At 46.4% G+C, this 254,063-nt stretch overlaps 10 protein-coding genes across 17 annotated transcripts in view; 5 read left to right on the top strand and 5 right to left on the bottom strand.

The window, feature by feature from the left end:
- MAD1L1 (mitotic arrest deficient 1 like 1) overlaps nucleotides 1-42,911 on the bottom strand; it is a 428,393-nt gene extending 385,482 nt beyond the window's left edge. The window contains exons 1-9 of the mRNA XM_075284203.1: nucleotides 42,879-42,911; nucleotides 40,016-40,200; nucleotides 38,508-38,648; nucleotides 37,650-37,829; nucleotides 36,204-36,328; nucleotides 35,186-35,267; nucleotides 34,425-34,555; nucleotides 33,412-33,526; nucleotides 32,856-32,917 (exon numbers count right to left, since the gene is read on the bottom strand). Of these exons, the coding sequence (XP_075140304.1) occupies nucleotides 32,856-32,917; nucleotides 33,412-33,526; nucleotides 34,425-34,555; nucleotides 35,186-35,267; nucleotides 36,204-36,328; nucleotides 37,650-37,829; nucleotides 38,508-38,648; nucleotides 40,016-40,168 (989 nt within the window). The 5' untranslated portion in view covers nucleotides 40,169-40,200; nucleotides 42,879-42,911. The remainder of the gene's footprint in view (nucleotides 1-32,855; nucleotides 32,918-33,411; nucleotides 33,527-34,424; nucleotides 34,556-35,185; nucleotides 35,268-36,203; nucleotides 36,329-37,649; nucleotides 37,830-38,507; nucleotides 38,649-40,015; nucleotides 40,201-42,878) is intronic.
- A 4,892-nt stretch (nucleotides 42,912-47,803) lies between these two features.
- On the bottom strand, nucleotides 47,804-60,030 carry MRM2 (mitochondrial rRNA methyltransferase 2). Its single transcript, XM_075286047.1, has 3 exons — nucleotides 59,998-60,030; nucleotides 48,680-48,969; nucleotides 47,804-48,315 (listed from the first exon to the last, which is right to left on the bottom strand). Exons 1-3 carry the CDS (start codon nucleotides 60,015-60,017, stop codon nucleotides 47,879-47,881), a joined length of 747 nt encoding a protein of 248 aa, XP_075142148.1. The 5' UTR covers nucleotides 60,018-60,030; the 3' UTR covers nucleotides 47,804-47,878.
- Nucleotides 60,031-60,434: 404 nt separating this feature from the next.
- Nucleotides 60,435-62,471, top strand: NUDT1 (nudix hydrolase 1). Its single transcript, XM_075283963.1, has 4 exons — nucleotides 60,435-60,488; nucleotides 60,802-60,956; nucleotides 61,829-61,974; nucleotides 62,279-62,471. The coding sequence occupies exons 1-4, from the start codon at nucleotides 60,462-60,464 to the stop codon at nucleotides 62,449-62,451; spliced, it is 501 nt and encodes a 166-aa protein (XP_075140064.1). The 5' UTR covers nucleotides 60,435-60,461; the 3' UTR covers nucleotides 62,452-62,471.
- A 1,788-nt stretch (nucleotides 62,472-64,259) lies between these two features.
- SNX8 (sorting nexin 8) lies at nucleotides 64,260-82,844 on the bottom strand. The gene is made up of 11 exons (XM_075283768.1): nucleotides 82,733-82,844; nucleotides 79,295-79,464; nucleotides 78,136-78,253; nucleotides 73,775-73,896; nucleotides 73,256-73,336; nucleotides 72,326-72,486; nucleotides 70,196-70,322; nucleotides 69,606-69,674; nucleotides 69,363-69,512; nucleotides 68,912-69,061; nucleotides 64,260-68,280 (listed from the first exon to the last, which is right to left on the bottom strand). Exons 2-11 carry the CDS (start codon nucleotides 79,436-79,438, stop codon nucleotides 68,167-68,169), a joined length of 1,236 nt encoding a protein of 411 aa, XP_075139869.1. The 5' UTR covers nucleotides 79,439-79,464; nucleotides 82,733-82,844; the 3' UTR covers nucleotides 64,260-68,166.
- Nucleotides 82,845-95,440: 12,596 nt separating this feature from the next.
- On the top strand, nucleotides 95,441-117,339 carry EIF3B (eukaryotic translation initiation factor 3 subunit B). Its single transcript, XM_075284898.1, has 19 exons — nucleotides 95,441-95,740; nucleotides 100,035-100,227; nucleotides 101,624-101,743; nucleotides 101,828-101,885; nucleotides 102,026-102,154; nucleotides 102,329-102,486; nucleotides 102,901-103,032; nucleotides 103,118-103,184; nucleotides 104,215-104,261; nucleotides 104,344-104,554; nucleotides 104,640-104,712; nucleotides 105,941-106,063; nucleotides 106,153-106,231; nucleotides 106,755-106,893; nucleotides 107,605-107,730; nucleotides 107,817-107,894; nucleotides 108,296-108,404; nucleotides 116,536-116,648; nucleotides 116,848-117,339. The coding sequence occupies exons 1-18, from the start codon at nucleotides 95,620-95,622 to the stop codon at nucleotides 116,631-116,633; spliced, it is 2,061 nt and encodes a 686-aa protein (XP_075140999.1). The 5' UTR covers nucleotides 95,441-95,619; the 3' UTR covers nucleotides 116,634-116,648; nucleotides 116,848-117,339.
- Nucleotides 117,340-128,775: 11,436 nt separating this feature from the next.
- Nucleotides 128,776-157,209, top strand: CRAMP1 (cramped chromatin regulator 1). 2 transcript variants are annotated; one of them, XM_075285531.1, is made up of 21 exons: nucleotides 128,776-128,999; nucleotides 131,810-132,120; nucleotides 137,243-137,433; nucleotides 137,957-138,110; nucleotides 138,738-138,821; nucleotides 139,568-139,616; nucleotides 140,663-140,757; nucleotides 141,394-141,517; nucleotides 142,106-142,187; nucleotides 142,319-143,305; nucleotides 146,795-146,972; nucleotides 147,708-147,889; nucleotides 148,639-148,707; nucleotides 148,982-149,063; nucleotides 149,696-149,797; nucleotides 150,338-150,519; nucleotides 150,614-150,670; nucleotides 150,751-150,982; nucleotides 151,136-151,294; nucleotides 152,499-152,644; nucleotides 153,908-157,209. In XM_075285531.1, the coding sequence occupies exons 2-21, from the start codon at nucleotides 131,811-131,813 to the stop codon at nucleotides 154,073-154,075; spliced, it is 3,633 nt and encodes a 1,210-aa protein (XP_075141632.1). In that variant the 5' UTR covers nucleotides 128,776-128,999; nucleotide 131,810; the 3' UTR covers nucleotides 154,076-157,209. The 2 variants fall into 2 exon arrangements, with proteins under 2 accessions (XP_075141632.1, XP_075141631.1); XM_075285530.1 differs by lacking the exon at nucleotides 128,776-128,999 and adding an exon at nucleotides 130,723-130,785.
- Nucleotides 157,210-159,493: 2,284 nt separating this feature from the next.
- Nucleotides 159,494-177,732, top strand: JPT2 (Jupiter microtubule associated homolog 2). Of its 3 annotated transcripts, none has more exons than XM_075286052.1 (5): nucleotides 159,494-159,620; nucleotides 170,191-170,339; nucleotides 173,630-173,772; nucleotides 173,899-173,944; nucleotides 175,275-177,732. In XM_075286052.1, exons 1-5 carry the CDS (start codon nucleotides 159,565-159,567, stop codon nucleotides 175,451-175,453), a joined length of 573 nt encoding a protein of 190 aa, XP_075142153.1. In that variant the 5' UTR covers nucleotides 159,494-159,564; the 3' UTR covers nucleotides 175,454-177,732. The 3 variants fall into 3 exon arrangements, with proteins under 3 accessions (XP_075142153.1, XP_075142152.1, XP_075142154.1); XM_075286051.1 differs by lacking the exon at nucleotides 159,494-159,620 and adding an exon at nucleotides 169,752-169,937; XM_075286053.1 differs by lacking the exon at nucleotides 159,494-159,620 and adding an exon at nucleotides 169,916-169,941.
- Nucleotides 177,733-177,838: 106 nt separating this feature from the next.
- Nucleotides 177,839-189,207, bottom strand: LOC142216396 (lysosomal dipeptide transporter MFSD1-like). Its single transcript, XM_075284194.1, has 14 exons — nucleotides 189,164-189,207; nucleotides 188,987-189,016; nucleotides 186,847-186,947; nucleotides 186,439-186,563; nucleotides 185,193-185,248; nucleotides 184,636-184,779; nucleotides 184,297-184,455; nucleotides 183,894-184,009; nucleotides 183,682-183,782; nucleotides 181,348-181,459; nucleotides 181,133-181,270; nucleotides 180,807-180,946; nucleotides 180,088-180,199; nucleotides 177,839-178,742 (listed from the first exon to the last, which is right to left on the bottom strand). The coding sequence occupies exons 2-14, from the start codon at nucleotides 189,006-189,008 to the stop codon at nucleotides 178,626-178,628; spliced, it is 1,443 nt and encodes a 480-aa protein (XP_075140295.1). The 5' UTR covers nucleotides 189,009-189,016; nucleotides 189,164-189,207; the 3' UTR covers nucleotides 177,839-178,625.
- Nucleotides 189,208-192,938: 3,731 nt separating this feature from the next.
- Nucleotides 192,939-243,538, top strand: MAPK8IP3 (mitogen-activated protein kinase 8 interacting protein 3). Of its 5 annotated transcripts, none has more exons than XM_075284883.1 (33): nucleotides 192,939-193,102; nucleotides 193,554-194,261; nucleotides 209,327-209,447; nucleotides 210,121-210,191; nucleotides 210,617-210,708; nucleotides 211,822-211,845; nucleotides 212,983-213,127; nucleotides 214,530-214,764; nucleotides 215,036-215,138; nucleotides 215,218-215,336; nucleotides 223,308-223,325; nucleotides 225,335-225,392; nucleotides 228,128-228,280; nucleotides 228,662-228,716; nucleotides 228,863-229,011; nucleotides 229,155-229,211; nucleotides 230,093-230,263; nucleotides 232,514-232,673; nucleotides 233,655-233,750; nucleotides 233,830-233,988; nucleotides 234,222-234,387; nucleotides 234,465-234,650; nucleotides 234,832-235,015; nucleotides 235,527-235,646; nucleotides 235,735-235,815; nucleotides 235,931-235,998; nucleotides 236,107-236,255; nucleotides 237,200-237,371; nucleotides 237,618-237,731; nucleotides 238,684-238,722; nucleotides 240,167-240,352; nucleotides 240,966-241,109; nucleotides 241,396-243,538. In XM_075284883.1, the coding sequence occupies exons 2-33, from the start codon at nucleotides 193,953-193,955 to the stop codon at nucleotides 241,518-241,520; spliced, it is 4,029 nt and encodes a 1,342-aa protein (XP_075140984.1). In that variant the 5' UTR covers nucleotides 192,939-193,102; nucleotides 193,554-193,952; the 3' UTR covers nucleotides 241,521-243,538. The 5 variants fall into 5 exon arrangements, with proteins under 5 accessions (XP_075140984.1, XP_075140985.1, XP_075140986.1 ...); XM_075284884.1 differs by having other exon boundaries at nucleotides 232,547-232,673; XM_075284885.1 differs by lacking the exon at nucleotides 238,684-238,722.
- Nucleotides 243,539-248,350: 4,812 nt separating this feature from the next.
- NME3 (NME/NM23 nucleoside diphosphate kinase 3) lies at nucleotides 248,351-253,699 on the bottom strand. The gene is made up of 5 exons (XM_075285287.1): nucleotides 253,637-253,699; nucleotides 251,957-252,087; nucleotides 251,636-251,737; nucleotides 251,422-251,534; nucleotides 248,351-249,413 (listed from the first exon to the last, which is right to left on the bottom strand). Exons 1-5 carry the CDS (start codon nucleotides 253,680-253,682, stop codon nucleotides 249,296-249,298), a joined length of 510 nt encoding a protein of 169 aa, XP_075141388.1. The 5' UTR covers nucleotides 253,683-253,699; the 3' UTR covers nucleotides 248,351-249,295.
- Between the last annotated feature and the right edge of the window lie 364 nt (nucleotides 253,700-254,063).

Raw genomic sequence — 254,063 nt, forward strand, 5'->3', positions numbered from 1 at the left:
GAGCCCGGCAGCCAGCACACCAAATAATCTGAAAGACTTTTCGAGCTACTAAATCTTTGCAGACCACAATATTTTACAAAATTTACAAAATTGAATGCTACATGACAAAGTGGACTTGTATTCCATGCACAATACTGGTCTCTTCTGATAGAAGGGTCAAACATTAGGGGCAGGGAAGGAGCAGACCCCATAGCTAAACCCTTGCAATTCATCGAATTGCTAGTTCCTTGAAGATCAGTCTTGAAGTGTCTAATGTCAACCACGCATATGGACAGAACTCATCCACAACCATTCAATGGCTAGTCAGCTTTTTGTGACCGAAGGAGAAAAAAAAAAAAAAAGTTTCCCAAGGATGGCGCCCACTATTTCTAAAGACAGTACGGTGACCTACATGTACAGACACGTTTCACAGACCCAAACTTTAACTTCACAAAATAAAGTGGTAAGAACAGAAAGAAGAGCGGCAATTCTGAGTCACTCTACTCCGATACAGAAAAGACGACGGTAATGAGAACCACTTCTGAGGGACTTGTGTGAAGGCATAAAATAAAGATAAAGCTCCATCTGTGAGCAACAACAAACACAAGAAGCTGGAACTTTCTCTATGAAATTGTCATAATCTGGAAAGAATACAAAGTTTTGCTCCCGTCTGTTGACTTCTCTACGATAATGAGATCTCAGATGGTCAAAACAACATTGTACTGAGACTTGGGCGCAGAGGAAGAAGGTAAAAAGTTAGAGTGACCAGGTCGCCTAAACTTATCTCCAATATTGGTCAGAAATCCACTTTAGACCATGGTCTACTAACAATATTTTGTCCCCCAAAATCTACATTCACGCAGGGTTCAGCCGAGATCACAAGTCTCTAATAGACACCTTCGGTGGGGAGTTTTCTCTTAAGAATAAAATGATCCGGTGTTGGAATCCAACTTGCCCGGCCATTCTTCCCACCAAACAATGGCCATCAGGGGAACGTTGTGACACCACCATATAGATTAGACAAAATTTCAGCTACAGCTACATTGAGAGCCGGGCTACATTTATTATTTCTTTATTGGAGCAAAAACCAGAGGAATTTATGAAGACTGACGATTCTTATAACAGTTTTGTGCGCCAAAGTGAAGATACGCCTAATTTATTAATTTGTTCTGCCATTTTATGCCGGCTTCAGGAGTAAATAATGATAAATCTGTCATGCTAAGCACCGCCGAAACACGTCCAGTATTTGGGAAAGTGGAATACGGGACTCAAAGGGGTTGTCTAGTATATACAGATTTGTCCAAGGATGCCGGAGAAGCTGTACCCCATACATACTCGCCTGTCCTGGAGCTCCAGTGCTGCAATCCAGTTCTGGTCTCTCCAGGGTCGTCTATTGGCAGAAGATTCATCTCATGTGACTGCTGAGACCAATGAGCGGCCTAAGGAAAGGGACCTGTGACGTTGCGTGCCCTTCCTTTTTTGACAACTATTTCTGGGTAACAGCTTTAATAATTTCTTCCAATGTCCACCATTCCGTTTTCAAGTCAAAAAATTCTGAATGTACACAGTCCAGTCATATTCATGTAACCACCGTCTACTTCTGACGTCAACATTAAATAACCAATCGCAGAAGGCGCGTGTCATCAGCCATCTGGGTGCACTCATCATTGTGGAAGGCACGATAGATCCATACAAGTATGCCTCTATCCTTGCGGACCATGTTCACCCCTACATGCGAATTGTTTCTCCTCAGGATGATGGCATCTACCAGCAGGACAATGCGACATGTCATAAAGCTCGCAGTGTATGTGCGTGGTTTGAGGAGCACCAGAATGAGTTTACCGTACTCCCTTGGCCAGCAAATTCCCCGGACTTGAACCCAATCGAGAATCTTTGGGACCACCTCGATCAGGTTGTTCGCACCATGGAGGCTCAACCACGTAACCTAGCGCAGCTGGCCACGGCACTGGAGTCGGCATGGCTCAACATCCCAGTGCACATCATAACATCCCCTCTCTTCCTTCCTTCCAATTCTGAATGAATGAACGAACGAGAGAGAGAGAGAGAAGACCTTATGTATACAACTGGATTTTCTGCAACCAGCCCATCACTCTTAAAATGCCACAGCCTTGACAAATATTACCTGCAATATGGTGCAACGCCATACTGTGATACTTACGTTACGCAACAAAATTTACAGTGTAGCCTTCGCCTTAATTCAATAGATTTTTCTATGGCAATTTGATGATCCAGAATATTTGATAATCCAACACCATTAAGCTCCATTAATGCCAGATGAAAGTGATTTTACTGTACATACATAGATGCAGAGTAATATACATGTGCACTCTCTCACTGCCTTGAAACATCATAAATTAAAAGTGACATCAAAGAAATCACATCTCCAATTAGAAAAATGTGACAACCCAAGGGAACCCACGTTTGCCGTCTTTGAAATCTTCCACTTCATAAATTTGGAGGAGAGACATGAAACCTTGCTTCCTACAGTCGCTCTCATTTGCTTTTTTTTCCCTGTTTTTGCTTGTTTTTATTATTTTAATCATCACCTTCTCTTGAAGTTTCGTCCAATGCCGACGTAAGATCACAAGAGGTGGCTTTCATATTCCTCGGCCCAAACATAATCCAGTGCAAATAGTAGCAGAGAACTCGACCGGCACATCGCTTACTGTAGGCGCCTCCTGGAGGATTATGGGAATTATGGGCGTAAATGGTCAGTCCTGGAAATTTATCCCATTACAATTCCTACTATTGTGCTTGCTAAGGTTGAGCCGATCTTGAGATTTCAGGATCGATTTTAAAATCCGATTATTTTCCAGCCGATCCCGATCGTGAAATTTGCTCGATCGCCGATCAGGATCCGATCTTTCCTGATCCCGATTTGCTCAACCCTAGCGCTTACATGTCTACAAGTTATTTTCCAGGGAATAAAGGTAAGTTTTCACAAAGTGGAATTTCGTGCAGAAATTGAGACAGATTGCAAATCAAAATCAGCTCCAAATTCAGGCTCTATTGATTCCAATGTTACTCAGGCGCTGAATTTGTTCTCCTAGCAGAAAATACAAGGGTCATACTCGATCCTCAGGTGGATTATCCAGTTTTATCTGTTTAATGAGCTTTTGCAGTTACTGCGCTGAATTCAGGGCACTTTTTTTTGCTTGTAGCTTTCACCATGGCGCAGAGATCGGTGCTTTTCCGCAACATGCACCTAAACCTTAGGCCTGGTTCACATCTGCGTTAGAGGAGTTCACTTGGGAACCCCAAGAACGGAAACCTATATGCATTAAAAAGCAGTTACCTAAGGAAACCTGCGGACCCCAGAGATTATATTGGGGTCCATGTGGTTTCTGCACGAAACAGGCAGAGAGAAAAGCCCTACAAGGAGGACTTTGTAGAAACCACATGGACCCCATTACAGTGTCTGGGGTTCGCGGGTTTCCTTAGGTAATCGCTTTTTAATGCGCATAGGTTTCAATTCGTGGGGTCCCCAAACAAAAGCCCAAAGGCAGATGTGACCCAGGCCTTAATTGGGTTTTATCCGGAAGTCAAATCTACGCTATACACAGGACCCCTACATTTGCTGGAGTGAGCGACGTCCAGCACATTCATCACGTGGCCAGTTTGCAGCTCAGACCTATTCAAGTGAATGGGTCCGAGCTGCAATACCAAGCACAGACACTACACAATGTACAGTGGTGTACCTGGTATTCCGTAAGCAGCCTGTAGGGTTCTGATGATAGCAGTCGCAGGTGTCCGATCCCACCCATGTGATATTTGATGGCCCAACCTAAGGATAGGGCATCAATATAATAATTCCAGAAATTCTCATTATAGTTTCTGTCTAGATTCTGAATTGGAATCAAAACCCGAAGGCCCTCTGCTCCATGAGCCCCCATAACAGGAAGGGACTATACAACAGATACCCTACAAACACGACGTCAGGTAAGCGGGGCTACCTACCAGATGTCCTATAATTCACTGAATACTTGTACTATGCAGACAGCCTAATCCATTAGAAACCTGTCCTCCTAAACACAAGATCTGAACTTATTTATACCGACTCTTAACGTACGCTTTGTAGAAACAAAAAAAAAGGAGCAAAAACAAAAAGCAGAAAATAATCTGTACTTGGAGCTGTAGTCTACAAAACGTCTCGTAGACTGACAAATGTCTCCCGCCTGGAACAGGACAATCATTTCAGTAGCTTCACTTTCTGAAATTCTACCAAACAGACCAGATGGTTTCGTGAGAACGTCCCCGGAGTGCGTTTCCGCGCAGTACTTTTGGATACGGAGTGCTTTTACCTCGATAGTTCCAATACCCAGCGTAGTCATTTATTAAATGGTACATATTATGCCTTAAAAAAAATTGGACCCCGATCCCTCATCAGAAGATGTCCAAGCTACAGCGTGCCAACCATTATTAGGCCACCAGGAACTTTTAGCAAGATTAAAAGCAGAGTTTCGTTCTGATAAGTTGGCACTTGGTCAGTGCTGAACTTCCAGCGTGTCCATAAGTAAAACAAGGACAGGTGAGCGCGACCGTCCACGTCTATGTGATGGATTAAAGAGGTCGTGGACGTTTAGAAAAGCGGTGCTACTTTCTACCGGAAACATGGACACTTGTCCATAGATCATGTGTGATATAGCGGGTCTGCCGCCATGAAACAAATGGATCTGAGCAGCAACAATAGACACAGAGTGGCGCCATGCTGGAAGATATCCACTATGTCTACCTAATCTCATCCAACCCCTATAGAAGTGCTAGACTGAGTCTACAAGATCTTATCAAGATGTTTTACAGGGTCATTTATAGGGTCGGCAGCTTTAGGAATGTCTTGAGAAATTTTGTGGAAATTTTATTTCAACAAAATTTATCAATATGAAGTTATATTTGGTTCCCGTTCCTGGCTAAAATCATCCAACTGCATGCCAACCCAGTCCATCATATGGCCACAGACGGAGGAGCGGGTTACCATTGTCTGCCTCTGTCACTATAACACATTGTTACAAGGTACCGCGTGTTACAACGATGAATAAAGAGTGACGATGACGATCACAACCAATCATCTGCAACAACACGCTCATTATATGACATGCCTGAACAATCACAGGCACAGCGCGAGGAACCAGTTCAGCGTCAGGCCAGCTTGACAGCTGCCGAAACGACGGAGCAGGCGGATCATCAACGCCAACAACACGCTCATTATATGTCCCAGCGAGCTGCTGAGATGCTGGAACAATCACAGGCACGGTGTGAGGAACAATTTCAGCGGCAGGCCAGCTTGAGAACCACCAAAACACCGGAGCATATGGATCATCGGCGCCAAGAACACACTCATTATATGGCATCCCAGCAAGCTGGTGAGATAGCGGAACAATTACAGGCACAGCATGAGGAACAAGTTCAGTGGCAGCTGTCGAAACGCCGGAGCAGGCGGATCATCAACACGCTCATTATATGGCGTCCCAGCGAGCTGCTGAGATGCCGGAACAATCACAGGCACGGCATAAGGAACAAGTTCAGCTGCAGGATAACTTGAGAGCTGCCGAAATGCCGGAGCAGGCAAACCATCCACGGCAGCACTTTGCTGAATATAGGCGGATCATTGACGCCAACAACCCGCAGATGAAGGGGAGAGGAGCAGAGGCTAGTAAAATAATATTTTTTTTATTTTTTTATTATTTTTTTTTTAGTGCTGTGTCCAAGAAAGCAGGCTTAAAAAACATCCTATAACAACCAAGGCATTTCATTCAAACCCTTTACATCTTCATTACCCAACAGCACAATATTCACAGTGACAGATGGATTTACCGGAGAGGAAAAAAAAAAAAATCCAATAAAGATGTTTTTACATTTCCAAAACTTAGAATGTAATTTTCAGAGAATTTAGTAAACTTGCAGTTACGGGCAATAAAAACTGAGCTGCGAGATGAGAGGAAGAAGAATATAAAACCGGCATTGCACATTAGATTTTAAGCATATCCGCCTGAAAATTTACAATTTTTCGACAACATGCTGTTTAAAGACGCGTCTGGATGCTGAAGCGGTTCATTCAGCTGTGAAGGAAGGATGTTTTTCCTTGAGATGGCACATTTGATCAGGGAAGATGCATTGTCTGGATGGCTTGATAAATTCACATCGGAGGAGGAGAGCCTGAGGAATGGCGTTGGATGTAATCTCCGGAGTTCGGACAATTTTGCTGCTCAATAACGTGTACGCCCAGAAGGCAGCACTGACAGCGCTTGTCCGACTATCAGGATACAAAGTGAAGTATCTCGGGGTTCTGCTATACGTTATAGTATCTGAGGCACAAGATAACACACTTTTATACTTATTAGATCACAAAGTGTTGACATTCAATTTGCTTCAGACACAGAAATACTGCAGCGGGCAACACCAATCTCCATAGCATATCCTAGGAAGAGGAGAAGGCTCATTACTCAACGGAACATGATATCGAAAAGTGAATGATGCTAGAAAACAGAGATACACTCGCCCCCGCCGCTTGTCATTCTGCAGGATTCTCAGCATACAGTCTTGTAAAACTCCTGCAGGGTTCATTACCGGCTATACGGCTCCATTGTCAGATGGGAAGCACCTCAGGGGCGGGGCATAACCACTTCATCCTCCTAAAGACAAAGAAGGGGAGGCTCCTGCTGCAACCAGAGTGTGATTCAGAGCACCAGAGGTAGCCAATGGTAGAGCTCAGAATCACACCCTTTGTCTGCTCCAGCCTGACACCGCCCTCCTGGCAGTACAGAGCCTAAACAGCATATCAGGTACCAAAACAGCACTGATTGCTCAGGAATGGTGGGGGCTAGAGAAAACATTCCAATTGTGCCAGAATCAGTGGAACAAGGCTATTAAAGGATGTGGAGAGCTGGAATAGTTAGAGATGGTGGCACGTTCTTATTAAAACCTGCAGTCAATTTAAGATAAATGGGGCATGTGTGGGAAGAGATTGTGCAGGAGAGTCTGAGAACGTCAGTATTGGTTTTGCCCACTGGCCACTTGTAGCCTCATTTCTCTATGAGGTAGGACTTTGCTTACTCTAAAATGAGCCCTGATCCACTTTAATAGGGGGCATGTATACACAGTGCAACCCACATGCATGAAAGCAAGGAATAACTGCTGCACAATTTTAGAGAACAGCAAGTGCAGGCGCAGCGTACAGAGTACAGACGCAGCGTGCACAGTACAGACGCAGCGTACAGGCGCAACGTGCAGCGTACAGGCGCAACGTATATAGTACAGGCGAGACGTACAGAGTACAGGCGCAACGTACAGGCACAACGTGCAGCGTACAGGCGAGACATACAGAGTACAGGCGCAGCGTACAGGCGAGACGTACAGAGTACAGGCGCAACGTACAGGCGCAACGTACAGTGTACAGGTGTGGTCTAGCAATTTGCAAATTACCAAGCTGCAAGTAGAGATAAAGCCCAGCACTAAGCACATGCCACCTGCAGCGGGCTTGCACCATGTAAGGGTTCACTAAAAGTTGGTTTGCCACTGTGTTTCACACCCCTTACCCAGCAACGTGATCGTTTTCATGGTTTAGGACTCTCACCAGACTCTCTTTAACCTTGGAAATGTTCTCTCAATAGTCTTCCCCAAACCTTTCTTGCACCACCAACCTCCTTGTTAGACTTCCCTCTACTTTCAATAGAACTTAGCAGAAAACATAAGAGTTAATCGCAGAAGGTTTCGCTGGGTCTTGGGAAAAAGAGAAGACAAAGAGCTGCAATCTGAGCAATCGTAAACTTTTTTTTTTCTTTTTCCTCTGGTTCCAATCGGCAAAATAGCCATTAATTCCCACAACCTCCTGGAGGAATACAGATATATACGTGTGAAAACTCTGAATATCTGAGGAAGCGTTCTGCTGTATACCACGCGCATATGAAAAGACATCAATTATCCAAATTGATTCAGCGGTGGAGTAAAGCGGGGGAGGGGAGATGTAGAGATAATTTAGGGCTTAATTCTTGAATGAATAAAATGAATAAGAAGGATTGAAGAACGTGGGGGAGGGTAAAGGTGTGTGATCGACGGAGACGTGTGAAATACATGGCATTATGGGGTCTCATTTGTCACCGGCGAAGGCTGGGTAAGAAGATTTCATTAATAAAAATTTATTTCAACTTTCTTTTCAATGGTGGAAGAATAAAAAAATAAAAAATATAAAAATTATGCAAATCTGCTCCTAATTAGGTTTAAAAATTCCATTTCATGGGATAATCAGACTTCAAAAAACTCAATTTTACTTCTAATCAGATTTTAACAAGGATATTAAGTCCACTTCATACAGAAGGGGGAAACGGCAAAACGAACACACAATGTATTCCAGCTTAGCCCTGGGAGATAATTAAATAAAATTAATTTGGCAAAGGGTAGCCTGGAAATGGAGGCGCTCCAGTCGGAGCATCGCCGAGGCAGAAGGAGACAAAAGTGTGTTCATTATTTCGTAAACAGATACAAGGCTTATTGTTTGGAGGGCAGGGAAATAAAAGTATTCAGCGCCAGCCAGGACCCAGGCGGCAGCCATAAAGGAGAAGGCAGAGATGTGTGCAGAGACGGCCCAGGCGGCCATAAAGGAGAAGGCAGAGGATGTGTGCAGAGACGGCCCAGGCGGCAGCCATAAAGGAGAAGGCAGAGATGTGTACAGAGACGGCCCAGGCAGCAGCCATAAAGGAGAAGGCAGAGATGTGTGCAGAGACGGCCCAGGCGGCCATAAAGGAGAAGGCAGAGGATGTGTGCAGAGACGGCCCAGGCGGCAGCCATAAAGGAGAAGGCAGAGGATGTGTGCAGAGACGGCCCAGGCGGCAGCCATAAAGGAGAAGGCAGAGATGTGTGCAGAGACGGCCCAGGCGGCAGCCATAAAGGAGAAGGCAGAGATGTGTGCAGAGACGGCCCAGGCGGCCATAAAGGAGAAGGCAGAGGATGTGTGCAAAGATGGCCCAGGCGGACATAAAGGAGAAGGCAGGGGATGTGTGCAGAGACGACCCAAGCAGCGGCCATAAAGGAGAAAGCAGAGGATGTGTGCAGAGACGGCCCAGGCGGCCATAAAGGAGAAGGCAGAGATGTGTGCAGAGACGGCCCAGGCGGCCATAAAGGAGAAGGCAGAGGATGTGTGCAGAGACGGCCCAGGCGGCAGCCATAAAGGAGAAGGCAGAGATGTGTGCAGAGACGGCCCAGGTGGCAGCCATAAAGGAGAAGGCAGAGATGTGTGCAGAGACGGCCCAGGCGGCCATAAAGGAGAAGGCAGAGGATGTGTGCAAAGATGGCCCAGGCGGCCATAAAGGAGAAGGCAGGGGATGTGTGCAGAGACAGCCCAGGCGGCAGCCATAAAGGAGAAGGCACAGGATGTATGCAGAGACAACCCAGGTGGCGGCCATAAAGGAGAAGGCAGAGGATGTGTACAGAGACAGCCCAGGCGGCAGCCATAAAGGAGAAGGCACAGGATGTATGCAGAGACGACCCAGGTGGCGGCCATAAAGGAGAAGGAAGAGATGTGTGCAGAGACGGCCCAGGCGGCCATAAAGGAGAAGGCAGAGGATGTGTGCAGAGACGACCCAAGCAGCGGCCATAAAGGAGAAAGCAGAGGATGTGTGCAGAGACGGACCAGGCGGCCATAAAGGAGAAGGCAGAGGATGTGTGCAGAGACGACCCAGGCGGCCATAAAGGAGGAGGCAGAGGATGTATGCAGAGACGGCCCAGGCGGACATAAAGGAGGAGGCAGAGGATGTGTGCAGAGACGGCCCAGGCGGACATAAAGGAGGAGGCAGAGGATGTGTGCAGAGACGGCCCAGGCAGCCATAAAGGAGAAGGCAGAGGATGTGTGCAGAGTGCAAGGATGGAGGTCAAAAGGTAAACCAGAAGCGCCCAAACATCCAAGGAGAATACCTCTAATCACATGGTTGCAAGAGACACAAGATGGGAGCCAATGTTGGGAGTGACTTAAGAATTTTAGTTTTAAAGAAAATTTTATATTAAGACTGAGGCCCCACTTGCGGAAAGGCAGCTTTTTTTGTTGAAGATTTTGCTGCGGTTTTTTGAACCAAAGTCATCGGTGGATTGAGCAGCAGGGTCAAGTTTAAGAATTTCCTAGATATTTCCCAGTCTTTTGGTAGCTAGTCTTGGCATAAAGGGGAACTCCCATGAACATGACTATATGTAAAATATGATCAAAAATAACCTCCCCCAAGAGGAAGAAAATAGTAATGGAACAATGCAGAGGTCCAAAAACACATAATGCAGCAGCAGAGCTTTGAAAAGTAATACTAAAACACAAAGACATATCCATCAATTTTGCCTGCTGGTACTACTCATACTCGAACAGGGCTGAGCTGTAATACCCGACACGTCACCCCTCACCACCCATTACCTCTTATCACACCATTATCGTGTCATGAAACTTTAAATAAGACGTTGCCCACAGAGGGTTAAAGCCCAATAAAATGAACAAATAAAATCAGTCGCTTGCTCACCACTAAACCCAATCTAAAAGGACCTGGCCCATAACTACCCTGCAAAATCAATGCTAAGAGATAGTTGTGTAATTAGAAAGTGGAACCTTCAGGATGGGTGACATTGGCTATAACCTTGTTGCTATCTACCTCTCAGCAAGCTATTTGAAGTTGTAAATGGCTCCCTGCTGTGCCCCTCTGCGGAGTCATGCGTCTGACTGAACATCTTACATTTACAGAAGGGTTAGTGGACATATTTTTGCATGTAATTATCCTGTTTATTTTCATATAAACACACAGGTTATTAACTTCAATGAGCCTGGAAGAGCCAAGTGTGGAGAGGAAACCAGTCATCTGACCCGAGGAGATCTGGAAAACTTACTGCATAAAGAAATAAAGTGACAGGATAGATAGATAGATAGATAGATAGATAGATAGATAGATAGATAGATAGATAGATAGATAGATAGGAGATAGATAGATAGATAGATAGATAGGAGATAGATAGATAGATAGATAGATAGATAGATAGATAGATAGATAGGAGATAGATAGATAGATAGATAGATAGATAGATAGATAGATAGATAGATAGATAGGAGATAGATAGATAGATGATAGATAGATAGATGATAGATAGATAGATAGATAGATAGATAGATAGATAGATAGATAGATAGATAGGAGATAGATAGATAGATAGATAGGAGATAGATAGATAGATAGATAGATAGATAGATAGATGGATAGGAGATAGATAGATAGATAGATAGATAGATGGATAGGAGATAGATAGATAGATAGATAGATAGATAGATAGATAGATAGGAGATAGATAGATAGATAGATAGATAGATAGATATGATATAGATTGATAGATAAATAAATAGTCAAAAAAGGAAGGAAGGAAGGAAGGAAGGAAGGAAGGAAGGAAGGGAGGTGTTAACACATACTCAATTGCTCAAATACTACTTAAGTAAATAAAACAATCTTCTTTAGGCGGGGGACACAGATGGCATAAATTCTGCAGAAAAAACTCCGGATGGAAAAAAAAAATAAAAAAATAAAAAAAAAACATTAAAAAAAACATGACTTGCAAGAAATCGTGTGCAGCGGACACGCTGTAATTTCCAAAACAGTTGTGGTTTTGGAAATTGCAGCATGTCAATTATACCTACGGAGACACCACCAAGTCTTTGCATCTGTCAACAGTGTGGGATAGTAGGGTTATAGGTTGGACTTGATGGACTGATGTCTTCATCCAACCTCATCTACTATGTAACTATGTAACAGGTGGCGCTCCATTGATTCCAGCACAGTTGGAATTTTCTCGGCAGTCCACACCACTCCTGAGCAATCGGTGCTGTTAGTTTCATTACCCAGTATGATAAGCTCACTATTGTCAGGTGGGCGGTCCCAGGTTCTGCTCCAGTCTAGCTCCTCCCCCACTAGGCATAGCCGTCTATTTCCAGAGGAGAAAATTTTGCATTTTATAAAAACCCATAACCTAACAAAGCTATAATATGGAAGACGACATTATCTGTAAGTAAAAATACATCTGTAATTACAATAAAAATGAAAACCGTAGTATTGTGGGGGGTTTTTCTCCTCCCCCCGGTGGAAATAAAATTTCTGCACAGCCCCAAAATTAAAAACACTAAAGGGAATAAACCGAATCCCAAACATGTAGTGAATCCGAGGACAACATTCAGCTTCCGAAGCACAATATATAGATTTTAGAAATCCCGCGAGGGGCGCAGACAAATGTTGATTTACGCGGCTCAAAAATACCTAGACCGAACCTTGCATATTTCTCGCTAATGAAGGCAAGAAATAAGACGGCACAAATTAGAACGGAAGAAAAAAAAATGTGCGCGATCAATCAACAGGTCTGTACACGCTCCGCTGCACTGGATTTTCACAATTTGTTTTCAATACATAATTGTCAAAAAAAAAAAAAAAAATCAAATAAATTACAGCGAAGGAAAAAGAAAAAATGCAATAAAAACCGTAGAACCCTCCGCTCAGCGCGCCGGCACTTGTGGGATTTATTAAGAGTCCGGAAAGAATGTTCATTAAAATGTCCTTGAAACTTTTGAAAAGCCAAATTGAGGAATTTAGATGAGCGTTTTCATAACCGGGTTTTTTTTTTTTTTTTTTCATTAATTCCTCTTTTTATTGATGTTTGGCAACTTTAACGAAGGCAAAAAATTTTTCTTTTTCTTTTTCAAAATCCCCTGCTTAGTCTGCTGTGAAGATGGGCCGGTCACCTACTTAAAGGTTTCAATAAAGTAACAAGAATGAATGTAGACATCCGCGCCGACTGTCAGCGACGTAATTATCATATATATAGCATCGGCTAATCAGAGATGGATGGCGCTCGCGCTTACCGAAAAGTTTGACACGGGAAAAAAAAAAAGCTAAGCGTATCATCTGGGTGCAATAATTTGGAGTGTAAGATAGACGTGATAGGATATAAACCCAATGCCTGGTGGGGACGACTTTTTTCGGTACGATGGAGAATCTTGTGTCACACGGGATTTATTTTACATAGCGTTAAAGTGAACCCGTCAGGTGATGAGATAAGAGAGCAGGGTGTGAGGAGGGAGAGGTGATCGGTTTATGTTGGTTTATGCGATTTGAAGCAGAGTTTTTCAGAAAAAAAAAAAACATGCAGGACTCCTAGGAGAGAGAGTGAGAGTCCAGCTAACTCCGCCCCTGCACAATGATTGACAAAATGCTTTGCACAAAAAAATTGATACAAAATTGATACAATCAATGTGTGGGCGGAGTAATCAGGACTCTTACCGTCACCCCTAGGAGTCCTGGCTTTTCAGCAATTCCTTATAAACCTACATATCGAAGAGTTCAGTGTTCAGATTTGGCGGCAGCAATCACCTGATAGCCTTGAAGTGAACGTACGGCCCTACGTTGTGGAAAGGCTACTTTTTCTGATGCAGATTTTGCTCTTTTTTTTTTTTCTTTTTTTTTTTTTTTTTTGAGCCAATGTCTGGAGTGAATTTAGCAGCAGGGATAAGTATAGGAACTTCCTAAGGGCTAGTTCACACGGAGTTTTTTTGCAGGTGGATTTTGACACGGAATCCGCCTGCAAAAAAACAAGGTCCCATTCATTTATATGGGAGCCACTTGCTTTTTTTTTCCCGCTAACAATTTTTTTCAGCTAGCGGGAAAAAGCAGCGACATGCACTTCCTTCCCATGGATACCGTGGCAGAGACAGCCACGGCGTGAGACTCACTCCCGATTAGGCCCGAATGAATGGGCCTAATCAGGAGCAGTGCATGGGCATCCCGTCGCGGCTAGCCACAAGCAGAGTTCGCACGGCGGAATTTGGTTTCCGCCATGTGAACATACCCTAAATCAGGGGTGCTCACACTTTTTGAGCATGTGAGCTACTTTAGAAACTGACCAAGGGATAAGATCTACTACCCACTTCTTGTGGGCGGGGCCAGGCCAGAGGCGGGGCCTGTGGACGGGGCGGAGTGTGAGAGCAGGAGACAGCTCTCCGGTGTCTGCTTGTTCACAAAGCAGGCTGAGAATCATCTCCGGACACTGGCCCCGCCCCTGCCAGTGTCCGGAGATGATTCTCAGCCTGTGCTGTCAACAAGCAGACACCGATCCCGCGATCGACCCATACGTCCTTCGCGATCGACCGGTAGATCGCGATTGATGTATTGGGCACCCCTGGCCTAAAAGTTTTCCAATTTAAGCCATTCTTGGCATTGGACCAAAAACAAAAACGCAGCAAACGCTGCAACAGAAAAGGTAGAGTTCCCCCACTGTTGGGCCTCAGCCTAAAGGGGGATGTCGTAAAGTTAACCCCTTTAGAAAATAAAGCCAAAGTGGGTCCATCTTCCATCATCATCAGGATATCACTAGAGGAAGTCTAAACTAGGCATACACTATATGACGGACAGGACGATCCCGCTAGTTGGGGAAGAACAAGTTTTAGTTCAGTCTTGGTTAGCCACAAGGGTCTGCCAAGAGGACAGTTTCCCATTAAATCGATGGCAGGCTGGACAAATCCACAGGACTGCCTTGGCTTAAGAAGTTTGCAGTTGCATTGGTCAGGCCTATTTTCATATTCAAGGCTTGTAACACATAATAGAAAATAACGCTGACTACCACCCATATGTTTTGGGAAAAGTAAAAGGAGTATATTCATCAAAGTGTAGACCATGGTCTCCTACAGAAGTATATGGAGAGAAATTAGAAGTGGTCTTCCATCTCATACCTACTCCAAAAAAGCAACCCATGGAGGAAAACTGAAGCCAAGCCAGAGCATTCCACCATAGGGTTGTAAGCATCTTAAAGGGATTCTACCACTAAAACACTTTTTTTTCTAGTTACCACGTCGGAATAGCCTTTAAAAAGGCTATTCATCTCTTACCTGTGGAAGTGCTCTCCGCCGCACCGTTCGTTCAAAATACCGGTTTGTACCGGTATGCTAATGAGTTCTCTCGCAGCGATGGGGGCGTCCCCATCGCAGGAGCAGCGATGGGGGCGTCCCCATTGCAGCTCGAAAACTCACCGCAGCGCCGCCTCTCTGGTCTTCGGTGTCCTCCCCTTGCTTCTTCAGCGTACTGTCGGACGCCTGCGCAGTACGCTCTGTTCGACGAAGATTGCCGAACGTACTGCGCAGGCGCGAAATTGCGATCCCAGCCATAGTTTGGGCACCGAACTTTCGCGCATGCGCAGTATGTTCGGCAATCTTCGCCGAACAGAGAGCATACTGCGCAGGCGTCCGACAGACGCTGAAGAGGCAAGGGGAGGACACCGAAGACCGGAGAGGCGGCGCTGCGGTGAGTTTTCGAGCTGCAATGGGGACGCCCCCATCGCTGCTCCTGCGATGGGGACGCCCCCATCGCTGCGAGAGAACTCATTAGCATACCGGTACAAACCGGTATTTTGAACGAACGGCGCGGCGGAGAGCACTTCCACAGGTAAGAGACGAATAGCCTTTTTAAAGGCTATTCCGACGTGGTAACTAGAAAAAAAAGTGTTTTAGTGGTAGAATCCCTTTAAACAATGGGGCTATTAAGTGAGAGGTTTGTTGCGAATTCTACAACTTGACTGTCGAAATCATGGCGAGATCGATCAAGACGCTTCTTTCCAACACGCAGTTACTGCCTCACATCAAAAAATAGCAATAGTCAGATTTCCGGCTCCAAATTCCTCCACGTCAACATACCCCAAGGGTAAACATCATGTGCGTTCCTTATCGTTATTCCCCTAACGTCTCAAGATTTTGTTCACTCCTGGCCTAAAAATTTTTATACAGAGAAGATTTTACAAATGGATTTACCAATGAGTGGAGGAAGTTATTCATATAATGAGTAATACAATGACAAAATGGAAAACACAGCACTAGGCCTTAAATCACAAAATCACTGCGCCTCGGAGAAAGAAGCGCAGCCGTGATACTTCATAATGAAAAGATTAGTGAACAGACATTAATGAGCGCAATTAGGTTTACGTTACCCAGATGCGGCCATGATTTAAGAACCACGTATCCAATATTTATGAGCGCTAAACTCTGAATTGTCCCACTGCGTGCTGGAATAAATAATGCTTTAAGATCAAGACCGGCAACTACAATCTCAGGGTATAGAACAGAACACCAGTACAAGGTTGTATCTAAACTGCTTACAAGCTGAAACAAATTTGGGAAGTCAGATAAACCCAAAAGAAAACATCAAACGCGATCTCATGGAGTCTGTGGGTTACACGCGTTCTCGTCTTCCTGCATGCACCGTGACGGTATGGTTTCTACATAGCAAGAACTCATAGATGTAACAACCAGCTCACAGGCGACAGGGCAAAATCTATATGGTCCCATGCACACCAGGCAATGCGGACCAGAAAATACAGTATGTGTATTTTCCACTCCGAACCTAGACAGGACTCCTTGCCTAGTGACATATAATACAAGACATCTCAGCCTCCTTGTAGCGCTAAGGTCTTTGCTATACACAGTAAGGGACAGTGACGTTGCAGCCAGGGATTTCCAACATCATAAACCACTAGTAAAGGATTCCCACCTCCTAACTATAAAATCCAGCCAATGTACAGAGCGAATTTTCCCATCTGAAAAAAGGGTCTATGGTTTCCTTCGATCACCAGGGACCAGATGTGACCGGCAGTCCCGGTAAGAACTAGTGAATGTTCTCAACATGATGCTTTTACCACCAGGCTCCAGTAATATAACCGCCATCACCGTTCTAGCCAATGAATCAAATTAAAAGGCTTGTCGGCTACCCAAAAGAATCCAACACCTGGTGTTAGGAGTATTTAGGTTCTTTACTTTCTATTTTTCTTACCTGGGGAGTTTTTGGCTGCGCAGTGTCTGGGGTGGCATCCTGGCGCTGCGGGGTTGTCCTGTTGTGAGTATTGGTGCACACCTTCTGACTTGCACGTGCGCACTGATGGTAGGCAGCTTTATCTCCTGGTTGATTAGTCTGTCCTCCCATTTGCACCTGGGAGGAGTGGTCTCTACTCTGTATTTAAACCCATGCCTCCCATGGTTCTGTGCTGAGTGTCGCTTTTACAGAGCTAGGCCTTAGCAGGAGGAGTAGGTGGTGTTCTGGGATAGAGGAAGTTCCGTGGTTGATTTTTGGGAGGTTTGGGTGAACGAGTTGGTTTGTGTGTTTTCCCTTCTGTGTTCACCAATCCTCCCTCTGTGTAAAATTGACTGTGTGAGTGAATTGCCTTATCCTTTGATTTCTACTCAGTTTCCCTGTGTTTGTTTCCTAGTGTAAGGTTCCTTCCCATATTGGTTTGGGGGAATCCTTTCCCACATTTTTCCTGTGTGCTGCTTGTGTTGTTAGTCAGCGCACACCCTTGTCAGTCCCTGTCAGTAGCAGCTTCACTTGTTCGTTAGGGGTGACCCCCTTTAGTCTCCAGTCCCTAGAGGTCTTATAGGGCATTCCTTCTCCCACTTCCCTCTAGGCCTACGGAATCAGTGAGAGAGGAGCTGTCGGGGTCAGGCTTAGCCTGAGTACAGCCGACCCACACCCGTGAGGCAGGGACCGGGATAGCTAGTGGGAGTAGTGCAGGGCGAGATTCCCTACTGCTATCCCTTAGCCCCGTTGCAGCTACCTGGACTGACATAACACCTGGACCCTGCACAGACCAGCTAGAAGTATATAAGTAAGCGGCCATTTTCTTGTGGTCGCAGGCATGTGCAGTCGGCTCTGCCTGAGGTCTAGAAGTTTGACCGCCAGAACCAGAAGAAGCCGTTCCTGAAGAAGATGGAGGTGGCGCTGGAAAGTTCTCCTGTAGCCTTGGGAACGCCCCCAGTGCTGTTTGAGTGCTAGGGACCGCCCCTAGTGCTGCGAGAGAACTCATTTGCATACCGATAAACAACAGGATATCTACCAAACGGCAGCGCGGAGAAGAAAAAATTTGATTTTAACGGTAGAACCCCTTTAACATGAGGACACGGTTTTTTTGGAACACTGTCCTGGTCCATCAGGGGACCCGAACACAAGATCGCCGAACTGCTAAAACAGCAAACGCACTATAATGGGGGTCCTTTGGGTGGGCGTTATTTTTGAACTACAAATGGCAGAGGGGAGAAAAAAAATCCATCATTCAGTACTTTTTCCTCTACAAATTTTCGGTGGAGACCCCGGCGCACAGGTGAACATAACCTTAGTGTCAAATAGCAATGTCCGCCGCGTTGGCCATAACAGCGGCTCCTTTTCATTATCCTTCAGGACTTCTCTCTGAAAGTCACCAGAACTTTTCACATTTCTTCTAAAGAACAATCCTAGAATTTCGTGTAGACTTTGTTCCGAGCATGACTTGAAAGAATATTAAAAAACGGGGGGGAAACCTCATCGCAGGAACTTGTCTTAGTTGATTAGCTGTCTAGAAATCCCATGTTCTGAAAAAGACGGTCGGACCGGCGTGCCTTACCTTCTCCTAGGATTATTTAAAAGAGCAGCAGATGAAGGCGAAGGAAACGTTGCCTGGGGTAACCAGCTCAAATTAACGTAGACAGAATTGGGCCATTCGGGGGAATTGAGCCTTAGATATTGAGCTACGAGTTTCTTCTCGGAAAGAAAGGACGGTAACGGATGAGGCTCTGGTGACTCTTAACTCATGTAAAGGCAAACGCCCGATGACAATTAGTCCCAGCGAAGAAAGTGCTGACCGGGTCTTCTGGAAACGCGTCCTAGTGATGTCTGAAGACGATGCTACTGCTCCGAGGATTTCACCGCATTACACCTGTCATAGTCAGAATTGTTTGTTTTTCCCCAAATAGAAGGTGGATAGATGGAAATTCCAAAACTAAGATACAGAGGCCCTTTCATTTAAGGTTTTTGGTTTTTTCAAAAAGTTTTAAAGAAGTTTTCTCACGACTAAGAGTAAGGCCGGCTTCGGTCTGTGAGATACGAACTAGATGTCTGTTTTATTTCTCGAACTGAACCCTGGGCTGGGATTCGGACTCCGGCATTGCAAGGATCTATAATGTTAGGAGTCCCGGCTCTCAGCACGGTAATCATGTCTGTAGTACAAAACAATACAGTGCGGGGAAGCAGGGACCCCTGGCATCATGATAGTGGGAGTCTGGGGCCTATACGGGTGAAATGTGAACGACATCAGAGTCATATCACAGACAGAACCAGACCTAATCCACAGGAGAGAGTGGACACAACTGACCCCAGTGAATAAAAGTGGTCCTTGAGTAGCAGAGGTGCACTCACTTCTGAGGGAATGATGGAGACTGAGTGAACGACTCGAGTAAGGTTCATGCATCACCAAAATATTTTCTATATCAATTTCTTGAAGGGGTTGTCTGGGATAAAACCGTAATTAACGACTAAACTACACCTCCTCCCTTCTAATTTACTTCTATTAAAAAAAAATAAATAAATAAAAAAAAATCTATAATTACCCCTATCCCTGTGACCACCCCAGGGACACTTTCTGATAATCCGATGATGTTTCATTTCACCACTACTGAAATGGAACATCACCAGTACTCTCCCCACCCCCATCAATATTTACGTGCCTTCCTGTCCGGGAATGGTTCCTCCCCTCTTCCTCTCCACAAACACAGCGTTGCAGTCTGCCCGCGACACATGTGCAGTTATAGATGGCTCTCCATCTCTACTGGGTAGGGGTCACAGGGACTGCCGGTCTGCGCACAGGCTAGGAGAGAGGAAGAGAAGAGTCTCCAACACAGTGAAATAGAAAGGAGGAGCCAAATAGAAAGATAGGCAAGTATGATGCGAAGGGGGGGCGGGGTGGACTGAATTAATAATTAATAGTGGGCGGGATAGCTTAGCTAGGGAGACGGGGAGGGGGGAAGTAACAGAGTGAGAGAGGAGGGGGGGGGATTGAGAGGGAGGAATTGTAGCAGGTACACAGGAAGTTACACCATGTAAACAAATGCAGAGGATGCCAGGAGCTCCCACGGACACCCAGAAGTCAATCAAAACACTCCTAAAGATCTATAGATGTACTCTTAACCATTTAATAGCACTAAAAAAAACCACAAAATCAAAATCTAGATCACTGTGTCCGTCACAAGACCAAGGCCCAATTTTCATCCACTGGAAGTAAGCAGAGTGAATGACAGCAAGCAGAGATCTAGAAAGCTGTAAGGAATTGATACCGAAAGTAGAAAGATTGTACAATTTTTGCAATATACAAGCAAAAATATTTATTTGTGGAACCTGGACAACCCTTACCCATTAGTGACCGATGAATCGATTGCAAGGTCAGTTGCGGTGAAACCATGCTGGGTGTTTAACCCTTTAGAGGTGGTCAGTAGCGACCCCAGAATATGGAGTTTTTTGGCGGCAGGGGCTTCCCCCTCCTGTAGGCATTAGTATTTTAAAAAAATTAAAGACAAAAATAAAAAAAAATAATCCCACATTCCAAAATGTTTAATAAATATTTTTTAAAAAATTAAAACATAACACATCTACATCCACAAATACCCAAGTAATTGTTACTGTATGGTTATTTTACCCGCATGGTCAACAACAACAAAAAAAAACTCTTAGTCTGACAACTACTGAAAAAAAAATGGTATAAGCCACAAGTGTTACATTCCCCAAAATAGTATCGATAAAAACCTTTAGGTCTTTCTTCAAAAAAAAAAAAATTAATTTGGGATGGTCACCGATACCTAAATGAAACTCTACCAGAACACTGGAGAAAATGATTCATCCTTGGTGCATTCATACCGGAAAATGGTGCACTGGCTTTCACAATCGCCAGACCTCACACCCTGCAACTATTATTATGCGGCATCACATCGGCCTCTCCAATCACAGGATCTCAATGACCGTAGACAACACATTACTGAAACAGCGGAGTCCATTTCCGAGGAAGTGCTGGCACACGCCGGGACACAACTGGACGATGGCCTAGAAATCGTCCGTTTCACCAATGCAAATCCCATCAGACATCTGTAGTGTATAGAGAACACTTGGATAGACAGTAGTGTCTTCTCCTGTTAATAAATTAGTTCTATATTGTTATATTGCTGAATACTGAGGATATACTGTATATACTCGAGTATAAGCCGACCCGAATATAAGCCGAGGCTCCTAACTAAATTAATAACCCCAAATGCCTGACATTACTAGGAATAGTAACCCCAGCAGGTACCTGTGTGTTTTACTTTCACTTTACTGTAGCTTCCTCTCCTCGATACGACAGACATCTTCTATAAGACACAATGAATCCTGGCCACTGACTTATCTGCAGATGTGACATTCTAGTGGCTACAGGACCTTTGATGACATCAAAGTCACATGACCTACATGAGAAGCCAATCACAGAGCAGTAGCACTAAAGGACCTCCCCCTTCGTTTACTTTTCCATTTTTCTGTTTCTTGGACCCTGACTCGAGTATAAGCCGAGGGGGGCTTTTTCAGCATAAAAACTGTGCTGAAAAAGTTGGCTTATACTCGAGTATATATACGGCGATTTTGCACCATTCTTTTTTGCATTCCCCTTTTTGCTCCTAACCCTTTTGGTGACTGCAAAAAAGTTTATACTTCACCGGCTTCTGCATTCTCTATACCTGCACAGCCGTACACTTGGGCTTCAGTGCGCATGCGCCAAACCTCAGATGCATGTGCAGTGAAACTGGGGCATCCTTCCTGGACAATAGACACCAGGAGCCTCAGTCTCATCTCCAAGTTATTTTTGTTTTTCACAGCGGCCACAAGTCACGTTAGGACAGGACTATTTGAGACACTAAAACCCTAGTCCATAAGGACCATGCGGGTGATTTAGTGTCCCAAGTAGACCTTGCAGATCCCCTTTAAACTATGTTTTGGACATAAGAGGTTAAACGTCTTAATAAGAAAAAACTAACTTCTCATTAATAAAGCCCCCGTTACGCTGTGTAATTATTTTCGTTGCGATTGTTTCTGCTGAGGGAGCGAGAGGCCGACTCTTTGAAGTGCAGAGAGAAAATATTAATAGGGTTATTTTTTTATATTACCAGCATATATCTTCCTTATCTCCCGGCACCGCTGACCTTAAATAACTTCTTATCCGGCTACTGTCTATAGTGAAAATAATCCCCCCCCATCCTCCTCCTGCGCATTCTTTGTAGGTTCTCCTCTCCTTTATGTATTAAACTCTCTTTTGTTAACAGAGCAATCACGGCCAGACAGAGCCGGCAAATTGCCGCGATACCATCTATTGATAAAATGTTAGGCGAGCACAATGCTGAAGGCGTCAGCGCCGGCAATACCTGCCTACCCCGGCAAATTCCAGGTGCCGCTCCGCATACTTACCGCCTTTGATGGCGCTTTTTTCCCCTCATTCTTTAAGCCTCTAAAAATTCTAGCGTCGCCCTGACAATCCCACAATATGACCCAGCCAATAGCACCAGGGCAAGTCTAGGTTAGCAAGTAGGATCAGAGACTAGTATTTCTTCTAGCGGAGACTACAAGAGGGTGAAGAGAGTCTTATACACCAGGCAATGCACCCTGGAAAGCAAATGCAGAAAAAGTCTTCTCCTGGAGGAACAAAGCTCTGTCTGTAGTGATGTGTACTGGAGTCAGCTATCCTATAGGTCAACACCCAACCCTTTAACAAGTCTTGCAATAAGACAGGATATTAGTGAAACCAGAGACTACTCCATATGAAAAAGACGGATCTATCGACAGATCTTTTGGGGTGCTTTCCCCTCAGTAGTCAGAACAGAGCAGGGTACTGGTTACCCAATAGATGACATTAGAGAGGCAGTCTTCTCCCTACTAAAGAAAAGATCATACAGGCAGGGAAAGGAATCAAGAACAGTAGGACGGAAGATACAATCCTCAAAAACTAGGAGGTCTCTGCTATAAGGCTAGATCCGTAGTAGCTTCAAGACCTTTCACCACCACCACCAACTCCAGTTCTTCAGGTCTATGAATAGGTTCTGCTCCACCGATTCTGGAACAGTTGGATTTTTTTTCTCTAGCCCCCACCATTCCAGAGCAGTCAATGCTGCCAGTTTTGTTGCCCGATATTCCATTTAGACTCTGTATATGCAGGTGGGCGGGGTCAGGCAAGAGCAGACAAGGGGGTGTGATTGGGAGCTCCAATCAGAGGCAGCCAGTGTCAGGGCTCAGAATCACCGCCCACCTGACAGTACAGAGACTAAATAGCACTTCAGGCTCCAAACCTAACAGCACTGATAGCTCAGGAACGTTGGGGGCTAGAGAAAAAATTCCAAGTGCAATGAAATCAATGGAGCTGCGCTTAAAGGATACAAATCTTATGGCTTATATCGTAAGACAGGTCTTCTATGTAGTTCTATCTACTTCTGGCTGCTTGTGCAATTACAAATTGGATATTATTCACAGACAGGATGCAGATTTCCTAACCATGGTCACAGAATTCATTTTTTAGCTGCTTGCCTGAATGTGTTTGCAATGAAGTGTTATGGTCTCTTGCATTCTTCTCAGCCATTTGTCGGATGTTGTACGATAACCCCTGGCAAAATGACATGTAAACAGACTAATAGTAGTCATAATGGATAGGGAAGGGTGCAGACTGCTCCTTACTGTACATGCCCACAGTGTCAGGGACAAATGGAAAAAGTGCTGCAGCCATAATATGATTATACGCAGCACAAACACTGACAGGACGTCATATAGTCATAGAACAGACTGAACAGCAAGACCCGGCACAGATTACGACTTCTTAAGAAAATTCAGGTGCCCTTTAAGGACAGAACAAATTTTATAAGGAAAGAACATTCTTCATAATACGAGGTTATGCTTGGCTTTATGCAAAACTGGAGACGCTGACGTGATGCTGCCATAAAATGACAAGGCTGCAGACAGTTATTTATAGAGGGTCTCTGTCACTAAAAGCATGACAAGGTCTTATGTATTTTGAGGTTTCTTCAGGACAGATCACAAAACCCTGGCGCCTACTCTGCTAATAACATCAGCTCCGGATATGGCATCAAACAACTGCAAAGGCAAAAGGTCCGAATAGGTCACGTTACGTCTAATACTCACATTGCTGTCAACAGTCATGTCCTGGCCTCAATGCAAAACCTCTCATGACAGGGGATTGACGAAAAAAACATCAGAAACCGAGACATATCAGGGTGGCATCTTCTTCATCTTTAAATAGAGCGACTACCACCACCAAAGCCCCTTCTAAGCCCCCTATATGTCGTGGCAGGCTCAGAGAACACACTTTTTTGGAAAAGTGCAAATTTACTGCTAAGATTATGTTGTTAGTGGTCTTCCATACCGGGCCCGCACTACAGGGCGCAGCTTCACCTCCACTGTGTCCGTGAGACTGCAGACAATGAAAGGAAGAGGAGCAGAAGATAGTGTAGTGGTTCAGACTGTTGGACATGGCACCATGGGTTATAGGAGAGCAAAAAGAAAACACCGCCAAATGAAGGAAAACATCACCAGAGGAGGTTTAAAACTGGTTTTCCATTCTTTTTGGGGGATGGGGAAGGAGGGATTGATAATGATGACCTATCCTAGGAAGTCTCTGTACACTGTGTAATGGCTGCGCTCAAATATTGCAGCTCTGCAACCAATAACCAGATATTGATGATCGATCCCAAGCGAGGAAAACCCCCTTTAAAACAAAATAAATAAAAAAATAAAAATATATAAAAATAAAATATACCGTATATCTAAAAAAAAATATAAAAACATATATATAAAGCTATTTTTTATTATTTTTTTTTTTAGATATACGGTATATTTTATTTTTATATATATTATATATATATATTATATATTTTATTTTTATATATTTTTATTTTTATTTTTTTTTTATATATTTGGGATGGCAGTTTGCTTAATAATGAGGGATATGTGTAATTATTTATTTTTTGCCAACCTAGTTCCCCATCTGCATGCAAAATATATATTTTTAAAGGGAAAACCTAGTTCTAAGTAACAGAGCCTCCACAAAAAAGGAGCCTTTAAAGTAAACCCTGTCCTGTAATCTTCAGGTCACGTAGGTCATCTGTCATCAAAAGGAATATTAAAAAAAAAAGAGAAAGGATTCTAATAATAGACCGGTCTTGTCCCCATTTCTCCTTCTCTATGCCGAGCAAAATCAGCAGGCTCCAGCTTGATCTGTGTAGCCGCAGGCAGTAGGGCAGTCACAGAGTGTCATCTGGCTGCAGCAAGCAAGGATCAGAGATGCGGGAACAGAATCCATCCTTCAGAGAGGCGTCTGAATGCAATGCACTTGTTACTTCAATAGCAAAAACGGAGCACCCTGGGAGGCGAAGCAACAGGAGAGAAGCGGCAAGAAGAATGATCCTATAGGAAATGTGCACCGCCACGTAATACAATGGAAACATGCACACCCTGCCGAGACAGTACACACAAGATATCAACTCAATATATACGCACACACCCTATATACAATGCACACTCATATATACAGGGCTCTAAGGCCTCGGACGCATCACACTCTGAGATGTCCACCTACAGTGCATTGATGAGTTGGCTTCTAGAGGAATGCCATTGCAGTGTGCAGCCTGAAGATGATAAACAGGACAGGGCAAAACTTCTTTAAGATTAGAAACTTAAGATATCAATCTTATTGTGTTCATTTACCAGGTTCTTTAGCAGATCACTGGAACAGATTTTTAAGAGGTTTGCTTGTAAGTCATCTGGGCTATGAGGTGACCGCGCTGGCTCCATCACTTTTTTCTGTGTCTGGGTAAGAAGTGGGGTCTTCCTGGGTCTCCTACCATACAGTCCCTTCTCATTCAGACGCTGACTGATAGTACGGGGTGACACTGTAGTACCCTCGGACTGCAGGGCAGCTTGAACTTGTTTGGACACAGGACAGAGGTGGAGTCAACTTTAATCCATTTCAACTGGCTGCAAGTGTGATTTAGTTATTGCCAGCACCTGTTAGGTGCCTCAGGTAAGTAACAGGTGCTGTTAATTGCACAAATTAGAGAAGCATCACATGATTTTTCAAACAGTGCCAATACTTTTGTCCACCCCATTTTTATGTTTGCTGTGGAATTAGATCCAATTTGGCATTTTGACAATTCTTTTTGTGGTTTTCCATTGAAGACAAATTAAATGAAGATAATAATACCAAAGAATTTGTGATTGCAATCATTTTCTGGAAGAAAACGAGTATTATCTGACAGAATTGCAGGGGTGCCAATACTTTTTGCCAACACTGTATCACTGTTCTTGACTTGACGCCCCCTCTCTGGGTCGGTGCTGGTTTTTACTTCCCGATCCATCTTCGCAAACAGGAAATGACGATTCAGCCCAACACCAGGCAAGTCACTGATTGGCTGAGCAGTCATTTTCTGTGCAAAAACCAGAAAGTAGGGACCAGTTGGGGACCCTAAATGCACTGACATGTGATCGGTATTGAGGGTTTGGATTTTTGTAGGGGTGGGGGGGGGGAGAAATTAAGCAGTTTTAAAGGTTTTGGAAAAATAATTTTTGCTTGCTGTACATCCCTTTAAATTATATCTCACATACTATTTATTTGGTATATAAGCAATCTATGGGACTTGTTAATGTTATTTAGGGGTCGATGCTCTTTCAGTAAGTGAGCGGCTCCTCTCTTCACGTTCGGTAATACAGAGCTTCCTCCAGGATACTGTCATTTCGGTATAACCCCAGCATTGGCTGGTTCCACCTAATCCTGGACAATGCTCCCTTAAGCTGGAGCTGCAATCTGTTTAATGCAGTGCTTTAGAATTGGCTCAGCCCTGGGCCCGGGCACTTATTAACAGCGCCCCAGCATTATGTGTTAGCCATTAAGACCGGAAGGGAAAAAAAGACAGTCACAATAATGGAAAAAAAAAAAAAAAAAAAACCTTCTTTTGAGGAGAACAATTTAATGCAGCTAAGGCTTGTAATGAGCTGCATTGCAATTATTAGTGAAAGCCCCATCACTGGAAAGTTGGCAGGAAACAAGTGCTAGTCCGTGTAAGACATTTGGATTTAATCCACAAATCTCTTCTAAGTATCCAGATGCCGCTATGAATGGCAGCGGTCCATGGAGGCGGCGGTGGGAGCCATTACTGAGGTGTACCCAGAGCCGGGCGACACAAAGATTAAGAGCCCTGTAATCCGTCACTGCCCGCAAGACGCAAGATGATCAATGGAAGAATCAAATCCGTCTCATCTCATTTATAGAGGCGAAGAGTCAAGTGGACGGGAAGGTTAATCATAGGGAGGTCTGACTGTCACAACTAAATCAATGGATACAAGAAGTTCTGAAACTTTCTTACATGTAGAGGTTTCCATTCCTGAACACTTAAGATTTAGGCTTGCTGTCAGTGAATGAAAATGATCCCATACCTAGAGACGGAAAAATGTCTTTGTATAAGGCCTTTACCTTCTTACAAGTCGTGCAACAAGACTGACTCCATTCACTGACAGAAAGCAAATATCTAAGAGAGAAATAAGCTGGAATTCCTTCTATTATTCATGATTATTTGCGGAAGCGACGGCGCGAGACTCGCACTGAGTAACCCCAATGTTTGGGAGGATAATCTGAACGCAAACCCAGGTCTGAAAGCTGAACCGCTCGTTCACGGGGACAACATTTGGATAGAAATCAGTTGCTGTCTGTGTGTAGCAGAGCCATGAATACCAAGGCAGATTCTGATGGACCCCGTTGACTGTAACAGGAAAATATTAAAATCCAAAAAATTTTAATGACAACATTGCCACCATAGGCCAGGACTGCGGAGGTGGAAGGCCAAACGGTTTTGCCACACACCGCCTCCTGCTTAACTTCGTTTGGACTCAAATCAAAATGAGTCCTGACTGCACAAAACTGCACAATACAGGTGTGACCTGAGCCCTATTCTTTGAGCACCTTGTTTGACCACAGTAGTGCAATGCAGATGACCAATGTGGTACTCGCCCCTACACAAATACCCATTTTCACCAATGTAGTACTTTGCATCAATGTAAAAGGGGGACAACGACGACACCTAAGGGAGATAACAGAAAATAATATCTACGCGGGGCTGTGAGGTGTAAAACAAAATACAGTCCAATATTAAGATTATGACTAGAGATGAGCGAGTAGGTATTCAAAAGAATATTACGGTATTTGAAATACTCGTACTCGATCGAATACTACTCCTATTTGCAGTAAAGATTTGATTCAGAACCAGCATTGGACATTCTGGTCTGATCTTAGACTCCGCCTCCTCACAGACGAGCCTCCGGCAGAACCAGCGTCGATTGGCCGAATGCTATACAGTGTACAACATTCGGCCAATCAATGCTGGTTCTGCCGGAAGCTTGTCTGTGGCTAGGCGGAGTCTAACACCGGTCCACAGCAGTCTCCATTGTGGTCCGATTTTAGACTCCGCCTCGTCACAGATGAGCCTCTGGCAGAACCAGCATTGATTGGCCGAATGCTGTACACTGTATAGCATTCGGTCAATCAACGCTGGTCAATGCACAGACCTGTTATAGTCTATGGGGTCCGTGCGCTTTAACTGCACTTCGCTCCTCCTAAACACTCTCCTCCTGCTACTCGTGGACTCGGTGACTCTCCTTTAGTCTTATAGTGGTTTCCCCTGAAACAAGCATTTTTTCCCATAGCCTATAATGGGATTCGATATTCAATCGAGTAGTCGGATATTGAGGCTCTACTCAAAACGAATATTGAATCTGGAATAGTTCACTACTCGCTCATCTCTAATTATGACCGCTCGCTGTTCTGTATTACAGTCCTAGGATGTGAAGACTTCAGATACATTGTCACAGTCAGATACCTAAACCTTATTCTAAATACCGCAACCAAAATACAAATGGGATGGAAAATCATTAGTCAGCAGAGGTGGCGCCATCTAGTGGAAAATTTAAGAAATACATTTGGTTTTAACAAATTCCTTCACACTGCTACGATATAGTCACCGTCTAACACAGGCCAAAGAATCTCTTATGGTGGCTGCAATAAAACACTTCTATCAGAATTCATGTCATAAAGAGGGATTGATCTCTGCGAAGTTTAGGATATCGGCTCGATTGATCGATTTATGCAAAGTTATTTGAGAAGTTGTCCTGTCAACCAAAAATCTAGGGGAATTCTTGCCCTAACCTTTTAGTTGACCGAACAACCCTTTTGGGGAATGAAAAGAGGATCTGTCTCAAGTCCTGATGAACATCCAATCCTGGACCATCTTCTCTTAGGACTTTGGGACGTGCTGTTCCTCTGTTATCCCTCCTGGAAGATTATTGATTACATTTAATCAATTCAGAAAAATTTTTCTTTGCATAAGGGGTGTGTACTTAAAATATAACCCATACACAGAAATATGGTGCAAAAGTTTTAGGCAGGTGAGGAGAAAATACTGCACAGTGAGAACGCTTTCAGAAATAGAAGGGTTAATAGTTTGTGTGTGTCGATTAAAGAGGACCTTTTACTGATTTGGACACAGGCAGTTCTATATACTGCTGGAAAGCTGACAGTGCGCTGTATTCAGCGCACTGTCGGCTTTCCCAATCTGTGCCCCAGGTAAAGCGCTATCGGTGCCGGTACTGTAGCTCTTTACAGTCAGAAGGGCATTCCTGACAGTCAGACAGGTACGTCCTTCTCCACAGCAGCGCCTATGGCACTGTACAGTGTGAGCGGGGAGGAACGCCCCCTCCCTCTCCTGATAATACTGGTCTATGGACGAGCAATGAGAGCAGAGGGAGGGAGCGTTCCTCCCCACTCACACTGTACAGCGCGATAGGCGCTGCTGTGGAGAAGGACGTACCTCACTGACTGTCAGGAACGCCCTTCTGACTGTAAAGAGCTTCGGTACCGGCACCAACAGCTCTTTACCCGGGGCAGCTTTCCAGCAGTATACAGAACTGCCTGTGCCCAAATTGGTGAAAGTTCACCTTTAACAAAATCAAGTGAATGAAGAAAAGAGAACTGTAAATCCCATCACTATTCAGTGTGACCTTTACCCTTTCTTGGCACTTGCAGACAGTTTTTGGCAGATGTGGGCAGGGAGGTTGTTCCCGCCGCCATCTTGAAGAACTAAGCCCAGATCTTCTTGCTCCAATCCGTCTGTCTCTCCATGTCATTCCAGACAGACTGGAGGATGATGAGATCAGGGCTATATCTGTGGGGAGCTGGATCATCACACCAGGACTCCTCCTCCAAAGAGCAAAGGTCACACCGAATATCGATGAAAAAAAAAAACCTATTAGCAATTCTATGTTGGAAATTGTTCTTGCTTTGCAGCATTTTTCCACTCCTGCCTAACTCTTTTGCACAATCCTGTAACTATAACACGTCGGGTCCCGCTTCTTTCCTCCATTGACAGCACGCACATGTATTAGGACACTACATGAATCCCGGCACCCGCCGCTCTCCTGTGCCCCGGACGCCCCCAGTTCCTAGTTTTCCACCAGCATTTAGCAGGGTATTTTTAATTGGAAACAGCGTGATATCTGCCCAAGGCAAATTATTAGTGCGCAACAATAAATTATTTCCTTGGGTGCCAATAACGTATTTATTTTCTTGCCCCTTTCCCACCGTTCTTTAATAAATACATAATCTCTCCCAGAAAGCTTCCACCATGTTACGTGGCTTAATCACAATCTCGCCGCCGCTTCCAAATGAAGATGTTATTAGACTGGAGCAAAAAACGAAAAAAAAAAAAAAAAAACGTAAAAAAAAAAAACCTTGTCACTCATTTTCATTTGTCTCCTGCTGCTAAATGACTTCATTAAACATGAACAGCTTGAGGTAAGTAAAAGTGATTTTTTTTCCCCCCCAGAAAGTCACTTAAGGTGGAATACCAAGGGAAGGACGGCGGCGTAACAGTGCCAGCAACCGAAGAAACGCTACGAGAATCGGTGCCTCGCATTACGCAAGAAGGGAGGGAGGTGGAGGAGTGACAGATGCCGGCGATTACGAGAGAGATCGTAAACACATATGGATCCATTATAATTGGATTTCATTAGGAGCAGAAAACAGACAAAAGTCATTTACTGGTAAATCAGCGGCTCCTCATATTCCCATTTAGGAATAAATAAGCATTCGAGGAAATAAGACGTTCGCTGTCTTTGTTATTCCTTTCAAATAAAAAGCTTCCCACTCTCGTCATAGACAGGGCAGTAAAATCGCTGTGAGTCGGCAGCGGGCAGGTGTTCGCTCTTATCTTCTCTCTTTATTATTACGGTTGCCTTTATAAAATCGATATTTTCCCATAAATGTAGCAGTGAAATCATTGAGAAGCGGCAGTGATCATTATTTATGGACTTCACAAGACCCCTGATAACACCCCTTCCCCCACACAATCACTTTTGCACTAGAAGCCTCACCCATTCATTTCGATGGGTCCGTACACACGATCTTGATTTACACGGACACGTGTGTGGGCTGATAGACCAGGCCGTAAATGGAGCGTCCCCCATCAATTTAAATGGGGGGGGATTCAATTCCATTCTGATGTCAAGGAGCAGAATGGGACCCGCTCTATAGTGTCCAAGAAGGAGCATCAGAACCCACCTTGGAAGAGCCTTGGCCTGCACAGAAGGTCGTGTGGATAAGGCCTAACCATTATTTCGCACATCCTACACTGGGGTCCGGTACACGGCCTGGTGTATACAGGACAGTCTCTAGAATGCAAATTCACCAAGTTCTCCATAAACGCTGAAGAAGCAGGAGGTCGCGGAAGTTTTCTTTTCGGAAGAAGTTGCACTTACAAGGAAGTCTACCATCACAAAAATTACCTTATAAACCTAATAAGCTGTTGTACACAAGGTTATTGGCATAGAGAACACAAGTGTAACCTAAGGATTTACTTTTTTATGTAAAACTAGCCTCTGCCCGCAACTTCGTCTGTGTGATATTGGCGTTGATGATCTGCGTATATTCAGCAAATGGCTGCCGTCAATGGTTTTATGCCTATATGGCCATTTGTGATGCGAGGAAATTTTGGTGTGTGTTGTGCCATTGATGGTTTTCCTGCTCCGGGCGTTTCGGCAGCTCTTAAGCTGTCCTGCTGCTGAACTTGTTCCTCGCACCGTGCCTGTGATTGTTCCGGCATCTCAGCAGCTCGCTTGGACGCCATATAATGAGCATGTTGTTGGCAACGATGATACGCCTGCTCCGGCGTTTTGGCACCTGGCGTGCCACTGAACTCATTCTTCGCACTGTGCCTGTGATTGTTCCGGAATCTCAGCAGCTTGCTGGGACACCATATAATAAGCGTGTTGTTGGCACCCTATGATCCCCCTCAGCTCCACTTGAGGAGAACTCTGTGACTTCTGGTTCCTTCATAGCTCTCGTTGTTTTAAAATTTTGCGACAAATTAGATTTTCTTTTTCCCGTCATGTTTAAAAGTAGTAAACTGCCAATTTGGATTAAAGGTGTTTTTCCATCCAGTGTGTCAGCACTGCCTGGAGTAGATCAGATAATATGCAAATGCATGTACATAATGGACTGAGGGTTAGCTGAGTGTTTACACAGAGAGACAACAGACCTGGTGTTATTAGAAGCTGAGATAAGAGCAGTGTAATATAGTATATGAATATAAATTCATAACAGTTGTAAAGCCATGTAGCCAATGTTTTAATCACATTAGTAGGATAGAGCTGTTCTGTACATATGGAGCAAGGTTTGTTTTTGCTTGTTTTTGCCTGTGGTTATCACTCACCCTAACAAAAAACTGACAGTGACTGATGTGCACAAATACAAGTGAAAACAGTTGGAAGACTGGAATCCCTTTATGATCAGAGCGGGTCTCTCCAATAAGAAGACCGAAACCCATATACAACACTGATATTAAAAGGAGCGCCATCTACAGTTCCATCCCAGTGTTTATTGTACAAGTTCTTCTTGTACAGACACCTAATTGTTTGCAAATAACAAGAGGAATCACTTCGCAGAATCACATATTAGGCACTTACTTGATGCTGAGGCCCGTCCTCTGCTCCGTGTTTTCCCAGTTCTTCAATTTCTTTTGTATTTTCTATAATATAAAATATTACATTACATTCAGAATCAGATTCTCTGCAGGAGATTTCATTGTGCTATTGTTTCATTTGCAAAAGATGCAACAAGGCAAAAACCCATTTATCAGCCTATAATATAGACAACCTCCAGCAGAAATATAACTTACACCCCCCCCCTGCACTGTCATCAAGCAGTTCTAGCAGACAACCTTTCAGCTCTGCTTCTAATGTAAGGGTCAGCAACCTTCGGCTCTCCAGCTGCTCTAAAACTACAACTCCCAACATGCTTCATTCACTTCCATGGGAGTTCCAAGAACAGCAAAGTAAGTATGCATGCTGGGAGTTGTAGTTTATCAGCTGTTGGGAGTGCTGGGAATTGTCTACTCCTGCTGTAAAGGGATACCATAAACCCTGTTTATCAGTATCTAACTCCTAAATGTATGACCCTGCCTTACAGATAACATGGAGAGGAGTTGTCGAGATTACTTTCTGCAAGCCATGTGTCACCCACCTCATTGTCCAGCTCTAGAGCTACCAGCTGTTCCTTCATCCGCTCGTGGCGTTCAGCCGCTCTGCGCAGCGATTCCACCTCTTCTTTCAGCAGCGCATTATTTTCTCTCATTTCCCTGAATAGAGCGAAATAAAATTAGGCGCATAATGAAATCGACTTAAACAAGAAAAATCGGCAGCGGTTCAATCTAGTAAAGCACCAGCAAATATTTATTTAAAAGCCGCTCCATAGTGGGGGAAAGGCTATAATGTTATCAAAACTAGTAAGAAGAGGGAATAGCTGAGAGGTAAGGAGAGGGGGGCGGGTTATTAGGGGTAAATCTCCTGTTGGTCTAGTTTTCTTTAGTCTGCATTGCATCTTAAGTTTTTACATTTTAGATTAAAAGGCCTAAAATGGACTAGAAAACTGGAAAACTCCTGAAGATATTGGGACTGACATGACTGTGTAGGCCAGGATGATGCTAACATGTGTAAACCCCATTTTGTGCACTTTGGAGTTTCTCTAAAAAAAAAATAAAAAAAAAAAAAAAAGCTTGCAGTTATTTAAAAACAACCCTGATCATATTCCCTATTAGGGTACTGGATATCCTAAAGGTTACCCCTACTCCAGTCCCTCTCTCTAAGCCAGAACAGAGGTGATCTGTAATACTGGTTGCCAGTCTGATAAATCTAAGTGGCTTTGCAATACAACATGTCCCCTGGAGTAGTGGACCAAGGCCCTTCATTTCTGTTCTTTTGTAGCCTGAAGATGTTCTATGAATTCATACACAGCACAGTAGACACTCCAGGCAGAACCAAGCACAAAGGAATGGGCACAGAATTCCACTTGGCAACTTCTGCCCCTTATCGATAAGTGGGGGGGGGGGGGGTCTCACGATTAAAACTTTTGATTCATTTTGGACATGTCAAAAAATTATATCAACCCTTTAAATGGGGCAGAACATTTTCATGAAAGGTCCTCTTGATACTATTACCCCAAAGGGACCAGTTCCAATGACAACCCCAAAGATTTACCTGTAGTAAGAATTCTCCTCCCTCAGCTGCTGTAGTTCCCTCTCAACCTTTGGTAGTTTTTCCAGATCAGACTTCATGCACTTGACAATGACAGCGTCCTGCTCCTGAGAGGACAGCTTCTGTTCTAAGGTCTGTATGAGACAAAAGAACAAAGTTAAAGGCAACTGCGTGTAACCTAAGAATTGTGCTTATACTGAGCATATGGACCAGACAAGGACATCTAAGGTAAACTCACTGGAATATCAGTCATTTCTACAGACTCGTCAGCGGGTTACACTATGTCGGAAACCATATTTGTTTCCTAAAAAGTGTCACAGTGCCAACAAACCTGGCCTTTATTTTTGCATATGCCTATATCTTACATGCTTTTAGACAACATGTGGGTCGGCTTCAGGTCCCTTGCACACAACTGAGTGCGCTTCCAATGTAAGGCAGTGAGAGACACCCAGGTGCACTCACCTCTATAGGGGAGGATTATAGAGAAGGTCCTAACCTGCTCAGTGTCATCGCAACAGATTGGACCGGAAGCAACCATAGACGCGAAAGCCTCCTAGAATGCCCTCGGATATCTATACAAGTGTCATCTGATTGCATTCTACTGAAAACTCTGCTCCATATTGGAAGCACACTAGGTCGTGTGCATGGGGCCTTGCTTTGCAAGGACAGATCACTGAATGACAGCTGCCCAGTCAAGCATTCTATACATTCTGTGGTTAGCAAAGATGGCAACTTCCAGCCACAAACATCTGTAATTTACCAACCTTTATTTTCAATTCATACTCAGAATTTAAGGCCTGAAGTTCTTGCATCACTTTTGCATTCTCACCGCTATCCTGCAGCTTTCTGAAAAAAAAAAAAAACACAAAATGTTATACAGTACAAGTATACAGCTAAGGCATGGTTGGAATCACATTTTGCTTAATGTTTAGTGTGTACGTCCACAAAGATACCAATGTACATGTCTGCAAGCTTTACACACAGAAGCCGAGAGAGTAAGTTACGTCATGGATGCAAATAGAGGCTGTAACCGCCTACAGGTGTGACTATACGGGATCCATAACCAGACTCCATTAAATGGATACCTAGGACACGTCGCAATGGAGCCTGCCTGTGATAGACCAGTCTTCTATAAAATGGCCGCTGCCAGAGTGACACTCCAGCTCCATACTCTCACAAGCCAACTGTCACTTCACCTGCAGTCAGAATTGAGGGTGAGGTTTTTACACCCCCAGTACCACCCGCACCTATTGTAGTAGGAGGCAGCTGTATAGTTATGTCAATATCTGTGGGATAACGTATAGATATAGAGGGGAACACTTTATGATTTGGAGGGGGCCAAAGTGGTCGGACCCCCACCTTCCGAAGACCGGCCTCCGATTCTCTCGTCCTGATGGAGTGGCAAGCTGAGCAAATGCCCTGCCGGTCCATTCATTCTCTATGGAAGTACCAGAGATAGCTGAATGCAAAGCTTGACTATGACTGGCATTCCTATAGAGAATGAATGGAGTGACAAGGTGCATGCTTGGCTTACACTCCATGAAGATAGGACAAGCAGAGAAGAATTCTCCAGATGCCAATAGTCAGACTCCAACAATTATAAGTTATCCCAATCCTTTTGATAGTAGATAACTTTATAAGTTGGTACAACAGCTGGAATCGGCATAAAGTCTGATCCTGCCCTCTAGACTGGCTCAGCGCTCACATTTTCTAGGTGATTGAGATGGGATCTTATTTACACAAATAAACGTCATTCATAGAGATTGCAGATAGAAGACGTACTTGCGATGAAACTCCAATAGTTTGTCCAGTTCCTGCTTCTCCAGCTCCTGAGTTTTTAGCTGCATCTCTAGGTTCATCACCTTTAACTGCTGTTCAGAAACTTTCCCCTTTAACACCATGATCGCCTAATAGTCATTAAAAAAACAGATTAGAGTAAATATGATTCGCTAGTAAATAGCTGCTTTTACACCTATAGCAGTGTCCACAGGTAACACTTGCGGTCTGCCATAAATTGCTGAGCTGCCACTGGCTATAACTTGGCACAACGGCGGGTCCTGGTGTAGACCGGCAATTATTGGTAGACAATGCCGACTGAGCATGCCCACGGCCACAAGAAAATGGTCGCTTACTCAGTAAGCTGCTGTAAGCGGCCATTTTCTTGAGGCCGCTTACACAGTATGCTGGTGTAAGCGGCCATTTTCTTGTGGCCCAGGCATGCACAGTCAGCTCTGCCCGAAGCCTAGAAGATTGAAACCCAGGACAGAAGACAACACAGGGAGAGGGTGTTCCAGAAGATGATGAAGGCGTCGCTGAAGAGTTCTCTTGCAGCATTGGACCCGCCCTCCAGTGCTGCGAGAGAATTCATTTGCATACTGAAGAAAACCCGGATTTCTACCGAACGGAGGTGCGGAGAAGACGTCTAAAGGTAGGAGAAGAATAGACTTACTTAAGGTCTATTCCAACGTGTTAGTCAGAAAAAATGGCTATCCAATGATAGGATCCCTTTAATACTGACCTAGTGTGACTAGCTAACACCACTATACCGTAACTGATCAACAACATCATACTGTAGCTAAATACACTGCTTACAGCGACTGGCTAAAACCACCATGCATTGGCTGAATAATACCGCCATAATGTATACTGTAACTCAATATTACCATTACCTAGTGGCAAATATGGACCTGTATGTGATGACACAACATCCTGGTGCAACACAAAACGTCAGTGGAGCGCTACCGGATAAAACGTGTGACATCTGCATGTGACGGTTCTCATAATCCATGTTAGCTTTAATGCCTTCTCATTAGAATATTAAGATACAGTATAGGACAAGTTCTCCGACACCATTTTCTCAAGAAATTAAAAGGAATTGGGGCAACACGGTGGCTCAGTGGTTAGCACTGCAGTCTTGCAGCCTTGGAGTTCTGGGTTCAAATCCCGCCATCTGCAAGGAGTTTGTATGTTCTCCCCGTGTTTGTGAGGATTTCCTCCCATTCTACAAAGACATACTGATAGGAAAAAAAATGTACATTATGATCCCTATATCATCTATCCCTATAGGGGCCTCACAATCTACATAAATTAAAAAAAAATTAAAAGGAATCCGTCAGATGGAAGCGACATCCCAAACCAGCAGCAGTATCTGGAGAGGGATAAATGAACTCAGTGGTGTGTATATCGCCTTATGCGGCACGTCATAGATGTGTCACTATGTCCTTGTACCTCATTAGCCTCAGAGAGCTTGTCCTCTTTCTCCACCAGTTTCTTGCTCTGCGATTCAATTGTCTTCCTATAGGACTTGTTCATTTCAGACTGTTCCTGCAGTTTACTTTGAAAGTCCATTTCCTTCTCCTCCAGAGCTTTGATGCGTGTCATAAGCTCGTGGTTTTTGTCTGCTTCTCGCTGGAAATAAAATTGTAACTTTGTATTATGTTAATTCATTTCTCATCTGTAATTATAGTATTATTATTCTGCAATTCAGCCAGAACGAGGACTGGAGTTACTGCATAATGATAGAGAGGTGTCAGAAATAAAAAGTGCATCAGACGCTTGTTATGTATAGACTGCAATGAGGCAAAGGAGTCTCAGAAGTCAGACCCGCACCGCTCATAAAGTGACAGTATATCCTCGTGATACCAACAGTTTATGAACCAGGAATAATCCTTTTAATACCAAAACCACTCCTGTTCTGGAAGATGTTCAACCTAATGCGTAATAAATATATATTACTGCACAGCAGAACCAGACTCATCCCCATAAGAGAGGAACCAGAAGTCGTAACAGCTGGTCTTACACCGCCATAACGTGAGGGTTTTCAATTGCGGACACATTATATTCAGTGCGGCCTCCTATACTACCAGATATTTCATCCATGGTGTGCCGGGCCTCCGCACTGAATACAGCAGGTCTGTAAAGGCCGTGAATTCACGGCAATGCGCAGACTTGCCCATAGAACTCTATGGGCGACTGCGGCGGGACACGGGCTGTGTCTGCGGTGTCTATGTTGCTGATCAGCAACTTGTGGACCGTAAAATCAATACGGTTGTGTTAGACCGGCCCAAGTCATTTCTCAGCACAAACCTCATAGTTCCTGGCGCTTTCACTGGCCTCCTTCTCCAGCTCTATACGAGCCCTCTTGTAGCTCAGCTCCATCTGATTCTTTTCTCGCTCCACCTGAATAAGGCGAGTCTTCGAGAAGATCTGTTCGGCTCGGTCCTCATTCTGCAAGAAAGGAAGCAAAAGATGCAACAGTCAACTATTATATACTGAAGTCTATGTACAAGAAATACAGAGTGTGTATATACATAGACAACCCCTTGCCATATACCCTAGTGGGACCCATCTCCATTAGTCAAATTGAAAGGCCCCAAAATAAGAGCAGCCAACACTGTGGTGGGCCCGGCTCATGTATTACTCTGGTCACTACAGTGAATGGCAGGCAAGTAGTAGTACATAAGGCTCCGTTCACATTGTCATCCGTAGTCTATACCAGATATACCGTCAACATTGATGGTAAGAAAAGTGCAGCATGTGCAATGTAAGGAATTCACAATGTGACTGAACATTTTATGTAGGTAATAAGATTATGTTCAAGGATCACATTTGCTTGGTTGGTGACCATCACAGCATTAACTACTTCAGTACCGGGCCATTTTGTGGTCCAGGACCAGGCACATTTTAGGTTTATTTTGTATGTGCGGTTTAGAGGGCTGTAACATTTATCTCATTCAACTAATTTTTGCGTCTTTTTTCAGGGACGCATACGGCTTTATTTTTATGTTGTTTTTATTTTCGAAGGTGTTTTAATTTTTTTTTTTTTTTTTTTTTTATATCCGGGAAAATATAAACATAATAGGAGGGAAATTGTGTTTGGTTTTCACTTATAAAGTGTCACTGAAAAACTTTATAAAATAGTTTTTCCTCTCCATTACGGTAATTTTATTTTATATGGTGTCGTCGGGGGTGCAGCTATAACCTTTAATAACGTAATTTTATTGGCGTATTATTTAACTTTTTTTTTTTTTTTTTTTTATTTTAATTTTTTTTTAACTTCTTAATTAATTTTTAAATATTTTTTTTTCAGATTGTGTCCCCATAAGGTGATAAGAGACCTTTGGGGACATCTGATCACTTTTGTTTTTTGTACTGGAGGCTGATTTCTCCTAGAACTGAGGCTGGTACATTTAGCCCCAGTTGCAGGAGGAATACTGCCTCCTGCACACTGTATACACAGTATACAGAGCTGATCTGGGTCCTGTAGGACCCAGCAGCTCTTGCAAAATGCTGCTCCCGGCGGATCACGTGACCGCCGGGTCAGAGAGCGGCCGCATCATGGCGGCGCCCATAGCCGTGTATACAGCACTCATTGAGAAGGCAGGGAAGGGAATAAACCTTCTCTGTCTTCTCTCTGGGAGCTCCAGCTGACGTTACAGCCGGCTCCCAGCTTCAGTAGTTGCACGATCTCCGTGCAGCTGCTGTGTTCTGACTGGATGTACCGATACGTCCTGTCAGAACTAGGCAACCACTTCCCGAACGTTTATACTCTATGGGCGGTCCGGAAGTGGTTAAATAAGGTACAAAATATTCACCTGGAATTTTTGTTGAAACTGCATTTGTAAGGAAGCCCCGGTGGTGTTGGAGGTGCTGGCACCGGGTGGAGAACCTTCAAACGGCTGGGAGAGGAATTTATTAAAAGACCGGAGAGTAGACAGAACCGTCGTGTTGTCTTCCATTTCATCCATCTTGGCTGTCGGTTTTAGAAAAGGCCTGTGATCTAAGAAAACAAAAAGAAACCTTAATAATTTAATACAACGACTAACATTTACCAACACTGGCTAATAGCGAGACATTGTACCCCGGAGCCCGGAGTCAGAAGACATCTCAGAGCAGTCAAAGACTTTTGGTTTGTAGTGAAGACACTTTTCTGCCATCAGGGCTGTGGACCAACTCCAACCAAAATTAGCACCGACGCCACCGCCCCATTGTCACGCCAACTCACGGCTGAGCTATTGTAGGCCATTATTATGCACCAAAAAAAAAAATGGTGCATGCCAGTAATGACCGGTGATATTCACTGTATGCAAATGAGTCTCCAGATAGCACTGGGGGCGTCGCCTATGCTGCCTGCACTCTCCAGTGAACGGAAAATCACATAGGAGGCCACAGGAAAATGGCCGCCGCACATGTGCAGCCGGCGCTTTTGGTTGAAGACGCCAAGAAGAAGAGGTCGAGAAAAAAAAGATGGAGGGCGTCGCTGGAGAAGGCAGCACAGGGGACACCCCCAGTGCTGTCTGAGCGTAGGGGAAACGTTCCAGTGCTGTCTGGAGACTCATTTGCATATGGTGAAAACCGTGAATATCACCAGCATGCCGACACTGAGAAGACATCTAAAGGTATGGGGAGAATAGCCTTTCTTAAAGGGATCCTATCATTCAGACGACATTTTTTCTAAGTACCACGTCGGACTAGCCTTAAGAAAGGCAATTCGTCTCCTACTTTTCGTCGTCTTCTCTGCGCCGCCATTCGCCTACAATCCCGGTTTCTCTCAGTATGCAAATTATCTCTCTCGCAGCACTTGGTCGGGCCCCAGCGCTCAAACAGCACTGGGGGCGGCCCCAATGCTGCGAGAGAACTCTCGCCAGCGCCGCCTCCATCTTCGTCAGGAACGGCCTCTTCATTCTCTTCTTCCGGCGGCGTCTTCTTACTTCTAGGCCTCGGGCAGAGCAGACTGCACATGCCCACAGGCCCCGAGAAAATGGCCGCTTACAATACTATGCAAGCGGCCATTTTCTCGTGGCCTATGAGCATGTGCAGTCTGCTCTGCCCAAGGCCTTAGAGGTTACAAGCCATCGCCGGAAGAAGAGGCTGAAGAGGACGCTGCTGAAGAAGAGGAGGCGGTGTTGGAGAGAGTTCTCTCGCAGCATTGGGGCCGCCCCCAGTGCTGCGAGAGAGCTAATTTATATACTGACAAGAACCGGGATTGTAGGTGAATGGCGGCGCGGAAACGACAACGAAAGGTAAGAGAAGAATAGGCTTTTTTAAGGCTATTCCCACGTGGTACTTAGAAAAAACGTCGTCTGAATGATAGGATCCCTTTAAGTCTATTCCGACATGGTAGGCCTGAAAGAAAGAATTCTAATGACAGAATCCCTTTAATTGACATGCTGCCATTTCTAAAAGCGCAACGGACTGCAGGTACTGTAAAACGCCACTTTTCTGCCGCAGCATTGACGCCATGTGGGGCTTCAGCCTCAAACAGATCTGAGAATGGAACAAACATCGATTGTTTTTGGTGGAGGAATACATTTCCCAAAACTAATGGGCTAGTAAATGGGGGCAAAAATATACTGACACACTCCCTAACTTATTAACCCATAAATGTCTGCACAGGGCGACCACAACAAGCTAGTCACGACAGGTAGGGGGAATAAAACTTAGAATTCATAAAAATGTTTGGAATCTCTGTTGTCTGTGACTGGAAACTCATCGGCCTTCAGAGAACAGAACAGATATTTGTCTATTCCTCCCGATCACCTCCATGTACACGCACACTTGGTACAACTATGTGTCTTCAGTAAGGAGAGAGGATTCAGGGCTCGGGGAGACACTCCTGTCCGTATACAGAGATACAGGGCTCATGGAAGTCGGAATAAATTTCGGGTGAATGAACCCCTAAATCAGAAAGCTGCTGAATTTCGCATTACAATGTGAACAAACTTTATTAACCCAAAACAAAAGCAGAGGATATTGGTCGTCCATGTAAACATGATCCACGACTAAGGGGGCGCTCACACTACGGTTACCATAGGGTCTGTTGGATGAAAGAGAAAACGGACGCTTATCATATCGAACGCTGAGGAGAAGAAGAAAAACGGAAGGTAAGAACGGACGACCGCCACAAGTCTTATTTTCAATGCACGCAAGTCCTGCGCGCCGCGTTACTTTGACCGCCAAGATAACGGATTTGGTAAAAACGGACGCCAGATCGAAGCCCGCAGAAATCAATGGGATTTTTGACCGATCCATTAGCGCCTTTGTTCGCATTTTCTGATTCGGTTAACGGTAGTGTGAACGCCTCCTAATGGGCGGCCATGACACCCAGACCGCAGCGGTCGCCGATTTCCACATCGCTAGAATTGGCCAGACTGCAGACCTGGCCCCAAGAGCTTACAGTCTAGAGCAAGGGCAGCTGTGACACTACAACACCCAGCCGGGACATGGAGCAGGTGCTGAGGCGAAGTATAGACAGTGTAGAGGTAGTAATGTCAGCCTGCACACGTGACCAAGCCGGGGAACTACAAGTCCCATCATCCCCTGTCTCCTCAGAGCCGCTGGGACTTGTAGCTCCTCACCTGGGCACTGCACTGTAGGTAACTGTATACAGTATAATCATGGCTCTGAGGTACTACAACTCCCATCGTGCCCGGCAGCAGACACGACACAGCCACTCACCGCCGCGTCCTCCTCACACACTGCCGGCCGAGGAACTGAAGATCCCGCTCAGAGCGGCCACAGCAAGTCTCGCGAGAGCAGCCCCTGCCGTAATCCTCGCTGCCGGGAGCACTACCGTACTGACTGGACTAGCAGGGCTCTGCAATGGTTTTACTTGTTTTTGATGCAGTTTTTCATGTTCTTCAGTGTTTTATTTAGCCTTACAACCTGTGTATACTGTGTATATATTGTGTTAGGGTATATTCACTTATACGCTGAAAAAATCTGCATCAGTGTTTTTCTTTTGAAAGTCTGCAGAATTCCTCTGTGCACGTTCTGCCTCTATTAAGGAGCCTTCACACGGAGTAAACATACAGATATTTTTGCAAAATACACGTGTAAAAATAAGACTCCCATTGACTTCAATGTCATTTTGCAGGTGTATTTTTACAGGCGTAAAAAATATCATTGAAGTCAACGGTCAATATTTTTTACACGTGTATTTTTACACGTGTATTTTGCAAAAATACATGTGTGTTTACTCCGTGTGAAGGCTCTCTTATACGACCATGTGCAAGCTGCCAGCTGTGATTACATAGCTAGGACGGCACATGTATGTCGCGCCGTGCACCGGCTGTGCCTCTGCGGGCCCATTCATTGCCCTGTCCTGAGGTTTACGACATGGACTGTCACACAGATCCATGTGTACAGGCCTAGAGAAATGAATGGGTCAGGGTGTTATCTGGGAAAAACCTGAATAGCAGGCCCTGGCCCTGGACCCTGCGGGGGCCCCAAAGGTCCCTCTGCCACATAAACTATCCCCCTATTCTAACTACCACGAGGGCCCCGTTTGCACTGGGGCCCAGGAGATTCAAAGTACGCCTCTGTTCACACGTGCACATTTCACTTACATATTCAATCATTTCAAGGTGTTCATTCAGAAAATGGAAGCGGGATCTATTGTCTCTCTGGAGCAGATTCCTCAGTCCATGAGTCCGGACAGTCGGCATCCGGGTGTCATTCAGTTGTCGCAGACCTAAGAGCATAAGAGGAATATAGGAAATATTTTAAAAAATAGGTCGATCTGTTTGTCACATATTTGAAAAATGGATTGACAAGATAAAGCAGCGTCATGTGCGCTCCGCAATTATCACAGACAGCAAAATGCAGACGTGTGAACAAGGCCTTACTCACACCTCTCCCTTCTCCTGCCGTCCCAGCAGCAGGGTCTTAGTCATCATGTAACCAACTACCAGACATGACTGCTGCGGTCAGGGAGTGTCGGAGCGATGGAAGGCGCCACTGACACCGGCCTGCCCCAATGGGTTGTATAGTGCATGGTGGAGCAGAACGGGGGGATTTTGGACCCCTGTCTAAATGAAGCTCCATTCATTTCACTTCAGGTATCTTCATGATGAAATGTTTGCAAAATATTTGGAAAAACAAAACAAAAGAAACTTCCTTTGCATAAAGTTGTGCTAAATACATAGTAATAAATAATAGTAAGAAATAATAATAATAATAATAATAATAATAATAAATAGTGCACTTAGTATCTGTATATTCCCAGGTCCCGGCTGGTGACGGCTCAGACAGCTTCAGTTATATAACCATTTCTGTTACTAGATGGATGGACCAATGTAGCAAACTAGCCCTCTGACCTCTTGTATCCCCCTACCTCCTCATAGATTGTAAGCTCTTGTGCCTGGGCTCTCTATCTTCTTCTGTCCTCTCTACCTCCTCATAGATTGTAAGCTCTGGTGTCTGGGCTCACTCCTCTTGCATCCTCTCTACCTGTTCATAGATTGTAAGCTCGTGTCCTCCTCTTTATCCCCTCATAGATTGTAAGCTCTTGTATCCTCTCTATCTCCTCATAGATTGTAAGCTCTTGTGCCCAGGCTCTCACTCCTCTTGTATCCTCTCTATCGCCTCATAGATTGTAAGCTCTTGTGCCTGGGCTCTGACTCCTCTTCTGTCCTCTCTATCTCCTCATAGATTGTAAGCTCTTGAGCCCAGTCTCTCACTCCTCTTGTATCCTCTCTATCTCCTCATAGATTGTAAGCTCTTGTGCCTGGGCTCTCACTCCTCTTGTGTCCTCCTTTCTATCCCCTCATAGATTGTAAGATCTTGTGCCTGGGCTCTGACTCCTCTTCTGTCCTCTCTATCTCCTCATAGATTGTAAGCTCTTGAGCCCAGTCTCTCACTCCTCTTGTATCCTCTCTATCTCCTCATAGATTGTAAGCTCTTGTGCCTGGGCTCTCACTCCTCTTGTGTCCTCCTTTCTATCCCCTCATAGATTGTAAGCTCTTGTGCCCGGGCTTTCACTCCTCTTGTATCTTCTCTATCTCCTCATAGATTGTAAGCTCTTGTGCCTGGGCTCTCACTCCTCTTGTATCCTCTTTATCCCCTCATAGATTGTAAGCTCTTGTGCCCGGGCTCTCACTCCTCTTCTGTCCTCTCTATCCCCTCATAGATTGTAAGCTCTTGTGCCCAGAATCTCACTCCTAGTGTTAATTTCTTTGCCACATTGTAACGTTTCATATTGTGTATCAGATTTGTAAAGTGCTATGGAATATGTTGGCGCTATAGAACGTTATTATAATGGATCTCTAGAGGTGATGTGTTACAGATACTTCATACCTTTCTAATATTCATAATGGATGATTTTAACCAAAGCCATTGCCCAATATGAAATTTTACCAAAATAATCATTATCGGCACCTGAAGACAGAACTCCACAGTATAAAATTTCATCCAATAGTCCACGAATGATCTTGTCTTTAAAAAAAGACACTTGGCTATCTCTGTCAATCCCATAGAGAAGGGGCCGCACATATTTGGCCAATCGTCCCATTCCTTTGAGGGTACAAGAACATCCCATTCTCCTGATCCCCCATGGATCAGCAAGTAACTTGTTCCCAAAGCTTCTCTTCTCGCTGTTTACTTCATATAAGCAGATTTACGTAAGAATGCAATGTGCGAAAAGACAACCCAAATGTTCTGCACAGAAATCTCAATTAATTCCATTGTCCACAGAGATAAGGAGAACCCTCAACATCTATAATACTGCCGCTGCAATGCTATTTAGAAAGATAAAACCGCAATAACACGAGGTCAGTGTTCCCAATCGCGAAAATGCCAGAAAAACAGGACAAGAAAACAAACAGATTAGGTCTAATATTTCTTCCCTCACCTTTCCTCATATCTAGATGTTCTATCAGTGGACAATGCCAAGAGAGCGAATATTTCACTGCGAGGGGTTATTATAGTGTAAGCGACTTCTTAGGATTTACTTATTAATGTGGATTTATAGTTATCTATGGAAAATGTCCTGCAGAGATGAGATTTAGAGGTGATTATTAAAGGGGTTTGTGGGTAATAGATATGGATGACCTGGGCTTAGGAAAGCTCATCAATATCAGACTGGTGGGGTCCGGCCAGCACCGCACCTCCCATGAGACGACTGCTTCAGGCGGCGCTATGCCAGGGCCACGGGGAGGGCGGCATTTTTGCTGACCTAAGCCAGTCCAGGACAAGCTGTCCGGGACTGGCTTAGCACCGAGCGGTGGATTGAGGAGGCCGCTGGAGCAGCGCTGCTCCAGCGGCCGCCCCTCACGCTCAGGCAGAGAGCAGGTCCTCTCCCTGCCTGCTCTCTGCCTGCTAAAGACGATCGCTCCGCTCGGCCCACCCCCTCCGCTCAGCTTTCTGACGTCCACTTCAGGCGGCACAAAGCCATGGTTCACCCCTGGGCTCGGCACTCAGTATCCTCATAAACCCACTGTTACCAGCATTTCTGGAAACACCGTGTTAAAGCGCGGCGTGAACGCATCACGGTTCTTCCCGCAGCGCTTTGAACAGAAAGTTCATGGAGTTTTCCTCCGCAAACTTTCTGTTACAATTACATCTAAGGGGAAGCCGCCGCCGTTTCCATAGATATAGTTGACATGCTATGGAAACGGTTTTGGAAATTGCAATGCGTCTGTGCTGTGATTTTTTATGATAGGATTCGCATGAATCCCATCCACTTTGCAAGTACTGTAAAATGCCGCACTTTTTCCTGCAGCGTTTCCAGATTGTGGGGCCCCAGCCTAAACCAGTAAATGGGTTAAAAAGAGGGCTCTCTTCAGCCATCACCTCTTCCTTCCTCCTGTGTGTGCCCTCATAGATGCACCTGATGTAGGGTCTCTGCCCAATCTTTTTAAGGCTAAGGGGGCAGAGTATTTTGGCACGGATTCTGACGCGGAATCCGCGCAGAAAAAAAAATCCTCCCATTGACTTCAATGAGTTCCTTTTTCTGCGCAAATTCCACATCAGAATCAGCGCATGGGCTCTGTGTAAATGCCTCCTGAAGCCCCACAACAAAAAAAGCGCTGCGGGAAAGACCACAGTGGCAATGCATTGAGGTTTTTCTCGCACCTCACCCTCTATGTCAATGTGGAGAAAACTAATAAACTTACCGTGTAATCAAATGGCATAGAAAGGTCTGTGGTCCGTGTGGTAATTCACTACTAAGCTTATACACAGCCCCGTCTTTTTGTACGCCCCATAGTGCGCTCATTTACTACACAGGAGATACCTCGGGATGTGCTCACGACCTCCGCCTGGGTTTGTGATGTTGCAGCATTTCCATTCTGTGACGTGCGGATGGGATCAGCCAGAATCTCCTACACTTTGCTGGTGCTGTAAAACTACACTTTTCTCTGCAGCGTTTCCGCAATATGGGGCCATAGAATGAACCTTGTGCAGCTCAGCCCCACTCAAATGCCAATTCAAGTGAATGGGGCTGAATGCAGCCATGGACAAAGATGGTGATGTTTCTAGGACAAAGCAGCCATGTCTATTCATCTCCTACAATCCCGCGTTGTGCACATTTCTGATACACAATTTTACACATTACGTAATATTAAATTTTAATAATTTTTTATAAAAATATTCTGCATTGCACCTAGAATACTCCGCCATATAATACAAGTCATCAGACCTGCGATAAATAGCATTAGTCAGATATAGAACAAGCAGCATCAATTTGAAGATTTCTTATTTTTGTGCGATTTTGCCAGCAAGTAGATCTCGGCGGACTCGGTCCTGCTGGCTTTAGGCTTCACGGTCTTCACGTGCTGAAATCTCTGCCGCAGCTTGTCTCTTATTAGATTGCTTTCTCCTCCATCCCAGATCTTACACAAGAAGCTTCCCCCGGGTCTCAGGACGACGTCCGATAAGTCCAGGAGAGACAGACACATGTTGACAAGTCTCTGGTGATCCAGTTCTCTTATCCCGCTAGCGTTGGGAGCCATGTCACTCAGGATGACATCTGCCTCTCCGCAAGGGAGGAGGGCGATAATTTTCCTATGGGTGGCGGGGTCTGTAAGGTCACATTTAGAGAGGAAAATCGCTCCTTCCAGCGGACTTATGTGAAGAAGATCAACTCCCAGGACAAATCCGACACTCACTGCAGGGTCTAGAGATAAAACATAATGAAGTGAATGGAAGTAGGACAGCGGGTGTGACCGAGCCCCATGCATAAGACATCCTTATATAAAACATACAGTGGGTATCAATGGGGGAAGTTATTAAACCGACGGGTCAATTCCAAAAATGAAAACATATTGAGGAATTATGACATATATATAGTTCAGTTTATTAATGCACATCTATTTCCATTATCAAAAGAGACATAAGGGTTTGTCTGGCCCCTTTCTTAAGGATCGGTCATCAGTATGTGATCTGTCGGGCTCCGCCACCCAGACCCCACACAGATCAGACGTTTGGGTGCCAGAAGCTGCTGACTGTATACAAGGGACACTTGGGAGGTATCTCCTTACCTTGTCCCAACGAATTGACTTTATCAACCAGCACTTGACTCCAGGCCCCGGGTGCTGCACCACAGTCTACAACACGGTTCCCCGGCTGCAGGATTTTCTGTTCCTTGTCGATCTCCAGCAGCTTGAAGGCGCTGCGGCAGCGGTAATTTTGAGCATGCGCTGCTTTTACGTAGGGATCTCTCTGCTGCCTGGTAAGCCAGATCTGCTCTGTCCCCGTCTTGGCCTTCTGTGCACCAAGAGTAACGTGCAGGCTCCGGCAGTGTAATAGGGAAGGTGGTGTCCGCCAAAGGCTGCAAATACATTACATTCTCCATTATCACCAAGTCATACCTATTCCACAATGCTCCAAAGATTTTAATTTTTTTTTGTGGGAAAAATCCCCAGTGCAGTCTGTTGCAGAAACATATATATCTGCAGATCCATGTGACATTGATTCACTTACTGATGGAGAATACGCAGTGAAATCCACATATACTGCAGAGAAATCCAGGGAGCTCCCATAATATAGACCGTCAACGTGCTCCATAACAGCAGCAACCATTGTGCCCCCATAACAGTGACATAGTGTGCCCTGACACAATAAGCCTACATTCATATGACCATACTGATTCTCAATTTGCCCATTTTTTGCAATGATATTTTTTCATGGCTCATGGACACCCCATGGCTGTAAAGCTTGGTTATCTGAATGGAGTCTAATGCGGTGTTCACATTTGTGCCTGTTCGTCCCTTGTTCTGGTCCATTGAAAGACCAGAACAATGGCCACACAGACCCCCTAAAACAGACGCCAAAGGTGTCACCAAAGGGGATTTGTCCATGATGTTTAAACTGAAACCATCTGATGAAAAAGTAGAACTTGCAGGACAATCACTGGTCATATATCATATCAGTGGTCATATATGTTGCAGGACTTCTGGTGGTGAAGACACATTGCTTACCTGAACAGACAGCAGCGGTGGGCTCCAGGGACAGGTATGATTTTTTTTTTTTAAGTTTCACCTTCCCCGTCTCCTCTGTGGGTTGTCCAATTCGTTAAAGGGGTTGTCAAGTTAACTTTTATTGATGACAAGATAGGTCATCAATACCAGAGCAGTGGGGGTCTGACACCTGGGACCCTCATTGATCGGCTATTTGAAGGAGCTTCAGCAAGCGACTGAGCGCCGAGACCCCTTCTCTGCTTGCATTGCACACCATATACTTCACAGCGACTGTGCAATGTGGTTACAGTCCATAGAAGTGAATAGGACGAGGCTGTAGTCACACCAAATGGCCACTGGGAAACAAATGCTGAGAAATGTAAATAGTAAAGGGGTCACAGCACTCGCGTGCTGATCAGCATAGGTCCCCTCTGATATTTAACTAATGATCTATCCAGAAGATGGGTCAACAATAAAAAAAAAAAAAAAAAAACAACTGGACAACCCCAAACAAAATACCCCCACATATATGTGTATATATATATATATATATATATATATATATATATATATATATATATATTTACTGTATCAATGCAATGACATCAGTGACAAGTGTGTATTGTAACCTCACTGATCAACTCTCCACCTACGGTATCCCAAAACAGAACACAGCCTGTAAGTGTTGTCATGGGGACACAAGGATAGAAGTGCTGCAAAATCTAAAGTCTGCAGATTCTACTACTGATACAGAACAATATCATTATTATTACAACTTTCCCATTTTTTTAACATCAGCGGTTTTCTATATAACATGTTTGGTTGTTCTCCTTTAAGACGCCATCTGGATCCTGGCCATAGTCCTGGTGACCGGGGTTGGGATCTCCAAGGCTCCGTATTGTGGCTGCATTGCAGAACACCACTTTAATGATAAGACAAGGACTTTTAGAGGCAGAATACACAGAATTATTCTTCTCCCCATTGGGACAGATTCTCGTAAAAACATTATTGCACATTTATAGCGGCTTTAAATCGCAGGTAATATGGGCGCAAGCAGTCCTTTATATGATAATGAACGGCCTCGGAGGCCCCATTCTTCCATTATGGATGTCAGAACCTTCTATATGCTCATAAATGTTTCATCTTATGCAATGAATATTCTCCAATATTTGCAGGAGATTTACAAATACAATTATAGAAGGTGGATTTTTTTTACTTGTACTTCGAGGAAAAAATGGTGTCGGTAGCGGCTGGCTCTATAACGGCGGCAGATGTGGCGGTTCTCGGCTACGCTGGTTGCAGGATGTGCAGCTTTACACTGGTCTCCTAAAGGTTATTTCATGCAAAAGTGGCCACGTGCAGGGGTAAGTCCCAGTTAAAGGGGTCCTCCAGGAAATACGGTTTTCCACAAGGAGGCCGAGGAAGCTGAAAAAAAACAAAATACATTCACCTATTCCTGGTGCTCTGATGTTCCCCACTGCGGTCTGGTCCAGCTGCTCATGAGAAAATGTTCCAGCTGAAGACATCGCCACACATGACCACAGAGACCTCAGGAAAGGAGATGGGATGTCACAGGTGATGTATGTTATGTCTTGGTTCCTTTCCTTGGCCTCAGTGATCTCGTGCAGCGAAGACTTTCACCAGAACAAATCCCGGGGAAACTGCCAGATCGGACAGCAGCGGGGGACACCGGAGCACCTTGGGACAAATCCCAGGGAACCGCCAGATCGGACAGCAGCGGGGGACACCGGAGCACCTTGGGACAAATCCCAGGGAACCGCCAGATCGGACAGCAGCGGGGGACACCGGAGCACCTTGGAACAAATCCCAGGGAACTGCCAGATCGGACAGCAGTGGGGAACACCGGAGCACCTTGGAACAAATCCCGGGGAACCGCCAGATCGGACAGCAGCGGGGGACACCGGAGCACCTTGGAACAGATCCCGGGGAACCGCCAGATCGGACTGCAGTGGGGGATACCGGAGCACCTTGGGACAAATCCCAGGGAACCGCCAGATCGGACAGCAGGGGGGGACACCGGAGCACCTTGGAACAAATCCCGGGGAACCGCCAGATCGGACTGCAGGGGGGGACACCGGACCACCTTGGGACAAATCCCGGGGAACCGCCAGATCGGACAGCAGCAGGGGACACCGGAGCACCTTGGAACAAATCCCGGGGAACCACCAGATCGGACTGCAGGGGGGGACACTGGGGCACCTTGGGACAAATCCCGGGGAACCGCCACATCGGACAGCAGTGGGGAACACTGGAGCACCTTGGGACAAATCCTGGGGAACCGCCAGATCAGACAGCAGCGGGGGACAATGGAGCACCTTGGGATAGGTCAGTATGTTTTGTTTTGTTTTTTTCATTCCTCATCTTCCTGTCCTCTTTGAGTATTTTGCAGACAACCCCTTTAACTTTGTGATAGGGGGAATTTATTAAGACTTGCATTTCTTACACCAGTGATAAGGAATTCCTAGACAGGTGCAAGGAGGAGGCTTTGGTCTCGTAATAATTCTTGTACATGCAGGTGCGTCTGAACTGAAATCTAGATTTGTGGTATAAGGGTCCATTCACACTGTGCTTTTTGGCGAGGATTTTGGTACTGAATCCGTTTCAGAATCCATGTGGAAAAAACGCCTCCCCATAGATTTCTATGGGTTCCACTAGTGGGGAAAAAAAAAAGCTTCTTTCAGGCAGATTCCGCCTGCAAAAACCAACGCAGTCAATGGGAGGCGGAAAATCCACGTGGAATTGGCAGAAAACGCGTGGGAAAACCGCTAGCGATTTTACAAGACCCATACACTGTGCTGGAGGAAAAAAACATTTCCTAATTCCTGAAGCGGATTTTTTTCCTTGCCAAAAACCTCTGTGTCAATGGACTCAAACTCAACAGTTTTCTGACATGAGCTTTAGTAAATCTGCTGGATTGTGACACCTTCAACCCTCTTCGGCCACTGCCTAAGTGGCATCCAGGGGGCAGGACCTGAGATTTGCTATTTTTGGCCACTTTCTAGGGCCTGACAATAACTCCAGGCTACTGTGTCGAAGACTGTTACAGAATACATATGGGTTTGTAGGTACAATGCTGGCCCCGTGGGCACTTTCTATTTGGGCAACTGGGGGCAACTAGAGGGGGACATTAAACCTCTAGCTACTCCCATGGTTTAATGTGCTCCTCCGGTGACCCCCAATGTTTAAATTCCCCCTCCAGTTTAATTGCCCCCCTTCATCTGCCCCCAGTTTAATATTCCCACTCCAGGGGTATGGGTAGCTATCCATATTTGATAAATGATGTTATTTACAAAGTAGGACGGTGCTCAGACTTGTGTAGGGATTTCTAGTTATCATGAACAGCCCCTGTAATGGTGATAGGTTCAACCCTCGGCTCTGGTGACATCACATTCCGCAGTGACATCAGAGACCTACGGGCCTAGCCGCCATTCTAACCCCCTGATGACACCTTCATGCCTGTGATATCACATTCTAACCCCCTTATGACACGCAATGGTTCTTGACATGACGGCCTATAATTGTGGGTGCCCAGGCCCAGGGTCTCTGTCTTGTGTGACTCCAAACTAGCGCGCGCACGACTCGTGTATTTGCAAGTTTGGTATATTTCTCTTAATTTTCTTTGTGTTCAAAATGGCCATCACCACCTACATCTTGGCGGTAGCTTTCACATTATGGATTGCCACAACCTCTGACCAGCAGGAGTGGATTGTGGACACAGCCGGTCAACTCACCTGGGTCACCGTGATAAACAACATCCTCGCCTGGCTACCGGCACCAAAGCTCCTCCTGGCCTTTACCACCTGGATTGGTGACGCAGCAGAGTGGATATCTGCAGTTATGGACCTAATGGACTGGCTAATGGTCAGCTCCCAACATCTGCTGGACCTTATGTCCTCCACCGACTGCTCATTTATATTCACCACTGACTGGACAGTCACATTGCTCCTAAGCAGCTACTTCCTAAGACTCCTCAACACCGAGACATTTGTCATCTGCTGGGTCACCCAAAAATCTTTCTGGACTGCAGACTTCAGTTACATTGACATTATGCCGGAGATCAGTAGCGAATGGAGCAACATGACATATACCATCACCAGCCCGGACCTGATCAGCTGGGGCAGCAACATCGTCACCGTCATCAAATGGAGCCTGATCTGCTGCAGCCTTCTCCTCTGGACAGCCACCACCTTCACCAACGTCACCGGGATAGTGAGCGGTGGTCTACTCACCTGGATCATGGACCACAGCGATCCATTGGCCTGGCTGACAACCACCATCGAGGTCCTAATAGCAGTCGCCACCTTTACTGACCCACTGGACCTGCTCTGCACCATACTGTGCAGTTTATTTGGTTAAATCGCAGCAGCAGCAGCAGCCTCCACACCACCAGTGATCTCCTAACCTGGATCTCCACCTCCAGTGATCTCCTAACCTGGATCTCCACCTCCAGTGATCTCCTAACCTGGATGTTCCACAACTTCATCCTCTGCATCTTCTATGCGTCCAGGTACGTGATCCGACCTCCTCCCCACCCCCACCTGTACCTCTCCATCTTGAGTTTTCGTTGTACTAATTTGTTTTTCTCTATATTTCAGCTTGGACTCAATACAAGGAGGCGACGAAGCCAAAATCTTCCTGACCAGATCTGATCAGATGCCCCAGACCTCAAGGATCCAAGATCTTCACATCCCTTCATCTCTGAGGGCATCAAAACCCGAAAATTAGTAATATAATACAAATGTGTCTCATTTAAAATAAAAATCAGTCTCATTTTTAAGACGTGTTTCCACCCCGTGATTTTCTGTATATAGGGTTCTGGCCTGAGGGGGGCGCTGTACAGCCCGAGCTTTAGGATCCAATGTCATTAAAAACAGTGTGTGGGGGGAGGGGGAATGGGGGGCCGAAAGTTATTGGTCTCCAGCCTGCCACTAACTCACATAGTATAACACCCCTATGTGCCTCCTGCACAATGTAATACCCCCCTTACTGCCCCCAAACAGTATAACTGGTGCAGTGGCCGCTATCTTACTACTCAGAGGGTCACTGGTGCAGAAAGCTGGGTAACAACACTGAGATGGCCCACTTACTTGATAAGAAATCCTTCAGTTGTATTGAGCCTTATAACTATATAGGTTTGCCGTTCAGGACTCTGGGAAAGCTGGATGACAATTCCTATGACAACCATAACATTACTTACAGGGTCACCACTGAGCTGTGTCCAGACCTCTGCCTAGCTGTACAGGTATATATCCCATACTAACTGTATACATAGTAGTTGGCTTCTCGTTCAGGAGTCTGGGAAAGCTGGGTTCCAATTCCCATGACAGGGTTGTCCAGCTTTCTTTGCTCTTATATTGCTGCAAAACCAAGTGTGCTGTTTAGTGGATGCAGAGATCTGTATGACAACATGTATTGTATTGAATTTGTCAGCCAGCTTTCCTAGGCTTCTGAACGGCAGGTGTGCTTCATTAGGTATTGACTTGTGCCGGCTTCTTTATACATTGGTTTTCAGATTTATTGCACAGACATATGACAGGGAAAGCTGGATGGCCGTGTCCGCAGCCTCCACGACAGGGGTGCTCACACTTTTTCAGCATGCGAGCTACTTATAAAATGACCAAGTCAAAATGATCTGCTAGCCACTGGCGAGCGGACATGACAGGTCCTAGCCGCTCTGCTGCCTGAGGACTGACCCGGGGCACAGATTGTGAAAGCGGTATATAAAACTGCCTGTGCCAAACCCATGAAAGGTCCTCTTTACTGCTAGCAGGCTTCGGGCCTATATGGTAATTCTCAGACATCACGTGGTCTAGGACATTACCATATAGGCCCGAAGCCTGCTAGGATTAACATCGGATCCCGCAGATGTAAGTAACAGTGATTATTATGTTCCCTCACCTCCCCTGGGGCTCCGATTATTTTAATCGGGGTCTGAAAAGACCCCCGAATATAATAATGGCGGTAGTGGGATTGCGGCCTGGGCCAGGTCTATTCACTGCCGGCCTCTGCGGCCTATAGCACAAAGGGAAGCGGGGGCAGCAGTGAGCAGGTCCGGGGAGGTTAGTAAATATTATAAAATTCTAAAACAAAAAAAAGTTATTATACTTACCGATCTTGCTGCTGCCCCCGCGGTCCTCTTCTCTCAGCAGTCAGACATCTATGTATCAGCGTAAGCGGTGTAATGACGCCACCTACGCCGATATGTAGACGTCTGAACCAGCGCAAGGAAAGCAGCAACTCCCCTACGCTGGTTCAAAATAAAATAAAAAAGTAAAAAAAAATAAAAATCACCCGGGCTACCGCCCCCCTCCCGTGCACCGCCCGAGGCGGGCGCCTCACCTCGCCTCATTAGAGGTGCGGCGCTGCCTGGCGGACACGGAGAGTGGGGAGCAGTCTAATACTGAGGATGTCTGAGATCGACTCATACTTCCTTTGCAATCGACGTATTGGGCACTCCTGCTCCACGAGGTGCGCCACCCAGCTTTCCTAGACCTCCTGAATGTCAGATCATCCTTGTTATGCACTGATGCTATATTTCTGCCTAGCTAAGCAAATTAGCAGAAAACCAAAGGATGAGCCTAGGCCCGGGTGTAACCATGTACTCATGTCTCCCCACCCTGTACCTTCCCACACTCTCCTAAGCCACAAGCCCCGCCTTCTCCCAGCATCAGTAACACTAGCCTAGGGAGGCGGGGGCGCTCTGCAGGCATGTGAATGAGAAAGGAGAGGACGGAGAACAACGGTGAGCGGCAGCGGTTCTGTGCAGGTAACCGGACAGCAGGGTGGGGACTAAGTAGCGGGCGGATTTTTTTAATCACTACACAGCGTGGAGTCTAAAAATTGAAGCCTTCAATTTTTGGACTCCACGCTGTGTGGTGAATAGGATCGTTTTTAAAATCCGATGTCCGATCATTAAAAAATCCCATTGACTTGCATTAGGATCGGATGGAAAATAATCGGAAATCGGTTTTAAAAACGATACTGAAATCTGAAGATCGGCTCAACCCTAGAGCATACCTCCTGCTGACCGGGACTGCGGGACAAGACACCAAATTCGGGAATGTCCCGCAGAATCCGTGACGGTTGGGCGGTGTATACAGTACTATTCAGTATATTGTGCAGCGGATTGTGCACCTTTAGGACGTGTATACAGCACTATATATATATTAGAGCCTTTCTGGCCATCTTTAGTTCGGATTCAGGTAACAGAACATTTCTCAGGTCTAGATTTCCTAATATGTAACGCTGGGCTCACACTTGCGCCGGAGTCCGTTTTCAGCTTTCCGTCTTCTGCATGCAGAAGACGGAAAGCTGTCAGACCGAGTCCGGTTGTGAGCGGTGGTGAGTGTTTTATGCTCTCTGCCGCAAAACCGTTTTTCCTATTACACACCTCAGCTGCTGCAGAACCTCATAATACAGCTCAGCTGCTGTAGAACATCCTCGTACACACCTCAGCTGCTGAAGAACCTCATAATACAGCTCAGCTGCTGCAGAACATCATAATACACACCTCAGCTGCTGAAGAACCTCATAATACAGCTCAGCTGCTGCAGATCATAATACACACCTCAGCTGCTGAAGAACCTCATAATACACATCTCAGCTGCTGTAGAACCTCATAATACACACCTCAGCTGCTGCAGAACCTCATAATACAGCTCAGCTGCTGCAGATCATAATACACACCTCAGCTGCTGCAGAACCTCATAATACACATCTCAGCTGCTACAGAACCTCATAATACACATCTCAGCTGCTGCAGAACCTCATAATACACCTCAGCTGCTGCAGAACATCATAATACAAACCTCAGCTGCTGTAGCACCTCATAATACACACCTCAGCTGCTGCAGGACATCATAATACAAACCTCAGCTGCTGTAGCACCTCATAATACACACCTCAGCTGCTGAAGAACCTCATAATACACACCTCAGCTGCTGCAGAACCTCATAATACACACCTCAGCTGCTGCAGAACCTCATAATACACACCTCAGCTGCTGCAGAACCTCATAATACAGCTCAGCTGCTGTAGCACCTCATAATACACACCTCAGCTGCTGAAGAACCTTATAATACACACCTCAGCTGCTGAAGAACCTCATAATACACACCTCAGCTGCTGCAGAACATAATACACACCTCAGCTGCTGCAGAACCTCATAATACACACCTCAGCTGCTGCAGAACCTCATAATACACACCTCAGCTGCTGTAGCACCTCATAATACACACCTCAGCTGCTGAAGAACCTCATAATACACACCTCAGCTGCTGAAGAACCTCATAATACACATCTCAGCTGCTGCAGAACCTCATAATACACACCTCAGCTGCTGCAGAACCTCATAATACACACCTCAGCTGCTGCAGAACCTCATAATACACACCTCAGCTGCTGCAGAACATCATAATACAAACCTCAGCTGCTGTAGCACCTCATAATACACATCTCAGCTGCTGCAGAACCTCATAATACACACCTCAGCTGCTGCAGAACATCATAATACAAACCTCAGCTGCTGTAGCACCTCATAATACACATCTCAGCTGCTGCAGAACCTCATAATACACACCTCAGCTGCTGCAGAACATCATAATACAAACCTCAGCTGCTGTAGCACCTCATAATACACATCTCAGCTGCTGCAGAACCTCATAATACACACCTCAGCTGCTGCAGAACATCATAATACAAACCTCAGCTGCTGCAGAACCTCATAATACACACCTCATCTGCTGCAGAACCTCATAATACACCTCAGCTGCTGCAGAACCTCATAATACACATCTCAGCTTCTGCAGAACCTCATAATACACACCTCAGCTGCTGCAGAACCTCATAATACACACCTCAGCTGCTGCAGAACCTCATAATACACACCTCATCTGCTGCAGAACCTCATAATACACCTCAGCTGCTGCAGAACCTCATAATACACATCTCAGCTTCTGCAGAACCTCATAATACACACCTCAGCTGCTGCAGAACCTCATAATACACACCTCAGCTGCTGCAGAACATCATAATACAAACCTCAGCTGCTGCAGAACCTCATAATACACACCTCAGCTGCTGCAGAACCTCATAATACACACCTCAGCTGCTGCAGAACATCATAATACAAACCTCAGCTGCTGTAGCACCTCATAATACACATCTCAGCTGCTGCAGAACCTCATAATACACACCTCAGCTGCTGCAGAACATCATAATACAAACCTCAGCTGCTGCAGAACCTCATAATACACACCTCATCTGCTGCAGAACCTCATAATACACCTCAGCTGCTGCAGAACCTCATAATACACATCTCAGCTTCTGCAGAACCTCATAATACACACCTCAGCTGCTGCAGAACCTCATAATACACACCTCAGCTGCTGCAGAACATCATAATACAAACCTCAGCTGCTGTAGCACCTCATAATACACACCTCAGCTGCTGAAGAACCTCATAATACACACCTCATCTGCTGCAGAACCTCATAATTCACCTCAGCTGCTGCAGAACCTCATAATACACACCTCAGCTGCTGCAGAACCTCATAATACACACCTCAGCTGCTGCAGAACATCATAATACACATCTCAGCTTCTGCAGAACCTCATAATACACACCTCAGCTGCTGCAGAACCTCATAATACACACCTCAGCTGCTGCAGAACATCATAATACACACCTCAGCTGCTGCAGAACATCATAATACACACTTCAGCTGCTGCAGAACCTCATAATACACCTCAGCTGCTGCAGAACCTCATAATACACATCTCAGCTTCTGCAGAACCTCATAATACACACCTCAGCTGCTGCAGAACCTCATAATACACACCTCAGCTGCTGCAGAACATCATAATACAAACCTCAGCTGCTGTAGCACCTCATAATACACACCTCAGCTGCTGCAGAACCTCATAATACACACCTCATCTGCTGCAGAACCTCATAATACACCTCAGCTGCTGCAGAACCTCATAATACACACCTCAGCTGCTGCAGAACCTCATAATACACATCTCAGCTTCTGCAGAACCTCATAATACACACCTCAGCTGCTGCAGAACCTCATAATACACACCTCAGCTGCTGCAGAACATCATAATACACACCTCAGCTGCTGCAGAACATAATACACACCTCAGCTGCTGCAAAACCTCATAATACACACCTCAGCTGCTGCAGAACCTCATAATACACCTGAGCTGCTGCAGAACAATGGCTCTGTGTCTGTATACAGTACTTGGACATTGCTGCCACCATACTGGCCTCACTAGATCAGCGTCTTTATAGGGATTGCTAGAAAATCTGCCATAGTCTGAACACATCCCACAGAGGGCAAATGAAGCATTTCAGTCGTTCACATCACACTCACCGGGTCACAGCAGCCGCCATATTTGTTTCTCCATAGTGACGACGGCAAGGAGTCAGGCACAGAGTCCGCCATCTTTGTTAAGGTAAAAGCCACATCTGAGAAAGATTGAAAATCTGATGTAAAAAGTACCAGAAAGCCTCTTAACCCCAGACAATAGTATATCTCCCTGTGTAATGTACATACAGAATCACTTCAGTACAGTCAGGCCAGCTGAGGCGGCGTCCGCCATATTTGTAAAGGGAAACGGCAAAAGGAAATCGGTGAAAATGGCACAAAATAATATTTCAGTCCTAGATGATAACAGGGTCATGACGTATTAACATATTATATACAGTATACGTATAATGACTCTGACTAGGAGAGTGGCTGCCCATACTTAATATGGCGGCCGGGGGCGGCATGTCAGGTCATGTGATCGTCAATCTGAGTTCCCGCGGGTGAGTCGCACGTGTGAGTGGCCGGGAATGAATCCCATAGAGAATCCTGCACAGGTAAAGTGTCTGTACTAGGAGTATACAGTATATACCAGCTGTCACATATAGCTGTATACAGCAGTCACGTGACTGGCCCTGACCATTAGAGTGAGCAGGTCTGTGACAGTTATAATAAGATGTAATCTATGGGGGAACCCTACAGGAAAGGATTAGCCCCCTGCAGCGCCCCCACAGGAGAGATGAAGCATTGCCCTACTTCCCTAATGTCTTCTGGAAAGGTGCAAGTAGAAATATTCCTCATCTAATCTAGGAGAGTATCAGAGACAGACAGAGCTGCAGTGTTCTCTTCATTTTATATAATTTTTTTTAGGCCATGTTCACATCAAAGCTGCTGACCCTCGTCATGGTTGTCCAACCACAGAGAATTCTGCTGGGCATGAAGAAACGCGGCTTCGGTGCCGGGCGCTGGAATGGCTTTGGCGGTAAAGTGCACCAAGGAGAAACCATCGAGGACGCTGCAAAAAGGTGAATAAAGATTAATGCAAGGAGATGGATGGGCAGCCATGTGATACATGGGGGGAGGGGGCAATCCTGAGGGTGGGGGCAGCAGCTGAGTCTACAAGAGGGGCGTCTCAGCCCGCATCTCTGACATCCATGAGGCCCCGAAGTCTGATGCTTAGATCACATCTGCACCGTCTTTCCAGAAATCCGGGGCACGAAAATGGTGGATACAAACGGAGCCAAAGGGGACCCCATTAATGCTAATGGAGTCCGTGTTTATAAACCGAAAAGTCGAGCTTGGAGCATTTTTTTTCATTTGGAAAGAATTAGAGGGATTATGTCAAATGGACGCAGCAATATCAGCCAGAGCAAAGCGGAGCTTGTAGGTGTTCATTGCACAGATGGCGACTCAATTCAGTGGGCCCGGGAAATACCACAGATGAGGCACACAGGGACCCTGGATATTAAAGGGGTCTTTCCTGGACTTATATACTGATATCCTATGTGTAGAATAGGTCATCAATCTCAAAACAGTGGGGGTCCAACATCCAACACCCCAACCAATTAGAGTAGAAGGGGAAGCAGCACTGGCCTTGTCGCCCCCATTCATTGGCGTGTTTACTGCTGAGTTCCATTCAAGTAAATGGGGCTGATCTGCAATACCAAACGCAGCCACTGTACAATGTATGGCGCTGTTCATGGTAGACAGTTTGGAGGCTCACACATTCAGGACAAACAGCTGTTTATGGGGTGTCCGGTATCTCGTGTTATCCCATAACAAACCGAGACTCCTGACAACTCCTGTAGTAGTCCACTGTAAACTGGAGAGGATACGATAACAACAATGGGAGATGTTACGATGGTAATCGCTTCTTTCATTCTGTTTCCCTGTACAGAGAACTTTGGGAAGAGAGTGGTCTGACTACCGACACCCTCCAGAAAATCGGAAACATCAAGTTTGAGTTTGTCGGTAGCACCGAGTTGTTGGACGTCCATATCTTCCGAACAGATGAGTTTAAAGGGGAACCAACTGAAAGTGAAGGTAAGTGACACTCTATGGGATCTGCACATAATACTATCACTTCTTGCCTTAAAGGGAATGTGTTGTCAAAAGATGACTTATTATTTTTGTCATGTTTTTAAAATTTTCTATTAAAAAAATTCCCCAAATCCTGCAGTTCTAACTTTGTCCACTAGGCGATAAAACATGCTGAGACTTGCTGTAGACTGCTGTGGATTTTAATCAGGTTGAGCTGCAATACCAGACACGGTCTCTGACCAAGAGTGGCGCCGTTTCTGAAACGAGCAGCCATGTTTGTCTCATTTTACACCACTTTCATTTTCAGAGATGCGTCCTCAGTGGTTTCCACTAGACGAGATCCCCTACGCCGGCATGTGGCCAGATGACGACATATGGTTGCCCCTGTTGTTGCAGAAGAAGAAATTCCAGGCCTACTTCAAGTTCGAGGGACACGATACCATTCTGGACTATAACCTGGAGGAAGTAGAAGACATCTGAGAAGGAATGTGCACATAGAATTTAATGGGGGGGGGGGGTTGTTGACGGTTCCTATTGGTCTATTAGGCCATAACATGGGCCTGACCGCAGATTTAGTGACCCAGATTAATAGGGTAGGGGTCTAGGATGATGGTTAAAATCATATGATTGCCACTTAATAAGGTATTCCCATAGTTAAGTCATTCTCTATACATAGAATAGCAGATAACTTTAGGGTACAACTTTTTGGGACCCTCCCAACTATGTCCTATATGAATGGATGGACAGGTCGCACATGCTCTCTTACACTCTTTTCGATAGGACTGCTGAAGCGAAGCAAAAGCCCCCATTCAGCAGTCCCATAGAGTGGAATCAAGCATGTCCGACCTGTCCTTTCACTCATACAGGCCCTTGGAAGACTCAGAAATCAGAACCCCATCTCTCTTGAATCCTATGGGAATATCCCTTTAAGGCCCATCTCTGGGACCAGCTCCAAAACACCCTGTATTGGGTCAGCATTGCAAAAACCTTGCCGTACGGATGGATTACTGATCATGGGACTTGTCCAGGAAAACAGGACCATCGCCACGTACGATACAGGCACTAAAGCGCGACTCTGATCTTAGTCTGGTGCGCTCGTCGGGACCTAAAAGCTCTAATATGACGGCTTTTTGGGTTGTAGATTTTTAATATGACGCCTTATCTGGTAGTCGTAGATTCTGCACTTTACTAGGGAAGCCTAGATTAGAAGGTATGGAAAATGGCTGATGGCCCTTCCCCCATTTTCGATGAGGGCTGGGGATCTCGTGGGTTGCATTTTACCTTTGCACCCGTCCTGATCCCCTGGTGTTCGGGCACAGGCTCACCGTTCACGTTATTGTTTCTGCTATTTTATGATTGACTACAATAAACGGATAACACCATATTGTGCAAAAGTTTTAGGCCGCTGCGTGGAAACTGTTTTCAGAAATAGAAGGGTTAATTGTTTATTTTTGTCAATTACTTACGTGAAGGGAAGGAAGAGAACTGTAAATCAGCAATATTTGGCATGACTTTTGCATTGACCTTTGCAGTAAATCCGACCCATCTTCCTATAAAAGACTGAAACAATCCACGACGCGCAGAATTTTCATATTTTATTAAATATCCTTTATATAGGCATTTCTTACAAATATTTTATATACAGAAATATTCCATTAGCTTATATAAGCCCGGCACATTTATAGATTTCCCTCTTTGGAATGTAACAAGCAAATGCAAGAAAAATCTTGCGGATCCTGCGCCGCGTCTGAAGTGAACGTGCCGGGCTGCGAGAAGTCTCCTTCATAATAAGGCACGTCTATCTGCTCTATAAATACTGTAGAATCCAGAATATAAATCATGATATAGATCTGCTACTTTATATAGATCGTCCCTGACAATAGATATAGACAAATATCCAGTATAGGGTTTGTCCAGGATTAGGCACAAGGGTCTGTACGAGCTCCCAAACAATGGCGCCACTCTTGCCTATGGACTAGGTCTGGTGTTGAATGAGCTGCAATACCAGAACTGGCCTATAGGCGAGAGTGGCGCTGTTTCTAATCCCAGACTATTTATTTTACTTTCCTATAACAAATATTTCGGTTTAAGGCACATATAGCGATTTTCTCCAGATAACTATAAGGGTGCATGCACACTGAGTAACGCCGGGCGTGTATGAGAGCCGTACATGCCGGCATTACAGCAGACTGCCGAACACTTCCCATTCACTTCAATGGGAGCGCTCGTAACAGCGGCGTTTACGAGCGCTCCCATTGAAGTGAATGGGAAGTGTTCGGCAGCCCTGCTGTAACGCCGGCGTGTACGGCTCTCATACACGCCCGGCGTTACGTAATGTGCATGCACCCTAAGGGTATATAATAAATACGGACCTATGAGGCCTATATACGGAGGCACTTACAAGTTTGGCTCGATCGTTCCCCTTTCCATTACATAAATGTGTCCTGGATTCCTCCTGGTCGTGAGGATGATACTAATCCCAGGGTCATCTTCTCGCCCCATGATGGGAGTAGATCCGGACCCCGAACCGCTATACGATGCCACTGTATACATCTATATAGGGTTCAGCCACAAAGACCATTTAGAAATGAAATACTGCCGAGGGTGAATTGTGGGAGAACCCCAATGTTACCTACGGAGTGAATTGTGGGATACCCCAATGTTACCTACGGGGTGAATTGTGGGAGAACCACCAATGTTACCCATGGGGTGAGTTGTGGGAGAACCACCAATGTTACCCATGGGGTGAGTTGTGGGAGAACCACCAATGTTACCCATGGAGTGAATTGTGGGATACCCCAATGTTACCTACGGGGTGAATTGTGGGAGAACCCCAATGTTACCTACGGAGTGAATTGTGGGATACCCCAATGCTACCTACGGGGTGAATTGTGAGAGAACCCCAATGTTACCTACGGGGTGAGTTGTGGGAGAACCACCAATGTTACCCATGGAGTGAATTGTGGGATACCCCAATGTTACCTACGGAGTGAATTGTGGGATACCCCAATGTTACCTACGGGGTGAATTGTGGGAGAACCCCAATGTTACCTACGGGGTGAATTGTGGGAGAACCCCAGTGTTACCTATGGAGTGAATTGTGGGAGAACCCCAGTGTTACCTATGGGGTGAGTTGTGGGAGAACCCCAGTGTTACCTATGAAGTGAATTGTGGGAGAACCACCAATGTTACCCATGGGGTGAATTGTGGGAGAACCCCAATGTTACCCATGGGGTGAGTTGTGGGAGAACCACCAATGTTACCCATGGGGTGAATTGTGGGATACCCCAATGTTACCTATGGAGTGAATTGTGGGAGAACCCCAATGTTACCTATGGAGTGAATTGTGGGAAGATCCCAATGTTACCTATGGGGTGAATTGTGGGAGAACCCCAATGTTACCTATGGAGTGAATTGTGGGAGAACCCCAATGTTACCTATGGGGGTAATAAGCTATTTTGAGCCATAGGAAGGTGACAATATGATTGAGCCAATGTAAAGCAATGAGCTGGGGAAGGAACGGCCATTACAATATAATACTAGACCTGCTGCTGTCTCTTATAGAGAACCTAACACTGAATTATTTAACCCCTCGCGTCACTTTCTTTTCCCCTCTCGTTAGTTTTATATAAGGCACAATTACGTTTTTGGTAACTTAGATATATTGTTATAGCTGCCGCTAAAATCCTCAGGTTCAAGTCAATCGCTTATAAAGGCCAATACCTATAAATAGGACTAGTGGTGTGTATACTTTTGCAATCTTTCATGTGCACGTCTCCAATGATTCCGTTTCGTGTATACCACTCTTATACAGAACTATAGGTCTCCATTGTTACAGACTACATGCAGACCCTTGGGCAAGAGGCAGCGTCGATGCAGAAGAGACTGCAGGGCCTGACTACACAGTGTATATGCAGTGTAACCAAGGACACACTGTATACAGTGACTATAGTACAGAGGCTCCATTATAGAGACATTTTAGCAAAAACTTGGTTGCAAAAGTATAAACACCTGTTCAATTGTGCAAGGGTTCCAGACATAGACCGGAAATACAAGGACACATCGAGGTAATACTGAAGCTGTAACAGAACACAAAATGCAGAATTTTAGGGTTTTCCAGCCCCATATTGAGTTTTCCCACAGGATAGGTCATTAGTGTATGATCTGTCGCGGTCCGACACCCAGACCCTGCAAATATCAGCGGTTGTAGCAGCCCCAGTTGTCAGAAACTGCTCCTATTCGGATAATGGGAGTGGTGCAGCCTCCCCGTCCACTGCAAAGCAATACCTCCAGGGAACTGCACGCCTCTCCTATTGCAATACCTCCAAGTAACTGCAGCGCCTCTCCTATTACTTGAATTCGAGAAGTGCTGCAGGCGCTGCCATCTAACATCTTTTGGCACCCAGAGGATACTGCAACAGCTGATCTGTAGGGTCCTATGGGCAGATCATCGGTATAAAAACTCAATTTGGGGCTGGTAACCCTCTTTAGGATATACAAGATTAGTCAAACAGCTCTTCTGAATGGAGTTGTGCAATACCGCACACAACCTCAGGATACAGGTGGCGCTGTATTTGGGACAAGTCATGTTTTTCTAATCCTGTACACCACTAATTTAATTGCACATTGCATATAACGCTCTGGGGATAGGATGAACAGCGTTTCTGCTGGCGGCTGGTAATATTGCAAGTTATATACTGTATTAAATCCCTGACCCCTGGAAAGTTGCAGCAGACTTGCAAAATTCTAAGGTGCTACATATATATCCCTATCTGCTCATCATCCACATGACTACAACTAGTCACATGATGGAATAGAAGCGGCATAGCTCATGCTGATTGGTTCACTCATCATCGATATCTCGTCCCAAGAGAAGCATCATGTATATGGCAGGTTAGGGCCCGGATATATAGAAGACAAGTGGCAACTGCTGCAAATAACACATTGATCGCCGCCTTATACATGGGCCAATACAAACAACATGGGGGGGTGATGACGACTGCTCTGGTCATTCCTCCCCCATATGACTATAGAATAGAACAGGCGGAGGATATATTGTGATCAACTAACACTGGAATAGATTCCATACAGTGAGATTTAACCCTTATTAGTGCACACACAACGCTGTTATGATAAGAGCCTAATACTAAGTGCAATGTAAAGCCATCACATCGCGTTTCCAGCATAAGGATTTCCATATAGGTTATAAGCATTTGCAATAAATCATATTATATCTCTTCTTATAGATTGCATTATAGTAACACTTCTGCAACTAATCTACATATAGAGCTCAAATATAAAAAGGCAGTGGATTCTTCCTGTAGGTCTTGCCTTCCAAGGTTTATAAATCACACACGTATACGTATATCAGGGTGTTATACATGGAGTTGGATGATACCGTACTGAACTATCCCGCTCGCATGGCTACTATAACAGGAATCATTATTTCCTGCTTGCTATGGTAGCAGAAATGGAATCTGCAAGAAAAGAAAAAAAATTTACTTTGGTCATGTGACTCAAAAGTGTCAGTCACATGACGGGAAGGCCATGTACAGCAGAACTAGTCTGCCGCTAGCATGGCAACCCAAGAGCAAGCGCAAATGTAGATTACGGCTGAGGATTCAATACACTTCATTCCCCACAACATGACAAAATGGCAGCTGACGTCGATAAAGTCGATTTTTCTCTTTGATTGTTTCAGTATAAAAATGGCAAAAACCCGGCAGACCCCATTATAGTCCATGGCGTCCGCAGGTAAGGATTTTCCATCGCTTGGGTCGCCATGTGGACCCGAACAATGGAGAGACCAATGCAAGTGTGAACCTGTGCACAATGAAATAGAAGTTCCATAAGACTCACCAAGTCAACCTCTCGCTGGGGTCATCATACTACAGGTAATAGGGCCGCGGGGTCCAAACTCAATGTTTGGTTCCAAAAACTTGGTCCAAACATCAAACCTGCTGCATTTTTTAGAAAGACGCATTAACCCATTAACGTTTCATGTGTTTTACGACACTGGAGATCCCCTTTAAGCGCGACATCGCATGTGTGAGTTGGAATTACTTAAGTGCGTCTCGCATTTAACCGTCGATATCCTGCGCTAGTGTTTACTATAGATATGTGCATGGTATTGCCTTAAGACAAACGTATCGTGGTCCCAAAGTCCAGTTTATAGAAATCACACAGGTACTTATACTAGCGAGAAAAGAAGTGTCTCTCCTCTGGGGACAGCGGTGGGGTGGTCAGGCTGGAGGACCCGACAAACAGACAATTCAGCTTTGGCTTCAGTTCATTCCAGACTTGGTTCATCTGCAAAGAAACAAAGCAGGTATAGCCATGAGGGGTAATCTAGGTTCTATAGGGTTAGAAAACATGGCTGCAGCCTTTAAAGGGGTATTCTGGCTGTTCTGTCCTTTGGATAGGTCATCAATTGAAGATCAGTGGGGTAAACCACCCGGGAATCCTGCAGATCAGATGTTAAAAGCAGCAGCAGCGGTGGTTCATCAGATTTACAGGCCATGTGATGTCATGTTCATCTGTCAAACAGCCTGTTCGCAGCTCAGTCCCATTCAAGTGAATGTCCTGATCTGCAATACCAAGTGCAACTGCTATATCAATGTACTGCACTGTACTTGGTTTTCTGGGAAGAGTCTGCAATTGTACAGTTGCTTCAAACAGATGATCGTCTAGTGTCCCAGATATCAGACCAGGGATTGATCTGCAGTTGATAACCTATCTTTGGGATAGATCATCAGACAATAAACCTAGAAAAAAAAACAGTGCCACCCACTGGAAGTGCAGTTATTGCAGTATTGCGTATGGTTATTGCAGTCAAGTCCCATTCACTTTAATGGGGCTGAGCTGCAATACCAGACATGACCTATGGACAGAAGTGGCACCTTTTGAAGACAAGAGAAAATGATATCAGGACACGGCTTACCTCCTTGTGTCCCTGGATCTGAGAATTCACAAATGCCCCCAGGATGTGGGAGGTGAGGGGCAGATAGATGTGGATAAGCTGGGTTTCTTGGTGCAAACAAAACAAGGAAAAGTAATTCCTTAACTCCATGACCATGATGGCATTCTCTTGCTGTAAAAGAAAAAAAATAGGAGTGAACAGAAGGTTAAGAAAATTGTAAAAGGCTGCCTGAAATAATGAAAAGATCAGTATGCTCCTGGTCACACAGAACACACAACCACTCCCTGTTCCTATCACTAGGGGGCAGTATTAAAATAACCATTTTGTTGCACTGATCCGGCGAGCAAGAACCGCACCTCATAACGTGCATTACTCACCGGGCGCGCCAATGAGCAGTGATCCTGGTGCAACAGTCTAATGTCACAAATACAATGTTGCATGTTTTAGGAGGGACCCCGTTATATAAGCGTACCTCGACAATGCGAGACTCCAGCTGCTCCACAGACTCCGCCTCCTTATTCTGCACGGTGGCGCTCATCATCTGCCTCTTCATAAGGCTGTACTTGTGTAAGGCCTTCTGGTGCTTGTGTAACACTCCCCTCTCGTGCCGTTCGCACAGATCCTGCACAAACCAAGCAGCTCATGTCTTATACTGTACATAAGATCCAGTGTCGGCTGAGGACATGTAGTGCACTGGCAGGCTGGCGTCACTAACCTTGTAGGACTGAAGAAGATCCAGGAAGAGATTCAACTTTTCGACAACATCGATTTCTTCTTGTTTACCCTAAAAATGAAAAAAAAACAAAAAAACATAAGTTTAAGGGGCCTACCCAATTTATCAAGTGGTGTATTTTGCCAGGATATGCCATCACTTTATAACCAATGGGAGTCTGACCTATGAGGCCCCCACGGATCCCAAGAATTAAATGGTTGCAGCACTGATACAGATTTGCATCTCTTATTCTCAGGATCAGCAGGGGGGCCCCGGCAGCTCATGCAGTTCCCGGCCCTTGACGGTCAAGTGAAGGTGGGGCCAAAAATGGGGATGCATCATGGCATCTCCCATAGCAGTGTGAACAGTGATCGCAAAGGCGGGTCTGTAAGTAGTTTACTAGGAATTAGTATAGTATATAGGCCAGTAAACTTCAGAACAACCTCTAGGATACTATATTCAGTTCCATCAGCAAAGCAGCTATGCATGCTGGGAGATGTAGTTTCACAACAGCTGGAATGCTGAACGTTGCTGACTGCTGGTAAAGTATGTAAAATACCTAAAATAATAGCTAAAAAACAAGTTCCATGTACCTGCTGTGCCGCCTTGTCAGCGAGTATGGTGAACTCCACAGAGAGCCCTTTAAGGGCCTGCTTTAATGCACTCCAAGAGCTGTGGGCGGCCCAGGGTGGCAGAGGAGTCGTGTCAGAGCCCAGGGCACTACAGAGGAAGAGAAGCTTGGGAGAGTTATTATTACAGATACATCGGCCATTACAATTTAGCCGATATAATGTACAGATGAACAATTTCAGCAAATCAATGTCATGATAAAATGCAAAACTGTGACAAGTGAGAGAAAGGTGACAGTGACCAGGACATGGAGAGCCGACATGGTGATTGCCTGACCACAGGACGGCCTAGGAAGCTTCCCTTATCTGAAGCAGCGAGAAATGTGAGATTATTATAGTAGAAGCTGAGCTGTGTGATATATAGGGGTATAGGATAGAGGAGAGAAGCTGAGCTGTGTGATATATAGGAGTATAGGATAGAGGAGAAAAGCTGAGCTGTGTGATATATAGGAGTATAGGATAGAGGAGAAAAGCTGAGCTGTGTGATATATAGGGGTATAGGATAGAGGAGAGAAGCTGAGCTGTGTGATATATAGGAGTATAGGATAGAGGAGAAAAGCTGAGCTGTGTGATATATAGGGGTATAGGATAGAGGAGAGAAGCTGAGCTGTGTGATATATAGGAGTATAGGATAGAGGAGAGAAGCTGAGCTGTGTGATATATAGGGGTATAGGATAGAGGAGAGAAGCTGAGCTCTGTGATATATAGGGGTATATGATAGAGGAGAGAAGCTGAGCTGTGTGATATATAGGGGTATAGGATAGAGGAGAGAAGCTGAGCTGTGTGATATATAGGAGTATAGGATAGAGGAGAGAAGCTGAGCTTTGTGATATATAGGAGTATAGGATAGAGGAGAAAAGCTGAGCTGTGTGATATATAGGAGTATAGGATAGAGGAGAAAAGCTGAGCTGTGTGATATATAGGTGATAGGAAAGAGGAGAGAAGCTGAGCTGTGTGATATATAGGGGTATAGGATAGAGGAGAGAAGCTGAGCTGTGTGATATATAGGGGTATAGGATAGAGGAGAGAAGCTGAGCTGTGTGATATATAGGGGTATAGGATAGAGGAGAGAAGCTGAGCTGTGTGATATATAGGGGTATAGGATAGAGGAGAGGAGCTGAGCTGTGTGATATATAGGGTTATATGATAGAGGAGAGAAGCTGAGCTGTGTGATATATAGGGGTATATGATAGAGGAGAGAAGCTGAGCTCTGTGATATATAGGGTTATATGATAGAGGAGAGAAGCTGAGCTGTGTGATATATAGGGGTATAGGATAGAGGAGAGAAGCTGAGCTGTGTGATATATAGGGGTATAGGATAGGAGAGAAGCTGAGCTGTGTGATATATAGGGTTATATGATAGAGGGGAGAAGCTGAGCTGTGTGATATATAGGGGTATAGGATAGAGGAGAGAAGCTGAGCTGTGTGATATATAGGGGTATAGGATAGGAGAGAAGCTGAGCTGTGTGATATATAGGGTTATATGATAGAGGAGAGAAGCTGAGCTCTGTGATATATAGGGGTATATGATAGAGGAGAGAAGCTGAGCTGTGTGATATATAGGGGTATATGATAGAGGAGAGAAGCTGAGCTGTGTGATATATAGGGTTATATGATAGAGGGGAGAAGCTGAGCTGTGTGATATATAGGGGTATAGGATAGAGGAGAGAAGCTGAGCTGTGTGATATATAGGGGTATAGGATAGAGGAGAGAAGCTGAGCTGTGTGATATATAGGGGTATATGATAGAGGAGAGAAGCTGAGCTGTGTGATATATAGGGGTATATGATAGAGGAGAGAAGCTGAGCTGTGTGATATATAGGGAATTATTTTGCTATATATTTCTATAGGGGACATAGAACTGTCTAATATATGGTAATTCTAGCAGCCACCAGCAGGAGGCGCTAACTACAGATTGATCCTAGTAGCACTGAATTCTAGAGACACCCCCTAGTGGCAGCTGCAGGTACCAGCGATGACTTCTGAGCAGTGAGACCAGTTCATTATCGGCCTCACCAATGACGTGCACCAGAGCTGGCCGTGTCCTCGCCCCTACACTAGATTGAATGATATCTCTTACGTTGGTCTGCTGTACCTTAGTTCTTTTCCAAAGCTCAGTAAGTCCGTGGCATTATCAATGGCCCGCGTCGCCATCCTCTCTGCGCGATCCCGCAGCTTGTAGAAACTGTTGAAGATATTCCTGATCAGCTCTCTGCTGGCAGCAAACTGAACCTGGATATCAGCGGGGAGGAAATCCTGAGCCAAGCAGAAACACAGGAAAGAAGGAGATGTAGAAAACATGATGATATGCGAGTCAGAAAAATACTTTCACTGCATCCGTGGCCTCTGCTCAGTCCCATCTATACAGCTCGTGTGCAGAGGCCGCTAACAAATGCTACTTGTCTTAGGGTTGGTCTCTCTAATGTGTATGTTAGCCATAGTAAGGTGTTATAGGGTCCTACACTGCAGGTTCCTGTCACAGAGGTGTGCTGTGCACCTCGGTATATGGCATAGGTATGTGTGAGCGAATCTAACAGGAATCTAATATCTCCAAAGCCTGCAAAGAACAGGGCGCACCAAGATGATCCATGGATATATATATGGCCATGGGTTGTACAAACTATATTACCCCATCAAGGGATTCTTCAGTACTATGGGGTGTCTGGTGTCAGATCCCACTCATTGGATATTGGTGACCTATCTTTAAGATACAACATCAATATTTTTACCCCTTCTAAACGTAAACCTTCTTCAGACCGTTGCTGGACATACCTCTTAGGGCTTAATCCTGCCACTTTTTTTTTTATTTTTTCCCTATCAGTATGTCTTTGGAGTGTGGAAGGAAACCCACGCAAACACGGGGAGAACATACAAACTCCTTGCAGATGTTGTCCTTGGCAGGATTCGAACCCAGGACTCCAGCGCTGCAGTGCTAACCACTGAGCCACCGTGCTGCCCTAATCCTGCCCCTTCTGAAGTGAAGACCTGGAGATGAACGTGCTACTATGAGCCTAAGATGACATACCTTGGCCTGTGCAGCAAATGTAGTTGTCATATATTCATCTCCCACCCCACGGATGGATTCCCGCAATTTATTTTGCACATCCTGAAATAAAGAGAGAGAAACACGACATAATGCAACCCCAAAAAAACCCACACCTCAGTCAGAGGGTACATTTGGAGCCCTCCTTGAAAATTGCGATCGCTGCTGCGGCTCCTGACACACGACTTAAGATTGCTTCGTCCCCTGCAACTCCTTCACGCATGTTATTGAATGGAGTCGCACTGTGAGCCTGAGGATGCCGCAGCCACAACTTCTAGTACCAAAAGCAGGGAATATTGCTTCAGTCACGGCACAGTTAGATCACCATGTAACTGCACAATAACATAAGTGAAGGAGTCACAGCCAAAGCCGCCATGTAAATAAATGTGACTGAGCTGCAGTACCATGCACGGCCACTATACAAAGTATGGCGCTGTGCTTGGTAAGCAGTGAAGAGGCTGCAGCCCCAGCTAAAGATTACTTGTATACACACACACTCACCTGGCCATTATAGGACAGGAATATATTCACCAGGACATCATCCCAGAATGAGGGGTGCCTCGCGACTAAATTGACGAACCTCTTTAACGCCCTTCTCCGAGATTCTATAAACTCACGGTCAGCTGAGAAAAGAAAAAAGAAGACTCCTATGAACCATATGTATAACACTTAAAGGGGTCATCCGGTTTCGCTGATTGATGGCTTATCAGGCCATCAATATTAGATGTGCGGGGGTCCGACACCCGGGATCCCCAGTACCCAGGCCCACGATACTCACTCGCCGTACAAACTGTCTCATTGTCTATGGGGCAACGCTGCAGTACCTGCACTCACCACTAGAGTGTGTACAGCGAACGAGTAACGCGCTTTTCTGCTGGGGTCTCGGGTGTCAGACCCCTACAGATTTAATGTTGATGGCCTATCCTAGCCTATCAATCTTAGAAAGCGGATAAACCACCCACCACCCCCCCCCAACCTCTGGATATTACATGAATGGGGACCAGAGACTCCTCCAGTGAGATATACGAAGGGTCCCCATTTATTACAAGTTATGACGCTCCATTTCTGATGAATATTTAGCAGTGTAGACTGCGAGATACGGAAATCTTGAAGCATCACATGACTGCGTTTGTGTGAATGTCTTATCTACACATGAGATATGTCAGTATGTCTATTATTGGCCATATGGGGTGACTGATCCTCTATCATAGCAGATGGTAATGCATTAAGTTTGTGTAAAGGGTTAACACAATTTTGGTCACATGACTTGGCAACGCGCCTTGATCCACCATTACATGCATGTGTATTTGCTGGAAAGCTCCTGATCATATCCTTAGTGGCGCCACCACACGTTCCTCTCATTTAGGACTGTGCATGGTATTGCAGATCAGCTCGATATTGCACAAGACACAAAAAAAAAAAACCTGAACGCTTTCTTCCCAAAACAGCGCCACACCCTGTCGCAGGCAGAGTCTGGTATTACAGTGCAGTCACATTCACTTCAATAGAGTTGCGCTGCAATACCATAAACAACCACTGGCCAGATGTGGCGCTGTCTCTGGAATAAAGCAGCCATGTCACTTTCTAATGTTAGACTTCCAAAAAACTAGAAATTTTAGTTTTAACTCATAAAAGGTTAAGTTCCTGAAAATCCCCCCGGCTCTAAGTTCCCCTTTTATGCATTTTTTTCTTTTTCTGTGCAAAAATCCCCCTATAATTACTTGCGGTTTTAGAAATGTGAAGAATCGGGCAAGTTATGCAATTATGCAGTTCTGACTCTGACCACCAAGCCAAATAATAGGCTGAGACTTTCTGTCTTCTATAGGAGATTTCTTTGCAGAAGTTACCTCACTCTCAGCACACGGATGATCACAGCAATCATGTATGACTAGACCATTGTGTCTATGGTTGACTCTAGAATGAAGCGGTTTAAATCAGGTGTTCGGACGGTCCAGTAGGAGGCGCTTTGTTGGCTCTGAGTGTGTTAGCCATGAGGGGCTGGCAGGCGAATCCTCCAAATGTTTAGGCTTTCGATTGTTGAAGTAGAGGCTGACTATGCCCCCCACTACATGCACCCCTAACCCTGCTGGTTTATGTGGAAACAGTAAGCGGTGCCTCATCCTAACAGTCACATACTAGACGGCCCCTGATTTTACCGGCTCCATTCCAGCATCAGCCTTGTGTCTATGGCCCATCTTCAGGAAACAGGAAATAAATTATTTTAGGCTTAGTGGTAAGAGTGGAAATTGCAGGATTTTTTTTTAAATACAGATCATATTAAAAATACCATAAAATCATAAAATATGTGTAATATAAAAATATGATTTAAACAATAAATCGTTTCCTTTCCCGACAAGCGGCCGCCCTTTCCTTCACGATACAAGACCAAAGGGTTAAATCCCATTTCCGCTAATGAAGTGGCTGTGATCCTCCGAACAGGAATCATCTAAGAATTTGGCTTTCTCCCTTGAAGTGCTAGAAAGTAAACGGTTATCTCTTATGAGGCGGCGATAATTTAGCACTTTACAAGTATCTGCCTTGGCATCAGCCCTGATCAAAGGACGAGACGCAGCGACTGTGACGGTCCCATCACCGCCCGTCTCATAATACACTTCATATCCCGCCTAACAAATCCAAAAGAACTTCTACTCTTCTCAAAGGGCTTCATGTCATGGAAAGGAGCGCAGATATGACACCGTGTCACTCCGGGCGCTGCTTTGAAAAAATAAGTGGAGGCTGCGCTTGACAAGTTTCTACTATTATGAGGAGTGTAATACATGACAAGCCTGCTCTTATATGGAGGTCTGCACCAGGCTGGAGGAAAACGCGTTGTGAACTTTCATTCTTGTATACAGTATCAGGATTGGGCACGGTTACTTACAGACCCTGTAGACCGGGGGTAGGGAACGTACGGCTCTCCAACTGTTGCAAAACTACAACTCCCAGCATGCATACTGTCTCTGCTGTTCTTGGAACTCTCATGGTAGTGAATGGAGCATGCTGGGAGTTGTAGTTTCACAGCAGCTGGAGAGCCAAAGGTTCCTTAGCATGGCTGCAGACTATGGACTCTGTCAAGGACTTTTCTGTATCCTATGTAGATGTGCACCTAACCTTAAAGGGGTTGTTTTATCGCATACAACCCATAATAGGAGTGCTGCACATGCCCCAATACCTCCAGCACCTGCGCAGTAAAGCAGTCACGTACACTGAAGAGCTGTGCCGGGTGCACCAGGGAGGAGTCCGCTAAGACAAGCAATAGGCAAGTATATAGGTTGATTTTTTTTTTTTCCTTAAAAGCATCCTATCATTAAAATACAATTTTTTGTGCGTATCACGTAGGAATAGCCTTAAGAAAGCCTATTCTTCTCCTCCCTTTAGATGTCTTCTCCGTGCCACCATTCGGTAGAATTCCCGGTTTTCGTCTGTATGCAAATGAGTTCGCTCGCAGCACTGGGGGCGAGACCCAGCGATCAAACAGCACTGAGGGCGTCCCCAATGGGGCGAGAGAACTCTCCAGCACGGCCTCCATCTTCTTCTGGAATGGCCTCTCCTTGTGTCTTCTTCCGTCCTGGTTCTCAATCTTATAGGCCTCGGGCAGAGCCGACTGCGCATGCCCAGGCCACAAGAAAATGGCTGCTTATACAGCTTACTGAGTAAGCGGCCATTTTTCTGGCGCAGTCGGCTCTGCCCGAGGCCTAGAAGATTGAAACCCAGGATGGAAGAAGAAGCAGGGAGAGGCCGTTCCAGAAGAAGATGGAGGCGGCGCTGGAGAGTTCTCTCGCAGCATTGGGAACTCCCCCAGTGCTGTTTCAGCGTTGCAGCCTGCCCCCAGTGCTACAGGAGAATTCATTTGCATATTGACAAATACCGGGATTTCTACCAAACAGCGGCGCAGAGAAGACGTCTAAAAGTAGAAGAAGAATAGACTTTCTTAAAGCTATTTCTGTGTTAGGGAAAAAAAAAAAAGGAATCCAATGATAGGATCCCTTTAACTGCAGCCACAGTTGAGCTGCGATATCAGTGCACAATAGTGGCAAGAATTTTTCAATAAAATGCAGCCCATGTTTTCCACTTGTCTCACCCACTTATACATTCCTACAACAACAAGAGAGTTAAACAATTACAAGAGAGCAGTAATGGCTGACCATTCAGTCAATGTACTTTGTAGTCTCACAGTTCAGAGCTATTCCCCCGCTCACCTATCACTACAACGGTTATACTATCTAAGGGCATGTTCACACAATGTAGTTAGGAGCCAATATAAAGGTGGATTCCGCTTCAAAATCAGCGCCAAATCCCATCCTGAATTTGCCTGCTATAGAATATGAGGCAAAGACTGTAAGGGAAGGCAAAGAAAATAAGCGCCCTGACCAATCTTACTGCAGATTCCTTGGCCGATTCTGTGAAAGAATACAAAAACAAAAAAAACAAATTTTTTGGTCCATTTTTCCATTCTTCTGATCCTCCGATGGACCACAAGAACAGACGCCCAATACAGATGTCAACCTAGCCTAACCCCAAGTCCGGGAAAGCCGCGACTCCTGTATATAGTTATATACAACGTCCTAGCTACGAGCCGATAAAACAGCTTTGTGTTTGTAACATGTTCTATTGTACAACGGCCTCTAAAATTTTTGGAATCCCCTATTAAAAAACCCCCAAGGAGTAAGGGGGAGATTCAAGAAACTAAACCCAGCCTATCTGCACTTCAGTCAAGCACAGTAAGATTTGCATAGGCTGCTTTTTTGGAACCCGGCCTGACTATACAGGATACTGGTGCCCCCTGGGAGTGGTACAGGAACGTTAGCGAGCCCTACATGTAACAAGAACACACACCCAGGAAATAGAACAAATAGCGATACCTCCCAGCATTCTTTTAGGTGGCAGCGCCGGCACCATCCGGTACGGGTACTTCTGTAACAGCGTCTCCTGGAACGTGACAAAGTCGTTGTATCTTCTGTACACGGAAGACTTAAAGAACTGCAAAGAGACCAAAAAAAGGTTAAGGTTGAAAGAAGCTGCTGTAGTGACCATCACAATCTGTAAACATGCTGGATCAACAGCGCCACCCTCACTCATGGGCTAGTATGGTATTGCAGCAGATCTCCATTTAAAGGAGTCCTATCATGGGATACCCTTTTTTCCTGACTAACACGTAGGAATAGTCTTAAGAAAGTCTATTCTTCTCCTACCTTTAGATGTCTTCTCCGCGTCACCGTTCGGTAGAAATGTGACTGCGTATGCCCGTGGACACAAGAAAATGGCCGCTTACACAGCTTACTCAGTAAGCGGCCATTTTTTTGTGGCCTGGGCATGCACAGTCGGCTCTGCCCGAGAGCTAGAAGATTGAAACCCAGGACGGAAGAAGATGGAGGCGTCGCTGGAGAGGTCTCTCGCAGCATTGGGAACCGCCCCCAGTGCTGCGAGAGAACTCATTTGCATACTTAAGAAAACCCAGATTTCTACCGAACGGCGGCGCGGAGAAGACATCTAAAGGTAGGAGAAGAATAGACTTTCTTAAGGCTATTCTATGTGTTAGACATAAAAAAAAGGTTATCCAATGATAGGATCCCTTTAAGAACATGGAACCAGCTACAGATCCCTACACAGTCAGGGCACCCCAGTGCAGGGAAAGCAATGAAGAGGACATAGCACTAAACAGACACTACACTCACCTCATGTTTAGGATTTGGGGGGTTCCCAGAACGTAAGGGAACATGATAGTAATAGGTCATCACTGTAATGGGGGTGTCCAAGACCCAGTCATAATGGATACCGATATCGAGTTGCAGTACTTCATCACTATCTGTTATGCCGGGGTCTTGGACATTACCTAGTAATGGTGAGAGTAACCCTTTATACTACAATAAGGTTTAAAAGAACCAGATGTATAAGAAACGCTGAAATGTATCTCCTGGTGGGACTCCAGCCATAATAGGATTGACAAGCTAATATATCATGTTTGGCAAAGCCGTACGCGAGCGCTTACCATGACCATGAAAGAAACAAGCGTCCTCTCACCTGGCTTGACACCTCATACTCCACGTGCTTAAGAAACAAGCCTTTCTTCTCAGGAATGAGCTCCACCTGCACGGTATCGTGACCCAAGAGCTCCTGTAAGGTGTGGGGCAGCATCAGAGGACTTCCCTGGGTCACCTCCATCATGGAGCATTCAGGAGGACTCTTCACCCCTGCAAGGACACCAGGACACTGCAATGTAAGAAAACTCTGCAAACAGCAGGCATCAGGTCATTGCCAAGCATGTAATACAAGAGTCTGATAATGGTAATGGTGAAAGTGAAAGATGGTTAACCCTTTGTAGGCTGCAAATAAACATCAGAAGCAAGATAGTAAAGTCACAAGAGCAAGGTGCATTACTTTATATAGACGATATAGGAAGGGGTGACAAAAACAAAAAAAAAAATCCCTGGGTCCATCCCTTTTTAATGAAAATGATGGGGGGGGGGGGGGTACTATCCCACCCGTGCGGCAGATCTTTGTGCACATCCATTTTTGCATCATTTTGTTGGTTCTGCAACCATGAAGGGGAACAGGGCGCTTTTGGTTTAGTCATTGTTGGGGGTCTCAGCTTCCCGACCCCACCTATGAAATCTTCTGACACGTCTAAGATAGAACAGGCACCCTTCAAAATGATTTGGCACTTCTGGTTGTGTCAACAGCTAGAAACTTCCCAATAACTCAGCCATGACAGGCTCGAGCTGCTGAGGTCGGCACATTCACAGGACGACTTCCCATGAACCAGGAGCTAAAATTCATTGGTATGGAAAGGAGGGGGTTGTACTAACCACAGCGGGCGAGTTCTAACTTTCATCCTCGGCCACTTCCCTGTTTTCCAGCCCAGGGTTCTCGTTTTAACCCTTGATACATTTTTATTTCCAGTTTCTCCCACAAACAGCACTGGGGAAAAAATATTGGTAGCCAGCGCTGCACTGTAGTGGGTAGAAGGGAGCCGAAATAGTCCAGACTTGCTGATATTTCAGATAGAGTACATACAATCTCTCCTATACACATGTATGCTTGGTTTAGCCAAGTGTGCACGTGTCCTCAATAAAGAGGGGGATGTAAGTTACTGCTGGATGCCTGGTTGGGGTACCAAGGAGCAGGAATGTTGGACCACTGGAGGAGACTTGGGGGATCCTCACATACAAGCCAAACCTGCCACATTCATGTACATAGAGAGGACAGGTCAGGCCGGTGATGTGACCAATAACGGAGCACTGATCCAGAAGTGGAGGTGCAGGAAACTGAGGGTTATTTTGTAAAGGGGCGAGGTCCAAGATCTGGAAAACACCTAATCCTAAAATCGAGCATTTACTCCAGTTACTCAGTCATGCTCATCCTACGATTCCTCCCTTGTGACTAGGAAGAAATTGTAGCAATGACATGACAGAGTCCAATGATGGGGAGACAGATGAGTAAACCGCATAGAGCGGAAGGTAATTATTGACCACAGATCCGGACGCACAACCTGCTCTGCGGCTCCTCTGTAGGTTGTGTCATGACTTTGGGTGTAAGGGATGATTAATAACGGGATTACCCCACACGCACCATAACACAGCACTACCCACCCACTCATATCCTGCGGGGTCATGGCTTTGACTGTAGGATCCTCCAAAGATCAGCACAAGAGGGTCGGCTGATGGAGGAGACCTTGCCCGGGACTGGCCAATAGCACCAGGGAAAGCAAATCACTGCAGGGTGTCCTGAGAAATCCATTATTGTCCACTGACACCTATGGATAGATATTGTAGGTCCTGCACGGCTCTCCAGCTGGTGCAAAACTACAACTCCCAGCATGCATACTGTCTCTGCTGTTCTTGGAACTCCCATGGAAGTGAATGGAGCATGCTGGGAGTTGTAGTTTCACAGCAGCTGGAGAGACCAAGGTTCCCTACCCCTGACCTAGGCAGATTTAAAGGGGTTATGCCACCATTGACACTTATCCCCTAGGGCTACACCTTAGACTTAAATTGCTCATTATTATACAAACTAATAATAATAATAATGATCATAAGCAATATCAGAGAAGATTTTTCATTTTTACGTCCCTCCTTCTCCCCGGTCACAGTCAGTTCCACCTGTCCTAACCCTCTGTGGGCGGAGGACCCCGAGAAGACGGCTCCATATTTATACAGCCTTTGCACATTAACAAGGCTTCATTCATATAGGCAGGAAATGAGGAGACCGAGAGACATCCAAAAACATAGCAGAGGCGAGAGGTGCGATTGTTACACACATGTACAGTATACAGACGGTGTGGGTATATTAAAGGGGAACTCCCTACAATTTATATTAAAGTCTTGTCTTCCCGGGATTGTAATATTTAAGGACATGTGATGGACAAACATGACATCACCGGCTTGTGATACAGATCGCCCACTGCTGGGCTGTGGGGGCACCAATAGTGGACCCCCAACATCTTCATAACCCATCCAGTATTTAAAGGGGTTGTCCAGTTCCGGGCATGTATTCCTTATACACAGGACAGGGAATAAGTGTCTGATTGTCGGGTTAACTAGTGATCAGGAAGTCGGGGTCCCCCTAATGGTCTTTCATGGGGAACCCCAATAGCAGGGCGGATTCGCATATCATAGGAATGGTTCATTAGAATCATATGGCCAGTTTGTTCTTTGTTGGGGTAGGTTAATACAAATTGGGGTGTTTAATCCTGGAATACCCCTGTAAAAAGAGTAAGGGGTGCATGAGTAAGGCTGGGCTCACATCGGCACCCATCAATGGGGTCTGTCGGGCACCGTTGGCCTCCAATAAAGCAGAACAGACGACACAGAGGTGCAGATGTGAACATCGCAAAGAATGTCATCATCACAGTAGTAGTTACCCCCCACCCCCAAAAGGGCAATGGGTTTTAACTTGCAGCTCTCCAGCTGTTGCAAAACTACAACTCCCAGCATGCCCTGACAACCACTCATCCAAGCCGCAGCAGGGTCACAGCAACTTTTCGGAAAGCACCAGTGAAGGATTTACACCAATAAGTCACCGAATCTAGTCCACAGACCTGATAAGCGGTGCAATACTTTCTGTAATCAGCGGCACCAGCCTTAAAGGGCAACACACGACAATCTACAGTACAGTGCCAATCAATGCCAGATACAGTGCCACAATCTACTTTCTTCCAGAAACAGCGCCACTCCTGTCTGCAGACTGTATCTGGTATTGCAATACAAAATACAGACCATAGAGGGCATAGCTCAATACTAGATGCCACTGCACATCTCATCCTCCGCCATTGCTGCGAATGGCTCAGTGAATAACAAGGCTCAAGAGCTACGACCACGAGCGAGCAGAGCCCATAGACACAGCGATTCTATCACAACCAGATCGTCGCATCTCAGTGCACCGCAGCCTTCTTCTGGCCATGTCAACTTTGCAGCGTCCTAAACCCCTTCTCTCGCCCCCCTCCCTCTTTAGCATACTCACACACAGTCACGAAGAGGTTAATCCAGACGGTGACGTCACGGCGGGCTCTTCTACCTCACGGCTCACCTGCACTCTCTCCCCGCCGCTCGCTCTCTCTCTCTCTCAGCATTGCGCTCCGGGCCCCGTCATGTGATTCCCTCCCTCCCGCCTCCTCTGTACCACGTGACTTCCTTCCCTTAGTAACGGCCCAAACAGGAGCGTAGAAAAAAAGGCGGAAGAGGCTTCATGCCAGAAGTGTGCGTCAATTACGTCATTACGCAGGTTTACGTAGGAAAAATTCTTTACACATGCGCAGTTGTAACTTCACTGTAGTACACAAAACATTCCCTAACATGTCTGTCATACAGTGTATGTGGGTGATTGATATTAGGATACCATGTGTCTTCTAGAAACAGCGCCACTCCTGTCTGCAGACTGTATCTGGTATTGCAGGACGGTGTTGCAATACACTATACAGCCCATAGAGGGCGTAGCTCAATACTTTGAAAAATGGACCATTGCTGTAGTAGAAGCAGCACCATGACAAATGTGCGTGTCCTCAGTGATGTCTCCAACCATATCCCTATGTGCCCCCACACACTAGAGCGGCGTCCTCCTTGTGGTGTCCGGCAGTATAAGAGTCATCGTCTAGGTGCCCCTAAAGTATAATGTGTCCCCCCACTGCATGAGTGTCCTCTCAGTGTGGCCCCCCACAGGATAATGGCCCCCAAAGTATAATGGCCCTCTCTTTGTGTCCCCCAACTGCACAATTGTCCTATCAATGTGGGCCCCATCAGGATAATGGCCCCCAAAGTATAATGGCCCTTCCTTGTGTCCCCCAACTGCACGAGTGTCCTCTCAATGTGGCCCCCCACAGGATAATGGCCCACTACTTGTGGCCCCCAAAGTATAATGGCCCTCTCTTTGTGACCCGCTTACAGTATAATGGTCCTAATAGTATAATGGACCCCAAAATATATTGGTCCCCCTTATGACCCCCACAGTATAAAGGTCCCCTTCTTGTGGCTCCAAGTGTACAATGACCCTCTCCTTGAGACCCTTCAATAATATAATGGCCCCCTCCTTGTAGCCTGCAGAGTATAATGGTCGTCTTCTTGAGGCCCGCTCCTTGTGATTTCTACAGTTTAATGGCCCCCTCCTTGTGACTCCCAACACAAAAATGCACAAAAAATAATATTGACTCTCCCCGCACCCTGTACCGTTGCTGCCCTCACTCTGCCGCTGGAGGGCTTGGGAGCAGTCGCTATGACATAGCGGAGACAGGGGCTGACACTCGGGTGCTGCTTTAATCACAGGGCAAACGATGCAGTTACACCAGGCCCCCATAAACCGCATCATGAGACATCACTAAGTTTGTTCTCTGTTCGACCAGAAGGTCCCCCCAAAAAACAGTTATAGGGGTCACATCAGTCACAATTGTGACCAGGCCCCTTAGCTTAGGGGGCCTCGCATTCCTCCTCTCCACACTTGCTGCCTCCTGCTGTAGTGACCTGCCTACTTACCTCTCCTTCCTGCAAAGCACTGATGTTGCGCCCGTTGTTGCACTTCTTCTGTGGTCCTCCCAGTTGTCCTCTGCTGCTCTGTGGTATTGCTTGCAGTACCATAGTGTCAGTGACAGGGTAACCAGGAGGACACTAGAAGAGGTGCACTAATAGGCGCAGCATCAGAGCTTTGCAGGAAGAGGTAAGTAGGCAGTAGGTCACTAGAGAAGTTGTGTGGCCTGGACTGTAAGTGTTGCAGGGTAGGGTGGGGAGAACTATTACTTGTTACTATTACCGCTACTGTCTATGCAGGGGGTACTATTCCCTGGGGAAGGGGGGTAACTAGGACACTATTACCTATGGGGGAATATTTACACATGGGGGAGATAATTAACATACTACTACCTATGTAGGGGGGCAATTACCTGTGTGGGGGGATGGCAGACTAATAAATTGTGGGTGGGTGGGCAGTATTAGGAACTACTACCAATGTAGGGCAGGTCTATTACCTGTAGATGAGCAGGCACTATTAGGGACTGTTACCTGTAAGGGGGCACAATTAGAGCACTGTTACCTATGTGGGGGGATAAGAGAGACACTATAGCTAGGACTGAAGCCAGGAAATATCTGCCACAAGCTGTGACGGCTTGGTAGCTCCCAATAGCTGCGATAGTTGGGGGTAGAGATGGGTGAACCTCACAAGATTATTTTGACTAGTTTTAATGAGGGTCAATCCTCCTATTTGTAACTGGAAATACTATTAATATACTTTGGCGTCTTCTCAGAGTATGATAAGTGGAGGTCGGGGGGTGAGTAAAAATAACACACGGTCATACTCACCTTGCCTTCCCTCTCTTGGGCATCGTCTCTGGCATCCTCTTCATGCCTTTTCCAACCTCTGGTTGACATCTTGCACCCTGGGGTCACCTCTGATGTCTGTGTTTGGGCTTCTGGGGTCACATGGGAAGCACAGACATCACAACGCTGGGTCCAAGCATCATGACGTTGGCGCTCTCAATCACAGTCCTCAGGGGTGACCCCAGGTGCCATAACGTTAGACAGTAACCGGAGGAGAACCCTGAAACTTTTGTAAAATTTGGATCAAATCTGTTTCAATGCGACTTAGTTTGCTCATTCCTAGTTGGAAGTCTCTTAATTCCTGTGGGACTCTTGATAACATTTTAGTTCTAAAAAGGGCAGAATTTAATCTGAATTTCTCATCCTGGATCTCATTACAGTGCTGAAAAAAAATAATTTGGTAGACAAATGTGTTCCACCGAAAGAGAGTGAGTGTGTGAGTGTGAGTCATTGTTGCTCCACATACTGGTAATCATGATAAGCAACAAGACTTAGTTTAGCAGTCACAAGGTGTGTTGTACTGACATCCAGTGGTCAGGAAGGAAAAAACAATATTTCATAAATGACTTGATCGTATTTATTTAGGCTAAGTTCATACTTGCACTTGGTATCCGTCCACTGCCAACCCATATACCGGGGAAATATGGAAAGAAGTAGCGGGGCTGGATCATCCGCCAAGTCGATTTCTGTTACTCGTGCAATAACCTGTCTGACTCCAGTCCAGAAGGGGCGCAGAAGAGGGCAACCCCACCAGATGTGGGCCATCGTACTGCGGTCCGAGAGGCATCTCCAACATCTATCTGAGACCGAGGGGTAGATACTATGAAGCAGTGCGGGGACCCTATACCATCTAGAGAGAATCTTGTAATTGGTCTCCTGCGCCTTACATGAAATATAAAAGTTATGACATGCGCTGAAGGCCAATGACCAAACCTCAGGGGGGAAGGAAATTCCCAATTCCCTAGCCCAACTACCAGCGAAAGAGGGTGGCGAATCCCCCACCCCATCCAACAAAAGACCATAGAGTAGAGAAATGGTGTTAGAGGGGGGTCAGGAGTAAGTACAAAGGCGCTCGAAAGGCCGCAGGGGTCTATGGAGGTCCCGCGCAGATCTCAGGGAGAGGTACAAGTGAGATAGTTGGAGGTACTGCCAATGGAAGGCAACAGTATCGGGGCAGGACGCTTGTTTTTGAGGATTTTTAGACAATTACAAACACTGATGTGAACCCGCCCTTACTTGTACAGCCCCAACATATTTTTCAGTGCTACACAAATATTATCAGCACTGTCTCATAATCTAAATATTAGTTTGTTTTTGGAGAGTGGGAAGAAACCCACACAAACACAAACTCCTTACAAGCGTCGTCCTCGGCTAGATTCAAACCAAGCCCTCCAGCACTACCAGCCCACAGTTCTAACCACTGATCCATAGCAGCTTAATGATAAGTTTGTCAATCTTGTAACAACCTGTTTAGGCTGCAAAGATTTTCTTATAACTCAGCAAGTAACTCAGTAAAGTAGAGCTAAGGGGCTAGGGCTCAGAATTGCAGAAGCGCACCCTTTTTGGTTGCAGATTTTGCTGCGGTGTTTTGTGCCAAAGCCAGGAGTCAGTGCCCTGCGCTCAATGTATTGAGAATTCACATATGTATCTGATATTATGGAACAGATAGTTATTGAGGAATGGGGATAAAAGATTATCTATATCACAATATCCTGCCTATCCTGGTGAGACACCCGCATTGAGGTGAAGGTGGTGGATATAGACATACAATATTGAGCTATTTGGGGTCCTCAAATCTTTTATTTTTGGAGACTGATTTTAAATACTTACCAATAAAAATTACATTTTAGTTAGATCTCTAAATGTTAGTTCGATGTAATAAGCAGGTAGCAAAAAAGTACAGAGAAATCTATTGTGTAACAATAGGGGAAATGATGAATAGATGCTGGGCACAGAATAGAAGGTCTCCTGTAATACGGAATATGGACAGGAGGGCAGACACTGGTATAGAAAAGTGGACAAAATAATAGAAATGATACAAATGATGCAGAATTCATACACGTAGCGTCAAATGCATCGAATAGTGTGCAAGCAATTAGTCCTATGGAGTCCTATGGATTGCGCTTCTTTGGTTCATGTTGGCTCCGCTAAGCCAGCAATCAGCTGATATCACAGTGGTTGGAGCGCCACCAACTGGACACTGATGGCATAGTCAAGCAATATCTGTTAATCATGTCTCTTGGTGTCAGTGCCACATCTAGGCGAGCAGCTTCTTCCTCTGCCACTTCGATGCCCGTCTTCTGCTGTGATGTTCCTGCTCTGGCTACACATTGGCACTGAGTTACTAAGATGATGTCAGTTTATAGGGAATCGTCCTGCCATGTCATGCCTGGTGATTGAGGTCCGTACCCTGTTCTTGCTCTAATTTCTTGTCCCATTGCATACCTCCCAACCTTCAGAAAATCAAAAGGAGGACAAATTTATGTATCATAAGCCATGCCCCTCACTCCGTCCATGGCCCCGGGTTGCTCGGTTCAATCAATAATGGTTCTGAGACATTATAATGTGCTTTTAATGGTCCAAGCATGATATAATGCCCCCTTGTGCCCCCGCACTGTATAACATCCTTCCAGTAGCCTCCACACAATACAATCCCCCTCCCCTTATCAGCGTACAGTATAATGTCCCCCTTGTGGCTTCTACAATGTAATGGCCCTTCTTTGTGACCCCACACAGTATAATGCACCCTTATTATGGCCTCTATTCAGTATAATGCACCCTCATTGATCCCCAAAGGATGACCTCCATCGTAGCAGCCTCTACAACTATATCAGTGCTTATAACTTTCTCCAATGCCCAAAAATAAGATACAAGTATGTACCACAATAGTAAATTGTGAGGCAAGGGTTGAGGAACCTTATTCTGTAGGTAGCTGCATATCCTAAAGGTAAAACCTGCATCTACTGGACATTTATGGCAGATCCTATATATATACAAGGTGTCCCAAAAAAATGTATACACATTTTAACAGCTGATAACTCAATTATTTATTCTTTCTTTACAGACTGAACCCATTACACCGAGTGACGGCATACTGTACAGACTTGACTTTGAAGAAAGGAAATTTATTCTAAAATGCTACTGGAACTCTGAAAACGCAGTAGAAGTGCAAAGACAATTTAGGAGGGAGTTTAACAAAGAACCACCTACACGAGTTACCATCACTCGAATTAGAGATAAGTTTGAAGCTGATGGAAATGTTCAGGACGTCCATAAGAAGTGTTCCGGAAGACCACGCACCTCGACAAGCCCCATAAAAGAAGAAAGCTGGGGCACCTCCACACTACCATGTGTTATTCTCAGGTCCCCAGTAGGTGCAATTGTGTCTGTTAATCGAACCATTTAATTTGAATGTGGCCTCATCACTCCACACAATCTTTGTGGGAAAGTGTGCATCTTCGTTACATCGTTCCAAGTACCACTCGCAATACCGTACTCTTCGGTCTGGATCATCGTCATTAAGAGCATGGACTAATCTTGGAATGTAACTTCTCCACTGACAACGTTTCATGATGCGATGGACTTATGATTTTGAAATCCCTACCTCACGACTAGCTTGCCGCAAAGACTTTCTTGGACTTCGTTGAAATGTTTCCAGTAATCTTTCTTCTTTTATGGGGCTTGTCGAGGTGCGTGGTCTTCCGGAACGCTTCTTATGGACGTCCTGAACATTTCCATCAGCTTCAAACTCATCTCTAATTCCAGTGATGGTAACTCGTGTAGGTGGTTCTTTTTCTAAGAGGAAGATGAGACTCTACGGACTGTTATATCCCAAACCACCTGCAATGCCAAATATCGATTCGGACGTGCCAATAAAGCCGATTTGATTTGATTTGAACAGAGTCCAAGACTGGAATCTGCCTTGATGCAGCAGGAAATCCACTTCGATAGTGAACGCGTCTGACTGTGGAAAGTCCAGGGAAATCAAATCCGATGGCGAGAACAGAGCCTGGAATCTGATCCTGACATGGTGTGTACCATGTATTTGGCTTGTGGTAAAGTAGTGACAACCAGCTGTATGCCATATTTATTGTAGGGGCACAGCGATACCCCCGCTCTAGAATAGTGATCTGCCCATTATATTCCTCTTACCTGCATTATACTGTGGCCATGGTCATGGGATCCAACACTGTATCCAAATAAACAGAAAATACCAGAAGATTCTGATCTAATGAATCTCATCATACAATATAAAAAATAGTGAAAGGGTCCGAAGGCTTTCCAAATGCACTGTACAATGGGGGTTAGGCGTATGCTGCAGACTCAGTACAATGGGGGTGAGGCGTATGCTGCAGACTCAGTACAATGTGGGTGAGGCGTATGCTGCAGACTCAGTACAATGGGGGTGAGGCGTATGCTGCAGACTCAGTACAATGGGGGTGAGGCGTATGCTGCAGACTCAGTACAATGGGGGTGAGGCGTATGCTGCAGACTCAGTACAATGGGGGTGAGGCGTATGCTGCAGACTCAGTACAATGGGGGTGAGGCGTATGCTGCAGACTCAGTACAATGGGGGTGAGGCGTATGCTGCAGACTCAGTACAATGGGGGTGAGGCGTATGCTGCAGACTCAGTACAATGGGGGTGAGGCGTATGCTGCAGACTCAGTACAATGGGGGTGAGGAGTATGCTGCAGACTCAGTACAATGGGGGTGAGGCGTATGCTGCAGACTCAGTACAATGGGGGTGAGGAGTATGCTGCAGACTCAGTACAATGGGGGTGAGGCGTATGCTGCAGACTCAGTACAATGGGGGTGAGGCGTATGCTGCAGACTCAGTACAATGGGGGTGAGGCGTATGCTGCAGACTCAGTACAATGGGGGTGAGGCGTATGCTGCAGACTCAGTACAATGGGGGTGAGGCGTATGCTGCAGACTCAGTACAATGGGGGTGAGGAGTATGCTGCAGACTCAGTACAATGGGGGTGAGGCGTATGCTGCAGACTCAGTACAATGGGGGTGAGGAGTATGCTGCAGACTCAGTACAATGGGGGTGAGGCGTATGCTGCAGACTCAGTACAATGGGGGTGAGGCGTATGCTGCAGACTCAGTACAATGGGGGTGAGGCGTATGCTGCAGACTCAGTACAATGGGGGTGAGGCGTATGCTGCAGACTCAGTACAATGGGGGTGAGGCGTATGCTGCAGACTCAGTACAATGGGGGTGAGGCGTATGCTGCAGACTCAGTACAATGGGGGTGAGGAGTATGCTGCAGATTCAGTACAATGGGGGTGAGGCGTATGCTGCAGACTCAGTACAATGGGGGTGAGGCGTATGCTGCAGACTCAGTACAATGGGGGTGAGGCGTATGCTGCAGACTCAGTACAATGGGGGTGAGGCGTATGCTGCAGACTCAGTACAATGGGGGTGAGGCGTATGCTGCAGACTCAGTACAATGGGGGTGAGGCGTATGCTGCAGACTCAGTACAATGGGGGTGAGGCGTATGCTGCAGACTCAGTACAATGGGGGTGAGGCGTATGCTGCAGACTCAGTACAATGGGGGTGAGGCGTATGCTGCAGACTCAGTACAATGGGGGTGAGGAGTATGCTGCAGACTCAGTACAATGGGGGTGAGGCGTATGCTGCAGACTCAGTACAATGGGGGTGAGGCGTATGCTGCAGACTCAGTGGAACTTTAGCTGGAAAAACTGTGCCACTTATGCCATGACTAAGAGGTCTCTACCTCGAAACGCATTGGCGTTTTTTATTGCCATGGGCATTTAATATTTTTTCAGTCCTTGTCTGTTTGTGGAGTATGTCCTTTTTTTTTTTTGTCTGCTGATACATGTAATTTTTAAAAACGAACCATTAAAAGCTAAATTTTATTGAAAAAACGAGCCGTGGGAATTGCGGATCAACTTTATTATATCATCCAACTTGGAAATTCAACCCCTCAGGACTCGGGGATTATGTGATCGTGCATACCTTGGGACTCGTACATATTGGTGAGTCTACAGCTTTATTTTCCTTTGTCTATAGCTGGAAAAACTGTGGCTATGCTCCTAATAACACCAGAGGTAACACCAATTATTAGGGACATCTCATGAGCTTTGAGGTTGCTGTGACTGTCACTTTGCATCACAAGAAGATAATCAGTCCTCGACACTTGCTCTATTTTTCTCTTTAGTGGATATTTATTAAATTAGTGCGGCTTCTAGATAAATATTGTAAAAGACAGAAAAACACCGAGCACGCTTTATAGTGTAGATAGTCTATTCACCTTTTTAGATAATTGTAATGAATGTATCAGACCTGGTGGCCTCTCACCTGGTTTGGTTGTGACAGCGTTCACAACTCCGTACTAAGGTGTATATGATACCAGGTATGGGGAGCAGCACGTCTCAAAGGCACCAGTTGTGTCAACCGGGGAAACAGCAGAGGAATAAGGCAGGACGGCGCTCACAGGTCCAATAGATTTTATTAATAAGAAGAATTGCACTTGGTGCAATTCTTCTTATTAATAAAATCTATTGGACCTGTGAGCGCCGTCCTGCCTTATTCCTCTAGATAAATATTGAGCATGTTAGTTATTTGCCATGTTTTTGCCATATGCAGTTGCCTAATATTTTTTGCAATCAGAAAAAACATCCACATCAGGAAATTCATATGAAATGTAAATATTTTATTGACATATTAAAAGACATACAAATACATACAAAAAATGACAGGGAAACAAGGATATAATATCCATAAAACACCAAATCACAACTCTTCAACATCTAGCCGCAATTTACATACTAAAGGTAGGTGTGGAATAGACTTTCTAAAGCCTATGCAAGGATGTGCTTAGCTAAAAATGACTTTTCTCAATGATAGAGCCCCTTTAACATGGTTGCTATTCTCTTAATTATATTCTATTATTGTTTACCCTTTGCACTGTAACTTTGTATTAAAGGGGCTCTCAGCAAAATTTAGCTGTATGAGCCCCACATATGCGTGAATAGCCTAAAAGGCCCTTCAAGCACCGCTAATCTAATTTTAAACCCCGCTCCCGTTTTCAAATAAAGCTATAAAAACATATATGTAAATGATACCTGAACGTGCCCGATCCAACGTCATCTTCGGTCCCTCCTTCCTCTTCTTTTTCTTCTTTCAGCGACGTCCTCCTGTCCTGGCTCTTCTCCGCCTTCATCTTCTTTTCTTCCGGATATGAAGACATTCGCGAGCGTACTGCGGATGCTCGCGTAGTTCTAAGGGATACTTAGAACTACAACAAAAATGGCGGTGGTGAATTTCCTGATGTGGATGTTTTTTCTGATTGATACTATTCTCCATATCTATGCAGCCTCTTTTTGTATGACTAATATTTTTTGCGCAAAATGTATCACATGTGATTCCAACACTGTGCGCATTTGTTGTGTTTTGTGTTTTGTTTTGGGTTTTTTTTTATGTATCAATACAGTGAGGAAAGAAACACCACTTTGGCAAAATTCTATAAAAAGTAAAAGTGGTGAAGAAAATAAAACATCTAGGAACGGAAGTGCGAATGCGTCATAAATAATGAACCGGTCAGAAAAGGGCTCACAAAAGGTGCACGGAGCTTACTAAATGAGAACAAAAATATCAGGGCACAAGAGCACAACACGATTGCGTTGCTCCAGGTGTAGAAGGATTGCACCAAAATCTGGTGGCATGAGAGGTCACTGTTTACCCCCAAACAGCAGCAGACGTGTTCTCTGTGCACCAGCTAATAATCTGTAATGCACCATTTATAAAGTTCTTGCAAAGCAAATTTTCACACTTTTGCTCAGGACAATGGAAAAGCTGGGTTACAGCCTATGAATGAGCTATACAGCTAGCGCTACGTGGCATCTTTGGCTGAGATTCCTGCTGCATGACCTGGGATCTTCAAATATGCCTGCAACTTTTTCACAAATGCAAGTTAAAGGGGTCCTTTAGGCTGAAGCCCCACGTTGCGGAAACAGCTTTTTCTTGTTGCAGATTTTGTTGAGGTTTTTTGAGCCAAAGTCAGTAGTGGTTACAAAAGTAATGGGAGATATACAGGGAGTTCGTATACTTCTCCCTTCCGCTCAATCCACTCCTGGCTTTGGCTTAAAAAAAAAGGCAACAAAATCTGCAACAAAAAAAGCTGTGTTTGCAAAATGTGGGGCTTCAGCCTTAGAAAGACTTTAGGTTGAAGCCCCCACATTATGAAAATGCAGCGTCTGTTTTACAGTGTTTGCAAAGTGGATTCTGGTTAATTCCACCCACACATTGCAGATAAAGAAAAAATCTGGAGCAGAAAAGTGGGGGCAAGTTTGAAAATTGCAGCATGTTAATATCTGTGGAACCGCTGGTATTTTCTATATAGGTGTCATAGGGGCAGAAAGTCTACAGAAGAAAACTTGGTGAAATCGCAAGGAAGCACCGCAGAAAAAACGCTAATGTGTTTCCGACATGATTTTCTGTGTTTTTTGTTGTATGGTTTTTTTTGGCTTCCCTACGTGCGGCATTACATGACCGAGTCCAGTCCATGGAAAATGGTCTGTAGGACCCTGGCTGAACTAGGCCATGTGCATATCATAGCGTGACTCCTAGGCACAGAATCGAAGTTCATTCTGGGTCGTAGGCCGGGGCCCCTGGGGCCGGAAACGCTGCAGGAAAAATTGTGGCGTTTTACAGCATCTGCAAAGTGGATAGGATTCATGCGAAACCCATGCCCACTTTGCGTTTCCAACCGCAGCACAGACACGCTGTGATTTCCAAAACCGGAAATCACAACATGTCAAAGATATCTACGGAAACGACGGCGGCTCCCCCGTAGTTATAATGGTAACAGAAAGTCCATGGAGGAAAACTCTGTGAACTCTCTGTTCCCGCCACGGTTTTTCCCACAGCACTATAGCGCTGCGTATTGTCCCATGGAGCCTTAGCCTTATGCCCGGTTCATATTAGCGTTCGTCCTCCGTCCGCAAGGAGTCCACCTGAAGACCGCCCCAAACGGAATACCAACGCTAATGCAAGTGCTGTGCAGTTAAGCACACAGAGTCCATAGACTATAACGGGCTCTGTGTGCTTGCCGCGCACTGCCCACACAATTCATTCGTGCGCGGCAAGCACACGGAGCCCATTATAGTCTATGGGCTCCATGTGCTTTGCAAGCACATTGCTTGCAATTGCGATTGCATTCCGTCCGGGGGTCTCCATGCAGACGAAATACAAGTGCTAGTGTGAACCAACCCTTAAGGACGTTTTCCATGGACTAGACCGGCTCATGTGAATGAGCAACGCTGCGGGAAAAATTGTGGCGTTTTACAGCATCTGCAAAGTGGATAGGATTGCGATTGCCTTCCGTCTGGGGGGAGCTCCATGCGGACTCCTTGCGGACGGAATACAAGCGCTAGTGTGAACCAACCCTTAAGGACGTTTTCCATGGACTAGACCAGCTCATCTGAATGCGGGCTACTCTGGGGCTTTCAGGCAATGAACCCAGGGATTTGGGCTGGTCATGTGATCGGAACCAGCACCTGAGTCGCTCCACCTCAGAGCCGGCCCCCATTGCCCTGCTAATTAGGAGTGAACATGGGAGAGGCGTCGGACCAGGCGCTGGTTCTGATCAGGGGCCTCTTTGGATTTTTGCCTAAAAACCCCAAAGTAAGTATCAGAAGCTCCTGGAGACCCCCCCCCCCCCCCCCCCCCCATGGGGTCACATTGTGTCCTCAAGGGCGTTGCGGCTGCAACTTATAGTCACAAAATGTTTGAGCACTTTGGGGTGTTTTTTTGCAATTAGGGCTCCGGATAGGGGTGCAGGATTGGGCAGAGCGGCTGTACCCTCCTAATCCCACCAATATTACTGCATTCACTTATATTGGAGGAGTTACAGCCGAGGCCTGACAGCAGCCATATGCACAGCACCCAACTTTCTCCGCACCAGCACTCCTCCTCGTCTCTGACCATGACAATCCTCTTTATTACTAGAGTATATGGGTCTGTCACTGTATATTTATTAATATGGTGATTATAATAACAGTTTATTGCTTTCTCTAGAGACACTTCGCTCCTGTCCCTCAGTCAGCGCCGCGTCCCCTCAGACATTACATCGCCTCCCGCTCACGCAACACAGGGGCGTCAGCAATATTACAACGCAGCTGAACGGCCGCCATCTTTGACCAGTCCACTTTCCTCCTCGCAGGGGGACGCACGGTGACTATAACCACAATTCTTTGTCGCATTCCCTTCTTTCACCCATTCTAGCACAAGTCAGGCGTTTAGAAAGAAACCTATCTACAGCCTACTGGTTACCCATTAGAATACCAGCACATTGGATGCCAGTATCTTCACTTCCGGACGTCTCCTCCCCCCAGGCCAGCGTTGGTTCGCTCCTTTTCCGCCCGGCGCCGGTTCCAGTGCACATGGCCTGTGAGAGCCGCGAAGCCTAGAGCTTCTTTTCGTGACGACCCCAGAGCAGGAAGGGGAGCCGGATCACATCGACCGACACCACGGCCAAACACGGAGACTACGAGGAGAAGCGACACGCAGAGAGTAGGGAATGCACCGGGCGGATAACGCGCTAGACGGGCCTGAGCTGGACATGGAGGAAGAGGAGGCCACCGAGGAGGAGATCTCGTTCAGTGACTCGGAGGACCATGAGGAAGACATCACGGATGAGGGTGAGGATTGGGGGGGTCACTAGGCCTCCAGATGTTGTGGTACTACAAGTCCCAGCATGCACGTCCCGCCGCCGGGACCCCTTGTGGCCACATCCGACCCTGATGTCTGAGACCGTCTCATTGCAGTGTGCGGGCTCTGCTGTGTGTGGCGGGGTCACTAGGCCTCCAGATGTTGTGGTACTACAAGTCCCAGCATGCCTAGACCCTTGTGGCCACATCTAATCCTCATATCTGGCCCATTGCAATGTATTATTGGCTTTGCAGTGTGTGGTGTGAGCCTCTAGGCCTCATTACATAGCAGCCCCCTGCTGTTGTGGGACTACAAGGCCCAGCATGCACACACCTCCTAGGCCCTAATCCTTGTCCTACGTCACCATTACCTTCATTTATTTTATCATTTTTATTTGACCGTCCACATTGGCCCTGGATACCTAAATCCAATAGGAAAATGGGCTTAGTCCCTTTAAAGGGGCCGTCCTGTACCCAGTGCCTACAGCGGGGGAGGGGGGCATGAAGCCCCTAGTGATGAAGGGAGCCAACGTTCCATGAGTTCCGCAGAACTCATGAAAATGTCCGATCTTTGGAGAGATTGTGCACTTGGGCTGATCTGTGGGGTCCCCAGAAATCGGAGGTGGGGGAAGTCTTGGTTGGGATTTTGACTCTCTGCAGAAATCTGTTGTCGTTACTGTTATTTATTTATTTTTTATTTTACTTTATTTATGGCAAATTTTCGGTACCCTCCCCCTTTAATGGGTGCCCAAACTTCGTGTGATGACATCATTTGCTTCTTGCAGACTTTGTGATGTCATGTCCTGCAGTACATTTTGTTTACATGGCGACTTTGGCCGTGTTGCCCACCAACTCTTGCACTACGGATTTGCATGGTGACCCTGAGGGTGCAGTGACTATGACATGCAAAAGTCTAGCAGGGTATGATTTTCTTTTTTGCACCCAGAATTTACAGTCATAGTTCCCTCAGGGTCACCCTGTGACCCCAAAAACTGTAGTTGCAGGGCGGCACCGCAATTTTTGGAGCCACGGTTGTTGTGTATCCCAAGCCTTATCCTTATTGGATCGTGTGGTCACATGTCATAGTGGACTCTTGTAGGTGTAGATTTCGGCTGGGCACCCTGCAGAGGTGTTGTCCATGGGAGGAGGGTAGTTGCAGTTGCTGGACCGCTCTAGTGTTGGCTTATCTCCCTTGAGAGCAAAAGTATCGGGTGTGTTAAAATAACTGCTTTTTTGCATTGGCCATGAGGGATGAACACTAGAGCGCCCTCATATACAGGTGATAGGTACTGCCATCTGAGCTCTCAAAAATCAGGGGAGTATTATGGATCGAGGAACATCTACATGGTCTGCTCTTTATGGGGTGTCAGACGTGTCGCTCTCCTTGTAGTTTTTCCCCTCTGCAGCTCTTTTTTTTGCCTGAAAATAAAATCTCAATTCTTTCAATCTTAGGGCCATGTTAAAGGGATTCTACTATTAAGATTTTTTTTTTTTTTTTGTGGCTAAGACATGGGAATAGTCTTTAGAAAGTCTATTTGTCTCTTACCTTTAGACGTGGTCTCCGCCGCTCTGTTCCTCAGAAATACCGATTTCTACCGGTATGCAAATGAGTTCTCTCGCAACGATGAGGGCGTCCCCACCGCTGCCAGAGAAGTGTCTCCAAGCGCCGCCTCCTTCTGGCCCAGGTTCGTAACTTCTAGCAGAGCAGACTGTGCAGGCGCACAGGTCACAGGAAAATGGCAGCTTGCACGGTATTGTTAGTGGCCATTTTCCCGTGGCCTGTGCGCCTGCGCAGTCTGCTCTGCTAGGTTATGAGCCTGCGCCTGAAGAAGACATTGAAGATGACGCGGCAGATGAAGAAGGAGGCGGCGCTGGAGACGCTTCTCTGGCAGTGGTGGGGATGCCCTCATTGCTGTTTGAGCGCTGTGGCCCGCCCTCATCGCTGCCAGAGAACTCATTTGCATACTGGTAAACACTGGTATTTCTAAGGAACGGCGCAGCGGAGACCACGTCTAAATGTAAGAGACAAATAGACTTTCTAAAGGTTATTCCGACGTCTTATCCACACAAAAAAAAAGGTTTTAATGGTCGAATCCCTTTAAGGGGTCTTCCAGCAGTCAGATGGTTGTAAACCTCATCCCATTACCTTAGAGGGCTTCCTACAGACCCAGTATTACATTCCTATGTGAATCACAGGTTTATTCATGTGTTAATGAGGGAAGATGATTTTCCTGAGAATGTAGAGGGGAGACCAGAGCGGAGACGGACTGAAGCTCACCGGCGCCACTTGTGTAGGAATAAACTGCGATTTATAACGGGGTATACTTCGAAAGTGAATGACCCTACAAGATACTGTGCTTAGGTTTATAACCCAGTCACTGCTTACAGGCTCCTCATATGGATTTTGTTTTTGATTCAAAGCAAAACAGGATTCTGTTTCTTTAAGATGGCAAATTAAAGGGGTGTTCTTGGATTGAGTAACTTACTATCTTTAGGATTGGTAAACAATTAAAGATCTCCCGGGGGCGTAACTTAGGCAACCCCCACACACATACGCACCAGCTGTTTGCATGAGCGCTGCAGCTGTACGTTTATACAGCGTCTGTGCTTGGTATCGCAGCCTAGGCCTCGTTCACATCTGTGTTGGTATTTTGTCTGAGGACCTCTATAGTCTATGGGGTCCGTGTGCTGTCACTGCACAGCGCTTGTAGTTGCGTTCAGTATTCCGTTGGGGGGGGGGGGGCGCGGACTCCCCGAATAGAATACCAAATGCAGATTTGAACGAAGGGTGAGCCCATGCAGTTGAATGGGACTGAGCTGCTATCAGGCCATGTGACCAGTGAATGTGACATCACCTGACCTTGTATAACTGAAGCTGTTGCTTCAAGCAGCTGATCTTGGAGGTCTGACCTTAACTAGAAAAAAAATCCAACCTTTATATACCAAAAGTAAGAAGAAATCATATATATATATATATATATATATATATATATATATATATGAGCTCATATAGAACACGCCGTTTGAGATTAACCCCATTGGTGGCAGTAACCACATGGCTGCAGGAAGTGTATGGAGCGGGAGCCTAATCTATACATGGCAGATGCCGCTTGTCTCTACACCCACCTGCCATGTCTACACTTGGAGATAACTCTGATCCTTGTTGTTTAACCCCTCAGATGTCTTTAGTAGTGACCACAATAGCTGAGGGTTTAGACGCAGGCAGGGTGCCATAGCGTGATGCCGCAGGCACTGGAGTATTGCAGAGCCTTGTACAAGGGATCACATGTTCATGTCTCCTAGGGGGATGAAAATTAAAAAGTTTATAGATCTCCTGTATCTATCAAGAATATGCAGAATTGCAGAATATGACAACCCAAAGCAAAGGATAAAAATTGACCAAAATTACAGTTTATAGTGTTTTGTTTTTTAAATTTGACAATACATTATGAATACTATAAAAAAAAAATGACACTTGCAAGGCTGGGATGGGAAAAACTTAAAACTGATGGCTTTAAATCTCGTGCCCTTGTATTATATTTAGCCCTGGCTGTATCCGAGTTCTGCAACTCCTTGACTTGGCTGACAAGACTGCTTTGTGTGCCTCTCTCCTAAATCCTTGTCCTGGACCTGCTGCTTGAAGACAAATGCTGGCACTTATAGCAAACCAGGTGTATGCAGCGCCTGCTCTGTACACACCCTGAAGGACAATAATGATCCTCTATAAACCTCTCCTTGTACTTACAGACGTCTAGTCACTACTACATTGCTGATCCTCCGCCAGGACTACCACATGGCTCTCCGTGGGCTTTGTAGTGCAGTTACAATGGCCGCCGGTGACACATAGGAGGGTGCTGGCTATTGGAGATAATCTTGTCTTGCTAGCACAGCACATATGCGCCTGTTCCCAGCGGGTGCAGGAGATTACAGCACAGAGGCTCTGGCGGTATAACCTGCCCATACAGCACATTTATTATAGAGGGCGGATGAATGTCCACGTGGTGAAAATCATCACATATGTTTGATTGATAGAAGGCGGTTCTGCAAAAAAAAACAAAAAAAACCTTTTCCGCATCCCATCACTTCCATGTATAGGTGATCAGTATAAGTATGGCTGTTGGGGTCAGCAAACCCCTAAAAAGAAGACAGGTCACTATAAGGACCTGCCTTGTACCTACCTGTTATAGAGGCCGCGTTTAGTTCACACCTTTGCTCCTTTGACATGTAGTAACTCTGGTTGATGCCATTAACTAACATCTTATTCCTTGGGATTTTATTACTGTAGAATTACTTGGCGATATCCTGAAGGATCGTCCTCAAGAAGCAGACGGGATCGATTCTGTCATCGTCGTCGATAACGTTCCCCAGGTCGGACCTGACCGTTTGGAGAAGCTGAAAAATGTCATTAATAAGATTTTCTCGAAGTTTGGAAAAATCACGAACGAGTATTATCCAGATACCGATGGGACAACTAAAGGGTGGGTATACCGCATCCATGTGTACCAGGGGGGCACACAACCAAAATGTCACCAGTGGGAACTGATCAATCCCAAATAATTCTGTATAGAAGGAATGGGACGGCGCTCCGTGTAGTTACCGTATCCAGTTTGGTTTTATTCCAGAAAGTCCCATCACAAGAGACACTGTAAACTGTGATATGTCCAATAGTGCGTCGTTTCAGGAAGAGACCCTTCAATGGGCTTGTGGTATGAAGGAGCCCACTTTGGGGAACCAGGGGTGATGCTGAGCTACGAGAAGTGCCAAGTGTTGCTCTATTGCAGGGGTGCGAACCTTCGTCTCTCCAGCTGCTGTGAAACTACAACTCCCAGCATGCTCCATTCACTTCCATGGGAGTTCCAAGCAGAGCAAGTATGCATGCTGGGAGTTGTAGTTTTGCAACAGCTGGAGAGCCGTACGTTCCCTACCCCTGCTCTATTGGATATAACAAAGTTTACAGTGTCTTGTGATGAGACGTCATGTAATAAAAGCAAAGTACATGCAGATAACTACACGGTGTGCCGTCCCGTTCCTTCTGTACTGACTGATAGAGCGGGTTTCTATAAGGGGTACAGGCGCTGCTGGAGTAATGCCCTGGGGTGAGATGGTCTCTATGGTACAGTGAACATAGATGGATTGCTGCTAGGGTTGGGCAGTTAATGGGCAAAAAACTGAAATGTCGACCCATAATGGTTATATTGGTTTGGCAATTACAATCTTCATGAGAACCGAAAACCTCTGAATTGAGTCTATTATACTCCAAGGAGTCTTCAGACCCCAGATTAAAATGATCAGAGGCCCAGGGGAGGCAAGTGAACATAAACAGTGTTACTCACCTCCATTGGGCTCCAGCGCAACCTTGCGACTCTCCTTGGGTTTTCTGACGTCAGGGACCACTGAGGCCTGTGATTGGGGATCAGCGGTTGTGATGTCTCAGGACTAGAGGGATTGGGCACCATAAAGCTTATACCTCATTCTTTGATCCCGGTGATGTCTGACAGCAGCTTTCCATTAAAGCACAACCATGCTTGGCCAAGCTGAATGTATTTTGTGATGGGGTAACAAACTGTCAAGGTTTTATATAGTCGGGTGCCCCTTGGCACGTCTGTGATCGTCCTTGTACATAACATTCAGTACATCTCTTTCCGTACAGCAGGATAGCTAGTTTTTGGTTTGGGTGACGGCCTCATTGCAATTTGTACATCTAACTTTCCCCCAAGGGTATATGCACCACTTAACACCCCCTGATATCAATGAGAAGGTCTGTGGGGGTTACCTTGGGCTTTCCATTAGTGAAGTGTATTGGGGTTCCTTGGACTGTAGCCAGGTGAGGCCGTTTCCTATTTTAAGGCTCCTTCATTTATTTTCTTGCCTTAGGTACATTTTCTTGGAGTATGCGTTACCCGCCCATGCTCAAGATGCAGTGAAGAACGCGGACGGCTACAAGTTGGACAAGCAGCATACTTTCCGAGTGAATCTCTTCACAGATTTTGATAAGTGAGTTTTCATTCCCTTCGGGTTGATCTGCGATGCTTCGCTTTGTAGGACTATATAACTAACCCTTCGTTTACTCCATGCCAGATATATGGTCATTGGTGATGAATGGGAAGTCCCTGAAAAGCAGCCATTTAAGGACTTTGTAAGTATACATCTTGTGTATTGTCCTGGAAGTTTGTTTGCTTTTCTTTATGGGTGTCATTACGTATTGATATAAGGTGGGAGCTGAGGACGGTCATCGCTGTCTACATGATGCTTAACCAGTTCTCTTTAATTTTTTAGGGCAACCTCCGATCATGGCTTGAAGATCCAGACTGCAGGGATCAGTTCAGTGTTATATTTGAGTCAGGGGATAGGACGACTATCTTCTGGAATGATGTGAAGGAGCCGGTCCCCGTGGAAGAGCGAGCTGTAAGTTTTCAGCGTGTGACTACCATAAGATTTGATGAATTGCTGATTCTTTTAGTTCTGTTTTTTTGTTAGACTTGACCTCCTAATGGTCAAACCGAGCATAGTAAAGACTTGTCTAGTGTAGTCACCTGCATGGAAGACTTTTAGGTAAAGTTATCTCGTTTTCGTCTTTAGCGATGGACTGAAACCTACGTGCGCTGGTCTCCGAGAGGAACTTACCTGGCCACTTTCCATCAAAGAGGGATTGCCCTTTGGGGTGGAGAAAAATTCAAGCAGATCCAGAGGTTCAGCCATCAAGGCGTGCAGCTTATAGACTTCTCTCCATGTGAAAGGTACGTATGTTTTACATTGATGTGTGGTAAAGAGGTGTTGCAGGTTTTATAAGGCCAGTCATTGTTACAGTGCATGCTTTTTCTTGCAATTATTTAAAGAGGACCTGGTTTGGGGCACAGGCAGTTCTATATACTGCTGAATTCAGTGCACTGTCGGCTTTCCTGATCTGTGTCCCCGGTAAAGAGCCATCGGTGCCAGTACCATAGCTCTTTACAGTCAGAAGGGCTTTCCTGACAGCCTGTCAGGAACGTCCTTCTCCACAGCAGCGCCTATCGCACTGTACAGTGTGAGCGGGGAGGAACAATATACAGAGTGGGATGTCTCGTGGCTTAAATGGTTGTGTTCCAGTATATATGGCCGCCATTGTGTTTTTATGCTTCTTGGCTAAACTCTTTCATCTTATTTTCTTACAGGTATCTCGTTACCTTTAGCCCTCTTATGGACACTAAGGACGACCCTCAGGCCATTATCATCTGGGACACATTGACCGGTCAGAAGAAGAGAGGATTTCACTGTGAGAGCTCAGCACACTGGCCAATATTTAAGTATGTGACAGACTCCTGTATCTTTAATAATAAGGGAACCATCAACCCTTCCCAGGTGACTGAGAATTTTTCATAATGTTCATAGGTGGAGCCACGATGGAAAGTTTTTTGCTAGGATGACACCAGACACACTCAGTATTTATGAAACTCCAGTAAGTATTCCACATATTACTATAACTTTCTTATATTGTGTCATAAATCTCTACATTGTGATGTTCATATTTTATTCCTCCTAGACAGGGATAGATAGATAGATAGATAGATAGATAGATAGATAGATAGATAGATAGATCTATTGGATGTTTACACTTGGGGTGTTTCCCTGCACCCTGACGCTGTCCAATTATTGTGCACATTACCAGACTCCTTTACAAGGGGGGGTATGGTAATGCACAGTTGTAAATGTATTCATGAATGTCCAGGAGGATTAACAGAGGAGTGTTGCAATGCCGAGTTGTAAGAAAAGGAGTTCCAATATTGCTCCTTTATAAAGACTATAAGCGTTTACTAAGGAATGTCAAGACAAGTCTCAGGTCTTTGTTAAAGGAGTTATCAGGGACTTGTTTCCTCCAGGGTACTATTTTTCCTTAACTTTGGATGTCCGTGTACTCAGAATTGGCACCCAAGCCGATCCGCTGTTTCCTCCCTTGTTCACATACTATGGGGGGAGGGGGTGGCTTTACTAGTATCCAGTCTGCCAGACCACAATTTGCAAAAGGTAATACTAGTCAACACAGGAGAGAGAGCTCTGTATATGGCCATGTTAACCTGGAAACTCAAGGTTTGGTCGAAATGGATCCCTTGGAGGAAGTAAGTTGAGAGTCCCTAGGTAAGCACTTCAGCCTTTTTGCAAATAGCAGTATAATAGCCCCAGCAGCTCTGAAGCCAAACATGGACTTCAAACGTCTTGCAATGAGACACACATGATATCTATCTATATATTTCTCTGTATACACATGTGATTATAGAACCTCCTCCCTTCAATGAACCTGGCGAGCTGTCAGTGTCAGTAAAATTTACCTGCTAGTTTGCTGCCGGGCTTTATGCCATGTGATTAAACAAGGGGCGCGATATCAGGCCTGGTGTGCAAAATGGAAATAGCAGATTATTTGGGCTTCCTAACTAAACAATAACGTCTTTGTTGTGTGAAATGAAGCTGACGTGTCGTTTTCCTTCTTTCAGTCAATGGGTTTGTTGGATAAGAAGAGTCTGAAAATTACTGGCATTAAGTGAGTCGAGCCGACTGTTTTCCCTCTTGTTGGCTGTGCAGTTTCACCACAGATGTGCTAACGCTACATTTCGGCTTTTCAGAGACTTCTCGTGGTCCCCCGGTGGTAACATCATAGCATTCTGGGTACCAGAAGATAAAGACATCCCTGCAAGAGTGACTTTAATGCAGCTGCCATCTAGACAAGAGATCAGAGTCAGAAACCTGTTCAATGTGGTGGACTGCAAGTTACACTGGCAGAAGAATGGAGATTACCTGTGTGTGAAGGTGGACAGGACTCCCAAGGGCACTCAGGTAGGTGCGGGTGTGGGGTACTGAGCCGCAGCAGTGGCTTCCATCTTGTGACACACTTTCTAAGTATATATTATCTCCTACACAGGGTGTGGTGACCAATTTCGAAATCTTCCGAATGAGAGAGAAGCAAGTGCCAGTAGATGTTGTGGAAATGAAAGGTAAGCTGCCTTCCCCATACAGGAAAATGACTGACTAGTTGTGCTGGTTATACTTAAAGGGATTCTACCATTAAAATCTTTTTCTTTTCTTTTTTTTTTGTCAATCACACGTAGGAATAGCCTTAAGAAGGGCTATTCTGCTCCTACCTTTAGATGTCTTCTCTGCGCTGCCGTTCAGTAGAAATCCTGATTTTCGTCAGTATACAAATGAGTTCTCTTGCAGTACTGGGGGCGGTCCTCAGTGCTCAAACAGCACTGGGGGCAGTCCCCAATGCTGCGAGAGAACTCCGCCGCCTCCGTCTTCTTCTGGAATGGGGTCTTCACGTGTCTTCTTCCAGCACTTGGGTCAAACTTCTAAGTCTCAAGCAGAGCCGACTGCGTATACCCGCGGCCATTTTGTTGTGGCCTGTGGACATGCACAGTCGGCATGTTCCTGAAGATGAAGGTGGCGCTGAAGACTTCTCTCGCAGCATTGGGGATGCCCTCAGTGCTGTGAGAGAACTCATTTGCATATCGAAGAAAACCGGGATTTCTACCGAACGGCGGCGCAGAGAAGACATCTAAAGGTAGGAGCAGAATAGCCCTTCTTAAGGCTATTCCTACGTGTGATTGACAAAAAATTTGATTTTAATGGTAGAATCCCTTTAAGGCATAAATGAGGAATCTCTACAGATCCTGAGAATGGAGGGGCCGCACTGCTGCTCTTACAGTACAGATCTCCCTTGCACAAGAAAACTGCAGTGCAGTCACACTCGTGTGAATTGGGTCTGGTTGCTGTTTTCTGTACATATAATGTTAGAGATTAGAAGGGGATACAGTGTGGGGGCTCCTTCATTTTTCAGGATCGCTGGGGTATCAAAAGGTTTGACGGTCACAGATGACAGGTTTGCATTTCCTAAATATGACATCACTTTATAAAATGCGGAGCATCCCTTTAACCTCCTTTCTTGGTTGATAAAGTTTAATCTCTTTATAAAAGTGGGGGAGCTTCCTAACCTGAGCTCCACTGCACCTTTATTGACAGTGCTAGGACTCTGCAAGGCTGTGGCCACTGCTATACCCTGTACAGTAATATCTAAGACAGTGATCAGTATGATTGGCTAGGCCTAGTGGCTGCAGTCACGACGCACAGTCTTTGCAGTGTGAGGTTTCACCATGTGGAGTTCTGACTATAGCCCCCTGGCTTTGTAGCCCATGTATAACTGTACTTGCCTTGTGTATCCTATAGATGGCATCATCGCCTTTGCTTGGGAGCCCAATGGAAGCAAGTTTGCTGTGCTTCACGGAGAAGTCCCGCGGATATCGGTTTCTTTCTATCATGTCAAGAATAATGGGAAAATCGAATTGATCAGTAAGTTGACTTCTAGTACTCTAGATTTTATAATATCTTCCCCAATATTGTGTAACTTGTGTGACATTCTTGTCTTTGTTTCATCTTAGAAATGTATGACAAGCAGCAAGCGAATACCATCTTCTGGAGTCCACAGGGTCAATTCTTGGTCCTTGCAGGGTTACGAAGGTGAGGACGGTGTCTGCTTTGCTACATTGGTTTCTTAAAGGGTTTGACCCACTTATAGTAAAATCCAGAATTGTAAACCTTTTTGTGTTTACTCCTTAGTATGTCCCAGATATTCCAGTTATAACAGCCCAGTAGTTCTTACTGTTTCCTCCTTAGTCGTAGTGCCCAGGTGGACATATGAGCTGTCTCTTCTTTCAGTCAGAGTATGTAGATATCTTTGGTGTGATGTCTGTTCCTGAAGCTGCAGCATCTTCTCTGCTTTGTAAGATGAGACAGCATTGCTACCATTGCAATGGCTTAGCATGTCCTCCTACAAATAGAGAAGACCCATTCCTCTCCAGAAACAGCTGGCTCCTCACCCCAGTGGTCACACCATATACTCAGTGGCCTAGAGAGAAAAGCAAAACCTAAAATTCAGTCTCCTTTGGCACAAAGTATATGGCTGTCATGGAGAATTTTGTAAGGATCCTCAAGTATAAACGATGCTGAGCTGCTGTCCTGACTTTCCGCCTTTCGCTTACAGCATGAATGGAGCCCTGGCCTTTGTGGACACTTCCGACTGCACCATCATGAACATTGCAGAACATTATACAGCATCCGATGTGGAATGGGATCCCACAGGCCGTTATGTCGTCACCTCCGTGTCCTGGTGGAGCCATAAAGTAAGGAGGTTTATTGTTTACCTACTGTTGTAAATATAGTCACGAGGTCTCGTTCAATGGGTTTCCAGCACCTCAAAATTCTAACAAAGAACGTTAATGGGTTTAGTGTCCAAAATCAATGTTTTATTAAAGCAATCTGCAGCTTCATTAAAAATATAAAGGATTAACACTTGCCTAGGGATGAGTCCGATAAGAATGGCTCAGGGTTCCAAATTGACAGAGGGCCGTCAAATAACCAATTGGCCTTCATGTGCTGACACTTGCTGGGTTCTTTATTCACGTCTTTGTGTCTGCTGTGGCCTATGAGTTTATGGGTCTGGACAACCCCTTTAACTATATTGTCATATCACTGTCATAATCCTGAAAAACTTGAACTCAAAGGAAACCGAGATGGACGGGTTAATGTGCAGCCTATTAGGTCCTTGTTTCCTGGAGTCATAGACGTCAGTCATCTGTGCTTGACCTTTCGGACTTTGCTGAAATAAATGGGATCTCTTAAAGGGGTATTTTGACCTATTATAAGGTATAGGTTTCCCCTCTTGGACACGCATCAATTTTCGGAACTGGTGTCCCCTGACTCCTATCCAACCAGATCAGGCTGCACATACAAGCAGTGGAGTGCACGTCTGTTGAGACCTGCGTTAGATCGGACAGGTGGGATGGTGGTACGAGATATTTGAGAGATCCTTTATATTATTTCTTCTCTCTTAGGTGGACAACGCTTACTGGCTGTGGACGTTCCAAGGGCGACTCCTGCAGAAAAACAACAAAGATAGATTCTGCCAGCTCTTGTGGAGGCCAAGACCACCAACTTTATTAAGTCAAGATCAGATTAAGGTCTGTGGCCGCCTCCTTTTCAGACTCTTGGTTTGTGGCTCGTTGTAACCAATGGCATTTATAATCATTTTATTTTTTTCTTACAGCAAATCAAGAAAGATCTGAAGAAATACTCCAAGATATTCGAACAGAAAGATCGTCTGAGTCAGTCCAAGGCTTCAAAGGTAACGTGTTTTTATAATGTTCTAATATGACATAGGTTATTGTATAGGCGTATAATGACATATGTCAAATGTGTAGTAGCCATTAGGTAAATGCTGTAACTCTGGGGGTGCAGCAGTGGCCGTCACTATCAGGATCCTTAGGAAGCACCAGTAATGTCTCTGCCACTTTTCTACCTGGCAGAGGGTAGGTAGGGGCACCATTATAGATAATGATTTAGGGCTCGCGAGCCTGAAGTCACCGCTTTCAGTCTAAGGATGCATTTTGGCCCATGTCCTAAGGGCACTGAATATAGTGTAAGAACGATGGGAGAGCTGCTTTTGTGTTTGGCTCATAAAATTTTAGTTTTTAATTTTGGCTTCTGTTTCAATGTGTCACCATCCATTCTTCTTGCTTTCTAAAGGAACTGATTGAGCGTAGAAGAACCATGATGGAAGAATACAGGAAATACAGAGAGATGGCACAGAAGCTGTACATGGAACAGAAAACTGCTCGCTTGGAGCTTCGAGGTGGTAAGTAGTGCTATAACTGCTGTGTTAAAGGGGTTGCCTTATCAAAGATTCCCCTCCTCCCCCATTCAGAATGCAGACCCAGAGGCGATCAGATTCACTCCAAATACCACTAATGGCTAAGATTGCAAGTGGGCGCTGCGGCCAAATAGCTTTTTTCCTTGGAGTGCCGTGCACTGGAAGAACAGAACCCCTCAAACATATCGGCCATGTTTTGTCTTGTACAAGATGGTCCCAAATGTTGACTCCATCTCTGATGGCCAGGGCATGCGGACAGGGTGGTCTTTAAGGCATCCCATATAACATAAGCTTACTGATCAGCTGTTAATTCAGTCACTGACCTATAGCCCCGTCTCAAATTCCCTGCAGGTCACTGAATAGGATATAAGAGAAGATATAAGACATTATTAGGGGCATTCAATTTGTTGCCACTTCCCCATTTGTGTTCCAGAAAATCCAATTTCTGCCACAAGTTTTAGCAAATTTGTTGGTTTCTCAGGGGTAACCTAATGCAACAACTGCTTTCAGGAATACAGACGCGGAAAGTGTAAGAATTAGAGATGAGCGAACAGTGTTCTATCGAACTCATGTTCGATCGGATATTAGGCTGTTCGGCATGTTCGAATCGAATCGAACACCGCGTGGTAAAGTGCGCCATTACTCGATTCCCCTCCCACCTTCCCTGGCGCCTTTTTTGCTCCAATAACAGCGCAGGGTAGGTGGGACAGGAACTACGACACCGGTGACGTTGAAAAAAGTAGGCAAAACCCATTGGCTGCCGAAAACATGTGACCTCTAATTTAAAAGAACAGCGACGCCCAGCTTCGCGTCATTCTGAGCTTGCAATTCACCGAGGACGGAGGTTTCCGTCCAGTTAGCTAGGGCTTAGATTCTGGGTAGGCAGGGACAGGCTAGGATAGGAAGGAGAAGACAACCAACAGCTCTTGTAAGAGCTAAATTCCAGGGAGAAGCTTGTCAGTGTAACGTGGCACTGACGGGCTCAATCGCCGCAACCCAGCTTTCCCAGGATCCTGAATGGAATACACTGTCAGTGTATTCCCGTATACCCGATATATACCCCGATACCCGTTCCAACGGTGTGCCCCCCCACCTTCACCCCAGAAATACCCTGCAAGTCCCCTAGCAATAGAATTGGGGCTATATACACCCACAATTTTTACTACTGGTATACAGTGCCATTGTCTGACTGGGAATTCAAAGAATATATTGGGAATACAAATACCCTCATTTCTTGCTACTGCCATATAGTGCCAGTGTCTGACTGGGAATTCAAAGAATATATTGGGGTTACGTGCACCCACAATTTTTACTACTGGTATACAGTGCCATTGTCTGACTGGGAATTCAAAGAATATATTGGGAATACAAATACCCTCATTTCTTGCTACTGCCATATAGTGCCAGTGTCTGACTGGTAATTCAAAGAATATATTGGGGTTACGTGCACCCACAATTTTTACTACTGGTATACAGTGCCATTGTCTGACTGGGAATTCAAAGAATATATTGGGAATACAAATACCCTCATTTCTTGCTACTGCCATACAGTGCCATTGTCTGACTGGGAATTCAAAGAATATATTGGGGTTACGTGCACCCACAATTTTTACTACTGGTATACAGTGCCATTGTCTGACTGGGAATTCAAAGAATATATTGGGAATACAAATACCCTCATTTCTTGCTACTGCCATATAGTGCCAGTGTCTGACTGGTAATTCAAAGAATATATTGGGGTTACGTGCACCCACAATTTTTACTACTGGTATACAGTGCCATTGTCTGACTGGGAATTCAAAGAATATATTGGGAATACAAATACCCTCATTTCTTGCTACTGCCATATAGTGCCAGTGTCTGACTGGGAATTCAAAGAATATATTGGGGTTACGTGCACCCACAATTTTTACTACTGGTATACAGTGCCATTGTCTGACTGGGAATTCAAAGAATATATTGGGAATACAAATACCCTCATTTCTTGCTACTGCCATATAGTGCCAGTGTCTGACTGGGAATTCAAAGAATATATTGGGGTTACGTGCACCCACAATTTTTACTACTGGTATACAGTGCCATTGTCTGACTGGGAATTCAAAGAATATATTGGGAATACAAATACCCTCATTTCTTGCTACTGCCATATAGTGCCAGTGTCTGACTGGTAATTCAAAGAATATATTGGGGTTACGTGCACCCACAATTTTTACTACTGGTATACAGTGCCATTGTCTGACTGGGAATTCAAAGAATATATTGGGAATACAAATACCCTCATTTCTTGCTACTGCCATATAGTGCCAGTGTCTGACTGGGAATTCAAAGAATATATTGGGGTTACGTGCACCCACAATTTTTACTACTGGTATACAGTGCCAATTTCTAACTAGGAATTCAAAATGCGCAAGGCTCCCGGAAAGGGACGTGGACGAGGCCGTGGGCGAGGTCGGGGGAATGGTTCTGGGGAGCAAGGTAGCAGTGAAGCCACAGGGCGTCCCGTGCCTACTCCTGTGGGGCAGCAAGCATTGCGCCACTCCACAGTGCCAGGGTTGCTTGCCACATTAACTAAACTGCAGGGTACAAACCTTAGTAGGCCCGAGAACCAGGAACAGGTCTTGCAATGGCTGTCAGAGAACGCTTACAGCACATTGTCCAGCAGCCAGTCAGACTCTGCCTCCTCTCCTCCTATTACCCAACAGTCTTGTCTTCCTTCCTCCCAAAATTCCGAAGCTTTACAGAACAATAACCCAAACTGTCCCTGCTCCCCAGAGCTGTTCTCCGCTCCTTTCATTGTCCCTCAACCTGCCTCTCCACGTCACGATTCCACGAACCTAACAGAGGAGCATCTGTGTCCAGATGCTCAAACACTAGAGTCTCCTCCATCTCCGTTCGATTTGGTGGTGGATGACCAGCAACCCACCCTCATCGACGATGATGTGACGCAGTTGCCGTCAGGGCATCCAGTTGACCGGCGCATTGTGCGGGAGGAGGAGATGAGACAGGAGTTGGAAGAGGAAGTGGTGGATGATGAGGACACTGACCCGACCTGGACAGGGGGGATGTCAAGCGGGGAAAGTAGTGTGGATGTTGAGGCAGGTGCAGCACCAAAAAGGGTAGCTAGAGGCAGAGGCAGAGGTCAGCAGCTTAGGCGAAGCCAGGCCACACCCGGAATCTCCCAAGATGTTCCAGTTCGTACCCAGCCCCGAAAAACTCCCACCTCGAGGGCACGTTTCTCGAAGGTGTGGAGTTTTTTCAAGGAATGCGCCGAGGACAGATATAGTGTTGTCTGCACAATTTGCCTCTCGAAATTGATTAGGGGCTCTGAGAAGAGCAACCTGTCCACCACTTCAATGCGCCGTCATTTGGAATCCAAGCACTGGAATCAGTGGCAGGCAGCAACGGCAGGACAAAGGCCGCCTGCCGTTCACGCCACTGCCTCTGCCACTGCCTCTGCCACTGCCACTGCTGACTGTGCTGGCGATGCACTCCAGAGGACGAGCCAGGACACCACTTCATCTGCCTCCGCCACTTTGTTGACTTCTACCTCATCCTCCCCTGGTCCTGTCTTATCTCCTTCTCCTGCACCATCAAAGGCACCATCAGGCGTTTCTTTACAACAACCCACCATCTCTCAGACATTGGAGCGGCGGCAGAAATACACTGCTAACCACCCACACGCGCAAGCCTTGAACGCCAACATCGCTAAACTGCTGGCCCAGGAGATGTTGGCGTTCCGGCTTGTTGAAACTCCCGCCTTCCTGGACCTGATGGCAACTGCGGCACCTCGCTATGCCGTCCCTAGCCGTCACTACTTCTCCCGGTGTGCCGTCCCCGCCTTGCACCAGCACGTGTCACTCAACATCAGGCGGGCCCTTAGTTCCGCGCTTTGCACAAAGGTCCACTTGACCACCGACGCGTGGACAAGTGCATGCGGACAGAGACGCTACATTTCACTGACGGCACACTGGGTGAATGTAGTTGAGGCTGGGACTGCTTCCCAAACTGGCCCGGTGTACCTCGTCTCCCCGCCTAACATTCCTGGCAGGGACACGAGAAGAACACCCCCCTCCTCCTCCTCCTCTACCGCCTCCTCCTCCGCCACCGCCTCCTCCTCCGCCACCGCCTCCTCCTCCGCTGTTAGATTGACCCCAGCTACGAGTTGGAAACGTTGCAGCACTGGCGTTGGTAGACGTCAGCAGGCTGTGCTGAAGCTGATCAGCTTGGGGGACAGACAGCACACTGCCTCCGAGGTGAGGGATGCCCTCCTCGATGAGACGGCAATATGGTTTGAGCCGCTGCACCTGGGCCCAGGCATGGTCGTTTGTGATAACGGCCGGAACCTGGTAGCAGCTCTGGAGCTTGCCGGACTCCAACATGTTCCATGCCTGGCCCACGTCTTCAACCTAGTGGTGCAACGTTTCCTAAAGAGCTACCCCAATGTTCCAGAGCTACTGGTGAAAGTGCGGCGCATGTGCGCCCACTTTCGCAAGTCGACAGTAGCCGCTGCTAGCTTAAAATCTCTCCAGCAACGCCTGCATGTGCCACAACACCGGCTTTTGTGCGACGTCCCCACACGCTGGAACTCAACGTTTCAGATGTTGAATAGAGTGGTTGAGCAGCAGAGACCTTTGATGGAATACCAGCTACAAAACCCTAGGGTGCCACAAAGTCAGCTGCCTCAGTTTCACATCCATGAGTGGCCATGGATGAGAGACCTTTGTGACATCCTACGGGTCTTTGAGGAGTCCACAAGGAGGGTGAGCTCTGAGGATGCGATGGTGAGCCTTACAATCCCGCTCTTGTGTGTTCTGAGAGAATCCCTGATTGACATCAGGGATAACTCAGATCACACAGAGGAGTTAGGGATAGCATCCGATCCGTCACAGCTGGAGAGTAGGTCCACACATCTGTCCGCTTCACTGCGTTTAATGGAGGAGGAGGAAGAAGAGTTGTCCGATGATGTGATGGTGATACAGGAGGCTTCCGGGCAACTTCGAATCGTCCCATTGTTGCAGCGCGGATGGGTAGACATGGAGGATGAGGAGGAAATGGAGATTGAACTTTCCGGTGGGGCCAGAGGAGTCATGCCAACTAACACTGTGGCAGACATGGCTGAGTTCATGTTGGGGTGCTTTACAACCGACAAGCGTATTGTCAAAATCATGGAGGACAACCAGTACTGGATCTTTGCTATCCTTGACCCCCGGTATAAAAACAACATCTCGTCTTTTATTCCGGTAGAGGGGAGGGCCAATCGCATCAATGCTTGCCACAGGCAATTGGTGCAGAATATGATGGAGATGTTTCCAGCATGTGACGTTGGCGGCAGGGAGGGCAGTTCCTCCAGTAGGCGACCAAGTTCTCACCGGTCCACACAAACGAGGGGCACACTGTCTAAGGTCTGGGACACCTTGATGGCACCCCCTCGCCAAAGTGCCGCCACGGAGGGTCCTAGTGTCACCAGGCGTGAGAAGTATAGGCGCATGTTGCGGGAATACCTTTCCGACCACAGCCCTGTCCTCTCCGACCCCTCTGCGCCCTACACGTATTGGGTGTCGAAGTTGGACCTGTGGCTTGAACTTGCCCTATATGCCTTGGAGGTGCTGTCCTGTCCTGCCGCCAGCGTCCTATCTGAGAGGGTGTTCAGTGCAGCCGGTGGCATCATCACTGACAAGCGCACCCATCTGTCAGCTGAGAGTGCCGACCGGCTCACTTTGATAAAAATGAACCACCACTGGATAGAGCCTTCATTTTTGTGCCCACCTGTGTAAAGCACCCCAACATGAAACTCCATGTCTGTACTCAACCTCTCCAATTCCTCCGCATCCTCATACTCATCCACCATAAGCGTTGCACAATTCTGCTAATACTAGGCTCCCTCCAACATGATTTCCCCCAACTCTGCTGGTTAGAGGCTCCCTCCACCCTGATTTCCACCAACTCTGCTGGTTAGAGGCTCCCTCCACCCTGCTTTCCCACAACTCTGCTGGTTAGAGGCTCCTTCCACCATGAATTTGCCCAAACTGGGCTGTTTAGAGGCTCCCTCCACCATGAATTGGTCCAAACTGGGCTGGTTAGAGGCTCCCTCCACCATTAATTGGTCCAAACTGGGCTGGTTAGAGGCTCCCTCCACCATGAATTTGCCCAAACTGGGCTGTTTAGAGGCTCCCTCCACCATGAATTTGCCCAAACTGGGCTGTTTAGAGGCTCCCTCCACCATGAATTGGTCCAAACTGGGTTTTTTAGAGGCTCCCTCCACCATGAATTGGTCCAAACTGGGCTGGTTAGAGGCTCCCTCCACCATGAATTTGCCCAAACTGGGCTGTTTAGAGGCTCCCTCCACCATGAATTTGCCCAAACTGGGCTGGTTAGAGGCTCCCTCCACCATGAATTGGTCCAAACGGGTTTTTAGAGGCTCCCTTCACCATGAATTGGTCCAAACTTGGCTGTTTAGAGGCTCCCTCCACCATGAATTGGTCCAAACTGGGGTGGTTAGAGGCTCCCTCCACCATTAATTGGTCCAAACTGGGCTGGTTAGAGGCTCCCTCCACCATTAATTGGTCCAAACTGGGCTGGTTAGAGGCTCCCTCCACCATTAATTGGTCCAAACTGGGCTGGTTAGAGGCTCCCTCCACCATGAATTTGCCCAAACTGGGCTGTTTAGAGGCTCCCTCCACCATGAATTTGCCCAAACTGGGCTGGTTAGAGGCTCCCTCCACCATGAATTGGTCCAAACTGGGGTTTTTAGAGGCTCCCTCCACCATGAATTGGTCCAAACTTGGCTGTTTAGAGGCTCCCTCCACCATTAATTGGTCCAAACTGGGCTGGTTAGAGGCTCCCTCCACCATGAATTGGTCCAAACTGGGTTTTTTAGAGGCTCCCTCCACCATGAATTTGCCCAAACTGGGCTGTTTAGAGGCTCCCTCCACCATGAATTTGCCCAAACTGGGCTGGTTAGAGGCTCCCTCCACCATGAATTGGTCCAAACTGGGGTTTTTAGAGGCTCCCTCCACCATGAATTGGTCCAAACTTGGCTGTTTAGAGGCTCCCTCCACCATGAATTGGTCCAAACTGGGGTGGTTAGAGGCTCCCTCCACCATTAATTGGTCCAAACTGGGCTGGTTAGAGGCTCCCTCCACCATTAATTGGTCCAAACTGGGCTGGTTAGAGGCTCCCTCCACCATGAATTGGTCCAAACTGGGTTTTTTAGAGGCTCCCTCCACCATGAATTTGCCCAAACTGGGCTGTTTAGAGGCTCCCTCCACCATGAATTGGTCCAAACTGGGGTGGTTAGAGGCTCCCTCCACCATTAATTGGTCCAAACTGGGCTGGTTAGAGGCTCCCTCCACCATTAATTGGTCCAAACTGGGCTGGTTAGAGGCTCCCTCCACCATGAATTTGCCCAAACTGGGCTGGTTAGAGGCTCCCTCCACCATGAATTGGTCCAAACTGGGTTTTTTAGAGGCTCCCTCCACCATGAATTTGCCCAAACTGGGCTGGTTAGAGGCTCCCTCCACCATGAATTGGTCCAAACTGGGGTTTTTAGAGGCTCCCTCCACCATGAATTTGCCCAAACTCTGCTGGTTAGAGGCTCAATCCACCCTGATTTTCAAAACAAATGTTGGTGCCAACCTCAACTTACTACAAGGGCCAAATTCACTGCTGGTGACAAGCTCTCCTCACTGCAAGTGCCAAATACACATGTTTCAAGGTGTTTTCCTACTGTCAGAGAGGTGGTATTGAGTGTGTAAAGTGTGTAGTTGTTAGGCTGTGATGTTGGGGTAATAGAGGGTCTTTGGTGTGTTAGATGCCCCCAGGCATGCTTCCCCTGCTGTCCCAGTGTCATTCCAGAGGTGTTGGCATCATTTCCTGGGGTGTCATAGTGGACTTGGTGACCCTCCAGACACGGATTTGGGTTTCCCCCTTAACGAGTATCTGTTCCCCATAGACTATAATGGGGTTCGAAACCCGTTCGAACACACGAACATTGAGCGGCTGTTCGAATCGAATTTCGAACCTCGAACATTTTAGTGTTCGCTCATCTCTAGTAAGAATAGGTCAATTCTCTCTATCTAGGTTAAAACTTGACCTCCTTTTGCTTCGTTTCTACCAGGAGTCGACACGGATGAGCTGGACAGCAACGTGGACGACTGGGAAGAGGAGACCATTGAATTCTTTGTCACTGAAGAAATTATCCCCCTGGAGGAGTAGTCCGCTAGCGTTGTGGTGAGTTCTGCAGGATAGATGTATCTCCTAGAGCGTCTCTATTATATTTGCACCATCTGAAGTTGTGTTCCCGTTACAGTACCTTTCCGGTGTATTCATGTTAGATGTGCCATCATCCCCAATTTGCGGATCATGATAATTTGCATTATATCGAGGGTTTGTTCCAATGACCGTCTCATGGCTTTTTTTTCCCGTCCAGCGTTATCCTATCAAGCATCAACACTTCTATCAAAATACAAAAGCTCCAAAGTTCTGTCTTAGTCCTTCTCCTGCGACCGTGAATGGACATTACATCATTCCTGTCTGAAGTTGTGCCTTTAATCTTCACTGGAGGATCGTTTAAAGAGCGCTACTTTTTAACCTCTTAATCTCCTGTTCCTCCACTAATTCCATCCTCAACAAAAGCAAAGGGAACTCCTGCTCTGCTGCTGGTACGTCAAGAGCCTCTCTGCCTCGCCATGACTTTGCCTCCCGATGCTCGATGCGCGTGGGTTCAGCTTGTGAAGAAGGGCCTTTTCTACTCCTATACTGGATGGACCGTCAGCAGTTCCTACTGGCAGACGATTAGTAAAGATACTCTTGTGCTTGGTCCAGGTTTTAGTGTGCTGAAACAGCACTACAGTGGACTATATCCTCCTCCATTCAGATTGCAACTTTGTGGGATTAAAGATGGAATTTCAAGTTAAACCTATATGTAAAATGTCTGTGGTTTTATTCTATTTGGTGTCTAGAGGTTACTCTAGTCTGCAGTTCTGGTGAAACCTCTTTGAGGCGTCCACCCAAAATTGCATTAAGAAGTAGTCTTCTCAAAGAAGATGGCTAGTATAGAAAACTCGCTGCTCTGAGCAAGGGGGCGTTCACACTTGAGCCCGGTGTCTGCCAAGTTTCTGTCCTCAGCCCCAAGAAACTGGACAGGGGACGGCTACCCACCAGTGCCCGCCTGCGGCCTCTCTGCATGGAAACAGTTTGGTTTTCTTTGGCAGGACATAAAGTGCAGCATGTTCGGCCAAAAATACCAGATTCCCCGCAAAGAGGCCGCAGGTGGACACTGGGGGTTTGCTTTTAGAACCCAATCAAATGAATTGGTTTTATAGCTGACCACTGGGAAGCCGTCCCCTGTCCAGTTTCTCGGGACCGAAGATGGAAACCTGGCGGAATGGCACGGATCGGACAGGGGAGCAAGTGTGAACGCCCTCTAAGGGTTGGGTTTTTTTTAGAGGTTTTATGATTTATAACTCTTATCTTAACTCTTAGGATCTGGTGCCACCTCAATAAATGTAGAATTTCCTGGCCCTGTGCTTTCCATGGCGGCCTTTACTCAATGATTAGCCTCAGATGAATGGGCCTGATAGTAGAGCGCCTTGCGCTGTAGGTTCTGTACCTGAACCAGCTACAAGATTGAGCTGGACACTTAAGTTTTTCCAGAATCCTGCATCAGTTTCTGCCTCTCATTGCAGACAATCCATTTAAAATTGAGGTCCGTGTGAACTAACCCTTGAGCTACCTGCACATGACTGTATGTCGTGTATGGATCTGTGAAAGAAGAAATGAATGAGAGACGAATGATATGTAGGTGGGTATGAGCCGGAATAGGGTCTGCTCTGAGATTTGCAGCCTGGTTGTATGCTTGGGTGAGGTCAAAAACGCACAGATCCATTCATTTCTATCTGCACACGGACACGTAGTGTGCATGGAGCCTTACACTGCTCGAGATGTTCCTGCATTTGGTAACTGACGCGTTAAATCTCCCAGTATAGTGTGTAGTTAGTGCTAATGCAGACCCTCACCCTATGGAGGTATATATAAGGATCTTGCAGTATATTCCTTTAATAGCAGGCTCCACTATATCCTACTTTCTAGGCATACAGTGCACTAATAGGATTATTATTGTAAAAATCTCTAAATTGCCAAGTCTTCCGCGCTATTCCCATACAGCAAAGAGGAATACTAGCCCAGTCTGGATCAAAAGGACGCTCTGTGACTTGCTTTGGGTTAATGGAGTCCTATGGATATAGGTTTGCCGGTGTCCATGACATCTGTAGGCTCCAAACATGATGTGAATTGAGCCTTATGGAGCTATTTGGTGTACAGGCTTGATAAATGAATATTCTCTAATTTTAATGTGATAAAAATATCAATTACTCCTATGCATCTAAGATAATAAAAAACAACTTGGAGAACAGACCGTTCACGTAGAATATTTTAGTGTTTGGTGTATATGGCTGAACTAAGACCCCGGCATCTCCTGGGTTGTGAACTACACATGTGCTGTGCTCAGTCTGAAGGAGTGTTAGTGCTCGTGCACATTAGAGGAATGTCCACCAACGTATACAATGGGTGTATACAGGCAATGGAGTATCCGGACCCTCCCCTGATGGTAGATGTCAGGGGGGAGGGTTGTATGGCTCCTTTACTCCTGTTACTATCCTACACTACTTGTATCTTCATCAGGTGCCAGAAGAAATTTTTCTCCACTCTTCAGTTCTTGCATTAGACGTCGTGGCACATGCATATGTTTTGGGGGTAGTGGTTCACAAACTTTCTGAACACTGAGCCCTCTTGGGCAAGGATTTTTTCTCAGGTCTCCCCAATACTGTTCTCGGTACCATATGATTAAAAGTCAGCTATAGTTGGTCTCTTATGCGCTTTGGCTACGTACCACCTCTCTTCTGCTTATTCTTCCTTCACACACCGCTATTACACACATATGGTTCTGCTACCTCCCCATTCATACACAGTTCTGTGGTCTACATCTTCTCCAGACCCACAGCTAGATGTATTACCTTCATGTGTTCCTTCTCGACACAACACTGCTGCCTGCTCCTTTCATACACTCAGCTGTGCTGCCTTCACATTCCCCACACACTCAGCTCCGTTATATCCACATTTTCCTCCACACACTCAGCTCTGTTATATCCACATTTCCCTCCACACACTCGGCTCTGTTATATCCAAATTTCCTTCCACACACTCAGCTCCGCTATATCCACATTTCCCTCCATACACTCCGCTTTCTTAAATCCACGTTTCCCTCCACACACTCAGCTGTTATATCCAAATTTCCCTCCACACACTCAGCTCTGTTATATCCACATTTCCCTCCACACACTGCCCTGTTACATCCACCTTCCTTTTCCGTCCTGCACAGCACTGCTACATCCACTTTCCCTCCACACACTCAGCTCTACGCTACTCAACATACTCAGCACTAATACCTCCATGTGCTTCCCCTACAAGCAACACTGGCCAGCTTCCATAATCGGAGCTACTATACAAGCTTTCCCCTGTATGTGACTGGTCACATGACTGACATGACAATTGATATTGCTGGCAGTTTGCAGTCCTGCAATGTGGAAATTTCTCAATTTGGCTTTCTGCCCCCACAGGGGGTTGTGACCTACAGTTTGGGGAAACAGTGGCTTAGGGAAAGCAGAAATAGTAACAGGATTTGGTAATGCACCTGTACAGTTATGTGGTGCCAACTGTGCCTAGTATGGTTCACGGAGAACATGGATACCAAAATCATTATTTATTAGAGGTCCGAGTGACCTGCACTTAGGAAATGCCGCTGCTATTGACGTGACGTGTATCCGGACTCTTCCATATTCCCGATGCCTTGCTCTTACCACTCGGACCCCTACCATCTCCTGCCTCTGCTACACTTTGCAGTGAGGGTTGCTCCATTGCTATGACCTCACCCATCCTACAAGCAGCAATGCAGAAAGCCGTCCCCAGTGCACCAACTGTCTCATTGGCATCGGCGTTGCAAGACTTTTTCCAAATCTATGAAGGTGACACACATAATGTGTAATGTGACGGCGGCCATTGAATATGCTCAGGGGAGGGGTAGATTTTCTTTAAATTAAGTACGAAGCATATTTATAGATTATGCTGTTTAAAATTTTCCATATCGCCATCTATAGTGAATAAGAATTTGCAAATGCTGCAATTTTCAATCTGGTGACAAAGAATAGGCTGACCCTTCCTGTTCTGTAGAGATCACGTATCAGTAGTCCTCTCCTCTCAATAGGTAATGGCCACAGCTCACTTACAGAAGTAGCAATGTTTAACTTGATACTTTAATGGTCGATACATTTTTGGATAACTTAGTCTCATTTAATAGACCCTATGGTTCTGGATCAACCTATGTTGCTCCTTACTTAAAAATGCCACTGTTTTTGTCTGAAAAATCTCCCAAGTTCCTGCCACTATCTGTCTCCCTTCAAGCTAATTTGCTGCTCACTCCCTGTTACTGAGGAAGGTCTTTCCATAGATACCATCAGAAGCAACATGCACTCACAACAGATTGAGAGGGGCTTGGCTTTCCTTATACAGTAAATGGAGGGGAGAGAATTCCACACAGCTTTCCCAGCTTCTACACTCTGCAGATGTTTCTCACAGTACTTATATTTATGTCTGGCTAGCTGCTTGTGTTATATCTGATGGGATGTTGGTCACGGACAGTAAGCAGCTTTCCTTATTGTGCTCTGATGTCTCTATTTCTGTGTCAGGGAGCTTTTTTTTTAGCTGTATCATGCCCTTTATTTGCAGTCCATTATTCCTGAATCTCCCATACTATGTTCTCTTGGGCTTTTCTCTGCTATTTATTTGCTTTTTTACAGTTACTCCTGGCAGAATTATATGTAAAGAAACCAGTAGTAGTAATAATGGATAGTAGAAGAACAGGCTTATACATTCAGAGCCTTAGATAGAAATGCAAAATGTGCTGCAGCCATAATGGGGCTATTAACAATTAGCCCTAGTAAGGAAAGCGACGTCTACATTCTGCTCATAAGAGCTAACAATCTAATATACAAGAAGTCTCCTACTATATAATGCAAGAGCTGACAATCTAATATATAATAGAATATCTCCTGAGAGATTACAATATAACATATAATATACGCTCTGCTCCTGAGAGCTTACAGTCTAATATATAATATACACTCTATGTAATATACTCTCTACTCCGAACAGTTTGTAATCTAATATATACTAATATATAATAACACTCTGCTCCTAAGAGCTTACAGTCTAATACAATGCCTTGCAAATGTATTCACACCCCCTGAATTCTTTCACATTTTGTCACAACCACAAACTTAAATGTATCTTCTTGAGATTTTCAGTGATGACCAACACAAAGTAGCCAATAATTGTGAAGTGGAAAGAAAATGATAAATGGATTTCAAAATTTTTAATTTGAAAAGTGTGATGTGCAAAAGTCTTCAGCCCCCCTTTATCAATACTTAGTAGCGTTGTCTTTCACTGCAATTCCAGCTGCAAATCTTTTGAGCTCTGTGTGATGTACAAAAGTCTTCAGCCCCCTTGACTTGAGTATAAGCCGAGGGGGGCTTATTCAGCACAAAAACTGTGCTTAAAAACCAGGCTTATATTCAAGTATATACAGTACAAAAGTCAAAGCAAATTCCTACGGTCAGTGAATGTTGTCACCAATTTTTACAGCTATGGTATAGACAACATTTTTCGGAGGAGGCGTAGAATCACTTACTATAGTATAGCCCCGGAAGTTACTATATGAAGACAAGCAGGCTAGGAAGGAGGGTGACTCTGTAATGCAGTGAATATTTTGTCCATGCCAGCCATCCATGTAAAGTGGTGACGTCAATCACTGCCAACAGGAATTTGTTCCCACTTTTGACTTGGAACAAGTCTCTGCCCAGGGCTGTTCTTTACTTATACATATGCTACATGGAATTGGACATATAGGGCCGTATTTATTATGACGCTTATGTCAGATACCTGGTGTAAAAGTAGTATATTAGCGTCTTCCACATCGCTTTCATGAAATTGGAGTAGGAGTTGAACGACATTTAAGATTATTTACAATATAGCGCATGGCCTGACGGAGGAGTCACCGCATTTATGAGTCGGCTGTTCTGCTGGAGTTATGAAGACCAGCATTCAGTGTGCCAGTCTTCATAAATATGCTTCACGGAGCAGATACTCAGGAATACTGGAGAGTTGTCAGATGAAACTGCACACTAGCTATAGAGGTAGGACATACGGTTCCGTTCTAGCAATAATGTAATTTTTTGGCTTATTCTATAAAGATGTTCATGTTATATTACAGTAAATAGTGACAATGGGACTTACAGTAGTAGAAACCTATGATATTATGGACTTATCTATGAAAATATATTGCAAGCTTTAGGAGCGATAATTGTTTGCAGTGACGTAACTACCACCGTAGCAGCAGAGGCAGCTGCCACAGGCCACTATGGGGTATAATCCTGTGTACTGGGGCCAGTATGGGGGCATAATACTGTGTGCAGGGGCCACTATGGGGGATAATACTGTGTGCAGGGGCCACTATGGGGGATAATACTGTGTGCAGGGGCCACTATGGGGGATAATCCTGTGTACTGGGGCCAGTATGGGGGCATAATACTGTGTGCAGGGGCCACTATGGGGGATAATACTGTGTGCAGGGGCCACTATGGGGTATAATCCTGTGTACTGGGGCCAGTATGGGGACATAATACTGTGTGCAGGGGCCATTATGGGGGATAATACTGTGTGCAGGGGCCACTATGGGGTATAATACTGTGTACTGGGGCCACTATGGGGTATAATACTGTGTACTGGGGCCAGTATGGGGACATAATACTGTGTACTGGGGCCAGTATGGGGACATAATACTGTGTACTGGGGCCAGTATGGGGACATAATTCTGTGCATTGGGGTGTTAGGGGTCAGTTGGTCGAGGTCTTCAGTGTCGGTTGGGGGGGGGGCATGTGAAAAGTTCACCATGGGGCCCCGCCATTCCTAGTTACGTCATTGACTGTTTGTATTTGGTCTGTTGTCAATTTTGATTGAAATTGTTGATATGTTTTTGGCATGTAGGAAGAAATTGAAATTTGCAGAGGAAACCCAGACAAATACAAGAAGAAGATACAAACTAGAGACCCCAGTGCTACAAGGTAACAGGTAACAGGGCTAACCAGCAAGTCACTGTGCAATCCAGAATTACAGCAATCATTAAATAAAAATCATAATTACCTTATGTTGTATATTTGATATGTTGTATTTATATAAACAATTATCCTGCATTATGGTAACTGTCAGCAAGCCAAATATAATCATATACATATAGTATTAAACTAGAATACAGAGGAACAATAGGTGGACAGTGTTCCCCTTTTATTCCCGCAATGGGCATTTTTTGATTTTTGTGTTTGACTCCCCGCCTTCCAAACCCCATAACTTTTTTTCATTCAAAATTTATATAGTTTTATTTATGTTTTAACCCCTTCAAAAAAAATAAAAAATCTTTGCAAAAATAATCTAAAACCCGTACATTTTTAATATCTCCGCGTATTCACAGAGCGTCTGTTTTTGCAGGGCCAGATGTACTTTTTTTTTTTTTTTTAGTTAAGATCTTTTTTTTTTTTTGTTCAAATTTTTATAGAGACAAAATAGCAAAAAAATGGCGGTTCGATTTTTTGTTTCCCACTAAAGTGTTCACCATATGGAAATATACTGTATTTTATAAGTTTTTAGATAGAGTGTTGAGACACAGGGATACCTGTTATTCATTATTCGTTTCGAATAGCTTCTCAATATTCAACTATTCGAACGAATATGGAACCCCATTATAGTCTATGGGAGAAAATGCTTCGTTTCAGGGGATCCCACCATTCGACTCAGGAGAGTCACCAAGTCCAAGTCCACACCCCAGGAAATGATGACACCTCTAAAATGCAACTGGGACAGCAGGGGAAGCATGTCTGGGGGCATCTAACACACCAAAGACCCTCTATTACCCCAACATCACAGCCTAACAACTACACACTATACACACTCACTACAACCTCTATCAAAGTGGGAAAATACCTGGAAACCTTCTTTACTCCCCAAATGGATGGACACAAACCCCAATTTAAGCTTAAAAAATAAATAAATAACAACCACCCCTTTAAATCGTGTTCCCCATGACAACCACAGATGGAATAGACAATGGGAAATCCTTCAGTCCCCACCCTGACCTGTCATTGTGTGTGTGATGTGGTGAGACCTTCCAAAATTCACTTTTAAGGCCCTTAACATGAGCCCTTCCAAATGAAGTTCCAGGCCCTTAAGCTGAGCTACCAGCAGAGATTGAGGCCCTTCAGGTGACTTCAGCCTCTACCTGCAGAGTTTTAGGCCCTTTAACTTACTTCAGCCTCCACCAGCAGAGATTTGTGGGTTCTTTGGGTGAGTTGAGCCTTTAAACAGCAGAGATTCAGATTTTGTCCCTTACAGTGAGTAGAGCCTCGCACCAGCAGTGTTTTTGGCCCTTGGCGTGAGTAGAGCCTTTAAAATAGTGTTTTTGGCCCCTGGCATAAGTAGAGCCTTGCACCAGCAGTGTTTTTGGCCCTTGGCATGAGTAGAACCTTTAAAATACAGTGCTTTTGGCCCTTGGAGTGAGTACAGCCTTTAAACTGCAGTGTTTTTGGCCCTTGGCGTGAGTAGAGCCTTTACAATACAGTGTTTTTGGCCCTTGGCGTGAGTACAGCCTTTAAAAAGCAGTTTTATGCCCTCTTGGTGACTAGAGCCATGCAGCAGCAGTGTTTCATTTTTTGGCCCTTGGGGTGACCCCTAAAAAATTAGATTTCAAGCCCTTGGGGGTGAGCCCTAAAACATTAATTTTCAGGCCCTTGGGGGGAGCCCTAAGAAATTATTTTGCAGGCCCTGGGGCTGGTGCCCTATATAATTGAGTTGCAACCCCCTGGGAGGGGGATTTTGGAAATATTTTTTTATATATATAAAAAAAATTTCACATGCAGAATTAGGGTCTGGAGTTGTAGGAGGAGGAGGATGAGAAGGATGAGGAAGAGTAAATTGTTTGTTGACTTAATCTCTCCAGTACCTGGGCTATGGAGTGGATACCCAGCTGGTTATCCACGTCCTCACCCATGTCCCCTGCTGCTGCTGGCAGCCCCTCTCCAGTACCTGGACTGTGGAGTGGATATACAGCTGGATATCCACATCCTAGCCCATGTCCCCTGCTCATAATGACAAAGGACATTGCTGGCAGCCCCTCTCCAGTACCTGGACTGTGGACTAGACACCCAGCTGGGTATGCACGTCCTCACCCATGTCCCCTGCTGCTACGCTGCATGATTTGCAGATAGATTTTATATTGAGCTCTGAAAAGAGCTGTTATTTCCAATTCCTGCCTAACCAAAGCACTGTATCGCCCTCAGAACAAGCTCTCCCTATCATTCCAACACTGAAATGACACGAATATGGCGGCGGCTGTTCTTATGAATGGGAGGTCACATGTTTTCAGCAGCCTATGTTTTTTTTAATTTTTTTCACTACCTCTGTTGTCGTAGTTCCTGTCCCACCTCCCCCTGCGCAGTTATTGGTGCAAAAAATGCCCCAGGGAAGGTGGGAGGGGACACGAATTATTACTGCGTATGCGGCCTTGTATTCGATTGTGAACAAATACATCGCTTATCTCTACTAATAATATGTATGTGGTTTGCTTTATTTTTAAAAAAATTTCTATGTGTTTTAGGGAATTTAGAGATTTTTTTTTTTTTTACTGTATTTACTGTATTTTATTAGAGCCCCATAAGGTCTGATCACTAATGCAATACATTGCAAATTACTGGCACTTCTATTAGAGAGTGCATAAAGCAGCCTGTAATAGAAGTTATTGCCAGACAAGCCGGGGAGCTTTCAATAGTCTTGGTGATCTCGGACCTCGTACCAGGTACTGTCGTTCCTCCCAAAATTATGGTACCCATGTGCTGCTGGGTAAATGGCGCCTCACGGAGGCTTTAACGTGAGCACTTATCACTGGCATTAGGGTCTCTGCTGACACCATATTTAAATACCTGACAGCCACTGTAATAATATGGTGGATGTCGAGAAGAACAGTTCAGTAAGAGGTTGACCAGTTTTTGGTATTGTTTGCTGACCTATTATTTACCATTTAAAGGGGTGTCTGGGGTTAAATGCAAAGCAATGAGACTCACGTTCTCCCAAGTCCTTGGTTTAAGGGCATATTCCCATTTCCTACAGTGTATGTACTGGCAGAACTGAAAGGCATGTCGGGTACTGGCAATATCACCGCTGAGATGTCACCATTACCGAGTACATGACCACGTGGTCAATTGAGTCTCTGCATTTCCGGCCCCTACGGTCTGTGTACTAATACAGGGAACACACTGCTTGAATTGAGAACCAGGTAGGTGAATGTTGCTTTTTTTTTTCCCACCATCTTTTGCATTTATGGCGGACAACTCTTTTAACCCTTAGATAACAATGTGATGTGAACTATTAGTATAAAGCTACAAACCACGAAACATCAGTGTCCTCAGTCAGGCTTAGATCCAAGAATATTAAAGAGAAGTCCAGGGCAGAGGTTTAGCAGTCCGGCTTTAGTGCACTATCATGTTTGTATCTATGGCAGGTTTATGACATATCATGTGGCCTACAATGAGACTACCCCTATAGGCAGATAAAACAATGAAGGCTGCAATAGTAAGATCCGCTCTTATTCCAGATTGCATTTGACGTGTTTTTTTGCTACAATTGTAAAGTGATGAGGTCACTATGGGGGTGCATCCCCGGATGTCTATATTCTGTGCTCTCAGTATCTATGCAATGCTGTCCTTCGTACACCTGAAGAAGAAACCAGCTTCCAGTTTCGAAACGCGTTGTGTGTGAGGCATGAAACAAGAACTACGGTTGGTAAGCGCGGATCCTTTCATCCATTTGATACTTCTGTAGAAGTTGGTTGGATAGGTCCTTTTCTGTATAGTACCATGCACACGTGCTTTCACGGTTCAGATCTGCCAGCTACTAGCCATTTTGTCTATGAAGTGATATTTGAGTGCTGTGATCATTTCACAGCGCTTAAAGGTGATTATATGTTGAATAATACTTTGTGGAATCACTTTAAAAGGGTAATGCACAAGGTGCCGCGCGGTGCTCTCTCTTGTGTTTTCTTTGTAATGTATCTCTCTGTCTGTATTTGAACCCTACAAATTGTACAGCGCTGTGGAATAGGTTGGCGCTATAGAAATAAAATGTATTATTATTATCAGGTATAATGAGGAGCGAAAGATCTTTTTTTATACTGAAACCAAAGGATGGAAAAGTAGGACTTGCAGGACTTTTCTGTCCGTTGATTTTTGGAGGTCACTGCGACGGAGATGCCAATGCCTAAGGCTTGGTTCACATCTGTGTCTCAACTGGACTGTAAGCGGCGGACCCCATTATAGTCTAAGGCCCCGTTCACAGGGCGGATTTTGGCATCGAGAGTCACGCGAGGAGCTGCGTCACTCTCAGGCCAAAATCTGCCTGCCACAACCGTCGCGGCTTTTCCCTCTGGAGTAGGCTCAAGTGAATGGGCCGACTCCGGAGGTCGCTGCTGCATCTCAACGAGCCGCGGAATCCGTCTGAAGAAAGGGCTAGCGGCAACAAGAACTCTAGCGGTCTCCATAGACCACCATTGTGAGGGGGCGGATTATGACGTGGTTTCCGCTCCATAATCCGCCCCCTCTGTGCCAGTGTGATGGCCGCAGGAATCCACATTTTAATCAGACGGACTGGTTGTCTTTGGGGGCTAGCGACAGAGACCTGAAGGCTAGTATGACCCCAGCCTAAGCCAAGTCACTGTTCAGGACCTGACCACTAGGGGGCGGTGATGCAGCTCCTTATTGTGAAGGGTATTTGGTGACAACCAATATGGCCCCTTCCTTTCGGGTCATGTGAGCTCCAGACCATGTGACTGCTACGTCATCAGACCCACGAACTCCATTCTAGACACGACCACAAGCCGAATATCAGTCGCAGCCTTCGCCCCGCCCACAGCGTCAATCAAATCTCATCCAACCAATAGCATCAGTCGTTATGGAGACGGCTAACTACGCTGTAACATGATTGTAAAACGTCCTTCTATTGGTCAAACCAGCCAGCCAATCGGACATCTCTTCCTCTCGCCATTGACATCATTAAACTCTGCCCTCTATGCCCATGACTCCCAGCGCCGCTTGGCGTTGTGGCTTGTGATTGGTCCTTCTAAGACAGGCTCCGCCTCTCCAGGACAGCACACCAATCGGTGCGTTTGTTTGGGTTGTGAGGGGCGTGGCTTGTTTTGGCAGGCTGGCTTGGCGCGGGTTGTTGTCAGATGCGGACGCGAGCTTGGGGGAGAAGGTCGGCACCAGGATCCAATGGAGCTCCGGATCAGGCCCTGCGGAGGTTACGGGGGGCATTGACAGCTGGCTGACTGCGGGGATAGGTTGGGGGTCATCGGCTACTTGTATGACATAGGCCCGGCGGCAGGGACACGACAAGCCGGATCAGGCCCTTCAAGACTCCTTCATGTATCAGGTAAGGGCCACTTAACCCTTCATGCCCTGCTGTCACACTACAACTCCCATCAGGCACTGCTCCTCCTCTATATACCGTGACTGACACTGTCCCAATACAAAGTCTTTGTCTCCTCTCTGTTATTCCTATTCATACACTGTATAGTGTGGTGACAGTACAGCAGGGCATGCTGGGAGTTGTAGTACTCCAGTACCTGGACAGCACACAGTGCATTAATACACAGAGGAGCCTCCTATATACTGGTCTGTATACAGCTGTGCTAGTGACAAGTGTTATACACCAGCTCAGGTGACCACTTAATCAATTATCACTAATGAGCCCAGCTATCACCCCCATCAGGCTCTGCCTACCCTGAGTATCCCACATCCCATCATACAGTGGCTGATAGCAGAGAGCAGCTGTTGTCCTGCGGCCTCCTGTGTCCTAAGCTGCTTATAATTCTCCTCGTGTAATAAGTGTATTATGTGTCTGTGCACAGCAGTGCTGCCTTGTGCCCTACATGCTGTATACATTATATATATTATTTATTTGCTGCTTCCACTCTATTGCTATTACAATAGTCGGGGCCATTTACTGTCTTGGGGTCATTGTTTATTATTGCATAGTATTGGAATGAATCAATCAATCAACATTGAAACATTGCTGGGAGATACATTGTATAATCTGTTATGATACAATGTAGAATGAGATATTTTACTGATACATTGTATACTGTGATACATCCTGTAGTAATACATGTGTACAGTGTGATGGACATGATATAATCTGATACATTCTGTAGTGATATATTGTATTTATAGTGTGATACATTCTGCATTGTTATAGTGTGTGTATATATGTATATAATGTGTGTGATACTTTAGTAATACATTGTATATTGGGATACATTCTGTAGTGAGACAATATATAGGGTGTAGTGTGATGCATTGTATACAGAACATAGTATCTGTGCATATCATTTGATTATATATATGTGTATGTATTTGTTGCCCTGCATCAGTCATTGCTGTAACACTTGGCAGACGACTACAACTCCCAGCAATCCCTGTCAGATCGTGCTGAGAGTTGTCCTTTCCCACCAGACAGTTTGCAATGAATTATTAACCACCAGGGTATTGTTATAATTTATTATTATTCTTCCTATAATGTCTATGCAGATATAGGTATGACTACTAGCTAGCTCCCCCCAGTTTTTACCCCAGTAGCCCCCAAGTTGTCCTGATCAGTGTTTACTATGGGGCTGGATCCATCTTGTTTTGATGCCCCTGTGCCCATAAGAAATGCAATGCAGCTAAACCAGTTTTCTTGCTGCACATCTCTGGTGCCTGCATTCCCTTCCTCCAGTGTTAGTGGCTGTAGGTTTCTGGGGTGTGATGACTCCTATGGAGGGGTGAATAAGTTTTGCCCCAAAAATAATAAAATTTCAAATGCTGCCCAAGCTGATGACGTAGCAAAAAGCAAAGTTCATCTCCAACAACGCCCCATGAGGTGCCCCGAGATTGGCAGCGTCTGGTTTAAATTCCTTACCCCCGATAGGGGAAGTGAGATATGCATCTGGAAGGGGAAGTTCTCAGCTTTCGTTTGCCCCCGGTCCCGAGTTGATCCGAGGTACCGATCTGGAGTTTTGGGGTGTTGAAGGAGGGGTCCCCTCCGCGCCTGGCTGCAGCATTTGGTGGAATCTCCAGCCCCGAGCAGCAGCAGCAGAGGAGACAAGGCGCAGGAGACGAGAGCGCACGAACATGAGCGATCCCGGGCGGACCGAGGCTCCGATCAGCCCCGATCCATGGTGAGGACGAAGACGACCCCCCGGGGGTGCCGGGGACACCGGACTGGGTAGGGATCGGTCGGGCCGGATCACTTTTAGGAAGCAGAGTCCGGGGCGAGCGCGGCGGCGGCGGCGGCGCCTGATCATCATGTCGGGTTCTCTTGTGCTCAACAACAAAACCAAGCCCGAGCTCCCTCGTCTGCCGCCTCGTCCAGCCTGCCCCGGAGCCCGGCAGCCGTCCCTGCCACCCCGGGAGCCCTCACCCGGGCACCGTGCCCCTTCCCCGCCACAGGACTGAGCCATCCAGCCCGGGCTGTGCAGTCGGGACAGTGGAAGAGGATTTGTCACTAACAATGGCGGCCATGTTGTTCAGGATCTCTCCTCTCCTCTCTTTCTGTCTCTCCTTCTGCACAACTTATTTCTTTGACTGGAATATTGGGGTTTAGGGGAGTCACTGCCTGCCCCCCCCCCCTCCCCTCTGAGGTGTACCCCCTGGGAAGGAAAGGGTAAAAAAACCCCTTATATAAAAGGGATAAACCCAGAGTAAACATGGCCATGGATTATACACTAGCAGCCATGAGCCCTCAGAGCCACGGTCGCCGCGTCTGGGGATCCAAACCGTCCGAAAACGCAGAATTTAGGAATAAAATAAAGGCGAAACTTAGAACCCTAAATCGAAACGGGGGCGATGGTGCGTCTACCGCTAAATCGGGTGGATCGTGTAGTCTCGCATAGTCTAGGAGACGGTTCACAAGGTTAAGGTCTCTTGTGGGGCGACGGCGGGTTAGCCTGGCGCCAGGAAATTTTTGGAAACTTTAGGAAAAATCAGAAATTTGAGATACATTTTAATAATTTTTACTTCTTAATTTTGCGGTAATTTATTATTTTTTTTAACCCTATCCATTCCATAAGACATTGCTTATAGAAAATGGAGGTTTTCGGGTGACCTTAAAGGGACAGGACCCCGGTGTATGCCCCCAATTTTTTTTTTATTTTTTTTTCTAAATTTTCTGATCTTATTTTTTGTTGACTTTTCTCATTTCAGGATGACAGTGAAGCTGAAGAGTGGAGAGGAAAGGAAGCCGAACAACAAGCGGGCCCCCGAGACTGAAGAAGAGGAAGAAGCGGCAGCACCGGCGGCCGTGGTGGCGGCGGCGGCAGAAGTGGAAGATAAAAGCAAGACAGAAGGGGATCTACTCATCTCCGAGACCCCAGAGGCGGCCGCCACCCCTGAACAGCCCTCCAAAGTCCAGCAGGATCAGCACCACTTCCTGCGCTCCAGCGTCCGACCCCATAGCAAGAGGCAGAGGAGGGATTCGGGTAGCAATGGACGGGCGCCCACTGCCAAAAGCAAAGGTAACCCACATTATTCACCCTGCCCCTTCATGGATATTTCGGGGTCAACACACAATTTATTTGCAACAATTTATTACGTCGCCCATTCACCCAGCCCCATGCCAGCTAGTTATAGGGGCGTTAATGCTATACGCAGGGTTAATTTTTCTTTCTTTAGCTGCTGCGCCCTGAAATAATTTGCAAGACTTCGTACCTGTAATATAAGAGTGCGCGGTTATACGCAGGAGGTCGGCAAACGCTAGACTCCATTTTGTTTTTGTAGACACAACTCTGTAATATTTGGATTACGTTGAAGATTTTTTGTAACGCCCCGAAGTCCCTATTAAATAATCCTCCAAGGGCACAGTGCAGCGGCCTAGCGGAAAGCGTTATGTAACCGCAACGTACAAGTGTCCATCACATGCCGGACCGCGGGTTACTTGTGGGGTAATAGCGATCTGGTGTGATCTGTATGTGAGTGCGGGAATCTCTGCAACGTGTTCACTGGAAATCACTATAGGAAGGGCACAATGGTCTAGTAAGACTCAAAACCCCAACACAGCGCCTCCTACAGGTAGGGTATAGGTTGCGGCGCTCTCCTCTTTCACTAGTGTATAAAATGGGCACAAATATTAAAAATAGGTAACAAATTGTAACTTCAGCGACATTAGGTTGGAAAGATATGTAAGTATATAAATATATATATTATAGTGAGGTTTCGCTAGGCATATTTTTTTGGCCATGCATACTGGGTGGTGCATGTATTTATATGATCAATGCAATAATATATATTTTAAAATTTAATAGTTAATACTAAAAATGGTTAAAAATCGCAGTTTTGTTCCTTTGGTCAAATCTGCACGTCTCAAACACGGGGTGATCATTGCCTTAGAGCCAGGGCGGTGGAGTTGGTGGGTCAGACCTCCGACTCTGTTTTTCTACTGCCCGACTCTGACTCCTTAATAAATGTCTGACAACCGTGATCAGTCTGCAGCTGTAAAGCTCATTCTAATTTATTAAAACGCCAGTATGTAAATATGTAACAAGCTGCACATTTATTTAATTATACAGTATCAATAATTGCCTAATATTTATAATAATCCTTTTATTTTGAAGCCACAATCGGTTACGTTTCTCCGACTCCACCCCAAACCGGTCCCGACCCTTGCTCCATAGCCCGGCTTAGTGCGTGTTCACTTGGTGGCTGATTGTTTTTGGCCTTGGAATCCGCATGAAAAAAACTCCTGCCACTTATTGTAAGCCGCACCCTAGTTTATATGGCACGGATTTTCCTGCCTATGGGATTCGAAAAAGCAGCGTATCCGTTCAGAAACTGATGGCTGCACACAGGTTCACCATATTGAGCAGCTGAGCCTTGGATTTCTGCAGATGATTTTTTTCAGATTGGAAAAAATCAGCGGTGTGAACATGGCTTTGAAGGAGTCAAGGTAACCTATTGATGGCCTATCCTTAGGATAGCTCATTAAAGGGATTGTCCGGGGAGTATTCATTTACTTACTTGATCGTGGGGATGCTCTTAATGGAGCCAGGGATTCTGGCCATATCAGCCCCCCTGTGCCATGTGATAGGAGGCAGCGTTTGGCTCCCTTCTCACTCCACCCCTTCCATACTGTTCCTTCCCCCAATCTCACAGACAATTAACTTACCTATGGGGGCTGGCTATAATAAAGCTCCTCCCACAGCACAGGTAATTAATTACCTATGAGTTATTGGGAGAAGCAATCTGGGATCACATGACTTGAGGGTTGCAATGTTCCTGAAACCCTGGTATCCCTTATCAGCAATTCCTGGGTCCAGGTAAGTGAATAGATCCCTGGACAAACCCTTTGATATGAGTGTGGTTGGTGTCCAACACCCTGCACCCCTGCTGATCAGCTGTTTGTAGCAGAAGCTCCGTACGCTGTGTAATGGCTGTGCTGCACTATTACCACTCCGCTCCTGGTCACTATGCAGTTTATGGATCCATTTGCTTCCATCTCTGTATACTATGGAGCTATCGGGTGACTGATGCTGATATCAGACCCCCGCCAATCGCATATTGATGACTTATAGTAAGGTTATTTGATCAGTATGTTGTCTTGGACAACTCCTTTAAGCTAGAGACTTCTCAAAATGATGTGCTACCATAAAATCTGCTGCAATCTTCCTTTTCTTTTTGTGGAGTCCTGTTCCTGCTCTGAGTGGCCGATTATCAGATGCCGGATTACAGGAATCTTCAGACACCCATCTAAATAATACAAGAGTCACGTTGTGTGATTACAGTCCTTGGCGCTGGTGGCACAGTCCATGCCTGACTCTTATGTAGCTGTTGTGCTAGTCACATTACTTGGTTTTGCTGGACACTTGGGTTATGTTCACATGGTGGAGTTTGACACTGGTTTTGTGGTGGATTCTGCCCTGAAATTGAAGCAAAAAATAATAATTGTCCAGCTCTACCTGGTGGATAATATAGTTTCAAAACCCGCATAGCACAAGCCACTCCAGTGGCCCATTCAAGTGGGTGAAAGTGGCAGCGGAAAGCCAGAGGGGCCACAAGTGTTGCGGCATTTCAGGCAGAGCTCCAGGCCTCTATTTTCTCCTCTTTGTATCCAGACTCTTGACATGTGACCTGGTTATCATGTGCATGGTCAGGTCTAGGGGCCCGGCTTCTAAGCTTTTCATCTGAACGTGGAGAAACGGAGTGACCTGTCATTGTAAGACACCCTGTAGTCGTTATCTTTTAAAGGGATTCTACCATTAAAACCTTTTTTGTGGATAAGACGTTGGAATAGTCTTTAGAAAGGTTATTCATCTCTTACCTTTAGATGTGATCTTTGCCGCGCTGTTCCTTAGAAATACCGGTTTTTACCGGTATGTAAATTCGTTCTCTCACAGCGATGGGGGCGGGCCCTAGCGCTGAAAATGCACTGGGGTCGTCCCCACTGCAGCTCGAGAACATGATCCTGCAACGCCTCTATCTTCGGCTGGATCCTCTTCTTCTCTGTTGTCTTCCTCCTGCATCACCTCCGACTCCTGCGCAGTTGGCTCTGCCAGTGAGACACCAGCAGAGCCGAGTGCGAATGCTGGCCGGTGGCCATTTTTGGGAGGCCGCTCCTGCATTGAACTACAAGAGCAGCCGGCCGGCATGCGCAGTCAGCTCTACTAGTGTCTCCCTGCGCAGGCTTCGAAGGTGACGCAGGAAGAAGACAACAGAGAAGGGGAGGATCCAGCCGAAGATAGAGGCGTCGCAGGATCGTGTTTTCGAGCAGCAGTGTGGACGCCCCCATTGCATTTCCAGTGCTGGGGCCCGCCCCCATTGCTGCCAGAGAACTAATTTACATACCGGGAAAAAAACGGTATTTCTAAGGAACGGCGCGGCGGAGGTCACATCTAAAGGTAAGAGATGAATAGCCTCTCTAAAGGTTATTCCGACGTCTTATCCACAATTCTTCAAAGTGCAAAGGATTCTCTCTCCCTGGACAATTTTAGATGGAGGACATGGAGCGACGAGCCTTAGCAGCAGGGCTGTGGGGTTGGAAGGCCGAACCATCCACTCCTCTTTTTTCCCCCAGACCGTTTCTGACTTGCATGGTCAGTAACAAGCTCCTTTCATTGGTATAGAAGCAGGCAATCATTGCACTTGTTGCAGCTTGGCCCATTCACTATAATGCGATTGGGTCATGTGACTAATGAGCGTGATGTCATCCGGACAAGGAAAAGCTTAACTTCAGGGAAATGGGAAGAATCAAGCGCGTTAAAACAGGTGACTTTTTTCTTTTTTTATTATCCCTAGGTGGAGCCTTGACGAGATGATGTGTAGGTGCTTAGTAATACACCCCGCCTATGGTGACACAATGGTGTATAGGACACTCCTTATTCTGCATCACATTATAGCACCTTATAACCCTACACAAGTGTCAGCCAATCCCTCCTGCCTATCTGTGTGGTATTAGAAGTATATAGCGTGCCAGCCCCGTATATAACACACAGAGGAGGGAGCCGGGGTTGGATTTTATTATGTCACCTGTTGTCAGACCCAACACATAAAGAACCCTGGCAGGCAAGAAGAAGAAGAATGACAGTAAAAGCCAATTATTTACCCTCTCTTCATAGGATGAAGGATAAAGTGTTGATGGCTGGGGGGGGGCGACTGCTGTGAACAAGCAATGTTTTACCCCCGTTGTTACAGAAGCCGCGCACCTTGTGGACATGACAGTCCAGTTCACCTGGGCTTCATTTCCAGACTATGCCAAAGGCCCCAAACGCCATCATTTGGCCTCTCCTACAGGGGGCACCACGGCTACCTTAGTCAATGGCCACAGCACAAATGACCAATATAAGAAGTCGGTTCCTGGGATGCCTAATTTTCGTGTGGGCACAATTTGCTTCCTTGTATGAACAGGTTTCTGGCTAGGCTAAACGTACAGGCGACGTAGGCCGCGAACGCCAGCTCTGCATTGCTAAAGGTTTTCAGCAGGTGTCGTGTCTGGATTCTGGAGGAGTGGATGTGATGGCGGCTCCTGAGTGATGTTACTTGCACGACTCGGGCTCTGAGTGGCACATTGTGAGGAGGAGGCGGCTGCCGGGCTGATTGTCTGCGCTCACGATGGTGGATTTTTCAGTCTATAAATACCCTGTGACTTCATTCTGCAGTCCCTCCTGTTCTGCTCTGGTACAAGTTAATAGCACACGTGGGAGATGTCCTCCTGGTGCAGTATTCTCTGTGGTAGCATGCAGCCCTGTTGTAACTATGCAATGGTGGGGGGGACCGGTCCCTTGTTTTATTACGTGCGTATAAATCTGCTGTCAGACTTCGCCATGTTGTGTCTGTGTCATGCAGAGGACCAGAGGCGACTATCCGGAGCACCTATTGGGGCGCGTCTTATTAGAGGTGACTGCCCCTCGGACTGTTATGATCTCCTTGCTTTATATCGGTCACTATGTAATACGACATCCTCCATGCTGTCATACCTGGCCGTCCGCAGCATTTCTTGACTATTTGCAAAGGATTCCAGTAGTGGGACCTAAAACGATCAAGTAATTGCAAATTCTACAAAATATATTCTAGCTTTAAACTCTTCCCCATTACAGATGTCTTCTCCCCAGTGTCATAGACTACAGTTCTATTTGCTTTTGCTTTCAGCGCTGGACAATGCCACACCGTCCTCACCGAGCTGCTCCACCGCATTGGCTCCCAGTACCACGAAAGCATCCGGCCGCAACGTCGCTCCTTCTGCTGCAGAGAAGGATGAAGGTAATAAGAAGAAGGTGCGGAGGCAGTGGGAGTCTTGGAGCACAGAAGACAAGAACACTTTCTTTGAAGCTCTCTATGAGGTCAGTGCAGCTTAAGTAGTGTTTGGAGTAGAAAGTCTTTTGTGTTGCTGCTTTTGTTCCTTTTTAGTTACGGCTCTTGTCGGGTCCTTAATCAGTTCTGCTCCTATTCAAGTAGTAGATGCAGTGCTGCAGTCCCCTCCATTGTATAATGGGGGCGCCAGGAGGCTGCATTACTATGAATAGGAGCAGAGCTGCTTCTGGCATCGGGAGGCAACTGCGTCATCTGATCGGTGCAGGGTTCGGGTGTTGGACCCCCACCAATCAGTTTAAAACAAAAAAACACCCCATATCGAAGGTGCGTCCAAACCTACAGGTAATAGGAACGCTTTCTTTTATTTGCAACTCATTTCATGCCTCCATGGGGGACATTTGGGCCCCAATGCCTGTAATAGCTGGGGGTCCCAGTGCTTCAATCCCCGGCGATCAGACCCTCATCCCTAAGCGGCAGATGGGGCTCAAGTGTCTATAATGACAAAACTCCTTTAAGAAATGTTATCTTCCCTTTCCCTGTCTTGTGCTTTAGCACGGAAAGGATTTTGAAGCCATTCAGAATAACATTGCTCTCAAGTACAAGAAGAAAGCCAAACCAGCCAGCATGGTGAAGAATAAGGAGCAGGTGCGGCACTTCTATTACAGAACGTGGCACAAGATCTCCAAGTACATTGACTTTAACAATGGTGAGTATTTTCTCAGTCCTTTATTATTGTTTTTTCCTACTTTATTATAAGGCAGCTGCTCCATTTTAGGAACATCCTCATATAAGCAGCAGCCCCTTCACTGCAGGGCGTGATACAGCGACACTGTGATTGTGTGGCAGAGTCTGGTACTGCAGCCGTGACTCTTGTTCCTTTGTCTCCTCCGCCGTCACTCCTACTCCCCTCTACTTTGCCACAAGTCCATTGAGTAGAGTGGAACTGGTCATGTGACCAGTAGTCAGAGTGCTGGGGGAGGAACAAACAAGAGTTATGGCCGCCGTCATCAAAGGTAATAAATGGGGCTCTGGGGAATCAGGATGGAGATTAGTAGTAACACTTAAAGAGGACCTTCTATGGTCCGGGGCACAGGCAGTTCTATATACTGCGGGAAAGCCGACAGTGCGCTGAATTCAGCAGTATATAGAACTGCCTGTGCCCAAACCATGAAAGGTCCTCTTTAACCAGTCCAGGGGGTGCATGGTAAACTTTGATTCCCTGGATAACCCCTTTACTATTGATGTGTGTCATTGTCTCTTTCCAATGCTTTATGAAGTTTATCACCTTGTGCTATTCTTAACCCTAGTCTTACTCCTTTTATTTATCTTGTAGTCTTTTCTTGTGGTCTTAAGAAGTCCTCGCAGGAGCTTTATGGCCTCATCTGCTACGGAGAACTGCGCAAGAAGATCGGAGGCTGTAAGTTTTGTGCTGTATTTACTAGTCGCTCTGCCATTTACTTTTCGTTCGGTAATAGGAATAGTCTTCAGCAAAAATTTTGGGTACAGATTTATAGTTGATCTTGGGTATCTTTAAGAAGAGCATAAGCAAAGCCTTGTACATATCGGCACGTTGTGCAAAGCTTTTAGCTTAAAGGGATGCTGGAATAATTGATTTGTAACACTCTTAAAGGGAACTGTCACCTACATTTGGGACACTAAATCCATTCAAATAACCCAATACCCCTGGCTCCCCCCCCCCCCATAGTGGGATGCTGAAGCAGAGCAATGTGCCCCGATCCCTGGGGCTGCTCAGGAAGGTGTCTCCAGCCATGGACTAAGCCATGGAATCTATGGCAGGATTGAGCCGGACGCTTATTGCTTCAGCACCCTGCTCTAATCTCGGCCTCCCTTGGTACTCAGTAGAGGGAATCTGTTGCTGTTTTTAGGGCTGACTTGTGGTAGTTGAGGCTTCCCATAGAATAACTGTGAAGGCGCCACATTGCAAAATTAGTACTTTAGTCCCATCATTCTGAGGGTAGGTGATGGGCCTAGCTATATGCTTAGCAATATCACTTTACACTATGGTGCATATCCCTTTACAGCTTTAGAGTCCCATAGGTGCATGCAGTTTAGGGTTGGGTATAAGTGCAGGCGGTCTCACAGCCTCTGACTTTTATGTTGACTGCATTCACTTCTCTTTCAACCTTTCTTTTGTTTTTGCAGGTATGGATGATAAGAATGCAGCAAAGCTGAATGAGCTGATCCAATTAGGGTGAGCGGAAAGCAAGTCTGTGCTGCAAAACATTGCTATAGAGTGGTATTAAGCTGGGTAGGATACCTGGAGCCTGTATACAGTATTGTGTGAAGTATATACCCAGTTGTATGTGGGTTCTGAAGTAGTCGCCTAGAAGGCTCCTGTAATATTAAAGGATATGCCCTCACTATGCTTGGTGGTGCTCGGAGAACATTCATTGATCGTGTAAGGCAGAGGTAGGGAACGTACGGCTCTCCAGCTATTGCAAAACTACAACTCCCAGCATGCATACTGTCTCTGCTGTTCTTGGAACTCCCATGGAAGTGAATGGAGCATGCTGGGAGTTGTAGTTTCACAGCAGCTGGAGTGCCGAAGGTTCCCTACCCCTGCTGTAAGGGTTTAAAGCAGGGGTAGGGAACGTACGGCTCTCCAGCTGTTGCAAAACTACAATTCCCAGCATGCATACTTACTCTGTTCTTCTTGGAATTCTCATGGAAGTGAATGGAGCATGATGGGAGTTGTAGTTTCACAGCAGCTGGAGAGCCAAAGGTTCCCTACCCCTGGTTTAAAGGTTTTGTTCCACAAAATAAGCAGTATCTTTGTCCCAGCCCACATTCAGGGAGCCCCCACAACAATCAGCTATGTAGGGCTGCTTCTGACAACCATACAGTACACAAGAGAGAGCTGGAAGCAGATGACCCTTTGCCCTGGATAGGGCCCCGGTGCTATACCTCAGGTCATGTCCCATTGAAATCAATGGGAACTGACCTGCAGTACTGGTGCCTGACCGCTATATCGTCCGGAGCTGCTTCTGGCACTTTTGTGTATAGTGCACGTGTCCAAAGTGGCTCCATGCAGCTGGTTGGTGTAGGAGCTGACTGTCAGCCTCTTCTGATCAGATATTTATTGCATATCCTAAGGATAGTCCATAAGAAATAAATTCCTGGCAACCCCTTCACATGCTTGTAGGGTATCAGTGTGAAGCTGCATGCTCGGTCAGCAGCCCGCTGCAAAGGCCTGCCCTAAGCTAATTCACCTTTCTATTTCTCTGGTCTTTTTTATAGAGCAACCACTGTGCGATACAAAGGCAGGAACTTGCGGATCAAAGCTCCTATGTGCAGAGCCTTGAAGAAACTGTGTGACCCTGAAGGGAAGACGGGTATGTAGCTTCATTGTCCATAGATTTGTGTATTTTGTTACTTTCCTCATTGCAACTGGATGTGTGTTCATCAATTTGATTGCTAGACCAAATCCCCTCTGAGTTAGTTGACGTTTAGCTATAGGCTTAGGTACACGATCAGTATAATTGTCTCGGCCTTGCGTCCGTGTGCTGTCCATTAGAAACTGGGACTGGAAGTGCTGCCAGGTGAAAGGTTTTATAGGCGGCGCTGCATCTGCAAATATACACAGGGGGACCTTTGGAAACAAAGGCACTTCCTATGTTATGGCAGGGTGGTGACTTAGGAAGGGGGGGCTGAAAAGACCTGACAGGTTCCCTTTAATATATACCCACAGGGGTGTTTCTATGATGTATTAGGAAAGCGGAAGACGTTCTCTCTTAAGTGTCTGCCATTGGCGTCATACAGGCTGCCATAAACCCTGCTAATTTTGCAGCACAGTTGGGTTACTCTATTGCTCGAGGAATTTACACGAAGTCTCAGACATCCCAGGATGGTCTCAGAAAGTCATTTATGCATTTTCTGAATTGCATGATAAATTATTAAATATGATTGATATAGAAGATGATTAAAAAAATAATAATAATAGTAATATTTTCTTCTGTATCCATGGTTAGGTCTGAGCGATGAGGAAGATCAGAAACCAGTGCGACTGCCTCTGAAAGTACCTGTGGAACTTCAACCCCGGAACAACCAGGCTTGGGCCCGTGTGCAGAGTCTGGCGCAGAACCCGCGGCTCAGGTATTAATATTGAACTGTTCCAATGGAGTGAAGTCACCTCTGTAATGTAAAGTGACTGCAGTGGAAAGTGAAAGACATTTTCAGGGACTTATTCAATGGACGACTTGTCCTAAGATCCAAGGAGGTTCAGAGCCTGGGTCCCCTGTGAATCAGATGTTTGAAGCAGCAGCGACGCTCCTACGTTTGTTGGTCACATGGTCTGATTACAGCTCAGTCCCTGAACACCAAGCACAACCACTATAGAAATGTACAGGGCTGTATTTATTATATACTGAAGAGGTTGAAGTATCCACCTGAATGCTGCAGCCTCTTCAAACAGCTGATCGCCTGGGTGTTGGACATTAGCTGATCATTAATTGTTAACCTTCATTAACTGTAAGTGTGAAACCATTTCTTAATGGACGTCGCACTGCAACATTAACATCACTGCCGATGAATGGGGGCTATTCACCTGACCATTATACTGTTGGTCATGCAGGTTATATTCGACGGGTGCAAAATGACCATAAAAAGTGGATGGTCGTTCATAGGGGCCAGGAAGGGACCTTACGTATACATATATATATATTTCCTCCTCTTGTTCTACAGGATGATGGTGGAGCTGCATAGGAAGGTCTCCAGCCTTATTGAATTTCTTAAGCAGAAATGGGCTCTGCAGGAGGTCCGCATTGTATCCTTTACACAATGGTTGCTGATGGGTTCTTCATGCACCTAGAGGTGCTTTTGCATTTTCCAGGTCGTCACTTTGGCTTCTTTTTCTTTTGTCTTATTTCTTGGTTTCCTTCACTATGTTCTTCTCAGAGAAAAAGTCTGGATGATAATCAGTTAGCAGATGTGGAGTCTCAAGACGCCAAGGAAGAACTTTACCTCTTCCCACCAGAAACCGCTCAGTTGTCTTCTTTGCCGGGTGTGGCTCGGGTCGTCCATTCCAAGGCTCATTGCACTGTCCACTGGCAGGAGTCTGGAAAATACAAACAGAGCTCAAAAGATGTTCACTTGCTACCTCCTGCTCAGATCCTTGGCATCCAGACTGGACAGGGCACAGCTCGGGTACAGCTCAAGTGCCCACGAGGTAATACGGATGCCAAGCAAGGAAACAAAGTAGAGGTACCCAGTAACACCGCGACAGAGAAGACTCCGAGCGTTGAGAATGGCTCGGTGGAGAATGTATCCTCTAATGGGGTGTCTAATGGGCCAAAGACTCCTGATGAAGCCCCTCCAGAGACTATGGATTCCTCCGCAGGTGGTGAGGGCTCTCGCTGTCCTCCTCCAGATGTGGAAGAACTCTCAATAAGTGACCCCTTGCCCCGTTATTTAAAGTCTTGCCAAGATCTTATTGTTCCGGAAACAAAACAGGCGGCCGATCACGTTGCTACCTGTCCTCCAACATCTCCGGAGTCCAACTCCAAACCTTCCAGAGATGCAGAACCTCCAAGCCGAGAGAAGGTCGAAACACAGGCTACAACCCCCAGTCAGGATCCTTGCACTACTCAAACTTCAGGACCGGACCCTCAGGTGAAGGAGCAGAGCGGCTCATCCAAAGCTCCTAAAGAAAACTCTAACCAGCTGACCGAGCAGCTACGCCAGGAAGGCTGGAACCCGCAGACCTCAGAAAATCTGACACTAGCCGAGGTCTACCTCATGCTGGGCAAGCCGGGCAAGTTCCAGCTGGAGTATGAGTGGATAGATCCCAACAGATCAGACGATCCCGAGTCCCCTTTACGCCACAAACAGAGACTCCTGAGCTGTCTCTTACGGCTCATCGCAACAGAGGTGAACCCTAAAGCTGTAAGTCATCATTTCTTTACCTGGTCTCTTTTAGATTTTTTTTAAGGAGAGTTGAGTAACAAATGTATTACATAATTCCAAAATACTCCTACCTTGCCAAGAAATACCCATACATTGACACTTTGGGGGTAAATTTGCTCAAAACCTCTTCTCATTTGACCACTGCCCTTCCTGCCCATTCCCTGGGACTGTGTTAGGAGCTGTGCCGTCTGTCCCGGGCAGTTTTGCATAAGGATTGTGGAAGCAAAAGCTCCCGTTCGTGTGGCCCTGCCTCGTCCGCGCCCGGTTTGAAGGGTGTTCATGGAACGTTTTAACCGATGACCTATCCTTGGGACAGTTCTGTGGGTGGTCCGACATCCAGAACCCTTGCGGATCGGTCGTTTGAAGCGGTTCTCTCTGAGTGCTGTTTCCACTTCACAAGCACATTCACTGATCACATGGCCTGATTGCAACTCAGTCCCATTCAAGTGAATGGGCTGAGCTGCAGCACCAAGAATATCAGCTGTGCCAAGTCGTGAAAAGACTGCAGACCACACCTGAACACTGCAGCCTCTTCAAAAAGCTAGGTGTCGGGCCCCTGCTGATCATATGGATAGGTCATCAATTATTTCGCCTGGATAACGTCTTTTCTATATGTAGATGCTGCAGCACTGGCCGTGGCATTGGTGCCCATTGCTGTCTATAAGAAAACCTCTGTGTGTGTATATATTATATATAGATATATATAATATATATGCCATTGGTTGGCTGACCATGAACATAAGGTTGTATGATCTAATACCTTCATGGTCTGCCAAGTCTGCAGGCGGCTGCTCAGGAGCGAGCGCTCATTGCTGTGTGCTCAGCCATGTATAAGTGAATTTCTGCTTTGGGCATCCTGAGCCCAGGGAATATGCCTGCAAATAACTAGAGCGGAGCTGTATAGCAGAGGGAAGATGCATATGTGGATGAGGAGTAGTAACGCTCCTGCAGGCCAACAATAACACATTTGCTCCAATAAGTAGAGCTTGCAGAAATCCGTGCGCTTGTTCAATTACAATCCCATCACATTAATGGAACTGATTTCTAGTCTCAGATTTTTCTGCAACAAATCTGGCACCTGTGCATCTCCGTATACGGCTTACGCTATGTTCACATCCAGGCCACTGTGCCCACACAGACAAGCCACTAAAATAGTAGACACCAATGGTGCCTGATGGACCCCGAGGACTGTCCGGATCTGTCTCGGACGCCAAAAAACCATGGGATTTGCATTCTCCAAATATAGACTCCTATGTAGATGGGAACATGTAGAAAATCCTCTGCCATCTAAAGCGTCTTCCTTCTGATCCGTTCTCCCTGCTCTGTGCTACAAAGAGCCCTGTGCTGCTGATCTGGGGACCAGTGAGCGCTCTTTGGTCCTTTTCTGGATTTTTAGCAACTTGGTGTAAATAAGGTCAAATTCAGACAACCATGTGTGGTCCGGGTAATACGTTGGTGTGACTTGTCCCAGACCATCTGCTGCTCCGCTGAGCCAAACTCGCTGCATCGTAGTGATGTAATGTGCTGACCAGCCGCTCTGCCGACCAGGACTCTCAGTATTATTCCAGGACAGGGCTTTAGTCTGGAGGACGGCCGAGACTTACAGCTGCGATGCAATGAGTGCGACTCGGCCGAGCCGGGAGATGTGGCCATCACACCAACCATAATATGTGGACCATACAAGGCTGTCTGAATGGGCCCTGAGAAAGTATCTGCTTGTTTACAAGAAGCCGAGGAGATCCAAATGGTAATATAGGAGTGTATAATAAAGTATATAGTATGTATGTCTACAGGTAAGACCCATCCATATGGTAATGGCCACTGCTATATGTGTGTCTGAGAACTTAGATGTTATCAGCGATGGTCATATTGTTCTCTTCCCTCGCTCTGCCCCCTCTTCCCTCGCTCTGGCCCCTCTTCCCTCGCTCTGGCCCCTCTTCCCTCGCTCTGGCCCCTCTTCCCTCGCTCTGGCCCCTCTTCCCTCGCTCTGGCCCCTCTTCCCTCGCTCTGGCCCCTCTTCCCTCGCTCTGGCCCCTCTTCCCTCGCTCTGGCCCCTCTTCCCTCGCTCTGGCCCCTCTTCCCTCGCTCTGGCCTCTCTTCCCTCGCTCTGGCCTCTCTTCCCTCGCTCTGCCCTCTCTTCCCTCGCTCTGCCCTCTCTTCCCTCGCTCTGCCCTCTCTTCCCTCGCTCTGCCCTCTCTTCCCTCGCTCTGCCCTCTCTTCCCTCGCTCTGCCCTCTCTTCCCTCGCTCTGCCCTCTCTTCCCTCGCTCTGTCCTCTTTTTCCCTCGCTCTTTTCCCTCTCTCTCTGCCCCCTCTTCCCTCTCTCTGCCCCCTCTTCCCTCTCTCTGCCCCCTCTTCCCTCTCTCTGCCCCCTCTTCCCTCGCTCTGCCCTCTCTTCCCTCGCTCTGCCCTCTCTTCCCTCGCTCTGCCCTCTCTTCCCTCGCTCTGCCCTCTCTTCCCTCGCTCTGCCCTCTCTTCCCTCGCTCTGCCCTCTCTTCCCTCGCTCTGCCCTCTCTTCCCTCGCTCTGCCCTCTCTTCCCTCGCTCTGCCCTCTCTTCCCTCGCTCTGCCCCCTCTTCCCTCGCTTTGCCCCCTCTTCCCTCGCTCTGCCCTCTCTTCCCTCGCTCTGCCCTCTCTTCCCTCGCTCTGCCCTCTCTTCCCTCGCTCTGCCCTCTCTTCCCTTGCTCTGCCCTCTTTTCACTCGCTCTTTCCCCCCTCGCTCTGCCCTCTTCCCCCCCTCGCTCTGCCCTCTTTTTCCCTTGCTCTTTTCCCTCTCTCTCTGCCCTCTCTTCCCTCGCTCTGCCCCCTCTTCCCTCGCTCTGCCCCCTCTTCCCTCGCTCTGCCCCCTCTTCCCTCGCTCTGGCCCCTCTTCCCTCGCTCTGCCCTCTCTTCCCTCGCTCTGCCCTCTCTTCCCTCGCTCTGCCCTCTCTTCCCTCGCTCTGCCCTCTCTTCCCTCGCTCTGCCCTCTCTTCCCTCGCTCTGCCCTCTCTTCCCTCGCTCTGCCCTCTCTTCCCTCGCTCTGCCCTCTCTTCCCTCGCTCTGCCCTCTCTTCCCTCGCTCTGCCCTCTCTTCCCTCGCTCTGCCCTCTCTTCCCTCGCTCTGCCCTCTCTTCCCTCGCTCTTTCCCCCTCGCTCTGCCCTCTTCCCCCCCTTGCGCTGTCCTCTTTTTCCCTTGCTCTTTTCCCTCTCTCTCTGCCCTCTCTTCCCTCGCTCTGCCCTCTTTTCACTCGCTCTTTCCCCCCTCACTCTGCCCTCTTCCCCCCCCTTGCTCTGTCCTCTTTTTCCCTCACTCTCTTCCCTCGCTCGGCCCTCTCTTCCCTTGCTCTGTCCTCTTTTACCTTGCTCGGCCCCCTCTTCCCCCCCTCGCTCTGCCCCCTCTTCCCTTGCTCTGTCCTCTTTTCCCTGCTCTGTCCTTTCACCTTATAAAGATTTTGTGCTACTTTTTTCTAACAACATTGCCTTGCCTTGTCAGCCATCACAGACTCCAGAAACTGCCTCTGTTGCTACATCCCCCTTAAAGCTGCCAGTTCAGGACCAGACCCTCACACCCCCTGGAAAAGTCATCACTCTAGTCTCTCGCAACCCCGACTGCCTGAGGACGCAGCCCGCACACCTCCAGTCCACGTTCTCATCTCCTTCTAATACCTCAGGTAAGTGGGACACCTGCAATCACATAGAGCTGTACTGGGCTCCTTTCAGACTGTGCTGACTTAAAGGGATATTCCCTTGTATCTTAAGGATGTGCCATCATTGTGTGATTGGAAGGGATTCCAGCTCTGGGACCTCTATCCCTGCTGAAAATTAAAGGGGTTTTCTTGAATGATATACTGTTATCCTATCTTTAGGACAAATCATTGGTATGTGAACAGTGGGTGTCCAACACCCAGGGTCCCCACAGATCAGCTGCTGGTTGTGGATTTTTATACCAAGCTCAGAACTTTTCATATGGGTGGGCTTTGGTATTGCATCTCAGCCCCATTTACTTGAATGGGACTGAGCTGTTGCTGTACCATGTCACCGATGTACGTGACGTCTTTGCACAGAAAAGAGGCCACAGCATTTGTGAGCATCGCAGCCTCTTCAAACATCTGATTCGAGGGGCTACCCATTGTTGTAACCCCACAATCACATATTGTATATCTCAGAAAACCCCTTTAAGAGCACATAGTGGTGGATTTCTGGATTTCATCTAGAACATTTCATCAGACATTTCCATGAGGCTTATAGTCTGTAGGGAAGACATTTGGATTTCTTGGATGTTATGGGGTCGGCTCCGTGGCTAATGGGAACATTGCCATATATATATATCCCTGTATACAGTCACCCGAGTACAACCTCATGTGTAACCTCTCTTATTCTCCATTCATGTGTCTTTCTGGATGCAGGTTTTAGGAATCTATCTCGCCCGCTTCTGTTTGGGGGTCCTTTGGGGTCTGTGACCACCAGCAGTGATGGAGCCGTGTTTGCAGTCCCCACCATGCTTCCGCCCAACAGCCGTCATGGCAAGATTTCCTCACCAAACAAGGAGTCTGAAGGAGCAGGTCGCCAGCACTTGGATGCAATTAGCGTACGTATATTCATCTATTGTACCATATAGCAACGACATAGACCACAGCGTCGTATCCTCATCCTATGTAGTGAAGAATGACTCCTATAGTGCGCAAAGCCAGTTATAGACTTTAGATGGATAGCGGCCTCACTTGTCGGATTGTAGAAGAACTGAGCAAAATCTTGTTCTGTATCCAAACAGGTCAGTGGACTTCTGTGTAATGTCCTTTGTGGGGCGGCATTAACCCATTGATCTCCCCTACACCAGAGTCTGTAGAGGACACCGCACCACACACACCAGCCATCCCGCTCTGAGAGGGGAACCTCCATTTATGTTGGGGGAACAACCCCACAAAGGCTTTGGCACAGTGACCCCAAAAATCACTAGTTTGCATAAGCACTTCACAAGTAATAATGGTCAATGTGGTTCTATGTGATGCTGTCGCGCCATGACCATTGTAAAAAAAAAAAAGTTTTGGGCTTCTAGTTGCAAATGACAAACTGCAGGTGGTCAGTAGTAAGAGTTCACTTACACTCCGTCCTTCTCGGCCCCCTGCCGCTTTCACTTGCTCACATTGTGGCTGAATCGTCCATAGAATCCGTGAGAAGTGACCGTCCTCCATCTCTGCCGCTCTGTGAACCCAATTCATGTGGAATAGTGATAGTATCCACCCCACAATCATCGCCACATTGCCCAACCTAAAGATATGATGTCCTTTGTTTCCTTTCGCGGCACTCTTGACCCTTTCTCTAATCCTTCCCTTTCAGTCTGACTTTTTCTTACCGAAGTCTAAGAAGCAGAGAAGTCGTCACCTGCGGAAGCCTTTAGTTGTCCAGGTGAGTGCTTAATATCCTTCGGACGAGCCATCGGTATCGGATTGGTGGGTGTCTGACTCCTGACACTATTTTTTTTTTTTGGGGGGGGGGGCATAAGCATTCAACTGATCACTGCTGTAGAAAGCTTTTGTTTCTCCTCAGCTTAGTCTTAAGGTCCTCGTACAATAAGGAGTTTGCAGTCTAAATGATCCTCCAGAATTGTGGTCTATAATTTTCAGTTTTGGTTTCCATTGCGTTCCCCTGTGACCACTAATTCTGACCTTTCTCCTGACAGAGGACGCTTCTTCCTCGGCCGTCTGGAAGTTCTTTACCCCATGTCTGCTCCTTCTCCATTCTCTCCAACTCTTCAGTCGCAGGTACTGTAATGTCTATGCTGCACGTCACACCTTCCCTCCCTGAGGATACGATACGGGCTAGGGCTTCCTTCTGATCTATAATAGTACTAGTAATGTCATGGTGGGCAGAAATCGGTGCCCAAACGAACAGCAACGATATCTCCAACCCCAGGGCACAGAATGGGAAAGCTGACAGTGTGCTGAATTCATTGCTTTCTAGCTGTATATAATAAAATCGCATGTGCAGGAAGACATGACAGGTCATCTTTAAACGAGCACAAACAACAACTATTTCTGGTACAATTCCTTGCATTTGCCTCTCAGGCCCCTTAGAAGTTACCCTGGGGATGAGTTGCGATTTGTCAGGGGAAGCTGCAGGGGATAATTTAGTATTCGTTCTAGAAGTAGTCGCTGTTTCCATAGTGAATGATGGGGTGTGTACGGTATAGTGACACGGAGAATTCTATACTTGTAGTACGGTATGTACTTGTAATAACCCAGTGTTGTGTCATCATGGCCTTGTCTGCCCATCCCCTGGGTCGCTGCAAAGTATGGTTGTGAAATAATATACCGACAGTTGTAAGTGATTTCTTGTATCCGGACATGTCCTTGGATTTTGCTACCGGTACAACAACTTTTTCTCCTCCTTGCAGGGCGAGGCTCATTCAGACCCATCCACTCCACCCTCAGCAAAGCCGTGTCTCAGCCTATTGTACCAAAAGGGCCGACTGTTCCCACCACCAATTCTTTAGCAAGTGAGTTATTTGTATGTGTCCTTCATAATGTAAGGGGGGGATATCTTTCATCTAGTGACATCTAGTCCTGTTACAAAATCTGAGTTGGATGTTATAGGCCATGTTTAGTGGGATCTTTGGAGCTCCTCACCACCAGAGCTTGGCTGTGACCGCTGCCTCTGCCCCCTCTGTGGGTACGCCGCCACTGAATTGCAATTTAGGGTATTACACAAGTAGATGTTACCGATGTAGGTTCCCAAACTAGGGCATGAAGTTGTCACTCTTGGAAAGGCTTTTCATTGAATTCTTCCAAACCTCATCCCCCCTCTCCTTCATAGCATCACTCCTGTCCAGGCTTTGTCTGGTGCAATTTCAAGGCTCAGCCCAAGGGCAAGCTTTTTGTGGTATTTTGCAATCCTTTATATCTCCTTAAAGCATGCGCTATAAGTGTGCTGAGGAGAAGCATGCAAGCTCTTAAAGGGATCCATGACTTTAATGTACTGTTTAAAGCATTGACGCACCTCTTTCCTAACAGCCTTGCTTTTCTTTATAACCCTGTAGGTGCTATTGATTTGGCTGCTAAAAGTGCAGGGATTATCCCAGGATCTTCATTGCCGGTTCTGGAGACTGATGGTTTGGTGGGTATTGGCCCCCTCCCATCAGATGGTTTGACTGGCCCTGTACCAGCATCTACAATAGAGACAACCAGTGATCCCATCCCAGCCGTGACTGTGTGTCCTGAGGTTAGTTTCTCCATATTGCTTTTCTGGCTTTCGTCGGTTTCACCTGCTAGGCCATGACATTGAATTGTTAATATAACGGCATTCTGCTTTTCAGGTTCCTTTCATTGCTCTTTCCACACCTGCGGTGCAAGATCCAGCCCAGCCATTCCAGGTACGAATCTCCTCCTTTCCTTTATATTTGTGCCAGTAATCTTCCCTACACCTAAGTGCGATCCCCGTTTTCTCTTCTAGCCGTCTTCTATATTGTCCATACCTCCGATTGCTGAGAATCCTCTTCAGAACGGTCCCCCAGACCCAACTAGCTGCACCCCTGCCAGTTCCAGCACTTGTTTCTCTCCCCCAAATGTGTCTGCTCTTCTGGACATATCACTTCCCGGCCCCCCTGATGATCTGTCCCATGGAGAGCCGGCCTCACAAATCAGCGACTCCATCATTGAGATAGCCATAAGCTCTGGGCAATATGGTGAGTTTGCAGACAATCTAACACATCAGTCATCATGATTCTGTCCATACATTTACCAATATGGCACCTCTTTCGTCCTTTAGGGAGTCTGCAGCAGCTTTACCTAGTTGCGTTCTGGAAATGCCTTCTATAGTTTTATTTCTTGTTTCACAGGAGAAGCTGTTCCTCTGTCTCCAGCCAAACTCAATGAAAACTCCAAGAGTCTTCCTTCACCCTCCTCAAGTCCTCATCAGAGTTGGATTGCCTCTCCCAGTCACGACCCTCAGTGGTATCCCAACGACTCCTCCGACTCCACACTCAGTAGCTTACTATGTAAGTTCCAACTTCACTTACAGGATATTCTCTTAGGCCCCCATGTACACAACCGAATGTGCATCTAATGTGGGGCCGAGTTTGCAACAGAATGCACTAGAGTGACATCCAAGTGCGTCCTGTGATGTACTTACGGAGACCGGACCTCAAGTGCATTTTGTTTTAAAGGGATCTGATCATTGGCTACTTTTTGTTTCTAACACGTAGGAATAGCCTTAAGAAAGGCTATTCTTCTCCTACCTATAGATGTCTTCTCCGCGCCGCCATTCGGTAGAAATCCTGGTTTTCTTCAGTATGCAAATTATTTCTTTCACAGCACTGGAGACGGTCCCCAGCCCTCAAATAGCACTGGGGGAGCGTCCCCAATGTTGCGAGAGAAATCTCCAGCGCCGCCTCCATCTTCTTCTGGAAAGCCCTCTCCCTGTGTCTTCTTCCATCCTGTGTTTCAATCTTCTAAGCCTTGGGCAGAGCTGACTGCACATGCCCGGGCCACAAGAAAGTGGCTGCTTACACAGTAAACTGGTATAAGCATCCATTCTCTTGTGGCCGCTTACACAGTAAGCTGGTGTAAGCGGCCATTTTCTTGTGGTCCGGGCATGTGCAGTTGGGTCTGCCTGAGGCCTAGAAGTTTGAAACCCAGGACAGAGGCAGACATGGGGAGAGGGCATTCCAGAAGAAAATGGAGGCGGTGCTGGAGAGTTCTCTCACAGCATTGGGGACGCCCCCATTGCTGTTTGAGCGCTGGGGACCGCCCCCAGTGCTGCGAGAGAACTCATTTGCATACTGAAGAAAACCCGGATTTATTCCAAACGGCAGCGTGGAGAGGACATCTGAAAGTAGGAGAATAGCTTTTCTTAAGGCTATTCCTACGTAAAATGGATCCAATGATGGCATCCCTTTAATGACTTGGTGCAGGATAAGACCTGCTCTATGTTCATTGGAATAGAAAGAAACCATTGGCCGCCCTTTGGAGGATTATCGGATGACTCGTTCGGTTCTTTGCATGGAGTGTCATGTAGAAAATTATGTAGCTTCCCATGATACTTTTATGTATCAAATCCTTACGATGATTTCTTGCAACCCCATCCTATGGCTCACGCTATCGATTCCATAGATCTGGTGAGCTACCGTGAAGTGACTTTGTCAGGCCGGGGAGTTGTTTGCTCGGTTTCTTTTATTAATTATTTTCCGCTTGGCTCCACAGCGAGCTTTATCTCTCCAGAGAAGAATAAGAAAATTGCACCGGCAGCGACGGGGAACCCCAGCGGCACATCTCTCCTTGGCCCCAGCTTGCTGGATGGGAGCTCTAGAGATTCATTTGTGTCTCGCTCCTTGTCGGATGTTGTTGAGGTTTGTATATGGAATCCTGTGTTCTATTTGTATATCTTATGTTCCCAAGACCTAGTAATACCGGACAGGTTACTTTAGGGCCCATCAACATATTTTAACGCATCTCTGCAATGTTGACCCCTTAAAGGCTACCTGAGTTTTCATGAAAAGTTGAAATATCTGCTAGGTTTTACTGAGTAGCCTGTTCTATGACTATATGTCTTCATAAGTGATGTCTTATCAGATTTTCTGCCTCAAATTCATCTTTTATTTCTGCTGTGTGAACGTGCTCGTAACCACATGCTGCCTTAAGTGATCGCACCTACATGTCAACTATTGCTGCAGGTTTCTCTCATCACTTTTAACCTTTGCAGTGCAAGGGTTAAAAACTTTGGGGTGGCCCACAGAAAACCTGAAGGTCACCCGACCAGAAATTCTAAGGAGGCCTGCCCTGTAATAGATCAGATTTAAAGGGATCCTATCATTGGATACCCTTTTTTTTCCCTCCCTAACACATAGGAATAGCCTTAAGAAAGGCTATTCTTCTCTTACCTGTAGATGTCTTCTCCGCACCGCCGTTCGGTAGAAATCTGGGTTTTCTTCGGAATACAAATGAGTTCTCTCGCAGCACTGTGAGCAGTCCCCAGCGTTCAAACAGCACTGGGGGTGTCACCCAATACTATGAGAGAACTCTCCAGCGACTCCTCCATCTTCTTCTGGTACAGCCTCTCCCTGCGTCTTCTTCCGTCCTGGGTTTCAATCTTCTAGACCTCAGGCAGAGCCAACTGCGCATGCCAGAGCCACAAGAAAATGGCCGCTTACACCAGCTTACTGTATAAGCAGCCAATTTCTTGTGGCCCGGGCATGTGCAGTCTGCTCTGCCTGAGGTCTAGAAGATTGAAACCCAGGACGGAAGAAGACACAGGGAGAGGCCGTTCCAGAAGAAGATGGAGGAGTTGCTGGAGATTTCTCTTGCAGCATTGGGAATGCCCCCAGTGCTGTTTGAGCGCTGGGGACCGCCCACAGTGCTGCGAGAGAACTCTTTTGCATACCGAAGAATACCTGGATTTCTACCGAACGGCGGCGCGGAGAAGACATCTAAAGGTAGGAGGAATAGCCTTAAGCAAGGCTATTCTTCTATGTGTTAGTCAGAAAAAAAGGAATCCAATGATCCCTTTACGTTGAAGCAAAGCAGGAAAATTGCATAAAGGAAAGACAAGTAAGGAGCTAAAACTCCCTATGTCTCACTTGGATGTGCTGATCTGTTTGTCATTGTGTTTGCAGGTGGTGGACTCCCAGCTGGCCTGCCTGATGAACGAGAACAGTATAGATTACATATCTCGCTTCAACGACTTGGCCCAAGAGCTTTCTGCCACCGACCCTGCAAGACGGGAACCTCCATTTGAAGCTGGAGCCCCTGGGAATGGGCAGCCCATACGTGACTTGTCTTAAGGTGCTTCTACCGACACTTGATGGGAGATTTTGCTGAAGACTTTGCCTGTCCTGAGCAGCGCCATAGCACTCCCAGTCCTGGCAGCAGGAGCTGCACTCTATATAATGCCCCTAGGAGTCCGTGTGAACGTGCTTTACCAGTCGACGGATGTTTATGGATCTGTCATGGGCGTTGGAAAAAAAAAGATAAGAAGCGTTGTTTTATAATGCAGTATTTAACGGTCATGGTGATGATGTCACAGCTCGTGACAGCTTTCTATTGTCATCTGTGATGGCATTCAGGATGTACAGCAAGTGACTAGGTGCAGCAAGGTCTGAAACCGTTTGATTACCAGAGTCTGGATGGATAGGACGGTAACCAAACTCCTGCAGTGACGGCATGTTACGGCCGCTTTGTACATAAGAGTCTGGGAGGATTTTTCATACCTTTCCTATAGCCCTGGAACAATCCTCAAGAAAATCGCTAGAACACACAATGCATTACTCTGCCGAAGAAAATAAGCCATATTGAGTCAGACTTCATCCGTGGGCTTGGTGCAAAATATGCAACTTCTTTCTGTGCTGCGTTGTTTTGTTTTTCTTTCTTTCTGTTCTTTGTATGTTAGCTGAATGGGCAGATCTGTAAAGGTTCGGGTCACGGGACTGATAGTATTGAGGGGTTGCCCTTGTGGAACCTCCAAGTCTCTGCTATAAGATGCCAATTCATTCCAATTGGCTTAGTGATCACCTTCATGTGTCCTGCAGGGGGCGCTGTCCAGAAAATGAACCGTTGCACAGTCGCGCAAGGAAAGTTTCTCCTGTCTTTGTTGCTGAGAACCTCAAGGTAGTTGGAGCGGTGGGGTCGGAACGGCCTGTGAACAAATTATGTCAGATTGAAGGGTCAGTGGAAAATGATGATCATTGAGATTAATTTGGATCATAGGTCAGGAATGCTCGACACTACAACTCCCAGCATGCTCCGTTCACCTCTATAGGCGTTCCAAGATTGGCAGAGCAAGTTTGGATGGAGGTTGCAGTTTCACAACAGCTTCGGTAAATGGCAGCACGCCCCCAGCCCCGGGTCTTGGCCTAGCAGACATTTAACCCTTGCATTGCTAGTATTTTACCTCTAGATGCCATTAAAGTAGCACTCCGACAACAAAAAAACGTTACATTGTATTTATGGTAGTCTTAGGGTTGTCCATCACCTTCAGGTCCTCAGTTGTGTCACGTGACGATATTCTGACTCTTATGTGACCATTTCTCCTTTCATCCCAGTGAAAGCCTTGATTTGAGTCTTATAGGAATGAATAGAGAGAACGAGGAGTCATTTAGAGAGTCAGAATGTTGATCCAGAGATTTTTTTTTTTTTGTTGGAGTGCTTTTTTAATGACCTCCCTCGCCCACCAATCCTATAGATATTGCCTGTCCTCAGAGTGGCCATAAATATCAACAATCCCTTTAATTTTCCCTCTAGTGAACACTTACCGTCAGACTTGCCCACAGACCGCGGCAGGTCATGTTCAGGGAACCTTTTATTTTTCTGGAACCCATCTGATAGGTAAGGCTTGTCTATAGCGGAGGATCCCTTTAAGTTAGTGAGGTAGAGCGGTGCTCATACAGCCAATCTCTCTATAGCAGCATTCATGTCCATGTATGTGAATGGGGGGGCGGGAGTTATTCCCATGATTGATATTTTGTCACGGAGTGTCATTGTATAGCTTATGTCCTATTATTTTGTCCATTTTCACGCGTCCCTCCGTATGCTGCCATATAGAAGGAATCTGTGAAAACTGGTGCAAAACGGCAATTAAAAATGGATGTTTTCTTCGTCCATGTTGCACTTGTACGCTGTGAGAGCCATATTTGGCGAAACACCGCTTTAAAAAAAAGTTAGGCCCCGTGCACAGGGCAGGGTACGCTGTCCGCAGTAGGGTCGAGTTTGCAGCAGAATATACTCCGATGCCGCCCATTCTGTGATCTACTTACCTCTATAGGGTCTTCCAATCTGTTCTGTTTGGGATAGGATCTGTTCTAGGTTTATCAGAATGGAGCAGTATAGAAGCTTATCCCCTTTCTAGAAGACGTCTGAGCTCTGGGGATCCTACCGGACATGACACTGTATGGTTTGTATCGCTGTGTTTGGAGTTGGTCCCATTGAGATAGTCCTGTACCCCATTCCTTCTCTATCAGTCCTATAGATGATGTATGGAGCAGCCGTGACCTTTAAGGTAGAACAACTCGAGACATAGGCGTCCCATTCTTGTGATTGATCAGACACTTCTCGTCCATCCACCACCTATCTCCTTACTAACACTTAGGTTCACACCAGCATTCAGGTTTCCGTGCTTCGGGTCTGCTTAAAAAGTGTTTACCCCAATGGGTCTTCACTCGCTATTACCATATACTTGTGGTGCTCCAGCTTTTTGGAAGACTACAACCCCCAGCATGCAATTTGCAATCTTGCAACGCCACATTTTGGAGACCACTGACTTGTACGACAGTAGGGCAAAGGGTCAAGGGACATCTCTTGGGGTCAACTCCTCTCCATTTACTCTTCTTATAGGTTGGAGGTCATAGGAAGCAAATATGCCCCCCCTTAATCCCTATACTTGCAATAGTATCTGTGAATTTCACTACACTTTCTGAATAGTTCCTTGTCCCTGGTCATGTAGGTCAGGGGTGTCCCGGCCTCCAGACCCCTGTCGTCTTCTCCGTGAAGGTGCCTGTAGTGTCCATAGACCCTGATTCCGGACACTTATAGGATTTATAATACACCGTTCACACAACGACGTTCTCCACCTGTCAGTTTCGGGGTTCACAGTAATAAGACGTCCCCCGTTGTTTCCGAAATGCTGATGTAATGGAATCTGCTACAGATTGTGACGATGTGTCTGTAATATAATATAGAAGAGTAACCTGTATAGTGTATGTATAAAGTATCACAACCGTCTTCAACCTCCGGATGACAAGAACGGGTTAATGATATTTGGTTTTTGTACCATATTGTACATTCTAAGTTATTTCCGCGCTGCGGCCTCGGCTATGAGGAGGGGCGGCTGCTTCTCTTTGGGGAGGGCTATTTAATAAAGGTGGTTGCTATTTAACTCTGCTGTTCATTCACGCGCAAAAAAGGGGGTTCAGGTTTCTGGGTTTTTTTGGGTGGGGGGGCAATTGGAATTTGTAAAACCTGGTATTGTTTTCCTATTGTGCATAAATATATTGAAATACTTACACTGCGTTGTGTCTTTTATGCTCGGGTTCACATCTGCCCCTACCAAAAAAAACACAACACTTTAGGGTTCGTTCACACTTGCGCCTTGTGTCCGCTTTGTGCATTTGGCCGGGGACTGGACAGGGGACGGAAACCCCGTGGCCGATTATGATCGTCGATGATCTGCCTATATTCAGCAAATTACTGCCGTCGATAATCTGCCTGCTCCAGGGTTTCGGCAGCTCTCATGCACTCATTCCTTGCACCGTGCGTGTGATTGTTCCGGCATCTCCGCAGCTCGCTGGGACGCCATAGCATGAGCGTGTTGTTGGCGTCGATGATCCGCCTGCTTTGGCCACTCTAAGCTGCTTGCTCAATCCTCCTGAGCTCTGCTTGAGGAGAACTCTGTGACTTCTGGCTCCTTTATAGCTCTTGTTGTTTGAGAATTTTACGACAAATTAGATTTTCTTTTCCCAGCATGATTAAAATTGGCAAATTCCCAATTTGGATTAAAGGGCATTTCCTACGGCAGTGTCTCAGCACTGGAGCAGATCAAATAATATGCAGATGCTTGTACACGATGGCCTCAGTGTTATCTGTGTGGTTACATAGAGAGATAACAGACCTGGGTTTATCAGCAATCTGCTGGCAAGAGCAATTACTTTCTATAAAAATAACATTGAAGGCCCTGACCAGACCTTAATTCTCATCCAATGAAAACCGCACTGATGTGTGCCCGTCAATGCAATTTTAAAGGGGCTCTATCAGCAAAATCATGCTGCTAGAGCCCCACATATGCGTGCATAGCCTTTAAAAAGGCTATTCAGGCACCGTAAAAGTTAAATTAAACTACCCCCCCCCATTTTAAAATAACTTAAAAAAGAATGTTCTCTACTTACGGATCGTGCACGCTGGGCAGGCATTCAGGGTGTGCTATCTTCTTCTTCCCCGCCTCCTCTTCCTCTGACGTCTTCGGGTCCCGTCCTCCTCCGGCGCTTGCTCGCGGACACTGATAAAAAAAAATAGCCCGGGCGCATGCGCAGTAGCACGCGGCTTCTATTACGGCTACTGCGCATGCGCCCGGGCTATTTTTTTTTATCAGTGTCCGCGAGCAAGCGCCGGAGGAGGACGGGACCCGAAGACGTCAGATGAAGAAGAGGCGTGGAAGAAGATGAAGACACACCCTGAATGCCCGCCCAGTGTGCACGATCCGTAAGTAGAGAACATTCTTTTTTAAGTTATTATTTTCAAACGGGGGTGGGGGGGGGGTAGTTTAATTTAACATTTACAGTGCCTGAATAGCCTTTTTAAAGGCTATGCACGCATATGTGGGGCTCTAGCAGCATGATTTTGCTGATAGAGCCCCTTTAAATGGGTTGTCCAGGATAACCTTTTGGTTTTTTTTTGGTTTTCCTTTTTTGCAATGAGGCTCCCAACCCAGTCCGATCCTGCTGCTCTAGTTATGGCAGAAGTCCCTGACACATGTGACCGCTGAGGCCTAGCAATGACCTTGGTACAGGACCCGGGACATCACTCTCATGTCACCTGTGACGCCCCGTGTCCTCTCCTCAGGTCATTGATAGGCCTCAGCGGTCACGTGGGTCAGGATCAGACAAAGGTTGGAGTAATCGGGGACAGGGGCGAAGGGGTCTTGTTTTTTTCTTCCCCCATGCAAAAAAATAAAAACCCTATCATTCTGGACAACCCCTTTAAGTCAGATTCTAGACCTATAATACTACGGTGCAACCACTAGGTGGCATCCCAGCCTCATGCAGGCGTCTCCAATGCTCAGCCTCTACCTGGCCAGGGCATGCTGGGGGTTGTAGTTTTAGCCGCTGGGGCGCCACAAGTTGCAGACCCCTACTCTAATGCAGAATGAGCCTGGAATTTCCTTTCTTCTGGACATCCCCTTTAAGAACTACCCCCCCCCCCCCCCCAATTCCATCTCGTCCTCCCCGGTCACATGACACCCCACAACCCGGGCACCCCGACATTCACATCCCCTCAGCTCCATCCATATCAACGCAATGGGCGGAGACACAGCGCAAAGTCCCGCCTCATCCCATCCTCTGTCCAATGAGAAGGCTCAGACTCGATGATTGACGTTCAGGAGTCATCCACTAAACAGCGAAAACTTGTTTCAAGGGACAGCTCCGCTGATTGGACGAGAGAACTTACAGACGCTTGTGGCGGCCAATCAGCGCTCATCCCGCTCTGGCCGGGGCTTCCCCTCATCTCCGTGCAGTCGGTGCTCGCTGTGGCAGTGTGCGGACGCTCGGCTGGCTCAGGCGCAGACATGACTTCTACTAACACTTTCCAGGGCCTGGAGAGCAGTAACAAGCCGAGCTCTAGGTGAGACCTGATGCCGGGGGGCAGTGATAGCAGCTGGGCAGGCTCCGGGAGCGGTGGGGCGGGTCATGGTACTGCCTTTTAACTGCGGTATCTGCAGACGTTCTGGCCAGGGCTGCATGTACTGGGCAGGAAGGGTGGACCTGGGGTCGGGGTGACCATAGACACAAAGATGTGGCCACAATTAGATGATTTGTGAATATTTTCTGCCTCCTCCTATACATTTCCACCGATTGCTTTTATTATACGCCCCGATACGCCGGCCATCGCGGTACCGGACTGTGATCGGGGCGACTTTGTAACAATCGGACGTGAAAATTGACAAATGAGATGTCCAATAATTGCTTTTAGTTCTCTTTGATACATTGTAGCCAGGACACGTATAAATAGATACATATATTAGTATTTGATACATTGTCGCTAAGACATTGGTCCTGTCACACACAGAATAGATCGGCAGCTCTTAAGGTTTATGATGCAGAGGACTACAACTCCCAGCATGTCCTGCCAGCCACTTTGTATAGCGCTGAAAGGGTTAAGCGGCAGTGGCGTGCCTCTAGCGACATCCTGCCAGTACAGGCGTCTGCTGAGCCATGTGCAGACTATTGTCCCCTGTGTAGCGGAGATGCTGCATGCCCGGCCCAGGCTTTGTTCTGCACAAGGTGTGTAAGGAGGAGAAGCGGCGCCAGCTCTTCCCGCACCGCCCGCCCTGATGCCATTGTCATGTTTTTAGATTTCTCCAATGGCCGGGCCAGTACAATGAAATATCTGCGCTGTGACTAGTTATGTCTTGTAATGATCCGTCTTCCTGATCTGCTCTGGATTAAGGGCCCTTATAGTAAGGGAATTGCAGGACAAGCGACTGTCTTTTTTCTTTACATATTGTCTGTATATTGCTGTATTCCCTTCCCTGTATACCGCTGGAGGGTAATAGCTCTGACCCCTTCCCTGTATACCGCTGGAGGGTAATAGCTCTGTCCCCTTACCCATATACCGCTGGAGTGGAATAGCCCTGACCCCTTATCCGTATACCGCTGGAGGGTAATAGCTCTGACCCCTTCCCCGTATAATGCTGGAGCGGAATAGCTCTGACCGCTTATCCGTATACCGCTGGAGGGTAATAGCTCTGACCCCTTACCCGTATAATGCTGGAGGGGAATAGCTCTGTCCCCTTACCCATATACCGCTGGAGGATAATAGCTCTGACCCCTTACCCGTATAATGCTGGAGGGGAATAGCTCTGACCGCTTATCCGTATACCGCTGGAGGGGAATAGCTCTGACCGCTTATCCGTATACCGCTGGAGGGTAATAGCTCTGACCCCTTCCCCGTATAATGCTGGAGCGGAATAGCTCTGACCGCTTATCCGTATACCGCTGGAGGGTAATAGCTCTGACCCCTTCCCCGTATAATGCTGGAGCGGAATAGCTCTGACCGCTTATCCGTATACCGCTGGAGGGTAATAGCTCTGACCCCTTACCCGTATAATGCTGGAGCGGAATAGCTCTGACCGCTTATCCGTATACCGCTGGAGGGTAATAGCTCTGACCCCTTCCCCGTATAATGCTGGAGCGGAATAGCTCTGACCGCTTATCCGTATACCGCTGGAGGGTAATAGCTCTGACCCCTTACCCGTATAATGCTGGAGCGGAATAGCTCTGACCGCTTATCCGTATACCGCTGGAGGGTAATAGCTCTGACCCCTTACCCGACAACCAAGACTCCCACAGATCAGCTGGTTGAAGAGGGCGCAGGGCTCAGATGACCACTATGGGATTTGTTTGTGCTGTGTATTGCAGCTCAGCCTCATTCACTTGACATCACTTGAATGGGACTGAGCTGTCCCATGTTACATGACATGACTGGCAGAAGGAAGAAGCCGTGGTCCTGCTGCCTCTTCAAACAGCTAATTGTTGGGGTCCGATACCCAGTGCCCCTGCCCAGCACATAGTGATGACCTTTCCCTGTAATAAGGATCTGTCACCTCTCCTGTCATGTCTGTTCTAGTAAGTAATAGTATTCCCCATAATATCACAATTCCTCAGGTCTTATATCTCTGCCTTGTGCTGTTCCTCTGTTATTCATCCTACAAATCTCTGACTATACTGACCGATGTATGTTTGGGGGTCTCCCTACATAGTCCGCCATTGTCCAATAACTGCTGGCAGTGACTGGTGATGCAGGGACAAGGGGAAGGGTAACATCTGGTTGTTATTTTATACCTAAATTGACAGGAGGAATAACTGAGGGATGAGCCAATGCAGAATTGCATTTCCCATGAAGTAACATTTGTGTGACATCATTTCTTGCAATCTGTACTCGCCCTATAAAGGGCTGACCCCGCCACTCTTGTAGGATGGGAATGATACTACAGCCTGGCTCCATTTAACCCCATGACTAATGTGATACGGGGCGCAGCCATGGACTAGAGTGGCGCTGTTTCTGGACGTAGGCGGCCCTGCCTGACTATCTCAGTTTGTGGCTCAGCTGCTCCTAGCGGTCAGTACAGGACGCATTGCGGGACTCCCCTTGAAATTGATTTTCCTTGGATGCCTGGGATTCTCCATAGTGAAGATCCTCGCTGAGCCGCCTCTTACGGATCAATATGGCAAATGTGTTAAAGTATACACCCGCAACGCCGCACCTATGCACTATAATAGTGCACCATATATCATCCTGAGCCAACTCTATGTCCAGGGCTCTGCAGCTATAACACTCAGCATACCCTGGCAGCCTGAGGCTAAGGACCTGTAGGGTGCAGACCACTGTCCTCTCCAGCTTTCCCATGGGCCTCCAGGCGCACATTCTTAGCACGCCGTCTGCAGGTTGCTGCAGTGTGAGGTTGATCCTCCTGTCAGTCACTTCTCCTCCATGATGGATTATAGACCCGGGGAACTTCTTACTAGTAACGGCGGGTGCATCGCATTGTGTGGTAAGATTAGGGTGTGGGCTGTGGGGTAGGTCAGGACATGGCTGATCTCATGTACGATCACTCTATATATAATGCCCGGTGCAAGTTTGGTACCATGAATAAAATAGCAGAGCGGTGACCTCCAACCTCTAGGACTTCTAGCCTTCATAACATGGGAGACCCCAGCCACTGGCGTTACTATAGTGGGCCTGACCCCAGAAGACAGGGGGCCGCACAGGTCGCCCTCACCACACTAGGGCTGGATAAACTTCTTTGGTCTCCTGTCTGATCCCCTTTGCTGTCCAGCAGTCTGTGCCTTGTAAATGTGTTCCCCCTGCCCCCTGGTGCACTGGAGTGAGAAGATTTATAGTTCTTGGTCACATGTTGAGCACAACTCTGCAATAACAGACCGTAATGCACGATGGGACTTGGCTGTTTGTTTTTTTGCAGACCTCAAGTAGTCGCACAATTGCACCGTACAGAACGGTCACACAATGGTGCAAAGACTCTGAGACTTGCTGTCGGGTGACTTGTATCTTGTTCAGTTGCACAGTCTTGTGTCATCCAAGTTATGGCCTGAGGGCAAATTGTCCAAATCTCGGAGCCCTCATTGTATCTGTGACATTGTCCGGCTCTTCCTAGCTGTATACTCCTTCCAGGCTTTGTCATCTATCATCTTGTCACCTTGTGTGTATAAGAGGAGTAGACAGCGCTGCAGTGTATACAGTAACCTGTCTATATACCCTCCACACACTTCGCCTGGAGAGCGCTAATCCCGAGCCCTTTATATCATAGGGGCACTTACAGGGGACGGCGGTAAAATGTCAGCCAAGTGCTAAGGCTTTGTGTTAGTATCATTAAGGAGGTGATGTATATGGAGCTGTCATGGTGAGAGACTTCTATGTACGGGTCTGTGTGACGTATCAGACAGCGCTACCCTATAGAGCGGCTCCGAAACTTTACACACTGTCGATTTGGGTGGTTTAATGCCCAGAGAGGTTACACCTCAGGTTATCTTGCATGTCTATGTCCTATGGTCGGCTTGTGTGGACGGACAGGTCTAGTTCGAGGGCCCTGTTATCAGTTTGCACACTTGGTTGCAACGTGCATGCATATGCCTATGCTCACTATGCTCACTCGCATGTTTACATGTAACACATTTTGCCACAACTCTGGATCGTTGCGACATCTGATATGCCACACAGCGATGACGTTTAGCAGTCAGTCCCGGATTGTATGATGATTTATCCGGGGATAGGCATAACCACAACTTCAGGAAGGTGCGGCCTCTTGTATTATGATGTCTATAGTGGGATTGTACAATACGCCCGGGTAGGGTTGAGTCACATTTTGTTTCTGCAGGTGTTTGAGGCTCAGGGCTACTGGGCACAGATAAAACTGCATGCAGTTTGTTTTTTTTTAAATTTTATAGCTATGGGGGTTTTCCAATTAAAACAATTTATCCTTTGGATAGAGGGTCATTTGCTTATTGGTGGGGTCAAAGCTGTTCAGTGCCCGTGGTTTCTGGCGCTGTGATGGTTAATGGCAGCTTGTACACGTCTGCTTACAAGGCTGACAGAACAATGGCTGGGGCTGGGGCCGGGGCCTCACCTGACGCCTTGTTAGTGCATTTCACGCTTGGGGAGATGTCACCGCCAGGGTTCACCTCCCAGCTGGGGATGTCTGGGTGGGGCGAGTTGCAGGTCAGGACTTGGCGTGTTGTGTTTGTGTTGTCTGCCGAGCCCCCCTCCCCCTTGTCTAATGCCACGTCATTGTCAGCCTGTCTGACAGTGCGGCCATTTGTGCAGGTCCTTTGCTCTGTATTCTGTTCTCCGGCTGAGGAAACCCAACAGACCCTGTTATAAGTCAAAGGGGTCTGTAAAATGCTGCTTTAACCTGGCATAGGTTTGTGGCTTGACATGTTGGCCAGTAACACTGTGAGATGGGTTGGTATGGTGGCCAATTGGACTATAAAGATGGCTACGCCATTGACAGAATCCGCCATTTAGGAATCAGCCGACTATCTCGTGTGTATTGGATGTTCAGTAGGTGTTGGAGGACGAAAAAAGGCCGAGCGGGATAAATTATAATAGGTAGGTCTTTCTACCCTGAGCATGGGCAGCGCGGTGGCTCTGGGGTTAGCTCTGTACTCTTGCAGTGCTGGAGTCCTGGGTTCGAATCCGACCAAGAGTTTGTATGTTCTCCCCGTGTTTGGGGGGGTTTCCTCCCACACTTTAAAGACATCCTGATAGAGAATGTAGATTGTGCTCCCAATATGGGACAGTGACTGACAATGGCAGAATATGACGGCGCTATATAAGCAAGAAAAACCGACCCCATTCACTACATATGCGTGTTTATAGCTATTAGGCTATGGAATGTAAAACCTCTTTATAGTGACTTTGTGGTCTCAAAAAAATGACGGGTTTTAGGACACCCAGAAAAATGCTGCACATGTGATCCAGCTGGATTTGCAGAGATGGATTCTCCTGGATCTCCACGTTCCCCTTATGACTGCAGTGTGACCTGCACGCCCCTGTCCTCGCACACACAGGCCTGGTACGGTTCCTTGTAGTTGTCAGCGGTTCTGTTTCTAGGCCCCGTTCATCCTCCTTTTTTTATTTGCATTTTGTGGTTTGGCACCATGTGATCGCCGGGCTCTTCTTGTATTTAACCATCTCCTTGCTGCTGATCAGGGAACTCATGACTTTAGTGGATGTCAACCATTAGAGTGGCTGCAAATAAGCTGCAGTGAAATGCAAAATATCTGGGGCTCTGCGTCCGATAACGGAGCCAAAGCCACAGAGGACTGGAAGAGAGTGCACGTATAGGATCAAGAAAAAGAGAAATCGGCATCACTCCGCGGACATAAATAAAAAAAAGTCCTTTATTCCATCTGATATAAACTTACAAAAACATCAAAAACAAAGACAAAAAAAAGAATGAAAAACCTTTAAAAAACGCCAACGCGTTTCGGGACGCACAGTCACTTAGTCATGGCATCCATGCGCATCCAGTGCACGTATAACCTGGGGTGCAAGGAAAACCGTGCCGGTGCCCGGGTCATAGGCTTCAGTCTGTCTGGATGACAAGGATCACAGTATATCTGGGGGCTCCTCCAGCTCTCAATTAAAGGGGATTTTTAATTGACGTGTCCCCCTCCTCCTTCCTCTTTCAGTTCCTTCTTTATAAAGTGTCTGGTAAGGAAGTAAAATCCAGTTACTATTGGGTAGTTTTGGGATGAGCAGACTTGACAAGGGAATCTCTCACCAGAAAATGACCGAAACAAAGTATTTGTTTGTTTTTTATTTTATTCTTATTTATCCATGGCACTATCTATATTTAAATTAAAAATTATATATATATATATATATATATATATATATATATATATATATTTTATTTATTTATTTAATTCTATATTATATCCTGCAATTTTCACTCTGGCCACTAAGCCCAATAATAAAATTAGTTTTGGGTTTTTCTTTGCAGCAGTCACCTCACTTCCATCCTAAACAGTATTACAATAGAAGATAACACCTCTATAGTTTACACCATTGAGCCATTATTACATCCATGAAAGACAATAGATGAGGTCACAGCTTATCTCATCCCTGCTTGGAGCATGTCTAGGAAACTCTCCATAGACTTCAGCGATTCGGCTCCAGACTATTGTGACTGTGCTGTAAAGCAGATCACTAAATGCTGTTCAGAGAGCGGAGGAGAAGCTCAGGCAAGATGGCCGCCCCAGATAACAGAAAGTGGCTAGATGCCTAGTCCAAACAGGACCGGCCTCTTCCATGCAGTTTCCATTACTCTGCCTGTCAGTGGCAGCTTTTGGGCAGATACCTTGTGTGGGGCCACAAATGCAGCTGCACCCCAGGCCAGGCTCCTGCACACGGGCCCGTTCTATGGTAGGATGACGCCTGGAGGGTTTCGTTGTGTCTGATGCCGGGATCTCCACCCACAACGCTCCATCTTATATTTGTATCTCCCTAGCAGTGATTTCGGGAGTTCTGTTCCCTTTCCTTACACCTATTCCCATAGGAAGGCGGTTCAGCCCATGACGGATGGGTTTTGGATGTGCTTCATTCCTGACATGGCTGCTGAGCTCACATCTGTTTCACAACCCTCTGATTTGTTTGCTCTGTCAATAGGTTTTTTTTTCCCTCCTTTGGACTTTGGATAAGACGTGAGGAGACAAAGGTTCCTTGTTTGTGAGCTGGTTAACCAGGCGCGTGTGTGTAACGGGTCCATATAATACCGCCTGTGGTTTAGCAGTCAGTCATGGTCATGGTTCGGCCTTGCTTTGTCAGACGCCCAATCCCTTAGTTGTCAATCAAGAGCAGCTATTCCCTTAGACTTCTCTATGTCACTTGCATGCTGGGGTGAACATACATACTGCAAGTGAGTGTGTGGCCTCAGTATAAAGAGAGGAAATATCCTGCAGCCCTATGACTGGGCACATGGAAACCTGCCGCCATAGAAGTGTCGCGGAACCATCAATACATATGAGGTAGCCAGTCCTAAACCAGCGGTCAGCAACCTCCGACACTCCAGGTGCTGAGAAACTACAACTCCCAGCATGCTCCATTCACTTCCAAGCTCAGAGCATTCCTAGAACCCCCTCCCCCGATACACCGAAATGTCCAGAATAGAATGAATAGCTGGTCTGAGCCCAATGCCATCTTGGCTTCCTATTCCCCTGTCCGGTCATGTCCGTTCCAGTTTCCAATGACACCTAAGGAGCTTCTTTCCTTACAGTTCTGCATTGTGATGCGCACAACTTCAGCATTGTGGATTGTCCTACACAGAGAGAATTGGCCGAACTGTAGAGACCCCTCTGCAAATACACAGACCAGTATCTCCCACTTACCTACATTTCCAGGTGGAACATCAGAGGCGCTGGGTCTTCTTTAAGGTCCAGGACAATAAGCAGCTCGCTCCCCGGAGTCATCGCTCTGCAATAGGCTTACCTCATCCCTAAGTGATTGACATAATGGATGACCGGGGTGACAAAGGAAGCTTTTAGGTTTTTCCTGTTTTCTATAGATGATGGGAGGGGGAGGACCGCGTGTCTTGTGCCGAACAAGCTTGTCATTGTACAGTACTGTTCCCTATTCTCCGCCATCATGGCCTCTCGCATGCACTTGCTGCTTACATCATAGATGGCCAGTGCAGAATCTATAGGATTGACCCCTGTGGTGTCCAGAGTTCACAGGTCAAGGCTTTCCCATTTACTAAAATGACATCAGGGACCAGAGAAACTTCTCAGACGTCTTTAAGGCGACCTCCCCTGGGGAATTCCTCCATTAGCCAAACAAGACCAGACAAGACCTTGTACTAGAGAAGAGGTCACCGCAAGGAGTCACCAGAGCTGAACCCTGGACCTGTATTGATTCTCTAGGTCTGTACCACTGCTTTTTCTTCTCAGGGCTAATAAGAGTTAATGGGGGTCTCCTGCTTTCTGTAAATTAAGGTGTGAACAAGGGACTGCTGACCCTGTAATGACTGGGATTGCATCTCTGGATTGGGCTGTCGGGGCTTGCTGGGAGTTATAGGTTTGCAAATGCCAATTGCAAAATAGTTGTGTCATCCAGTAGCCAAGATTACTCAGAAACAGGACAAGCCTTGTACTTACAGGGGGGCTCCAGCTTTATGATATGATATTGATAGGTGGGGTCCGACACCTAGAACCCCCAGGGATCAGCTTGAAGAGGAGAAGGAAGCTCTTCACATGGTTCTTGGCTCAGACTTGCGTTGTTCCCTGCACGTCTGACCATTGCCATAGAGTACAAGGTGATCTTGAAGGGTTCCCGTCCTCACAACCTCACTTGACTCTGGCTTAGATTCTTTAGCTCTTCCTATAAGAGAGGAAATGGGCTTAATGGAATAATCCTGGAGATCCTGCACTTTGCCTAAAATACTCTGAGACTCCGGTGACGTGGGCACCTCCTTATTGGCGGCGTCCTGCACGTCCAGGGTTTAGGCTGCGGTATATATCTGCATGGACCCAAACATTCGGCAGGAGGTTTGCTGATGTGGACCTGCCCTATACATGTGATTACCATACTGGACAGTAGGGGGGGCTTCAGTCTGTTCTGCCGAGCAGTGCACAAGGTGAGTCTTATTGCAATCCTAGGAATCCCCGGTGCTGCACCTTTTGCATTAGATGTTTGGTTTTGGTTTTACAATGATATCTATTGAAGACCTTTCGGGCCGTGCGGGGCCCCATCACCTCGGCTGCAGCAGCTGGGAGACATTAGGGCCATTTCCTGTGTAAATAGCTGAAATGCACAAGATTCTTCATTTCCATGTTACGACAATGTAGGAGGCTCCTGGGGCAGGACAGGCGGTCGGGGGATCTTTACACCAGTCCCATTCTTCTCGATTTTGGACAGCAGACATATTTTAGGAGCTTTGAGACAAAAGAGTGAAAGTAAAGGATGATTTATGTGAACCTGAAGATCTGGAATACAGGGTGCGCCATCTAGGTGGTACTTAAAGGGGTTATCATGAGACAAGCCCTTTAATGTGGCACATATTAGAGGTGTAGTGCATGTGGCGTTTCGATATGTGATCCTTGTCCCTGAAAGCAGGGAGCCAAGTGTGGATGTATATTGGGGGGTCTGGGGGAATACCTTTCACCTGTACTTTAGGCTAACCTCTGTGTATAGTGTCTGGGCTGTTTTAGGATCAGGCTAGGGCAGCGGGACAGATCATTGGGGTTACAATGGGAAAGGACGACACAAGTAACTATTGCAAACATTTTAAGGTTGACGGATTCTTTCCGATAGTTGCAAGGCTGCTTGTGAGCTGTAACTTAAAGGGGTTGTCCCATTAAAGACACTTGTCCTGTGAATAGGGAACGGGGCACTGACAGCGTCCTCTGTGTTTGCAGCCCCAGTGCACTTGTCTGGCTGCTTCTCCATTTACTGCACCATCCATGACCCGATCAGATCACCGGATCATATTGGAGACTTGTCCTTTCTGATCTTATCTGCGGGTTTCTTATCTTCCTTGTGCCCCTTTATGTTTTACAGTCTTCTGGTTCTTTACTTTAGCTTGGATTTTGGGGTTGTGCAGTCGTCGGAGGCCTCGTGCACTGAGCTTAGTAGGTGGGATGTTTGCATAGTGTCTTGTGGTTAGGCGTCCCTTCCCCCACCCTCTATCAGTTGCGTCTTGGCAGGCATCAGCGTCTCGGCTTATAATATCTGGAGGTCCTTTTACACGGTGACAAGATTGCCAGCACATCACTCCGCAGGCCCTACGGGAGCCAAACTTATCCCCCGGCCTCTCCGCAGATCCCATATTAGACCTCACTGACAGAATCCGCCTTGTAATGGCTTTATGTGCGCAGTCTATGTCCGGCTGATAACAGAGGACAACAGACAGCGCTGCAATGCTTTGTAGGTATCGATAATGCAACATTTATATTATCAGGGCGCATTTATTAGCTCACAATCTTTATTTTTGTTTGCAAAATAAATTGCAACTTTTTGTCTTTTCCCCACTTTTTTTTACCAGCCTCGCCAGGTTTATTATCATTTACGTAATCGTCCGCCCGCTATGCGCTGTATGCGATCCCCTCCAGGCACGTGGCCCGGCCGCATTTAGGAGAAGGCTGCAGAATTCCTAATCAGTTTCTTCCTCTTCCTACAGGGTTTTGAAGCCGCCAGGTGGAGGGTCCAGCTGTATATTTGGGAATTCTGAGGAATCGGCTGCGCCAAGACGTCAGAACAAGATGTCCTCGAATATCTTTGATGGGCCTGCGGAGCCGGACAGTGCACCAAAGAGGTCCAACCCCCCGGGTGAGGGCTCATAGGATTAGACCTGGTGATAATTCTGTATAGAACAGGAGATGGACGACTTTGTAAATACATTATATAGCGGGAGCAGATAAGTTACCGTCTGTATCATAATCCAGAGCTGCATTAACAGGTCAGCAAAGCTGAAATCACCCAGAATCCTGCACTAGATAAATGTCTGCATAGAGATGGCGGTGGGGATCTGCATTCTGGAAAGGCGATCTGTAATGTATGTACACAGTGACTGTACCAGCAGAATAGTGAGCGCAGCTCTGGAGTATAATACAGGATAAGTAATGTAATGTATGTACACAGTGACTGTACCAGCAGAGTAGTGAGCGCAGCTCTGGAGTATAATACAGGATAAGTAATGTAATGTATGTACACAGTGACTGCACCAGCAGAGTAGTGAGCGCAGCTCTGGAGTATAATACAGGATAAGTAATGTAATGTATGTACACAGTGACTGTACCAGCAGAATAGGGAGCGCAGCCATGGAGTATAATACAGGATAAGTAATGTAATGTATGTACACAGTGACTGTACCAGCAGAATAGTGAGCGCAGCTCTGGAGTATAATACAGGATAAGTAATGTAATGTATGTACACAGTGACTGCACCAGCAGAATAGTGAGCGCAGCTCTGGAGTATAATACAGGATAAGTAATGTAATGTATGTACACAGTGACTGCACCAGCAGAATAGTGAGCGCAGCTCTGGAGTATAATACAGGATAAGTAATGTAATGTATGTACACAGTGACTGTACCAGCAGAGTAGTGAGCGCAGCTCTGGAGTATAATACAGGATAAGTAATGTAATGTATGTACACAGTGACTGCACCAGCAGAGTAGTGAGCGCAGCTCTGGAGTATAATACAGGATAAGTAATGTAATGTATGTACACAGTGACTGTACCAGCAGAATAGGGAGCGCAGCCATGGAGTATAATACAGGATAAGTAATGTAATGTATGTACACAGTGACTGTACCAGCAGAATAGTGAGCGCAGCTCTGGAGTATAATACAGGATAAGTAATGTAATGTATGTACACAGTGACTGCACCAGCAGAATAGTGAGCGCAGCTCTGGAGTATAATACAGGATAAGTAATGTAATGTATGTACACAGTGACTGTACCAGCAGAATAGTGAGCGCAGCTCTGGAGTATAATACAGGATGTAACTCAGGATCAGTAATGTAAGGTATTTATAATGTTACTGATCTTGTTCTCCCTCCATATTTTGCTTGTATTCTATTGAAGTGTCTGTCAGGGAGCTTTGTTATTCCTAGAAGAACATTGTATAGATGCCATTATATACAGCCAGATCTAGGTGTATTTATACGGTATTATTAGTCCGTGTCTTTGAGGGCGGTTGCTGTATCCTCCATATCCTGGCTCGGTCTCTGCAGGGTCTTGGCTTTCTCTCTATTATCTCCAGGTCCTTTCTCGAGGACTTTTTGCCTCCTTTTGCTTTGAATGAATTCCGGCAGAATAAAGACTCTTTACAGAGGAGCCGGGACAGGACAGGACTCGCCTGCTTTGTGAGGACACTTGAGCAGGGGCTCCTGTTACACATTATACTGAGGCCACAAAACTCCCAAGAACTTTCTTTAGTGGAAATGTAATTCTCCTTGTCCTTGGATATTCTGTAAGAGTGTTTTGTTGGACGTCCCCTCCAGTCTGTGCGGAGGAGGGAGGATGAGCGGCGGCGATCATATCTGACCGTGTACTGGAGGGAGGGGGCCGGGAAACTCAAACTGGGGCTGCAGTTCTTGCTATGCATTAAGTACCAGGTATAGTTCTGCAGGAAGCGCCCCCTACTGGTGGCTGCTGGAAGGCAGGGGGTTATTATTCCACTATGTCTTTACAGGAGACTGGAGCTGTGTATCAGGAAAACAGGGCTCTGACCTTGATAAAGAGTCATTAAAGGGGCTGTCAAGGATTAGGGTTGATGGATCGGCTGTAAATATATGATTGTGGGGGCCGACACTGATCAGCTGTATGAGGCTGTCTCAAACACTGGTGCCATACGCAGCATGGGGCTGGACGCAGTTGTTTCTTTTCCCTGTTTAGTGGCCAGTGCTGCAGCTCAGCTCCCTTGACCTAGTTCCTGGACAACCCGAATGTTGGCTCTATTGGAGCTAGCCATACATATTAGATATCTACTAGCCGAAAGCTCCTCTGTCTTCCCCATATGCATGCATGCTCAGCCTAGTGCATTGCACTCTGCATTGCACCGTGTAGATAACCTGAGGACATCTTGTGCCTCGTGTGATGACCTAGACGTGGTCGCTTGGCCCTGGGCACGCTTCATCCAGCAGGAGGGGAAGTTTTGGGATTGTGCTGAGCTGGCACTGCTGCGTCTTATGTCAGCTACTGAGATACTCCAAGGCTCCTCCTTGGCCGGGGAAGACGTCTTCTCTGCCCGTCAGTCCAGCTGTGTGCACAGTGTGGATAATCCCTTGTGTGTGGGAGAGGCCGGCCACACTTCTTATGACACATTTCACGTCTGAGGATTCTTCTATTGACTAGTCAGAAAAAAATCTTACAATTGCTAAATGTCGGGGTTCAGGAGATTATTCATGGGACGGATTTCTCCATGCTTTCTCTTATCTCCAGTGCAGATCTGTGACTGTCTTACAGTTTCCTGCATTTTGGCCTTCTCCTGTGTCTGGGGAGGAGGGGGGAGGGTTAGGGTGTAATGAAAACATATCCAGAGACCGGCCAGATGTGCAAATATCCCGGGAGCAGCAAGGAGTCGGCAAATTTACAGCCTGCGGGGTGTGAGGTGCAGACCGCTGTACACCATGGCAGGAATGAATGCCGGCCCTTATTATTAGTCAGTGACTAGTAAGGTCTTATTCATTAGGTTTCCCAATTTACACCAAGAGAATGAAACGTGTCTGAAGGCGTCCTGTTGGGCCCCTGATGGCGGACAAGGAAAAATGAACATTATCCGAGACAATATCCGCCTCTAGCAGTGTTTGGCAGCTACTTGTGTCCTTGCCCCCATTGAACAGGGAAAGCTATATGGCTGACTGTATAGAGGGGTCTCAGCTCCCCCTCCATGATACGTCAGGAGAAAGAAGGGCAAATTGGATTTCTTCATGTGCAAAGTCTTCTTCTCCATTGAGATAAACTACCACCTGCAGTGTCTTATTCCCCTCTGTATTGAGAACACATGCATGCTTGGCTGAGCCCAGTGTGCATGTGTACGGTTTGGCCAACTCCTATCTGATGTCGGTGGCCAGGTTGTTGTTATGCTGACACTTGTTTGGCTTCTTCCTATAGGTGGAAAGACCAGCGGTATCTTCCAGGATCCAGAACCCGTCCAATCACCGATCCGGCAAAACCCACCAGGAGGAAAAGGCAGCGGTATTTTTAGTGAAGGACAGCTGCCAGTAAGCCCTAAGGCGCACCCAAATAAACCTAAGGTACATCCCGCCATATAACTTGCCCACAGCTCCTCATACGGCAGGGGCGTCCTCCGTGGGGGGAACAAATTGTGGCATTGTCTTGTATTCTGAGACGATTACATTATCATTCTGTTCTGTTTGCAGGATAACATCTCATTAAAACAAGAAGCCCCACAAAACATTACACCCGGTAAGTGCTCGCAACAATGGGCAGGTCAATAAAGGGGTTGGGAATGACTGCTAAAAATAACAAGACCCCGCACCACTCCTAGCAGTATTCACTTTCATGCAAGGTAACTGCAATACCAGGCACGGCCTCCTGGAAGAGAGTGGAGCTGTTTCTGATATGTAGCCGCCATGTGTCCTATATATGCTTCATTACATTGTTACAAGCTGTGCATAATGTATCACTAATCTGTATATAAGGATCCTATCAATGCATAAAGATGTCCCACTCACCATTACTATCCATTGTGTCTAAACCTGAGGATCTGTGAGTGTGAATACCGGCCTTGTGTCATTGTTTATATATACACACACAACGTGACCGGCTCCCTGCCATCTATTTTAGACCCCGTGTGCAATGGCTGAATATAGACACAGTTGTAGATTAGAATCTAACACTGCAGCAGCAAAGGGGGAAGACAAAGGAAATCTAAGAAAACACATTACATTCCATACCTGGCTCCAAACAATCCATGTGATCTCTAAAAATACTACGGAAAGAACCACAACATGGAATCTGACATACTTGTTTAGATATGATCCCCAATTTAGGCATCTTATAAAGAACATTCCAACCAGGAACGACCAGGACACAAGACTCTGTATGTCGCACGTGTCTCGGGAATCCATTGAATTTATAGTAACAAGTCTTACCTTTTAATACTATGTTTCATGCAATGGGAATGGTGCCTATAGGGTGTCGCTTCCAATCAGAATTATTATAATGTAGTAAATGGAATAGCGCAGAGTGTAAACCTCCTGAACCTACACGAAAGGATCCTTGTACAATCGGGGAACCTTGTGCAACGCCACAACCCGTGCACCTCTGGAACCTGTTATACATTGATCATCCGTTACCAAACTCTGCAAACTGTCACAGTACTGGGTGCAGAACCTTTATGTCATTCCCCCAATTGTCCATCCCACTCTTTAACTGGCGTAAAAGTTTAACATTTTAAAGGGGAAGTCCATGTCTGCAACTAATTTAGATTTTTCTTTCCCCGGTGCAAAATGTAACAAATTTCATAATAGTTCTAATGAGTCAATCTTTGTGTTACTTTGTGTCTATTAAACTCTGTGTGGTTGGACCTATTACCATCTACCTGTCCCCTGCACCTTGCTAACCTGCCTATGTGTTGGCAAGAATTAGGGGATCACAACTGCAGGCTCAGACGACACCGGGTTTATTTGTAGTCTGTTACCATTGAGACACCTAGGCGCTTACATTTAAAGAGACAGGTTACCGTTAATGCTTTTTATGTCACCCATTGACTTGTGTGTCCTTGTCCTTGCAGTAAAAGTGGATCCTCCCCCTCCCCCGCCAGAGGTGAAAGCTCCAGTTGCCAAAGAAGAAAAAGTCGCCGTGCCAGACCCGGCTCTCGCAGCCCACGAACCACATCTTGGTCCCAGGCCGAGGTGTCACAACAGAGTCCTGAACCCACCAGGAGGCAAATCCAGCGTCACTTTCTATTAAGTTACAGTCTAACAGAACTAGCAGGGTGACCCAGAGCAGCTCACAAAGCGCAAGTTCTCTTATTGCCTGACATTGCCTTTAATCCATGACAATTATTTAAGCCTAATCCCAGCACTCACTAGGTTCCAAATCCCATGCAGACGGTTACACCCACATCCACCACTAGAGGGAGCATATTGTGTGGAGTTCCCTGTAGAATCAGTATGCAGTAAGCTCCATCTAGTGGTGGCTGTAGGGAACGAGAATCTTTAAAGGGGTTTTCTAGGATTTATGCGCCATTGTTGGATAAGTCCTCCATACCTGGTCGTGGTGTCCTGACATCGATCAGGACTGCTGTCAGGCCGAATACCATGCAGTATTTGGAAGGCCATCAGGAGGGCTTGGCGTCATCCTGTTAACCCCATGGTGTGAAGTCTGTCTCGTGGGTTTACCCTGCCGATTCTGTTACCTATTCTATTGCCTTCTGATCACCTCAGCTTTTTAAGAAGCTCCTGAATAGTCGGTGCTTGCACCCTCCCCCCGTCCAAGTGCAGACAAGACAAACTCGAGACCATTTACTTGGAATAATATAAGATATAATATATACACTAATCTCTGAAAGGAACGCGCAAAACCTTTTCAGCCTGTTATGTCTAGAGCAGGGGGCGGAGCATGACCCCAAATAAAGAATTCCGGACATGCTCCGCCCCCTCAGCTCCTGCACCAGGTCGGGCGCCTTAAGAGTCCTTCATTTTTGTTTACATCAGACTGACTGTCGGGGAGGCTGTTTCTGCTTTGTGCAGGAGGAGGATGATGATGATGATGAAAGAGTTAAAAAATGTTTATCCCAGTTCACACGGTGCCGTTTTGGTGCATTTCTGCAGTGAAGTCTGTTCTTTTGTTTGCATTGATTTCCAGCTTTGGCTTTAAACGCCAAAATGCAGCGTGTGAACGGGGCCCACCCTGCATGACGAGGATCCATTAGTCTATAATGAGCTTTCCCTTCATCTATACCAAGCTAGCCAGTGGCACCTATTTATGTCAGGGGGTCCTAAGTGAGGAGGGGTCTCCAATTAGCTAAACATACCCTGAAAACAGGTAAAAGTTGTGACAAGTGCTGTTTTTATGGCGCCTCCTCTTGTCTTCAGGCTGTTTCTGGTATTGCAGCATTTACTTAGAACTGTAATACCAGACCGAGCCAATAGAGAAGAGGGGGCGCTGTCTGGAAAGTATAAAATCAGTTTGCTGTATTGGACACATGACATGTAGGCCTATTAGAGTGTTGTTTCCATGTTTTGTAATGTTCCCCACCACACAACTCATTCACCCCGATCCCAGCAGAAATCAAGCCAAAGTGATTCCTTTACTAGATCTTCTGGACCCTGCACCCTCTGCAAACATGGCCGTTGTGGGGGGAGATGTGCGCTATGTAAAGAAGCTTATTAAAGGGTTGTCTAGTATTAGAGAAACATGGCTGCTTTCTTCCAAATCCAGCGCCTCTCCTGGCCACAGGTCATGCAGGGTATTGCAGCTCAGTGTTATTCTTTTCAATGGAGTTGAGTTGCAATCCCAGCCTTAAAGGGGACATTTGATTTATCCTTAGGAATGGTCAAACCTCCATAGGGGGCTCTGTGCTACCGTTTTGTGACAGACCTATCTAGTATTGCAGCCTGGTCCCATTCCCTTTAAAAGGAGATCAGCTGCAATACTAGGCACGGCCATAGACCAGAGTGGCGCTATTTGTGGAAAAATGCTAAGTTATGCTCTTCTAATCCTGGACGACCCCTTTAAATCATCCGAATGTCCAATAACATTTTGATTGTTTGCAGGGGCCGAGTGTGCACAGGTACAAGTAGCAGCCAAAACTCTCTGCGTGTCTATATTGTGTGTGCTTTGGGGGATAGAACGCTGTGGCTCCCTCACCCCCAGGATTGGCAACCTCGCTCATCATAGGGCAATGGAATCGCCAACACCTGCTTCAGGGTAGGGGGTTGACCACTGGGCCCCATCTTCTGCCATAGCTATAGTCCAACCTGTCCCTCCTTTACACCTCCTGGTAATGCATCAGAAATGATTGTAACGCTGGAATGTGACTCTCTCGGCCGGCACACATCTTATACGTGGGGCCTTAGACTGTGTGGGCATGCCCGGTGATTTCTGCTCTCCTATATTCGGAATGTACAGGTCCTGCCGGGGCCAGTGATTTGGCGGCCGCAGGCGTCATCTCTCGCATTTCTCAGATTGTTGCCATTTATACTGTTCTAATGCACCTCTTAATAAACAGTGTATTTTGTTAATGACTTGTGTGTCCCCTCCCGCCCACCGTAGACCTGCACAGGACAGAAGACGCCAGGCTGATACTAACGGGTTGTACAAACTTTATTTAGAAAATCAACAACTTAAAAAAATCTCCCTTTGTAAGTAAAAGTCACAGTAAAAAGGTTATTGTATGTCACACGAATTCTGGCTAAGGTCGTAGTGAGGGGTGAAGACGTCTCCGAGATCTGATAGATCCTCTGTAGTCCAGGGTAAAGAGCTCAATGACTTATCCTGGGGATGGATGGATAGATGGATAGATAGATAGATAGATAGATAGATAGATAGATAGATAGATAGATAGATAGATAGATATGCAGAAACATTGCACACAACAGAATCTTAATTGCCATCTAGTGGTAGAAAGCTGGAACTACACGCACACTCTTGGCACTAGAGATTTTTTTGACACCAGTTCCATCATCAGACCGGGTATAATAATATTGGTGTATTAGTATTACTGGGTATATTAATAGTGTAATGTTCAGTCCTTTTAGGAATCTTACTCTGTAACACATTATTAGACACAGGAACCATTGCGATACCTTCTATATTGCACCACAGCCTGTTATAGACCTGAGAACTAAAGTCAGTAATGCTCTATGTGAATAAGGACGACCGTCATGAAAACTGATCTGTCTCCCGGCCCCAAATCCACTGCTTTTATCTGTGAGACTGGGATCGGTTATAGCAGCAGTTCTCATAGGTCACCTGCGAGGAGGGTTTTCCACTTATTACATGGTTATAGGGTTTAGCATTTCCAAATTAGATGTTATCTACGGCAACCTCATGTCCATATAGTGAAGGCAGACGTGGTATAGGGTCACCCCGGCCGTACATGCACATAACCTGGGTAACTAGAAGCGGCCGCTCTCCGCTAGTTTATGGAGCGCCGCTCCTCCTCCTCCTCATTGAGGATGGGGGTTCTGTCGGACTCCTCTTGGGATTCTTGCTCGGTCTGGTTTCTCTTTGTCATTTTGTTCAACGTGCCTCCCTGCAAAAGACGGTTAAAAAAAAAACAAGTCAGAATATAAAGTGTGCAGAGATACAGATCACAGGACAACTAGACAGTCAGAGTACTGGGAAAGCTGGGTGACCATTTCTTTATGCACTTATATAACAGCTGTCGGGGTTCACCCCCACATTACCTTAGGGCTCATGAACCTGGCAAAGCCTACAATGCAAGCTTTTATGGGAAGACATGTTCCAGACCCCAATATACTCCTATATGTCTGCCCTCTTCTGTCCTTATCACAGGCAATATGTATGGTAAGTATATGACTGAAGCATGTCAGGCTTAAAGGGGATATCCAAGACCCCATCGGTTTTGGTAATGGGTGACCTATCCACAGGATATCAGTATCTGATCAGTGGAGGGGTCTGCACCAATCTGTATACAAGGTATACGGACCAGACATAGCTCAGTTCCTGCTACCGCTATGATGTACAGTTCTGTAGCACTGGCGCCAGGGAACTGAAACTCTACTCAGAGCGGCTTCTAGGTCAGCTTACTGGTGCAGGGTCTGGGTGCTGGACCACCCTCTGATCAGTTACTGATCATCTATCCCAGGGGTAGGGAACCTTTGGCTCTCCAGCTGCTGTGAAACTACAACTCCCAGCATGCTCCATTCACTTCCATGGGAGTTCCCAGAACAGCAGAGCCAGTATGCATGCTGGGAGTTGTAGTTTTGCAACAGCTGGAGAGCCATACATTCCCTACCCCTGATCTATCCCAAGCAACCTTCAGCTGCTGTGAAACTACAACTCCCAGCATGCTTACTTGCTCTGCTGTTCTTGGAACATGTTGGGAGTCGTAGTTTCACAACACCTAGAGTGCCGAAGATTGCCGACCCCTGATCTATCCTATGCAAAATACATGGAGTCTTGAACAACCCCTTTAAAATCTAATTTTTTATGGCCTATCTTTAGGATAGATAAATTTCTGGTCATAGAGGGGCTGACAGCCGGCCCCCACACTGATCAGCTGTACGGGGCCCCGCACTTGACACCTGTCCTATACAAAACACAGGGTCGAAAGCAGTTTACTCCGGTCCCTATATAGAGGCTGGATATCTGTACCGCAGCCCAGCGTCTACTGAAGTCAATATGAGCTGAGCTGCAGTATCAGCAGCCGCCTCTACACCCGGCCTGGAGATAACGGTACAGCCCTGTACTGTGCATGGTGCACGCAGCGGGAGTGGCCCCGTACACCTACTAGTCTCCAACTGGTAAGACATTTATGGCCATAATATCAGAAATCCTGGATAACCCCTTCAATACAGATTGCAGATAGGAGAATCCACTTCTTGCACATTCACGCACATGGTCCTATGAATTACCTGTCTCTTGTCCACTATATTTAAGGTGACGGAGCAGAAGATACAAGCAATGGTATTTGCCAGCATGAAAATCATCATTTGTTGCCATCTCCATATTGGAATCTTTGCTTCACTACAAAGAAACGAGAAGTAAAGAAGGGGTTAAATAACATAATACAAAACATTCGTCTCTAACAACTTATTAGACTTGCCAGCAGCGATCTAGTGAATGTGATTTCTACTAAAAGCCGCAGGGTAAAATGGCCAGAGCTGCAGGTTTTACACCCAGAGCAAGACATTTGCAGGAAGAAACCTGCAGGAACGGCGCTCCCGTGTCCTGGTGTGACCGACTCTTAAAACTACATTCACATTGCAGAAAATGAAGAAAAATTCCTCTTTGTCCACTTCCATATTCAGCCAGGGGATTGTCCCTGCATCGTCATTCTGTTGCAACTTTCTTCTGCTGATCAGGTAACAGCAGGGATTCCTAAGCAGAGGAATCTGCAGCAAGATCGATCAGGGCGCTGATTTTTTTTTTTTCCCCCCCACGTCCTGCTCTGATTTGCATTCAATGGAAGGCAGATTCAGGATGAAATCTGCCATGGATTTAGTGCCAGAATACACAACCAAATCCCTGGCAGATTTCTACGTGTGAAGCCTAAAAAGTCCCAAATTCTTAACCAGAGGATCCATGTGAAGTCTAGGCTGGCGGTCAGTCTTTGCATTTCTTGTACATGTACCTGGATTTGGTCCCAAGAATTCGGCCAACGATAAGATTAGAAAGGCCAATGCCGATCATCTGCACCGAGGTGGCGAGCCCCATAGCTGTTCCCAGAGTAGCTTGTGGGACCACAAGAGGGATTGATGGCCACATGCTTGCCTAGAGAGAAACCAGCAACATAAGAGATAGGCAACACGCTGATATAATGGACCCAGATAAGAGGAAGACCCGGCTGCGTCCCCTCAATGACATCCCCCCCATTCCTTGATTGTCTTCTCACTAATTCCAGATTTATCATCTCTATAAATATTAATAACAAAACCAATGAATAACTTTATACTTTACCGCAGCAAACGAGTAAGTGACTCCAAGCCACAGAGTGGACACCAGAGGAGGGACGAAGGTAAAGGCCAGCAGGGCAAACACCGGCAACGTCAGCACAGCACAGAGGACGGCCAGGACGCCCCTCATCCCCACATAGTCCTAAGAGTCACAAGAACGAGAGGTAAGAGACTAGACCCAGAGAGACGATCTATATACAAGAATACTCAGAAACTTACAATTAATATCCCGACAGCCGCAGAGAGCACCAGAGAGCTGTCGTACACCGCCCCGGCTATATAGGAGGCCGTCTGCTGGTCATAGCCATCGTACTTGTCCTGGATAAATTTACTAGTAAAAGAGAACAATGATCAGAGATCAGCAGCACAAGAGCGGGATCAGACCCCGGTAATACAATGTACAACTAAGACACAAGGATATTATAGGGACAAGTCAAAGAGTCCCCAATTGTACCTAGAAGGTCTCACCAAAAAGTGATCAGGTTTACCCCTCATCCTCATCTGCATTGGTAATCAGTTTGGGGAGTCTGCATAGGGACCGCCCTGAAAGGAATACCGAACGCATTTGCAGGCGTTGTGCAGTAAAAGCACATGGATCCCCATAGACTGTAATGGGGTCCGTGTGCTTGCCGCCGCGAGATCTCTGCACGACTCAAGCAGAGAGGAAAGTAGATTGTAAAGTACTTTCCTCTCCACAAGTTCCCTGCGGAGATCTCGCGGCAAGCACACGGACCCCATTACAGTCTATGGGGATCCGCGTGCTTTTACTGCACAACGCTTGCAAATCCGTTCGGTATTCCTTTCAGGGGGGGGGGGGGGGTCCCCATGCCAACTCCCCGAAAGGATTACCAGATGTGAACGAGTTTATTGACCCTTCTATTTCTGAAAGCATTCTTACTCTGCAGCAGTTACACACACCTGTCTAAAACGTTTGCACATTACTGTTTGTAGCTGGTGAATACTGGACAGTTGCTTACTGTTAACATAATGCCAGAATTGTAAGTACTATTTGCTCTCAAGTTTCACAGCAGAGACTGGCGGGCGATGGAGATCCTGAGTTGGTGCCATCACTATAGCGCAGGGGTAGGAAACCTTTTTGTTTGGTGTGCTAGGCAATAATTGTAAGGATGATGCCCCCTATACTAAAGTCATATAGCACAAACCACAATAACATAGGGGTGCTGTCATACTGCTGTCAATCTGCAAGAAAACGTTCCCCTTAGGGGAGCAGCACACGACCAGTGACCTACTGTCCCATACTGTAATTGATACTGGGCAGAATGTCAGTGGGAGGCCGGGACTCCTATATCATAGAGGACTATACTGCTAGGAGTCCAGCGCGTCCAAGCCAGTAAATCAGACTGACATATGGAGCGGATTTCACATGGTCGTGTGCTGCTCCCCTTAGGTCTCCTGCACAGATGTGGTTTTCACTGACTTGTACATTAAAAATGAATTGACAGGGCTGCAGATGGAAACCCGTATAGGACACATCTAGGACCTGCTCCATAATTTGCAGCTCTTCAATTTTGGCCCAGACACACAGCCGTAAAAACAACTGCCGTGTGTACGGGACCATTAAAATCTAATAGACCACAATATTATCCCCAATTGTGGATAAAAGGTCTGGTCATCTGCATTACAAGTTAACCCCATCATGTCCCTCACATTAACCCCCTGTGTGCCTCAGGTGAAAGACATGGAGGTAATAATTAAGTAACTTCATCATTAGTTCCTCCATATATCTCACATATTAGTAACCCTTATATGGGGAACACAGGGGTTAATATGAAGGACATGATGGTGTTAATTGCTATTAATGTGAGGCACATGGAGTTACTAAAACTAAATTAATAACCCCAAATGCCTGACATTAATAGGCAGAATAATCAGCATCTACCTGGGATTTTCTTTTTTTTTTTTACTTTCTCTTTTGCTCACGGCTCCCCTCTCCTCCTCCTGTGTGCAGGATACAGACGGCCGGCAGGGTCCTTGTGCTGTATAATGTTAGCTCCGCCTCCTGGGCTCTCCTCTCCTCGGTGGACAGAGAAGGAGGGAGTGTGCTGAGAGCAGTGCAGGGATGCTGCCTCACAACTCCTGCAGGTCTTGTCGTGCCAGCGAGATATGCCACGCGTGCCAGGGGTTGCCGACCCCTGCTATAGCGTATAGCGCAGGGTATTAAGTGTCTTTCCACTGTGCTCAATGTGTACTGCATGATGTGGGAAGGGGTTAAAGCACGACAAAGGATGCCATGCAAATCTATAAGGAAGTGACTAAGTCTAAGGAGAGGAGAAATATCCATAAGTGCCCTTTTGTTGCTCCTGACTGGCACAGAGGGTTTACTGAGAAACAATAGGTCATCTGCTCTACTACAGGTCTTGGTTTATCTTGCCAATCAGAGGGCAAATTCATCTGCAGGCTACAAATTTAGTATGGAACAAGCCAAGGATTAGCCGCATGAAGTGCCACGAAGGCTGATCCCCACTGGAGTAATCTACGCGCCAGCCTTACAATTCTGCCCCTTGGTTTAGACCCACAACATGCAAAACTTACCTGGCATCAGCCACGAAAGGGAATACCCCATTGTAGAAGAACATGATTGTGAGAACCAAGAGCCAGTAACGAAGAGGCAAACGGCGAATGTCCTGAACCCGCTGGAAGCCAAAAATGAATAAATAAGAAGATTCCAGAAGAGTTAGGCATGAGACCCCCCCCCCACCACCACCAAGTGCAATAATAACATCCCAATCTAAGACGTTCCTCACCACTTTCTTGGACTCTTCTTGAATTGCGCCATCCAGGCCGAGCTGCTTCATTCCCACTTTATCCAGGATACTGACAGTAATGGCAGACAATAAGCCCAGAACGCACAGCATGGTCCCTACACGGGAAACATGACATTATTGTATGGGCTCTCATTTAGTCTTGGTCACTGGCCGTGTTCATGACTTCCAGACTTCTTGGAGATTGACAACTCGTTGAAGAATAATCTGTAGTTCAGGTCTTGGGTCAGACAATGGCCCTGCAATAACACTCTGCAGACAGCAGGGGGCGGTCACAGACCTGTATCCTACAGAGATGCCGGGAGCGCTGCTCTGAAGGAACAAACCTGAAAGCATCGTGTGGCACTTGTCTAGTTTTAACCCTTGCCCTGACAGACCGACTTACCTCCCCAAAGTGTCCACTGGATCCCAAAGTGATCTTCAAACCGTCTAGTGAGGAAGAAGTTCAAGACACTGCCCAACCTTGAGAAGGAGAGGGTCAGCCCGAACGCCAGGGCCAGTTCTTTCCCTTTGAACCAGAAGGCGGTGATCCGGTTCTGTACAACTGCAGAACATAAAGGGTTAAGGATAAGAAGACACGTAACGTATCAGGAGAGGACAAAGAGGGGACGTCGTCCATATCAAACCAGTCACCCTGACCCATGGAAACAGAAGAGCTAGAATGGGATTGGTTACCAGGAATAAATTCCCTAGGAATACACAAGAGAAGATGGAGACGTCTTACTTGTCAGTGATCCGTTCCCTGAGCCGAACAACAGGCGCCCTGTTAACATTAGAGGCAGAAGGTACGGAGTTCCTTTAAAATGTGATCCCAAGGCGAATATGGCGGAGCCCACGACAGTCAGGGAGGAAAATAGGAAGAGGCCAACTGCATAAAACAAAAAAAATTATATATTATATAGATGTATCATTGCAACTTACTGTGTGGATTGGATTAGTCAGAATCCCTTTCACTTTGAAGGGTCTGAGGTTTTTGCCACAATGTGAGGACCAGCCTTAAAGGGGTTTTCCAGGATAGGTTATCGATAGCATAGTAGTGAGTGCTGCGGCCTCGTCACTAAATACAAGGCGCAGCACCGTACAGATCATTGGGGTTGTGCCTGACATTGCAGCTCAGCCCCAACTAAAATAGGACTGAGCTGCTTTATCTCAGGTGATGGTGAGGTCACAGCTGGCGGAGATTTCTGGGGTATCGGCCTCCGATCTGGGGCTCACCAGCTGTAGGGGAGTTTTCCATTAAATTATACTAAGCCTTCTACATTCAGCAATATTCTTACTCACATCTGTTCCCCAGTTTGTCGATGAGGAATCCGGCCATGATAACCACCAAGGCATTCCTGAAGGAGAGAAACAGAAAGAGGTCACATGGGCCTCAGTCATGAACACAATGACAACTAGACAGAACCACAAAACAGCCAAAATTTAATAAATTGCAGGTTGGATTAAAAGGGTTTTCTGGGACTTCAGCTGAAGATCCTCAGGATCCCGGGACCCCTACTGATCAGCATGGCCTGAGAAGTGGAAGGGAGTGCCATTGCAATGTCCTGGTCATCACATCACCTAATGGCAGCTCAGTCCCGTTTTAGTGAATGGACTGAGTCGCAATACCAAGTACAACCACTAGACATATGTTCGGTGCTGTGCTTGGCAAGTACTGAAGAGGCTGCAGCACTTGAGTGACCACTGATCAGCGGGGGGGGGGGGGGGGGGGGGGGGTCTGGTTTTCAGATCCCTACTGATCTATAATTCATGACCTATAAGGATAGATCATCAATGATGTAGCCTGGAAAACCCTTTTAACCAAGTCCTTGTTTCTGTATACAGCTCCTAGGCAGAACTATGGAGGCTACAACAATGGACGCTTTGTGCTACCCAGATGGCTCCACAGTGATGTCGTCTGACTTGTTGTGATGTAACTACACAAACTCACATGCCGTATACTGACCACAATACTAGTAATAGGGAAAGGCAACTGCAAAGTGTAAGCACAGCATGGGGATGATCTGCAGGGGTGCACAAGTGTGCAGGACGCCGCCGCTGACAAGCAGAATAATAGTCTTATCTACAATTGCTCTGTCTCCACCAATAGTCTGCCTTTGGCACCCAATAAAGGAAGTCTACAAGACAGCAGTTTCGTTACCTAGGGGGGAGTGCCAGGGTGGGCTAAGAGGTCTTGTAGGCCATGAACAGCCCCTCTGGGAAAGGGATCTGCCAAATCCTTTACATTCATCAGCAGACTGCTGCCCCTCCTCAGTGCAGGGCATTGCAAGGCCTAGAAGACTTCTTACACCTACTTGATAAAGTAGACCTAGTACCTCCAGATCCCCATCAAGGGCCTGAGGAGGGTTATGCACCCCAAAACAGCTCTGTGCAGAGGACTGCCTGGTTTGGCTACATCCTGGTCATGTTACAAGGCCAGGTGAAGGGTTGGACATTGACTTCTAGAAGAATTGCCTTCCTATAGGTGATACTAGAGATACAGTTTGGAATGAATTCACTTGCACGTTTTTAGGCTATTCATACTTACGTCCAGGCGTAGATGGCGTATAGCAGGTTATACTGCTCTGGGGTCATTCCAAGCCCCTCCACACAGCCATCGGTGCTGTTACCATGGGTGCTGTTGGGGTGACTCCCATTGGCACATGTCAGGTTCTGTATATGAAAAAATGAAGAAAAAAAAAACCAAAAAAAAAAACCCTGTGACATTACTTTTAAGACAAATGTATGGACTAAAAATCTTAGTTCATTTATTGGGAAGACAAGAGTCCCACAGTGTAATGCCCCCTCTCCCCTGTGGTGGCGCTGCAGGGGGTCTGGACACTTGCTGTAAGGTTCTTTCACATCCTGGTCACAATATAACCAGCTGATCATTCTGAGACCCTTCTATCAAAGTAAGGGGCTAATATTGGACAACCCCAGTGAATAGGGCACTCACCCCCTGGAACTGGTCCTGGAGCACGCTGGGAATATCAAAGCAGAAATAGGAACCGAACGTGAGCAGACAATTGAAGAACAGAACCACAAAGCGGTAAAAGGCTGCAACAAAAAGAGTGTGAAAAGTTAGAAAATACTAGAATGACATCACAAGATGCAAGAGCACTAGTGTATGTCACGTAGCTCAAAGGCAAAGAGTCTGAGGAAGTCTTTACATATAGGAGTGCAACAGATAAGAGCAGAACAAGAGGGAACGACGTGATATAGTAATAAGAAACCAGTGTGAATGATGGACAGAACTGAAATGCAACAACTTTATTTAGGAGAGGAGTGAATTGGCCTTTTAGATTCCAAAGTGCACAGTGAGCAAAGGATTTAGGGCTCTCCATTATCTTATTTGGAAAGTTATGGAAGAGCCAAGTAACGCTAGGTTCACATCTCCGTTCTGAGGTTTCCGTCTTCTGCATGTAGAAGACGGAAACCTATCAGACCGGGTCTGGCCGTGAGTGCCGGTGAGTGTTTTATGCTCTCTGAGACGAAACCGTTTTATTTTAAACCGGACATAAAGTCCTGCATGGCCGACTGTGTCTGGTTAAAAAAGAAACGGTTTAGTTGCAGAGAGCATAAAACACTCACCGACGCTCACGGCCGGACAATTTTCAAACCAATTCAAATGAATGGGTATGAAAGCGTCCTGCAGGTTTCCGTCTCCTGCCTAGTTTCGGGCAGGAAACAGAAACCTGCAGAACGGAGACCGGGCGCAGATGTGAACGAGCCCTAAATATTTAACCTCATCTTTAAAGGCGACCTTTCATCACCTCCATCTCTTTGCATCCTTGAATAGTTGCTCCTCCACTGAGTCTAGTGCAGTTGGAATTTTTCTCTAGCCTCCACCATTACCAAGCAATCAATGCAGTTCAGTACCAAATGTGATCTGAGACTGCCCACCTGGCAGTACGGAGCCTACCTGCGTCCGGTAGGCCCTGTACTGCAACTGCTGACATGCAAACATTACCGGGAGCCGCAGTGTCCCTGAACAGCAAATCTGCAGGGGTCTCTTGCTGTCGGACCCTCACAGATCTAATAATCGATGACATATATTTGGCCACTTTTAAGTATACAAAATTCTACAGATCACTCAAGATTTTATAGCAGATTCAGTAATCCCATACTAGACATCTCATATACGCCAAGAAGCTTCAGCCACTGTGGGGGGTCCATTAAGGGGGGGGGGGGGACTTATTTCCTCCGTCCCACAGTGTCATCTAGAATAAGGGTCACAGTTTGAGCTGAATGTGCTGAGCTGTGGTGTCAGGACGTGCAGGGTTACCCTGTGACCGGCAGCAGCTGACGCAGCAGAGCAGACAGGATGCAGATGTGCCGCAAGATCGCGCCGACTCTGCTTGTATTACTCATTTATCTCCATCACTGCAGAGTCAGACGTCACTTACAAGGGCTCAGTGTGTCAGGGGTGACTCAGGCGCTGGTCACATCTACACCTGGGGATCCGTCAGGGCGCTGCGCTGCTTCTAATGGTAAATGACAGGGATCCCTATAGGACTAGTAGTTGTACAGGGTAATAACATGGTCACCTACGGAGGGGCTAGATGGCGATTTTGTCCACATGTTATGTCACGCCATAGATGGCCACGTCACTAATATCAGTCAATAACAAAGTTGCGGCTGCGACTTCTACTTGCCACAGGAGAGATCCGATGGATCTTTTTTGTGACTAGACGTGACAGTCCCCACGCCCTCAGGATCGTAACGCAACGCCATTTACTTAAAGGAGCCGCAGGACGACACAGCGATAGGAGTCGCAGCTAAAAAAATCGCCAAGTACGTGTACGCCAAGTCTGAATACCCCTGCCAATATTGCCGCCTCTTCCCCCCCATAACACAAACAAGAAAAATATAAATATAAAGCTGGTGCTGCTGAGGTGTTACAGCAGGTGATGCGGCTCCTGAAATCACTGACATTGTGCAAAACTATAGACTGCAGCAGGGTGCCCGGGTCACGTGACCGAGCCCGTCTCGCCTGGTCACATGACCGCAGGTATCGTCACGTGACAGGGGGGCCCCGCACAAGTTTGCGGCTCTCTAGGGGCACCGTAAAGCGGCACCGTGATGGGAGTACTGACCTTTATCCGCCGGGACCGCCATGGCTCGTCCTGAATACACAAAAAAACAGAATTATAAGGCGGCACAGCACTGTGAGAGGAGTCAGTCAGGACTAGAGAGCCGTGCCGGGGCCACACACACAGACACCGGGCACACAGACACCGGGCACACTCCCTGGCACAGCGCCCGCTACTCACCCTCAGCTGATCACAACACCAGCACAGACTGCAGGGCCTGCTCTGGCCACGCCCGCTTATACATGACGGACAGGTGCTGGCCACGCCCCTCCGGGCTTCTGACAAACAAGTTTACTGCTCTGCTATACTGCGGGCGGCCACAGGGGGGCGCCAGATACAATGTCCGGGATCGCCGTGCGACAAGTGTGTGGCCCCGACATGACAAGAAGCCTCCCCCCCCAATGTATCTCTATGGTGACATGCCACATCATGGAACTGCGATGCCTGCTGGGGTTTGGTCGCAGGTCGCATGCGACTTTTTATCCCCGGGCGACAAACAGAATCACTTGTCTGCGATTTGCCTGTTTTCAGTCGCGGGCCAGTAAGTGGCAGACAAGTCGCACAGCTGTTTTGTGGTCCACAGTCAATAATGGTCATGTGACGGCCATTTTTTTAATGGTCTCTTGTAACAGCGTCACATTGAGGTCATGACCTATTTTTGTCCGTTTTCTTGGATCCCTCCATACACGATAATGCGTACCCCCTAACCGTCCCGGATTTCAGGTCCTGTCCCGTTTTCGGCAGGAGGGGGGGCATTATAATGTGGGGGCTCAAAGAGAAATGGAGGGGAATGGGTGGAGTCAAAGTAGAAGTGGGTGGGGCTAAATGACGCACACATTCCATCCGTTTTTCTGTCCGTTGAAAGTTGGGCGGTGCGTTGTAATTTAATGTATGGCGGCGCCGCTTGGGTGTAAAACAGCCGTAAAAAATTAACATTTTTCACAGTCGTTTTACACCTTGGTCGTCTGGATTTAGGCTGGGCTACAGGGCAACGCGTGTCACACAGTAACAATATCAATGTTTCTATACGTTATTGCTTTACAATGTAACCAAATTTTTTTGTAAAGTGTTAAAGACGCGAGTCCCCTCAAGGATCAAAGTATAATAAAGTGTGATGGGGAATCACTAAGAAGGGGTTAAAAATAAAAACCAAACTTTATTATCACAAAAGTTATAAGGAGTCCAGCTCCCAAACCAAAATGTACGAGAGATGTAACCCCATGCAGAACGGGTTTGGCGTATCATTACCACGTACTCGCGGCCTTACAGACAGTGTGACTTGTGACCGAAACACATCAGGCTAAGATTTTTTGTCAGTGGTTCTTGTGATAGTTTTATGTTGTCTGTCCATATAAATAATAGGGTTGAGCTGATCTTGACTTTTCAGGATCGATTTTGAAATCCGATTTCCGATTATTTTTCATTTGAACCCGATCTCGATCCCAATTCCGATCCCAATGCAAGTCTATGGGATTTTTTTTTACTACTCGGAGATCGGATTTTAAAACCAATCCTATTCACTATACAGCATGGAATCTAACCATTGAACGCTTTCATTGTTAGAATCCACGCTGTGTAGTGATTTTTCATTAATCCTCTGGCTACTTAGTCCCCCCTGGTATCCACTTACCTGCAGAGATGGCTGGTCCAGTGCCCTGTGTTCTCGTTCTTCTTCACCTCGCTGACCCCGCCTCCCAAGTTAGGAGAGTGTGGGCGGGTACTGGGAGGGGAGACGTCACGTTTCCCCTCCCAGTACCCGCCCACACTCTCCTAAGCCACAAGCCCCGCCTTCTTCCTAGCTCTTTAACACTAACCTGGGAGGTGGGGGCAGCGAGGTGAAAAAGAACGAGAACACCGGACACCGGAGCAGCCATCTCTGCAGGTAAGTAGCTACTAGAGATGTTAGCTAGTCTCTCATTAGAATGAATGGACGCAGCCGGCATGCAGGGGGTTAAAGCTGTGTGCCGGCTGCTTCCACTCATTCCTATGGAACGGCAGCGGAGCCTTCACACTGAGTATATGTATACTCAGTGTGAAGGCTAACATTGTTAGCTTTTCCCACAATGCTTGTCCAGTAGCAAAGCATTGTGGGAAATACTACTGATCTCGATCCCACCTAAAAAGATCATGTTCGGAATTCCGATCGCGAAATTTTCTCAATCGCAGATCGGAATCCGATCTTTTCCGAACACGATCGCTGAAGCCTAATAAATAATCATTCAAAGTCATTGTCTGAACCCTTAAATGTAAAAGATAGAAAATTGCAATGTTAATAGAGTCTTTGTCCCGGGTTTGCATGGAAATAATCCATTTTTATTGCGGTACATGGCTGGGTGACATCACAGGTTACAGCCGCCAGTGTTACCCTGTGGGAGGCACTTGATGACATTTTGTGTCTGCAAGCTGTTTTGCGCTACCCCATAGACTAATATTACCTCTGTATTGTACGATATTAGACCGCCATTGCAGTATAATAATCACCATGGCGGCCTGGCCGTGATATTTTATGCAACCCCAAGGGTTACGCTGACATCTATGACATTGTCTTTGTGCTTTTGGTTTGTTGTAGGACCCGGACTCCCCCTGTAACTTTCATATTCATGATTTTGCTTTTTTATTGTCGCATTCAGGTGTCTCAGCGCCGCAGAATCTCCAGACAGGGCTGCGCTCGCACTTGTCAGATTGGTTGTGGATTATGGATGAAACTTCACCAGTGACATTCTCCATCCCAAGCATGTGAATAGGATTTCGTTAAACCTGGTCACAAGGTAGAAAAAGCTCACACAGATTATTGAATGGCGATGGGGTTAGGACGGGTTCACGTCTGCGCCCAGTCTCCGCTTTCGGGTTTCCATCTTCTGCCAAGAGAAACCGGACAGGAGACGGAAACCCGGCGCTCAGTTTTCAGACCCATTCACTTGAAGGGGTTTGCAAAGTGTCCGCCCGTGAGCGTCGTCTGCTCTCTGCGGCGAAACATTTTTTTTTTAACCGGACACAAAGTCAGACATGCAGAAAACGTTTCGCCGCGAACAGCAGAAGACGCTCACAGGCAGACACTTTGTAAACCCATTCACGTGAATGGGTCTGAAAACTGAGCGCCGGGTTTCCGTCTCCTGTCCGGTTTCTCTTGGCAGAAGAAGGAGACCCGAAAGCGGAGACCGGGCGCAGATGTGAACCCCCCCTTTTTCCTTGGAAAGAGGGGAGTAGCTATAGAGGGTGCAGAGATAGAAGCCGCTACCAGTCCCGAGACCCCCCAAAGGTCTTTCTGACATATAAAATATACCGCCATTTCCGTACAGGAGCACCAGGGCCATCGCGATTCTGAAGATGAGGTCCTTCTGTCGGTGCTGGGGTTATGAAGACTGACGTACAGTATGCCAGTCTTCATCTATATGCACCATTGCCGGGGCCCCATGTGTGGTGGCGTTTTACAGTCTCCATCATACATATCATCATAAATTCCCCCGTTATTTTTTTTCTGCTTTTTTTCTTCACTTTAGTCGCCGTATATTTAGGTCACTGGTGACTTTTCCAGGGATTCTTCTGTCGCCTGCTCGATACGACTTCAAACCCTTCCGCCTACAGCGTATGGAGATGTCTCTAATTTCACCGTGTCAAAAAAAAAATCCATTTTTCTCTAATCCTGTGGGAATGCAGAGGATTAGACGATGTTCCCTTTGCACGCTGCCCCTATAGCTAAGGATTAATGGAGACGATGAGGCCTGTATATTATATCATGACGTGTGCACACATACTATTACATAGCATCATCTGATAAGCTAACAGCAGCAGCAGCAGCTCCCCCCTCCCCTCCTGCCTCCTCCTGGATTGTGGTCCAGCAGGCAATTGGTTTGCATTGCAGGAGATGGTTGGGAGCTGGGAGTGAATCAGCTGTATTCTTTACCCATAATGCAGACAGCCTGACGTCAGATTGTCAGGGCAGGGAGGGGGGGAGAGCCGCCTGCCTCCTATTCCCACACTTACAGCAGAGCTGGGAGGTGCCTCTGTCTGCTAGCACCACCATCATCATCATCACCACCTCTATAATGAGATGGAGGGGTTCCTCTGACATCCACGCAGGGGAGCATCATCATCATTAAGGATCACCCCACGACCAAGGCAGGTGTGTTCAATCCATACTAGCACGGAAAACCAGCTGTCATCCCGGGTATCCTTGCAGGGTGGGGGAGGGAGGAATCAGGTGCATAGATCCTATAGAGTAGCGGGCAAAATGCATTTTTCTTGGCCGAGCTCTGGCCACCTTTAGGATGGAGGAGATACCCCTATAGAAGATCCTCGTCTACAGACGGACCATAGAGGCCCATAGAAATCCTAAGTGATGCCGGTGTATCATGTAACATCTAATGAGGCTTCCTGAAGGCTGCATGTTCTTCTAGCTAAGGATCCCGGGTCTAGATATAGGCACCATAGACTATAGAGCCATATCTGTCATCTTGCTTGTTATCGCTGGTCAGCAAGGCCATAATGATGACACCAATAGGACATTAGGACAGATCCGTCAGGGCTTATACGAGCGGCCTGGTCATTCAAGTCATTCTTGTTTTTGCAGATGGAGACTGGTGCTGCATTGCATTGGCACAGATAGGAACCCACACGGTGGTGACAGAAGGCCCGAGTCCGGGGTGCAGACACAATTCATGTAAATAATGTACTTGCATCCATGTATTTAGCTTTGATGTAGGGATCAAGCTGCAAAGAAGTTCCCCATCAGCCGTCATCATCAGCTGACGTCAAGATCTTGTATAAACAGGACCAGGCAATTCTATTACTTGTAACCAACCCGGATTGTAACTCGTATCCAAGTCTGACAAGACAAAGTCAATGCATCTGATTCCTCCCAGGGCAGGGTAGTCATATGTTATAAGAAAAGAGTTAATCCACCCATTAGTAGCAGGTAGTACCCAAAATCCTTGACTGCTGCCCTTGGAGTAAAGGAACCCTCTTCAAGATGATGGAGATACAGATTGACGATGGGGTGGTGTACCAGGACGACTACTGCTCGGGGTCGGTTATGTCGGAGCGGGTGTCGGGCTTGGCCAACAGCATCTACAGAGAGTTTGAGCGTTTGATCCAATGCTACGATGAGGAGGTGGTCAAGGAGCTGATGCCACTGGTGGTCAATGTCTTGGAGAATCTCGACGCTGTCTTGACGGAGAACCAAGAACATGAGGTGGAACTAGAGCTTCTGAAGGAGGATAATGAACAGTTGCTGACCCAATATGAGCGGGAGAAGGCCCTCAGGAAGCAAGCGGAGGAGGTGGGTACCTGGACCATTCATTGTCCTTGCTTTGGTTTGGTTACGTGGTCATTGGTGCAAAGAGCAAGCCAGTATCGGACTGAGGCTCCTTGGGTGCATCAGATAAAATGATTCTGGGGTCCACCCTCCAACCCCTAGCAAGTAGATCGGAGTAGCCCTCAAACTTGGGTGTCCTGCTGGAACGTTGTGGTAGAGCCTGGGCCTACCAGAAGATCTTATGATACCCTGCTAGCCCGTCCGACACTGGACCAAGCACTCTGCTGGCTGGAGGTTACCTGGTGCTGTCAGGAGGGTCTTGCTAAAAGGTCAGCTACATATCCGAAATCTCAGATCGGTCTAAGTATTTCTTTAAGATCCTTCTATTCTTCTTGATATGGTTCTTTGTCATGAGGAAAGATCTACAGGATCTTGGTGTTTGAGGTTAGCTATATGGAGCCGGCCATAGATGTGCTGATCTATCTGGGTGCTACAATATAGGAATGGCCGACGGTCTCGTGCGATGGTGGCTGCACCCCCACTATCCATCACTGTTTCCCATACGTGAGGTCCATAGGTCTGTAGGTCCTCACACTTCATTGTGGTCAATAACATCTCCTAAGAAGTTCAGTCTTGAAGATTCTTAGACCAAGGTCACGCCGCTCCAAGTGTTTTACCCGTTGCTGCTGTTCCTCTCATTTGTGGAAGCAGAGGCATAATTTGAAGATCCTGGGCCCCAATGCAGTATCTATAATGGGGCCCCTACCTGCCCTGTGCGATTTAGAATAGTCTTATATTTTATGTGGCAGAGGGTCCTGGGCCAGACTAATCCCTCTGCACTCCCTATAGCTGCACCCCCTATAGCTACACAGTTATTCCAGGACTCCTATATTGATTATCTATCCTTAGGATAGGTTATCATTATGTGATCCTTGCAGTTCAACACTTGGGACCCCTGCTGATCAGCTGCTTGCAGAGGTCACGGTGGTCTCAAGACCTGTGCTGATGACATCACGCTTATTGGTCACAATTTCCAGTAGCAGTTCAGTCCCATTCCAGTGAATAGGCTTGACTTCAATACTCAGCACAACCCCTATGCAATGTATGGCACTGTGCTTCATATTCAGTGAAGAGGCCGCAGCACTCCCATGTCTTGGCCGCCTACCCATCACATATTAATAAGTCCAACATATAAGTCCTGGAAAACACCATCAAATATTATCATCAAATACTTCAATATGGAATTCTCAATGAAAATACGTAGTTAAAGGGGTATTCCGGCTGTAACAGGTTATCCAATGGATATTTAATAACTGTGAGATTGTAGACGATCCAAACACTGGAGCCCCCAACGATCACCAGACCAGGAATGGAGTGGTCGCCGGTGCAGTGGACAATCACTTAAAGGGTTTGTCCAGGATTATAAGACATGACTACTTTGTAGACACGTGTCCATAGATCACGTCTGATATTGCAGCTCAGCCTCACACTGTATATTACAGCAGATATGCAATACTAGACACGGCCGATGACAACTATGGTGACGTTTCTGATACAAAGCAGTCATGTGGGGTCCCTGGTAGGGGTCAGATAGGAGGAGGTATTAGGCCACACTGATGTCAGATTGGATGTGCTAGGATTGGCTTGTGCTCTGGTGGACTCGGTCGCCCATGTATTCATTTGTATATATGTATTATGTCGCCCCCTTCATTTCAATGGGCACCATGTAATACTACAATTATTCTGCAGCGGCAATAGTCAGGGTTTACAGGCGCCGAGCTGCAGTTATCAGCCGATGTCCAGGGTGACCTTTTTTTTTACAGCGGGGGCTTTCCTGGTGGGACCTCCACATTAAACAGGTTTTTAGACCCCTATTGCTTGTTAATACTGATGACTTATCCACAGGATAGGTCATCGGTATCTGATCTGCGGGGGTCCATCCCCCAGAGCCCACACGGATCAGTCGGTCCAGCAGCCTCCAGACACCAGGAAGATGCTGCAGTGGACTGGGAGCGGAATGAGTCTGCTACTGGACACTACTGGAACAGCTGATCTGTGCAGAGTCTGGGTGTGGGATCCCCATAGATCAGATACTGATGACCTATCCTGTAGAATTAAACATGCATTTGGGGCCAGAAGACCCATTAATGCCACCAGAGCCAAAGTCAATTTCTCTGCCAGGACCCAGCAGATTGCAAACTGTTCTGCAGCAGTCTGTCCCCCATGGAAGCTGCAGAATGAAACCTCTAGTACCTGGTGCACAATCTATGCAAAGCCACCTGTGTTATACGTAAGTCACTGTGTGCAGAATATTCTGTGTATTCCCGGGAACCTCCCACATCTCTGCGGTCACTGTCACAGAAACTTCTGCAACAGCATGTGAACATAGGCTTCCCTCTGTGATAGGAAGAATCACAATCCATAAGATGTTTGTTTTGGTACCGTGTTAGCCAGTGGTTTTTTTGTTTTTTATAATCCATAAGATGGCAATGAGGGCGCAAGTGTCCTGACGTGGGGGGCTGCACGAAAAGAATTGGTGCAGAAATTTCCGTGACTGTTCCATACAAGTGAATAGTAGGGGAAGGGACCAGCCTCGCGGAGGACAGGCAGAAAATCAGCGCTCACCCAGGTTTTTGGAAAATGGAAGGCAACTTTATTTGGCACCACGCGTTCTGGGCAAACAGCCCTTTTTCAAGTGCAATAACAATCCCGCCACTGTGGACAGTTTGGCGGGATTGTTATTGCACTTGAAAAAGGGCTGTTTGCCCGGAACGCGTGGTGCCAAATAAAGTTGCCTTCCATTTTCCAAAAAACTGGGTGAGCGCTGATTTTCTGCCTGTCTTCCGCGAGGCTGGTCCCTTCCCCTACTTTGGTCTGACGTCCCCGAAGACGTTTATCAGCAGCTGCCTTCCGGTTCTACCGGTTTTCTTTATATCACGTCTATTGGTTGTTGTGTTCAACACAACCAGGCCAGGTGAGCGGACACCTGTATTGCTTTATATATCTGTTTCATATACCAAAGGTATCACACAAAGAACGGCTCGGTGCCGGGGATTTTGTTTTCTTCTCGTTTCAGTTTACTCATACAAGTGAATAGGGCTGTTTTTGCAAGAATTTTTACAAACTTCATTCAGATGTGTAGAAATTTTTGCAACAAATCTGGCGTGTGTGACCGTGTCCTCAGACGAGGCAGCTGGTGGTGTCATTGTGGTATTTGTCCTGTAACTGTGCGGCCAATGTCCAGATTTAGTATTGCTCTGTACAAGGCCAACCCATCAGCCTGATATGTAACCCCGCTGTAATGAGATGTAGTATTACTCTTACAGTTCAGCTTTCCTAGAGTTCTGAATGGCACATTGGACTATCGCAGGCTTTATGTTTATCCGCATAACTACATTTCACTGTTCTTGGAAATCTGGGTCACGGCCGCTGTGGGAGTTGTAATGACTGTCAGGTTGGATGTCACCCAGCTTTCCTGGAAATTTAATAAGGTCTAGATTCAGCTTTCAGGGCAAGCTGGGTTAGCACTAATAAGGTCCCCCGAGGATTGTCACCAGAGCTGGCCATAGACATAAGATATTTATCTGCAGATCATTGGCAGATCCAGCTCACCTTAGATGAACCTGTTATAAATCTTTCATGTCTGGCAGCAGATTCTCAGATTTCACCACATTTAGGCCGCGTTCACATCTGCAGCATTTCATCTGGTCCGAGAACAATTAAAGGGATCTTTCAGGTGACCTATAGCAACAGATCCCAAGAGATCCTTATGGATATATTTTTTTTATCGACTTCAATGGATGAAAAATTCGGGTTTCCAAGATTTTTTCAGCCATAAAGGAAAGGACTCTGCATCCATGTGAACATGGCCAAAGGTTTGCGGATAAATATCTCCTGTGTATGGCTAGCTGTAGTCTGGTGATTGGCCATATTGATAGATGTGCCACTCGGGGCTCAAGGAAAGCTGGATAAGAATCATTTTTGTTAAACGGAGAATAGAATCTCTAATTGTAGAAAGGACAAAGCGAATCCCAACCAGGAAGATACACAAAGCAGATACACAAAGCAGATACACAAAGCAGATACGCTTCCAAAACTGTTGCGGTTGTGTAAATCGCAGCATGTCAGTTATAGCTACGGAAAGGCCGGGTATAATGGAAGAAGATAAGAAACCTCTGCGGACTTTCTGTGTAAAGAACTGCCGCCGCGTTTTTTTTCCTGCAGAGCTTTTTTGCTGTGAGGCCCAAGCCTAAGGCCTTGTTCACATCTGCGTTGGGTCCGCATGATTACTCCCCGAACAGAATATCGAACGCAACTGCAAGCGCTGTGCAGTGAAAGCACATGGACCCCATAGACTATAATGGGGTCCGTGTGCATCCCGCCAGGTCTCCGCAGGGATCGTGCAGACAGGAAAGTTGTTCACCATCTACTTTCCTCTCCGCTTCATTGGTGCGGACAGCGTGCAGCAAGCACACGGATCCCATTATAGTCTATGGTGTCCATGTGCTTTCACTGCACGGCACTTGCAGTTGCGTTCGGTATTCCGTTCAGGGGGTCTCCATGCGGACTCTCCCCGACGGAAAACCAATGCGGATGTGAACGAAGGGTTCAAGGGGTATTTGAGACAAAAGCAACACCTATACCCCAGCCCCCTGGTTGCATCCCCAATGGTAACCCTCTCAGCATTACACCCTGGTTGTCAGATCCCTTCCCTTCCACTAGGGCTGCGCTGTTTGCATGACTAAGTGGAAGGTTACTTGTAGATATTAGTTTGTAAGGTCCCACGTTGCAGAAACGCAGTGTTTTGGCCTGTTGCAAAATTTTATTTTACCAGCAAAGTGAATGAGATTCTAGTGAAGCAGAAAGCTGCGTTTTCAAAAATGCTGAATGTTCATTTTAGCTGCAGAATTGGGTTTCCCCTATAGATTTAATAGGGGGAGAAAAAACCACTGTGATAAATTCTGCAAAAACTTTATAAAAAATGCTGCTGAAAAAAATTGCAACGTGGTGCTTTTTTTTTTTTTTTTTTTTTTAGCTACGTTTCGCTACTTGAGGCCTTACCCTAATGCTCAGCATGGCAGCAGGCGGTGTGATTTTTTGGTCACTGGGGTCACTGCGTACCCGCATAGCCCAGGACAATCCTAAATTGCAGGACAAGGGAACACTATTAGCCAGGACTGGGGTGATCCGGGGCCTCTGCGATCTGCTCTCCACCCAGCGCTCACTTCTCTCTTTTTGGCTGGGTTTGTGCTTTAAATAAACAGCAGTCCCAGTTTCGGTTTTATGCAAATCAGACTCGGCTTCATCCTCATTAACATTTAGATATTTCCGTCTCTGCCTGGAATCTGTGCAGTGGCGGAGCAGGAGGGGATTATAGCCCCCCCCCCCCCCCCCGGCCCCCTCCTGCTGTATTAGAGAAAGAGAGGTGCAAACAGTAGGTGGTGCCAAGATATAAGGATAGATCAGGGTACGCTCAATATATCAATGCAGCAATATCATAGTGTATATAGCACCACAACGTGAATGAAGATAACTGCACATGCAAGGCTCACAAATGGGGTTTAGGGGCCTTCACTTTCTAGATAGGTTTGGGACCTGTTGGGAATATCCCTTTAAACAGACAACCCAATGGGCTATGTATACAGCTGCGTATCATGAGCTCCCTCTAGTGGTGGCTGCAGATGAGGTTAGCTGTGTGGTTCCAGGATCCCTCACGTCTGAGCCTTGTAATACTCCTGTTATTTTCTCCTATGGTAGGTAAGTATAATAAAGCCACTCCATGTATTTGTCCCAGTGTTTTGGGTCTTTATGGACAAGTAGTCGCTGACGCCCGATCATCCATCTCAGTCTACAGAACAATGAAAAATAACAGTGTGACGGGGAAACTAGATCCATGATGGCTAACATGGCTGACAGTGGGTGGACCAGGGTGACGGTGCTGGTCATGGGGTTGTTTACAGCGCATTATCCCATATACCCATCTGTAATGATAATGCGACAGGACAAATGGTTCGAGACAAGCAATTTGAGACTGAGACTGTAAAGAGCCTGAAGCAATATATATATATATATATATATATATATATATATATATATATATATATATATACCGTATATACAGTATATGTGTGCTGTATGGTGATGGAGGATTTTGCAAGCTGGTGATTTCTTCTGCTGCAATTTTGTATAATTGAAGCCAGAAAGCAAAGTTAGCAATGCAAGCGAGTGAGGCAGGGACAAGGAGCAAAGTCTGGGCGGCATCTTTAAAGGGCCACATGGTGCACTATGGGATGACTAGAGCACGACCTGAGACAATCCCTACTTGCATCCCTAAGAACTGTCCCTGCCTGCTACAACACAGTCCCAGATGCTGCACGGATTTCCCAGAATCTGGGTGAACGTAATTTAGTGTAAATTATAGGTGCACAGAGGTAAAGTCTGGGAAGAGACAGAGGGGATGGCGGAGTAACCCCTAACTGCAGGACCAGACTACACAGGGTGATTTGTAGTCTGTAACCATGGAGATACAGGGGTCTGCAATGGAAGGAATGTTGCAAATATGTAACGAAGTATTCCAATAATTACAAGCGATCCCCTATCAACAGGACAGGGGATACCTGATTGGCGGGGGTCCTAATGCCAGACCATTGACAGTTAATAGAATGGGGGTCTCATATATGTCGGTTTTACAGGGGAACTGTTGTTATATTCATTTTTATGGGATTAACTAAGAGAGCTGAGTGCTGTACTTGGCAATCGTGTCACTTGCCATAGTGGCAGCCATAAGCAGGTTTGCACACTACAGACATACATGCACAAGTGACGGTGCACACTACAGACATACATGTACAAGTGACGGTGCACGCTACAGACATACATGCACAAGTGACGGTGCACACTGCAGACATACATGCACAAGTGACGGTGCACACTACAGACATACATGCACAAGTGACGGTGCACACTACAGACATACATGTACAAGTGACGGTGCACGCTACAGACATACATGCACAAGTGACGGTGCACACTGCAGACATACATGCACAAGTGACGGTGCACACTACAGACATACATGCACAAGTGACGGTGCACACTACAGACATACATGCACAAGTGACGGTGCACACTGCAGACATACATGCACAAGTGACGGTGCACACTACAGACATACATGCACAAGTGACGGTGCACACTACAGACATACATGCACAAGTGACGGTGCACACTACAGACATACATGTACTAGTGACGGTGCACGCTACAGACATACATGCACAAGTGACGGTGCACACTACAGACATACATGCACAAGTGACGGTGCACACTACAGACATACATGTACTAGTGACGGTGCACGCTACAGACATACATGCACAAGTGACGGTGCACGCTACAGACATATATCCATTGTTCCCCAGTTGCCATCTCTATAGGGAGATCTGGTTACTCTGCTCCTCTCTTCTCCTCTCCTCTCCTCTCTTCTATAGATCTGGTTACTCTGCTCCTCTCTTCTCCTCTCCTCTCCTCTCTTCTCTTCTCCTCTCCTCTCTTCTATAGATCTGGTTTGTAGTTAAAAGCAATGATGCATCATGGTCTGGTCTGGTCTGGTCTGGGGGGGGGGGATGTATTTGGCAGAGGGTCATCACGTGCCTCAGAGCTTTCAAGGACTACAGGGGTTAATGTGAGGGATGAGGTAATAGTGCAGGAAGGTCGGAGGATCAGTCTCTGGGGACAGCCATGGGCTTGGCCTGCTCCTTATTGTCTTGTGATGCTGCAGATGTCTCGTAGTCTAAGGAGAAGAATCTTTGTGCAGTTTTTATCGCTTTGATTATTATAACTACACTAAGGATTAGTCCTGGAGTCCGGTCACCCTCTTTTTTTAGCTATTCAGTATTGATGCCATTTGCAGCTCCCTCTTGTGTTGCCACTCAGCTTTCCCGGACTTCTGAATGGCAAATTTGCCTACCTATGCAGTTAATGGTAAACATAAGAAGTATTTGAGGAGAGGGTGACTGCTTTTTGAAGGGAATGTTCAAATACGTCCCAAATGACATATAACATTAACATTCTTACTACCTGTAATCACCAGCAGGGGGAACTTAATATTGCTGCATATATTGAACTTAATAATAACAGAGTATACAGTGAGCTCCCTCTAGTGGTGACTACAGGCAGACAGGCTGTCAATGGATTTTCGGGGACTTTTAAGTTGATGATATAAGATCCGTGGGGTCTGACACCCGAGACAGCTCTGGCGGTTTCCTCGATGGATGCAAGCGTTGTCAGGAACAGAGGGAAGGAGGGAGCGCTCAATACAGTAAAGGACACTTGCGATCGCTGACGGCTCCTTTTCATCTGGAATTCTTACAATGTGGCTAATAGTAGGCGATTGTATATAGAAGAAAATATCACCCTGTTCACCAGCCTTGTATACAGCTCCTATGCAGACCTATGGTTTTCCACGGTTACAGACTATAAACATACATTGTAGTCAGATCCTGAATACTTTTATCCAATTGACCTGTGATAGACAGAAGTGCGGCCGCGTGTCACATAGAGGGAGATGGAACGGAAGCCTTTCCCCAGTGACAAACCCCAAGGTCATAATGGCCTCTTCAGTCTACAGTGATGGAAATGTCCGAACCCAAATGGCGCTCCATTTATCTTCCCTCAATAGATGTAAAAATTCAATTTTTAGGCTGCACATGAGGGAATTGGATTGACTTGCACTGTGGCAGGAGGAAAAATAAATTAAAAGGGTCGACGTGATGTTAAGAGAGTGCGAGAGGCGTCCTGCCATATGCGGTAATGAATGGCGGCAGCGAGATACACGGTCAACAGCCGGAGGCGCCACATTACACCGGACTAATGATGATGGAGATGTCCGCCGACTGCAGAATACTCACCCTGCTGCTCCGGTCAGCATGGGGATTATCTCCTATCCATCATCTATCTCCTATCTATCTATCTATCTATCTATCTATCTATCTATCTATCTCCTATCTATCTATCTATCTCCTATCTATCTATCTATCTATCTATCTATCTATCTATCTATCTATCATCTATCTATCTATCTCCTATCTATCTATCTATCTATCTATCTCCTATCTATCTATCTATCTATCTATCTATCTATCTATCTATCTATCTCCTATCTATCTATCTATCTATCTATCTATCTATCTATCTCCTATCTATCTATCTATCTATCTAGCTATCTATCTATCTATCTCCTATCTATCTATCTATCTATCTATCTATCTATCTATCATCTATCTATCTATCTATCTATCTATCTCCTATCTATCTATCTATCTATCTATCTATCTCCTATCTATCTATCTATCTATCTACTATCTATCTATCTATCTATCTATCTATCTATCTCCTATCTATCAATCTATCTCCTATCTATCTATCTATCTCCTATCTATCTATCTATCTATCTATCTATCTATCTATCTCCTATCTATCTATCTATCTCCTATCTATCTATCTATCTATCTATCTATCTATCTCCTATCTATCTATCTATCTATCTATCTATCTATCTATCTCCTATCTATCTATCTATCTATCTATCTATCTCCTATCTATCTATCTATCTATCTATCTATCTATCTATCTATCTATCATCTATCTATCTATCTATCTATCTATCTATCTATCTCCTATCTATCAATCTATCTCCTATCTATCTATCTATCTATCTATCTATCTATCTATCTATCTCCTATCTATCTATCTATCTATCTATCTATCTCCTATCTATCTATCTATCTATCTATCTATCTATCTATCTATCTCCTATCTATCTACTATCTATCTATCTATCTATCTATCTATCTATCGATCTATCTATCTCCTATCTATCTATCTATCTATCTATCTATCTCCTATCTATCTATCTATCTATCTATCTATCTATCTATCTATCTATCTCCTATCTATCTATCTATCTATCTATCTCCTATCTATCTATCTATCTATCTATCTCCTATCTATCTATCTATCTATCTCCTATCTATCTATCTATCTATCTATCTATCTATCTATCTATCTCCTATCTATCTATCTATCTATCTATCTATCTATCTATCTCCTATCTATCTATCTATCTATCTATCTATCTATCTATCTATCTTCTATCTCCTATCTATCTATCTATCTATCTATCTATCTATCTATCTATCTATCTCCTATCTATCTATCTATCTATCTATCTATCTATCTATCTATCTTCTATCTCCTATCTATCTATCTATCTATCTATCTATCTATCTATCTCCTATCTATCTATCTCCTATCTATCTATCTCCTATCTATCTATCTATCTATCTATCTATCTATCTATCTATCTATCTATCTCCTATCTATCTATCTCCTATCTATCTATCTATCTATCTATCTATCTATCTATCTTCTATCTATCTATCTATCTATCTATCTATCTATCTCCTATCTATCTATCTATCTATCTATCTATCTATCTTCTATCTCCTATCTATCTATCTATCTATCTATCTATCTATCTATCTCCTATCTATCTATCTATCTATCTATCTATCTATCTATCTATCTATCTATCTTCTATCTCCTATCTATCTATCTATCTATCTATCTATCTATCTCCTATCTATCTATCTATCTATCTATCTATCTATCTATCTATCTATCTATCTCCTATCTATCTATCTCCTATCTATCTATCTATCTATCTATCTATCTATCTATCTTCTATCTCCTATCTATCTATCTATCTATCTATCTATCTATCTATCTATCTATCTATCTATCTAAGGCAGATAGAACTCCTTATGTCAGCGGTTATTATTGGCCTACAGTGACTGTAGATATAAGTAGAAGTTTCCGTCTTCTCTGTAGAAAGCTCCCGGAGGAAGCAGCTGTGCTGCCTGTTCACACTGTGAATTATTAATGTCAGGCAGGTAACATTACCTCTCTGTCCATTATCCCTCACACTGGGGAGTTTTTCCTCGCTTCTCCTCATATATAGGCTGCTCCGTCCTATATGGATGGTAAAGTAATGCAGAGATAATCACCCTTTTATGAATATGCAAATCAGACTGTAAGTGCATTGGGGGCGGAGCCTGATTTACCAGATTTGCTTACAGAAAGCAGTGACACCGGCAAAGACAGATCGGCCATTATAATAAATGGTCAGACCTAGTACAGCCCAGGGAAGCCAAAATATTTCCATAAGGGTCCCTTTCAATCTGCAGTACCAGACACGACCCTTGGACAGGTGAGGCGCTGTGTTTGTTAGGAGGCAGCCGCGCTTAGCTAATCTTCCATACTCAGATCGGAGACGGGAATAAATGATAGATTGAGAAGGAAATTGTAGGAGTGTTGGCGCGCACACAATGGGCTCCGGGGCAAATCAATTCTTCTGTATTTCCACACTTCATTCAGTCCAAAAAAATCAATGCATTGAGGTTTATAGTTTTAGCTGGACGCGCGGTGATATTAGCGGACCCGCTGATCGACAGGCGCTCAATACCAAAAACGGTTACTGGTAATGAGCGGTGTACGAGGTTTTACAGTCTCAGCTTTGTAGAGAATGTCAAGAACTAGTCGGAGAAGGCCGGAGGTCTGAGCTATTCCTAGCCAAACCTCTGAATCAGCAATAATATGTCTCCCCCAGAGAGAAGACCCAGGGGCCACCGATTGACTCTGTCCACTGGATTATGTGTACGGCTGCCTGTCCTGTGTGTATACACCTAGGCCCTAGGAGGACAGTAATATCATTACTCCAGCCTGGGGGCCATCTCCCCACCACTGCACTGTGCAGCTATGTATACTGCTTCTAGCTCTGTATACTGTATACTACTTCTAGCTCTGCATATTGCTGCCAACTCTGTATACTGTATACTGCTTCTAGCTCTGTATACTGTATACTACTTCTAGCTCTGTATACTGCTGCCAACTCTGTATACTGTATACTACTTCTAGCTCTGTATACTGTGTATGCTCCCAGGTCTGTATACTGTATACTGCTTCCAGCTCTGTATACTGCTTCTAGCTCTGTATACTGCCTCCAGCTCTGTATACTGTATACTGCTTCTAGCTCTGTATACGGCTTCCAGCTCTGTATACTGTATACTACTTCTAGCTCTGTATACTGCTTCCAGCTCTGTATACTGTATACTACTTCTAGCTCTGTATACGGCTTCCAGCTCTGTATACTACTTCTAGCTCTGTATACTACTTCTAGCTCTGTATACTGCTTCCAGCTCTGTATACTGTATACTACTTCTAGCTCTGCATACTACTTCTAGCTCTGTATACTGCTTCCAGCTCTGTATACTGCTTCTAGCTCTGTATACTGTATACTACTTCTAGCTCTGTATACTGCTGCCAACTCTGTATACTGCTCCCAGCTCTGTATACTGTATACTGCTCCCAGCTCTGTATACTGTTTCTAGCACTGTATACTTCTTCCAGCTCTGTATACTGTATACTACTTCTAGCTCTGTATACTGTTTCTAGCACTGTATACTGCTTCCAGCTCTATATACTGCAGCTCAGAGGAACTTCAAGCACTTGAAGCTTCCATACACTTGAGGAGCAGATCTGCTTTGGACCAAATCAAATCAAATCAAATCAAAAAAATGCTTTATTGGCACGTCCGAATAGGTATTTGGCATTGCCAAAGCTAGTAAAGTGGGTGGGTGGGGGGGGGGAGTTGGGTTGGGTGGGTGGTGGGTATGGGGGGGGGGGGTTCGGTTATAACAGTCCATGGAGTCTCATCTTCCTCTTCGTTGGTGACTGCTATATGGGGAGGTGGGGGTGGGGGTGGGGGTGGGTGGGGCGGGTGTATTGGGATAAATATAACAGTCCATGGAGTCTCATCTTCCTCTTGTTTGGTGACAGCTGGACACGTATTGGGCAGCGATCTCCACAGTGGCCTCTTCTTCTCCCAGTAGGATGTAGAGTTTCCTCTTCTCCCAGTCTGGGATGTGGGCAGAGAGTCTTTGGTAGTAGACGGCCCTCACAGCTGAGTATTTGGTGCAGTGTAGCAGGAAGTGGGTCTGGTCTTCTAGGGCCCCCTGGTCACAGTGCTGGCACAGTCTCTTCTCCCGTGGCTTGTACGTCTGCCTGTATCGCCCCGTCTCTATCTCTAGGTTGTGGGCGCTCAGTCTGTACCGGCTCAGGGTCTGTCTGTGCTTGGGGTGGGGTATTCTCTCCAGGTAGGTGGCCATGGTGTAGTCCCTTTGTAGGGATTGGTACACGGTGAGTTTCTTGGAGTTATTTATTTCGTTTCTCCATTCTTCAATGTACCGCTCTCTGTTTGCCTCTGTGGTCGCCTTTATTTCGGCCTTGGTTATCATCTGTTGGAGTTTTTGGTTTGGTGGTTGGCTGCTGTTTGGTTGTTGAATGTCTGGTTTGCTCAGGTGGCTTAGCCATGCTTGGTGGTGGTAGGAGTCAGGCTTGCTCCCCTGGATGTGTGCCTGGAAAGCTAGCGCCCTCTTCTGTATGGTGAGCCATAGGGGGAGTCTGCCTAGCTCTGCCCTGCAGGCCATGTTGGTGGTGTTGCGATGGACATGTAGCAGGTATTTGCAGAACTCCAGGTGGAAGTTCTCTGTTGGGCTGGAATCCCACCTTGACTGGTCTGGGTAGGTGGCTGGGCCCCAAACCTCACTGCCATAGAGAAGGATCGGGGAGATGACAGCGTCAAATATCTTCATCCAGACCCTCACCGGTGGTTTGAGGTGGTACAGTTGTCTTCTGATGGCGTAGAAGGTTCTGCAGGCTTTTGCTTTCAGGGTTTCTATTGCTGCTTTGAAGCTTCCTGATTGGCTGAGCTCCAGCCCCAGGTAGGTGTAGCTGTTGGTTTTCTCCAGTGTGGAGCCGTTCAGTGTGAATTGTGGGGTGGTGGAGGCTTTATTGTGGCCCTTCTTCTGGAATACCATGATTTTGGTCTTCTTCTGGTTGATGGGTAGGGCCCATGTGGTGCTGAATTTTTCCAGCACTGACAGGCTTTCTTGGAGGTCTTTCTCGGTGGGGGCCAGGAGTAGGAGGTCATCGGCGTATAGCAGGAACTTCACCTCTCGACCATATACCTTATATAGATATCTATCAGCCAATGGGTTTGGGGTCCGGGTGTTGATCCCCCCACTGATCTTATACTGATGACCTATCCTGTGGGCAGGTTGTCCGCATTCATTATACCTGTATCTCGGACATCCCCTTTAATACAGATCCATCCAATTGAATGAAGAAAGGTCATTGTACAATTGGCCTCAATCTGGGTTAGATTGGTCCTCCAGGACCAGAGGACTGCACCACTCCGGTACCAATTGGGGCCCCTATTAAAGCCAGACCCTAAAGTAATGGACAAGCCATATAACAGGCTTGTGCTGTGCATAGACATTGGTGGACACACTCAGGTTGTATTGAAGTTGGTTGTTACTTGTCTTGGGATGTGATACTATTGGCGTTACATTATAACTTATTATGACTTGCTATTTTATTGCCTTCGCTTGCATTGGGGTTGCACCTCTTCCACCCCTGGCGGTATAATGTGGGTACTGTTGTAGTTAGTATACTACCATACTCTATATTACTATACCAGGGGAGTAGTATCAGCCTTATGGTTGTCTTAGAGGGCCCTTAGTAACTCTCTGACTGTATATACGTATCTCTGCCAGCTAGGTGTAGTCACATTTATAAGCCATTGAAGGCGCCATAAGACTGATCGTAACATATTGTTATAGAACATAAAACAGGTTTGTAAGATTGCTTACTTATTTTGATGTCCTCCCCATAGGTAATCCCCTAATGATCCCCCCTACAGGTAATAGCCCCCCCCCATAGGTAATAATGCCACCCTGACACATAGTGATAGCATAGAGCAGGAGACAGTATGGCGGGAAGGACCCGGCGGGCAGGAGGAGGAGGTCAGTAAGGGATTCCCTGCACCCGGATTGTGGTAAGGGGCCTATGGGACGCTGAGCATGAAGTGACTGTAGGGTGACAGTGGATCTATTTGATCTCCAGTCCCCATTTGCGATTCTGTAATCAGGAGATTCAGGTTTTACATTTGTTTTTTTTCTTTCTTATAGAAATTCATTGAATTTGAAGACGCGCTGGAGCAGGAGAAGAAAGATCTGCAATTCCAAGTGGAGACCCTCGAGTTCCAGTCCCGGCAGCAGGAGCTAAAGACCAAAAACTATGCAGACCAGAGTGCGTATTGTGGGAGGGGGTCACTGAATGTCCCATGGGCGATTCATTCATTATAACTCACTACAATAGGAGCAAAAGACCAGGCGGAACATAAAGCACATGGCTGACGTCCAGCCCCAGACTTCTCCATTACTCAGGCCATCTCCTGTATATCGGGGACCTCCCAATAGTCCTGGCAGAAATTGGGTTGTAAACCTACATACATGGATACAGGGGTGCAGGGGTAGCAAATACACTTAGTCCCGGGTGTGTTACAACCTCTAGTCCCATTAGTCACATAGACAGACACCAGGATTACAAATAGTAAACGGTATTTAGGGGGCCCCAGTACGTATTTTGCAATAAATTTGCAGTTTAAGATTTTATCAGTCCCTGATATTTAAGTGTGTCTGGTATAGCAAGTCCTCTCCATTAAAGTGAATAGGGATGAGCTGCAATACCTCACACAGCCTGTGGACACGTGTGGCACTGTTTGTAAACTAAGCAGTCAGGTTTTTTTATCCTGCTCTGCCCTGTAAAGCGACTCATTACCGCTGGGAGACTCGCGGCCTCAGACATTATGGTCCTCTCTCCCTATAACTATAGGCAACGTTTATCATATATGTCTATGTAATGTGTACAATGTGTATACGGGTGACAATCCTCAATCACTGTGCTGACAACCATATTCCAGTTTCCAGGCTAGAAGAGCGAGAATCGGAAATGAAAAAAGAATACAACGCCTTGCACCAGAGACACACCGAGGTAACTGTCAATGTTATTCTCTTAAAGGGCATGTCCATTATATTGCAGTTACATCGTATATACAGTTATATAAGGTATTCATTGAGTTTATACATATATGACATCACTTGTCTTGTACTAATCCTACCAAACTGCATTCACAATTCTGTTGGTTGTCAGGGGGCATCAGTCAGCCGGCTTGTTGTCAGACACCCCCTAACAGCTAGAATGCACTAGGACGGTTAGGTTTCCCCAATCGCCATAACCAGCTCTGTGCAGACATTAAGCCAGCAAGGAATGCTCTGAGATTTCAGCTCTGAAGCCTCCAGACGTGTGAATGCAGCTCTGTAATGTAACGCAGGCTGTAACTCAGGGTCAGTACGTGATACGTGAAGTATAAAGTAGCCCTGCCCAAATCCTCAGCAGCCATTCTGTTCACCCCGCAGATGATCCAGACATACGTGGAACATATCGAACGCTCCAAACTGCAGCAAGTCGCAGGGAACAGCCAATCAGACGGCGGCGTCACCGGCAGAAGGTGCGAGATTAATGAAATGATAAGCCATAAAGTCTATGTGATTTATTATCATCCTTAAAGTCTATTGTATAGGGGTTTTGTGGGACTTGTATATGGATGACCTCTCCTTAGGGCATCAATATGTGATCAGTAGGGGTCGACACCCGGAACCCCCCAACAATCAGTTGTTTGTAGGGGCCGATGAGGTCACATCCATCTGTCACATGTTACAGCAGCGGCTCAGTCCCATTCAAGTGAATGGGGCTGAGCTGTAATAGCAGTCTAAGTCTCTGCAGTGCGTAGCGCACCCTGCTTGATGCTGTACACCCAAAGGCTGCGGTCTCTTCCACCAGTTGCAGATCCCCACAAAAACATACTGATGACCTATTCTAAGGATAAGTCATCAATAGACAATATTAGTTGCAAAAAACCCTTTAAGGAGCCCCAAATCCTGGTTCGTTTATATATACAAAGCACCTCAAATAGGGAGGGTAGAATATGACTGGCAGAGGATTAGTCTAATTTCCAAATGCACAGACCTTATACAAGGGCCCTTAGTGGTCTGTATGATGCCCCCTTCATATGGGCCCTGTATGGGATGAGACTATAGGTACAATATGGACCCATCACAATGTAAAAGAGGATGGATCCATACAACATGTACAATGTCGCCGAGGCCTGAGGACGCCCATACACATGAATGTCAACCAAATGTATTAACTTTGCCTAAGCGACTCCTATGTACTGTGTATGGAGTGTCCCGGGCAATGATTTGCTCCCTTCATGTTTGCCAAGTCTCGATCATTTTGGCATTTTATTTCTCTCTATGTACACATTGTTCTTCTATGTATGTCCCGATGGCTGTTTGTGCAGTGACACATGTGCATGCTAGACCCTGGGGGGCGCTATTTCTACACAGTTGCCCTGTATGAAGCATTAAGTGGTTGGTTGCACACAGCTCCTGACACCCGGCCATGTCTGTGCGCCGCGCTGCTGTCACGCTTTGCTTGTTTGATTCATTTTTTTGCCTATTTCGATGCATGAGACGCCATCTAACCGCTGTTTTCTTGTCTTGCTTCTTGTGCTGTGTCGCGGCTGTGTTTTGGGTGTTTTGTCTGTGAATTCTCACTGCAGTCACCGCCAGTCATGGAGGAAGAGGTAAATGTCACCGTCACCGTGAGCGGCAGCAATGTCGGCTCACTTGGTTGTCATCCAATCATCCATAATGGTTATAGCGAAAGCCGAAAACTCTTCTCTATTTCTCTCCTTCAAGGAAAGATCCAGAATCACAACATGTCATTGTATTGTTCCATCTAAAATGAGAAATGATGCAGCTTTGCAAATGGTTAAAGATCTCCTGTCGTTCTGTGTCTACAGCTCCTATGCTGGCCTATGTGTCTACATGGTAACAGACTATGACCCAGACCCATGTACAGAGATCCTGCAATTGTATAACCTTCTGTTCTCTGCATCTTACTAACATACATGTGGTAGGATTGGAATAGAAGAGAGTATGACTGCAAAATCTGACTACACAGGATCTGTTTGTAGTCTGTTATCATAGATACGCATAGGTCTGCATGGACGCTGTAGACAGGAAACAGATGCAGTACTATATGGGCCAGTCGTATAATAATGTTCAGGGTCTTCATCATCCAGTTTACGTTGCAAAAAGCCTATTGCTCCCTTATCATGAATTAGACAGCTTGCACAAGGCCACACGGCCGGCTATGACCAAACGGCACAGTCAATGGGGTCGTGTTGTGACCCACAAGGTGCCGCGACTGTGACCCAACCTTGGATTTGTGCACAACTCCATTCACTATCAAGAATTGCAAATGGCAGCCAGACAGTAGTGCCAAAAGTCGCCCATGGATTTTAGGGTTAAGGGCCAAGCATATAAACCGCCACTTCTACTCTACATCGCTATGATAGGGGGTCAGGTGGGGGCCATGGCCAGAGGAGTTGTCAACCCTCCCAGATTTTCCAAAATAGTTGCAACAAATGTGGCCATGTCCCTGCCAAGAAGAGGGTGGGCCTGGTGGTTTAGGGGTGAGCTCGGTCAGGGGGGGCCAGGGCCAGTAACAATTGGAGAAATGGGCTTACACGTCCTTACCGTATTTTACCAAGTTCACGGTTAGTAAGTGTGCATGTCCCAGAGGAGGGATAAGGTACTCACCAAATATTGACCCCCGGGACATCCACCACCTTAATCCAGACGATACTTGATGCTATATAATGTTCTTCCTCCGTATTACTCTGACCCTCTACCATATTCTGTTCTCTATTCCTCAGCCGAAAGGAGCGCCCAAATTCTCTCAACGTCTTTTCCCTGGCGGACGGAATGGTACGTGGGCAGGTGGGGGGGAAGATGACCCCGAGCTCGGACCACTGGCACCTGAGTGACCTCAGCCAGCTAAAGTCCAGCTTCAGTTACAAGGTTGGCTCAGATATTCATGGGAACAGTTTCCCTGTGTTTTCATTACAACGCCATCTCATCCATCCTTGAAACGGACATCAGTCATGTGGAAATCCTGTAGACCCCTTGAAATGGTAATATTCTGCCACTAGAGGGAGCTCACTGCAAAGGGGGGTAGTAGAACCCTCGATGAGCGCTACGCTGAATCAGCAAGCGGTGAGCGCCCCCTAGTGGAGGCAGAATTGTTTATTCTAAAGAGGACCTTTCACCACCTTCACCAACTCGATCTCTTTTTGTTTTTTGCTTCCTCTCCACTGATTCTGGCACAATTGGAATTTTTTCCTCTGGGCCCCGCCATTCCTGAGCAATCCTTGCTGTTAATTTTGGTGCCTGATATGCTAATTAGACATTCTAGTGTCAGGTAGGAGCAGGCAAAGGGGCAAGACTCAAAGCTCTTATATGGTCTTCCTTTGATTGGAGCTCTGTGTCACGCCCCCTTGACTTCACCTGCCCAACCCCACCCACTTGACACTGTAGAGAGTCTAGTTAGTATATCAGGCATCAAAACTAACTGCATGGATTGCTCAGGAACGGTTGGAGCTAGAGAGAAAATGCCAACTGTGCCGGAATCAGTGGAATGGAAACTATTAAGAATTGGAATTGCTGAAAGGTTCTCTTTAACTTGATATAATAAGCCTAGGATCACATCTCATTGTGTAGATGTCGGAGCATGCATGCAGTTTTATATGTGTCCCATACCCAGAATCCTTTGCATTCTATTACCTGCATGTTCATCTTGTTCACCAGTTCTTTGCTCCTTGTACAATCATACAGAATTCAAGGTTCCATTTTCTCCATCTAATCTGTAATAAGTAACTTGTCGAGTCTTCAGGGATTTCATTGGTTCCATTCAATATCATAAACTGAATATGACAATTGGGCCGGCTAATGAGTTGGCTATTATCTGGTTAAAGCCGCCCCGTCTATGCCGCTACCAGAGGCGCCATTTGTAGCTCCATTTCTTTACGGATCGCGGGCTCCCCACGGCCGAGGAACTCGGAAGCCTGAATAAGGAGCCTGATCTCATTCTCATTAGAGGGTGGGGATTTAAAGGGGTATTCCAATCTTATAAAGTGACGGTAGGTCATACCTTCCATCATGGCGCCCTGGCCACTTGCAGCCAATCCCATTCACTTTATTAGAGCCATGTACCATCGGTGGTCCCAGTGGTGGGGGTCCTAAGACTATGCCATCTTCTATGATAGGGAATACCCCATTATTGACAGCTATCAGACTGGTGATGGTGGTGTACGCCCCAAATATGGCGCCCATACATTAGACATTCCCTTTAAGAAGCGGTGCCAGTGTTACTACATATGTAATGAATAACTGAGACATTACTGTCTATTCAATCGTCTGCCAGGATGAGATGTCCGAATCTGGCCAGTCCTCAGTGGCCGCCACCCCGAGCACCACTGGCACAAAATCTAATACCCCGACCTCCTCCGTCCCGTCGGCAGCGGTAACCCCTCTACACGAGAGCCTCCAACCCCTCCAAGACTACGGCATGTCTAGCAAGAGCAAGAGATCGCGAGAGAAGCGAAACAGCCACAATATGGAGGTGCAAGTGACCCAGGAAATGAGGAACGTCAGTATAGGTAAGACCACCGAGTCTTTGGAGACCATTGTAGATCCATATATCTTACCATCAAGGTCGCAGTCGGGGGAGCGGTCATGGCGCCTACCAGTTCAGGGGGTCCAGCTCTTCTTAAATATAAGGTGGTGGTAGTGATGACTATGGGTGATAGTAGGGTGCCCCTAGATGGTGGGGTGCGACTGGTTGAGAGGCATTAGCAGACCCGTGCCACCAATGGTCACGTCATCCATCTTTGAGATACTTCCAATACTAATCATGAGAGTCTGGCACAGGTATGGGCAGCAGCGATGAATGGTCCGACGTCCAAGACATCATCGACTCAACCCCAGAGCTGGACATGTGCCAGGACCCCCGGCTAGAACGTGCCGGGACCAGGTATGCACCCAAATCTTACAGACTAGAATTGCTTTATATCCCGTCTTTCCTAAGCCAATGTCTGACATGTTTTCCTCAGTCCCACACAAGGCATCGTGAACAAAGCCTTCGGAATCAACACCGATTCCTTGTACCACGAGTTGTCCACGGCTGGGTCAGAGGTCATTGGCGACGTTGATGAAGGAGCCGATCTACTTGGTAAGGACAGACTGGGCTTTCATTTTTGGCATGGATTCTAGTGCAGAGGTTCATATGGTGTCGGCAGTCAGATTCAGATGGGATCAATGTCACAACCTCATTGGCTCACGTCGCCCAATTTATGTGCTCGGAGAACGTCCATTGACAAGAAACATCTAGAAGAAGTGACATAAATGGGGCATGAATGGGCCCCAATGCAGAGCTGTACTAGGCCCCAGCTATAAGGCATCATTATATTGGGCAGAGACCCATTATAAGCCCCTATATCCGATGGCACCCTCTGTACCCCTTCACGTTACGCCCCTGGTCCATAGTATGAATTATCATTGGTCTTGAGTCTCCATTGAGTCCGCGCTCGCACTCGGTACCTCCCCATGTCATGTTGTGGCAGTCACGTTCCCTTGCACGTCCTCTTATTTTTAGGCTAGCGCTCTTATTCTGTTCATTGTAGTCACTGACTGACCCGCTCTTTCCCTCTGTTTCCCTTCTCTCCCCCCACCCCCTCTTATGTCCATGTACATCGCTGGACGCTCTTCATAGGAGAATTCTCAGGTGTGTACGCTTTATCATTACGCCTCCTGTCTGTTAATTCCTACAATTTTCCCAAATTTCCCATCTAACCCCTGAATGAATGGCGTTTCCTTTTTCTGGCTGGTAAATCGCTGTCGGCTTTGACTAACCAGCTCACATTTCACTTGCTCTTAACTTTACAGACTGGCACAAGACCTACGTACATTTGTAAAATAATTCTAAAAACAGCGCCACCTCTGTCCAAAGGTTGTGTCTAGTATTGCAGCCAGTTCTATCGAAGTGAATGGGGCTGAGCTGCAATTCCACATACAGCCTGTGGAGAGGTGTGGAGCTGTTTTTCTAATCCTTGACAATTCTCTAAGATTGTTTTAAGGATGTTTTAAGGTAGTAGAGCTGCTGCCCTGAGGGGTTCATCTCCTGCGGGGCCACGTTGTGTCAGGACGTGGACCCCAGGAGACCCTCTGGTGGCCCCTACTGCTGTAACATTACACAGATTTCCCAGTTTGCTTAGTATCTCTGCTTGCTGGCAATGAGTAGGAACATTATAGATTACAGACAAAATATCGTCCCCGCTCGTACAGGTGTAGGACTCGTCGCAATGTGTCAGAGCTCCGCCTTGTAAAGAAGCCCTTAGGCCACGTGATGTCCGCCATTAGACAGGTGTCTGTCCCGATCAGTCCTGCATACATGAGCGCAGTCTTACCATTGTGTCCAGGACAGGTCAGGATGTCGTATCAACCAAGAGAGGCGCCATTCACTGACAGCGAGCAGAGAGATTGGAGATGATGAGCTGAAAGCGTTAATTTACAAACAGGAGCCTTAAGTAATACAAAGAAGAATAGTGACAGATACAAGCGGTGCTGCAGTATAAGCTGCATACTAACACAATACTTCACCACTGGAAGACATGGCTAGGTGTATAGTGTATACAGATACCGGGGTGTCCACTATAGGGTGCTGCATGGCTAGGTGTATAGTGTATACAGATACCGGGGTGTCCACTATAGGGCGCTGCATGGCTAGGTGTATAGTGTATACAGATACCGGGGTGTCCACTATAGGGCGCTGCATGGCTAGGTGTATAGTGTATACAGATACCGGGGTGTCCACTATAGGGCTCTGCATGGCTAGGTGTATAGTGCATACAGATACCGGGGTGTCCACTATAGGGTGTTGCATGGCTAGGTGTATAGTGCATACAGATACCGGGGTGTCCACTATAGGGCGCTGCATGGCTAGGTGTATAGTGTATACAGATACCGGGGTGTCCACTATAGGGCGCTGCATGGCTAGGTGTATAGTGTATACAGATACCGGGGTGTCCACTATAGGGCTCTGCATGGCTAGGTGTATAGTGCATACAGATACCGGGGTGTCCACTATAGGGCGCTGCATGGCTAGGTGTATAGTGTATACAGATACCGGGGTGTCCACTATAGGGCGCTGCATGGCTAGGTGTATAGTGTATACAGATACCGGGGTGTCCACTATAGGGCTCTGCATGGCTAGGTGTATAGTGCATACAGATACCGGGGTGTCCACTATAGGGCGCTGCATGGCTAGGTATATAGTGTATACAGATACCGGGGTGTCCACTATAGGGCGCTGCATGGCTAAGTGTATAGTGCATACAGATACCGGGGTGTCCACTATAGGGCGCTGCATGGCTAGGTGTATAGTGTATACAGATACCGGGGTGTCCATATTGGGTGCTGCATGGCTAGGTGTATAGTGCATACAGATACCGGGGTGTCCACTATAGGGTGCTGCATGGCTAGGTGTATAGTGTATACAGATACCGGGGTGTCCACTATAGGGCGCTGCATGGCTAGGTGTATAGTGTATACAGATGCCGGGGTGTCCACTATAGGGCGCTGCATGGCTAGGTGTATAGTGTATACAGATACCGGGGTGTCCACTATAGGGTGCTGCATGGCTAGGTGTATAGTGTATACAGATACCGGGGTCTCCACTATAGGGCGCTGCATGGCTAAGTGTATAGTGTATACAGATACCGGGGTGTCCACTATAGGGTGCTGCATGGCTAGGTGTATAGTGTATACAGATACCGGGGTGTCCACTATAGGGTGCTGCATGGCTAGGTATATAGTGTATACAGATACCGGGGTGTCCACTATAGGGTGCTGCATGGCTAGGTGTATAGTGTATACAGATACCGGGGTCTCCACTATAGGGCGCTGCATGGCTAAGTGTATAGTGTATACAGATACCGGGGTGTCCACTATAGGGTGCTGCATGGCTAGGTGTATAGTGTATACAGATACCGGGGTGTCCACTATAGGGTGCTGCATGGCTAGGTGTATAGTGTATACAGATACCGGGGTGTCCACTATAGGGCGCTGCATGGCTAAGTGTATAGTGCATACAGATACCGGGGTGTCCACCCTAGGGCGCTGCATGGCTAAGTGTATAGTGTATACAGATACCGGGGTGTCCACTATAGGGCGCTGCATGGCTAAGTGTATAGTGCATACAGATACCGGGGTGTCCACTATAGGGTGCTGCATGGCTAGGTGTATAGTGTATACAGATACCGGGGTGTCCACTATAGGGCTCTGCATGGCTAGGTGTATAGTGTATACAGATACCGGGGTGTCCACTATAGGGCGCTGCATGGCTAGGTGTATAGTGTATACAGATACCGGGGTGTCCACTATAGGGCGCTGCATGGCTAGGTGTATAGTGCATACAGATACCGGGGTGTCCACTATAGGGCACTGCATGGCTAGGTGTATAGTGTATACAGATACCGGGGTGTCCACTATAGGGCGCTGCATGGCTAGGTGTATAGTGTATACAGATACCGGGGTGTCCACTATAGGGTGCTGCATGGCTAGGTATATAGTGTATACAGATACCGGGGTGTCCACTATAGGGGGCTGCATGGCTAGGTGTATAGTGCATACAGATACCGGGGTGTCCACTATAGGGCTCTGCATGGCTAGGTGTATAGTGTATACAGATACCGGGGTGTCCACTATAGGGCGCTGCATGGCTAAGTGTATAGTGCATACAGATACCGGGGTGTCCACTATAGGGTGCTGCATGGCTAGGTGTATAGTGTATACAGATACCGGGGTGTCCACTATAGGGTGCTGCATGGCTAGGTGTATAGTGTATACAGATACCGGGGTGTCCACTATAGGGTGCTGCATGGCTAGGTATATAGTGTATACAGATACCGGGGTGTCCACTATAGGGTGCTGCATGGCTAGGTGTATAGTGTATACAGATACCGGGGTCTCCACTATAGGGCGCTGCATGGCTAAGTGTATAGTGTATACAGATACCGGGGTGTCCACTATAGGGTGCTGCATGGCTAGGTGTATAGTGTATACAGATACCGGGGTGTCCACTATAGGGTGCTGCATGGCTAGGTGTATAGTGTATACAGATACCGGGGTGTCCACTATAGGGGGCTGCATGGCTAGGTGAATAGTGCATACAGATACCAGGGTGTCCACTATAGGGCGCTGCATGGCTAAGTGTATAGTGCATACAGATACCGGGGTGTCCACCCTAGGGCGCTGCATGGCTAAGTGTATAGTGTATACAGATACCGGGGTGTCCACTATAGGGCGCTGCATGGCTAAGTGTATAGTGCATACAGATACCGGGGTGTCCACTATAGGGTGCTGCATGGCTAGGTGTATAGTGTATACAGATACCGGGGTGTCCACTATAGGGCTCTGCATGGCTAGGTGTATAGTGTATACAGATGCCGGGGTCTCCACTATAGGGCGCTGCATGGCTAAGTGTATAGTGTATACAGATACCGGGGTGTCCACTATAGGGCGCTGCATGGCTAAGTGTATAGTGCATACAGATACCGGGGTGTCCACTATAGGGTGCTGCATGGCTAGGTGTATAGTGTATACAGATACCGGGGTGTCCACTATAGGGCTCTGCATGGCTAGGTGTATAGTGTATACAGATACCGGGGTGTCCACTATAGGGCGCTGCATGGCTAGGTGTATAGTGTATACAGATACCGGGGTGTCCACTATAGGGCGCTGCATGGCTAGGTGTATAGTGCATACAGATACCGGGGTGTCCACTATAGGGCACTGCATGGCTAGGTGTATAGTGTATACAGATACCGGGGTGTCCACTATAGGGCGCTGCATGGCTAGGTGTATAGTGCATACAGATACCGGGGTGTCCACTATAGGGCACTGCATGGCTAGGTGTATAGTGTATACAGATACCGGGGTGTCCACTATAGGGCGCTGCATGGCTAGGTGTATAGTGTATACAGATACCGGGGTGTCCACTATAGGGTGTTGCATGGCTAGGTGTATAGTGTATACAGATACCGGGGTGTCCACTATAGGGTGCTGCATGGCTAGGTGTATAGTGTATACAGATACCGGGGTGTCCACTATAGGGTGCTGCATGGCTAGGTGTATAGTGTATACAGATACCGGGGTGTCCACTATAGGGCGCTGCATGGCTAGGTGTATAGTGTATACAGATACCGGGGTGTCCATATTGGGTGCTGCATGGCTAGGTATATAGTGCATACAGATACCGGGGTGTCCACTATAGGGTGTTGCATGGCTAGGTGTATAGTGCATACAGATACCGGGGTGTCCACTATAGGGCTCTGCATGGCTAGGTGTATAGTGTATACAGATACCGGGGTGTCCACTATAGGGCGCTGCATGGCTAGGTGTATAGTGCATACAGATACCGGGGTGTCCACTATAGGGCGCTGCATGGCTAGGTGTATAGTGTATACAGATACCGGGGTGTCCACTATAGGGCGCTGCATGGCTAAGTGTATAGTGTATACAGATACCGGGGTGTCCACTATAGGGTGCTGCATGGCTAGGTGTATAGTGTATACAGATACCGGGGTGTCCACTATAGGGTGCTGCATGGCTAGGTGTATAGTGTATACAGATACCGGGGTGTCTAGTATAGGGCGCTGCATGGCTAGGTGTATAGTGTATACAGATACCGGGGTGTCCACTATAGGGCTCTGCATGGCTAGGTGTATAGTGTATACAGATACCGGGGTGTCTAGTATAGGGCGCTGCATGGCTAGGTGTATAGTGTATACAGATGCCGGGGTCTCCACTATAGGGCGCTGCATGGCTAGGTGTATAGTGTATACAGATACCGGGGTGTCCACTATAGGGTGCTGCATGGCTAAGTGTATAGTGTATACAGATACCGGGGTGTCCACTATAGGGCGCTGCATGGCTAGGTGTATAGTGTATACAGATACCGGGGTGTCCACTATAGGGCGCTGCATGGCTAGGTGTATAGTGTATACAGATGCCGGGGTGTCCACTATAGGGCACTGCATGGCTAGGTGTATAGTGTATACAGATACCGGGGTGTCCACTATAGGGGGCTGCATGGCTAGGTGTATAGTGTATACAGATACCGGGGTGTCCACTATAGGGCGCTGCATGGCTAGGTGTATAGTGTATACAGATGCCGGGGTGTCCACTATAGGGTGCTGCATGGCTAAGTGTATAGTGCATACAGATACCGGGGTGTCCACTATAGGGCACTGCATGGCTAGGTATATAGTGCATACAGATACCGGGGTGTCCACTATAGGGTGCTGCATGGCTAGGTGTATAGTGTATACAGATACCGGGGTGTCCACTATAGGGCGCTGCATGGCTAGGTGTATAGTGTATACAGATACCGGGGTGTCCACTATAGGGCGCTGCATGGCTAGGTGTATAGTGCATACAGATACCGGGGTGTCCACTATTTGGCTCTGCATGGCTAGGTGTATAGTGTATACAGATACCGGGGTGTCCACTATAGGGTGCTGCATGGCTAGGTGTATAGTGTATACAGATACCGGGGTGTCCACTATAGGGTGCTGCATGGCTAGGTGTATAGTGTATACAGATACCGGGGTGTCCACTATAGGGTGCTGCATGGCTAGGTATATAGTGTATACAGATACCGGGGTGTCCACTATAGGGCGCTGCATGGCTAGGTGTATAGTGTATACAGATACCGGGGTGTCCACTATAGGGTGCTGCATGGCTAGGTATATAGTGTATACAGATACCGGGGTGTCCACTATAGGGTGCTGCATGGCTAGGTATATAGTGTATACAGATACCGGGGTGTCTAGTATAGGGCGCTGCATGGCTAGGTATATAGTGTATACAGATACCGGGGTGTCCACTATAGGGCGCTGCATGGCTAGGTGTATAGTGTATACAGATACCGGGGTGTCCACTATAGGGCGCTGCATGGCTAGGTGTATAGTGTATACAGATACCGGGGTGTCCACTATAGGGCGCTGCATGGCTAGGTATATAGTGTATACAGATTCCGGGGTGTCCACTATAGGGCGCTGCATGGCTAGGTGTATAGTGTATACAGATTCCGGGGTGTCCACTATAGGGCGCTGCATGGCTAGGTGTATAGTGCATACAGATACCGGGGTGTCCACTATAGGGATCTGCATGGCTAGGTGTATAGTGTATACAGATGCCGGGGTGTCCACTATAGAGTGCTGCATGGCTAGGTGTATAGTGCATACAGATGCCGGGGTGTCCACTATAGGGCGCTGCATGGCTAGGTGTATAGTGTATACAGATACCGGGGTGTCCACTATAGGGCGCTGCATGGCTAGGTGTATAGTGTATACAGATACCGGGGTGTCCACTATAGGGCGCTGCATGGCTAGGTGTATAGTGTATACAGATACCGGGGTGTCCACTATAGGGCGCTGCATGGCTAGGTGTATAGTGCATACAGATGCCGGGGTCTCCACTATAGGGTGCTGCATGGCTAGGTATATAGTGTATACAGATACCGGGGTGTCCACTATAGGGCGCTGCATGGCTAGGTATATAGTGTATACAGATGCCGGGGTGTCCACTATAGGGTGCTGCATGGCTAGGTGTATAGTGTATACAGATACCGGGGTGTCCACTATAGGGCGCTGCATGGCTAAGTGTATAGTGTATACAGATACCGGGGTGTCCACTATAGGGTGCTGCATGGCTAGGTGTATAGTGTATACAGATACCGGGGTGTGCACTATAGGGCGCTGCATGGCTAGGTGTATAGTGCATACAGATACCGGGGTGTCCACTATAGGGCGCTGCATGGCTAGGTGTATAGTGTATACAGATACCGGGGTGTGCACTATAGGGTGCTGCATGGCTAGGTGTATAGTGTATACAGATACCGGGGTGTGCACTATAGGGCGCTGCATGGCTAGGTGTATAGTGTATACAGATACCGGGGTGTCCACTATAGGGCGCTGCATGGCTAGGTGTATAGTGCATACAGATGCCGGGGTCTCCACTATAGGGCGCTGCATGGCGATACTTGCTATATGGCCGGTCTCCAGTCTCTTCCTAACTGCTGCTCTTTTTTCTACCCTCTTTGCTTCCTCCCTTTCTTGCTCCCATGTGGCTGCACTCCTAGTGAGGGATGATTTCTTTGGTAAGGCTGAGGCCTGCGCTCCTCCCGTCAGTCCAGGCCTCCCATTTCTTTTTTGTCTTTCATTTTTCGTTCTTGCTGCAATGAAAGTTATATTTGGGGTCTTTGTATTATTTGTCTGTGATTTCAGGAGTGAATAGAATTCTTGCAGGAGAGAGCAAAGTGCTGAGCTGTTACTCTGAGGTCCCGGGCGGGCGGCCATTACTACTGCAGAGACCTGTCGGATAGCAGTGGTCATGTCTCATCATCTTATGTGTCCTGTGGGGTGTCCGAGCGCTTCGTAGGGACCTAATAGGAACCTTCTGCTGGGCCTAATGCAAAATCTGTAACTGGGTCCCCACCTACCATTTATAATACTGGTGCCCGGGACAGAGGGCGCCAACGCCTGCCCAGGAATAGGCAACAAGCTCAACACTGCCCTCTCCTGGCAGGAGAATCACTTGTTTGTGGGAAATCTTATGTCATGTCAGTTTGAAACAGGGATACAGTTGCTGTCCCGTTGGTGGAGATAGGGTCCCACCCCGTCAAAACTGGTAAGTAATAGAGCTCCACACGAAAACTGTGTTCAAGATAATTTATTGTAGCGAATGAGTGAGTACTTTCGGTCTATTTTTCGACCTTCCTCAGACTCTACATAGAACATAAAGAGACATTCCGTCATAACAATGCAACATGTTGTAACAGCACATGCTGTAAAATAAAACAAAGGAACAAAATATAGACATTTATAACATAAACAAATCACGAACATAAAGCCATGTGTCAGCCAGAAGTGAGTATACATCAGCAGTAGAGTTAGGGCCTGGGTAGTAGTAGTATATAGTGGTCAAGGAAAATTGTCAAGTCAGAACAAAAGCCAAAACAGAAGTTAAAAATCTAACATTCCAGCAGAATGATCCATAGATAGAGGAAATGTTGAAGTATATTATATTAGAATGAAGCTGCATGTGTTATCCCATAAACAAAAACATATAGACATAGCAGAACAGAGGTAGTCACCTGTTGTTTCAGTAGTCCAGTATACATAGGGAGTTAACTTAGTTCTGCCTATTTAAATTAAAAAGTGCATAACATAAGTACAGTTGCCCCCCATAAGAAGGAAGTATACATGTGATAGCAATGCTCGTTGCCTCTCGCCAGAGGCACTTCCCTGCTGCGCATCTCTGCAGAATTTTGGCATTTTCATTAACCCTGTGCGGGCCCGGACGGGCGGGAGGTAAGAACCCCTGGCAACGAGCATTGCTATCACATGTATACTTCCTTCTTATGGGGGGCAACTGTACTTATGTTATGCACTTTTTAATTTAAATAGGCAGAACTAAGTTAACTCCCTATGTATACTGGACTACTGAAACAACAGGTGACTACCTCTGTTCTGCTATGTCTATATGTTTTTGTTTATGGGATAACACATGCAGCTTCATTCTAATATAATATACTTCAACATTTCCTCTATCTATGGATCATTCTGCTGGAATGTTAGATTTTTAACTTCTGTTTTGGCTTTTGTTCTGACTTGACAATTTTCCTTGACCACTATATACTACTACTACCCAGGCCCTAACTCTACTGCTGATGTATACTCACTTCTGGCTGACACATGGCTTTATGTTCGTGATTTATGTTATAAATGTCTATATTTTGTTCCTTTGTTTTATTTTACAGCATGTGCTGTTACAACATGTTGCATTGTTATGACGGAATGTCTCTTTATGTTCTATGTAGAGTCTGAGGAAGGTCGAAAAATAGACCGAAAGTACTCACTCATTCGCTACAATAAATTATCTTGAACACAGTTTTCGTGTGGAGCTCTATTACTTACCACTTATGTCATGTCAGTTACTGTCTGTCTTCTTGTTGTGTTATATCCAAGTAAAACATGTCATATGGGACGGACACACGGCAGAGACCGGGGCGATACCCGAGGAGGGGTCGGGGTCTCACCCATCACTACCATTGTGTCTTATCCTAAATGACTTAGTGCTGGGGCCTAATTTGCTCTTGTTTTACAGGGATGGGGAAAGAAGTGGGAAATCTCCTCCTAGAAAACTCACAACTTCTGGAAACCAAGTAAGAGGCCGCTCAAGTATTAGGAAATGATTTGTTTTCTTAAGTTATTTAAAGTTACTATTGTCAGTCTTATAGTATTTCTCTAACACAGGTGGGATGACGGCTTATATATTATCTATATCTCTATTATCTATCTCCTATCTATCTATCTATCTATCTATCTATCTATCTATCTATCATCTATCTTCTATCTATCTATCTATCTATCTATCTATCTATCTATCTATCTATCTATCATCTATCTATCTATCTATCTCCTATCTATCTACAGTCCTATGAAAAAGTTTGGGCACCCCTATTAATCTTAATCATTTTTTGTTCTAAATATTTTGGTGTTTGCAACAGCCATTTCAGTTTGATATATCTAATAACTGATGGACACAGTAATATTTCAGGATTGAAATGAGGTTTATTGTACTAACAGAAAATGTGCAATATGCATTAAACCAAAATTTGACCGGTGCAAAAGTATGGGCACCCTTATCATTTTATTGATTTGAATTCCCCTAACTAAAAAATTGGTTTTGTAACCTCAGTGAGCTTTGAACTTCATAGCCAGATGTATCCAATCATAAGAAAAGGTATTTAAGGTGGCCAATTGCAAGTTGATCTCCTATTTGAATCTCCTCTGAAGAGTGGCATCATGGGCTACTCAAAACAACTCTCAAATGATCTGAAAACAAAGATTGTTCAACATAGTTGTTCAGGGGAAGGATACAAAACGTTGTCTCAGAGATTTAACCTGTCAGTTTCCACTGTGAGGAACATAGTAAGGAAATGGAAGACCACAGGGACAGTTCTTGTTAAGCCCAGAAGTGGCAGGCCAAGAAAAATATCAGAAAGGCAGAGAAGAAGAATGGTGAGAACAGTCAAGGACAATCCACAGACCACCTCCAAAGAGCTGCAGCATCATCTTGCTGCAGATGGTGTCACTGTGCATCGGTCAACTATACAGCGCACTTTGCACAAGGAGAAGCTGTATGGGAGAGTGATGAGAAAGAAGCCATTTCTGCACGTACGCCACAAATAGAGTTGCCTGAGGTATGAAAAAGCACATTTGGACAAGGCAGCTTCATTTTGGAAACAAAAATTGAGTTGTTTGGTTATAAAAAAAGGCGTTATGCATGGCGTCCAAAAAGAAACAGCATTCCAAGAAAAACACATGCTACCCACTGTAAAATTTGGTGGAGGTTCCATCATGCTTTGGGGCTGTGTGGCCAATGCCGGCATCGGGAATCTTGTTAAAGTTGAGGGTCGCATGGATTCCACTCAGTATCAGCAGATTCTTGAGAATAATGTTCAAGAATCAGTGACGAAGTTGAAGTTACGCCGGGGATGGATATTTCAGCAAGACAATGATCCAAAACACCGCTCCAAATCCTCAGGCATTCATGCAGAGGAACAATTACAATGTTCTGGAATGGCCATCCCAGTCCCCAGACCTGAATATCATTGAACATCTGTGGGATGATTTGAAGCGGGCTGTCCATGCTCGGCGACCATCTAACTTAACTGAACTTAAATTGTTTGTCCAAAATACCTTTATCCAGGATCCAGGAACTGATTAAAAGCTACAGGAAGCGACTAGAGGCTGTTATCTTTGCAAAAGGAGGATCTACTAAATATTAATGTCACTTTTCTGTTGAGGTGCCCATACTTTTGCACCGGTCAAATTTTGGTTTAATGCATATTGCGCATTTTCTGTTAGTACAATAAACCTCATTTCAATCCTGAAATATTACTGTGTCCATCAGTTATTAGATATATCAAACTGAAATGGCTGCTGCAAACACCAAAATATTTAGAACAAAAAATGATTAAGATTAATAGGGGTGCCCAAACTTTTTCATAGGACTCTATCTATCTATCTATCTATCTATCTATCTATCTCCTATCTATCTCCTATCTATCTATCTATCTATCTATCTATCTATCTATCTATCTATCTCCTATCTATCTATCTATCTCCTATCTATCTATCTATCTATCTATCTCCTATCTATCTATCTATCTATCTATCTATCTATCTATCTATCTATCTATCTCCTATCTATCTATCTATCTATCTCCTATCTATCTATCTATCTATCTATCTATCTATCTCCTATCTATCTATCTATCTATCTATCTATCTATCTATCTATCTATCTCCTATCTATCTATCTATCTATCTATCTATCTATCTATCTCCTATCTCCTATCTATCTATCTCCTATCTATCTATCTATCTATCTATCTATCTATCTATCTATCTATCTATCTCCTATCTATCTATCTATCTATCTATCTATCTATCTCCTATCTATCTATCTATCTATCTATCTCCTATCTATCTATCTATCTATCTATCTATCTATCTCCTATCTATCTATCTATCTATCTCCTATCTATCTATCTATCTATCTATCTATCTATCTATCTCCTATCTATCTATCTATCTATCTATCTATCTATCTATCTATCTCCTATCTATCTATCTATCTATCTATCTATCTATCTATCTATCTATCTATCTATCTCCTATCTCCTATCTATCTATCTCCTATCTATCTATCTATCTATCTATCTATCTATCTATCTATCTATCTATCTATCTCCTATCTATCTATCTATCTATCTATCTATCTATCTATCTCCTATCTATCTATCTATCTATCTATCTATCTATCTATCTATCTACATCTTATTGTTTGTTGGTTCCTCCTTCATTTGCTATTATTACGTCTCTCCTATAGGAACGCATTAAATGTAGTTAAGAATGACTTGATCGCGAAGGTGGATCAGCTGTCGGGAGAACTAGAGGTGCTGAAGGGGGAACTGGAAGCCTCTAAACAGGCCAAGACCAAAATGGACGGTCGTGTTAAAGAGCTGGAAGAGGAACTTAAAAGGTAACAATGGGGCAGCGATACCAAACCATACGTGTCGGAATTCAGGCCTAGTTTGTGCCCATAAAACTGTCCTATACGTTACCAGATGTATTCTGATTTAGACACATTTTGCCTCCCGCTGACAGGTGTAGTTTGTGGGGACGGACCCTACTTAGTGGGGCTTCATGTGGAAACATTGTGTCAAATTATGGAGTCAAATTTTGTTACAAAGTCAGCCGACCAATCGATGGCGGAAAGTTTGGCAAAATGTCTAAAGATGTAACAAATGAATGTGATAGATCCGGCACATCATATAGCAGTATTAGTAGATCTATCCCGTGTGATGGCACACCTCTATCATCTACAATCTCTGTTTGTAACTTTTTTTACTTTACCTTCCAGAGTAAGATCTGAAGCTATCGTCGCTATGCAAGAGCCTAAGGAGGAGGTGGAAGAGGTGAGTATTCATATTGCTGTCATGTTGGCTGTATATGGCAGTATAGTGTCAGCTCAGTATGGTAGTTATTTGGCACTGTATGGCGGTGTTATTTATGTGCGGTATGGCACTATTATATGACTGGCGTCATTCTTTTCTCTTGGCAGAGCTCTTCTCCCTTGCAAGATAACATCCCAATTGCTCAGCGCAGGAGGTTTACACGTGTGGAGATGGCTCGTGTCCTTATGGAAAGAAACCAGTACAAGGAGAGGCTGATGGAGCTGCAGGAGGCCGTCAGGTGGACAGAGATGATCAGGTGATGTCACAGACACCAACAAAATGGACCCCAAAGACTATTTGTAGATGAGAATTTACTCATCTAAATTCCTCTATTGGCCCATTATGTTGTCTAATGGAAATCTCCATCATGATGGGTAATGCTGCTTTGTCTCATTGCAGGGCCTCACGAGAACACCCGTCCGTCCAGGAGAAGAAGAAATCCACAATCTGGCAGTTGTAAGTATTATTATGGCTCCTCTATGGCCAGGACGGATTTATGTTTGACCGTCAACACAGAAAATGCTGGTCTAGAAAAATCTCACTGAGATAACAAGAGCCCTGATGTGGTCCTATTAACTCATACATGTTCTGTGGCTCCTATAGGGCAGTGGTCTCCTGTCTCCCTATCCTATAGGTCTATGCACATGTCCTGTATAGTCCGTACCTGTGCAGAGATGAAGCACGTTGGTCCATGAGATGTCTTTAAGGTTTTGTAATGAAATATTTGGGAAGGGAGGGGGGTATTTACCATGATGGACCCTATAGCCAAATTGATAACACCAATGTATACTGCCATATACTTGTATTATTCCATCCTACAATGGAAGTTATAACTATATCCCCAATGGGCAATTTTTATGGGAATGCCTTAAAGCTTAGGGATGCCCACATCAGTAGCAATAAGGGGGCACAGAGCAGTAGAAAGTGCCAGGGATAAGAAAGAAAGCATCCAGCTTGGGAATTGTTGTCTAGCCCTCCATATTAGTAGGGTTGTGGCCACACCACGGGGAATGGTTAGCCAGGGGGCAGGGATAGTCCTACATTGCAACAGTATGGCTGCTTTCTGTGATGCATTGCAGCTCAGCCCCATTTACATCAATGGAACTGAGCTGCAATACCAGACACAACCCATGGACAGCAGTGGCGCTGTTTTCAGAAGAAGGCAGCCGTGTTTTTGCAACCCCTTTAAGCACTGGCTGAAAATAATATTATGATGGTGCAATATCACCTATTGCCTATAATAGGCGGATTCTCTTGAGATGGATCTCACGGTGCAGTTCTTACAATCCTACAATTCACTGCCATTGATCGTATTATCTGTCTGCTCTCTATTTCAGCTTCAGCAGGTTGTTCAGTTCCTCCTCCAGCCCGCCGCCTGTAAAGAGGACGTACCCCCCTGTCAACATCCACTACAAGTCGCCCACTCCGGCTGGGTTTAGCCAGCGCCGCAGTCACACCATGTGTCAGATATCCACCGGGGGGCGCACAATCGAATTCTTCCCGGATGAGTAAGTCGATCTATAGTGTGTTTTTTTTAGGGAAACAAGTCAATGTGAAGAGGAATTAGAGGCCGACTTCTGCCCCAAAATTCCTCTGCGCTTTTCCAGCTGCGGCTCCTTCTCACAGATTAGCGTCATGTAAATAACTTACACCCCGGGTTCTGTAGTTGAATAATACAAAACACACCGACTATACAATGTATGGCGCTATACCTGGTATCCAAGGAGGAGACCAGGCGCTGCGGCTAGTTCTGACAGCTGACTGGTGCGGGTGCATTGTTGTCCCCCCCACCGATCTGATATGGGTATCCTATAAGGGTTACGACTTCAGGTACGGCCGGTTGTGACTCTCAGTGTCTGATGGTCTTATCTAAGCACCTCACGGCTGGGAAATAGGATTTTACTGAATGACAGGACCTGATTGATCTCATGATGTTTTCTTGCTTTAGGATTTGTCTCTCTTCCAACACAACTTCCCACTTAGCTACTAACCACTAACTAAGGCGCTGTTCACATCTGCATTTGGGGTTCTGTCAGGGTTAGACGTTACGTGTCTGGACTCTGAGTTGCATTAGATTGCACTGTGACATCTCATAACCTAGAAAGTGACGGTAGATGCTAGGGCGGATAAGCGGGTAAGATCAGGGGCTTCTTGGTATGCTGTGGATCCAGCAGGTGGCGCTGTCTGGTCTGCTGTGGAATCAGTAGGTGGCGCTGCCTGGTACGCTATGAACCCAGTAGATGGCGCTGCCTGGTATGCTGTGGATCCAGTAGGTGGCGCTGCCTGGTCTGCTGTAGATCCAGTAGGTGGCGCTGCCTGGTCTGCTGTAGATCCAGTAGGTGGCGCTGCTTGGTACACTGTGGATCCATTAGGTGGCGCTGCCTGGTCTGCTGTGGATCCAGTAGGTAGCGCTGCCTGGTACGCTATGAAACCAGTAGGTGGCGCTGCCTGGTACGCTGTGGATCCAGTAGGTGGCGCTGCCTGGTACGCTGTGGATCCATTAGGTGGCGCTGCCTGGTACGCTATGAAACCAGTAGGTGGCGCTGCCTGGTACGCTGTGGATCCATTAGGTGGCGCTGCCTGGTACGCTATGAAACCAGTAGGTGGCGCTGCCTGGTACGCTGTGGATCCATTAGGTAGCGCTGTCTCCTGTGACTGTTAGTATAAGGCGCCACCTACTGTTTCCATGTCACACTAGGCAGGATAGGAGTGCGTACATGGGAGCATAGTGAGTCTCTACTTCAACAATGCAACACCCAAAAATGCTGAGGCTCCGAGTGTGTTAGCTGAGACGGGCTGACGGGTGGAGCCACCTACTGGTGGGGCAGTCTGCAGGCATACAACAGATCTCTTTTAGAGATGAGCGAACACTATTCGAAACAGCCGTCTCGAATAGCACGCTCCCATAAAAATGAATGGAAGCGGCCGGCGCGCAGACTTTGCCGGCAGCTGGACACTGAACCCCCCGTGTGCTGGCTGCGTCCATTCATTTCTATGGAAGCGTGCTATTCGAAACTGCTGTTTCGAATGGTGTTCGCTCATCTAAAAATTATCTTCATTAAGAAGTAATGGTTGGGTGGGAGAGTCTTAGCCAAGACATCCGAGGAAAGGGGAGAGGACTCTGCTGCAGCCAAGTACTGGACAGTAAGGAGAAGAGACAAAAATAGGCTCAGACTAAAGGAGAAGATGACGGGAATATCTGCTGGGCGTGTTTCTTGTATTTTATATGTTTAGGCAGTGAACATGTATCTGTATCTTATATAGATTTGCTATATCCCTGCTGCATCTTCCAGGACACTTGTCACACCGGGAATAACTCTATGGCCTCTGCATTTGCCTCCAGCGCTTGCCTATTGCTCCTACAATCTGCTCTGAGCTGAGTGATCTGGAAAAGATAATATTACACGATGTCTATTCTATCCGTAGTACCGTATATAGTGGCTGCCGGCCTGTCCATAGTATATAATGGCTGCCGGCGCTGTCCATAGTATATAATGGCTGCCTATACTACCTACAGTATATAATGGCTGCCGGCGCTGTCCATAGTATATAATGGCTGCCTATACTATCTATTTTGAACACTCTGGAGCCTTATATAGCAGATTTTGCAATGGGATACACCTTTAACCCTTTATTTCCAGATGACTTTGCTTGGACGTGCAGTAATCTTACTAATGCATTGCCATTAACCCTTGCCGCTTTGCTTTCTGCTCCCCCCTGACGCTGGGCCCCTTCTCTTCCTTTCTCTCTCCTTCTAGATTGAGAAGTAACACTGTGGCTTCTCTTCTCAGTGACTGCACATCCACAGTTCGCCGTGAGCAGAAACGTGAGCAGTACCGCCAAGTGCGGGAACACGTGCGTAACGACGACGGTCGCCTACAAGCGTGTGGGTGGAGCCTGCCTGCTAAGTACAAGCAGGTTGGTGGCTTTAGATGGGTTATTCACTGGGTGTGTTTAGTAGATGTCAGTAGACTCATTGCCTACACACAGTCAGGGGTCTGCACGGAACTCATGGGGTCACCACAGTCAGTGTCTGTAGATGTGGTGTGGCCGGACCTGGCAGATGCTGCAAATCCTACATGATGAAGCTGCGTCTGCCTGCACCCACCACTAGGGGGAGCCTTGTGCATACAGTATGCAATGAGATTCCCTAGTGGCAGCTGATGGAAAACCGTACGACCCTTATCCCATAGGCCCAATAACAGTGGCCAGGTCTGCCTCCATGGAAGGGGCTACTGCATACGGATGGGGAACTGTATTAATGGGGTTGTGGCACTTATCTGATCTCCAGTGATTGGGGGTCTGAAAGTTTCCTTGAATGCTGCTTGTGAATGGTGAGGTGGGGTGCATGCTCGGCCATCCCTTGATTTGCTTCTGTGGGGCTGCTCAGATGGCGATCTCCTGCAGGTAATGTATGCTCACCATCTCTGCATGCACATAGAGCGCTCAGGCCCCCATTGTCTTAACTGCTGAGGGTCCCGGCAGTCTGACCCCCTGTGATCTGACACTTATGCCCTATGCTGCTGATAGGGGATGTGTCAGTATTGCCACAATCCCTTAATACTGCAAATTGTAAGTTTTGCAAGTTTTGATACTCATTCGTTGCAAGGCTGAAAGGGAACTGCATCTCAGGCCGAGAACATCACAATGTGCCCAGAGTTGAGCTGACTATTTTGGGGACCAGTTGCTAGAGCCCCTCGTGATCAGCTGTCATTACTGGGAAATCGCATCCGTATTTTACGGGTCCTCCAGGACCATCTTTGGCTCTCACCTCTGCCTGATGTCCTGGCACTGTTTGTAGGCAAAAGGAGACATGAAACATGGATGACGCCAATGCCATTGCCCTATCCCATGTGTCATGGGTCTTACAGAACTATTTCATGTGTGTTGTTTAATAAGCTGAGTCCAAATGGAGGTCAGGAGGACAATCGCATGAAGAACGTGCCTGTGCCCGTGTACTGCAGACCGCTGGTGGAGAAGGACCCCACTATGAAGGTAACATCTTACTTGTATCTGAGACGTCTGAGACTAGTCCTTGTCCTGGCATTGAGGGATGCTGCGCTTGTCTTCACAGTTGTGGTGCGCGGCCGGGGTTGATCTAACAGGATGGAAACCATTTGAGGAGGAAACAGTGACTGGAGTGAAATCAGCTCCGGGCAGAGATCCATTAACATCAGAGCGTGAAGTGGAAGGAGAGAGCAAGAGCACCCACACGTCCCCGGAGAAGAAGAAGGTGAGGGCTTGTCTCAGTTCTATTGTAGGTCACTTAAGACTAGGTTCATACTTGCACTGGGATCTCCATCTTTCGAGTCCACCAGGGAACCCATCTGCTAAGAAAGTGTTTACCCTTGGAACCCAGAAATTCCTCCGTGCAGGATTTTTCTCTCTGCTGATCCAATGCAGACTCCGATGCAGATATGAACCTAGCCTAAGATAGTAGAACCAACCGAAATGTATTTTCTGCAGACTAAGGAGATCTATGAAGCAGATGCCACCTCCAGCCGTGTATGGATCCTCACCAGCACTCTGTCAACCAGCAAAGTTGTTATCATAGATGCCAACCAGCCTGGCACACTGGTGGACCAGTTTACAGTCTGCAATGCCCACGTGTTGTGCATCTCCAGTATCCCTGGTAGGACAATATCCCGCACCCACCTGCCCTATGTGACAATATTCATCACTGACCATGTACTGTTCTGTATTCTGTAGCCGCGTGTGACAGCGACTACCCGCCGGGTGAGATATTCCTGGAGGGAGACGCTAATACAGAAGACGCTGGTGAAAATGACGGGGTCTTGGCAGGGATCACAATTGTGGGATGTGCCACGAGATGCAATGTGCCGCGTAGTAACTGCTCCTCCCGCGGTGATACCCCCGTACTGGATAAGAATCAAGGTTCGTGTTGCCTGCAGAATTCTATATGAGCATATTTTAATCCTTGCCCTGATATTCCTACAACTCCCAGATTTGCATTATTGTGGGACAGGAGGTGTACTGTATTGCTATATGGTCATAACGTATTTTATGAAGGTTTTCTTCCCGGTGGTATGGGAACATTTATGATCTTTCTCAGCAGGCGAAGTCTCCACAGTAAGCAATGGCAAACTCACCCAGCATCAGTCAGCAGAGGAGGCCACAGAGGCCCTGGAGGTGCCAGAATCCTCCATCAGCGAAGCAGAACCAGCGCAGGTTCGGCCGGGACCCCTGACAGAGCACGTGTTCACAGACCCTGCCCCTGTGGCCAATGGCCGACTATGCAGGTATGGAAGCTTGTGTGGACAATACGTCAATGCCATCGGCCCTGTCAGATGTCTTATTATTGGTGTAAATGATACCTGAAATCTACATCAGTTATGCACCGGTGACTTCCACAAAGGGGTTTAGTACTTGGCTATCTCCAGCGCTCCCATTGAACTAAATGGGATTGTGGATTCACCACGTCCACCTACTGAGATGCCTCTAGTCAGGCTGCATGCACACATCTTACTACCTACCATATCACTGTCTTAGTACCTACCGTAGCACTCTACGTCTTACCATAACAGGGCTATTTTTCCTTTATAGTAGATCTAGTACTGCAGACATCACACTCCATGCATGTCTGAGACCTTGCAGCCCCGCTGGGGACAGGGCTGATGTAAATGGTGACTATATCTATAGACTGGCACTATATAAGTAACTGAAAACCAATACCTAAATGCACACCTCACTATAAAATTCACTTTTTGCAATCTCCTTCTAACATTGCAATGCTTTTATACCCAATACTAGTGAAAATGGGCACCTGAAGCCTGAAGGGAACGCAACGCAGCAAGAGACGGAGCCGAACAGCGAGATCCCTGCTGGCACCAGCGCTGCGCCGACCATGTGGCTGGGAGCCCAGAACGGCTGGTATGTGCCCTGATCCCTGCAGGATTTGTCATAGCGGTGATATCCCATAACCCTTCCCTGTCCTCACGCCGTCCTGTGTATTCCTCAGGTTGTACGTTCACTCCGCCGTCTCCAATTGGAAAAAGTGTCTGCACTCCATAAAGCTCAAGGACTCGGTGCTGAGCATTGTGTAAGTGCGATCATTACACGGTATAGGTTATGTCATCATGGTGGGATGGCGGCGCTATGCTCTTGTTCATTCACTAACAGCCTGTATGGTAAACGACATATCTTGTGACTTCCAGGCATGTGAAGGGACGGGTCCTTGTGGCCCTAGCAGATGGGACATTGGCCATCTTCCATCGAGGAGAAGGTACGGAGTCTGATCCTTATAGGATACCGTAATGATGTTTTTAGTTATAAGATGTATAACCTGTAAGATCTGGTCATTGCTATTCAATTATATTGTATTCCTCATAAGACAAACAATGGGACCTGAGTAACTATCACCTGATGGACCTGGGGCACACTCATCACTCCATCCGCTGTATGGCCGTCGTGTATGACCGAGTGTGGTGCGGCTACAAGAACAAAATATATGTCATCCAGCCGAAAACCATGCAGATACCAGTAAGTAGATCAACCAAGCTATCTATCTATCTATCTCCTATCTATCTATCTATCTATCTATCTATCTATCTATCTATCTCCTATCTATCTATCTATCTATCTATCTATCTATCTATCTATCTCCTATCTATCTATCTATCTCCTATCTATCTATCTCCTATCTATCTATCTATCTATCTATCTATCTATCTATCTCCTATCTATCTATCTATCTATCTATCTATCTATCTATCTCCTATCTATCTATCTATCTATCTATCTATCTATCTATCTATCTATCTATCTCCTATCTATCTATCTATCTATCTATCTATCTCCTATCTATCTATCTATCTCCTATCTATCTATCTATCTATCTCCTATCTATCTATCTATCTATCTATCTATCTATCTATCTATCTATCTCCTATCTATCTATCTCCTATCTGTCTATCTATCTATCTCCTATCTATCTATCTATCTATCTATCTATCTATCTATCTATCTATCTCCTATCTAGCTATCTATCTATCTCCTATCTATCTATCTATCTATCTATCTCCTATCTATCTATCTATCTATCTATCTATCTCCTATCTATCTATCTATCTATCTATCTCCTATCTATCTATCTATCTATCTATCTATCTATCTATCTCCTATCTATCTATCTATCTATCTATCTCCTATCTATCTATCTATCTATCTATCTATCTATCTATCTATCTATCTATCTATCTACCATGGACCCTGCCTTTGTGGCTCATCCTCATTACTATTTGCCTATGAAGGGGAGTATCTTGCCCCTAATGTTGCTTCCCATCTGGATACTAGAATGTTCTATGCGTCTTCTATGATCTGTGTTATTTTGTGACAATGATGCTCACACAAGCTGAATGATAAGCCGTTTCCAGTACTTTCCATCCTTCTTCCGTATTCTATGATTTCTCATGTCCTGCTTTCAGAAATCGTTTGATGCCCATCCCCGAAGGGAAAGCCAAGTTCGGCAGCTGGCATGGATTGGAGATGGTGTTTGGGTATCGATCCGGTTAGACTCCACCCTGCGGCTGTACCACGCGCACACCCACCAGCACCTACAGGACGTGGACATTGAGCCTTATGTCAGTAAGATGTTAGGTGAGTGGCGCTGCGTCCCCGCTTCGGTTCCACAATACGATGTAATGTAAGTTTCTTACATATGTTGTGTGATGGGAGCAGATGCTTTTATTTCATTCAATGGCGACCCCTCCTGTTATGTAGGAAGGTTCGTATTTGATACGTTATGTGATGAGGATAATATTATATATTATGATATATTTATACTAGTGTTCAATATATATATAGACTCGTTTACACATTATTTTCTCTTCTCGTCGATGGCAGGCACCGGAAAACTCGGATTCTCCTTTGTACGAATTACAGCGCTGCTAATCGCCGGCAATAGACTATGGGTGGGAACTGGAAATGGAGTGGTCATCTCAATACCCCTCACAGAAAGTAAGTCATGGAGAGATGCTTGTCTGCAAAGGACATTGCCATACGTAGATATGACAGCTGTGGTTATACCGTCATGCCTGGATGATATGCTGGACTGTAGTGATCAGCACATTGCAAATCAGTTATAAGGATTATTGCAACAGAAAAGCAAGGAGCGTCTATAACAACCTGACGGACCGGTGTATACAGCACACTGCCCATGGACCGGTGTATACAGCACACAGCCCATTATAGTTATAGGTTATGATAAATTCCTGCCATTTCGTATTCTACATATCGGCTGGACGCCGTATCTGCCGCCATAGAGAGTTGCAGTGTCCAGTTGGGCAACTAGTTTGCAAAAAATGCTGCCCCCTAGCAGTAAAAATCTGTGTGTGTATACCCTAATATCATAGCTATCTATCTGTCTCTCTATAATATAAAATATTATATAAAATAAATTATCAAAATCATATAAAAATAACTGATTCCCTTAAAGGGCCCTAGCACATTGAGAGCGCAGTCTAGTCCGTAGGCGGCAGGTGATAGAGCAGGGAGGGAAAGTATTCAGAATATCTTGTTTATTCATTGCTCATCTTTCTATTCCTAGGAGTCCAGTGGGCGGTCCTACTCAGTGAACTCCCAAAGGAACCACCCACTGGACTCCTAAACAAAGAAAGAGCAGAGGTTATTCTGAATCCTACGTATCATTCTGCTCGGCTCCTCCGGCCCTATAACATGCGGCTTGCCAGTGGGACTGTATTTTGGGGTTGTAAGGGGCTCCCTGATTTATAGATGAGCTGTCGATGCTGAGATCACTATTGTATATATTGTATACCCGTCTCTATAGATTTCACACCTCCAATCCTGCCAATAATTTATTCTTTGTGTTCTTCATGCTTTATCCCTTTCCCGTCCTCTTCCCTTTCCTCTTTTGGCCTATGACTACTCCCAACCCTTCCACCTCCGCTAGCGGTAGTCCTACACCGGGGCCAGCTGCTGGGGCTGAGGGGTAAGTGCAGGACCTGACTCTGTGTCGCCTCATCCCATCTTTCCAACATGTCCTGTCTCCATCCTCATTCTTCATCATTCCATGGTATTCACAAAGCGGCAGAACTTCTCAAGTTGTCTTTGGGCATTGGTATAAACAACAATGAGCATTTCCTTCAAACGAGGCCATGATAATACTGCCATGTCACCTTCTGTCGCACACGTATCCCCGCTTGCGTTGGTCTGTGCAGCTTTCTTAGTGAATACCAATTCCACCTTAAGTTTTCCATATCATACGGACGTCATTCAGAGAAAGACCAGAGTAAGTTTTAGGCTTGAAGGCTACAAGAAAATATTTCCTTAGGATTAGTTTCTGCAAGATACAAAACTATAGGGATCTATAGGGATCATTGATCCCTGCAGTGACGGCTAATAGACTATATAAGCCATGCCGGGTCTCATATGTATTCATGAATACGGCGTATACTGCGCTGAAGGAGAGGCCAGCCATGACCATATTATACATATTACTTATTACTTGTTACGTTTTATTATTTTGCTTTTTTATCATTTTGCCCCCCATAAATGTGAATATTTGCACATAGCGGCGGCTTGCCATGTCCATGCGATCCAATCACATCACTGTATTCAATAGGATGAATATAAAAGCCTTATCCTGATTGGTTGGTTGCTCATACCAGGCCTCTGGCAGGGGGGCATCTTCAATCTCCTGGGGGCAAGTGCATAACATGTACCCGGGTCCCCTATCTGTTATGTGCCATTTACAGTACTAGTGTCCTTCTAATGTGACAGAGGGGCTTATCGGCCCCCTGGGGCATCAGGACCCGGAGTCGCTACCCCATCCCATATTACAGTAAAGTATAGCAACTAACTACAGCGCTGTTACCCCTGACAATGCAAGGAGTAGATAGTAAGCAGCAATCTGATTGGTGGCCATGTGCTATTCCTTATAGCCGGCCATCTGTAGTTCCTGAGGACAAGCCGTGACGTCATACCTGGTCTCTTCTCTGTGTATCTTATATATCCTACGCTATATGGTCATTGTAATCCATAGGCCATCCTGATATACTTTGTACCCTGTCCCGATTCTGCCTCTGTGATCAGTTCACAGGTTGGGTTACCATTTGGATAATCCAACATGGCAGATTGTTGGATATTTTGGAGCACAATTACCCCATGATAACACTTCCTGGATTCAACTGCGGCCACCCAGCTCTATATAAGAACACTCTGCGAGCTGCTTACCAATATACAGAGCCATTTGCAGGCAGATTTTTGAGGTGGAATCAGCTATATATATATATCCCTTCCCAACAGACACATGGACGAGGCCTACACACTTGGGCTGAGCCTACCTGAGTTGCTCCAGACGTTGAACCTTCTATGAAGTAGCTGATCTTGTAAGAGGTCACATCATGTCACTCAATCTTTGTCTTTGTTTTCAGCCAACAAGACTTCTCCTACCTCATCCGGAGAAGTGGCTCGGGCCGGCGGCGGAGTAATCCACGTGTACAGCGACGAGAACAGCGAAAAGTCTGCAGGCAGCTTCATACCGTACTGCTCTATGGCTCAGGCCCAGCTCTGCTTCCACGGCCACCGCGATGCCGTCAAGTTCTTTGTGTCTGTGCCAGGTAAGTAATGTAAGACGATTAATATATCTAAATATCTACAGCTACAGAATAGCAGGAAACCATTCTAGGATCTCACTAGTAACTAAAGTGATAGAGATTTATAACTAGGCTGCACCAGGAAAGCGGACACCTCCGGCGCCCTGCTCACTGATTTTTAAGATAATAGTGCCACACTTTGGTCAAGCTACAATAATAGTGCTATACTGTGCTCCTACCACCATACATTGCAAAATAATAGATGGCATATACTGCTATATAATATAATACCGCATACAGTGCTCATATAATATCTACATACATACAGCAATCTAATCATAATGCTATACAATATATAAATAATACTATATATCGGGGTAACACGAAGCTCCAGGACCCCGAGTGCAAAATCTGTACCAGGCCCTCTCACTATAATGTATTGTTTATAGTACTGGACTCCTCGGAGTGGGAAGAGACACCTTATGGGGACCCTAAGGTTTTGGGGCACCTCCTAAAGTTACACCCCTGCTATTACACTAAGATCCAGGCCATACCAGTGGCAGCAGATACAGTTTGCCTCCTCCTGAGCTCGGCTTTTACATCATGTCCATAACCTGACTGCTCTGTACATCTGCAGGTAATGTCCTGGCCACACTTAATGGCAGTGTGCTGGACAGTCCCTCCGAGAACCCGGGCACCCCATCTGCAGAGACGGAGGAGCAAAAACTGAAGAACGTGCTTGTGCTGAGCGGAGGGGAGGGATACATTGACTTCCGTATTGGTGAGATCACATTTCTTTCTTGGATAATCTCCATAGTCGTTGTTTTGAGTCAGTGGTCCGCCAGCGGTTACGACACTACAACCCTCGGCATAGCAGGAATGGTAGTTTTGCAGCACAGTTTGGAGACGACTGCTCAAAGTAGTTTACAGAAATCAATAATGTGGACGTGTAGGATTAGCCGAAAGGTGGCCAAAGATATTCATTCAGTAGCCACCGCACAGCTTTGGGCTAAGGATTAAACAGGTGCTGGTGGATCAATAGACTAATGTGCCATTTCTTCCCGCAGGGGATGGAGAAGACGATGAGACGGAAGAACCCTCTGGAGATGGTGGGAACCAGACCAAACCAGTACTTTCTAAGGCAGAGCGAAGCCATATTATTGTGTGGCAGGTCTCCTACGTCCCTGAATAAACGCACCCTTAGCCTTCTCCCCAGAATGCCAAGACGCCTCCTGCTTCCCTGCACCCGCTGGAAATACCAAACTGGAACTTCGACCCAACTCTGCGATTTCTCGGCCTGTGTTTTGCTGGTCTCCTCATCCTAATCACCCTCTGATGTGCCCAGCATGCCGTAAAGCTCCACAACATGGCGGCTTTGGCACAGGCTCCTGGAGACTCTCTATTTATTTCTCTTACATTCACAACCAGTTTTCATGTTCTTGTTCCAAGGCCTACGAATGATAAACTGGGTGACTAAGTATCGTCTCTGCCAGGCTGGCATCATGGTCTGGTACAGAAACGTTTGGCGGGTTTTGCTATGAATGGTGTGGGATTGCATTGACCAACATGGGGCTGGACTGGACCTGGGCATCCATTTTTTTCATGCCAAATCACTCTCATATAATGTAAATTACTGATATTCTATAGAATCTAATTAGCATTTACTTCCCTGACCGCCATGCAAAAGCCAAACACATCTTATCAGTATTGGCGTATTGCGTCATTTGTAAAATATTGTCAGATTTGATGGAAATTTCTATTTCAATGGACGGTAAAGGAAATCGAATTGAGTGTAGGTGACTGCTCGACATTCAAGGAGTCTTATGGTAACTTTCCAAAGTCATTTGTCCTCAACCTATAGAGCGGCCTTGCTGCAATGTAGGAGCCAATCAGAGGCCAGCTTTCATTTTCAAAATCGCACTGAATAAAGTGAAACCCGGGCTGTGATTGGTTTCCTATAGGCAATAACCCAACTTGCACCATCATTCGGGTAGAACTACAATGCCCATCACTGCCTGTTAACTTTGCAGTTCCAAACTGGGAACGAGAGATTTTAGATTATACAGTGGGAAAAGGTTTGCACTGCAAATGGTACAATAATCGTGACATCCGGGACATGGATATTAGTGATATTATTAAAGGGGTTGTATGAGATTATTAGTTTATAGTGCCATGGATTCCAGGGCGCTGTACATGTACAGAAGGGGTTAAGAACGTAACAAGCCAAAAACAAGGGACAAGAGAGGGCCCTCAATGTATGGGGAAGCGTAACGCTTCTTATATGGTAGTGCAGCAGCCACAGGGTTATTTTAGGGTTACAGCTTGGTTCTCTAGGACTCAGGGACAGTTTGATTGATGGGTATAGCAAGTTTCAGATTATGGGTGGGAGCTGGTGAGGATCGGAGATTAGGTCATGACATGTATGGGGAGAAGTGGATGTAAACGGCTTTGTATTATTATTTTGAGTTCAATCTGCTATGCAATGGGTAACCTGTGACATGTCAGGCAGAGGAGGAATCGGGGACAGGTGCAGTAGTGCAGGGGGGATTGGAGGGCCACCATAGTGTCTGCACAGAAGGATGTTACAGTAGTCTAGGCGGGAAGTGATAAGGGCATGCAATATTATTTCTGTTAACTCCAAGGTCGTGGTAAAAGCTTAGGCGTGTAGTCCGGTGGCCCCAAAGGTTATCCCGGGCCAGTGATTGGTTTGGGAGGAGATAAATGAGATAAGTTTAGTTTTCTCCATAGTGAGTTTTAGAAAGATGGAAGGGGATCTAGCTGATGGACACGAGTTCTGAAGACTGGATAGAGAAGAGTAGAGGTCTCGGGACAGATCCTTGAGAACACCAGGAGATAAAGATAATGTTTGGTTAGTAAGTAGAGAAGAGAGTCAAGTCTAAGATGGCAACGCATGAGAGTGTATGTGTGTCAGAGCAAGGAGAAGGCAAGGAAAGGACGAGACTGAAGGAGGAGCGCAGTAATATCGCAAGGCTTTGGCATCAGGCCATTGAAGACTTTGGATAAGACACTTTCGGTAGAGTGATGGGTTCCCAATCCAGGTTGTAGCTGCTGAACAAGTATTTGGAGAAGAGGTGGCAGGATAGTTCAAGGAGGACATGTCTAAGGATTTTAGAAATGAAAAAAACATGGCTGCTTTCCTACAGAAACGGCTCTACCCGTCTATAGGCTGTGCATGGTAGTGTAAGAATGGGCTGGCGTTGCAATACCACAGCCTATAGAGAAGTGGCACGTTTTCTAGTCTCACACATCCCCTTTAAGTCCAATCTGAGACTATACCTACAGTGTAATGTAGTAGTGGATCCCACAGTGGGTAGATCTGGACTAGAATCGCCAAGATCCAGTGACTTAATGGGTGCAACCCCCGTTACAGGTCCCGACGTTCAGGATCTAAAGCCCCAGACAACCCGACTAGTGTTACTCCTACTGGGGCAAGTGCAAAAACAACACCAAGCGGTGGGCCTTACTTTTAACTTCACTCTGGTGCCTCATCCACTGGCTTGACGGATGTATAACGTGCCATCCCACCGACCAGCCGGCCTTCTAATGCACTCTACATAACAAAGGGCAAAGGTGAAACAGTAGCTCAGTGCACTCAGCGTAATATTCTCGATGGTGAAAGCATCAGGGCCTAAGTTACTCCATACATATCTCATACTCCAATGACCAATGGTAGTGCCGGGACTGAACACATGATTCTAAATCCGCTATTTCCCTAGACGATTTCCCTGCATGTGATCCTGTTGCTCCCGCACTGCCAGAGCGCCTCCAATACGTAGTGTTGCAGGATTTTCTGGGAGTTCAGGGGTTAAACAAGAATAAGCACATTACTAACCGGCCAGCCATGTATACCGTGCTCGGCTCTAACAGCTCGTTCTACCTACGGCGATGACATATGTAAAGAAAAGTGTCACAAGGGGGGCTCTGATGTCTGTTCCAAAAGGCTTGTAAACTCCGCAGTGTGTCCCGTCCGTCTTCTGGTCTTATCGGTGGCATTATGTAAAGACTGCTGTATGAATAACGCTCTCTGCTTCCGCTCTCTCCCCCTTGTGACATGAACATCATGTAATTGTTATGTATGTAATAAATGTATTACAAAAGGAATGCAAGACGCTGGTGTGATGTCATTGCAACGGGTCAGGACTCGGGAGGTTGCACTGCAGCTACTTGGTGACTAGGTCGTGTGTAGGATACCCTATACCAGGGGTTGGGAATGTTCGGCTCTGAAGCTGTTGCAAAACTACAACTCCCAGCATGCCTACTGGCTCTGCTGTTCTTGGAACTCCCATGGAAGTGAATGGAGCATGCTGGGAGTTGTAGTTTCACAGCAGCTGGAGAGCCCAAGGTTCCCTACCCCCGCTCTATACAGACATCAGATGTGCCAGTGGACAGGGGATGGGGAGGGCTGAGCTCTGGTAACAGGCACAGTCCACAGTTTCTAGACACCCCCTTTAAGGGCTTTTAGGATGTGTCTTAAAGTATATCAGTCCCTTTAAATGTAGTGCCGTAGCAGATTGTAGGTACATAGGAAGCAAAAATTAAATTTTTGCAGAATTGTCAGATTTTGCAAAGTAAAAAAAAATTGCACTTTTTTTTTTAATCCATTATCACCCTCCACGGGGACGGGTACTTTTATTTTTGATGGTTGTTTTTCACAGATGGGACATTTTCCATAAATATCTCAAACTCTAGAGATGAGTCTATGAGAACGAGTTCTCCGTGGCTGCCATACAGCTGTGTGAATACAGCCTTACATACGGTAGATTTTGTACACTACAACCAAATTTTAGCACCGATTTCATAGAAAAGTGGGATAAGTTGCATTGCACAGTTGGGAGCAGCAGGATTTTCCCCCACAGACTTGCACTGGGTCCGGTGAGATTCCGGATTATTCTATCTGAAGCCGGATTATCAACTGGAATATAAAGGCATGCAAGTGGAATAAAAATACGACCACACAAACTTTCCAATCTATTTTATTAAAAAAAAGGGACATAAACAATAGAAAACATTTGACCCATCCTGTAAACAGATTATCCGCATACCCGCTGTCACTCATCGCGCCCAATAACCTTCACACTGGAGAGCCAATGTAAGTCTCAGACTGAGCTCAGGAAACCTGACTGTTTAGTTTATGGCCCAGACTGATTTCATGTCTATGAGCCTGAACTGCGGGAAATCGAGCGCCCTGAAAAAAGAACCTGTATAAAGCTTTCAGCCATCTTTGGACCTTGTTCCCAACGTTCATGGGCGACATTCGTGTTGTGTGAACTCCTTACCCCTCCCATGGGCAGCCATGTTGGGCACAGACCGGCAGAGCTGCAATAATAGAACATTCTAGAAGGAAGACATTTACACAGTGCAAGTCATCGCTTAGTGTGATCGTTTTCCTATTACAATCGATCCTGATGTTTCTTGTACATGGCCTATACCTGGATGTCCGCGGCCTCACAAGGAATAGAAGGCTCCTATGTTGGCCCTTTACGTGTTGCGGTTTTAATGAATGCATGGGATATAATGTATAAGACGCACACGAAGGGTTAAATAGCTGGGTGCTCGGAGCTCCGGCTATACAGATTCCGAACCCTGGCGGCCGTATACTGTGCTGAGCAGTCTATTGAGAGCAAACTACCTACCTGACCTGTTTAATACACATTAGCAAAGCGTAGGTGCAACTGGGGCCTAAAGGTAGTGCGAGGTCCTTACAAAATTATATTTAAAGGCGTTTTCCAGGATCACAATATTGATGGCTTATTATGAGGACAGGGCGTTAATATCGGTGACCAGGACATATACCGCTATATGGCCGCTACAAAGCAGAAACCCCAACAAAGATGATACCAAATGCTGCAGCGACTTTATACATCTGATCAGCGGGGCTGCTTGGGGTCACAGCCCTACTAGTACAATAGGCCATTGATATGCAAAGCCTGGATAACCCCTCTAAGGAAGGCCAAAAGCAAAGGCAATAGTGCAAATGCATTAGACAGTGCAGACAATGGATCCCGGGCTGCAGCCACTGATTTACCACAATAACCACACATAGTGGCATACCGTAGTATCTCATATACAGAATCTGTCACTTTACAGTCACCTTATGGTGTTTTCCCCTTGTGCCATGTTCCCTATGCGCTGCTTGGAGCCATGACGGTGTTGCTATTGCTCCAAAAATGTAATTTGCACATCAACAAAAATGGTGATCTCTCGGCAAGGGCGGCCGCAAGTCACAAGGGGAAGACGCCATGTCATGCAGGTGACCCTAACCCATGACAGAAGTATTACCCTGAGATACAGCCTAAATGCAGTGCACCACTGACCGATCATCTCGTCCTTTCCTAATAAATCCATTACTTTGGTGAGTGTAACCCCTGGACCTGCGGCAGTCGTCACGCCCTGTCAGTAACCTGTATAGATTATAACAGCAGTACAATACTATGTGCCGGCCCGGAAATACATTCAAGTGTTCCCATAAAGCGAGGAGGGGTATCCAGATATTCTATAATAGCAATCTGAATGTGGTCGTGGTCACTGCCAGGGTAAAGCTGCGCTCAGTCTGGGGACGAGGGCAGAAGTCGTGACATTCAAGTAAGAGAGCAGATCTGATCCTGCTGTAAACATCATCCATGCTTAGTGTTCGAGGTGCTGGGTCGCCTTAGCTCATGTCTAGGTATGTGAAGGGTTAAAGGAAACCTCCAGTCTCCTGCAGAAATGGGCACATGAGTTGTGCATTACCCTTAAAGTGACACTCCACTGTTTTTTTTTTGTTTGTTTTTTATAGCTATGCAAGATCGCCATCGAAGCGCATTCAAAATCTGCAATGGCTGGTGCTGTCTCTGATATCTAATACCTGTAGCCATGTCCAGCAACTTCTTCTGCAAAACACTGCAGAGCCGACAGTAAAATGCACCACCCAGGGCCTAAGACTAGGTAGGCTGATGGTCGCCAAAGGTCCTGGCAGCTGCATCAACTGTTGCTGATAACAATGGTAATGGGTCATTGTGGCCTGAGAGGGGGGCAATATGTAAGAGAGGGGGCAGCGTGTAAGAGAGAGGGGGCAGCGTGTAAGAGAGGGGGGCAGCGTGTAAGAGAGGGGGGCAGCGTGTAAGAGAGGGGGGCAGCGTGTAAGAGAGGGGGGCAGCGTGTAAGAGAGGGGGGCAGCGTGTAAGAGAGGGGGCAGCGTGTAAGAGAGGGGGGCAGCGTGTAAGAGAGGGGGGCAGCGTGTAAGAGAGGGGGGCAGCGTGTAAGAGAGGGGGCAGCGTGTAGGAGAGGGGGCAGCGTGTAAGAGAGGGGGCAGCGTGTAAGAGAGGGGGGCAGCGTGTAAGAGAGGGGGGGCAGCGTGTAAGAGAGGGGGGGCAGCGTGTAAGAGAGGGGGCAGCGTGTAAGAGAGGGGGCAGCGTGTAAGAGAGGGGGCAGCGTGTAAGAGAGGGGGCAGCGTGTAAGAGAGGGGGCAGCGTGTAAGAGAGGGGGCAGCGTGTAAGAGAGGGGGCAGCGTGTAAGAGAGGGGGCAGCGTGTAAGAGAGGGGGCAGCGTGTAAGAGAGGGGGCAGCGTGTAAGAGAGGGGGCAGCGTGTAAGAGAGGGGGGCAGCGTGTAAGAGGGGGGGCAGCGTGTAAGAGAGGGGGCAGCGTGTAAGAGAGGGGGCAGCGTGTAAGAGAGGGGGCAGCGTGTAAGAGAGGGGGCAGCGTGTAAGAGAGGGGGCAGCGTGTAAGAGAGGGGGGCAGCGTGTAAGAGAGGGGGGCAGCGTGTAAGAGAGGGGGCAGTGTGTAAGAGAGGGGGCAGCGTGTAAGAGAGGGGGCAGCGTGTAAGAGAGGGGGCAGCGTGTAAGAGAGGGGGCAGCGTGTAAGAGAGGGGGCAGCGTGTAAGAGAGGGGGCAGCGTGTAAGAGAGGGGGCAGCGTGTAAGAGAGGGGGGCAGCGTGTAAGAGGGGGGGCAGCGTGTAAGAGAGGGGGCAGCGTGTAAGAGAGGGGGCAGCGTGTAAGAGAGGGGGCAGCGTGTAAGAGAGGGGGCAGCGTGTAAGAGAGGGGGCAGCGTGTAAGAGAGGGGGCAGCGTGTAAGAGAGGGGGGCAGCGTGTAAGAGAGGGGGGCAGTGTGTAAGAGAGGGGGCAGTGTGTAAGAGAGGGGGCAGTATGTGGGGGGTACAGGGAACAAATAACGTGAGAGCATTGCAGGAGAAGAACAGGGATGGGGTGGGAAGCAGTACCTTGGTGAATCTGGGGTCACCTGGTAGATCTCAATAGAACCTGCAGGCAGTAGAGACCTCCTGTTTGCACAGCAACCCATGCTAGAAAATAAAAGTGGTCATATTGAAGGAAAGATCCTGCCAGCAGACAACGATTACTATTGGTCTAAAATGAGGAACAAAAAAACAAAACAAAAAACAATGGAGTGGTCCCTTGAAAGGAAAGTGACAAAGCAGCCGACATCATCCCTCTGGTTGTCCAGGGAGCTGCCGACCACAACTGCTCGCCTAGGCCACACTTTACAGAGACAGGTTATTACATATACAGTGAGTACTTGGGCCTCATTCAGACAGGCATAAAGTACTTCTGTATAGCAGGATCTAACACCCAGACGCGCCATGGTTCTGCTGAACCAAACCTGCAGCATTATAGCACACGCTCCACATTCTGTCTATAGGCCATAAAGGTCTGAGATTGGAATACCCCTTTAAACACTGGTACAATATGCCCATGTGAATGAGGCCTTATATGCACTAACGTGGTCTGTCATTTCTTTAGGAGACGGAGGGATCTCTTTAATATTGACGTATTCAGGGGACAAATTAACGAATGATCCAAGAGGAGTATGGACGGAATTCAGAATAAATGCCCCGGGGTAAATATCTGCCCCTGATAAAGCGGACACCCTTTACATTCATGGCCCTAACAAAAAAAGAAAAGAAGTAAAATCCCTGTGTCATGTGTAACAGCTCCAGACTTATCCCGGCGACATTTACTCGTAGATCCAGCTCTCGGCATGGTCCTGCCAGCAGATGATCTCGTCTGGGCGGAACCAGAGAGAAATCTCCCGCTGGGCGCTCTCTCTGGAGTCGCTGCCGTGGATCACATTCCTGAAAGAGGAAAATGAAATGGTGTAGCAGAGGTGCAAAGACAGCCGAGGCAATCCGCACAAGGGTATGGGCTCAAAGCGGATATAGGTCTGCACCCATCCGGAGACTGAATGTGTAAGCGAGTCACATGCCTAGGAAAGCGGCTGCGCAGAGGTCAGAAAGAACGGTCATGTCACACAGTAAGAAGGAGAGACTTTGGCCGAGACTCCGGTCACATTACCAAAGTTTGCCATGTCACCCTGCAACTCCTTCACTACTGTAAGGGAATGGAGTCACCCTATGTCCTGAAAGTGCTCAATTGTTTGGAGACGAAGTCACAGCCACAACATCCCCCTGGTCATAACGTGACTCCATTACATCAGTGCAGTAGTCACACGGTGATAATACAATCTTTGGCCGTGCAGAAGTCACCACGTGGCCCTAAACTAAGTCCAGCTCTTGATGACCCTTATGCCCATCTGCTGCAGGGCAAAGCAGAGAATTGCAGCAGAAATCCAAGGGCCGGTCAGGAAGGACATAACGGAGCACTTCCATGGGGAGCCACGCAGCCACAAGTCCCATGTGATCTCAAGACCACTGCCCTATGGTACGGCCGTATCCCCAGATAATGGTCAGTAATAGGGAGGGGCGAGTATTAGTTGATCCCATAGCAAATGGAAACGGGTTTCTCATAGGGCATTTCATTAAAGAGGACCTTTCATGGGTTTGGGGCACAGGCAGTTCTATATACTGCTGAATTCAGTGCACTGTCGGCTTTCCTGATCTGTGCCCCGGATAAAGCGCTATCGGTCCCTGTACCGTAGCTCTTTATGTCCTTCTCCACAGCAGCGCCTATCGCACTGTACAGTGTGAGTGGGGAGGAACGTCCCCCTCCCTTTGCTCACAGCGCTCATCCATAGACGAAAATTATCAGGAGGGGAGGGGGCGTTCCTCCCCGCTCACACTGTACAGCGCTATAGGCGCTGCTGTGGAGAAGGATGTTCCTGACAGACAGGAACGCCCTTTGGCGTACCGGGACCGATAGATCTTTACCCGGGGCACAGATCGGGAAAGCCAACAGTGCGCTGAATTCAGCGGTATATAGAACTGACTGTGCCCAAACCATGAAAGGTCCTCGTTAAGTTTTTCTAATATTGCAAACACGGCCGATAACCACACATGGAAAAAAATAGCCATAGTGGGCACAAGCAGAATAACACTGCGCCAACATGACGTTTTTCTGCAAATTGGCATTTTTCAAAGCCTTAAAGGGATTCTACCATTAAAACCTTTTTTTTGTGGATAAGACGTCGGAATAACCTTTAGAAAGTCTATACGTCTCTTACCTTTAGACGTGGTCTCCGCTGTGCCGTTCCTCAAAAATACAGTTTTTTACTGGTATGCAAATGAGCTCTCTTGCAGCAATGGGGGCGGGCCCCAGCACTCAGTGTTGAAGGCATCCCCACTGCTGCCAGAGAAGTGTCTCCAAGCGCCGCCTGTTTCTTCGTCTGCCGTGTCATGTTCAATGTCTTATTCTGGCGCAGGCTCGTAACCTAGCAGAGCACACTGCGCAGGCCACGGGAAAATGGCCGCTAACAATACTGTGCAAGCGGCCATTTTCCTGTGACCTGCGCAGTCTGCTATGTTAGAAGTTACGAGCCTGTGCCGTAAGACATTGAAGATGATGCAGCGGTCGAAGAAGGAGGCGGCGCTGGAGACAATTCTCTGGCAGCGGTGGAGACACCCTCAATGCTGTTTGAGTGCTGGGGCCTGCCCCCATCGCTGCGAGAGAACTCATTTGCATACCGGTATTTCTGAGGAATGGTGTGGCAGAGACCACGTCTAAAAGTAGGAGACGAATAGACTTTCTAAAGGCTACTCTGACGTCTTATCCACAACAAAAAGGTTTTAATGGTAGAATCCCTTTAATGGCCATGTGGTTTTGGAGGCAAAACTGCCGACTAGCCACAAAACCATTAATTATCGTGTTCTAACAGCGTTGGTCTCCGAGTACATTTGTATATTTTACCTGCTAACATCCACACAGTAATCTCCACGAATAGTGCCAGGCAAGGAGTCGGCTGGATTGGTCTCCCCAAGCATAAGGCGGGCGGTCTTCACCACGTCCAGTCCCTGCCAGACCTGTAGAAACCAGTTTGCACATTAGATAACACCAAAGAAGAGATAAGTGGAACCGATTATAGTCACCAGAAATGGGAAATGATATCGTGCCTGGCCCTCACCATCGCAACAACAGGTCCGGAGCTCATATACTTCACGAGGCGATCATAGAAGGGGCGATCTCGCAGCGCGATGTAATGTTCCTGCAGAAGACTCTCTGATGCCTGGAATGAGACAAGGAGGCCATGTTATCCTTATGTGATGGAATCTGTAACAGAGAGGATCTACTGGAGATTATCCGCACCACAGACGACATTGCAGGGGCATGCACGCTGTAGAAAGCCCAAATCTTAGGTTTGTGACTTTTCTGTGCCAGAACAATGCTGTAGGCCAGTAATACCGAGAAATGGGCCACTAAGGAGCGCAGCTTGTGTGATACTCACCTCCATCAATTTCATTGCAACCAGTCGGAAGCCCTTCCTCTCGAAACGCTTGATGATCTCACCGACCAATCGCCGCTGGTAGCCATCAGGTTTTATAGCTAAGAAAGTGCGCTCATTAATTCCCGTCCAAGCTGCCGAGAAAAGCAGAACAGTCAGTAAGGAGGCAGGAAGACGAGGAAGATTCAGTCAGCGCCCTAGTGCTACTACATGTGCTAATACAGAGTGCGACATGGCAGGATAAACGCATTACAATGTAACATTGGTAGGGTCCGGCACCCCCACTAATCAGCTGCTCATAGCGGCCTCTGGTACTGAAACCACACAATGGACGGAGCTGGAAGCAGATTGTGCCAACCACTGTGCAGTACCTGTGATGGCTACTACAACTCATCTCCCATTCCAGTGCAGTTTCCACTTCCAGCTCTGCCCATTATGTAGTGTTACCACTGGAAGCCGCTGTGAATGGCTGAACCACCAACCGGATACAACTGCTCTGTACTGAGGAAAGATCCATATAAAAAAGCTGGAGAACACAAGATATAACCCCAGCCCTCCAAATGGGATAGTGTCACCAGAACCAGCAGATCTATCTGCAGGGCTGGGGTCTGGTGACAGTAACCTATCTATCTGCAGGGCTGGGGTGATATACTGGTTCTGGTGACAGTAACCTATCTATCTGCAGGGCTGGGGTGATATGCTGGTTCTGGTGACAGTAACCTATCTATCTGCAGGGCTGGGGTGATATGCTGGTTCTGGTGACAGTAACCTATCTATCTGCAGGGCTGGGGTGATATGCTGGTTCTGGTGACAGTAACCTATCTATCTGCAGGACTGGGGTGATATGCTGGTTCTGGTGACAGTAACCTATCTATCTGCAGGGCTGGGGTGATATACTGGTTCTGGTGACAGTAACCTATCTATCTGCAGGGCTGGGGTGATATGCTGGTTCTGGTGACAGTAACCTATCTATCTGCAGGGCTGGGGTGATATGCTGGTTCTGGTGACAGTAACCTATCTATCTGCAGGGCTGGGGTGATATGCTGGTTCTGGTGACAGTAACCTATCTATCTGCAGGGCTGGGGTGATATGCTGGTTCTGGTGACAGTAACCTATCTATCTGCAGGGCTGGGGTGATATGCTGGTAAGGTGACAGTAACCTATCTATCTGCAGTGCTGGGGTGATATGCTGGTTATGGTGACAGTAACCTATCTATCTGCAGGGCTGGGGTGATATGCTGGTTCTGGTGACAGTAACCTATCTATCTGCAGGGCTGGGGTGATATGCTGGTTCTGGTGACAGTAACCTATCTATCTGCAGGACTGGGGTGATATGCTGGTTCTGGTGACAGACTTCCTATACAATTAGCACTGGAGCAGTTGCTAGGGGTAACTGCACATAACATCCCCAATATGGCGGGGCAGTCAATGAAAGCAGACAGGGGGAGCTCTGCCCATTTAGCGCCTTCACCCCATGACTGCCCTCTCTGTGTCAGACACACTCTATAGCTCTCTACACCTCACAATCCACCATGCTATGCTGGGACTAGTAGTTCTGCAGCAGCCGCACATAACAAAGGCCGCTGCACTAGACCTCACTGCACACACAGCGCCCCCTACAGGCCAGGACGGTGACCGGAGCCCCCGGTATAACCCCACATGCCCGCCACACCCGCCTCTCACCGGTGGGGAAAATGTGCGCGAAGATGGTCAGCACCAGACAGATCATGGCGAGAGCAGAGAGAGGGAGCCGGGGCCGCGCACGTCACCAAGGCCGGTAGTGCCGGGGACGCGCACGCAGCATCCTATAAGAAGCGGCGGATACTATAAATGTATATACAACATAACACACACAGCTATACATATATATATATATATATATATACGGGGTGTATGGGGGGAGGGGCTCAGGGGTAGGGACCAATGTAGGCCGCATTTAGAAGTTACCCTAGCAACCAATCAGATCACTTCTATCGTGTTCAACCCGATGCACAACAAATGAAAGCTGAAATCTGATTGGTTGCCGGGAGAAGTCCTCCTGTCTATTGCTCTATCTATCTATCTCCTATCTATCTATCTATCTATCTATCTATCTATCTATCTATCTATC

The sequence above is a fragment of the Leptodactylus fuscus genome, chromosome 8, assembly GCF_031893055.1.
Source record: "Leptodactylus fuscus isolate aLepFus1 chromosome 8, aLepFus1.hap2, whole genome shotgun sequence".
Taxonomy (NCBI): Eukaryota; Metazoa; Chordata; class Amphibia; order Anura; family Leptodactylidae; genus Leptodactylus; species Leptodactylus fuscus.

What these genes read in the sequence shown, in the direction of transcription:
- MRM2 (XM_075286047.1), bottom strand. Translation starts at nt 60,017, where the DNA reads ATGGCGGCTGCTGTGACCCG. An exon ending in ATGGCGGCTGCTGTGACCCG is followed by an intron (nt 48,970 to 59,997) that starts GTGAGTGTGATG and finishes ATGTATTTGCAG; the next exon opens with CCTTTGGCGGACACCACCTT. An exon ending in AGTCAATTCGTTGGGACAAG is followed by an intron (nt 48,316 to 48,679) that starts GTAAGGAGATAC and finishes TTTTATCTCTAG; the next exon opens with ACCCTGCAGTGAGTGTCGGA.
- NUDT1 (XM_075283963.1), top strand. Translation starts at nt 60,462, where the DNA reads ATGAATCCCATAGAGAATCCTGCACAG. An exon ending in CCATAGAGAATCCTGCACAG is followed by an intron (nt 60,489 to 60,801) that starts GTAAAGTGTCTG and finishes AATTTTTTTTAG; the next exon opens with GCCATGTTCACATCAAAGCT. An exon ending in GGAACCAACTGAAAGTGAAG is followed by an intron (nt 61,975 to 62,278) that starts GTAAGTGACACT and finishes TTTCATTTTCAG; the next exon opens with AGATGCGTCCTCAGTGGTTT.
- SNX8 (XM_075283768.1), bottom strand. Translation starts at nt 79,438, where the DNA reads ATGATGGAGGTGACCCAGGGAAGTCCTCTGATGCTGCCCCACACCTTA. An exon ending in AGCTTTGGAAAAGAACTAAG is followed by an intron (nt 70,323 to 72,325) that starts GTACAGCAGACC and finishes CTTCCTCTGTAG; the next exon opens with TGCCCTGGGCTCTGACACGA. An exon ending in CTGACAAGGCGGCACAGCAG is followed by an intron (nt 69,675 to 70,195) that starts GTACATGGAACT and finishes TTTCATTTTTAG; the next exon opens with GGTAAACAAGAAGAAATCGA.
- EIF3B (XM_075284898.1), top strand. Translation starts at nt 95,620, where the DNA reads ATGCACCGGGCGGATAACGCGCTAGACGGGCCTGAGCTGGACATGGAG. An exon ending in CTCTTCACAGATTTTGATAA is followed by an intron (nt 101,744 to 101,827) that starts GTGAGTTTTCAT and finishes ACTCCATGCCAG; the next exon opens with ATATATGGTCATTGGTGATG. An exon ending in TGTCCTGGTGGAGCCATAAA is followed by an intron (nt 106,894 to 107,604) that starts GTAAGGAGGTTT and finishes CTTCTCTCTTAG; the next exon opens with GTGGACAACGCTTACTGGCT.
- CRAMP1 (XM_075285530.1), top strand. Translation starts at nt 130,739, where the DNA reads ATGAGCGATCCCGGGCGGACCGAGGCTCCGATCAGCCCCGATCCATG. An exon ending in TGACCCTGAAGGGAAGACGG is followed by an intron (nt 140,758 to 141,393) that starts GTATGTAGCTTC and finishes ATCCATGGTTAG; the next exon opens with GTCTGAGCGATGAGGAAGAT. An exon ending in AGCACTTGGATGCAATTAGC is followed by an intron (nt 147,890 to 148,638) that starts GTACGTATATTC and finishes CTTCCCTTTCAG; the next exon opens with TCTGACTTTTTCTTACCGAA.
- JPT2 (XM_075286051.1), top strand. Translation starts at nt 169,879, where the DNA reads ATGTGCGCAGTCTATGTCCGGCTGATAACAGAGGACAACAGACAGCGC. An exon ending in CGCACCCAAATAAACCTAAG is followed by an intron (nt 173,773 to 173,898) that starts GTACATCCCGCC and finishes TTCTGTTTGCAG; the next exon opens with GATAACATCTCATTAAAACA. An exon ending in CCCACAAAACATTACACCCG is followed by an intron (nt 173,945 to 175,274) that starts GTAAGTGCTCGC and finishes TTGTCCTTGCAG; the next exon opens with TAAAAGTGGATCCTCCCCCT.
- LOC142216396 (XM_075284194.1), bottom strand. Translation starts at nt 189,008, where the DNA reads ATGGCGGTCCCGGCGGATAAAG. An exon ending in AAGAAGAGTCCAAGAAAGTG is followed by an intron (nt 183,783 to 183,893) that starts GTGAGGAACGTC and finishes TTTGGCTTCCAG; the next exon opens with CGGGTTCAGGACATTCGCCG. An exon ending in ATATAGTGGACAAGAGACAG is followed by an intron (nt 178,743 to 180,087) that starts GTAATTCATAGG and finishes CGTCTTTTGCAG; the next exon opens with GGAGGCACGTTGAACAAAAT.
- MAPK8IP3 (XM_075284883.1), top strand. Translation starts at nt 193,953, where the DNA reads ATGATGGAGATACAGATTGACGATGGGGTGGTGTACCAGGACGACTAC. An exon ending in TCACAACTTCTGGAAACCAA is followed by an intron (nt 225,393 to 228,127) that starts GTAAGAGGCCGC and finishes TCTCTCCTATAG; the next exon opens with GAACGCATTAAATGTAGTTA. An exon ending in GACTCGGTGCTGAGCATTGT is followed by an intron (nt 235,816 to 235,930) that starts GTAAGTGCGATC and finishes TGTGACTTCCAG; the next exon opens with GCATGTGAAGGGACGGGTCC.
- NME3 (XM_075285287.1), bottom strand. Translation starts at nt 253,682, where the DNA reads ATGATCTGTCTGGTGCTGACCATCTTCGCGCACATTTTCCCCACCG. An exon ending in TTGCAATGAAATTGATGGAG is followed by an intron (nt 251,738 to 251,956) that starts GTGAGTATCACA and finishes GTCTCATTCCAG; the next exon opens with GCATCAGAGAGTCTTCTGCA. An exon ending in TACTGTGTGGATGTTAGCAG is followed by an intron (nt 249,414 to 251,421) that starts GTAAAATATACA and finishes TTCCTCTTTCAG; the next exon opens with GAATGTGATCCACGGCAGCG.